This window comes from Panthera onca, chromosome B1, assembly GCF_046562875.1.
Source record: "Panthera onca isolate mPanOnc1 chromosome B1, mPanOnc1 haplotype 2, whole genome shotgun sequence".
Lineage (NCBI taxonomy): Eukaryota > Metazoa > Chordata > Mammalia > Carnivora > Felidae > Panthera > Panthera onca.
This window is the reverse complement of record NC_138342.1, coordinates 135,581,554-135,832,431: the sequence shown is the minus strand read 5'-3', so window position 1 is coordinate 135,832,431 and position 250,878 is coordinate 135,581,554. Positions and strand designations below refer to the sequence as shown.

The 250,878-nt window shown below is 37.3% G+C and overlaps 4 protein-coding genes and 1 long non-coding RNA gene across 10 annotated transcripts; 3 read left to right on the top strand and 2 right to left on the bottom strand.

Annotated features, from left to right (window-relative positions):
- The first annotated feature begins 16,366 nt into the window (after positions 1-16,366).
- PPID (peptidylprolyl isomerase D) lies at positions 16,367-29,536 on the top strand. Its single transcript, XM_060653889.3, has 10 exons — positions 16,367-16,565; positions 17,801-17,941; positions 20,152-20,258; positions 22,189-22,377; positions 23,278-23,400; positions 23,547-23,653; positions 25,398-25,539; positions 28,294-28,380; positions 28,477-28,519; positions 29,266-29,536. Exons 1-10 carry the CDS (start codon positions 16,481-16,483, stop codon positions 29,352-29,354), a joined length of 1,113 nt encoding a protein of 370 aa, XP_060509872.1. The 5' UTR covers positions 16,367-16,480; the 3' UTR covers positions 29,355-29,536.
- Positions 29,537-30,110: 574 nt separating this feature from the next.
- Positions 30,111-62,714, bottom strand: ETFDH (electron transfer flavoprotein dehydrogenase). The gene is made up of 13 exons (XM_078445650.2): positions 62,437-62,714; positions 53,625-53,765; positions 52,978-53,207; positions 51,539-51,620; positions 50,781-50,899; positions 47,896-47,973; positions 44,117-44,263; positions 42,397-42,537; positions 38,841-38,984; positions 35,019-35,187; positions 32,527-32,709; positions 31,911-32,132; positions 30,111-30,444 (listed from the first exon to the last, which is right to left on the bottom strand). The coding sequence occupies exons 1-13, from the start codon at positions 62,468-62,470 to the stop codon at positions 30,281-30,283; spliced, it is 1,854 nt and encodes a 617-aa protein (XP_078301776.1). The 5' UTR covers positions 62,471-62,714; the 3' UTR covers positions 30,111-30,280.
- A 37-nt stretch (positions 62,715-62,751) lies between these two features.
- Positions 62,752-67,409, top strand: CB1H4orf46 (chromosome B1 C4orf46 homolog). The gene is made up of 2 exons (XM_060653890.3): positions 62,752-63,363; positions 65,025-67,409. The coding sequence occupies exons 1-2, from the start codon at positions 63,178-63,180 to the stop codon at positions 65,178-65,180; spliced, it is 342 nt and encodes a 113-aa protein (XP_060509873.1). The 5' UTR covers positions 62,752-63,177; the 3' UTR covers positions 65,181-67,409.
- A 7,743-nt stretch (positions 67,410-75,152) lies between these two features.
- RXFP1 (relaxin family peptide receptor 1) lies at positions 75,153-209,946 on the bottom strand. 5 transcript variants are annotated; one of them, XM_060653891.3, is made up of 18 exons: positions 209,550-209,946; positions 149,805-149,942; positions 127,816-127,914; positions 124,305-124,410; positions 118,889-118,960; positions 108,710-108,781; positions 104,377-104,448; positions 104,219-104,290; positions 103,526-103,600; positions 93,488-93,559; positions 90,977-91,048; positions 87,313-87,384; positions 84,084-84,155; positions 83,169-83,240; positions 81,175-81,404; positions 78,705-79,115; positions 77,528-77,746; positions 75,153-75,655 (listed from the first exon to the last, which is right to left on the bottom strand). In XM_060653891.3, exons 1-18 carry the CDS (start codon positions 209,626-209,628, stop codon positions 75,354-75,356), a joined length of 2,307 nt encoding a protein of 768 aa, XP_060509874.1. In that variant the 5' UTR covers positions 209,629-209,946; the 3' UTR covers positions 75,153-75,353. The 5 variants fall into 5 exon arrangements, with proteins under 5 accessions (XP_060509874.1, XP_060509875.1, XP_060509876.1 ...); XM_060653892.3 differs by lacking the exon at positions 209,550-209,946 and adding an exon at positions 187,123-187,452; XM_060653893.3 differs by lacking the exon at positions 93,488-93,559.
- LOC132675575 (uncharacterized) lies at positions 126,235-149,847 on the top strand. Of its 2 annotated transcripts, none has more exons than XR_013555111.1 (3): positions 126,235-126,330; positions 133,742-133,866; positions 149,739-149,847. It is a non-coding gene; the product is annotated as an uncharacterized LOC132675575 (long non-coding RNA). The 2 variants fall into 2 exon arrangements; XR_013555110.1 differs by lacking the exon at positions 149,739-149,847 and adding an exon at positions 139,288-139,557.
- Positions 209,947-250,878: the final 40,932 nt, after the last annotated feature.

The following is a 250,878-nucleotide window of genomic DNA, read 5'->3' as shown; positions in this document are numbered from 1 at the left end:
TTCTGCTGCCTCAACATCAAAGATATAATTGGTCATTTAAGTAAACATGTTACACCCACAGACTAAGCGGTATCAGAGGTGGAGAAGGGATTTTTGAGTGGAGCCCTTCTGTACATTTTGTCTATCACTTCAACCACTCACATTTAGTCTGTTTCCTGGAAGATTATCATCATTGCAGACTGCTCCCATCCTCCTGTGTCTACCTACCACCTTGTAGACACGGCCGTGGAGGTCAGTAGCCATTGCTGTGGGCTAGGAAAAGCGTGTGCAGCCGCTGTACTCTGTGGGTGGGACGGTGGGTGGCGAGGGGTGGGGGGAGACGTATACGTTTGAGGCACTAGAGAGGTTGCACCGGCAGAGGAGAGACCCTCTCTGTTCTGGAGTTCGAATTTGAAAGTGGAAGATTTCTTAGGCAACAGGAATGTGACAGGAAGTTCCCCTGACCTGAGACTCCTGCCACAGCTTAATGAATAGAGCCTGGGAGTGTGGAGAAAGAAGTGATCATTTTTGCGGCTTCACCTGCAGGCTTCCCTGTTGTCATGTGGCCTAAAGTGAGGCTGAGGAGCCACCAGAAAACATTAGAAGCTTTAATCCAGAGAAGCCTGAGGAGAACCCTGCTCTTCCTCAGGAGAGGGAAGTCCTTTAAAATGACAGCTGTTTTTCTTACTCTGTAGGACTTGAGACCCTTCCTTCCCCTGCCTTTCTGTGCAGTGGCAGGAGCAAAGAGGAGGTCTCAGAATTTCTAGAAAGGTCTCAGTCCTTCCTACCCCACAACATGTACAGCCTTACTAACATTATCTACCCTGAAACCATCAGGATTAATCACATTATCCCTTTACCCCTGTTTACATCATCACTGCGAGAAGCCAGTGGATTCCCAGGTCACCTCCTTTACTCCAATCCCCATACAGCTCTTAATCTCATTCTCCTCCCTTCTCCCACCCTCCCCTACTCTCAAAATGCATCCCCTGTGCTCACTATAATGCCTAATTTGTCAGCAGCAAAATTCCTACACATTCTCAGCCTGTCCTGTGAAGGTCCCCTTTCACTGTCCTGCTCCAGCTGAATTCCGAACCTCTCCAGGAGATGAACCCTTCCCTTGTAGCCCTCTCTAGTGGTGGTCCTTATCTCCATCACATCCTACATGCCCTTGGCCTAGAGACAGAGTGAGGGTGCTCCTTGCTTCCCCCAAATCTCCAGCTTTGAATCTCATGTCATTAGATATACCACCTACTGTCCCTTATTGTCACTTGCTCTTATTTCTCAGAGATTAGCAGTTGACTCGTGGTCACTTTCTCCAGTAGTACTCCTAACATAATTCTAAGTAATTTCAATATCCATTTGGTCAGCTTTCAAATATCCTGGCTTTAGTTCCTTAACCTCTTCTTCCTATAATTTTGCCTTTCACCCTTTACCAATCGCTCACTATGAAACCATATCATAGACATTATCTGTAACAGTACCTCCTTCCTACTCTCAACACCAAGTGTCCCTCTAGTACCACCACTACTCCCTCTAGGACCCTGACTCCAACAGCCCTGTCATTCTGCTGAGATCTACAGTCCCTTGACTCTACCACCATTCGCTTATGGGTTATGTCTCATTCTCCTTGGATCCTCTCATTCCTCATCACTTACCATTAAATGCCTCCGTCAGTAATTAGAATCACTCCCTTGCAGAGAGTTCTAATTATTTACTAAAATCCGTCCTCCTCTCTTCCAAAATGATAGAACTGTAGCTAAGCACAGAGCTGACCATACACACTGCATTTCCCAGGCTTCCTTGCATTTAACCACAGCCATGGAACTAAAATTTTGCTGATGGAATATGAGTCTAAGTAGCTTGTGGTACCTGTAGGCTAGTCTCCTAAAACAAAAGCAATGCTTCCTCCTCGCACTTTCTTTGCCCCTCCTGATAACTGGTAGATGTGCCTGCTATCCAGTCTCTACTCTATAGCTTCAGCCTGGATCTCTTCTAAGAAATCCAAATTCATATAGCCAGCTCTTTGACATAACCATCTGAGTGCCTCACAAGCACCTCAACTTGATCATGTCCATAATTTGATACCTGACCTCCTTCCAAATCTGCTTCTCTTTAGACTTCTCCATCTTATTTGATGGCAACTCCATCTTTCCAGTTGTTGAGGTCAAAAATGTTAGAATCATTCTAGACACTTTCTTTCTCTCCACTCCAAATAGAATCTGTCAGCAGAACCCACAGTCTGGTCATTTATCCCCACATATATTGTTGTCATCTTGGTTCAATCTATTGTCATCTCTTGTCTCTTACCATAGCCTCCCAGCTGATCTCTAACCCACTCCTTTGTTCTTATTATAACAGCTAAAATGATCTTTTTAAAAATGTAGGTCACATCAGGTCATTCCACTGCTCAGAATATCCCAGTGATTTCCCTATTTCCTTACAGTCAAAGGTGAAGTTAATAAAATGGCCTTTAAGACCTTATGTGTGCCGCTCTAACACTTCTCTGACATTTCTCCCAATATTCTACCTCCTTGCTTATTCTACTCAGGCCAGGGTGGTCCTCTTTCTGTTTCTATAACATACCTTCTCTCAACTCACCTTAGCATTTGGTATTTTGCCTGGGATGTTCCTCCCATGATATTAGCATGGCTCACTCCTTCACCTCCTTCAGGTTTTACCTTTTCAGTGAATCCTTTCCAAGCCACTCTCTTTAAAATTACATTTCTCTAGAAGTAAGATTGATGGGTCAAAGAGCATAAGGGGCACCTGGGTAGCTCAGTTGGTTAAGTGACCGACTTTTGATTTTGGCTCATAATCTCACAGTTTGTGAGATCAAGTCCACATCAGGCTCTGCGCGGACAGTGCAGAGCCTGCTTGGGATTCTCTCTCTCTCACTCTCTCTCTCTGTCCCTCCCCCACTCACTCTCTCTCAAAATAAATAAATAAACTTTAAAAAGAGCATAAGCATTTGTGTTTTGATATTAAAATATTACCGAATTACTTTCACCAGTTATATACGAATATACAAGTTTCCCGTAACCTGGCCAATTGAGGCTTGAATTGAGCCTGAATTTTTAAAAAAAAAAATTTTTTTTTTTAACGTTTTATTTATTTTTGAGACAGGGAGAGACAGAGCATGAACAGGGGAGGATCAGAGAGAGGGAGACACAGAATCTGAAACAAGCTCCAGGCTCCGAGCTGTCAGCACAGAGCCAGACGCGGGGCTCGAACTCACGGACTGTGAGATCATGACCTGAGCCGAAGTTGGCCGCTTAACCGACTGAGCCACCCAGGCGCCCCGTGAGCCTGAATTTTTGACAATCACAAAAGCGGTGTAGTTTTAATTTTTATTTCTTCTCTTATGAGGGAATTTAAATATCAATTTAAGAGCACTTTGTATTTCCATTTCTGGAAACTGGAAGCTCATATCATTTTTCCACTTTTCTAAGGATGTTGGTCTCATTTATTTGTAGAAGCTCTTTGTACATCATGGAAACGAATACCTAGTTTGTCATATCTGTTAGAATAAAAATTTCCCGGTTTGTCATTGGTCTTTGACTTCATTTATGGTGGGCAGAATTTTTAAAAATTGAAAGTCTAATTCATTAATATTTCCTTCCTTGGGCTCTGAGTATAGTGGCATACCATAAAAGAACATACAATATCTCCCACCTGTGATAATTTTTTTAGTCATACTTTTATCCCCCCTAACATTTAAATCTTTTATCCATCTGGAATTCATTTTGATACAGGATGTGAGATATATTTCCAATTTTATTGTTTTTCCAGATAGCCACCTATTTTGTCCCGACACCATTTATTAAATGCTCCATTTTCTCCGTTGGCATAAAATGCCACTCAGGAGATTCTTAGGCAAACTTTAATGGCTGTGAGCTTAGGTTGATGTAACAACGTGTTTTCTCTTTGTGAAACCTCTGCTGGCAGGCAGAGACCTCAAACTTGCCATGAAAGCTGCAAACAGGTCAAACCTGTAATATGCTGAAAGCCCACACCCAGTAAATGCATACATAATGTCTTCAAATTGAAGCTTGAAATGTTGTGAGCACAGGATTCTCATATCGTTAGTTCCTCCATCCCACACACATTCTCTCCAATAATGTCAAAAGATGGCAGGAAATAGTCACATGATTTTTGGTTGTTTTTTTTTAATATGTGAGGAAAACCAGAATATTTGCAAATCGCTTTGAACTATGGAGAAGAAAACTGCTATTGTAACCCTCATGTTAACCTTTTATACATCAAGCATGTTGTTGTAACATCAGCATTCTGGGGTTAATGAAGTTTTATTTTGATTAGTATAAATTTATCTCTCTGTGTTCAACTAGCTATGAAACCAGGTCACTGGGTATGGATTATGAGGGCCGAAATTTTGAGAAATGGAATGAAACTTTTCAGAATTGATGATGTCATATCAGACCATTAAAGCTGTTTCACCTGGTATCTATTATGATGTTTTTTGAACTAGAACACACATTTATTGTTCAGTGATAATCATATTGATAATGCTGACACAGATATACTGCAAAACACGGCCAAAACTTTTGAATTAAGTTCTTGAATCATCAAAAATAATTATGAGAAATATAATTTAAGTTTCAGGGCACCAGGGTGGCTCAGTCGGTTAAGCGTCCAACTTTGGTTCAAGTCATGATCTCATGGTTCATGAATTTGAGCCCTGCATCGGGCTCTCTGCCTGTGCTTGCTCTTTCTTTCTCTGTCTCTATCAAAAATAAATAAACATTAAAAAAATAAGAATATAAGTTTCAAGGCTATTTGGCTGTGTTCCTTAATGGAAATACTGTATGACATAACGGGTTTTGTTCAAAATGTAGACAGAGTGAATTTCTTGATCCTTCCACCTTTTACTTGAGTAATTTGAGCAAGTAATCTAACTTCTGTAAGCCTTAATTTCCTCATATATAAAATGGTGATGATAATAGTACTTACTGTTATAAGGATTAATAAGAAAATCCACTTAAACCATAAGTATGGCATTTCCTTCCTATCTGATTGGCGAAGATCAAAAAATTTAATCATATATTGGGTGGTGTGAATATGATGGAGACAGGTACTCTCATATATTGCTTGAGGGAGTATAAATAGGTACAGCCACCTAAAAAACAGTTTGGCTGTTTGTGATCAAAATCACAAACGCAAGTACAAACCTTTGACCAGCAATTCCTCTAGCTGGAATTTATCAAGCAGGGGTACTAATTATTTATATTTTAATTATTTTTTAAAATTTAAATCCAAGTTAGTTAACATATAGTGTAATAATGATTTCAGGAATAGAATTTAGTGATTCATCAGTTGCATATAACACCCAGTGCTCATTCCCAACAAGTGCCCTCCTTAATGTCCCTTGCCCATTTAGCCCATCCCCCACCCAACAGTCCTCCAGCAACCCTCAGCTTGTTCTCTGTATTTATGAGTCTCTTATGGTTTATCTCCCTCTCTGTTTTCATATTATTTTTACTTCCCTTCCCTTAAGTTCATCTGTTCTGTATCTTAAATTCCACATATGGGTGAAGTCACATGATTTTTGTCTTTCTTTGACAGACTTATTTTGCTTAGCATAATACACTTTAGTTCCATCCATGTTGTTGCAAATGGCAAGATTTCATTCTTTTTGATCGCTGAGTATATTCCATTGTATTTATATATATGTGGTATAAGTATCCACATACATATATCCATTCATCAGTAGATGGACAAATTTGGACTCTTTCCATACTTTGGCTATTGTCGATAATGCTATTATAAACATTAGGGTGCATGTGCCCCTTCGAAACAGCACTCCTGTTCAAGCAGATGAACTTTTTTTTTATTAAAAAAAATTTTTTTTAACGTTTATTTATTTCTGAGCATGAATGGGGGAGGGTCAGAGAGAGGGAGACAGAATCTGAAACAGGCTCCAGGCTCTGAGCTGTCAGCACAGAGGCCGTCGCAGGGCTCAAACTCACAGACCGCAAGATCATGACCTGAGCCGAAGTTGGACCCTTAACCGACTGAGCCACCCAGGTGCCCCAAGCAGATGAACTTTTAAATGAACAAATTATTAATCATATGCTGAAATTTATTGCAGTGTTGTTATAGTAAGAAGAGTGGAAAGAATCTAAATTTCCATCTACAAAGGACTGTTTTGGACCCATGCAATCAAATACCATGCTGCGAAAATTTGAACAAGAAAATGGGGTGTCTGGGGGGCTAATCCTTTAAGTGTCTGACTTCAGTTCAGGTCAGGATCTCATAGTTCATGAGTTTGAGGCTGGAGTCAGGCTCGGTGCTGACAGCTCAGAGTCTGGAGCCTGCTTCAGTGTCTCCCTCTCTCTCTGCCCCTTTCCTGCTCATGCTCTGTGTCTCTCTATCTCCCAAAAATAAACATTAAAAAAAGAATAAGGACATATTTTTTAAGTTTATTCATTTATTATTTCTATGAGAGAGAGAGAGGAAGAGAGGGAGAGAGAGTTAGAGAGCGCAAGCACAAATGGGGGAAGGGCAGAGGGAGAGAGAGACACAGAATCTGAAGAAGGCTCCAGGCTCTGTGCTGTCAGCACAGAGCATGTTGTGGGGCTCGAACTCACAAACTGTGAACTGCGAGATCGTGACCTGAGCCAAAGTCCGTGGCTTAACCAACTGAGCCACCCAGGTGCCCCAAACAAGGAAATATTTTTATTATTTAATGGGATATTACCCAAATATATTATTGGTAATTAGAAAAAGCAATGTATATAAACAGGTGATGGAAAGTACATGACATATATATACATTTGCTCGTATAATCACAGAAAAGCTCAAGAAAAACACTATGATCATAGAAAAGCTCAAGAAAAACACTCAGGAAATGGTAGCATTGATGTCCTCTACAGCTGGAATTTCCTGGTGGAAATTGTGTAAGAATTTCCTGAATGTCCCGGAAACTTTTCACTACATGTCTTTTTCATTCTTTGATTATATTCTGTGAATGTGTAACTTATTTTCTAAAAATAACTCAATATGGGGTCCTGCCTGGCTCAGTTGGGAGAGCATGCAAATCTTGGTCTTGGGGTTGTAAGGTCAAGCCCCACACTGGGTGTAGTGATTACTTAAAAAAGAATTTTTAAATCTTTAACAAAAATTTAAAAAATAATAAAAATAAACCAATATAGGGATGCTTGGCTGGCTCAGTGGGTAGAGCAAGCAACTCTTGACTTCAGGGTTGTAAGTTTGAGCCCCATATTGGGTGTAGAGACTATTCAAAAATAAGATCTTTAAAAAAAAATAAATCAATATGAAGTATATAGAAAACTCATCACGCAGTAAGCATGCAATACATATTAGCATTTATATATATAAAATTCCAACTTCATTGTAATTATTTTGCAGTGAAATAGGATATCCAGAAAATTTTAAAAATCGGCTGTTTAAAAAACTAAATACTACTACAAGTTTTATAATATATGAGGTAAGTTTGAACAAGAATATTGGTCTTACTATAAATTGTAAAGACATTTCTTTTAGCCCATAAAGTCTTATGATTTGGGTCTGTTATCATTTACATTTCTCATAAAGGTATTAAACTATTGGTAATTTTAAAAATCTACTTATGCAATAAACATGGTTAGAAGGAAAAGTTTTCTGTATACAAATGCAAATGTCTCCTGTTAGTCATTGTGCAATTGGAGTTTTGGTAGATAAAGTGTCATTTAAAACATTACTAGACTGTTTTTAAGAGGATTTTTATTTTTTATTTTTTTAATGTTTATTTTTCAAAGACAGAGAGAGAGAGAACAAGCTTGAGCAGATGAGGGTCAGAGAGAGAGGGAGATCCATAATCCGAAGCAGGCTCTAGGCTCTGAGCTGGCAGCACAGAGCCCAACGAGGGGCTCGAACCCACAAACTGTGAGATCATGACCTCAGCCAAAGTTGGCCGCTTAACCAACTAAGCCACCCAGGCACCCCAGACATTACTAGAATTTGACGAAGAAATAAAATACCGAGCATACTTTAGAATCATTTCTTTATTTACAATTGAGTTTGCTTATAGTTCTGAGTTTTGAGTAAATTTGGATGAATTGAGAACAAATGGAGAATTCTTTTTCTATTTTACTTGTCTGTATTTAGACGATCAGGCTGCCCTAGCTTCTTTCTCAATAGAATACACAGCTAGGTTTGTCATTCTTATCAGATATTCTACTATTAATATCTTGTTCTCCCACATACTTTGGTGATAATACATTCTCTGGTTTTTAGACATAGTTTCTTAAGCTATCTAACTATTTCTTAGACATAGTTTTTAAGCTATGCTATAGATATATCATATTAACACGTATCCCTCTAGACTCTAATCTCACAGTCTGGTATTTTCCAGAATGTAAGAAAGCTTAGATCATATGGCATCTTGCCTGTGAAATTGTTAGAGATCTCCAAAGTTGGATCTCCCAATTTTTTTCACAGTGTCTTAAATCCACCTCTACGTTATACATATACTATAACAATCTGTCTCTTGTAGCAAACAGTGAACTCCTGTAAAACAGTAACTCTATTTTTCATCCTCATACTAATGTCTGCTGAATAAAGACCATTTTTTCCAGTAGATGTTACACTACTAATGAAAGTATGTCAGCAAATGTTATCACTTTATTATATTTGAGTGCTTTATTAAATATAAAAGTAAATCAAATGATTAGAGTTCTTATCCAGCATGTCTCAAAAATCTGAATACAGAAGAATTATTTTCCTAGATAAAATTCCAATTTAATAGTGTAATAAATAATTGTGTTCTAAATGCCTCATTTTAAGCTTAAAAGATTCATTATTTTTTAAGTAACTGAGTACACAGCCTCCTTCCAACAGCTTGGTCCAATGATCATTTCTAGGGGAATATTCAAGAAGCAACTGAATCTGTTGGCTACAGATTCAGCAACAATTCACATCACTAATAATAAAACCAAAGTTGTTAGCTTTGGCAGATGTTCCCAAACATCTAGATAGAGTAATAGAGAAATGTTTTTTTCTGACCTAAGGGGCATGTTTTATGGCCTGCAATAGAAGCACGCACAACTCTGATAGTTTGGCCTGGAGGCACATTCTTTAGCCTCTCAGCCAGTTTCTTCCTCTGCGAAATGGGATTGAAACACCAGCCTCACTCACAGTTTTTTATAGCCAAGGTTGTCTGTTTTTTGATGATGCTTTGTAGTACAGATTTCTGGGGCTCTCAACAGAGTTCCAGAATCTAAATAGATCCACTGTTGCAAATTGAGAAAAGTCATAACCCCTTCTAAAACGTTCCTCTTTAACAAGGTGAGACATTCTTTCTGTGGGCAAAAATACAAACTCATTTCTTTGCTGCCCACTGGTCTGGTACCCAGGGCACTTAAATTACTCTTCAATCAACAGCACAGAAACTTTTCACTTCACATTGTCAGCAGTGATCTCAATGATGTAGCTACAATGCAGAGACTATTAAAAGCTTAGCTGATAACAAGTGAAAGGCAACAGGAACTGCATAAGGAGCATTATAACCATGAAGTCCTATGACCTCACTAAATATATCCATGCTTCAAATTTGAGTTCTAGGAATCTGTACACCTGGATAGACAGCACTATTCTGGCCACCTGTAAAAATGACTTAACAACATGTTCATTTGTATTTTTGTTTGAGGGTCAATAAAAGAAAAGACCTGGGGGAGTAGTACATTCTGTGCTTTTGGTATTATCGGGAACACTATCCATCTTGTTATTTATGCTCTTCTTATAAATTAGGGGAGAACCTAGAAATGGCAGACCCATTAATAACTATTTCATTTAAGTTTGAAAGGTCCTGAATAGGAGGGGAGGCGGGTTTGAGAGACATCATTTGAAAGATAGGAGGGAGAATAGACAAATTATGACAATGAACATTACTGAGTACCTACTGTGTGCCAGATGCCTTTAAGTATTTCTAGCCTATGGTATCTCTATTTTTTATTTTTTTTATTTTTTAAATTTTTTTAACATTTATTTATTTTTGAGACAGAGAGGGACAGAGCATGAACGGGGGAGGGGCAGAGAGAGAGGGAGACACAGAATCGGAAGCAGGCTCCAGGCTCTGAGCCATCAGCCCAGAGCCCGACGCGGGGCTCAAACTCACAGACCATGAGATGGTGACCTGAGCTGAAGTCGGACGCTTAACTGACTGAGCCACCCAGGCGCCCCTAGCCTATGGTATCTTTAAACAGAACAGGAAACGGGTGCCTGGGTAGCTCAGTCAGTTAAGCGTCTGTTTCTTGATTTCAGCTCAGGTCTTAATCTCACGATTGGTGAGTTGGAGCCCTGCATCGGGCTCTGTACTAATAGTGTGGAGCCTGCTTGGGATCCTCTCTCCCTCTCTCTCTGCCCCTCCCACCCACCTCCCATTACAAAGGATGTAATTTGAGTGTGGGAATTTATAGCCGAGAGCTCAGGTTTGAACACAGCAACTTTGGTGGGACAGGATATAGGAAAGAGGACTCAAAAACTTCCATGTGCCAGTGGTGCCTGGGTGGCTCAGTCAGTTAAGCACCTGACCCTTGATTTCAGCTTAGGTCATGGTCTCACGGTTTATGAGTTTGAGCCCACAGTGGGGCTCTGCACTTACAGTGTGGAGCCTACTTGGGATTCTACCTCTCTCTCTCTCTCTCTCTCTCTCTCAAAATAAATAAATAAACTTAAAAAAGAAACAAAAAACTTTCCATGTACCAACTCATCTTTTTAAACTTCAAACTGTCACCACCAGTTAATCAGTACTTATTTTGAGTGGTTGGCATTGACATTAGGATACAGAAGATAACTTATAAGATATGTAAAAGCATCTGGCACACTGTACGTATTCAGTAATGTTACTTTTACTTTTAATTCCCACAAATCATTCTGCCAAAGGAACTGGATCTCACCGTGGAGAAAAATTCTTTTTCCAAAGACATTTATAGGTCTAGAGGAATTCTATATTGTACTTATCATTTTCAGTAAATTTAAGGACATTAAAAATAATACTAAGATTATTCAGAATAAATGTCAATATTAAGCATTTAAGACATTAATAAACCCAAATTATTTCATTAGAGATACAATGCCATTGATTATAAATGTCTCAGCAATGCCACCAGTGACCTCCATGTCACTAAATTCAGTGGATGTTTATTAATCCCTTTTTTACTTAACCTCCCAGCTTTACCAGTCAACCTGCTTTCCACTCTCTCCTTGAAACACTCTTTCCTTGGATTCCATGATACAACATTCTCTTGCTGGTTTGTCTTCTTACTTTTCCTTTTTGCCTCCATTACAGACATATCTTTCTCTCTTTGGCCTTTAAATCCTGCAGTTCCTCAAGGCTCTGTCCTAGGATGTCTTCTTTGCTCATTCCCTGCCCTCTTCCCCCAGCAATCACACCTGTCCTCGTGAAATTATCTGTATACTAATGTTACCTAAATTTCTATCTCTTAGACTTCTATTGTATATCCAATTAACTATTCAACATCTCTACTTGAATGTCTCAGAGGCACCTGAGACTCAACGAGTCCAAATCCAAACTTATCATGTTCCACTCAAATTATCATCTTCTTCCAGTGTCCCCATCCCAGTAAATAGCCTTACCACCCATCTACTTGTGTATCCCAGAAAGCCAGATGTCATCCTCCATCCATTCTTCTAGGTCACGTCCCATATCCAATCTATTATTTGGAACTGTTGATTTGATACATACTCCCCATGTGCCTTTCTCGTCCATCAATTTTCATCCATCTTTACTATCATCACTTCAGTATAAACTACTAACTGCCTCACTGCCCTCCTTACATCCATTATGACTCCCTTTGGTTTTATTCTCCATTTTAGAGCCAAAATAATCTTTTAAAATGCAAATATTTTAACGTTAACCTATGAAAAATACTACACTGGCTTGCTTAGCATGTCATAAAAGTCTCTGTCAATCAATAGAAAGTAACACACCCTTTCTCTATAAACTCTTCTACTTAGTATAACCCTTCTGTCAGAGCCATCAGGATTTGTTACTTGCATATCTACTATTAGTTTCTTTTGCCTTCAATCTCTGCCTCAAATTAGGGAAATTCATGGAGATCCAGTAGATTGGCACCAACTCTCCAACCTCCATGCAAAGTGATTAGGAGGAAATTTTATTACTGCTCTCATTTTCTATGGAAAAATGTTTCTTCTCGCTTCACATTCTATAGATATAGAATATCTCTCAGAAGGCAGAGAAGCCTAATCCGTGTTAGGATGCCAGATCAAAGCTAAGTTATGTAAGGATAAAACAAGTCCAATGTTAATGCCATGAGGAGCTCAAGGATCATTTACATATCATGGTATTTCTTACACAATATCTAAGTCTTATATATTTAAAGATAGATCATCAGGTTCTATCTTTCTAGCACATAAGAAAGTGGCTTTGGAATCATATCAAGCAACTTTCTTAACCTCTTCAGCACTTATCTGTCTGATAAATAAAATAGGATAGTAAGACTAACCTCTGACACAGAGTTCTTTTGAGGATTAACTAACATAAAGCATGTAAAGCACTTCGCAGAGAGCCTGGCACATAGCAATCATCAATAGGGCCTAGTTATTATTATTTGTGTTTGTGATAGTCATAATAAAATCCATTTTAAGGATGTACTTTTAGATTAAGCTAATTTTTTTTTCCTTGGAGGAAAGGAATATTAAAGATTTTTTAAAAGTTTACTTATTTGAGAGAGAGAGAGAGAGAGAGAGAGAGAGAGTGCAACAGCAGGAGAAGGGCAGAGAGATGTAGACAGAATCCCACTGATGGCACAGAGCCCGGTTGGTGCGGGGATCGAACTCATGAACCACAAGATCATGACCTGAGCCTAAAATGGACACTTAACCGACTGAGTCACCCAGGAGCTCCACAAATATTAAGGATTTGAACAATGGTTTTGTTAAATCATTGTATCATTAATTTTGTTCTATTAGATAAATACACATCTCACAACTGAAAACAGTTAAAATTAATCTTATTACTCCTCAGAAAAAGAATACGTGCAAACTCTAAATTAATATTCAATATCCTTTTTTGATCACATCACTTCCAGCTCCTAGATGATTCTTATCATTTTAGGAGTTCTCAGGCGCAAAGTCCACTGCACTATTTCCATCTGTGGGATGATTTCTGCTGGTGGCAGAGACTCTACTGTCCCCTGGTGGCATCTGCTGTCTTCCTTGGGTTCAATGTTCAGCTCAGAAAAATTACAATTATTCTTACTCATAAATTTTAGCAGGCAGAGCTTTGAGAGTTGCTTTTCCATTCTGATCTGTCAGGGTAGAGATTCTTGGTTAGGACTCTCTCCTACACGTTAGTATCTCATCAACACCAATGCCTCCTTTAGAAGCAGAATCATTTAGTCTCCTTAAGGAGTTGCAGATTAGCCTCTTGGAGTTCAGTTTTGCTGTCAGAGCCTGACTCTCAACAGACAGGATCCTGAAACTTTCTTCCCAGACTTTGGTGTCCTTTCTGACATCTTACCTTTGATAAAGGGGTTGGGTGTTATTTCAAACTTGTCTGGCTCCTAGTTGGGATCTCAATGATCCACAGTCTATGCCCATATAAAGGTATGAACTCAGATGTGTGAAACAAAAGTTTTTTTTCTATTACTCACTTTAAGTTCAATTTTGAATGGTCTATTCCAAAGGGTTGATAATGCCATAATCTTTGCCAATTTCTGGTATCTTACTTTCTCCTCTTGGGATTGGATCTAAACTTGATAATGTCTAGTGTTGCAGCCAGTTTTGGGGCAATCCATATTCTCTCTGGGGCTTGCTGCCTTCCTGAGGCTGTATTCAGGAATCCAGGCACATATTTGCTCTGCTCTCAGATCTCATAAACCCATCTATGGAGGTTTGCTGGATTTCCCAGGGATGTGACTGGGGAAGATGGTTCAGAGAGTTCTCGTCTCTGAGACAATGGAAATCTGCACCACCATTGCCTCCCCTCTTACTCTCCTCTCTACCATCCAAACCCCCCAGTCTCTAGGATAGGGGATGAGTTTGTTTATTTGAGTTTTATTACTACTATTATTTTTTTTGCAAGTGGAAAGCCATGCTCTTACAAAAGATGTTTTGTCCAAATCTCTTGCTATGCCAGGAGTCTTTTTTGTTCCTGTAAAGCCAAAACTTTTAGAACTCCAAAGCCAGGAAAACTGGTTTACCCTCTGTTTTCTTTGCTGTCACATATTTCTCCTAAAGCAACGAGTACAGAGCCTAGCTGTTTGTTTGGGTGGAGTAAGGGGCAGAGATTGGAAAGCAGAATACTGCATGGGGGGTATGATCTATAAATATTATCCTACCACACTTATGAGGAACAGACAGAAATAATAATAGAGCTCTTAGACAAATACTCATCCCTCTATTCCGATGAAATTATGTTCTTAGCCCTAAGAAAGAGTGCATGCCGCTTGCTCTTTGTTTCTGCACACAGGCAAGACTTCAGAACTCTGAAGCCCTGTTTTAGTTAAGCGGACAATGGGACAGGTTGTCTTCTAGAAGGATTTATCTTTTCACTAGAGATCAGTACTGGAGTGGTTTTGAAAGGTATGATTCTGTTACCCAAGTTTGTTCTAGGAATGTGACAGTTTATATAAAGCTGTTACTTTACTGTGAAAAATCTAGACACAGTGAGAGTAACATTTAGTCTTTTACACTCAGAAACTTGTAGAACAGGAAGAATCACGTTATATTTTCTGAGAATGCAGAGGTATCCTCAAAGCACCTTTGCAGTTTGAACTTTCATTTTGAAGTATGTTATTATTTTAATAAGGTATTAGCTATTTATAATTAATAATTGCTTATACCTGTTGAGTACTATGTTTCTGATACTAAAACATCTAAATAATTCTTCACCTAATCCTCATAAAAACCTTAAGAAAGGGCACCTGGATGGCTGACGGTAGCGTATGCGACACTTGATCTTGGGGCTGCCAAGTTCAAGACCCATGCTGGGTGTAGAGCTTAAAAACAAAACAAAACAAAGCAAAAAACAACTTGAGAGATACCTATCATTATCCTAATTTACCAATGAGGGAACTGAAGCACACAGAGGTTAAGTAACTTGTCCAAAGTCACAAGTTAATTAGTGATTGAATTTGAACCCCGAAGCCTGATGGCACAGAAGTGCTTAACTATCCTAAATAGTTAATCACAATGATATTCATAATGATAATAATGGTTAGGAGGTCATGGCGTAAAAGTGACAATTCTCAGAATAATAAGCTAAAGGCTACCTTTAAGCTAGAGGAGTAGAAAACTTTTAATGTGAATTTATGTTTTGATATTTGTGAGACAAACTGTAAATTGCCATTTGCAGCCTGGAAATGAGAATGGATTAGAGAACAATTTATTTTGATTCATATTCATCAAAGGACTCATGAGTTGTGTGCTGAGCTTACTTGATCCTCAGGGAACCACAAAGAATCAACACCATGGAATTCAAGGATGTCAACTGGTAAGGAATTAAGATTTTACATTAGTTTTAATGTGCTGGAATTTGAAAGGGTCAGCAGGAAGCACTGATAATCTTCTCAAAGCATACACAAAGACACATGGAAATAAAATTTGTTAGCATTCTGTATAACTCATTCATTCATTCAAAACAATTTATTGAGCACCTACTACCTGCTGGACACTGTTAGAAGTGCTCTGGATAAAGCAATGAACAAAACTAAATTCTTGTCCTAGCATTGTAATTCTAATGGGAGAGGATAGATGGAAGTGCTAAAGAACATACCAGTTCTCTCCAAAATTAGGCTTGATCAGAGGTGAGTCTATGTTCCTATGACTAGGTAAAATCTTTACACAAATTCCCATAAGGGGAAACTGGACTATAACACAGTTTTATCAGGGAACGAAACTGCTCTTTTCTGGACGTTCAGCTTCACAGTCATCAGTAAAAATGTTAATATTTAAGAGTAACTTCTAACAATAAGGCAGTAATAACATGGCCACTATTGATTAGCTACCACCAGGCTGTGTTAGGCATTGTGCTAAGCAATTTACGTTTCAATCCTCAAAACGACCCCCCAAGGTGAGCATTTTGTCCCATTTTTCGGACAAGCAAAATGAGTTTCGGAGAACAGTCACTCATCCGTTAGCGGCAGACCTGAGGCTGGGATGGAGAGGACGGTCTCCAAAGCTTTTTTACACTACCGTGGTAGGAAAAGCGATGAAACACGTGCGAAAACAATAAAAACGATCGGGGCTGTAAAATCAGTACGCGAAAAGCGAGATAGCACAGGACAGAGAACTACAGAGAACGCGCACGAGCTCCAGCGCGCGGAAACGACGCCGGGAGGAGGCGCCGGAAGTCAGGGCGCGGCTTCCCGACCTCACGCCGGAAGTAGCTCGTCAGCGCCGCCGACAGATCGTCGCGGAGAAAGTAGCTTTGGGGTCGAAGGTGCTGGGCGTCCACGAGATTGTCTGAGTTCGCTCCCAAGCGCATCTGCAATTCAGTATGTCTCACCCGTCCCCCCAGACTAAGCCCTCCAACCCCAGTAACCCCCGAGTCTTCTTTGACGTGGACATCGGAGGGGAGCGAGGTGAGCAGAGTCTGATACTTGGGGAGTGGCCCCGAGGAAGCTGGACTTACCAGGATTTGGGCGACTCCGAGGGTGGCGTGCGGTTCGGGCCAGGGGCTGCGCTGTGATGCGAAGGGGATGGCTCCCCAGACTGGACTGTTGGAACAAATACTGATTTCCAAGGCTGGGTGGAGCCCGCGCCCTTGTACCAATACCATCGGTCGCGCGGAAGTTTCTGGAAATTTCTGGTTTGGGGATTGTGGCGGCCTTTAGTTTTCTCTCTTGATTTGGTTCCTCGCCACCTTGCATCAAGCAGGCATGAAATAAGGTTGTTTTATGTATGTAGTGGGACATTCAGAAAACTGTGATAGGCGTTTGTTGAGTTCCGGTCACGCCATGTCTTTTGCCACGCGAGATATATATCAGCAGCTGCCATGTGGTTTATAAATAGAGCAACTTTTGTTTGTTGGTTTTTCTTATTACCTATTTTTAACTTAGAGGTACCGTCAGATTGGTGAATATTTTCTGTTTTGGCATTGGGAAAAAGGAGCTCAGTGTAGCAATGTGGTTGCCTAGGCTACGTCAGCGGCTCGGAAGCTCCTAGGGACTTGTGAATTAGCGTATCGATTTGTAACTGAATTGCTCTTGTTGTAGAACGGGTTAGGTTTGTGGGGCTAGGCTGTGTTAACGCAAATACTAACGGAGACATCAGGATTTAGGGACCCCGTGGATGATTATGGACGCACATGTACATTTTGTTTTGAAATTAGCGCGAGGTTTATTTTACCTGCCTTGGGAGTTGTCTAAAATGGGAACAACTTCACATTTTTGCTTGAGCGGCTGCATTAGGCAGATTCCATAGAACACAGAGGCTACAGCTATACTTAAAATTCAGCCAACCTGACCACTCAAAGGATATTTAATTTTCTCCTATTGGTTACTTGGTGGTTATAATTTCTGAGTACAAGTTAGAAGAAATTACTCAGAATTTAAAACCATTTGCACTTCATAGTGTCCCTTATATGGTGTTAATCTTCTGGCTACTGTATTTATGATCCTTTGTTAAGATGTAGAAAAGTAATTGCTTCAGATTCATGAAGATACATGACACTTAACATTAGACTAAATTTGAATGTTAGAAAAATGACCAAAAAAGAGAACTTGGTATTTCAGTCACTAGAATTTTACCAGCTCCCCTTTTATCATTTGCATATTTGGTTGTTTGCATACTGACATGATTTCATTTTTTATTTTAGTGGGTCGAATTGTCTTAGAATTGTTTGCAGATATTGTACCGAAAACTGCAGAAAATTTTCGTGCATTGTGTACAGGAGAAAAAGGCATTGGACCCACCACTGGGAAACCTCTCCATTTCAAAGGATGTCCTTTCCATCGAAGTATGTGTAAAAATTTGAATCTGATTCTTTTTTTTTAACGCTTATTTTTGAGAGAGAGAGAGAGTGTGTGTGTGTGTGTGTGTGAGAGTGAGTGTGTGTGTGTGTGTGCGCGCGCGCGTGTGCACGCGGGGAAAGAGCAGAGAGAGGGAGAGAGAATCTCAAGCAGGCTATATCAGCACAAAGCCTGATGTGGGACTCGAACTCCCAAACAGTGGGATGGTTCCTGACCTGAGCCGAAACCAAGAGTTGGACGCTTAACCAACTGGACTACCCAGGTGCCCCTTGAATCTGATTCTCGTAAATAATTCTGTAGGCATTAGGGAAGAAAATACCAAGTGATAAAGAGTTAAAGTTAAAAATTACTGCTGGTTTCAGGAGGATGCTTTGACATCTGAGGCAGTAGCTCAATTTCATAAAGGTTGGGCTGTGAAAAGTGGAATTCTGAGAGGGTGCTAAGGTTTACTTAGAAATGGAATGCCTTAGCTTCACCAGACATCTGGCTCTTCACACCAGTGGGATTAGATTGAGAAAAAAGGGTGTGCTATGATAAAGAAACAGACCCTAGTTTTATTTTTTATTTCTTAAAGTTCACTTATTTATTTTGAGAGATAGAGAGTGCATGTGTGCAGCACAAGCGGGGGAGGGGCATAGAGAGAGAGACGGAGAGTCCCAGAATCCCATACAGGCTCTGTGCCTACAGCTACACTCACAAACTGAGATCACGACCTAAGCTACATCAAGAGTTGGATGTTTGACCGATGGAGCCATCCACACGCCCCAAGAAGCAGACTTTAGCTTGACTGATGACAAAAAAGTTATACCTAGTACTGGACAGGATTGCCTGGGAAGGCTGTAGCTGATTGAAACATTCAGTGTCTTGGTATTATTTTAATTAAAAGATGACACTTCACAATGCCTGTCACCCTTTGTTTAGTGATTATTTGATGGTTCCCTAGTAGGCTCTAGGTTCCATGAATTCAGGAACTAAATCTTTTCATCGTTTTGTCTTCAGCATACAGTATAGTTATTAAATAGGCACTCAATAAATATTTGCTTAATGAATAAATAAAGCATAATCATGAGTAGTATTTTTAAAAGAAACTTAAGAAAAAATTAATGTTGATTATAAAATATTTAAATGTTTTACATTTATGTTTAATAAAATACTAAAATATACTAATAGAATGTAGTATTCAGAAGAGAGTTGATGTAGGAGGCCTGAGACTGCTTTCCTTAGAAAGGTTTGCTTGCAGGATGGCCATTAGCTGGAGTTTAGGAACTTGGCACTTGAACGATTCCCTGAATCATAATGATGGTTTACTGTGCCTAGATTGTTTGTACACACACTTTGATTTATGCTGAACATCTGATTTCCTTTTGAGAGTCTGAAATTTTGGTACATGGCTAGGTAGAGAGTAACTGCATGATCAGCCCTGATGAAAACCCTGGATGAGTCTGTAATGGGCAACAACATTGTGCACATGTTGCTGCATTTTTTTTTTTTTTTGCTGGGGGAAGAATGTGCTATATGACCTCTCATAGAAGCGAGAGAGTGTAAGGAAGCACATGGATTCCTCCAGACTCTGTTTATTATCTTTTTCTTTTATCATCTAGTTATGTATCTTTATTACATTATTGTAATGCAACCAAATGCTGAGGTGCATGAATCCTAGAAAATGTCTGAACATGGAGGTGGTCTTGGGAACCTTTGACACCAAGTGCTAATACTTGCTAAAGTACTTCCACTATCGTATAACAAATCTCAGAATAATTGATCTTATTTAGTAGACTTTAATGAGTAACGTGCCTAGCCATGTGCATGGTGAAAAGCAGTTGCTGTACTTAAGAAATTGTTTCCTAGAAGAGACAGATCATTACAATGTGTGTTGTAAAGGTAGAATCAAGATGCTGTGGGAGGAAAATTGATGAGATCCAACTTGGAGGTCTCAGTGACAGTTTCACAAGGAGGTGCCATTTGAACTAATTCTTTGAGTGTTAGTGAGTGAGCAGGCAGTAAAAGTAGTTTGGACTCAGACTATGAAAAGTCTTTTAAGAGTTTGGAGTTGTGGGGATGAGTGGGGAAAGACAGGAGAGTGCTAAGACTAGAGTCATGTTTTAGGAAGTTCATCTTTCTTATTACATGTTCATTAGTTAACATTACTATAGTCATCCATATTTTAGTTTCTAATAGCTGTTTTCCTTTTTTGTAGTTATTAAGAAATTTATGATTCAGGGTGGAGACTTCTCAAATCAAAATGGGACAGGCGGAGAAAGTATTTATGGTGAAAAATTTGAAGATGAAAATTTCTATTATAAGGTAAAGTGGACAAAAGGGAATGTTTATTGCTAATAGTAAAGGTTATTAGATGTCTGGGATACTTGTTGGACTAAGAACCAATAAATGTTTCAACGTGTGCTTAGATTCTCCTTTTCTTGTAAAAGGTATCATATTTGTAAATATATATTTAATATATATTTATTATTTTTAATATAGAAAAATTTGATCCACTAATTTTATTTGGCAAAAATAGAATGGTTATGCCTGTGAGATCCAGGTTTACATACTTCAGTAAAGCCAATGAGTTCTTAAGAGTGGCCACCATATGGCAGAATTGTTTCCAGGAAAAATGTTCTCATTATCAGAAGGATGGTAACTTGTGCATCTTTATGCTTGAATTTGAAGAGCAACAAAACCATCGCTAATATCCAGGATGTCAGGGGATTTGCAAAGTAACGGATATGGTTAATGTCCAAGCTCCTAAAGGACATTAGTGGTGCCTGTGCCTTATCTTCATTTTCCCAAGATGTAATTGGGGTATATTGCATCATTCAAGTTGTAAGAAGGGACACGTAAGTACAAAAGTAAAGTAATATCTTTGGAAATGAGGAATATGAGCAAAGTAATTAGGATAATTTGAAAAGAAATTGTCATCAGTCTTTTAAACAGTATTCATTGGCTGCAATTGTATGTATTTAGTACTGTTACTGGCACCAGAGGGTTTATAAAAATGAATGGCTTTGATGATAATTTAAGATCTTCCCAGGAAGACAAGATTAAAACACATGGGACAACTGGAGAATAAATAATATGCAAATTAATGCTAAATTGATTGAGACTTTATATATTCTAGGAGACAGGTATGATTTATATATTCTAAATTATTAGGGGAGACATTGAAGAGGAATGGGTACTTAAACTGGGCCTTGCAGGGTGGCCAAGACTTGGTTAGACAGGAACTAAAACATAGATGCCAGTTTGAAGGATATGAGTGAGGAAAGACAAAGGCTTTCCTCAGCCTTTGCATGACCAGACAAAAATTTAGAAAGCCTAAGGATAAAGTGGAAAGATGAAGACATTGGGTTTCATAGAATCTTTGAATAGGTTGATGCCAAGTAGAAATTTGATTTTGAGATGTATGCAGCAGTTTGTTTAGGTCATTCTCTGGAATGGTTCTCTGAAGATTCACCTGGAGTGAAAGCCATAATGTTTGTATTTTTTTTTTAAGTTTTATTTATGTATTTGAGAGCTTGCGTGTGTGTGTGTGTGTGTGTGTGTGTGTGCACGTGTGCACTCGTGTGTGTGCATGGGGTCAGGGCAGAGAGAGGGGAGAGAATCTCAAGCAGACTCCACGCTGCCAGCACAGAGCTGACCTGGGGCTAGATCCCACAAACTGTAAGATCATCATGTGAGCCAAAATCAAGAGTTGGATGCTTAACCACCTGAGCCACCCTGGTGCCCCTGTTTGGATTCTTCTGAGATTAGGAAAGTACCTAACGAATGTCCTGTCTAAATGGAATGTCCCATCACTGTTCCCAGTTTATTGATGTGTAAAGGAGGAATCAAAGTGTAGGCTCATAAAAATGGGAAGACTGTTCCCTGTTCTCAGAAGAGAGAGCATTCCTTATGAAAAGAGGGCAGAGTACAATCATTAGATTTCCATAATGCAGCATCTTCATCTTAAGTTGAGATACAAATATGTTCTCAAAATGGCCTGTTTAGAAACCTGCCCCCCCCCCATTGTTTTCGTTATTTTATTTGGTTTCATAAACTTTTCTTAAGGTCTAAAAAGTGATTAAGTGCCCCATGTTTGTGGATTAAAGGTTGCAATTTATACAAAATAAAATTACATTGTTTGCTCTGAGTAACATTAAAGCCTGCCCTAGTTTTATGTGAATGGTCAGTGAAAGAATAATTCAGACTAGAACCACTAACCTTGGTTTTCTTTTAATGATTTTTATTTCTACAGCATGACCAGGAAGGTTTATTGAGCATGGCAAACGCAGGCTGCAATACAAATGGTTCTCAGTTCTTTATCACAACAGTTCCAACTCCTCATTTGGATGGGAAACATGTGGTATTTGGTCAAGTAATTAAAGGAATGGGTGTGGCAAGGATACTGGAAAATGTAGAAGTGAAAGGTGAAAAACCTGCCAAAGTAAGTAAAAAGTTTTAGTGAGATATACTTGTTATCTTAATTACTGCCTTAAACATAAGTAAAAGGATCAGGTGATTATTAGTTGGGAGAATGTTAGGATGACTTTTGGTATTGAAGCTTGGACTGCCACTTTTTTTTAAAACTTTTCTACAGTGGGAAAGATGAGATTAGGATAGCTTATAAGGAGATTTTTATTATTTCAACTTCAATTTTGGTGATTTTTTGTAGGTTTCTTAACTCTTCTATACCTGCAAAACTTTGAATCAGTATGTACAGTAGTACATAGTAGGAAGAGGACAGGAAACCAAGAATCCTGTCTAGACTCTGCCATTTAACTGGTGGTTTGGCCTTGATCTTGTTATTTAAGTTTTCTTGGCATGTTTCCTCATCCTGTATAAATTACTTGAGGGTTTAGACTAGATTATATAACTCTGTAAAGAACCTCGTATTTTACATGTCCTTGAATCACGGTGGCCAGAATACTACCTAACCTAGTTGGCAGGGTTGTGTGTGGGAACTGGAAACTGAAATACTTAGAGGAGATAGACTGTTTCTCATTGTATGATGGAAACAGTAGTAAACTTGAAAGGACATGCCTCACCGAAAGAAAATTATATAGAAAATGATAACATTTTCAACTGTTCTCTGTACACTGAGCCGCTAAATAGCAGTAAAACACTTTCATAAAATAGTGACATTGTATTGTATAGTGGAATGTATATAAAGGGCATTATTGTAATCAGAGCAGATAGATGAGACTTCTGTCAATCTGTCATTTTAGAAGTGACATGGACAGTGTTGCACATAACTTATACCTGTATAGCTTTTAAACCTAGATCTCTTGTTTTTAATCTCATTAATATGGTAGTGCACCTCTACAATTTAGGATTATTTTTACAGTTGTGCGTTATTGCAGAATGCGGAGAATTGAAGGAAGGGGATGATTGGGGCATATTCCCAAAAGATGGCTCTGGTGACAGTCATCCAGATTTCCCTGAGGATGCAGATATAGATTTAAAAGATGTGAGTACTTTCAGATTAGTCAAACTTTATTATTAAAAATAGTACTAAAATTTTGAGCTTTGTATCAGTCTGTCTTAATGATAGAACCTAGCATTTAGCTACATTAATTACTAAAATGCAACATATTTGTATTTTTTTTTATACAGGTAGATAAAATTTTACTAATAACAGAAGACTTAAAAAATATTGGAAATACTTTTTTCAAATCCCAGAATTGGGAGATGGCCATTAAAAAATATACAAAAGTTTTAAGGTAATAAAATATTTTTAGTAAGTTAATTTTAATAACTTGTAACTTGAATTATAAACTGAAATTCAGAGTTTATTGTCTTTTGGGCAAAATTACTTTGTAGAATAATAACCAGGTGTGTTGAAATAGTTGCATTTCTTTTGTTTCCTCTAACTTCTTATTTTGAAAATTTCAAAATACAGGAAAATTGAAAGAATAGTATGTGAATACTCATGTACCTTTACCTGTTTTCACTACTTTTTAACTTTTGCTACATTTGTTTTTGTAGAATCATTTTGAAAGGAAGTTACAGATACCATGACATTTACCCCTTCAATGGCTTAGCAGATATTTCCTAAGAATCAAAAACATGCTTCCACATACCTTCTGGACCACTGAAAAAGACCCCCAGAATAACATTGATCCAATAATATTGTCTAATATGTAATCCATGTGCAGATTTCCCTAATTATTTCACTTGGTTTTGTGTCTCTAGTCTCCTTTAATCTTTGGTAGTTCCTATTTTACATTAGGTTTTCTAAGTCATTTGTATTTTGTGCAGTCTTAAGTCAGTTGTTTTATGGAATACCATCTGTATTTGTTTGCTCCCTCAAGATTATTTTGAGGTTAAATATTTTGGCAAGACCACTTAAATCGGTGGTGTTGAATATTTCCTATGATACCACATCCTGAAAGCACATGTCAATTTGGCCTATTTTGAGTTTTGGCATTTGGTTAAAGTGGCATTAGCCAGATGCTTGTGTCATAAAAGTACCTTTTCCTTTTGTAAATAATAAGTACTTTGTGAAGTGATCCTGTGAGATTGTGTAAATATCCAGCTCCTAATCTTTCTTTCATCCAGTGGGTGTTAGCATCATTGAAGATCTTTGCCCGAATCAGTTATTATATTGATGGTGACAGAACTGATTTTCTAATTTATCATTCATAGCTGGCATTCTAATGTTTGAAAGAGCCTCTTCCCTCTGCCCTGCCTCCCTTTTTAGTACCACTGTAGATCTGTGTTTTTTTTTTGTTTTTTTTTTTTTTTCCAGTTCAGCTTGTTACTGTACTCTCCTTCTTTTTGATGTTCAAAGGGTTCCAATTTGTCCAGTGGAAGCCCCCTTTCCTGTATCTGTTTGACATGTTCCTATTAGTCTGTGAGCACTTGCTTGCTTTCACAAGGTGTTCTATGTTCATCTTGTTTCTTGATTTGGTATTAGCAGTTTCTCCAAGGAGCCCTGGCTCTTTTTATTGGGGGATTGATTTCAGAAACCAGATTCTGAGAGCCAGGTGTGCTCATCATTTCTGGGCCTTCTTCCGTGGGCAGAGCTAAGAATTGTATTAAAATACAGTTCAAAGTCAACAGTTCAAAGTCAACAAAGTCAGCTGTATTTAAAATACAGTTCAAAGTCAACTCATTCTATACCCTCTCCCACAGTGAGAACCTTGGCCCAAACATAATTACATTGGAACGTAAATAATGGAGATCGTGAGTTTTAAAAATTGGGACATGTTAGTAGTGCATGATTATCTTTAGATTTGGGGATTGTTGTTAAATTGGTTTCTTTGAACACTTTTGGGGAAAAAGTTGGAACAAATAAAAATAAATCTTCTAAAGGAAAATAAAATTGTGATCATTAAGAATATTAATATTAGCATTTGATGAGCTTTTTATATCAGAAGTGACATAATACTTTTTGACATAGTTGAAGGAGCAGGTTAAGTCGTATGTGGCGTTACATGCCAACTTTATTAATGTATTCTCCAGATACGTGGAAGGTTCAAAGGCTGTTATTGAGAAAGCAGACAGATTGAAGCTGCAACCTATAGCTTTAAGCTGCGTGCTGAATATTGGTGCTTGTAAACTGAAGATGTCAAATTGGCAGGGAGCAATTGACAGTTGTTTGGAGGTAAGTCTCTTTGACCTCAGACTTTTTGAAGGAGTTGGTTTATGATTTATCAACTTGAACAAAAACAATTTTATATACATTAATATATTTTATTACATAGGACCTAATGAGACTTGATGAAAAAGTTCTTTTATCTCTAAATACTTTGGACCTTCAGTTCTTCCTGTTAATCCATCCATTTAGCTTATAACATTATATAACTTAATACCAATGAAGATATTTTCCTTTTCCCTTCAGAGCACAGTATCAGCTCATTTATTCATTTTAACATATTGAGCACCTATTGTGTGCTAGGTATTGGAAGACAAAGCCAGGAATGATTAAGATTATGGGTTGTGGAGCCAGTCAGACTTGGGTGTTTTTGTTAGACTTCCGTTACTAACTTTGTGTTGGGTAAGTCCTAATTTTAGAGAGTTTTAACATCTTTATTATTTATTTATTTGCTTATTTTAAAGTTTATTTATTTTTAGAGAGAGAGAGAGAGAGAGAGACGGCATGAGAAGGGAAGGGGAGGAGAGAGAGGGAGAGGCTCTCAAGCAGGCTCCGTATTGTCAGCACAGAGCCTGATGCGGGACTCAAACCCACAAACTGTGAGCTCGTGACCTGAGCTGAAGGCAGGAGTCAGACATTTGACAGACTGAGCCACCCAGATGCCCCAACATCTTTATATTAAATAAAAATAATACTTGCTTTATGGAATTGTTACAAAGATTATATAACATGTAAGAACATTTAGCACAGTATTGGGCATATTTTAAGCACCTAACAGAGATAGGGTGTTTTTTTTTTTTTTTTAGATACGAGAGAGAGAGAGGTAGAGAGAGGTAGAGAGAGGTAGAGAGAGAGAATGTCAAGCAGACTCTGTGCTGTCAGCACAGAGCCTGAACTGGGCTCCAACTCACAAATCATGAGATCATGACCTGAGCCAAAACCAAGTCAGACATTTAACCAGCCGAGCCACCCAGGCACCCCGAGATTTAGGTGTTTCAGTTAAAAGACTCATACTCTCAAGGAACTTTTTATTTGGCTGAAGAGGGAGTCAGTTTCAATTTAGGGTCATCAGGATTTACATAGGGAGAATGGATACTACTGAGACACTCAAAGGTCACCTGTCTTCATGGGGACATCCAGGGATACTGACTGATAAAGCTAGATAGGTGGCAGCATTACCTCCTTAATCGAACAATTATGACATTCTTCCTATTGCATAGTTGAAAAATTTTCCAAACTGTGTATTTTAGAAAGACCCATCTCCAGTAATTTTTATGTATTTTGCACATTAAGCAATGTAATTAAATCAGCTATGCCCAGAGTAAGTAGAAATCAAATGAGATCTGGGGTGCCTGGTTAGCTCAGTTGGTAGAGCATGTGACTCTTGATCTTGAGGTTGTAAGTTTGAGTCCCATGCTGGGTGTAGAGATTACTTGAAAAAAAAAATTTTTTTTTTAATGAGATACTAATTTGGTAGGATAGGTAGAATAAGGGCTAATATTAGAAGGGAGTATACAACAGGCAAAAATTTATCCAAGGAAAAGTTTGGTCTTCACTCTGGGTTTCTTTTCTTTTTTTCTTTCTTTCTTTCTTTCTTTCTTTTTTTTTTAAATGTTTATTTCTGAGACAGAGACAGAGCATGAGTGAGGGAGGGTCAGAGGGAGACGGAGACACAGAACCAGAAGCAGGCTCCAGGCTCTGAGCTGTCAGCACAGAGCCCAATGCGGGGCTTGAACTCACAAACCATGAGATCGTGACCTGAGCCGAAGTTGGTCTCTCAACCAACTGAGCCACCCAGGCGCCTCCTTTTTTTTTTTTTTTTAAAGTAGTCTCCACACCCAATGTGGAGCTTGAACTCCTGACCCGGAGATTAAGAGTGGCATGGTCCACTGACTGAGCCAGCCAGGTGCCCCAACTCTGGATTTCTTTTGGACCTTTGTGAGGCAGATAATATGCCTTTTGCAGTAAAATCTTAGTATTGACCTTTAGAAGATGTGAATAAACAAAATAGGTTATTTCTAAAATGTTTGTTTCAGAGCAGAGACCTATTAAGTGTTAACTACTGCTCCTTAAAAAAACTCCTAGATTGCAAGTAAAGAGTGTAACAAATTTTTATTCATAATGTTTTTCTCTGATAATTTAGGGTCCAATCAGGAGATAGAAACTATATAGTAATTTGAAAAGAGAAAGTTTAATATAAAAGTACATGTAAGAGGAGATTGGAATAGTGAGGGATTGGCTAGTAAAGAGAATTCTGAAGAATATGGGAATAGCAGATATATATCTATCTGCCATATATAAATACATGGAGCTGGGATGGAGCCTCAAGAAAAAGTCACCTCTTGAGGGCCCTTAGGCTGAGATCTGTACTTCACTGGAGAGGGGATAGCTGTGACTTACTGGTGGCAGAGAAGTTCAATGGGTACCATACTTGTGATTCCCTGTAGTGCTTAGGGAAGTTGCCTGCAGGGAGCTCCTATTGACCAAGTAGTGCTGTTGACCAAGTTCAGTGCAGGAGCCCAAGAGAAATGCACGGGAACCTGCAAGAGAAACAGCTTTTCTCATCCGTGTCCCTTTAGTGCCCTCTACTGACAAAATGTAATGTGCCAGCTGGCAGAGGGTATTTACAGGGTCCATCCAACTCCATTATCACAGAGCAGTAAAGGGTTGATTTGTAGCTGACTGGCAGTAAATTGAACTCTAGCACATATATTTAATTCTTAATATTTAGATAAAAATATTAATTTTACAATTTTTTTGTAGGCTCTTGAAATAGACCCATCAAATACGAAAGCATTGTACCGTAGAGCTCAAGGATGGCAAGGATTAAAAGAATACGATCAAGCTTTGGTAAAATTTTGTTCTAAATTTTAATTTTTTTAGACAACCACCTTCATAAATCATACATCTAATTTCTTTAAATGTTTTTTTTTTTTCCAATTAAAGGCTGATCTTAAGAAAGCTCAGGAGATAGCACCAGAAGATAAAGGTAAGTTTGTACTTTTTATAGTGAAAGTTCATTTTGTCCTGTAAGAATTCACCTTCATAAACCATTGTATTTTTTGCCACTTAGAGACCTATTTGTTCAACATATATTACAGAATGTCTGTTATTGGGCTAGGCATTGGCCATACTGCAGTGAATGTCAAGATCCCTGCTCTCAAGGAGCTTACATTCTGGTCTCTATTCAGAATATTGATTTTCACACATCTGAATACTATTTTTCTATCATATCATTTGAGATCTGGTTCCTATTGCTGTAATTCTAGTTGAAAGCACAGCACTAAAAGATAAAGTATTTATGATGAATTTAATGTTTGGGACCATTCCTTAAGCTGAATGAGGCCATAATATAAGTATTCTTGTTACTGGATATGTTTTAGGAAAGCTATGGAAAGTTAGAGCACAAAAATTTGTTTTTCAAATAAAGCCTGCTACAAATAGTGATGGTAGGCCTAGGTATTAAAATATATCTTCAGTTTCTTATTACTAAAGTAAAATAGGAAAGGCACTTCTTTCAAATTGACAATCTTCTAAAATTATGTTTCATGGTTTTTGTGTTTGTGTAATGTTTCCTCAGTAAAATATTCTGTTAATAGAGCTCAGTTACTTTATGGACAAGAGTTTTATCAACGGCGGGGGCATTAACTGTCATACTAAAACATCAGTTTGTTGGGCATTCTCATTTTTTGGATGTTTTGAGAAATAACTCCTATTTACATGTTTATTTTACAGCTATCCAGGCAGAATTGCTGAAAGTCAAACAAAAGATAAAGGCACAGAAAGATAAAGAGAAGGCAGCATATGCAAAAATGTTTGCCTAATAAGGAATTCAGTTTTACTTACATATGCATTGATTGTATAAAGGCAATAAGAAAATTTAAAGGTTTCTGTCTGTTATAGATGATCCCTGATGTGTTTCCTTTGATACTTCGGTTTCTCATTGTTTACAGTTTAGGAATACTGAAAAGGGTTCACTCTTAATAAAACGGTGTTACAAAATACAGTGAAGTTGGTTCTTTTTAATGGCTATTCTGCATTAGTTACAAAGAATAATGGTGTCCAGCCTGTTTCTAATCTGAAGACACATCTGTTGGATAAACAGATTAAAGCTTAAGTTTGTATACTGTTTCCCTTGATTCTTTGATGTATTTCTTTGTGGTTGGTTTTTGCTGGCATTTTTATACTTACATATAATACAGATATACATGTTCAGGGGTTGGCAGACTTTATCCAGAGGGCCAGAGAGTAAATATTTTAGGCTTTGTGGACCATTATCATCTGTCACAACTACTCAGTTCTACAGTTGTAGCCACAGACAGTATGTAAACCACTGGGCATGGCTGTGTTCCAGTAAAACTATTCATAAGAAAAGTGGTGGGCTGGATGCTCACCTCTGGTCTAGAATAATAATACGTTTATACCTGAAGTCTTGAATTTGACAAGTGCAATATACATTAAAGGCCAATAGTGTATTTGCTATTGGTACCGAATCTCTGAAGAATTAAAGAGGTAAGCAGATGCTACCTCATTGATAAGGTTTTATGTAAGAGGCGTATTCATAATTTTTTATGGGACAATTTTAGGTATAGGTATAAAATTTTTATTTCGTTGATAATTTTATGAACATTCTGATCAGTAATATGTGGTAAGATAGTTTGACAACCTGTTGACTTCTAAATGTTTAGTTAGCTTGCCATACATTTTAAAGAAACTCTCACAAGTGCCTGCAAATGAAATCAGTTGCAGTTTACATTCCATTGTAAGCAGGTCCTCCACCGCCTTCAGGTACCACCCAGTTAATATTCTGACTTGGATCTTTAATATCACATGTTTTACAATGCACACAATTCTGAGCATTTATCTGTAACCGAAATCCATCACCTTGTTCCAAAGGTACAAATTCATAAACTCCTGTAAGGAAAAATAAATAATACTATGAAGTGCATATTTTGACTTTTAAAATTCAAACGTAGAAATTGAACCCCTGCAAACAGTAGCTACAGAAACCTTAAAGGTTTGTTTTCTGAATGTTTACCCATAGAGAATATTGTGAAGATCTTGGTGTGTGCCATTGCTGTTAGTATAAATTACAGATGAAAGGGGCGCCTGGGTGGCTCAGTCGGTTAAGCGTCCGACTTCGGCTCAGGTCATGATCTCACAGCCTGTGAGTTCGAGCCCCGCGTCGGGCTCTGTGCTGACAGCTCAGAGCCTGGAGCCCATTTTGGATTCTGTGTCTCCCTCTCTCTCTGCCCCTCCCCTGTTCATGCTCTGTCTCTCCCTGTCTCAAAAATAAATACAACGTTAAAAAAAATTTTTTTTTAAATAAATAAAATAAAATAAAATGTCTTGGGGAGGGGCGCCTGGGTGGCTCAGTCGGTTAAGCGGCCGACTTCGGCTCAGGTCATGATCTCGCGGTCCGGGAGTTCGAGCCCCGTGTCGGGCTCTGTGCTGACAGCTCAGAGCCTGGAGCCTGTTTCGGATTCTGTGTCTCCCTCTCTCTGACCCTCCCCCATTCATGCTCTGTCTCTGTATGTCTCAAAAATAAATGTTAAAAAAAAAAATTAAAAACAACTAGTTGTTAATATTTAAAAAAAAATAAATTATAGATAAAAGTAGAAGGTACAGCAGTATTGGCTGAGTTAGTCTTACTAACAAGGGAACAACATTTAGCAGTTTTTGAGCTCCAATGTGTGCTACAACTGAAAAGACAAATTACATCCAGTCCTTCCCCCTTGAAGAGTTTAAAACCAGTGTGATGACAGAAATTATTTAAAAGTAAAGTCAAAAGACAGTTGGGGTGCCTGCCCTCAGAGAGCTTATATTCAAATTCTAGTCCCTCCAGAATGTACTAATTTTCATATATCTACATACTATTCTACCATATCATTTGAGACCCAATTCCTATTACAATTCTCATTGAAAGTTCACACTAAAGGATACAGTATTCATGGTGAATTTAATGTCTGGGACCATTTCTTTGAGCTGAATGTGGCTATACCCTAGTATTTTAGTATATATACTCTCTGTGTATGTGTGTGTAGGAGCAGCCATGACAGAAATGATTTTAAGTCCTGTGAACATGGAAAGAGGTATTTTTTGGTGTTCCATAATCCTTATCTTGGTCTGAGGATAGAAAGGGAAAAGTTTTTTTGACAACGGTCATCTGAATTAGGCTTACCAAAAAATCCCTATTATTTCAGCACTGATAGAATAAGAACCATAAAAATGAGCTTTCTAAAGGAAGCTGTATGTAGGGGGTCATTTACAATTTCCATGCAATGAAAATGGTAGACTTCCAATGGTAATGGAAGTCTATTACCAACATGGTTAAAACAAGTATTTGTGTTTTAGGAATGGATGGAAATCACATTACTGACCTGCAGGGCAAAATCGCTGTTCTGGTCCATCATATATTGACAGATTTCTGTTTACAGGAATACTGTCATCCTTTAAGGTTAAATGTGCTGGCTGGTCATGTTCATGATTAGTACCACTTAGGGCCACAGATGACAAAAGGTCAAAGCTGATCTGTCCATCAGGTTTTGGATACTCAATAGGTGTGCAGTCCTTGGCTGGCTTGAGCTGATCAGAGTCAGAACCTTAAACCATTTTGAGAAAGATGTTTAATAAAAATAAAACACTAATATAAAAGTACTTTATCAAACATTTTTATGAAAACTTGAAAATACCCTACCAAAGAAATAAAACTTTAACCCTCTTACGGTAACAATACACTATTAAAAATACTGAGTTCATTATTTCTCTACTAAGACAAGTTCAAAACGTTAAATTTACTTTCTCTACTACTTAATGGATTACATTCATGAGGTTAAAAAAAATTTTTTTAAAGGTAAGCTCTACCCCCATCATGGGGCTAGAACTCATGACCCCAAGATCAAGAGTCACATGCTCTACCAAATGAGCCAACTAGGTGCCCCCCATTCATAAGCAGCTAATGATTTTAATACTCATACTCAAGTATGTTGGAATTACCTTTATGTTTTAGAGTCCATGGCTCCATTCCTCTAAATATCCAGTAAAAGATTCCAGTGTAAATCATCCCTCCATATACACCCAGTATTCCATGGCAGGATGGTCTTATATTTCTAACAGAATATAGCTCTTTCCACACCCATGATTTCTTCAAATTGTCCTCATACTCAGTTACATGGAGTCCTTTTATTAAAAACATGAAGTGTTAAGTGTCAAATCACCTCAAGGAGTATAAAATACTTTATCATGAAGGTATTTTGCTGCTGAAATACTTGATGAGTGAATCTTAAGTAAATTTAAACAGGTGGTCACGTGAGACCACATTTGAAGAATCTTTCCTGTGTAAATGTTGGCATCTTCCAAAAAAGATAACCATTTGATATATGTTGTTAACAGCCAGTAAGACATTTGATTTCTTAAACTAGTAGCACAGAAAATCCATTTCAAAACTGAACGAACCTGAAATGGTTACTTACAAAGTTCATGCTACTATAAAAGTGAGGCATTTTATAACTGATTAAATGAAACACTGTCACCTGTTACAAGTTGAACTGTGTCCCCCCCCCCCCCCCCAAAAAAAAAAGATTATTTTGAAGTCCTAACCCCCAGGATCTCAGGATGGGTCAGAATAAGGTCACTGCAGATGTAATTAGTTGAGGTCATATTGGAATAGAGTGGGTCCTTCATCCATCGACTGGTGTCCTTATGCACATGGAAGAGAGGTGAAGATGGAGGCAGAGATCAGAGTTATTCTGCCACAAGCCAAGGAATGTCTGGAACGATCAGAAAGCTGGGAGGGGTGAGAAGACTAGAGGCAGCAGAGTAAGGTCCCATCAATGCCTAGAGAACTCAGAATAAATTCCTGTTGTTTTAAGCAGCCCGGTTTGTGGTACTTTATTGTGGCAGCCCTAGGAAATTGTAACAATACCTAAAACTTGCTGCATGCATTTAACTGGTTCTTAACTGTCACAAACTCCATAGTGACTATACACTTCCCAGTCACCATGTTGCCTCTTCTGGCTCCATTCCCTTCCCTCAGGCTGTCATCCTCAATCTAGTCTTTGGTGATCTACTTGCTTCAGTATCATCTATGTGCTGGTACTGTGTGTCAAGAAGGTGAATGTATGGCTGGTGGTCCCAATAAGGAAAGATAACTTGGCAAGAAAATTAGGAAAAAAGTTCCACTGCTCACCAATTACACTCCTTACCTATTCTGTTCTCCTTGAAGTAGCTTCTTGCCTTTTCTATGTTCTATCTATCTCCTTCCTCTTCCACATCCTAGGCCTCCACTTCTACAAAGATACTTGAAGGCATAATCAGGTTTCATACTTCTACTTGGAGGAGCACTTGTTATTTGGAATTCTAAGGAATAAGGTTTTTTTTATCAAATATCCATTGAGTTGCTACTATATGCCAAGTATTTGGGATTCATAATGAACAAAGTCCCTGCTCTGCTGAAGCATTCTCTGCAAGAGGCAGGAGATAAAGTTGATAATAAGTATCTTCCCAAAAGGGGGGAGAATACTATATAAAAAACACGGCGTGTGTGTGTGTGTGTGTGTGTGTGGAGGGGCGGTGTTGGGAGTGCTCTGTGTGTGTTGCAAATTAACTGGTATGGTGAATGTAAGGCCACCATGAATGCGAGTTTGACATTTGAGCAAAGGTGAAGGCAGAGAGGGAGTTAGCCATGAGTAAAGACCATGAGATGGGAACATGCTTGGCATGTTTCAGGAACAGTAAAGAAGCCAGTGTGGCTGGAATGGAGAGTAAAAAGAGATGAAATCAGAAGAGTAAGAAAGCTGAGGCTTTTGAGAAAAATTGAGAACTATTAAAGGGTCTTCACAGATTAAGGGTTTACAGAGGTTTCAGTGTTCACTCTTCCTCTCCACCACCGCAGAAGGCAAAGCCTGCAAAGGAAAAGGTGCTCCCGGGTTCTGCAGTGTGCAAAGCTGTTCTGTTTTCAGATTGAAGACACTTCAGTATTTGTGAGGTATCTTAGTGTGTATATTACATACATGAAACGGAATGCAGTACTGTCGAACTTGAAATCATTTCTTCTTTCAAATTAAGAAAAAAATTTTTTAAGTTTATTTGACCAATCTCTGCACTCACAACCCCGAGATCAAGAACAGCATGCTGTACCAACTGAGCCAGTGAGGCACCCCAAACTTGAAATCATTTCTAAGTAGGTGAGATATCATTGGTACTATTCTACTTTTGATCTGAATAAAACACAACATTGCTGGAAAAATCTAATTACTGAGGTTAGTTTTCTTCACACAGCACACATTTGAGTGCTTTGTGTAAAGGGACAGATACAATATATATCTTTTAAATATCGGTTGAAATATGCATAAAAAAGAACTCAAGATTTTTAATTGTATTTATTTTCATTCTTTATCTGTATACTAAGTGTATGTCTAAAAAGATTCTTTTTAATATCTCAGTGAAGACCTTGACAATTTTCTATGCTTTAAATAGGAATTTCTTACCTATTGTCTTTGATTGGAGATTTTCACCAGTTAGTTGATTAAAAATAGATTCTGCTGCCAAAATTCCACTTTTCATTGCTGTGTGGGAACCTTTGATCTTGGGAACATTCATGAAACCAGGGCTACAACCAATTAGTAAACCACCAGGAAAGGTGAGCTTTGGTATAGACTGAAGGAAAGAAACATTCAAAGTGCATTTTTAGTTCAAATTAAACAAGCAGAACAATATTACAAATTATATTCTCTTAAAGTCTCCTAAAGCTATAGGGAAAAATTTGAAGGAAAAAATCAGAATAAGGGCAGTTTCCAACCCCCCCCCCCCTTTTTAAGAATGAGGGTTAGACTATTACTACTTTTCTAGGGCTTCTTCCTCTTCTGCCCCCTGACTAACCTACATGAGACAGATTTACAACCAGAAATTAACATACATTTTTATTTTTACATATCCACATCTAAAAATACTCTGTAAACTTAAACAACTATTATAGAAATTGTAATCTGCTTTTACATACATTCTTGGTAACATGATTTACAAAGGATGTTAACTCTATATCCCTGTTTTATTTTACTTTGATATCTAGAGATGGAAACTTAGGTTCTGATCATGGTATCGTGACAATTAGCTACTACTTTAAAGATATATTTTAATTAAGTTAATAAGTTGAATTTCCAAAATAAATTTTATTTATTTATTTATTTACTTTATTTATTTATTTATAAAGTTTATTTTTTTGAGAGAGTGAGAGCACAAGTTGGGGAGAGGGGCAGAGACAGAGGGACAGAGAATCTCAAGCAGGATCTGCACTGTCAGCACGGATCCTGACGCAGGGCTCAGTCTCACAGACCGTGAGATCATGACCTGAGTTGAAATCAAGTCGGACACTTAACCAACTGAACCACCCAGGCGCTCCCCCCCACCAAATTTTAAGACAGTTGTCTGGGCCTTAGTATATACTTTTCATGAAAAACAATGTAATAAAAGGTAGTGCTGTTATTTGGGTTACCCAGTAAAAGCTTATATATACCCTACAATGTAGTGACTAAATTAGATTGCATGAGAAAATGTATTCTAACTATAGTTTGAAAATGAAAGAAGAGAGGACCAGTGCAGAGTTTCCTCCTTCTGTATTTTTTCTTCTTTAAGGGCTTCCTAAAGTAAGCCACAAGTCTGTGTTGAGAAAGTGGTGGGTGGTAAGAGTTTGGCTGATGGTGCCAAAAGGGACACAGAGGGAGAAGGATAAACAGGGAAACCAGTGCCATCAGCTGCAAGATCCGTGGCCACAGCTACTATCAATTACAGAATTCTCACTATGAGGGAGAGGTGGTGAGAAGAGAAGCTGGAGGGCAGAGGGAATGCTGGTATCAGACAGATCAGGGTTCAGATCCTTTCACAGTACATGCAGGGAATGAATTTATGATTATAGTTCTCAGACCGAATTCAGTATCAGAACCACCTAGATAAAAGAGCCTGAAATCAGGATCACAAAATAGACAAGAGGGGGAAAGGATATTACTAGCTGAAAAGAGATAACAGTAATTTGGATAATGACACTTTTCTTAAATAGGACTTTGGCCTTGCCAACACTAAGTTTGATTGAAGAACCAGAAGACTGTGTGAAGTTTATAAAAGGGCATGGATTGTTAGTGCCAGTTCTTCCAAAATGGTGCTTAAGTGCGAAGAATAAAAATCTTATGGTCCAAGCAAAATGATTTTTATTTTTTTAATTTTTAAAAAATGTTTAGTTTTGAGAGAGAAAGAGCACAAATGGGGGAGGAGCAGAGAGAGAGGGAGTGAGAGAGAGAGAGAGAGAGAGAGAGAGAGAGAGAGAGAATCCGAAGCAGGCTCCAGGCTCTGAACTGTCAGTGCAGAGCCTGACGTAGGGCCTGAAACCACGAACTGTGAGATCATGACCTGAGCTGAAGTCAGAAGCTTAACTGACAGAGCCACCCAGGTGCCCCAAGCAAAATGGATTTTTAAATCCTGTGAGGATCCTACACTGTATGGGCAGTGTTACTGGCAGCTAGGTATCTGGTCAAGGAACTATGGACAGGAGAAGTTGCACTGGGAAAGGCTATATTCTGGGACATGAAACCACAAGGTTGGAAACTCTCCAGAAAAGGTAAGTTTTAGTACAGACTAAAAAAAAAAAAGAGAAATAAAGTCATGTACACAGAAACTACCTCATTTATAAAGAGAACAAACTAGTGATTGCCAGAGGGGAGGCAAGTGAGGGGAGGGCAAAATATGTGAAGTGGATTAAAAGGTACAAACTTCCAGTTATAAAATAAGTATGATTAAAAAAAAAGGGGTGGGGAAATCTTATCATATTTGTTAGCTCAAAATAAACAAAATTGAATTTTCCAAATTATTGCTTCTTAAGGTTCTTTAAAATTTTACTGGAAAAGTTTCTGAATCTTTAATTAAATCAGAAAATTTAAGTAAAATGTATGTGTGTGTGCGTGGTCAACTCTTCTCGCCAATCTAAAAAAAATCATCTGAGAGGCTGAAATACACAAGGCCATATGTTTTTAAATACAAATCTGATGATGTCCTATTAAATATACTGGAAACTTCATACTATAAAAATGAGTAGAATTAAATTGACAGGTATTATGGACAATATGCAAAAGAGCTGAATGGGCTTGAACATAGTAATACAACTTAATAAATATTTGTTGCAAATGAATTACTACTCTAGAAACAAAATTATTCATGAAAATAATTCCATTGCAACAGGGACACTGTTATTTTAAGATTCTAATGATTATATTTATAATTTAGCTCTGATTTTACTGGACTTTATGAATTATTGTTATAGTAACAAAATATTTAGAACTTCATTTTAAAGGTTAAGTTACTCATCACCCATTTTCTTTTTTTTTAAATTTTTTATATTTATTTATTTTTGAGAGAGAGAGACAGAGTGTGAGCAGGGAAGGAGCAGAGAGAGAGGGAGACACAGAATCTGAAGCAGGCTCCAGGTTCTGAGCTGTCAGACAGAGCCCGACACAGGGATCAAACTCCCGAACCATGAGATCATGACCTGAGCCCAGTTGGATGCTCAACCAACTGAGCCACCCAGGCGCCCCTCCCCCCATTTTCTATTATCTGTTACTTTTACAACAGAATTAAAAACAAAAAAAAATGTCCAATCTCTAAGATAGTTCTAGATTCCTAGAATATTAGAGACAGAAGGGATCATCTTCATTTTACACATGATCCCATAAAGCCAGAGAAGATATGTAACTTGCTTCAAATCCCTTGGTATAGATTTTAGAGCTAATTTTTAAGATCATCTTACATGTTTAATATTTTTACAATAGTACTAACAGCTTTTATTATTGCTTATTTCATTGTTTATATATAATTAATACATTAACTGCATTTGGTAAGGTTTATTTTGAACATATACTAAAATAGAACAATTCAGGGTAAAAGCTTGACAGAGGCCACCTAAAAGGCATGACTGTTATTAGGTAGTTGGGATTAATTAACTACCTTTGTGGAAAACTAAATCTGTCTTTGTTTCCTTGCTGCTAAGGAGTAATGGAAACTATCTTGGATCATACGGTTTTAATTTTCGGGTTAAAAACCAAGCAACCAACAAGAAGCCTATAAATTTATCTCAAGAAATCAATATATTCTTAAAACTAAACTCACAGTGTAATTTAATTTAAACTATGGTGTGACACAGTTTTATAAACACTAGATGCTCTGCTTAAAAGTTTCTTTCTATAATTTTCTATTCTTTATCTAAATTTGTTACATTATATTTTCAATGTTTACTTTATAATACAGAAATAAATAAAAAATTTTGTTACCTGAAAGCCACCTTCATTCAGAGCTCTGGCCCCATATGCAATTCTTTTTCCACCTTCCAATGTCGGCTGAATGCTGGGATGGTGTTTCCACCTCTGGAACTCTCTAAATGGGCTCAGATATGGATTCTGGTAGTCTAGACCAACCTTAAAATTTTTATATTTAAATTTAGTAAATTTATATAGACATTTTTATTTCAAATTATATCAAACTAAAATGTGAGCAATATTTATGAGAAAGCATTAAGTTTCTTAAGAGTGCTCAATAATACTTGGAGAACTATAGGCAGTAACTCAAACCTAACTGAATAAAATCTGTTTGGAAAAGAAAGGGCAAACAAAAGGATACCATGTGTTTGTATTTGGCCAAACTTTAAAAATGTAGACCATATTAATAAATCTTTGTGCTCTGTAAATAAAAGTTCAAATTAGAAAAGTATTTGTAGGTAAGTGGCTAACATTAGGTTTCTACGAAAGGAGCTGTAATTATTTTTCATGTATCAATATCCACTCTGGTAATAAACTAATAAACTATATGTGGTGCTACTAAGGCACAAATGAAGAAACAGAATGTAATCATACTTAGAAAAAAAGAAGACAAGAAATATTAGAGGCTACATTTTACAAGGCATTATCAAAACGCTAAAATTAATACCCAAAACTTTTTTGCTCTCAAAAAATTAAGTCACTGGAATAACTATACAAAAATGATATACTGAACACTTGGCTATCTGTCAAAAAACACCAATAATGCAAAAATTTAATGTATCACATACAAGTCTAATTATGACATTAAATTATAAAGTTGCGACCAACTGCAAGGCGCAGTAACTTTATTTTTTCCATTCCTTGCAAGGTTCAAGATGTAATTTACCGCAGACATAAGTGGTCAAAAAGGGAGAAAATGCTTACATTTAAAAGTTATAGATTTTTTTGAGGGGAAGATGGCGGCGTAAGAGGACGCTGGGTTCACCGCGTCCTGCTGATCACTTAGATTCCACCTACACCTGCCTAAATAACCCAGAAAATCGCCAGAAGACTAGCAGAACGGATTCTCTGGAGCCAAGCGTAGACGAGAGGTCCACGGAAGAGGATGACATAATATTATACATGGAAAATCCAACAGACTCCACCAGAAGTCTGCTAGAACTGATACATGAATTTAGCAAAGTTGCAGGATACAAAATCAAAGTACAGAAATCAGTTGCATTCTTATACACTAATAATGAAGCAACAGAAAGACAAATAAAGAAACTGATCCCATTCACAATTGCACCAAGAAGCATAAAATACCTAGGGATAAATCTAACCAAAGATGTAAAAGATCTATATGCTGAAAACTATAGAAAGCTTATGAAGGAAATTGAAGAAGATATAAAGAAATGGAAAAACATTCCGTGCTCATGGATTGGAAGAATAAATATTGTTAAAATGTCAATACTACCCAAAGCTATCTACACATTCAATGCAATCCCAATCAAAATTGCACCAGCATTCTTCTCGAAGCTAGAACAAGCAATCCTAAAATTTGTATGGAACCACAAAAGACCCCGAATAGCCAAAGTAATTTTGAAGAAGACCAAAGCAGGAGGCATCACAATCCCAGACTTTAGCCTCTACTACAAAGCTGTAATCATCAAGACAGCATGGTATTGGCACAAAAACAGACACATAGACCAGTGGAATAGAATAGAAACCCCAGAACTAGACGCACAAACGTATGGCCAACTAATCTTTGACAAAGCAGGAAAGAACATCCAATGGAAAAAAGACAGTCTCTTTAACAAATGGTGCTGGGAGAACTGGACAGCAACATGCAGAAGATTGAAACTAGACCATTCACACTTTTCTCACACCATTCACAAAAATAAACTCAAAATGGATAAAGGATCTGAATGTGAGACAGGAAACCATCAAAACCTTAGAGGAGAAAGCAGGAAAAGACCTCTCTGACCTCAGTCGTAGCAATTTCTTACTTGACACATCCCCAAAGGCGAGGGAATTAAAAGCAAAAATGAACTACTGGGACCTTATGAAGATAAAAAGCTTCTGCACAGCAAAGGAAACAACCAACAAAACTACAAGGCAACCAACGGAATGGGAAAAGATACTTGCAAATGACATATCGGACAAAGGGCTAGTATCCAAAATCTATAAAGAGCTCACCAAACTCCACACCTGAAAAAAAAACCAGTGAAGAAATGGGCAGAAAACATGAATAGACACTTCTCTAAAGAAGACATCCGGATGGCCAACAGGCACATGAAAAGATGCTCAACGTCGCTCCTCATCAGGGAAATACAAATCAAAACCACACTCAGATATCACCTCACGCCAGTCAGAGTGGCCAAAATGAACAAATCAGGAGACTATAGATGCTGGAGAGGATGTGGAGAAACGGGAACCCTCTTGCACGGTTGGTGGGAATGCAAACTGGTGCAGCCACTCTGGAAAACAGTGTGGAGGTTCCTCAGAAAATTAAAAATAGACCTACCCTATGACCCAGCAGTAGCACTGCTAGGAATTGACCCAAGGGATACAGGAGTGCTGATGCATAGGGGCACTTGTACCCCAATGTTTATAGCAGCACTCTCAAGAATAGCCAAATTATGGAAAGACCTGAAATGTCCATCAACTGATGAGTGGATAAAGAAATTGTGGTTTATATACACAATGGAATACTACGTGGCCATGAGAAAGAATGAAATATGGCCCTTTGTAGCAACATGGATGGAACTGGAGAGTGTGATGCTAAGTGAAATAAGCCATACAGAGAAAGACAGATACCATATGTTTTCACTCTTATGTGGATCCTGAGAAACTTAACAGAAACCCATGGGGGAGGGGAAGGAAAAAAAAAAACAAAAGAGGTTAGAGTGGGGGAGAGCCAAAGCATAAGAGACTGTTAAAAACTGAGAACAAACTGAGGGTTGATGGGGGGTGGGAGGGAGGGGAGAGTGGGTGATGGGTATTGAGGAGAGCACCTTTTGGAATGAGCACTGGGTGTTGTATGGAAACCAATTTGACAATAAATTTCATATATTGAAAAAATAAAATAAATAAATAAAAGTTATAGATTCAAACCCAGTGCTGCTTTCATTTTTAGTGACAGCATGCCTAAGTGGAAAATGGGCTTTGAAGTCACACAGACTCAGGTGTGAATCCTGCCTCTTGTCATTTCATGGGTGTATTTGAGAGAGTTGTTTAACTTGTTTGGACTTCAGTGTCCTGTCAGTAAAATAAGGATACACCTACTTCTTAGGATTATTATGAAACTTAGAATTCTCAGTGAAGCATCTAGCATTGTGTTGGGCATTTAGTAGCTATGATTCCTAAAGTATATGTAAAGTATATTTATAGTGTTTAAAAAGCTATAGACTATAATGCCAGTAATAGCCACAAGCACTTTACAGACTGACAAAGTTAGAAAGGGACCTTTAAATGAAAAGCTTTTTTTTTTTTTTTTTTTAAGTAAAAAGCATTTTACATGCTGCACATTTCATAACACTGATGATCCAATGACTCTAACAGAATTTTCCATATTGGCCATGTAACTTACCACAAAACCAAGAGCTACCAGGGGTTCACCTTCATTTAAATGGTAGAGGAAAGAGCCTCCATAAGTATGTCTGTCCAAGGGCCAACCAACAGTGTGATCTACTCTTCCAGGTTTCCACTTCTTTTCATCAATAATCCATAACTTAAAAAAAAAAAGCCCTAGAGTATTAAATATTTTCTATCACCACAATATATACAACTTGCCAAGTTTTATGTCTTAGTTATGAAAGTTTCAAGTCAAAGACTGTAATACACAAAAAAAGTAACACACTGAGAAACACAAAAAAAGTACTTTGCATATCAAAGAAAATTATATCAAACTGCAGCATGATAAACCGGACTAAAGGAAACTGGTCAGAAAAGTTATGAAGTCTATAGGAAACACCCTGAAGAGATGAGGAAAACTTCTGGGGTGCTGGTAATGTTCTGTATCTTGATCTGGCTGGTGGTTACATGGGTGTGTTCACCTCACAAGAATTACTTGAGCTGTACACTTAAGACCTGTTGCTTTACATATGTTATTCTTCAATAATATAGTTTATGCTTTCCTGCACTACCCCCCCAAATGAAAAAAATTGCTCATCTATTTTCAGAATGGTTCGTTTTAATTTTAAACAATTTCCATCTGAAATATTATTTAAAAATCAGATAACGTTATGTGCTATCTGCAACCTACCAAAACAATTAAGCCTTTACTCACAATAAATCTAGTTATATATGGAATTTGAAACTTTCTGAGCTTTACCCTAAAAAAAATTAAACAAAAGGGTTATAATTAATCTTTTACACTCTAATAAGCACAAGGTTTGGGAAAACAGAGATCGGATAAACTGAGAATATATACAATACTTAACCTAATTAAATTTTAGGTTTCAAATCAATATACTATGGCTGAGTATATATTTCATAAACTAAATTATCTTCACAGTGCAATTTTGAAGAAACAATTCTTGTAAGATGCGGTCACCCTACAAACAGCATAGGGTATCAGGTCAAATCTTATTTGGGCAGATGGCATTATAATGAAAAAAATTAATATTACAAGTATTTTTGGGGTGCCTGGGTGGGTCAGTTGGTTGAGCATCTGACTCTTGATTTTGGCTCACGTCATGATCTCACAGTTTATGAGCCCGAGCCCCACGCTGGGCTCTGCACTGACAGTGTGGAGCCTGCTTTGGGATTCTTTCTCTCTCTGCCCCTCCCCCGTTCGCTCCCTCTCTCTCCCCAAATAAATAAACTTAAAAAAATATTTAAGTTCAAGACTTTGATTTCAAACAACATTTTTAAAAAAAAGTTTATTTAGTTATTTATTTTGAGAGAGAGAATACAAGCAGGGAAGGGGCAGAGAGAGAGAATCCCAAGCAGGCTCTAGGCTGTCAGTGGAGAGCCCGATGCAGGGCTCGATTCCATGAACTGTGAGATCATGACCTGAGCTGAAACAGTCAGATCCTTAACCGAATGAGCCACCCAGGCACCCTTCAAGCAACATTTGATAAAACAATTACATGTAGATACAATTTAGATAATAATGGAATTTGATTAGCAGTACTTTCTAGCCCCTTAAAAAATATCTGAAATCTTTTTAGTCATAATGAACATCTCAAGTCAAGGAAAAATATAACAACTATAAAATTATATCAATGTTATAAACTACATAACAACACAAACAAGTTTAAATTCCATGTTTCAAAATGAAAATTACAAAAAACAAATCAGGATACCTCCTTGAGTCCAATTCCATAGGTTTGGGGATCACAATTGGCTCTCAAATCAAACTTCTTATATAGTTGCTTGGCTAGATGTCCATGGCAACCCTCTGCAAAAATTGTAACTTTGGCATGTAGTTCTAGTCCTCGCTCAAATGTTGTCTAAAAAACAAAAATGTTAAATTGCAACATTTGACAATTTAAAAAATATTCATATTCTAGTCAGTTTTTTTTTAATATGAAATTTATTGTCAAATTGGTTTCCATACAACACCCAGTGCTCATCCCAACAGGTGCCCTCCTCAATACCCATCACCTCCCTTCCCCCCCCTCCCACCCCCATGAAACCTCAGTTTGTTCTCAGTTTTTAAGAGTCTCTTATGTTTTGGCTTCCTCCCTCTCTAACCTTTTTTTTTTTTTTTTTTCTCCTTCCCCTCCCCCATGGTCTTCTGTTAAGTTTCTTAGGATCCACATAAGAGTGAAAACATATGGTATCTGTCTTTCTCTGTATGACTTAGTTCACTCAGCGTAACACTCTCCAGTTCCATCCACGTTGCTACAAAGGGCCATATTTCATTCTTTCTCATTGCCAAGTAGTATTCCATTATGTATATAAACCACAATTTCTTCATCCATTCATCAGTTGTCTGGTCAGTTTTGAATTGAACCATGATTCAGGTATGGAAGAAACAGTACAAATACATAACCCTAGAAATAAAACTAGGTAGTGCTGTAAGTGGAATCTAATTTAAAATGTTATAATATATCCTGTGTCTCTGTTGTATTTTTCTTTATAACTTCCAAAGTACCTGAATGAATGCATAAGAATTAAAAAGGAAATACAGCATCTCCTGCTAAAAAAATTCTCTCCAAGTGAAAATAAAGTGAAAAGCCATTTCCCCCTGCTCAATTTTCCAGTCTCATCATCTGAAGCAAAAAACAGTTAATAGTTTTCTTGTGAATCATCCCAGAAAATTTCCATGAATAAAAAATTATACAGAGCCTATTTATATCCTTCTAACACAATCATACCAAATATACTCTTTAGCTACTTGTTTTTCACTTTAATTATACTTGTCCTCTATTGTTCAATGTATATTATAAAACTGAAATTTTTTTCCAAGTAGAAAAAAAGCTACAATTAAAGTCTTTACTTCTTTTTTGCTGTATATATTTTGCACTTAACACCTACCATAATGTAGATACTCAATATAAGTTACTTAATAAAGGAATACAGAATAATCAGGAAAGTCTCTTATGAAGCATATCTTTTCTGATATTTCTCTATTCATTTTGCTTGCATGTATGTGTGTGTGCAGACATTCATACAGATAGTAGTTTTACACTGACAAACTGTTTTATAACTGCTTTCACGTTAGTGATTTGTCTAAGGCAATATAAACCAAATAAGGCATTCATTTTTTAAAAATATTTATTTATTTATTTATTTTGATGGAGAGAGAGAGCAAGCAGGGGGAGGGGCATAGAAAGGGAGAGAAAGAATCCCAAGCAGGCTCCGTGCTGTCAGCACAAAGCATGATGTGGGGTTCGATCCCACAAACTGTGAGATTATGGCCTAGGCTGAAATCAAGAGTCTTGATAAAGTTAACTGACTGAGCCACCCAGGCGTCCTCCTATAGCATTCAGTTTTAATGCTTGAATAGAGTCCCCTAATTTTTCAAACAATTCTCAATAGTGGGACAATCACACCGTTCCAGTGTGTTTCACTATTATAAAGCATTTCTTACATGAATATACTTGGTGCTAAATATTTTCGGTCTGAATGGTAAGAATTATCTCATTAATTTAACAATAAACTAATTTCTTTGGTTACTAGAAATTCTGAACATCTCTCACATGCTTACTGGTAACTTTTTTTTCTTGAGCAATACTTACTAGTGTCATAATAATGCATCATGTATATTACACTTGCATACACATCCTATAAGTACTCTCACTCAGTACCTTTTTATTTTGTTCTTGTCTGCTTCCTTTTATTATACCTCATCCATAAACCATATTAACAATCTAGTATGTACAGTTTTACCCAAATACATAAACATACATATATTCTGAGATACATATACACTTAAAATTTTTCGATTCTTGATTTATTCTACAAAAAATAAGATCATATAATACAAACTGTTCTGTATCTTTTCTCAATACTACTTCATGAAAATCTTTTCAAGTCACTGTATAGTTCAAATTATTCTTTTCAAAGGCTGTATAGTAGTAGTCCATGTGGAAATACCATAGCTTATTCACCTATTCTGCTAATGCATAATAACCATTAACTCTGTTTCCAGTTTATTTGTGATCAAAAACAATGTTTATAAAACATACACCCTCGTATATATATATTCTTACAATACTGGTGCTGTGAGTGCAGAGCCCGCTTCCAATCCTATGTCTCTCTCTCTGCCCCTCCCTTGCACTCTCAAAAATAAGCATTAAAAACAAACCAAAAACAAAAAGAAAAAACTTCTTGGGCCCTACTATAGGACACACTGAGTCCCAGACCTCATATAATTCTGATGAATCTGGTCAAACCCTTAGAAGAACAATGAAGTAGGTAAGACTCCAAAGCTTTGCCATTTGCTTATTTCTAGGCAGGAAGCAGTAAGAAACAGGAACATCTGCAGGGAGACTCAATACAAGATTCCCAATTCTGTTCAAGAATGTCAGAAGGAAGGATAAATTCCAAATTAACAAATATTTATTGAGGACCTGATATTACCTGGTACTATACGGTAGGTACTGGAGTAACCCTCCATGATCTCTGCCCTCATGGAGCTTATGATCTAGTTGAGAAATTAAGACAATAAACACATAAATATGAATTGACAAATTAATTTATTGAGATGTTAATTTGTGTTTTGTCCTATTGTTACAGGAAAGCAATGTGTTTTTTTTTTCCTTGTCCTTTCCAGGGAATCTTATGGATCCATCCCCTTAGAGCTTTTCTTTGCAAATTAAAAAATAAAAGTTGTAAAAACCTGAAAACCAACCAGGATTATATCTGAATGAAAGGAAAGCAATCAGTTTAATATTTACCAAAAGATATTAAAATTATGTCAAAGACTCTATCAACATGACTGATAGTAATACAAATGACTCTTGTCCATAGAAATGAAAATTGTGGAAGTGGCAATGCAGTTTACTGATGACCTACACATGGGTATGTTTTTTGAATTCTCCTTGAACTGCTCACTGAGTCTGTCATTTATTAATGAGTAAAATAAAATCTGTCACATGTTTGTTTTATATTTGTACGAGTCATGTTTTTCTCTTTAAAAAAGTATTCTTAAACACATTATATTGACTTGTCTAAGCCTTAGCTTGACTAAGTCACAGCTAAGTCATAGTTCAAAAATGCTTCTGTATTTTTTTTTTTTTTTGCTTCTGTATTTTTTAACAAGAGAAAAATTCCACATTAATCATATTCTTTTTTTTTTTTTTAACGTTTATTTATTTTTGAGACAGAGAGACAGAGCATGAACAGGGGAGGGGCAGAGAGAGAGGGAGACACAGAATCGGAAGCAGGCTCCAGGCTCTGAGCCATCAGCCCAGAGCCCGACGCGGGGCTCGAACTCACGGACCATGAGATCGTGACCTGAGCTGAAGTCGGACACTTAACCGACTGAGCCACCCAGGCACCCCCACATTAATCATATTCTAACACACACTATTAGCATACACTCTGTAGCAAAACTAAATTATTGCATTTAAGTTGATTCTCTTCTTTGTTTTGTTTGTCAGTTTGTTAAGCTCATAACTGTTAAGATGTTTACCTTTGGGGCACCATCCTTTTGTATCCCTACATCGTTAGTGGCAATCCCCTTTACACTACTATCTTCATGAAAAAGGACCTAAAATGAAAACATATTTTGTTATCACCTAGGATTCACAACCACCTTGAAAAGAAACAATAAACAGTCTTAGATTTTTAAGAAAGTGAGCATGTTCTCTAGACTACAGAAATATAGGCTTTAAAACATTTAGGCAAAAAAAAAAAAGACACATGTTTTAAAGATACTCCCTTCTAGCATATAAAAGAACACAGCTCTAACAGTTGGAAATGAAAGAAATGCCACAACTTTTTGAAGAAGAAAAGTGGTAAGCTACTACAGAGGTCACTAAAGAAACCAGTAACAATAAACAAAAAGCTCTCTGAAGAGATCAGATATCAAAAACACGTATACAGAACCTGAAATCAGGGCCTGTAACAAATGAAGACCATCAGTGTGGGTGGGAAGACAATAGTGTCAGGAAAGCCTCTGTTCCAAATGAGCTAAGACCCCCTCCCCCCACCAAAAAAAAAAAAAACAAAAAACAAAACACCAAAGAAAATGAAACCACAAAACAAAACAGAAAGAGGCTCAAGACAGCCCAAAGGTGATCAAAGTTTATTTCTGGAGCAAGAAGGATTGGCAAAAACTGGTCAAAAGGGTAATTCTGAGAATGAGAAATAGCAATCAATCCTCTGTAACCCTTACTTGGCTTCCGATTCCCCTATGGAGAAAAATGCTCTTGAGAAAGGAAGTACAAAACGTACACTAGAATCACACAGAAAGCACAGGTGTGAAAAGATGAAACAAGGATTAGCAGCAATGGATATGAAAAGAAAAACATATAAATATTTTATTTCTTACCCTAAAAATGAATCAACTGTAGAATGTGGCTTTGAACTAGAACTGAAGTCTGACTCAGAGTACAAAGAAACCCAACAAACAGATCATTAATCTATTGATGATGATCTTTAATGGAGTGAGGAAAAGAAGAAAAGTGTAAGAGACTATGTGTATATGTGTGTGTCTGTTCACAAAAAGTAAAAATCATAGATTCTACAAAGTGTGACTTTTACACTGATCCCAGTCAAGAATATTTTAATAAGGAAAATGCAAAACCCCACATTTGGGTCTAAAAACCCAAATGCATATATATGAGCTGGGAAAACAAAAATTAGTATAGCACCAAGTATAATACAGGGACTTACATGTTTTATTTGACTTACATATTGTAAGGGTAAAAATAAATTTAAAAAATTTTTGAGGGGCACTTGGGTGGCTCAGTCAGTTAAGTGTCTGACTTTGGCTCAGGTCATGATCTCACAGCTTCGCTCGTGAATTCAAGCCCTGCATCAGGCTCTCTGCTGTCAGCACAGAGCTGGCTTTGGATCCTCTGTCCCCTTCTCTCTCTGCCCCTCCCCAGCTCGTTTTCTCTCTCTGAATAAAAAAACTTAAAAAATTTTTTTTTTCAATTTTCCCTGAGGCCGAAAACAAAAGAACTCCCCTCCCCCTCCTGCCGATTCTTCCAATTCTTTCCTTTAGAAAACTTAGCTGTAAACCCTTTCTATGTCTCTCTGAGATATAGGAATGTTTTTAAAAGTCTTATTTAAGACTCCTGTCAGATCTGCATCTCAGAAATGTGTTTCTCCAAATATGGAGACATATTTGAAATGTGAACACCATGGAGAATGGTGTCCTATTTCCCTGTCTCTGTGGGAGTCTGGGCTAGGTGCTTGGTTCTAAGTTATAACTTCCTGCTTGTCAAAAAGATACAAGAAATTTTATTTTTCCTCTGGATAAAGACACTTAAACTATATGTAATGGATTGTATCTGTGTGGCTATGTGAGAGAATGATATTTCTTTCTGTTTTGGCAATCTCCCTAGCAGACTGCCTGTGACATGCATTGCAGTCTTGGTTTAATGCTCATTAAATAATAAAACTTTTTTTTATAACTTATACAGATTTTTCTGGGTTTGTAGGAGATTTTGTTTTATCTATCTATCTATCTATCTATCTATTTTTATTTATTTTGAGAGATAGCGTGAGTAGGGAAGGAGCAGAGAGAGGGGGAGAGATAGAATCCCAGGCAGGCTCTGTACTGTGATCGCAGAGCCTGACGTGGGGCTCGAACTCACGAACTTTGAGATCATGACTGGAGCAGAAATCAAGAGTCAGAGGCTTAACCAACTGAGCTACACAGGAGCCCCAGTAAGGGATTTCATTTTTAATCATTTCCCCAATAACACTCAGTGCAAATCAATAGTATGGTATGTTTGCCAAAAGAGTTATTTTGAGAGAAACAGAACAGATTCCAGAATGAAGAAGGCAACAGCTCTTCTCTTGAAGCAGTTTTTTCATTTGGGGTGCCGCTTTATAAAGAGGATAAAAAGGGAAGAATCTCAGGGCACTGAGGAATACTGAAGGAACTCAAACTATGTAACATTATGGTTGAAAAAACTGAGAATATTTAACCTACGAAAGAAAAAACACCAGAGTGAAAGTGAGGAAGAAGAGAGGAGGGCATAATTATAATTGTAAAACTGTCCTTGGAAGAGGGCACAGATTTGTTCTACATGGTGTGAAACAGAAGATATATTTCTATTCAATATAAGAGAGTATTATCAACAATCCAAACATCAGATAGAGATTATTTCACTCCTGATGGTGTTCAATTGTAAATTAGACAATCACTTGATGAAGGTACAAAATAAGGAATTCAAGTACTCTTTGGATTAGATCTTTTCACGATTCCTTCTAATCTTACAATTCTGAAATTCCATGGCTTTTCTAAAATATCTATTTCTTTACATTTGTACTATCCTTGGTTTATATTCAAAAGAAAAGAGATTCTTATAAATATTAAAACCAAAATAAAGCTGTACAAACCTCAGCAGCAGCATAACCAGGGTATACTTCAACACCAAGGGCTTCTGCTTGTTCTCCCATCCAGCTTACTAAATGTCCCAAGCGGACAATGTAATTGCCATGATTATTCATTGGAAGACCTACAAATATATGCTTATCAGTCTGACATTTTATCAATAAAATATCTAAATAAAATACATAAATACTTAACTTAAAAATTCTAATCAATATAGGGGTGCCTGGGTGGCTCAGTTAGTTGAGTGGCCGACTTCGGCTCAGGTCATGATCTCATGGTTCGTGAGTTTGAGCCCCATATTGGGCTTGCTTCTGTCAGCACAGAGCCTGCTTCGGGTCCTCTGTCCCCCTCTCTCTCTGCCCCTTCCCCACTTGTGCTCTCTCTTCCAAAAAATAAATAAAACATTTAAAAAATTCTAATCAATGTATAATTTCTGTGTAAATATACACATTATCTAATGGTCATAATTTCATTTATTTTCTACAATTTTGGCAAAAATTCTAATCACTAAATTAAAAACATTACAACACTAAATTAAAATTCTGAGTGGCTTACAAGGCTATCTCAATTGTTCTAGTATAAAGATGAAGAACCAGGTTCTATTCTTGTTTTACTACAAGTTAGCTATATAACTTTGGGTAAGTCCTTCAAATCTCTGGGCCTCAGTTTTCTCATCTGTAAGAGGAAGGGATTTCACCAGATGAAATGTAGTTCCTTCCACGTATGGAATTCTAAGATACTACAAATATTTGTCATACCTTACCTGGAAGAATTGGCACTGGAATTCTGTATTTCTCCGTTAAAATTCCAAATCTGTCTTCTGTTACGGGAGTGTTAAGTGGAGCCTGAAAACAAAAGAAGGAAAAAGAAGGAAATTTTTAGTTCATATTTGTAATGATAAATAGAAATAATAAAAAAATAAACTGTCAAAGGGAAAGTGAACTACTTTCCTCACTTTTCTTTCATCATTTCCTTTAGAAAACTTGGAACTATAAATCCTCTTTGTCTCTTTGAGATGTTTAGGAATCTTTTTAGAACCTAAATAAGCCAGTTTTACATCCCAGAAATGTCTTTGTTGGGGGGGGCTTGGAGACATCTTGGACATGGCTTCCTGTCTCCCTCTCTCTGTGGGAGGTTAGCCTAGGTGCTTGCTCCAAGTTGTAACTTCCTGCTTGATGAAAACAGAAGAGAAATTTTATTTTTCCTTTGGATACAGACAATTAACATGTATGTAATGGATTGTATCTGCTCAGTTGGGCTTAGAAAATCTTTTTCTAATTGATACTATAGCAATTCAATGAGATCTATTTTTGATACAATATTGTAAAAAGGAAGTTAATTAGGTATAACTAAAGTATTTCTAGTTTAAAGGAGCTTGGTCTTTTATTTTAAAGTCTTTTCTTTAGTGTTTATTTATTTTTGAGAGAGAGATCAGGAGAGCGTGCGAGATCAGGAGAGTGTGCGAGAGCGAGGGACGGGCAGACAGTGAGGGAAACAGAGGATCCAAAGTGGGCTTTGCGCAGATAGCAGGCCGATGTGGGGCTTGAACTCACCATCCTGAGCCCAAGTCAGACACTTAACTGACTGAGTGAGTCACCCCAGTGCCCTGAGCTTGGTGTTTTAGAAAGAAAAACATAGATGAAAATTTTGGAATTCAATTTACTCCATACAGAAATAATACAGAAACCATATAATTTTTGACCTTTACAAAGTATATTCACAGGTAGTGAATATTCTAATGTTGGCAGATATAACATAACCCATCTTATAGAAGAAAAAACTAAGACATGTAAAGTGTAAGATTTTAACCAAGGTCCTACAAATTATGAAAGCAGTAAAACTAACACAGTTCTCTACGTATCATACCAGTGCCCTTTCTGCTTAGGTTATGAGAGGCCATGTTAATTTCTTTCTTTAGACCATTTGGTTAGACTATCCTCTTTGGCTTTACATATTGCACTGTTCCAGGAAATTGACAGCTTTAATAAGAACAATGATATAAACACCTATGGAACAAGTTAGGAAATACCCTCAAAATCTGACAGGACTCAATTTTTTTCATTCTTTTTAAGTTAAAAAAATACCTATCTATAATAATCCTCTAACACGTAGAATTATGTGAAAAGGGTTTTCCATATTCTATAATTTGGAAATAGAGATAGAATAAAGATTATGCTTTGTATAAAAACCAATTTTTCATACTCCCTTCTCCTTCCAGTCTGGGAATAATTCTTCAAAAGCACGTGGATCCAGGCAGGCCCCTGAGAGAGTATGAGCTCCTATTTGAGCAGCTTTCTCTACGAGACACACACGTATGTCCTTTTCATGTTTAGTAGCCAGCTGCTTTAGACGGACTGCTGCAGAGAGTCCTGCGGGGCCTGCGCCAACGATAACCACATCTGCTTCTTCCGCAAACCTCTCCATGTTCACTCCTGGAAGGAAAAAAATGTTTAAAAAAATACATGAAAATTCTGCGATGAACATGATCTGATAAAAATCACATACTGGGTTACAAATACTATACTATGCTAAGCGTTACTTATAGAAATTGCCCCTCTGCTTTGCATGAAAATTATACTAAGTATATTATTGTATTAATTGGACGTTCTGTTAGGTTCTTTTCCAGTGTAGATCTTACTTTAGGTTCTAGAAGCCAACTTTCGGCTTTGGGATTTACTACTATAAACTTAGCAGATATTTGCTTATCTCAATATCAATATGTGATAGTGTTGGTAAAGCTATGAAATACTATTAGATGATTTTATACTATCATGAAAAATATTTCTCTCCACAAAACGATACAAAGTATTTAGAAAAGCCTTGACTCTTCTACAGAAATTATTACTTACCTTCCCATCGCTTGTCTTTATCCCGTGGATAAATAGTATAGTGGGTAGTAATTCGAGGTACAACAGAAGTTGAAGACCATCTTGTACCACACAGAGGTAGATAATTTTTCTTAATTTTTAAGGCATGAAAGCACTGATATGCTGCATGAAAATTATGAACATTATTATTTCTTTTTCAATTAGCTTTCCTCAGGAATAGGCTGAAAACATTTTTTAAGAGAAAAAAATTCTAAGATTGGGAATCAGATCTGGTTTCTGTTTAATTTTCTATTAATTAGCCCTAAAACCTCAAACAAATCACTTAACCTCTCTAGATTTCAGTTTCCTCATCCAAAAAACGAAAGGGTCACTAGATGATGATTTTTATTTATTTATTTTTTAATGAAATTTATTGTCAAATTTGTTTCCATACAACACCTAGTGCTCATCCCAACAGGTGCCCTCCTCAATGCCCATCACCCACTTTCCTGTCCCTCCCCCCCCCCCCCATCAACCCTCAGTTTATTCTCAGTTTTTAAGAGTCTCTTATGTTTTGGCTCCCTCCCTTTTTTTTTTTTCCTTCCCCTCCCCCATGGTCTTCTGTTAAGTTTCTCAGGATCCACATAAGAGTGAAAACATATGGTATCTGTCTTTCTCTGTATGATTTATTTCACTTAGCATAATACTCTCCAGTTCCATCCACATTGCTACAAAAGGGCAGATTTCATTCTTTCTCATTGCCAAGTAGTATTCCATTGTGTATATAAACCACCATTTCTTTATCCACTCATCAGTTGATAGACATTTAGGCTCTTTCCATAATTTGGCTATTGTTGAGAGTGCTGCTATAAACATTGGGGTACAAGTGCCCCTATGCATCAGTACTCCTGTATCCCTTGCGTAAATTCCTAGCAGTGCTATTGCTGGGTCATAGGGTAGATTTATTTTTAATTTTTTTGAGGAACCTCCACACTGTTTTCCAGAGCGACTGCACCAGTTTGCATTCCCACCAACCGTGCAAGAGGGTTCCCGTTTCTCCACATCCTCTCCAGCATCTATAGTCTCCTGATTTGTTCATTTTAGCCACTCTGACTGGCATGAGGTGATTAAGCTAACTTTTTGATCCAAAATTGTATGATTCTATATGATGTCTTATATTTGGAAATCTGTGTTCACATTCTGACCATATCAATACCACATTCAGTTAATAGTTAGGTCTATATTGTTGAGCCATTAGTTGTGCACGTACTGAAACACACTATACTATTTCCTAGATGAACAATTAAAATTTTCTTCTTAACGTTTGTTTATTTTTGAGAGACAGAGAGAGACACAGTGCAAGTGGGGTTGGGGCAGAGAGAGAGGGAGACACAGAATTGGAAGCAGGCTCCAGGCTCTGAGCTGTCAGCCGAGAGCCCAATGTGGGGCTTGAATACATGAACTGTGAGATCATGACCTGAGCCTAAGCCGAAGTTGGGTGCTTAACTGACTGAGGCACCCAGGTGCCCCAGGTGAACAATTCAGTTAGCTTCTCCTCATTAAAGCAATGTTTTCAAACTATAATATTTTAGAAGTACCTAATAAACTAATTTTTCAATATAGCTCGTATCAAGCCTAACCTATAAATAGGATGACCACATAATTTATCAACTGGATACTTGTGAAAGTAACAAGGGGCAGTACTAATTATGCTGGGACAATGCAGGCAAACTAGGTTTTATGGTCAGCCTTTTAAAAAATTAACTCTCCCATATGGCAGTATCTTCAGAGCGCCTCAAAAATGTACCTATACTTTAAGTAAGAAAATAGAAATAAACAGAAGTGTGCAAAGATTTATCTGCAATAATTTTCTTTAAACCTCTGTTGTCCTAAAATCTTCAACTCTACCTCCTCCCTCCCTTATCTGAAGCAGATACTCTAACACACCAAACATCATAGAAAGATAGAAGCAATTAGGTGGGAACTTTCCTATTTCCTTGGCAACAACTTCTAATGTAATCTGTATTTGTATCTACTCTTTGTTCATTCTCTTAGGTTATAATAGATGTCGTTTCCCTTCACTTAGATTAATCCTTCCACCTGGATGATGAGGCTTATCCCTCCCATATTTGTAGGGACATCCCTCCATCTGAGGCCTTCCCTTTGACCTGTATCTTCAATTTCAGTCTCTCTTCTCCAGTACTCTTCTTCATAATTTTTCCCATTATAAAAAAAAAAAAAAAAGGGACAGAGAATCCTCCCTTGGGAATAGCCCTGAAAAGTATAAAAACTTGTATTTGCAGCTATAATAATTAAAAGTCTGTTATAGGAGAAGGGATAGAATAATCAAAGGAAAAGAATAAAGAGTTCAGGATTTGATGTCTGATAAAGATGCCATTTCTAATCAGGGAGAAGAGATGGTTACTCACTAAATCATCAAAGATAGGGAGACAGTCATTTGGGAAAAAAGTGTACCTTTTTCTTCCTATCAAAATGAATTCCACTTGGCCTATAATTTTAACAGAAAAAGTCAAAGTATAAAAGATTATGGTGATACATCCACCGATTATTTGTTTCTCTGCTTCTGAGTGTAGGTTACAATTAGTTACTAGCTTCCCACAAGTAGAGCATGAAAGGGAAAAATATTACTTTTACAGTGGAGAAATATAGCAGACCCTTTAACCAAATGATCAAGTTTAACATTACTGGCAATAAGATATGTTGGTAAAACATACTCCCTGATATGATAAGAAGAGCTCTTCACCTATGTGTCATACTTCCCCCAAAATCTATAACCTCAGTGTAATTATGAGAAATCAGACAAATTCAGATTGAGGAACATTCTACAAAATGCCTGGCTAGTACATATCAAAAGTATGAAAGACAAGAAAAGACAGAGGAACTATCACATTGAGGTAGACTAAGGAGACATGACAACTAAAAGCAACATGGTGTCCTGGATTGGATCCTGGAACAGAATAATAAAATGCAAATAGAGTCAGTAGTTTAGTTAATAGTATTACATCAGTATCAATTTCTTAGTTTTGATAATTATACTATGCTTATGTAAGGAGTTAAGCTGGGCAAAGGGTATATGGGAACTCTGTGTCATCTTTACAATGCTTCTGTAAGTGTAAAATTATTTAAAAATACAAAGTTAAAAGATTAAGATTATGGTGATACAAAAGTTAACGCAAAAAGCTTCAAAGACCCAAATGTGAGAGCTAATACTATAATTTTTTTTTAAACATGGGTATAAATCTTTGTGACCCTGGATTAGACAAAGGTTTCTTTGCTATGATACCAAAAACACAAGCAACAAAAGAGAAAATAGGTAAACTATACTTCAACAAAATAAAAACCTTTTATCTTCAAGGGATGCCATCAAGAAAGTGAAAAGATAACTCATGGAATGGGAGAAAATATTTGCAAATCATGTATCTCATAAGGGACTTGTATCAAGCATATATAATAAACTCATCTCTAATAATAAAAAGACAACCAGATTAAAAAAGAGACAAAGGATCTGAATAGACATTTCTCCAAAGGAGATATATAAATGGCCAATAAGCACATAAAAAGATTCTCAACATCATTAACCATCAGGGAAATACAAATCAAAACCACAATGAGATAACACTTTATATCCACCAGGAGGGCTATAAGCAGTAAGAGGGATAATAACAAATGTTGATGAGGATGTGGAAAAACTGGAACCCTCATACACAACTGGTGGGAATGTGAAATGGTGCAGCCACTTTGGAAAACAGTCTCCCAGTTCCTCAAAACCTTAAGCACAGAATTTCTATGTAGCTCTCCCCTAGGTATATACCTAAGACAAATGAAAACACACAAGAGCTTGTACATGAATCTTCACAGATGCATAATTTATAACAGCTAAATTATAGAGAAAATCCAAATGTCTGTGAATGGATAAAAGGTGATATATTCATACAATGGAATATTATTCAGCAACAAAAAGAAATAAAGTAGTGATATATGCTACAATATGGTACACTTTGAAAACATATTGCTAAATGAAAGAAGCCAGCAGGGAAAGATCACGTATTATAGAATCCCATGTATATGAAATATCCAGACTAGAGTAATTTATAGAGACAGAAAATAGATTAGTTGTTGCCTAGGGCTGGAGAGGTTGAAGAGTGACTGCTAATGGTGTGAGGTTTCTTTTTAAGGTGATGAAAATGTTCTGAAATAGACTGTGGTGAGGGCTGCACAACTGTGTGTTTATATTAAAAGCCATTGAGCTGTGTATTTTAGATGGTGTGATTGTATGGTATGTGACATATCTCAATAAAACTATTATTAAAAAAAAGAATATTCACAACCACACACAATAAAGATTATGAGAAAAACACTGGAAATTTTTTTTCTAACAGAGATGTGGGGCAAAAGGATCTCTCATCCATTGCTAGTGGGAATGCAAAGTGGTACAGCCACTTTGGGAGATAGTATGGCATTTCTTACAAAGCTCAACATGCTCTTAACAAATGATCCAGCAATTGCACCCGTTGCTATTTACCCAAATGAGTTGAAAATTAATGTCCACACAAAAACCTGCAGTCAAGCAAGATGAGTAAGCTCTAGAGATCTGATGTTCAACACTGTACCTATAGTCAACAATAACATACATTTAAACATTTGTCAAGAGGGTCTATGCCATGTTAGGAGTTCTTATCACAATAAAATAAAAGAAAGAAAATGGCCAATATTAAAAACAAAGCCCTTCCTTCACATGAATGTATAGCAGCGTTATTCATAATTGTCAAAACTTGGAAGATGTCCTTGAATAGGTGAATGGATAAACAGATACACTGGGGTGCATCCAAACAATAGAATATTATTTAGCACTAAAAAGAAATGAACTATTAGACATGAAAAGACATGGAGGAAACTTAAATGCATATTAAAAGAAGGCAATCTGAAAATGCCATTCTATATACTGCATGATTTCAACTACGTGACATTCTATAGATTAAATTATAGAGACATTACAAAAAAATCAGTGGTTGCCATGGGTTCTGGAAGAGAGAAGAAGAGATGAAAATGTGGAACACAGGGGATCTGGGGGTAAACTATTCTATACAATAATGTAACTAATGGTGGATACATGTCATTACACATTGTCAAATGCACATAAAATGTACAATACAAAGAATGAACTCTAATAACAATGTATCAAAATTGGTTCACCAATTGTAACAAATGTACCACCAATACCAGATGTTAATGGGGAATGGGGGAAAGTTATATGGAAACTCTGTGTATTTTCTGCTCAACTTTTCTTTAAACCTAAAACTGCCCCCCAAAACTAAGTTTATTAATTAAAAACAAAACAAATAGAAAAGGGCAACATGGAAAAAAGCAGTGGTTAAGCGCATAGGTTTTGGAGTCTGTTTACATTGTGTTTGAATTCATTAACAGCAACGAAACATTCAGCATGTTATTCTAACTCTGCTCACCCCATCAGCTCTAAAGTTTATGGTCAGTCTTTGCCTTGGAAATACTATGATATATGATCTAGTATAACTCTTACAAAAAGCAAGGGGCTAATACATATTTGATAACTAAATAGATATCTTCCTAGTTACAATTTTCACTGTAGTTTGCAGGAACCTGCAAATCTGTGGTTTAATTTCCAAAAAGTAACTTGGGTTATACAGCAATAAAAATAATAATGAGGCCTTTCCTAGTTTTTAACTTGTCTCTTATAAGGAAGCATCTATCTGCAAATGAACAAGTTTCTTTTTCTTTTAAGATTTTATTTTTAAGTAAACTCTACACCCAATGTAGGGCTCGAACTCACACTCCCGATATAAAGAGTCACATGCTCTACTGACTGAGTCAGCTAGACATCCCCAAAATAAGTTTCTAAATATGGGCTATAACAAATAATTAGTAAAGATCAACAAAGACTTTTACATGGATTTGAAATATACAATAAAATTTACATTTTAATGGACATACTGAACAGTTCAAAATTTTCAATTTTAGGGGTGCCTGGGTGACTCAGTTAAGCATCCTACTTGATCTCGGCTTAGGTCATGATCTGAGGGTTCATGGGACTGAGCCCGGCCTCGGGCTCTGTGCTGATAGCGCAGAGCCTGATGCTTGGGATTATCTCTTTCTCTGCTCTCCCCTGCTTGTGTGTGCCTGAGCACTCATGTGCTCTCCCTCTCTCAAAGTAAATCAACTTAAAAATTAAAAAACAAGAATTCTCAATTTTAATACATCTTATCCTTCATGACCTTATAAAAATTGTGGGGCAGTTCATCCCCATTTACAGTAGATAAATAGGAATTCAGATGGTCCCACTCAAGCTCAGTCTCAATCCTTCCAACATCAGTCAAGCTCTGAGACTATGATCGGATTTGGAATGATTTGTGAATGGAAACTGTGCTGTGATGAAAACAAGATTTTTTTTTTCCTTTCTTTTCTAATTACATGGAGAGATAATTGCCTGGCATAGTCTAATTGTTTTTTAGTACCTAATTGCAGAACTAGCATATTTTTATGATTTATTCTTTCCAATAAAATATTTTTTTATTTAAAAAAAATTTTTTTTTTAACGTTTATTTATTTTTGAGACAGAGAGAGACAGAGCATGAATGGGGGAGGGTCAGAGAGAGGGAGACACAGAATCTGAAACAGGCTCCAGGCTCTGAGCCGTCACCACAGAGCCTGACGCAGGGCTTGAACTCACGAACCGCGAGATCATGACCTGAGCCAAAGTCGGCCACTTAACCGACTGAGCCACCCAGGTGCCCCAATAAAATATTTTTTTAAAGCAAAAATCTGGCCTCAGAAAATCAATAAGTAAAGATTGTGGGAAACAGGAAGGAAAGAGATGTATAGTGGCTGAACTCTAAGGACTTTTAAACACTAAAAAATATCTTGGGGCACCTAGGTGGCTCAGTCGGGTAAGCATCTGACCTTGGCTCAGGTCATGATCTCATGGATGTGGGTTCAAGCCCCGAGATGGGCTCTGTTCTGACAGCTTGGAGCCTGAAGTCTATTTCAGATTCTGTGTCTCCCTCTCTCTCTCTGCCCTTCTTCCACTTGTGCACGTGCTCTCTCTCTCTCAAAAATAAATATTAAAAAAATGTTTTTGATAATCTTAAAAAGAGTGGCAAGGAAACTAATTTTCTCTACTTACAGAGGCATACTAAAAATTTTAATATTGGGAATAATGTTTTAATTATTAGATAACTTTTCACATATCCTAAATCTTGAAAAAAAATGTATCTAAAATACATAAATAAAGATATTACAGGAGAATTCAGTTCTAGAGTTCAGTTCAAATAGAGCATTATCATTATTCAAAAGAATATTTATTAAATAATTATTTGTATTAGTAAAAGATATTAAAAATCTTTGTTTTGTGATGAATTGTAGTTTGGTGTATAGAAGTTACCATTTGCTGCTGCAAACTGATGACCTGGTATCAGACAAAACTAATTCTATTGCTTACATAGCCAGTGGTTTTCTTGAGAATATTTGGAATTGGGTAGTTTGATTTTCCCCAGGGGACAAAAATTAAAAAGTCATGACCTTTACTCTTTTTCTGAAAACAAATCTGGTACTCCACTTTAAACATCTGAACCATTAGGCAACTTGGCTGAATTTTGGTAGAGAAGGTCAAAAAGTCCATTGAACTCATAACATCACTGCCAACACATTTGTGTCCATCTCTTTGTTGCCAGTAGTGCTAACACTGAGCTATGAAAATGGCAATGATTTAAGTATCCATGGAAAATGGAAATGCTGATTGTGGTGGAATTTGGTTAAGGCTTGGCCCAAGAATGGTTTCAGCTAAATTAGGCAGTAGGGTAGATAGCATCTGACTACTTTGATATTCCACAAAACATAAAGCATATCTACACATTAGGTGTAGTAATACATGTATGAGTAACAGGAACTTTAAACAAAATTCTAATTTAACATATGGTAGCCAAATTTGACAAAATTCTACTTTCATAAAATGTACATAATAAGAACATCCGTGAATCTGCAGTATGTATACTTGTTTATTCCATAACCAAAAATTAAATAAAAGATAAAAAAATTAAGACAACTGTGAGAAAATTCAAGATTCTGCAGTGAAGTTTTTTGAATTTTTAAACTTTTTTTGTTTTTAGGTAAAACCAACCAAAGACCATTCAACTGCATTATTATTATTATTTTTTTTTTTTACTTAAGAGAAAGGGAAGGTAATGAGGTATTTTCACAAATCATGATGGTTCTAGGAGCACCCATAACACGGTAAGCCTCTAAGGTTAATTTTAGACAATGTAGAAAAATTTCTGGCTCCAGATGTAATCTGGTGACTTGGGGCAGCACATGGATGTTAATCATGTGACAGATCGGACTTCAAATTCTTAAGAATGGACTAGGATGGGTGCAAAGACGAAAGTCAGTACACGACCAAGAAGAAAAACTGTGCAAATATTATTTTATCCATTTAAAACAATGCAACATATAACACCTGAGCTATGGGATAAGAGTTTTAGGACCAGGATTTGGGAATATTCGGTTCAGGAGTCCACCGGAGAGTCATGTTGACAAGGTTCCTCAGCCCACGACCTTTAACCTAGTTGTTAATTCTTCCAATTGGGGCAACTCAATGGGGAGGAATTTAGGGTCCATTACCAGGCGCAGACAGCGTGGCCTTCGTCCTAGTTTAACCAGTGAACGCCAGGAGAGCCGGAGGAGAGAGGTAGGTGTCCAGCCGCACCCCCCCCCCCCCCCCCCCCCCCCGCAGGTGTGGCCCTGTCCTTTTCGCCCCGACTCCTCGACCTTCCTCCATTTATCCCCGCCCGGAGTTCTCTCTCACCCGGGCAGGACAGCTTGGCTAGCGGCACCAACATATTCACTGTTCCCAGGACTGTCGGTGGAACACAACGGAAGGGCTGTCTGTGGCTCGCCGCGGGCGCTGGACCTCTAGGCCGCGGGGGGCGCCATCACCTGCCAAGAAGGACCAACACCTCCGCTGAAGTTTGCCTAGAGTTCGGCCCAACACTGTGGCTTCACCGTGTTCCCGCCTCTTTCTCGCTCTGCGCCGGCGCCACGCATGGACGCGATGGCCAGCAGAGACTTCCGGGTCACGTTCCGAAAGAGGAAAAGGAAAGAGACTCTAAGTCCCAGCCCGCCCCCGGCTTTAGGCTGAGGATTGGTTCTGAGTTTCGCGTCTCACCAAGGCGTGGTGAGGCCTCCGGGGGCTTGTGAGGGAGACCCACAGATCCGGTAGTGTAATGCGCCTCCCAAAAGCAGTGGGAGGCGGCGCGATGCATACGGCATTCTGGGAGTTGTAGTCCTCTGCTCAAGCGTCTTCTGAGCCTGACTGGAAGTTTGCGCAAGAGCGTTGAGCTACCCAAGGTGAATTAACTGACATTTGATTGGCTGTCCCGAAAAAATGACTGGTATCCGCGGATTTGGCTAGAGACCCACTCGTATACTGGGCGGGATTGCGGCCGGGAGGAGGCGGGGCTTCTGGGCGTTGGGCGCGAGCAGTTTGAAAGACTGTTGGTGTCGGTTCGGCTGCTAAGGTCGGATTCTGCAGTCCCAGCCTCGCTCAATGGCAAACCCTGAGGACGTGCGGATTTCTTCGCCGCCCCCGCCACCTCCTTCGTCTCCCTCGTCTTCAGACGCCTCGTCAACATCTTCCCCCGGCGTCCCAGTGAGTTTGGGCTGGCCAGTTCCAAGCAGAAGCAGCAGCCGAACAGTGGACCCCCTGGAGGAAGTGGAGCTGCAGATCGGAGACGTGAGTGTTGGTAGACAGGTCCCCACTCAGCCCTTTTTGGAAGACAGACCGTGGCGGTGCAAGGGAGAAAAGGACCAGGAGTCCGCGCACCCAGTCCGGCGCGTCTCGCGCTTCTGCCCTTTCAGAGTATGGGCTGGGGGATGGGTTGAGTAAACTGGCGACCCAAGGCCCTTTGTCCCCCATCTATGAGGATTCCGCCTTTAGATTTAGTGTTGAGGAATAAGGGGTTATCCCTCCACCGCCCCAACCCTCTTTTCTTTTAGTCTCGCCTTCTGGTTTCAATCACCCTCTGTAACCTGAAACCGTTCTGCTCTACTGCGCCGACTTGTGCAGGCGGTGTCTGCGCTCTTGTTGCCTGCTGGTGCTTAGAATCAGGCTGTGATTTCTTTCCTTGGGACTTAAGATCCCGCTGCTCTAGTTGGCCACCTGCCAGAGCCAGCTGGCAATGCTATTATTGTCTGTTTTAGGCTTGCTGTGCGCTGGACCCAGTTTGGAGGGATTACTTAACTGCGCTTGTAGTCTAGATTGGGTTTCATTAAAGGTTAGGTCAAAAACCCCTCCCTATGATTGCTAGAATGCATAGTATGGTTTCTGTTGAATTGCGAATTCCCAGTGGCGCGCACACCCACCTACTCACCCATCACCGGAGTTTCAGTATAAAAAGACTCTTGGATGGGTCAAGTGAATGAGGTATGTAGGGTGTGATCCTCCTGGGAGAACTTTGTGGAATAGACCCTGTTGTGCAGACTGGAAACTGGATAATGAACTCGATTATCTTAACAAGTATTTGTTTGCTTGTTTAGAGATGACTAAAATGGTGAACAAAACTGTTTTTGCTGAAACAAGACTGGTTTCAAGAGAATATGTAGACTGGACTGCTGATGTGTTAGTGTAGGAACAGTGTTATTCTATATTATAGGTGAAGAAAACATTTCTGTATGCTTGATTTTGTTCATTTTGATTTTGTTCATATATGTCAGCTCAGAGTATCTGTTCTTTGTTCTATATATTTTCATGGTTTAAATAGCGTTCACAGGTAAAATTAGTGGAGCACTGCCCTTGTTACTAAATATCAGTGAGTTTTTTATTTTTTAGTGAGTTGTTTATGATGAAGTAAGTCTGTAAGTCCTTCTTCAGATACTTCTGGTCCTTAGTGTCAAGGGATCCAAGTCCTCTTGTTGAGTTAAATGAGATTCTAGTGTATTTTTTTTTTTTTACTTTCTTTTTTTTTTTCCTTTTAAAGATTTTTTTTTTAAGTAATCTCTACACCCAAAGTGGGACTTGAACTCAACCTCCAGATGAAGAGTTTCATGTTCTATGGACTGAGACAGCTAGGCACCCCTAGTGTATTTTCAGTTAAAAAAAAAATACTGATTTGTTATGTTTGGTGCATAATGGATGCCTTTCCAGCAGACATATTTCCTCAAAGCTTACTTCATATGAAAGAATTTCTTGGGTTCCCTGAAAGAGCTGGTATTTTCATTTGAAGATTTTTTTGTTACTTTTAAGGAAAATAACTTAGGCAATGGAGTCAAGGTTTTAAGCTATTTTTAGACTGTTTATAAAATGAGATGAAAATCTTAAAAATAAACTTCTGTTGTTTCTTTTTTCTTTTCTTTCTTTCTTTCTTCCTTTTTTTTTTTTTTTTTTTTAAATTTCAGGCAGCATTTTCATTAACCAAACTTCTTGAAGCCACATCTGCAGTATCAGCTCAAGTGGAAGAGCTTGCCTTCAAATGTACAGAAAATGCACGTTTCCTTAAAACATGGAGGGACCTCTTGAAAGAAGGTTATGATTCTTTGAAGCCTGACAACTGATTTGGCTGTGTAATAATTCATACTTCCTCATTGATGATATTTGCACGTGTACCATAAGTATAAGGTAGTCTCCAGTAGTTCTGTGTATTCAGAATGAAATTTTTTTGGTTTCCTTCACTTTTGTGAAAGCAGAATACTGATGTTATATTTGATGTTGGCAATATTTATCTTTAAATACTTTCTGTCCTCTAAACCTTCATAGAATCTTTTATGGAAGTTAATTTCATCAGTAGATATTGTTATCTATAGTTTTAATGGCAGAAAAAAAATAGTTAAATCATTATTCTATTTGATTTGCAAGAAGATGCCAAGAATGCCAGAGTTTGAAGTTGAGCTTTATTTTACAGACCTAGGGAGGTAACTTTAAGGCTACCAATGTTGGCCCAGTGCCACTAGGCCAAGGTCCCTGGAACTAATGATTGTGTCTTGTTTATCTCCAGCACCTAGAGCAACTGTGTCACACAGCAATCAGTAAATGTTTGTTGAATAAAAGAGTTGACAGTACAGTTAAAAGCTGTTTTTTTTTTTGTTCCTGTTTTTACCATGAAAATTGTAATTGTTTTTCTAAAAAAGTATTTGACTCAGAACCTCACTGACTTGAAGGAATACAATCTCTTTTTTTTTTTTTTTTGACGAGAATTTGAACTTTGAGGACAACTTTTTAAAATATATGATAAATACTTTGTTATCCTTTATGATGCTTTCTAAAAAGCTTTTATTTCAGAAAATGAAAGCCTGTCTAGAAAGAATGTTTATATTTTTTCCTTGTTTATTTCTCAGGTGAACTCTTTTTGATGTTGTTGTATGTTTGGTTGTTCTCTTTAAAGTGCCTTGTCAAAGTTATGGCTCTGTACTATTACTTTTTGAGCTTTGCACATAATAATTTAAATTCTAAATATAATTCTAAAGAAATTACTGTGTTTTTAAGCCAACAAATTTAAATGATGTGATTGCTTGCATATAATTTCACTTTATTGACAATGTTCTACTTTACTTGTTCCATATCTTATATTCTCTCTGTCTCTCTTTGGTGGTTTGTGTCGACAATTAAGCCAACTAATATTCCGTAATTTCTAGACATCTTTGATAATGCATCTTAGTTCTTTGTAGATATGGAGTTGTGTACAGATATGTATTCTAAAGACCCACAGTGGGGTTATGAAAGGGGACAAACGGATGGGCAAAGAATAGTTTCATTGAGTATATTAGGTCATAGTTCTTGGTCCCCTTTTTTTTTAAATTTTTTCTTTTTAGTTAAAGATAACACAAATGGTGTGCTTCTATACCAAAGAGATACTTATTTTCATATTAGAAAAATATTTTTCTTACATGTCACGAAAATTGCAATTTTTAAAATGTATAAAAATAAACTTGTTCAAAGCAAATTTTATTTCCATTTCTTTGGGTTCATTATTTTAAAACTTTTTATTGAAATATTTTGAACATAACAGGAAAAGTGAATGATTAAAGAATATATCCCTACCATACAGATTTAATAAATATTAGCATTTGGGGCAGCTGGGTGGCTCAGTCTGTTAAGCGTCCAGACTTCAGCTCATGTCTTGATCTCACAGTTCGTGGATTTGAGCCCCGCATCGGGCTCTGTGTGGACAGCACAGATCTTTGGCTCTTCTGTCCCTCTCTCTCTCTGCCCCTGCCCCGCTTTTGCTTTCTCTCTCAAGAATCAATAAACATTAAAAAAAAAAAAAAAAATGTTAGCATTTGGCTATACTTTCTTCAGATCTATGTTTGTAAATGTCAGATACATTTGAAACTTTTGCTACCTCTTTGATCCCACCCCTTCTCTCCCCAGAGGTAACCATTGTCCTGGAGGTGGTGTATATTCTAGTTTGTGTTTTTATATTTATAGTACATGTGTATGTTTTCAAAGCACTACAAAATACTTTTTTGTGTATGTGGTAGCTAGCCTCCAGATGGCCACAATGGTCAGCCTCCTGGTATTCATGCCCTTGTATAGTCTCACATGTTGAATAGTGCTGACTTTAATAACTACTAGGAGATTGAAGAAATGCAGTGTGTGATTCCTGAGGCCATACCTTTGTCCATTTTTCTATTAGGTTTTGTCTTTTCCTTATCAATTTGTAGGTGTTCCATATATTGAATACTAACTAATGACCTGTTCTCTGTGTTTCAACTATCTATTGTAGCTTGTGGTTTATCTTTGTATTTGAGTGTGGAGTTTTCTTAAATAAAGGCTTTTAATTTTAATGGAATCTTACCAGTTTTTCATAATAGTGCTTTCTGGGGCTTGTATAGGAAATGTCATAAAGATACTCTCCTTTATGTCTTTCCAAAAGTTAAATTTTTGTTTTTAATGTTGAGGTGTTTATTCGTCTGATTAACTTTTGCTTATGGTGCGATTTTGGGATCTTGTTTATTTTTGTATGTCTGTTGCTGTTCCTTCAAGTATCAGTATTTCAAATGCTACATCTGTCATTCAATTACCATGTAAGTGTTTGGTTCTGAGCTCCATATTGTATTCTGATTTATTTGCTTAGCCCTATGCTAAGTCCCCTATAACTTTTTCTGTTACAGCTGTATCATAAGTATGATCTGTACTACTTTGATTTTTGTGTATGTGACTTCCTCTCCCCACCATGCATGTTTTTATGTTAGAAAAGAAGAACCATCTTAGTTGACTTATAATTTTGTTGAATTGCAGTCAGCTTAGGTTAACCCCTGATTTCAGGAGGTGAGGCTTCTGTGGACACTTTCAGTTCATTCCTCATGACTAAAACTCATAGCTGCTAGTGTCAGGAGTCTGGTATCCCCACAGCTCAGCTCTGTTGACAGTTTTTGTTGTCATGTGTGGCCCACAGAGAAGTTCATCTTATTTTTAACAGTGGCTTTTTAAAAAAGCATCCCTTTTTGTATTTCTTTTTGCTCTGCTTCATGGCAGGGGTTGGGGAAGAGCTCAAAACATAAACATTTACTTAAAGACTTAAGAAATTGTTTTCTTAACTAAGTAGCTCACTACCAGTTCTATATACACCTTAGAGAAAAACTCAGTATTTTGATGTAATTAAAAGCCTCAAGAGGCTGGGGTGCCTCGGTGGCTCAGTCAGTCACCGGAGTATCTGACTCTTGATTTCAGCTTGGGTCATGATCCCATGATCCTGCTCAGCACAGAGCCTGCTTGGGATTCTCTCTCTCTCTCTCTCTCTCTCTCTCTCTCTCCCCCTCTCCCCCCCTTTGCCCCCTCTGCCGTTTGTGCTCTCTCTCTTTTTTTTTTTTTTTTAATTTTTTTTTTTTCAACGTTTTTTATTTATTTTTGGGACAGAGAGAGACAGAGCATGAACGGGGGAGGGGCAGAGAGAGAGGGAGACACAGAATCGGAAACAGGCTCCAGGCTCCGAGCCATCAGCCCAGAGCCTGACGTGGGGCTCGAACTCACGGACCGCGAGATCGTGACCTGGCTGAAGTCGGACACTTAACCGACTGCGCCACCCAGGCGCCCCTGTGCTCGCTCTCTTAAAAAAAAAAAAAAAAGGCCTCAAGAGGGTAAAAGTCACTGTAATGAAATTTTTAGTATTACAAATAATGTGTTTCAAAAATTCTGAGTTAGGCACTATGCTAGGAGCTTTATAAGCATTATTTAATATTAACTTTTGAGGAAAGTGATGTTATTTCTGTCCATAGAGACAGAATAGGAAGTAAGCTGAGATGAAATTTGCCTGTGGGTCTCTCACACCAAAATTAGTATTCTCTCTCTCTCTCTCTCTCTCTCTTTGCCCCTCCCTCGCTTGTGTGGTCTCTCTCAAAATAAATAAATAAAAACAAACAAAAAGTTTGTTTTTGAGAGAGAGAGGGAGACAGAATCCCAAGCAGGCCCTGCACTGTCAGCACACAGCCCGATGCGGGGCTGAACCCACAAACCATGAAAGCATGACCTGAGTTGAAATCAAGAGTCAGCACTTACTTGACTGAGCCACCCAAGAGCCCAAAGATTAATTTTTTGAGAGCTCTAAATATGGATAAAAATCACTTGAACAAATTACAACTGGAGGTATAGAAACTTGTTAGAAGGTTATTGCAAATATGGCAACAATACATGATGTCCACACAAACTAAGGTACTGGAAATTGGGATAAAGCTAAGTGGATAGATTTAAGAGTTGTTTTTTAGGTAGAATAAAGGTAGGGCTAGGTGATTTGATATGATGGATAAAGGAGAAGGAAGAGCCAAAGACTGATTCTAGGATTTCTAGGTTGGGCTTTTGGTACCATTCACTAAGACTGGGTCTCAAAGGACTCTATAGGTTTTTGGAGATTAAGCTGTTGATAAGATAAGGTGTCAGTACAGAGTCTTAGTAAGACAGAGTCCATAATGATTAAGGAGCATAAGGCAAGCTGAGGGCAAAGCTCAAGCTAAGAATAACAATCCCCTGCCCCAACCCCTCCTATTCACCTGGTGGGATATGTGTGACATTCCTCAGGCACTCTTGGCTGCCCAAGAACAAAGGAAAGGGGGAAACAAATGGTTAACTGATGGAGATCATAGTCCTGCAGGATATGAGTTTCCATTAGTTTATAAAAATAGAATTACCCTACAACCTAGCAATAGCACTATTAGGAATTTATCCAAAGGATACAGGAGTGCTGATTCATAGGGGCATGTGTACCCCAATGTTTATAGTAGTGCTATCAACAATAGCCAAATGTCCATCAACTGATGAATGGATAAAGATGTTTTTTATATATATATATATATATATATATATATATATATACACACACACACACACACACACACATATATACACACACATACATATATGTGTATATATACACATATATATGGTATACATGTGTATACATATAATATATACATTATATAGATATATAATGGAATACTACTTGACAATGAAAAAGAATGAAATCTTGCCATTTGCGACAACATGGATGGAACTGGAGGGGATTACGCTAAGTGAAATAAGTCAGAGAAAGATATGTTTTCACTCATGTGGAATTTGAGAAACTTAACAGAAGACTATTGGGTAAGGGAAAGGGAAAAATAATTTCAAACAGAGAGGGAGGCAAACCATAAAAGACTTAAATACAGAGAACAAGCAGGGTTGATGGAGGGACAGTGGGGAGGGAAAAATGGGTGATGGGCATTGAGGAGGACACTTATTGGGATGAGCACTGGGTGTTGTATGTAAGTAATGAATCATGGGAATCTACTCCCAAAGCCAAGAGTACACTGTATATACCATTTGTTAGCTAACTTGACAATTATATTTAAAAAAAGTCTTCATAAATTATAGGAAAAAGGCAATCTTATAAATAGCTTAATCTCCAAAAACCTATAGACTCAGTTTCCTGGAGCTCTAACATCACCCTCCCCTCCATAGTGATGTGGGGAACAAAGACAAGAAGGAAATGATATGCATAGTTAAATTTCTTTATAACCTGCAGCCCACTGACAAATTCTTGAGGTAAATACAGAGTATGTGTAACATTTCTCCAGGAACTCTCTACTATCTTAATGTCTTACCAGAGGGAAAACAACCTAAGCTTGACAATAGCAAGGCCTCTGGTATCTTTAGCATATGAAAGTCCTTTTGAAAGCCTCCCTTTTTGCCTTTACCTCTCTAAACTACATAGCATATAATCAGTCACTCTTCACAACCCCAGTGCCTCTTTTTCTGCCCGGGAGTCCTATCCCAGTGCTTTAATAAAATCACCTTTTTGCATCAAAGACATCTCAAGAATTCTTTCATGGCCATCAGCTCTGGACCCCCACCACTCTAAATCCCCATCACATAATAATGTACATGAAAGAGCCAGAGAGATACTCAATGTTTAGTGGGCAGTTGTATGCATAAGTGACTAATTTAGGAGCGAGAATAGGCTAAAGGCAAAGATGTGGGAATCATCAGTATATATAAAGTAATTGAAACCATAGAAATAGATAAGGGGCGCCTGGGTGGCTCAGCTGGGTAAGCATCCGGATTCAGCTCAAGTCATGATCTCATGGTCTGTGGGTTCAAGCCCCCACGTCAGGCTCTGTGCTGATAGCTCAAAGCCTGGAGCCCACTTTGGATTCTGTCTCGGTCTCTCTCAGCCCCTACCCTGCTCACGCTTTTTCTCTCTCTTAAAAATAAACATTAAAATAAATAAAAACATTAAAAAAAAAAACATTAAAAAAATCTTTTGTTTTAAAAAGTCTTAAGAAAAGATAAGAAAAGGATTTAAAACAGTAAATGAGGCTTCTAGTGAAAGATTTTTATTTAAAAGAGGAGTACATTGGGGTGCCTGGGTGGCTCAGATGATTAAACATCCAACTCTTGATTTCAGCTCAGGTCATGATCTAATAATGGATTATGGGTTCAAGCCCCACGTCAGGCTCCACACTGACAGCACAGAGCCTGCTTGGGATCCTCTCCCTCTGTCTCTGTCCCTCCACCACTCATTCTCTCTCTCTGTCTCAGGAAATAAACTTAAAAAGAAAAAAAAAAGAAATACATTATTAAAAATTCAATGTATTTTTGAAGTCTCTTAGAGTGGTTCACTCCATCGCATTCAAGTATCAATTTACTTATTACTTAGGTAAGCAGTAAAATGCATGGACTTGAGTATTTTGGCTGCATATATCCCTTTCCCATTTGTTGTTTTCCTTCAATTTTATCAATATCTAAGTTGCTAACAGGCAGTAATTGCTTTGTGAGGGATTAGGTAGTAGCCAAATGCATTAGGAACCCTTAAACTGAAAATAGTAAAAAAAAAAAAAAAAAGTTGAAGTCTTCCTGGTATTTATTTTTAAATTTTAAAATATTTTGGTTTAACTTAGAGGCATTCATTTGACCTAGAAGCATAGGCCATGAGTTTTGGACCAAAGTTATTTTCGCAAGAGAGAAAACCATAACTTCTATCTGAGTTAACTTAGTGCTTTTATTGCACCTTCCTTCGAAGTTAGTAGGAACTAGTTATGTGGTATGCCAGTAATTACTTACCAGAATAAGTTAAATAGAAGTTACCCTATTTGGAGAGGTGGAAGAATGGAAGAGTGAGTAGACTGAATAAACAGGAAACTAAATGGCTTCTAGAAAATTATTGGAAAATATTTTAATGCTAAAAAGTTGTTTCAGATTATTTTGTAAATTCATGCATTTCTAAGACCCTTAAACACAGGTTACAATCATGATTTTGTAGTATTACATTTTATCTATCTTGTCTTCATGATTATTGCTTTTTTTTTAGAAATTATTTTTAAGAAAAATATTTTTCTTCTAATTTTTTAATGTTTATTTTTGACAGAGAGAGAGCGCGCGCCCGCAAGTGTGGGGGAGGGGCAGAGAGAGAGAGGGAGATAAAGAATCCAAAGCTGGCTTCAGGCTCTGAGCTGTCAGCACAGAGCCTGACATGGGGCTTGAACTCACAGACTGTGAGATCATGACCTGAGCTGGAGTCAGATGCTCAACCAACTCAACCACTTTTCTATTGTAATATTTATTAGCAATAAGATTTAAGAATAACAAATAATCCCAAAATAAATTTATGAGAATTTAAATATTTTTGTTTTTGTGAGCTTTAAAAATTATATAGTTTCAGTAGCTAGAGAATTGAATATTATAAGAACTATAGCTTTCTATTATTTTCTGATTTTTTGTTGGAAGTGTAACCATATTCCTCATGTAGAAAATTTATTGTCATTATTCCAAGTAAGAACAAAAAGGACTCAAAGTAATCCATGTTTTTAATAGATGTAAGTTTCAGGTAACTTACTTTCCAAAGAAATCTATACAATTATATATTCAATAAATACATTTCTGATTCCAGTAATTTCATGTGTTAAACATTTTTAGTGTATTTAAAACTACCTGAAGACATTTTGTTCCTATTTAAAGGTTTCAAATTACTAAACCAAAAAAATTCCAATAGCTCAGTTAGAGACCAGAAGAATAAGTAGCCAAAAAGTTAGTATCTTATGAACTGACTGGCCATGCAAAAGGAAGGTAAATCCATCTCTTGATGACAGCTACTTTGTCTTTGAAGTAAAACATGTGCATGCAGACCTTTCCTTCCTTAAGTTTCTGAATCATTGCATTCTAGCTCTTCTTTTTCCCTTTAACTGCTTTATTGAGATCTAATTCACAAACCATAAAATTCACCCGTCTAACATCTACAATTCAGTGGCTTTTAGCATTTTCACAGAGTTGTTTATCCATCACCACAATCAATTTTATAACTTTTTTTGTCCAGGAAAATACTCTGTACTTCTTAGGCAGCATCCTTCTGACCCTCTCACCCCCAGTGACCTCTAATCTATTTTCTATCTCTATGAATTTGCTTATCCTAGATATTTCATGTAAGTGGAATCATATGGTATTTGTCCTTTTGTGTCTGGGTTATTTGATACTCAACACATTGTAGCATGTGTCAGAACTTCATTATTTCTTATAAATGGCTGAATGATATTCCATTGTATGTATATACCACATTTTGTTTTTCCGTTTATTAGTTGATGGGCACTTGAGTTGTTTCCATCTTTTGGCTACTGTGAATAATGCAGTGAGCATTTGTATACAAGTGTCTGAATCCTGTTTTCTATTCTTTTGGGTTTACACCTGGGAGTGAAATTGCTGGATCATATGTTAATCCTATGATAAGCTTTTGAAGAACTACCACACTACTGTCTATGATAACAGCTGCATCATTTTACATTTCAACCAGCAATGCAGAAGGGTTTCAATCTCCACATCCTTGTCAGTATTTGTTTTCTCTTTTTTTCTTTGTCTTTTGTTGTTTTAGTTACAGCCTTTTTAGTAGGTGTAAAGTGTTATCTCATTGTGGTTCTAATTTTCATTTTTCTAATGATTAGTGATGTTGAGCAACTTTTCAAGTGCTTATTGGCCATTTGTATATCTTGTTTGGAGAAATGGCTTTTTAAGTTCTTTGTCCACTTTTAAATTGGCTTGTTCATCTTGTGGTTGAGTTGTAGGAGTTCTTTATATGTTCTGGATAGTAAAACCTTCTCAGATATATGATTTGCAAATATTTTCTTCCATTCTGTAGGTTGTCTTTTTACTTTTTTAAAAAAGATTTCATTTTTAAGTAATCTACACCCAACGTGGGGCTCGAACTTATAACCCCGAGATCGAGAGGTACACTCCACTGACTGAGCCAGCTAGGTGCCCCGTCTTTTTTGCTTTTTTGATAGTGTTGTTTGGTACACAAAAGTTTTTAATTTAGATGAAGTCCAATTTATCAATTTTTTCCCCTTTGTTGCTTATGCTTTTGTTGACACACCTAAGAAACCATTGCTAAATCCGAGGTCTTGAAGATTTACTCATATGTTTTCTTCTAAGAGTTTTGTCTTATTTTTAGGTTGTTGATTAATTTTGAGTTAATTTTTATATATGGTGTAAGGTAAGGGTCCAATTTCCTTCTTTTGCATGTGAATATCCAGTTGTCCCAGCATCACTGTTGAACAGACAGTTCTTTCCTCATTTGATTGTCTTGGCATCTTTGTTGAAAATTAGTTGACTGTAAAATGCTTTTTTGAGTTTATCAGAATATCTTTTTTCATAGAAATAGATATCTTGTACTACCTCTCAAATGTACAGCAACTTGAGAGGTAAGATGAATTTTTAAAACAAAATATTTTGCAAACAGACATTTTCTCATTTCTCATTTTTCATTACATTGAGTATTACAAAACCTTAAACCTTTATTTAAAAGTGTCCATGATTATTATGTTTGCTATGTGCATGACAGATAAAGCTCTACCTTCATCTAAGAGCTGCATCTATTCTGTTGTAGCTAAACATAATTTAACATTGCAAATTGAAAATGTTCTATATTATTCTATACTTCCAGGTTCTACACTTCCAGAAATTTACTGCAGTGCTATACACATAGTGGGTACTCAATAAATGCCTAGTAAAAGAATGAATGAGTCTTTCTGAAGTAGATTTCTCTTAATTTCCTATGCAAAATATGTACTAATATATACACATTATTAGTATAATTTATTTCCCTTTATATGGGCATCAGTCACTTTGATTTTTCCCAAATAACCTCATGTCTTTGTAATGGTTTTATCTCAGCCATTATAAATTATTAATTTTGTGGCATTCATTTTATACTAATAAGTCCATCACGAAGCATCCCATAATATGCTCTGTGTAGAAATGGGTTTCAAAGTCCGTTACGAATAGGAATTGAGTCTAGTTGATTGAGAAATTAGTGACAATTCACAGGGGTCTGTGAAAAGAGCTGGCTTTATTAACTCAGGTGGCATCTCCTGCAGCGGCCACATTTCTACCCAGATGAAAGATGGAGCATATGTTTTCTGACTTCCTTTGCTGTCAATAGATCTTCTTTTTCTGTAGTTATACCAAAACTGATGAATCATTTCCTTGAATGGTCTTGTGGTCAGAGTATACAGAATTGGGTTCAAAGCACTGTTGATAGGCAGAATAAAAATCACTACCCAAGAGGTTATGGTACCTGAAAGAGAAAAATGTGATAGTTTTAGTGTTTGTGGATGTTTACAAGGTATAGAAGCCCCTTTTCCTTGTTTTTCCCCCAGTCCTCTTTTGAGTCTTAATTTTTTCTCTTTGATGTCACATAATTAAATACCAAATCTAATGTGTTTCCAGAACGTCTTTCCAGGGTGTCAGTGTTTGAAGGGAGTGGTGGTAGAGCAAAAAAACCAGGGTTCTTTGCTAAGTAGCTTTCCTTGAATACATCAACAAAAGTATTCCATTAGGTAGAACCGTTTTCTACCAAGTGATTACATATTATTGTGATATGATTCCATTTTAGGAAAAATAATATTGTTTAGCATCCAGATCAAACCTTTCCCAATATTTTAATTGCTGGATAGAACATATAGTATTTCTCAGAATATACAGTCTTTAAAAGATTTCTTTTCTGCTATTTTTTTGGTTTTAAAAATAGGTATGCATTTTTAGGCTTTTGACTAGATATTTATTTCAGTAAAGAAATCTTTGGCTAAACTTATCTTAAAAATCACTGTAGTACATAGGTAACTCATCATATTTGCTATTATAATTTTACTGATGCTATTTTCCTTCTTTGTTGCTTATGAAATGTAAGATAATATCACCCTAACCATGGGGTAAAAAAAATTAAAATTGTATGTTCATAAATTTTAAGAATGTGAATATATACTGTATTACAATTAATAGCATTTTGGACACTTTTTTATTGTAGTAAAATATACATAAAGTAAAATTTACCATTTTAATCAGTTTTAAGTGTGCAGTTCAGTGGCATTAAGTATATTCATATTGTTGTACAACCATCACCACCGTCCGTCTCTAGAACTTTTTCATCCTCCCAAACTGAAACTACACATCTATGTAAACAATAACTTTTCATGCCCTTTCCCTCCCAACCTGATAACACATTCACAAACTGTCTGTCTCTGTGAATTTGACTATCCTAGTTACGTCATATAAGTGGAATCATACAATATTTGTGTTTTTGTGACTGACTTATCTCACTTAGTATAATGTCTTCAAGGTCCATTCATGTGGTACCATGTTTCCAAATTTCCTCCCTTTTTAAGGCTGAGTAATAATCTTTTGTGTGTATAGGATACATTTTGCTTATCCATTCATACGTTGATGGACATGGGTTATTTCTACCTTTTGGCTATAGTGAATAATGCTGCTATGAACATAGGTGAACCAATGTCTGTTTGAGTTCCTGCTTATAATTCCTTTAACTCCCAGAAGAGGAATTGCTGGGTCATATGGTATTTCTATGTTTAATTTTTTGAGGAACCACCATGCTATTTTCTGTAGCAGCTGTGCTATTTTACATTCCTACCAGTGATGCTCTAGTTTCTCCAAATCCTCACCAATTTTTGCTGCTTTCTGTGTTTTTGATAATAGCTATCCTAATGAGTGTGATGTACATTATTTTTAAATACCAATAATGCATTCTTCAATCATCTTTCACACTCTGGCGTCATGCTCTCTAAATTGCTATGTATTCTAGGAAGAAAAATGTCTTATGTTCTCAAAAAAAAAATGAAGTAAATATTTGATAATCATTTTCACCTGTTTGGTCATCTTAAGCATGGGATTATCAGAATTACAAAGCATAGAGTGTTATTTATTTGAGTTGTTCTTTGCTTCAATGGTAATAGGGTTTTGGGGCATTTATGGAAATAATTGAACAGCTTACTCCTGGTAAACATTTGATTGATGAACAGAGCCTAAGGTACATATAACTCTGACTTATAATTCTTAAAATGAGTTGATGTTAAGGATCTTAATTTTCTTTCTTGGAGGAACACTGCAGAAAGAGACTTGTTATTTCTTTACAGAAAGAAAAAAAACATTGTACCTGGTATTTCTACCTGAAGCAATGAAAGAAATTTCAGCACAAAAATGGGTATCCAGCATAATGCATCAGTAAATACAATAAAGAAAAACCGTTTGGCAAGGATCATCTCTTTTTTAACTTGATTCCGTATTTCAGTTGCTGTTATGGCACTTTGATGAATGCTATAAAACATACTTCCATAAGAAAAAACTATGATGATAAATGCTGCCAAGTTAATACCTATTTAGAACACAAAGATGATTATTAATGTGATGATCATTCTTTCAAAACAAACACACATACTCTTAGCTGTTTGAATGTGAACATGTGTTTTGTTTTTTATAAGAATTATGAAGAAAAATAATGATTTTAAAAAAAAATTTGACGTTTTGTTGAACTAATGTGGAATGAAGAAATTTTAATTTAAAAATGGCATGTTAGGGGCCCCTGGGTGGCTTAGTCGGTTAAGCATCTGACTTCTGCTCAGGTCATGATCTCACAGTTCGTGTGTTTCAGCTCTGCAATAGGCTCTGTGCTGACAGCTCAGAGCCTGGAGCCTGCCTCAGATTCTGTGTCTCCCTCTCTTTCTGCCCCAACCCCGACAGGCCCGCGTATACTCTCTCTCTCAAAAATAAACATTAAAAAAATCAAAAATGTCATATTAAAATGAGATTAGAGTGATTCAGTGAATATCCTGGGCCTTCTAAATTAATCTTTATAATTTTTTAAAATAATTCAATTAGTATATGTGTGTGTATATATATATGTATATATATATACACACACACATTTTTTTTAACTTACCCCTGAAACATTTTTTACAGTAGAACAACACTTGTATGTCTATTTTCAAGCCAAAGACTTGTGTGGGTGGCTACTTTGAGTTTATTTATCTTATAAGGGCAAAGAGTTAAATGTATATTTTGTTTAGTATTATTAGGGTGAATGCACGAACTACAAGTATTTACTGTTTTGTCTTTTATTAAGGAGCATGTTGGAATTTATATAAGAAAGTGGTAATTCAGGGGGAAAAAATCCCTTTAGGGGATTCTGACAGAATCCATCCCCAATGTTGATGAGAAAAACTGGCTAGAAGTTCTGAAATAAAAATGTATAAACATTAGAAGAAATAATGAGATTGAAAATGTGATTTATTCTAATATTTGAATGAAAGGGCTTATAATACACAGTTTCTTACCGAGAAAAATTGCCACGGAGTAAATCTGAGCTCCAGTACTTTCTGTGTCTTCTGAATGAAGAGGGAAGCACACGCCATTGGTGCCATAGTAGTTTTTGAAAAATTCCTTATTGGTCAATGGAATGAAAGCCACGATAAACCCAGTCATCCAAATGAGAATCAGAACTGTAATTGTTCTGCATTTTTTAGGTCTTAAACATCTAAAAGGATAGACAATGCAGATATATTTTTCCAGTGTCAGAAATGTTAGAAGTAACACTGATACTTCTGTGGATAGAATGGCCAAAGATCCTACAATCTGACAGTGAATGCTCTCCATCCACAGCTGCGCGTGCTTGTTGTATTCTCCACGAAACTTGAGATCGAAGGCTCCAATGACAAACAAATATATTCCCATTAGGCAGTCAGCACCTATAGGATCAGTAAATGTTGCGAATTTAGAGAAATAAGTAAGTATAATAGAAATAATGACAAACTAATATTTTTAGTATTAACAAAAAATACCTAATTTACTTCTATTTTGGGGTGAGGTAATTTTTTTTTAATGTTTATTTATGTATTTTGGGAGAGAGAATCCCAAGCAAGCTCCATACTGTCAGCACAGAACCCAAGTAGGGCTTGAACCCATGAACCCCAAGACCATGACCTGAGCCCGAAGTCAGATGCTTAACTGACTGAGCCACCCAGGTGCCCTTTGGGGGAGGTAATTTTTATTCTAACAATTTGTTCATGGATAAGGACCTTTTCATCAGCTCTCTTCAATACGTACTCTTATAGCACCATCTACAGCTAATTATGTAATCATTTCTCTTTTTGTTTTTGGTTTTTTTTGTTTGTTTGTTTTTGTTTTTTCTAATTTCCAAGTCTGTGTGAGCAGGGATATTGTGTATTTTGTTTTCCATTCTGGTCCCATCACCTAGAAGTGTTGAGTAAATGAATTAAATGCAATTATGTTGAGCGTTTGATTAGGGACCGATATGGGGATGTTGTTATTTGGATCCCCTCTTCCAGTGAAATGCTCCCAGCTTAACATGCTAGGGATATCATCCAAAATCCTAGTGAAAGTAATTCAGGAATTGCTGTGATAGACTAATGACTATGAATTTCGGGGTCTATAATTTAGAAGAAAGGAATAATTAACTAGTGTTCTGTAGTCAGTATAATTTTGGAGGGCTTAAGTTATTTACCCAGAGCTGGTCTAAGCAAACCTGTTCTCTCTGATTCTCTCTTCCATTTTTACATCTTTCTCTGTCTCTTTTTAGGCTCTCCCATCCCCCAAATCAGTTGTCAATGTGATGCACTACTTGGTGATTTTGCTTTTTAAATGAACATTTCATGTCAGAGAGTAGGTGAGATTTTTTTTGACTTTATAAGCATTCTATACAAACCTTCCAAAAATCACATCACTGTATAAATCATAAGGCTGGCCCTAATCCTTAAATATTGCTGTGATATTCTAGCCTTCACCAGGGAAATTTAGCATACTCAAAATTTTGTAGTTAATGATACAACGTAGTAAACAATTTCTGAATTCTATTTCTTAGATAGCTTGCAGTGAAAAAAACAATTAGATATTGGACTTTGAATGAGGCTGGGGGTAAGCCATGGACAGCATGCGTAAAGTAGAACATTGTATAGATTGATACTCACTGGAGAAAATATGGACCACTTGACCCACACTATAAACAGCCTGAGGACTGGTCTTGCTTATTTTTCTTTGTAGTCCTCACTTAACGTAATACCTCGCAATCACATTTCAAAAACTTAAAAATATTTAATTCTACCTAAAAACATTTTATTATTTAAATATTTCAAATTATGGGTGTGCCTGGGTGGCTCAGTCAGTTAAGCATCTGACTTCGGCTCAGGTCGTGATCTTACGGTTCATAGGTTTGAGCTCCACATCGAGCTCTGTGCTGACAGCTCAGAGCCTGGAACCTGCTTCAGATTCTGTGTCTCCCTCTCTCTCTCTGCTCCTCCCTGACTAGTGCTCTGTCTCTCTCTCAAACATAAATGTTAAAAAAATTCTTTTAAATATTTCAAATAATGAATGGAAAAGATTTTAGTAGCTCAGAGACCAGAAAAACAGCCATCAGTTAAGTCAATGTCTATATCTGGACATGCAAACAAAACGGTAAATACACCTCTGGATGTAAAAATTAAAGGTTGCCATTTTATTCACAGTAAAATATTTTACCTGCTTTAACAAAATGTCTTCAGAGAAGAAAACCAATGAATGACAGCTTCTTTAATATGTATAAGGTAATTGAATTTTCTTGTTTTAAAAACGTATTTTTCTTCTCACTAAAGGAATTTCATTTTCATTGCAATGAATGTGAACACAATATATAAGCAAAAAGGAGAAAGACTTAAAATCTCATGATGCCACCACTCTTTTTACTCATTTTTGAATAGCAGTGCTTTCATATATTGCAAAAGTGTAATTCCTCTTCAACCAGGAAATACTCACAGCAGAGAGAAATGATTGACATGGCATGCAGTCTGTTCTCAGACCTGATATAAGGTCTCATACAAATGACAAAGACGTTTCCAAAGCATGTGACTGCAGATACAACCCAGACAAATACTCTCTGAATAATGCTTGCCAAGAGGTTCTCGAGAGATGAGATCCCATCAGTGTTTGGTTTACAGCTGCGAACATGTGGTGCATACCCACAGTATTGGAATTTCTTAAAATATCTGATGAACAAAGCGAGAGTACAAGAATTTACATTTAATTCAGTGCCATTATACATTAATATTTCTTTCCTACATTTTCTCAATAGAAAGAAAATATCTTAATATGAGACTCACAGGAATGTAAAACATTAAGGACACTAAGTGAACTTGATTTCACTGTAAAAGAGTTTGAGGGTCAGAGCAGCAAGTGGCCATCATGAATATACAAATGTTAGACGTGTCTTGAAACATAAACAAGCTGTTAGCATGTGATCAAGAGAATTAAAGGAAACTTTTATTGCATTTTTAGTGTTTAGTGCAGGTGAGTGCATTGTTACACAGCTCCTATCGTTGCTGAAACCAGTCTAGCGCTCCGGGGAAGAGACAGCCATATGCTTTCTCCTTTATGCTTCCATGGCTTTTTCACTGTATACTTATGTGATCTGTAACTACGTGTTAACATGCTTATCTCTCAACCAGATTTTGGTACCTAGATGAGTGTTCAATAAGTTTTGTTGAGTTAATCCTTTCATTAATAGACTAATCTTACTGATAAAGTCGATCAATAATTATGACTGTTACCACCAACACCAACACCACGTATTCAGCATCTTCGTATCAGGAATAAATTCTCCAGTCAACTCCATGGGACAGGTATTAACATCACCATAGGAGGAGATGAATATTCAATGGAGGCAAATTATTTGCTGTGAAATTTCTAATAAATGTAGAAATTGAAGTTCAAATCTAATTAGAGCTTTAGAATACATAGCTCTAAAGCTATGTACTCTGGCAAAAAAATAGAAATGATCTTTATAGTATAGACAGCTGTAGCAATACAAGATAAAAGCATGTCAATCACAGTATATTGTCCTATTGTTTAACCCTTCCTTCCTGAGTCCCTTAGATCTGATATGGTTTCTGCCCCAATTCAGGTTTATTCCTTGAGTTGTTTCTTGGGTTTTGTGAGCTACACCATTTTCTCCCAGTAAACTATGTTTGGCTTACTTTAGTCAGAGTGTTTTATGTTGTGTGCAACCAAAGAAACTTTTAAAAGCATCTTCTGTGAGGAGTTAGGAAAAACAAAAAGAATGTCCCGTGTGAGACTTAAAACATAAGTGAAATTATAGAGTGGTGACATGACACTTTGTAAATTATTGAGAATTAATTACCCTGGCATGGAGATCATTCTCATATCTGCTGTAAGATTGCATTCAATTAAGGAACATGTTCCCAAAGCATGGAATCAATGGTACTATAATACACACTGTTTGAATAAAAGATTTTTCAAAGTTTACCAGTTTATCCATACACACTTGCTCCAATCATGTCCTAACATTGGAGGCAATTTTTACTGAGGAGGATTTCTCCATACTGTCCTCCATTTACAGCAATTATTTATTTATAGTTATTTTGTGTTGCTTATGTAAATTCTTATTTTTTCATCTGGTAGCACTTATACCATGTGTGCAAATTACTAGCTCCTCAGGCAAACACCAATATGTATGATGGTGTCAGTGCTGAGGAGAGCTTATAGGAATGGGTGGGTTCCATCCACACTCATGTTCTCTGACATTTAAAAAATCACCTTGATTCTACCAAACCATGGAACAGTAAAAATCATCCCACCCCATAGCAACACTTTAAGAATAATATTGTTTAGGCAAATTAGTTTGTAGAAAATTTGATAGATTGGATGCATTGGGTATGGATGTATTAGCATAGTGCACATGGAAACATAAAAGATTAAAATCAAGGTGAAAAACAAGGAAAACATCTGCTTACATGTGAGAGAGATTCATTAGAGGTCTAAACATCCTTTGTTGGATATTTGAAATTTCAATTCCTTCTAGGCTGCTAAAAATACCAAATTAATTATCAAAATAACATATGTTGTAAGGGTGTAATAAAATGACTTTTTGTGATGGACAATTAATAAGATACTGTCAGTCAACACTGATTGTGAACCAAACATTCATCCTCAGCCTGCCCTACACACTTACTTCCCCAACTCCTTTCTGATTCTAGCATTTATACACATCTATCTCTTCTATTTGAAGTTTTGGATCCTTGTAGATCATAACACAATGCTTTATGTATAGTAACTACTCAATAAATATTTGTAGAATAAATGAACAAACATCTTTTAGACAATGTTACAATAGCAGAGGAGTTTTACATTTTGAAATTTTTCTAATAATTTTTAAATAACAATTTTTTTTCTAGTAAGATGCCATCTAACTGATGGACATTTAAATTAAATTAACTGAGACATCTTTTAGAGGCAATTGTTAGACCATAAAAGATTTTTTTGTGTGTGGTGTAAATAATGATTTATATAAGAGAATATTGCATCTTTGGCTAAAAGTAGCTATAATAAATTCTTAGATACCAGTGCTAATAGAGAAATAGATATGCAGAGATGCCTTCAGAAGATCAAAATAAATGATCCAATATAAACTCCTGGTGATTACAGCAAAATATAAAATCATTACCTAATTCTTAGTTTATAAACATGTAAGATAAAACTAATAGCTACCTGTTGGTTTATAGTGAGCACTCACATGGTTTGGTGGCACTTAACTAACATCCTGGAAAAGTGCTTTTGATTTGAAAGATTCTACAAATCTTACAGAATTTATTAGTCAGTATATAAATAATGATTTCCTCATAAAACTATCCCCATAGGTATATACTTACAGAGACTTGAGTTTGACAAGATAATCAAATTGATTTGCTTGAATTTTCTGGATTGGGTTATAGGAAAGATTCCTGTTTTTTAAAAAAGGCAACAGTAGGTCATTTCTAGAAACTTCTTAAGTAAAGAGAAAATGTATCTCGACTTTGGTACCAAAAAAAAACCAAAAAACAAAAAACAAGTGTAGTAATAGCACTTGCCTTACAGAGCTCATTAAATATTTACAGAAATTAATGGAGATAAAACACTTAGAATAGTGCCTGGCTCTTAGGATTTTGTTAGTGTAGAGAAGGAGCTAAGACAACATAAGAATGGAAGTGAACTAGTCAAGAAATGGCTCTCACCAAAGAAGTGATAGGGTACCCTGAGAGAAACCACACATACCTCACATTTTGCCTAGGTTCTCATTTAGTTAAATGAAAACACAATCTCATTTTGTCAAAAATTGAATTAATAGAATTACCCTGAATACTTTTTCCAATAAATCTTATTCCAAAGAGTGATGTTTGTTCTAATGATTTGTGAGGCATGAAGTGAACAGTGAAAGGCTAGAGCTGGGAACAAAGAGATATAGACCAGAATGACAGTGCAGCTGAATTCTGATGGAAAAAATTTCATAATCCTTTTTGAAAAAAAACAAAAAACAAACAAGAAGCATTGAAACAAGAATCATTGATTAAAGGGGCTTCTCAGGGCAAATTCTTTTAGAAATTTATTCTAGGTTAGACCATTAGTTAAATGGAGGAGCTATTGGGGAGTGGTGATTGCAGAAAGAAGGAAAGAGAGGAAGAAAGACAAATGAAAATTGAGTTGTATAAAGGAACAAAGTGAACTCAACAGTCTAGGACTAGAAGGAAATTATCTGAACACAATACAGGCTGTCTATGAAAAGCCCACAGCTAATATCTTGCTTAATGGTAAAAGTCTGCAAATTTTTCCTCCCAAATCAGTAACCAGACCAGGATAATCCATTTTTCTTCTATTTAACATAGTACTGGAAGTCCTAGTCAGAGTAATTAGGCAAGGGAATAATAGGGCATTCAAAATGGAAAGGGAAAAGTAAAATTATTTCTGTTTGCAGATGATATGAGACCATATGTAGAAAACTCTAAAGCTTGCATGCTCGGGCACACGTGCGCGCGCGCTCACACACACACACACACACACAACTGTTAGAACTTATAATGAAATTCAGGAAAGTTGCCAAATGCAAAACCATCACACAAAAATTGAATGTGTTTCTTTACACTAACAATGAACAATCCAAAAAAGTAATTCAAAAGATAATTCCATTTACAATAGCATTGAAAGAATAAAATACTTAGGAATAAACTTAACCAAAGAAGTGAAAGACTTGACTTTGAAAGTACAGTGTTGCAGAAACAAATTTAAAAAGATACCAGTAAATGGAAAGACATTCTGTGTTTATGGATTAGAAGACTTAATGTTGTGAAGATGTCAATACTCCCCAAAGTGACCCACAGATTCAGTGCAATCTCTATCAAAATCCTAATATATTTTGTAGAGATAGAAAAATCCATTCTGAAATTTGCATGAAATCTCAAGGGACCTTGAATAGCTAAAGCAACTTTCAAAAAGAAGAACAAAATCGGAGGCTTCACACTTCCTAATTTCAAAACTTATTATAAAGCTACAGTAATCAGAACAATGTGGTACTGTTACAAAGACAGGCACATAGACCAGTGCAGTAGGATAGAGAGCACAGGGATAAACCCTTGTATATACGGTCAAGTGATTTTCAACAAGTGCACCAAGACTATTTAATGGGAAAAGGACAGTCTTCAACAAATGGTGCTGGGAAAACCAGATAGCTATTCACATACAAAAGAATGAACTTAGAACCATACCTTACATCATGTATAAAATTAACTGAAAATGGGTGAAAGACCTAAATATAAAAGCTAGAACTATAAAACTCTTACAAGAAAACATAGGGGAAAAGCTTCAGGGCATTGGATTAAGCATTATTCTTGTATATGACACCAAAAGCATAGGCAACAACAACAACAAAACAGAAAAATTGGACTACATCTAAATTAAAAACTTCAGTGTGTCAAAGGAGACCATCAACAGAGTGGAGAGGCAATTTACAGAATATAGAAGAAAGTATTTGTAAATCATATATTGAAAAGATTTAATATCTAAAATACATAAAGAATTCCTATAATTCAACACCAAAAAACAACCCAATTTAAAAAATAGGCAATAGACTTGAATAGACATTTCTTCGAAGAAGATATATGGCCAATAAGTTCATGAAAAGGTGCTCAACATCACTAACCATTAGGGAAATGAAAATCAAAACCGCAATGAGATATCATTTCACATCCATTAGGATGGCTATTATCCAAAAAAGTGTTGTTGAAGATGTAGAGAAATTGGAATTCTTGTGCACTACTAGTGGGAATGTAAAATGGTGTAGCTGCTTGGAAAACAGTATGTTTCCTTAAAAAATTAAAAATAGAATTACCATATGATCCAGCAATTTTACTTCTGGGGCTATATACTGAAAAGGATTGAAAGAAAGGTCTCAAACAGGGATTTGTACACCCATGTTCATAGCAGTATTACTCACAATAGCTAAAAGGTGGGAGGAACTCAAGTGTCCATGAATGGGTGAATGAATAAACACAATGTTTATGTTTATATGTGTATATATGTGTATCTCTCTCTCTCTCTCTCTCTCTCTCTATATATATATATATATATATATATATATATATATACACATATATATATACATACACACACACACACACACAATGAATTATTTAGAATAGTATTATTACTAATTAATGCTATTATTCAGAGTAATAACCAGAAATTCTGACACATGCTACCACAAGTATGAACCTTGAAGACATTATATTAAGTGAAATTAGCCAGTCACAAAAGCTTAAATATTGAATGATTCCACCTAATGGGTACCTACAGTAGTCAAATTAATAAATACAGAAGAGAGATGTCAGTCAGGGGAGGTGATGGGGAGATATTGTTTTATAGGTATGGAGTATCAGTTTGGGAGGATGAAAAAGTTCTGGAGATGGAAGTGATAGTTGTATAACAATATGAATGTACGTAATGCCACTGAACTGTACATTTAAAAATGGTTAAATTGGTAAATTTTATGTTACAGATATTATTACAATTAAAAAAATAAAAGAAATTAAAAATAGAGAAATGAAGTGACAAAATTAGTATCAGTCTTACAATTGTGAGAGCTCCTTCAGATCCTTAAATACTTGCGGTGGAAGATTCTCAATCTTATTACTTCCTAAATCCCTAGAGAAATAATTGCAACCATGTCATATTATTTTCTTAAGACTTTATTGATTGTACTGCAATTTGTTAGGGAACCATTATACAACTTTAAACAGTGCTATTAGTGAGTTATATTAATTACCAGAAGTCTAAACGTTTTAAAAAAGGACTATAACAGGAAAATATAAGAATAACCCATTTCGTAACTTTTTCAGAGACAAATGCTTGATGGTATTTGATCTTATCCCAACAGATCCAGTTTTCTAATTTAATTAATATATGTGTTGTGCCTCTTTTCCCCTTTCCTTCATTCCCTTCAACCTTTTGCGTTAGAGCAGTAGTATAATTTGGAGCCTTAATTTTTTCATTTGCTTGGGTTTATTATGATTACCAAATGGAAGTGATTCTTGTGGGGTCAAGCATCTTTCACAGGTGACATGCATGTGATCTCATATGCTCTTGGGGCAGGATACTTTGGGTGTATGTGTAGAAGTTGGGCTGCCTAGCATAGTATGACCTTGTAGCTTAGTATGACCTTGTAAGAATCGTTTTTTTGTTTTATTTTATTTTTTAAATTTATTTATTTTGAGAGAGAGAGAGAAAGCGGGCAGGGGATGGGCACAGAGAGAGAGAGAGGAGAGAGAGAGAGAATCCCAAGCAGGCTCAACACCGTGAGCGCAGAGCCAATGTGGGGCTCAAACTCACGAACTGTGAGATGATGATCTGAGCCGAAACCAAGAGTTGGATGCTCAACTGACTGAGCCACCCAGGAGCCCCTGTAAGAAGGGTTGTGAAGGTAACAGATCTTGTGGTAGCTTTGGTGGTGGCAGCACTCATGAAAAAGGTTCAGATTCTTCTAAACAAGATAACATTTCAATAGGTTTTAGTTCTCCAAAGTGATCAAGAGATGCTAAGATAAAGCCTAACCACTTTCCCTACCCATCTCCAAATCCTATTAGTTGCCACAAGGAAAAGTAGGAGAATGTATGTATTTGTTACATGAGTTGGAGTGCTTATAAATCAAAAGTGAGATTATTCAACTTTGAAGGGCATGATAGTTTTAGATTTGAGGTTCTTTAAGACTTATTGATTGATTGATTGATTGATTGATTTATATTTTTGAGAGATAGAGAAACAGAGTGCTCATGGGGGAGGGGCAGGAGAGAGGGAGACATAGAATCTGAAGGAGGCTTCAGGCTCTGAGCTATCAGCACAAAGCCCAACTTGGGGCTAGAACTCACAAACTGCGAGATCAGGACCTGAGCTGAGGTCGGCTCCTTAACTGACTGAGCCACCCAGGTGCCCCTAGAACCACCCATTTTAAACCATTGCCTCTTAGAAAACATGCCATTTTCATCCTTGGAAATCGGATTTTTCAAGCCAGTGTTTAACATGGGATTCAGCAGGCTTTTGGTAGGACTAATGATTCGTCTTGGTTATGCTCTCTGCAGGTTTTCTTGCTCATTCCTTTACCCCTGAACCTGGATTAGCACTGGTTGTGGACTTCACTGTTTGTGTTTCATGTTCCTTGCTGGTTATTGATACTCACATAGAACCTGCACCTTAATGTCACCATGAAAGTTAGGATTTGGAGAATTGCTTTCTTTTTTTTTTTTTATAAATTTTTTTTTAATGTTTATTCATTTTTGAGAGACAGAGAGAGACAGAGCATGAGCGGGGAAGGGGCAGAGAGAGAGGGAGATGCAGAATCCGAAGCAGGCTCCAGGCTCTGAGCTGTCAGCACAGAGCCCGATGCGGGGCTCGAACTCACAAACTGTGGGATCATGACCTGAGCCGAAGTTGGGCGCTCAACCGACGGAGCTACCCAGGCGCCCCTGGAGAATTGCTTTCTGATACTTGCAACAGTGGTTGCAAGTAGGATAAAACAAGGAAAAGTATGGATCCCATGACTAACTTGTATTTTAATACCTAGATAATAACTTTGGACCACCTGTTTGCATGTCTCCTTAGTATTGAGAATAAAATAATTTCCTATTTACTGATGATGTGGTTCAGTTGCCAGATTCCAAGAGTTGTTATAAAACTTGCTTGGGTCTAATACCTATTGAGATTTTCTTGCACATTTAGTGAATGACTGCTACTGCCTACCAAAAAATGTTTCATTTCAAAAAAATGAAAAAATTGGGGGTTTCAATGGCTTGTTTATTGATGTTTTCAAGCAGAATGCAGCATATAAATTACCTCCATCTGTCTCAGTATGTAGGTAAGGTATCCAGAGAAACATTCTAGTTTACATTCTTTAGTTTTTTTATGGAAAAGTTTTAATAACTTAATGTTCTGCCCAGCTTATTGTCAAAACATGTTGATGTGTCCACAATCCAGATTCTTTCCAGAAAACACAAAACCAAACTACAGCTGATCCTTGAACAATGTGGAGGTTAGGGGTGCTGACCGCCTTACCCCTATGCAGTTGAAAATCCACATATAACTTTTGACTTCCCCAGAACTTAACTACTAATAGCCTACTGTTGCCCAGAGGCCTTACTGATAACATAAACAGTGAATTAACACATATTTTGTATGTTATATGTATTATATACTGTATTCTTTCAATAAAGGAAGCTAGAAAAAAATAAAGTGTTATTAAGAAAGTCATAAGGAAGAGAACATACATTTACAGTTCTGTGCTGTATTTACTGAAAAAAATCCAGGTACAAATGGACCATCACAGTTCAGACCTATGTTGTTTAAGGGTCAACCGTAGTTGTTAGCTCAAACTTTAGCAAAAATCCAATTGAGAAAATTAATACTAAAACATAAAAAAATTGTCAGAAGAACACGGACTTCATCCATTGCTCAATATGTATTTTATTCTGACAATCAGCTACTATGTGCTTGGGCCACAAAGCTTTGGTTTATCAGAGAGTTGTTTTTAATACTCTTTGGAATTCTGTCATTGATCTTAAAAAAGGGACATTATAAATAGCTGATTCAACTTATGTCTCTCTTCCATTATTATAGGCTGGGATGTTATCCAAGGATGTCTGATTTCTTTTGGATCCAAGATTATCTTTTGTTTCCAGAATTAGCAAAGTATGTCTTTTTGTTTTAAGGTCTCTGAATCCTAACTCTTTAGGAAACTTAAAAACAAATGTGCTGTTCCTCTCTAGCAATGGGACAGAGGATGTATTTTATTTATTAATTTTACCCTGACTTTATTATTTAGCTATGTTTCCTTTATCTCCTTTTCCTTGGGGCACCTGGGTGGCTGAGTCAGTGAAGCATCTGACTCCAGCTCAGGTCGTTATCTTGTGGTTTGTGAGTTCGAGCCCTGCATCTGGCTTGCTGATGTCAGCATAGACCCCGCTTCGGATCATATGTCCTCCTCTGTCTCTGCCCCTCCCTTGCTCATGCTGTCTCTCTCAAAAATAAAAGAAAAAAAAATCTCATTTTCCTCAATACTTATTTTATATATATTTTAAAGTGTATTTTTCTAAGCTGTCTGAGTTCATTTATGGTTCAAAGTGTATACAGATAATGCTAGGAAAAGAGATAAATATTTCTCAAATGTATAAAAGCATATATATGTAACAAGTGTGAACTAAAACAATAGAAAGAAAAGTCTTATCAATATATGCATAATCAAACTTACAGTTCATCTAGCTTTTGTAGAGGTGCAAAAGTATTTTCACTTAGATGATTAATTTTGTTTTTCCTCATTACCCTGAAAGTAAAAAGAAAAATATGTTGTAGCTCTTTGAGGTAAGTGATAAAGGAGTTTTTGGAGAGAGGATTAACAGCCTAAAAAAAGGAAATAATTATATATAGTGATTTGCACATCAAGTATCTTGTAGTATGATAAATTACCCAGTCTTGTTTTAGTCTTAAATTTCTCAAAATTTTTAATGATGAAAAAAAATTATTTGATTTTTTAAGTGAGGTAGGGAAGAATTCTGCAAGGGAGTTAGTGAAAACTTCAACGCTTGAGAAAACAGACTGAATATCATGCAACCGAGAGCACAGGGAGCTGTTATAGAACTGCCTCTTCTCCAGCCTGTATCGCATGTCTCTCTAACAGAATACCCTGCACACAAGCACTCACACACATTGGAGTTGATGTGATTTAGAGCGGAGTTACCTAAGGAAGTGTAATCTAAGCTGGACCAATTCAGAAGATCTCTAGTTTGGGATGTTGAATCAGACTGTATATAATTCTTGACCAGTTCATTTCTATCTTTATTTCTTTTTTCTTTCTTTCTTTCTTTCTTTCTTTCTTTCTTTCTTTCTTTCTTTCTTTCAAGTTTATTTATTTTTGAGAGAGAGAGAGACAGAGTGCAAGCAGGGGAGATGGAGAGAGAGAGAGAGAGAGAGAGAGAGAGAATCCAAAGCAGGCTCCAGGCTCTGAGCTGTCAGCACAGAGCCCGATGCAGGGCTCAAACCCTCAAACTGTGAGATCATGACTTGAGCTGAAGTTGGATGCTTAACAGACTGAGCCACCCAGGCACCCCTTGATTCATTTCTGCACTGATCTTATGTGTTCTGAATGTTTCCAATTCTTTAAACATTGTGAGGCACGACCCTGGAGGTTGGTCTTGTCCCATCCTAAAGTATTTATTTCCTCTCAGCTCTCCAAATCATTATCATCTCCTGCCAGGATCTCTAGACCAGAAAAGAGCAAGCACCTGCCAAGAGGAAATTCACAAATGATATCTTCACAAAGAGGCTTCTTTAAAAACAAATACAAGTAGAACAACAAAGAAGTTGTAAGTTTTTCAAATATCTATTTGGTCTATGGCCTTTAGTTGCAGTTTGGTTTCCTTTGGGCAGTTAGTAGGAACTGTTTTTTGCATGACTGATATATAAGCATCCTGCACCCAAAGACTGCTGAGCTCATTGCACAAGAGTTCAAACATCTCAGTGACCTGAACCCATTGGAATGGGGGGAGCATACTGGAGAAAAAATTATTGTATCAGTGGTAACTATTGCATTGCCTGTACACAGGGGTCCTAGTCTTTTGGTTTCTAGTATGGATTTCTAGATGGATTCTAGTGTGGTTTCCAGATGGATTCTAGTATAATGGTTTTCAAACTTTTCCCATGGTAACTACACTTAAAAAAATGCATTTTACGTTGGGACACGACAAACACCCACACAAGCCAAGATTTATAAAACAATACATTTAATGATCCAAATTGTGCTGCGACATTTTTACCCAATTCAATTCAACTTTCATTAAAAAAGCTAATCAGGAGGTACCATATTGCTTTCATCATCCACTTGTGAGTTTGAACCCACAGTTTGAAAAACACTGATCTGAGAAACTGTAAATGAGGCAGTTGTGTTTTCATATTGCAAGACACCTCAGCATCCTTCACTTTCATGGGAAAAGCCATGTGAATTTAAAATAGGCCAATAGGGGCGCTTGGGTGGCTTAGCTCATTAAGCGTCTGATTCAGCTCAGGTCACTATCTCACATTCTGTGAGTTCGAGCCTTGCGTCTGGCTCTGTGCTGACAGCTCAGAGCCTGGACCTGATTCAGATTCTGTGTCTCCCTCTCTCTCTGCCCCTCTGCCATGAGCACTCTGTCCCTTTCTCTCTCTCAAAAGTAAATAAACATTAAAATAAATAAATAAATAAAAATAGGCCAGAGAGGCAGATGGAGAAATTATACCCAGTAACATTCTAGAGTTTATCCTGGTGTCCACAATTATAGCGTTAGAGGTGCAGACATTCTGCAGTGTTTTAAAAAAATTTAGTTGTAATGCAATTTGTCCCCACAATCTTTACAGTAATAATTTGCAAAGGGCAAACATTCTTACAGAATACGACTAATTTGGTGTTTCTCAAACTGAGATCCAAGGAGAGATTTTAGGTGGTCTGTGAACATTTCTTTCCATTAAAGTGGGTATCACTTAAGTTCGAGAAAAACAGGTCTCAAATAATACAGTACCGTTGCGATGATCCATGTTATGTTGTGAATCTTTGTTAAGCTTGGTTTGAACTCCAATAATTTTGCCAATATGCTTCAGTTTCAGAAAATTTTAAGTCATCAGTGAACATTTGCCATAATTACTGTGCATGTTTATGCTAACTTATGTTCACATAAATGATTCATTTTGTTTGTAAAGAGATAGGCCATCAAAAGGATAAAACACTACTTACAAAACAGTTAAATTACTGCAGGAAATAAAAGTCAAATTTCTTAAATTATGGATATGGTTGCCTTCAAAGTCCCTGAAACATAAAAACAAAAATAATAAAGCTAAATTTTAATCATAGAAATAAATTGATCAAGAATTATTTGATTTCTAATAAAATATCTTTTTTTCACATACTGTTTGTTTCATATAGATTCTCATATGTAGCCACTTACATAATAGCTGAAATAATATATATATGTAATGCTTCTTTTTCTGTGTTCATAGTAAAAATGTTTTGAGTCATATCTGTATCATATGTTCATATAGGCACATATGTTATCCTGAGAAATGTGAAGAGAATGAGAAGTCAAATTAAAAAACTTTGTTATGATAAATATCCATTTAGCAGACATTTAATAGTGATCTGTATTAAACATCTGTCTAGAGGGTTACCAATAGCATTCCTCTAAGTGGGGTGACCCTATTTGCTACACTCTGTCGAAGATTTTATTATCCTGCTGCCAAAAAAATATTTCACCTCTAACTCCCTTGCCTAAACACCCCCTGGAAAAAATCTCAATAGCATTTTACCACTGAGAACACCACTGTTTGCTTTATTGTATTGCCACACAAGCCAATGCTATCCTTGGCTTTACAATTTCTAATTCAGGGAGATCAGTGTAGACCCTACTTACACTCCCTTGCTGTGTGATGCTATGTCACCATCAGAAGTCTGGTCTGAGCAGTGAAACTTGTCAAAAAACTTATGTTTAGTGTCTCTTCTTCATGGTAATCATGAAAGCATCCTTTTATTGCCCGTCTTTTATCTTATTGTTAGGTTTATCGTGGAAGTTTGTAGGAAAGAGTTAGCTGAGGTTAGGGATATACTTTCAGGAATAAATACTTGTCCTTAAATCTACTCTGTCTACCCCAACACTTAGTTTACTCTTCACCATATAATATAGAGCTATTCAAGAATAATTGTGACGAAAGTATATGAGCTGAAGTGTGACACAGCTACTAAAATCTGCAGGGGAAACATGGGTAGCATTAAAAGAAGTACCTATATTCTGCTGGCTAGGTCACATGTGGGAAAATTGGTTCTATTTTGGGCATTGCAATAAAAATAAATGTTGACAAATCAAGGAATATTTGAACAATCTGGAAGACCAAGATGTAAGGGGTTTAGAAACCAAGTCAGTTGAGGAAAAGGGTGTATTTGTAATGGAAAAGGGTGAAATAAGAGAGATATATTTGAAGTCAGGCTGTAGAAGATATTATAGGGTTCTCCTATGTTGCATCAGATTGCAAAATTAGATTTTCTGGTTGAATGACACAAAATATTTAAAGTTCAACCTCACAATCTATAGTGTCCAGAGAATAAGCTTTTTATCACTACAGATATTTAGCAGAGGAAATATACTGTAATTCAAGAATTTTGTAGATAGGATTTCTGTACTATACAGAATATTACATTAAGTCTTAAATCTTGATTCTAGGTCATCCTTCTAAAGAAAAATTCTACTAATCTATTAAATTGGAAATTAAGTGCTTATGGTACTGCTTTTTTTGGTCATCAGCTTTGGTCTAAGCTTTTGGTCGCTCACAATATATATTGTCAGTAACAGAGACTGTCCATTTCTTTCCTCTTTTACTGTCATTACCACGAGTCTGCCACCAGATGGTGATGCTCTCTTAAGTCTCACACAGTATTCTTAAGGTGAGTTGATAACACTTTTCTTGTTAGCTACTATTGTAACTTTCTTTTTCCTATTAAGCGAACAAAAGCATTTAAGTTAGTATTAATTCATCATTGGTATAAATCAGTAAGAGGTACACATCGAGCCATAAATTAGGGACTTTTGACTAAATTGTTAGTTTAATTTTGAGTTTATTTTAACATTTATTTGGGAATTTGTTTTGGCTTTCTTCCCACAATTAGAGGTTTTTATCCTTGATACACAGGGATCTGGTTTGAGGCATACAAATCTGCTTCTTGTTCCTTAGCTCCAAGCTCTAAGGGAGCTGACAAGGAGTGTTTTCATTACTTTATGTCTAGATTACTTTTCCAACTTAATGAGCCTCTGATTCTACCCATTTAATTTTTTCCCTTTATACATTGTCATTAAGTTTGGCTAATCTGGTCATTGGTTGAAAGTGAAAATATGGTTCTTTGATCTGAAGAACAACAAAAACAAAACCCCAAAGCATCAACAATCTTGGCTGTTTCTTCTCAACTTCCTCTCTTATCCCCTAGAATGTAGTGGCATTCTAAACACGCAAATCTCGTAAACCTCTGCTTCCTCCCCTACCTTCCAAAACCTTTCTGGCTCCTGTTTCATGGAGAAAACTGAGGTGATCAAGCGGGGAGAAGCCCTTGACCTTCTGCCCAACATCTACAAACTTACCTGTATATGCACCTGGTCTCCTTCTAGTCTCAAGAGGAAGAGATGACCCTTCTCCTGCTTTAGGCTAATCCCTCCATCTGTTTTCTTGAGTTTGGCTTATGTATGTGTATGTCCTAAAATATATGGTCAATTTTGGTGAATGTTCTTTGGACATTCTTTGCTTTCAGGTTTATTTCTATCAGAATTAGGTGCAGGCACATATAAGAGACACCCAACTATAACAGCATAAATACACAACTACTGTTAAGCAGTCCAGGGCTAGTATGGTAGTTTTACAAAGTTGTTAGAAACATCTTTCATATTCACTGTTTACATGCCCTTGTCTTCATGGTCCAGGGTGATGCTAAGCTTGAGCCATCATATCTACGTTTTCTGGATAGCGAAAGAGAGGAAGGGGCTGCCTTTTTCTTTTTAGGGAGATTCCCCAGAAGTCCACATGATACTTCTTCCACATCATTAATTAGAGCTTAGTCATGTGGTTACATCAAGATGCAGGGAAGTCTGGGAATGTAGTATTTTAGCTGAGCACACTGATGTCCCAAATAGATCAGTTCTGTTATTGAGAAGTACATTGCACTTTGATATACATCAATTAGAGTTAGTTCATTATGTTATTTAGTTCTTCATATATCCCTTTTGGTTATACTTGATATTTCACGGATGAAAAGAGGTGGATTATTATGTCTTATTCCTTGTGTATGCCTGTTATTCCCTTTGGTTACTATATGAATTATTTGGTGGACATATACTTATAATGTAATGCCTTTTATTAGAAATTGCACCCTGTTGGGGCGCCTGGGTGGCTCAGTCGGTTAAGTGTCCAGCTTTGGCTGAGGTCATGAACTCACGGCTTGTGGGTTTGAGCTCCTCTTTGGGCTCTGTGCTGACAGCTCAGAGCCCGGAGCCTGCTTCATATTCTGTCTCCATCTCTCTCTCTTGCCCCTCCCCTGCTTGTGCACTATCTCTCTCTCTCAAATATAAATAAACATGAAAAAGATAATAAAAAAAAAGAAATTGTACATTGTAGCATTTAAATGAACTTAGTGTTGCTTAATGCAAATTGGCCAGAATTTTATTTATTTAGATAAAAAATATGATCCCTGCTTTTTAAATTTTGATTTGCATCTACATGGAATACTTTAGGCCAGCCTTTTATTTTTGATCTTTCTTAATCACTTAGATATAGTTTTTTGTTTGTTTTTTTTTGTAAACAGCGCTGAATTAGGTTTTGTTTTGTGAGCCAATTTGAAAATCTCTTTTTCTTTTCAATAGGTAAGTTAAGCCCACTTAAGTTTATTGATATGACTAATATATCTGACTTAAGTCTTCTATTTAAAAATCTTACTGTGTGGTGGTGTGCCTGGGTGGCTCAGTCGGTTAAGCATCTGACTCTTGATTGTGGCTCAGGTCATGACCTCATGAGTTCGTGATCTCATGATCTCACGATCTCATTCGTCCAGCACCGTGGTGGGCTCTGTACTGAGAGTGCCAAGGCTGCTTGGTATTTCTCTCTCCCTTTCTCTCTGCCCCTCCCTTGCTTGCACATGCACATGCACGTGCGCTCACTCTCTCAAAAATAAACATTAAAAAAATTTAAAAATATTACTATATGGTTTTATAGGTTAAAAAGCTTTCAACAAATATAAAAACTCTTGGGGCGCCTGGGTGGTTCAGTCAGTGGAGCGTCCGACTTTGGCTCAGGTCGTGATCTTGCGGTTCGTGGGTTCGGGCCCTGAGTCGGGCTCTGTCCGGATAGCTCAGAGCCCGGAGCCTGCTTCGGATTCTGTGTTTCCCTCTCTCTCTGCCCCTCCCCCACACGCGCTCTGTCTCTCTCTGCCTCTCAAAAATAAAGAAAACTAATTAAAATTTTTTTTAACAAATAAAAACTCTTAATATTTAGAAAGATTTGTATATTCTATTGGTTATATTTATAATGATAATTTTACCCAATACAATCTTTCTTTCTTCTTTTTTTTTTTAAGTGTTTATTTATATTTGAGAGAGAGAGAGGGAGTGAACCTGAGTAGGGTAGGGGCAGAGAGAGAGGGAAACAGAGGATCTGAAGCAGGCTCTGCACTGACAATAGAGAGTCTGATGTTGGGCTCGAACTCACGAATCATGAGATTATGACCTGAGTCCGAGTCAGGTGCTTAATGGACTGAGTCACCCAGGCACCCCAATACATTGTCTTTCTTAGAGAATAACAATATTTATTAATTTCCTATAATAAGAAATGATAAAATGAGTATATATTATTTTCCTTTCTGCTCTTTTACTTCTCTCCCACCATATGATTTTGATCAGTTATATGCTTTTTATTAATGTTCACCTTAGGAATCTTTCACCTTAGGAATATCAAATATCTGCATTTTAGTGGATTTGTTGGTTTTAACTGGTGTCTTATGACTCCTAGTTAGTTTTCTTTATACTTCTGTGGTTATCATCTTAATCATTTTGAAACTGTTTACTCATTTAAGATTATTAGTATGTCTTCTTGCTGAATTGACCCTTTTATCATTATGTGATATACCTCTTTATCCTTGGTTATAGTCCCTGTTCTAAAGTCCATTTTTTTTCAGTATTATTTTGTAGATGATAAAGTTCCTTCTCATCAGTAGAAAGGGAGCAATGTTGTTTTGCAGTTCTATATCCTAAGCATAATATTGTTGGAATAGAATTGTAATACATGTCTCTTCGATGACTTTTTCTTTATAATTCATATTATGTTCTTGAAACTGAGCCATGTTGATTGAAGTAGGGCTGGTTCATTCATTTTAAATGTGATATATGTATCACATTTGATTTTTTCTGTCTGTTTCCACATCTCCAGCACCTTGCTCCATAGTGTATCCCTATCATTGTCTGTATTTTCAAATTCTTTATACCCACTTCTCCTGCCTACAAATAAACTTGCGTTGTCTCATATAGGAGTAAGTTTAATTTACCCTCTTGATCTCTAGTTTACCTTAGGCTATTGCCTCATGTGCTTATTTATTACTTATATTTCTAACTTGTTGAATTTCCCAACTTCTGTTGTGGTGTTTACAGTTTTTATTTTTTGCTTTGAAAGAACTATAATAAAGGCCTTAATCTATTGCCTGTCATGTCTCTTGCAAGCAAATTATCCTGGGCTGTCATATGTCTTTTATTTTATGTGTATTTTTCCACTAAATCAGTTAAAGAATAGACATATTTTTTTACCAACACATCTATCAGATATTTTAGTTTATGCTTTGCTAAATTAAAGTTCATGTGCAAGGTAGAGGCACTTTATTTATTTATTTATTTATTTATTTATTTATTTATTTAAATCCAAGTTAGTTAACATATAGTGTAATAATAATTTTGGGAATAGAATTTAGTAATTCATCACTTACATGTAACACCCAGTGCTCATCTCAGAAAGTGTCCTCCTCCTTAATGCCTCTCATCCCTTTAGCCCTTCCCCCTATCCAACACCCCACCAGCAACCCTCAGTTTGTTCTCTGTATTTTAAGATTCTCTTGTGGTTTGTCTCCCTCTCTGTTTTTATCTTATTTTTGCTTCCCTTCCCTTATGTTCATCTATTTTGTATCTTAAATTCCACATATGAGTGAAATCATAATGATATTTGTCTTTCTCTGACTGACTTATTTCGCTTAGCATAATACACTTTAGTTCCATCCATGTTGTTGCAAATGTCAAGATTTCATTCTTTTTGATTGCCAAGTAATATTCCATTATATTTATATATACCACTTCTTTATCCATTCATCAGTCAATGGACATTTGGGCTCTTTCTATATATACTTTGACTATTGTCCATAGCACTGCTATAAACATTGGGGCACATGTGCCCCTTCGAATCAGCACACCTGTATCCCTTGGATAAATGCCTAGTAGTGCAATTCCTGGGTCGTAGGGTACTTCTATTTTTAATTTTTTGAGGAACCTCCATACTGTTTTCCAGAGGGGCTTCACTAGTTTGTATTCCCACCAGCAGTGCAAAAGAGTTCCTTTTCTTCCACATCCTTGCCAACATCTGTTATTGCCTGAGTTGTTAATTTTAGCCATTCTGATTGGTGTGAGGTGGTATCTCATTGTGGTTTTGATTTGTATTTCCCTGATGATGAGTGATGTTGAGCATTTTTTCATGTGTTGCTTGGCCATCTGGATGTCTTCTTTGGAGAAGTGTCTATTCATGTCTTTTGCCCACTTCTTCACTGGATTATTTGTTTTTTGGGAGTTGAGTTTGATAAGTTCTTTATAGATTTTGGATACTAACCCTTTATCTGATATGTCACTTGCAAATATCTTCTCCCATTCTGTCAATTGCCTTTTGATTTGCTGATTGTTTCCTTCACTGTACAGAAGATTTTAATCCTGATGATGTCCCAACAGTTCATTTTTGCTTTTGTTTCCCTTGCTTCTGGAAACATGTCAAGTAAGAAGTTGCTGCGGCTGAGGTCAAAGAGGTAGTTGCCTGTTTTCTCCTCTAGGATTTTGATGGCTTCCTTTCTTACATTTAGGTCTTTCATCCATTTTGAGTTTATTGTTGTACATGGTGTAAGAAAGTGGTCCACGTTCATTCTTCTACATGCCACTGTCCAGTTTTCCCAACACCATTTGCTGAAGAGACTGTCTTTACTCCATTGGATATTCTTTCCTGCTTTGTTAAAGATTAGCTACCCATATGGGGCATCTGAGTGGCTCAGTTGGTTAAGCGTCTGACTTTGGCTCAGGTCATGATCTCACAGTCTGTGAGTTTGAGCTCCGTGTCGGGCTCTGTGCTGACAGCTCTGACGGAGCCTGGAGCCTGCTTCATATTCTGTGTCTCCCTCTCTCTCTGCCCTTCCCCTGCTCATGCTCTGTCTCTCTCTGTCTCAAAATAAATAAAAACATTAAAAAAAAAGATTAGCTACCCAAACATTTGTGGGTCCATTTCTGGGTTCTCTCTTCTGCTCCACTGATCTTCATGTCTGTTTTTGCGCCAGTACTACACTGTCTTAATGATTACAGTTTTGTAATACAAATTGAAGTCCAGGATTGTGACAACTCCAGTTGTGCTTTTCTTTTTCAGGATTTCTTTGGCTATTCGGGGTCTTTTCTGTTTCCATACAAATTTTAGGATTTTTTGTTCTAGCTCTGTGAAAAATGCTGGTGGTATTTTGATAAGGATTGCATTGAGTGTGTAGATTGCTTTGAGAAGTATAGTCATTTTAACAATATTTGTTCTTCCAATCCATGAACATGGGATGTTTTTCCATTTTTTGTGTGTCTTCTTCAATTTCTTTCATAGGCTTTCTATAGTTTTCAGTGTATAGAGTGTATAGATTTTTCACCTCTTTGGTTAGATTTCTTCCTATGTATTTTATGGTTTTTGGCACATTGTAAATGGGATCAATTCCTTGATTTCTCTTTCTGCTGCTTCATTATTGCTGTATAGAAATGCAACTGGTTTCTGTACATTGATTTTATATCCTGTGACTTTGCTGAATTCTTGGATCAGTTCTAGCAGTTTTTTTTGTGGAGTCATTTGGGTTTTCCACATAGAGTATCATGTCATCTGCAAAGAGTGAAAGTTTGACTTCCTCCTTTCCAATCTGGATGCCTTTTATTTCTTTGTGTTGTCTGATTGCTGAGGCTAGGACTTCCAACACTGTGTTGAATAACAGTGGTGAGAGTGGACATCCTTGTTGTGTTCCTGACCTTAGGAGGAAAGCTCTTAGTTTTTCCCCATTGAGGATGATATTAGGTGTGGGTCTTTTGTGTATGGCCTTTATGATGTTGAGGTATGGTCCTTCTATCCTTACTCTCTTGAGGGTTGTTATCAAGAAAGGATGCTGTATTTCGTCAAATCCTTTTTCAGCATGTATTGAGAGGATCATGTGGTTCTTATCCTTTCTTTTTTAATGTGATGTATCACACTGATTGATTTGTGGATATTAAAATAGACCTGCATCCCATTAATAAATCTCACTTGATCGTGGTGAATAATTCTTCTAATGTATTGTTGGACCTGGTTTGCTAGTATCTTGTTGAAAATCTTTGCATCCATGTTCATCAGGGAAATTGGTCTGTAGTTCTCCTTTTTAGTGAGGTCTTTGGTTTTGGAACCAAGGTAATGCTGGCCTCATAGAATGAGTTTGGAAGTTTTCCTTCCATTTCTATTTTTTTCTATTTCCTTCCATTTCTATTCAAAAGAATAGGTGTTAACTCTTCCTTAAATGTTTGGTAGAATTCCCCTGGAAAGCCATTCATCCCTGGACTTGTTTGGGAGGGAGATTTTTGATTACTGATTTAATGTCTTTACTGGCTATGGCACTGTGATTAGTTTTAAAAGAAATGAATACTTATAAAGCAAAAATTATTATTACTGGCATTAAAATTGGGATAATGTTATCAGGAATGCATATGAAATGAGTTATTTTAGATAGCTAAAATTTAAAGATGGTAACTTTAGTGATGAAATTGTAAAAAGCCCACCTCTTTAGTAGTATAACTTAATCATTTAAATTTTTATCGGAGATGTATATTTGGCTGCCTTTTTAAAGGCAAAGGAAATGTTTATTAGTGTATTGCATAATGTCTCCTACATTTGCTGCTGGTGTCAGTGCATGAATTTTTAATTGCTAATTTATGTATGTAAATATTAACCAATTTTGCTTTATTATTAAGTTTGGATTACTGAGCACATAATAACTGTTAATGTGTTCATTTGAAACAAAATTTAATTACAACAAGGAGATTGAACTTAATTTGCCCTTTTCTTGAATACTTTAGCTGTCATCAATGCGGGTACTGTGCTGTCATACCAAGACGCCCTCTGGACTTAGTAATGACTCCGGGGATGTTTGTCTTCCCCTAAATGGTTCCAAACTAGTGTGTTTTGAATTATTATCTGTTCTTTATAGCACTCCCATTCCTGCTTTATTATCAGGTTGATAGTTGTCGCTTCTCACTGATGTTTTGAACTTCATCTTTCCCCTCTACTTTTAATCTGGCACTTCTAATCTGCTGTGAGCTTAAAAATTAAACAGCAAACAAACCTTCTGAGAATTTCACACAAAATGAGACACAGAGGAGGTTTTCATATAATACTGTATATGCGGTTTATTGATTGAACTTTTAAACAGTTATTTTGGTCACTTATTTCTTCATTTTTACTGTGTTTTAAATAGGCAAATTTACTGGTTCTTAATAGGTAGAGTGATTCTTATTATCATATGCAAAGCTACTGTGTAAAAAACTTTATGGAACATATTCTGTTGTGATTAGAGTTAAATATAAATTCTAAATATCATGTTCTCATTATGCAAATTTAGGAATGAGGCTAAAGTGATTTAGTCTTTCTGTATCAAATTAAAAGGTGAAAATAGATCGACAGAGGGAAGGAGGAGGAGATGTTCTATAGCTACTGTGACATCCTTTCTGTCTTTTTTCTTCCTGCCTCTCAATTTTTTTTGTTTTTAAAGATGTTTTATGTTGGCGAGAATCTAGAGGAGTTAGTTTAGACAATGGGGCTGCTCAGTAACAAAAACGTGCTAAAGTAATCTGAGGAAATATGATATGACATTAACAACCTATCATTTTTAAAAGCCTAATATCCAAAGGGAACTAGGCAAAACCAGAAAAGTTAGCTGACTCCTTTAAGGAAAGGTACAGCAACTTACAGCCAGTGCAGTCTTGGCATGTGCTGGCAAAGAGGTTTATCCGGCAAATGGGTGAGGACATTATTCATCAGTGCTCTGAAAAAGAAAAGAAAGAGAAGAAGTCACCTTTTTCTGGTTCTTTTTTCATCTTAAGTCAAATATGGTATTATCATTATTCTTTATGAAACCATGAAAATCTATTAAGTTAGTTATCTTCTCTTTTTTTTTCTGTAAGTTTTGTTATGTTTGAGTGCTTGTTAGTAATAAAATTCAACAAATGATAGTTGTCTTATGGAGGAAGCAGCAATGTTAGTAACTGAAAAAAAGCCTGTACCCTTCAAAAGTGGGTAGTGAGAAGGAGGTGATTTTAAATGAATATTATTATTATTGTTATTATTATTATTATTATTATTATTATTATTACTAAGATGAATACAGGGCAGTAGTGGTATGCTTGAGAATATTTCAATAAAATACAGCAGTGAGGCTGTATTCAGTTTTGAGGGGCTCATGTTCTAGAGGACAGAAGGTCTTATATAATTGTTAAAACTACAATATAGCCTCATAGGATATGATTAAGAGATGATTTTTAGTCAGAAAGGCCTTTCTGGGGCTTGAACAATTCCAAATTTAATGCTGTTAAACTTAAGGCAGTAACTTTTATTCATGTCTTTTCTTTCCATTGAAATAGTTGTCTTAATTTTTAGTACTTACAAGAGAATAAGAGAATTTAGTCCATAAAATGTTAGTGGGGAAATTCGACTGAGGTGATTATCTTCAATTATCCTGCCAGCCAGAAGAAAAAATGGATTCATTTATATATTTAGAATATAAAAACTAATACTATAAAATGACACATAAATTAAACATACAGCCATTCTAGTCTGTGGAGATCTTCAAAAACACCCGGCTTCAAGAAAGTTATTCTGTTATGACTGAGATACCTGAAAAAAGAGAAATGATTACAGTCAATGTGTTATCTCCTTCTTTTTCTTTTTTTAAGATTTCGTTTTTAAGTAATCTCTACACCCAATGTGGGGTTCACACTCACAACCTTGAGACAGAGGGTTGTATGCTCTACTGAGTGAGGCAGCCTGGCACCCCAAATGTGTTACCTTCTTGATATCTAACAATAAGGAAAGGAAAAACAATAATCATCCATCTTAGATTTTCTTGTATACTATTCTTATCAGATCTTTTCCCTTCTTTTGGGTCTCTAAAAGTTCTTTATCACTTACCTTTTCATGTCTAGGTTTTAATTCCCCCACAATCAATCAATCAATCAATCAGTCATTCCATTCATTTATGCCTTTATTCATTAAACTTTTTTGGGTACCTATACTCTACGGCAGTGTGCTAGGCATATCATCTCTTTCTTTGAGGGGCTTTGAGTCTAGAGGGAAGACAGAGTATGAACAGGTTATTACTGCAACATGGGGAAAAGAGAAGCATATAATGTAGGGTTGCTCTGAATTGCAGAGGAGAAGGCATCTGCCTTTGTTGGGGGCAGGGACTGCAATGCTTGGGAGAGTCAGGAGACAGAAGGCTTTACTAGAGAATGCACAACTGGATGGATAGAGATTCGGATGAAGATATCATTCACAAAGCAAAGAATGGGTAGGAGTTAACGTAGGCAGAGGAGATGGCTTATGCAGAGGCAAGAGAGATGAGAGAGAACAACAAGGTAAGGGATCACCAGGTATTTCAGTGAGGCCTCACCATGAAGGCATTGTGGAGAGGGACAGGGGATGAACCTGGGAGGCAGGCAGGGACTGTTCTGGAAAAAAGGACATGGCAACATTGTATGCTTGTTAAGGAGTTTGACATCCACCTTTTCAGTTCTTACTCTTCTGCAGATTGAGTCAACTCTGTTCTGTTCATGTTTCTTTCTTTCTTTTTAATGTTTTTGTTTATTTTTTGAGAGAAAAAGAGAAAAGTGAGAGAGAGAGAGAGAGAGAGAGAGAGAGAGAACTAGTGGGGGAGGGCCAGAGAGGGAGACACAGAATCCGAAGCAGGTGCCAGGCTCTGAGCTGGTAGCACAGAGCCTGATGCAGGGCTTGAAATCCTGAACCAGGAAATCATGACCTGAGCTAAAGTCGGAGGCTTGACTGACTCAGCCACCCAGGTACCCCTTGCCATGTTTATTTCTACCTCCATGTCCATACAGCAGTTTGCTGCTCTGACTCTGATGTCAGATAGTTCAGTTCCTAGCTTTGCTACTTATTAATAGTGTGACCTTAAGCAGTTAAATCCTGAAAGCCTCAGTTTCCCCAACTCTAAAATGGAGGTAATCTTAGTACCTACTTTATTGGGTTGTAACATGTCATAAGCATTCAGTACATATTATTTATGACGCCTCTATTCATGCCTCCCATTCTTATATCCGTCTTCTTTTTCCCCTCTGCCTATGATTCATATGCAAGTTTTACTTCAAATTTCACTTCCACAGATATATGGACCACACTGATGTTGCACTTTTCTCTACTCTTATAATTTGACAGCTTATAAAATTTCTCCCGCTGAGAGACTCCCCGTTCCCACCGTATTTGACTTTTGCTTAGGGGTAACAGGAGATGATGCCCCATATTAGAGCCACTTCTCTCCTTGCCTTGTAGGTCTAGAACCCCATCTGGGCACAGGAAGGGTAAAGAATAGCTACAATACTTCCCCATGAGCGCCTCAGGGGGCTCCTTTAAAAGCCAATAGCAATCCCCCAGGTAAAAGCATTTGATCCACCCCTGTACTCTATACTCATCTGTTTTTCCCAGTCCTCTTCATTTTCCCCAGCCATCCTTCATTGCTCCAGACCCCAAATGGTCACTTGTTTCAGTGAAACTTAACAGGAATTTTGGTCTGAACAACACGGGTTTCGGATTTCATCGTTCTCTAATTGTTCTCTAATTGTTGTGTGTATATTGGCATAGTTTCCCACCCTAGATCATAAGCCTCTGGAGAGCAAGAGGCATGCCTTGCCCCAGTGGTATCAAAGCCCTTTACCTGAAATATTAAAGTGTAAACTGTTGGAAGGCAGCATGTCTGACTTATCTTTCAGTGCCACCTCCCCGTGGTGTCTTGCTGAAAAATTTGCACATTGTAAGGACTAATGAATATTTACAGGTGAATGGAAAGGAGGAATCTAATGATTATCTATGAAAACCCAGAAGTATGTGACATCTTTAACATCTAAACATAGTCCAGTGCTATGAATAACCATGGAAAGAGATGGGGAACTCTTTAAAATTTGTGGTACTATCCTTCACATCCGTTGGATACTAGACCAAGACTGTAGCATCTTTCACACCCATTGAACATTAAACCAAGCAGACACTGCTTATAAGTTTTGAACAGATTTATGCGGGGTTGGAGAGAAAGATAGGAGCCTGATGGGAATGAATCCGATATTGACTTTGGGTGATTTGCTAAGACACAAAAGAGCAGGGATGGGATAGAAGGGAAGAGGACTTGGTAAAAGTGGTTACTGTTAAGACTCTGAGTCTCCAGGGCCCTTCTTCCATTTTGCTAGTAAAATTATTAGACAGCTGTCTCTCAATCCTAAACCCTGATACCACAAACTAGGAATCTGACTGGAATGAATTTCTTGGATTAGGATTAAAAAAAGTGGTGTAGGATAGAAAACAAGGGGACAGAAATAGAAATATAGGGAGATGTTGATTTATGTGCCTTTTGGTTATATTTCCATACAATTATTTCCTATAGGAGGTTAGGTTCAGCTGCTGAAATGGAACATTTAGTAGACTATTTTATTTACTTATATATTTACTTAATTTTTTAAATTTTTTTAGAGAGCGGGAGAGAGAGAGTGCATGAGCAGGGGAGAGGGGCAGAGAGAGAGAGAGAATCCCAAGCAGGCTCCAGTCTGAGTGTGAAGCCTGATGTGGGGCTTGAGCCCATGACTCTGGGATCATGACCTGAGCTGAAATCAAGAGTTGGACACTCAAACAAACGACTGAGCCATCCAGGCGCCCCAAGAAAACCAATTTTAAAAAGCTTTGCTTTTAACTACAATGAAATACGACTTCATATCCATTAGGATGGCTGTTTTAAAAAGACAAACAAATTCTTAAACAACAAAACCTCAGAAAACAAGAAGTGCTGGTGAAGACGTGAAGGGATTAGTCCCCTTGTATGTTGTTGGTGCAGATGCTGTGGAAAACGGTATGGTGGTTCCTCCAAAAGTTAAACCTGGAATTACCATGTGACTCACCAATTCCCCTTCTGGGTATATACCCCAAAGAATTGAAGGCAAAGACTCAAACAGATATTTATATACCAATGTTCACGGCAGCATTATTCATAATAGCCAACAGATAAAAACAACCAAAAATGTTCACTGATGGGTGTGCATGGAAAAACAAATGGATGAACCTTGAAGACATCATGCTAAATGAAATAAGCCTGACACAAAAGGACAAGTATTGTATGGTTCCACTTAGGGTAGTCATATTCAGAGATACAGAAAGTAGAATGGTGATTGCCAAGGGTCAGAGGAGGAGGAGTTACTGTTTGGTGGGTACAGAGTTTCAGCTTGGGAAGATGAAATGTTCTGGAGATGGATGGTGGTGATGTTTGCACAACAATGTGAATATACTCAATGCCACAGAACTTCACATTTAAAAATGGTTAAAATGATAAATTTTATGTTACATGTATTTAATCACAATAAAAAAGCTTTACTCTTTTAACCTTACAGCGCTGTATGTATTCATAAAAGCAGGAGTAGTGGAAAAAGAATTACTGGAAAAGTCTGGGTTTTTTCCTTCGAAGATTCTAATTATCATCAGCGTTTCTTATTTTGAATAAGTTCTAATGGCCATCATTCCTGTCACCATGGCCAGTATGTATTGAGTTCTATTTATGCGTCAGATGTAGTGCGCCTAATTCTTCCCAGGGATTTCCTCGTTTGTTTCTTACAACAATCCTGAGGAAGGTACTGTTATAATTTGTATCTTACACTAGAGGGAATCAATGCCTAGAAAGGAAAATAAATTGCTCAAGTTTATAGACCAAGGGAGTGGTGAATCAGGACTTAAGTGGAAGCCTGTTCAAGTCAGAATTCCATGCCCTCGACCATAGTGCCCTGCGTCCCCCTTCAACTGTTGTGGGCAGGAGGGCTACCATGGAGGGCGGTGGTTCAGCCTGACAGACCATAGTGGAATGCGCAAACTAATTGGCACTGGTACTTACAGTTTAGTAAGACTGTATAGTCCTCTGAAAGCATAGATGGATATGGATCTAATATTATTGTTTTGCAGGCACCTGTGAACATAATTATAAAAAAAAATAATGAAACAGAATTTCAGTTTTGCAAGATGTAAAGAGCTCTTTGGATGGGTGGTGGTGTGGGTGGCACAACAATATAAATGTACTTAATGGCTCTGAATGTAATTGGTTTAAGATGATACATTTTACAGCATATGTATTTACCACAATAGACTTTTTTTTTAATTAAAAAAGGTAACCATAACAAAATAGTGAAACTAGATATGTTATTTTGTTTGCTATTAAATTCGTGTATGATTAGGCTAGTTTTTATTTAGAAACTTAGTTGTAAAGATAAACATGTGATAGTTAAAATTTAATATTTGAATTTTCTTCTTTTTCTTTTTGCTTTTCAAGTCTTTATTTAAATTCTAGTTAGTTAACATATAAGGTAAAATTGGTTCCAGGTGCAGAATTTAGTGATTCATCACTTACATATACCATCCAGTGCTCATCACAACAAATGCCCTCCTTAATACCATCACCCATTTAGCCCATCCCCCACCCATCTCCCTCAATCAACCCTCAGTTTGCTCTCTATTGTTAAGAGTCTTTTATACAGTGTTTCCCTCTCTTTTCCTTTCCCCTATGTTCATCTGTTTTGTTTCTTAAATTCCACATATGAGTGAAATCATATAGTATTTGTCTTTCTCTGACTATTTCACTTAGCATAATACAGTCTAGTTCCATCCACATAGTTGCAAATGGCTAGATTTCATTCTTTTAGATGGCTGAGTAATATTCCATTGTATGTATATACCACATCTTTATCCATTCATTATTGATGGACATTGGGCTCTTTCCATAGTTTGGCAATTGTTGATAGTCCCGCTATAAACATTGCTGTGCATGTGACCCTTCAAATCTGTATTTTTGTATCCTTTGGGTAAGTAACTAGTAATGCAATGGCTGGGTTATCAGGTAGTTCTATTTTTAATTTTTTGAGGCGCCTCCATCCTGTTTTCCAGTGTGGCTGCACCAGTTTGCATTCCCACCAATGGTGTAAGAGGGTTGGTTCCTCTTTCTCCACATCCTCACCAACATCTATTGTATCCTCTGTCGTTAATTTTAGCCATTCTGACAGGTGTGAGGTGGTATCTCATCATGGTTTTCATTTCTATTTCCCCGATGATGAGTGATGTTGAACATCTTTTCATGTGTTTATTAGCCATCTGGATATCTTCTTTTGACAAATGTCTATTCATGTCTTCTGTCCATTTATTGGCTGGATTATTATTATTATTTGGGTGTTGAATTTGAAAAGTTCTTTATATATTTTGGATACTAGCCCATTATCAGATATGTCATTTGCAAATAACTTCTCCCACTCCGTAGACTGCCTTTTAGTTTTGTTGACTGTTTGTTTCCTTTTCTGTGCCAAGAAGTCCCAATAGTTTATTTTTGCTTTTATTTCCCTTGGCTCTGGAGATATGTCTAGTAAGAAGTTGGTACAGCCAAGGTCAAAGATGTTGCTGCCTGTGTTCTCTAGGATTTTGATGGTTTCCTGGCTCCCAGTTAGGTATTTTATCCATTTAGAATTTGTTTTTGTGTATGGTGTAAGAAAGTGGTCCAGTTTCATTATTCTACATGTCACTATCTAGTTTTCCCAAAACTATTTGTTGAAGACATTGTATTTTTTCCATTGGATATTTTTTCCTGCTTTGTCAAAGATTTGTTGACCATATAGTTGTGGGTCCATTTCTGGGATTTCTATTCTGTTTCATTGGTCTATGTGTCTGTGTTTGTGTCAGTACCATACTGTCTTGATGACTACAGCTTTGTAACATAGCTTGAAGTCCAGAATCAGGATGCCTCCAGCTTTGCTTTTCTTTTTCAGAATTGCCTTGGCTATTTGGAGTCTTTTGTGGTTCCGTACAAATTTTAGGATTGTTTATTCTGGCTCTGTCAAAAGTGCTGGTGGTACAGGGATTGCATTAAAAGTGTAGATTTCTCTGGGTAGTATAGACATTTTAACAATTTTCTTCCAATCCATAAATATGAAATATTTTTCCATTTATTTGTGTTCTCTTCCATTTCTTTCATACGTGTCTGTAGTTTTTAGAGTACAGGTCTTTTACCTCTTTGGTTAGGTTTATTCCTAGGTATCTTATGGTTTTTGGTACAATTGTAAATGGGATCGAGTCTTTGACTTCTCTTTCTACTGCTTTATTATTGGTGTATAGAAGTGCAACTGATTTCTGACATTGATTTTATATCCTGCAACATTGCTGAGTTCATGTATTCGTTGTAGCGATTTTTTTTGGTGGAATCTTTCAGGTTTTTTACATAGAGTAGCATGTTGTCTGTGAAGAGTTTAAAATTTCACTTCTTCCTTGAAGATTGGATCCCTTTTATTTCATTTTGTTGTCTGATTGCCGAGGAGAGGACTTCCGGTACTATGCTGAACAACAGTGGTGAAAGTAGACATCTCTGTCATGTTCCTGACCTTAGGGGGACAGCTTTTAGTTTCTCCCCATTGAGGATGATATTAGCTGTGGGTCTTTCATGTATGGGCTTTATTATGTTGAGGTATGTTCCTTCTATCCTTACTTTATTGAAGGTTTTTATCAAGAAAGGATACTTTATATTGTCAGATGCCTTTTCTGCATCAATTGAGAGGATCAAATGGTTTTATCCTTTCTTTTATTAATGTGGTGTACCACATTGATTGATTTGCAAATATTGAACAACCCCTACATCCCAGGAATAAATTCCACTTGATGGTGGTGAATAATTCTTTTGATGTACTGTTGAATTTGATTTGCTAGTATCTTGTTGAGAATTTTTGCATCCATGTTCATCAGAGATATTGGCCTGTAATTCTCCTTTTCAGTGGGGTCTTTGGTTTTGGAATCAAGATAATTCTGGCTTTGTAGAATGAGTTTGGAAGTTTTCCTTCCATTTTTATTTTTTTTGGAATAATTTGAGAAGAATAAGTATTAACTCTTCTTTAAATTTCTGATAGAATTCCTCTGGGAAGCCATTGGCCCTGGGCTTATTTTGTGGGGAGATTTTGATTATTAATTCAATTTCTTTGCTGGTTATGGGACTGTTCAAATTTTCTATTTCTTTCCAATTTCAGTTTTGGTAGTTTGTATGTTTCTAGCAATTTTTCCATTTCTTTCAGATTGCCCAGTTTGTTGGCATATAATTTTCATAATATTCTCTTACAGTTGTTTGTATTTCCGTGGTGTTGGTTGTGATCTCCCCTCTTTCATTCATGATTTTATTTGTTTGGGCCCTCTCTCTCTTCTTTTTGATAAGTCTGGCTACAGGTTTGTGAATTTAATTAATTCTTTCAAAGAACCAGCTGTTAATTTTGTTGATCTGTTCTACTGGGTTTTTGTTTCTGTATTGTTTATTTCTGCTCTAATCTTTATTATTTCCCTTCTTCTGCTGTTTTTAGGCTTTAGTTGCTGTTCTTTTTCTAGATCCTTTAGGTGTAATGTTAGGTTGTGTATTTGAGACTTTTCTTGTTTCTTAGGTAGGTATTTATTAGTATATACTTACTTCTTAGAATTGCCTTTGCTGTATCCAAAAGGTTTTGAACTGTCGTGTTTTCATTTTCATTTGCCCCAGATATGTTTTTTATGTTTTATTTAATTTCCTGGTAGACCTATTCATTCTTTAATAGGATGTGACTTCAAGTTTCATTGTGTGGTGGTCAGAAAATTTGCATGGTATGATCTCAATCCTTTTGTACTTGTTGAGGCCTGGTTTGTGACCCAGTATGTGACTTATTGTGGTGAATGTTCTGTGTGCACTTGATAAGAATATATATTCTGTTGCTTTAGGATAAAATGTTCTGAATATATCTGTTAAGTCTATCTGGCTCAGTGTGTCCTTCAAAGCCACTGTTTCCTTGTTGATTTTATGCTTAGACGATCTGTCCATTGTTGTAAGTGTGGGTTTAAAGCCCCCACTGTTATTGTATTATTATCAGTGAGTTTATGTTTTTGATTAATTGATTTATGTATTTGGGTGCTTTCAATATGGGGGCATAAATATTTACAATTGTTAGATCTTGATGGGTAGACCCCCTTAATTATGATGTATTACCCTTTTTCATCTCTTGTTACAGTCTTTGGTTTAAAACCTAGTTTGTCCAGGGGCGCCTGGGTGGCTCAGTCTGTTGAGCTTCCGACTTTGGCTCAGGTCATGATCTTGCAGTTTGTGAGTTCGAGCCCCGCGTTGGGATCTGTGCTGACAGCTCAGAGCCTGGAGCCTGTTTCAGATTCTGTGTCCCCCCCCACTCTGCCCCACCCCTGCTTGTGCTCTGTCTCTCTCTTTCAAAAATGAATAAACATTAAAAAAAAAATTAAAATCTAGTTTGTTCAGGGGCACCTGGGTAGCTCACTCGGTTAAGTGTCTGACTTTGATTCAGGTCATGAGCTCATGGCTCGTGAGTTTGAGCCCTGCGTTGAGCTCTGTGTTGACAGCTCAGAGCCTGTAGCCTGTTTTGGATTCTGTATCTCCCTCTCTCTTTACCCGTCCTCTGCTTGTGCTCTGTTTCTGTCTCTCAAAAATAGATACATGTTAAAAATTTAAAAAAAAATCTAGTTTGTCTGATATAAGTATGGCTACTCTGGCTTTCTTTTGATGTCCATTAGCATGGTATATGGTTCTCCATCCCTTCAATTTTAATCTGGAAGTGGCTTTAGGTCTAAATGCTTCTCTTGTAGGCAGCATATAGATGGGTCTTGTTTTCTTTATCCATTCTGGTACTCTATGTCTTTTTTTTTTTAATGTTATTTATTTTTGAGACATAGCAAGTGGGGAGGGGTAGAGAGAGGGGGACAGAGAATCTGAAGTGGGCTCTGTACTTACAGGCTGACAGCAGTGAGCCTGATGTGGGGCTCAATCTCACAAACTGTGAGATCATGACCTGAGCCGAAGTTGGACACTGAACCACCCTGGTGCCCCTACTCTATACCTTTTGATTGGAAATTTTAGTCCATTTACATTCAGAGTGATTACTGATAGATACAAATCTAGTGCCGTTGTGATACCTGTAAAGTTGATGTTTCTGGTGATGTTCTCTGTTTCTTTCTAGTCTTTGTCGCTTTTGATCTTTTTTCCCCCATCAAAAAGTCCCCTTTAATATTTTTTGCAGGGCTGGTTTAGTGGTTGTACTCTTTTAGTGTTTGTTTGTCTGGGAAATTCTTTATCTCTCCTTATATTCTGTATTACAGCCTTGCTCGATAATGTATTTTTGGCTGCGTATTTTTCCCATCTAGTACATTGAAAAATCATGCCACTCCCTTCTGACCTGCCAAGTTTCTGTAGATAGATCTGCTGCGAACTTGATGTGTCTTCCCTTGTAGTTTAAGGACTTTTTTCTCTTGCTGCTTTCCGGATTCTGTCCTTGTCTGTGTATAGTCAATTTGACTATAATATGTCTTAGTGATGGCTGGCTTTTGTTGATTTTGATGAGAGTTCTCTGTGCCTTTTGGATTTCAATGTCTATTTCCTTCCCCAGATTAGGGAAGTTTTCAGTTATAATTTGCTCAAACAAACCTTCTGCCCCCTCTTCCTTGCCTTCTTCTTCTGGGACCTCTATGACACGAACGTTATTATGCTTAATGGAATCACTGAGTTCCCTAAGTCTACATTTGTGATCCAATATCTTTCTTTTCCTCTTCGTGTCATCCTCATTGTTTTCCATAATTTTATCTTCTATATCATGTATTCATTCCTCCACTTTATCCATCCTTGTTGTAAATACATCCAGTCGGTTTTTCATCTCGGTTATAACATTTTTTTTATTAGGCCTTACTAGTTTTTAGTTCTTTTATATCTGTGGTAAGGTTCTCTCTGGTTTCTTCTATGCTTTTTCTCAAAGCGAGCTAGTATACTTATGATTGTTGCTTTACATTCTGGTTCAGACATATTATATCTGTTTCAATTAGATCCTTGCCCATTACATCTTCCAGTTTTTCTTTTTGGATGAAGTCGTCCATCTTGGCCTTTGCCTAGACCTCTGTCTACTGTGTGTTAGGAAAACCTGTTTTGTTTCCTGCTTCTGAGAGTAATGGTTATATTAAGAAGAGGTCATATACCGTTCATGGCCTGGTACTTCAGGACTTTTTTTGGTGTTATGTTCTGTGCTTTCTGCTATTGTGATTTGGCTGCTCTTTCTCTTAGATCAGTCCTCTGCAGAGTTCCTCCCTGCCTGCAATGTGGAGTATTTGGACCTGGTCCAGTGTTTGGCGTGTTTTAACTAGATATGTTTTGGTCTGCTTGTTAGAAAAGGCTAGATCCTGGGGTGCCTGGGTGGCCCAGTTGGTTAAGCTTCCAACTTCAGCTCAGGTCATGATCTTGTAGTTTGTGAGTTTGAGCCCCACATTGGGTTCTCTGCTGTCAGCCTGTCAGTGCAGAGCCCATTTCGGATCCTCTGTCCCCTCTCTCTGTCCCTCCCCCACTCATTCTCTCTCTTTCTCTTTCAAAAATAAATAAACATTAAAAAAAAGGCTATATCCTATGTCCCCCAGAGCTGAGGCTTTGCACACTCTATGATCAGTGGACTTGGTATTTGCAGGGGGGTTTGTGCTAGTCTTCTGGGGGAGGGGCCTGCTGAGCTGGTTCTCAGGAAGACTTGCCTTTGTAAAGATGACCCTGCAGGGCATATTGGGATGAGGCTTAGTGTAAGCTGGGGGTGCTGTGTTGCTCACAGAAGTGCTGATGGGCAGAGGGAAAATGGCATCCCCCACTCTGTCATCTCTAGAGAGGGGAGTTCATGCCTGTTGCTGTTCAGGACACCTTTACAGAAGAGCAAACAGTCTCCTCTCTTGTGTCTCAGGCTTCTTCCATCAGAAACCCTGCGTTCATCCTCTCTGTTTCCAAGCCGTCTATTCTTCTGGCAGCACAGTACTCCTGTGTTTTATCTCAGGCATGTGAGAGAGTTTCAAAGCTCCAAGTTCAGGGACACAGTATAGCACAGACCCACGCTGATCCTCTGAGGAGGGTCTTGCCACACTATGGCTGGGGCTGGTTTTTCCCAGAAAAGCAGATGCACGACCGTGGGGGCTAGGAGTTTATGACAAAGCACACCCAAAAGCTGGCTTCTAGGTTAGCTACCTTCTGTAGGTGCCTCTGCTGCTATGCTAATTAATGGGAACATTCAATGATGCCCACCTTCTCTTTTGTCTCCTGAGAGACAGTGCTGCCTCTCCCAAATGCACTCCAAGCAGAACTATTTCTCCCTGTGTGACCTAGGGGATCCTCAGAGCATGCTGTCTGCTCCTGGGCCTCTGCCCTCTTTCCCCATAGGAGCACCACTAAACCCACTAGGAATGACCGTGGTGATTTCACAAACTTTTAAAACTTTAAACTTTCAGCTCCACTACTTATAAAAACTTGTGATTGTCAGCCCCTCTCCTTTTCCAAGTCAATGGTTTTGGGGAAGAGTTTTTCTTGTGCAATCCCCTGTTCACTGCTTTCATGCTCTCTCTCTCTCTTTATCTCTCTCCTCTCTCCATGATCAGGGCTCCTACCCCTCTGCAGCCCTTGCAATTCTTTTCTCCCCCAAATCAACTCTCTGCAGCAACTAACTTCCATGATGCAGCTGTTTTTCTCCCTCTACTTGTGCAGTTTTGCTGTCTCAGTCCTCAGATCGATTTCTTGGGTGCTCAGAATGATTTGATATTTATCTGGCTGTGTTTGAGGGATGAGGCAAGCAGAGGGTCTTCCTACTGCTCCACCATTTAACTCCTCCCCTTGAATTTTCTGTAAGTGAAACTTTAATGCACAGTAAGGCACTCACTTATCAAACAGGCTGAGAAGTCAGACTTTTTAACATTTCCTGCTATAATGGAAATATAGGTGTTTAGGATAGTGCTGGCAAAAGTACAAAATGTGACACCTTTAAGGCCCCAAATCATATTCCATGTTAATCACAAATCTGCTAAGCAAGTCAGCTCCAATTTCATTAGACACTCCAAGTCTTGCTTTAAAAAGTGTTTGAAGAAACTTATAAGAAGTATTTATGACAAAAGAAAAAAAAGGAATAAAAATAAAGACTAGAAGAATATAAATTAGACTAGCATGTCAAGACAAGAATGTAGTTTTATATAATTAACTAGTTTGGCCTGTGTTAGTTGGAGGTCAAAGGAAACAGAGACCAGAGCACAAGAAATTGCATCAACTGCATCCTTGTAAAGCTTTGCATTTCTGCGTGCACTGGCCCCAGATTGTAGGGAATGACAAGGTAAGGCTTTGAGCCTGACTTCCTGTTCTGAGTATAGGCCATCGTTGTCCTTGAGGGTACTCTGAAGTTTATATATATATATTTATAAATATTAGGAGCAATAAAGAAGAAACCAATATGAACAAATTCTTAGTTAATTAGAAATTTTGACTAAAAAAGATCTTCTATTTCTGCAACATGCAAGAAAACCTAACTTTGATTGTACGATGTTACACAATAAGTTATGTTAAACTATAAGTTTATTGTGTGTATAACAATTTCACAGAACATGTTATGGCTCCAATCACATAATAGGGGATGCATCTTCCTCACTAATACACAGAGAAACTTTAGCATGTATTATTTGTTTCTAACTATTTTAATAATCTGCTAAGCAATAGACTGTATTGTGTGGAGGTTGAGCAAAGCTTATCTCTAATAACCAGGTAGAATTTTTTTTTTTTTTTTTTTTGTAATTAGGCTATTTTGATCTATTAGGTATAACAAATTGGCTATTTGAGAATTAATTTGGAGCTCCTGGCTGCCTCAGTCAGTAGAGCATATGACTCTTGATCTTGGGGTTGTGGGTGTAAGGTTGGGTGTAGAGATTACTTAAAAATAAAATCTTAAAAAAATTATTAAAATGTTTATTATGGAAAAATGCTAAACTACCATTACATAAACCTGAATTTTGATATTTAAATTTGAAGTCCTAATTCCTTTTAAACATGTGGACATAAGGTGGTGCTACAGATCAGAAAAATTCTTCATACTCCAAAAATCAGGAAATAGAATACAGAAGCATCCTCTTGAAGATTTTATATAATGCCTAATTTTGAAAAGCTCTTCTCTCCTGATTGCTGAACATCCAGAATAAAGTTTTGAAAGTAATTTTTATTGAAATTTTTATTTTTAAATATGAAACATACTTTTTTTTCAGATTATCTGGGTTTTGAGTACATTTCATTTAATGAAGTAGATTAATATTTCTTCTGATTTTGCTTTCTATTTTTTAATCTTAATTTTTTAAATGTTTATTTATTTATTTTTGAGAGAGAGTGTATATGGTGGGAGAAAGACAGAGAGAGAGAATCTTAAGTAGGCTCTGCACTGTCAGCACAGAGCCTGATGTGGGGCTCAAACTCATGAACCCTGAGATCATGACCTGAGCTGAAATCATGAGTCAGACACTTACCCGATTGAACCACCCACATGCTTCATATTTGTCATCTTAAAGAAGAATATACAGATATACATCTATGTGTGAGGTTTCTTCAGTATAAAACCAGAATCAAAAGCAACTAGGTATGAAAATGAAATGAATAATTCTGAGATCTTTTCTAGATAGCGTGATTCATGAACAAGATATTTAAACCCAGCAGTTCAAGTATGATATGATTTAGTCACAAAGTTGGCCTAGATATTAGGTAAACATAACCCGGGCCATTATGGATTTTTGGAGTATGTATGAAAATGCCAAACTGATGGCAATCTAGCATGCCAGATACTACTTGAGGCCAAAAGGAAACTCAACCTACATGGCAGATGTGAAAATGGAATCAAGTCCCCCAGACAACATGCTCTGGGGTATCAAACCACCATGACTTGCTCTCTTAGTTGGAGACTGAATTTGCAAACATATGCAAGAAAGTTCTTCACAGTCTAGTGTGTGGCAGGAGAAGTCATAGCTCATATGCTCTAGTTTCTTTGGAAATAAGTATCTGAGGTTTTTCTAGAATGGCCTCTAGAACCTCTAAAAAAAAAGTTACCTGGTAGTCTTGAGCTAACAGTTAATAATTTCCTGAAGAGGAATTAGACTTAAGCACCGGAACAGTGTTGGTCTCCACAGATGTAAGAAGAAACAGACATGCCAAAACAATGTTAGTGAATTAAATACTGGGGATTAAACTTTTTCTTACAACTTCTGAAGGTGATGGTACTTCTTGAAGCCATCAGGAGGAAGCTTTCTTATTAAGTTCCACTGAAGTGACCTGAAATAAATGTAAATTTTGGTTCTTAAAGTTTTTCTTCATTACTTTTAAACTACAAATAATACAATAAATTTAAAATAAAATAATTATAAGCTTTATTTGCTTTGGTACCAGCTTTCAGGAAACATTTTATTTCATGACGTTAACGTTCATATCCATAGTACCATTTGAATTGGATCTAACTGTTAATTTTGTGTTACTAAAGATATTTATCTTTTCTGAAATTTAGGTTACGACATTGTAATTCTGGCAAAACACAAAAATAATTAAACTGGGAAAATAATTTTCAGTTACATTTTCCCTTTCTCTTTTTATTTATTTATTTATTTATTTTTTTTTTTTTAAATTTTTTTTCCTTTCTCTTTTTATTTAATAAACATTAGGTTTATAATCTCAATTTTGAAGTGACAATAAAAGTAGTGTTTTCTGCAAAGCACATTCAAGTACGTAAGTAATTTTATATTCTTCAATATTTCATTGCTCACATCCCACTTTATTTTTTGCTTTTTTGTGTTGTGTTATTTCTACTTCCTTTTAAAATTAGTTATGAAGGAAACTGTCAGTTGGGAAGTACAATTGAGCCGTCTTTATTCAATAAGTGATTTTATTTGTTTCCAGTAAATTGTATAGAAAGTTTTCCCCTTGTATCACAATTTGATATGCAGCTTGACACAAATCAGGTCCACATAATTGTGGCTGTATTGGGATGGACCTAAACCTTTAGTCTGTTAAGGAAAAGCAATGTAAGGTAGTAGGAACAAAATTAAAGAAGCAAAAAAGCAAACCAAACAGGGCAAAACGCAAATCATTGCAGCTGGAGTCCCTTGCACAAATCATGAATCATACATAATCATTCCTTGTCAGTGTCTTTAACTGTGAAAGCATGGATTTGGACTAGATGAACTGGAATAATATGATGCAATTATTATTACTATCTTTATATAATACAATGGAACAGACGATTGTCTGGAGGTTAACCACTGTGGGATAAACCCTTGGAGATACTTGATCCACATAAAGGACTCGGGTTATAACAGTGTTGTATAGTAGGCACTACCAATGTTAGTTGTTATGTTGGTTTTGGACCAGTGTTGCTTAAACTTGGTAATGAAATCTTCTTAAATAAAACTAGTTTCTCAGATTCCCCAGGACACATTTTTGGAATCTAATTTGAGAAATGCTATTCTAGAGTTTAGGAATGCAAGTATTTTCAATGGAGGTATTATTGCCCCAAGGTGTGAAAATTGGTTCTAAAGGAATGAAAAAAAAATTTAAAAAGTCTTACCTTTTTAAATGGATGAAGAACAGGTATACATAAACAGATATATAGTATTAAAATTTCACAGGAGGGGACAAACAGAAAAACAATGTCTAAAAAGGCTTGGGGGGGCAGTAATGAAAAGAAAAAAAAATTAAGACACACTGTTCTAGAATATAAACACCACTTAGTAATTTTTTTTTTTAATTTTTTTTTTTTAACGTTTATTTATTTTTGAGACAGAGAGAGACAGAGCATGAACGGGGGAGGAGCAGAGAGAGAGGGAGACACAGAATCGGAAGCAGACTCCAGGCTCTGGGCCATCAGCCCAGAGCCCGACGCGGGGCTCGAACTCACGGACCGTGAGATCGTGACCTGAGCCGAAGTCAGATGCTCAACTGACTGAGCCACTCAGGCGCCCCTTAGTAATTTTTTAATGAATGAGTGCCAAAGGTTGATTAACTATTAATCCTCTCTTGAAATCATTCTTAGCTGCCAGGCTATCACTAAATGTTCTTTCATTTCTTATGTTAGCTAATTGAGAATCCCCTTCCTACTAATCATTCTCCCTTGGCTTGGGTCTTCAATTCTGCTTTACATCTTGTTTCAATGTTTGTGTTGTATAAAAATAAACTGTTGAATATTTGGGTTTGATTTAAAAATATTGACAACATCTTAGTGTGTTTTCAAAAATGTGCTCATTCATTCATGCATTCATTCATTTTCTCAACAAACATGTTAAATGCCTTCCATTTGCACTTTGGAAAATAACCAGTAATATCCCTGCTCTTTAGAGCTTATATTCTATTGGGGTGAAAAAGAACATATTTTATCTATAAATAGAGATTTTTCTTTGGAAAGTAACTTCAGTTTTATAGCCCAAGGCTAAAAAGGCAATCAGCTTGTTTTATTTTTATTATATATATTTTCTTATAAATTCAATTCAAAAACAGTGTTACGAGCTTATTATACTCTATTGGGAACTTTGGAGGATATATAGAAAAACCATTTTGTAGGCCCCCATGGAGCTTATGGCATTTCCCTTTCTCTGATAGAGATTAGAACCCCAACCACTGTAGTACAAGGAAGAAATTTGATGTGCTTAAAGGAGACACAGGTGAGGTTCAATGAGAGAATAAAAGAGGAAAAGCTAATTCACCTAAGTGGGAAGGTTACTCTGGAGGAAAGGAAAGCTCATTTAAGGACTCCTAAATATGGTTTCTTAGGAAGTTGGTGTTTTGTTAAGAGTGCCTAGGATTTATAGGCTACTTCCTTCTAAGTGATGTCAAGTATTTTTACAAAGAGCGTTCTTGATATTTTCATAATACCCTGTTGAAACGGAAAAAGGTAGGTGTTATTATTCTCACGGAATAGGACAAACTCCAAATTTTTTAATATAATAAATTCTTGAGTTTTAAAATGTAATATTCCAAGTTTGACTCTTCACAAAGTGAAGTGTGTGTGTGAAAGAGAGAAGCTACTTAGTTTAATTACTATTATCAAAGCTAGCTGCAGTTTTGATAAAGAAAGCTCTTACAATCGATTATGTGGTTTAGTGGTTAAATTCCAGCATCTTATCGTCAGCTCTCATGCAGTCAAAATTAATGTTTAGGAAGCTAGAACAATGCATAAATAATCATGTTTATCTGTTTGTCTCTTTTGCTCATTAGCATTTATGTGAAATGTCTTAAAAATCCCAACTTCAATAAATATATATACATTTTTAAATGTTTATTTTTGAGAGGAAGAGAGAAGAGTGAGAGCGGGGGAGGGGCAGAGAGAGAGGGAGACTCGGAATCTGAAGCAGCCCAGAGCCTGACACAAGGCTCGAACTCACAAACCCGAGAGATCATGATCTGAGCCGAACTTGGAACCTTAACTGAGCCCCCCAGGAACCCCCCCCCCCAATTTTAATAAATATTATCTGGATTGTTGGTTTCTTTAAAACTTATATATGATTTAGTCCATTTCTGACGTTTCCCTATGAGAGTTCCAATTCAAAATATGGAATGAACTCAGTAATAAAATTTGATATTTACTCTTTTAATGTATTTGTTGTAAAGCCTAGTGTTCCTTTTCTCTATGGAATTGAATAAAGACTGGGGTGAGTATGATGCTGAGTCAGCTTTCTGCAGAAAAAAGTAGAAATGAGGAACTTGAATCAAGCTGCTCAATCCAAAGCACAAGAAAATGCAATTTTTTTTAACAAAACAGAAAAGAAAGTGTTACAGACATAAACTCCTGAGCTTTATTTCTACATCTCCAAATGCCTGTTAAAAATTTCTGCTGAGTGACCTGTTAACCTCAAGTTGAAAAATCCATCTAAAATTGGAGTCCTAATCTTTGCCACTTACTGTCACCAAGTGTCCCCATTCTTGGATCACTCTATTTACTCAGGAGGGAAACTCTGAAATCATCTTGGACTCTTCCTTCTCTCTCGTTTTCCTGTAGTCAGTCATTCACAAGGAGCTGATCCCAGTTTTTTTTTTCCCTGTACCAAGGGTTAAAAACTGGTGGCCCACAGGACTGCACACACCTCTTTATGAACGTTTGTGTGAATGTATGTGTGAATGTATGTATTGAGCCAAAACAGTTTTTTATTTAAATTTGAATCAGAATGCCTTTAGGTATTCTTTAGGGGTACACACTCTCTGGTTAGTCATTGCCTATCTTCTTCCATTCCTCCAGTTCTGTCCATCTCTTCCTTTCTTATGCAAAGTTTAGTTAAGTTGCAGAAGAACAGATTCAAATCTTACTTGTAGGAAAGTGAAAAATGGGACTGGCAGCATCAGGGTATTCTTTGATTTTCTGCTAATTTGATACAAGCAGTGGGGGTAATCAATGTTTTTCCTTGAAAATAGAATGCAATCATCATCAATTTTTATACCGAACAGGTCCAGTCATGACTTAAAGCATGGCAACTCTCCATGGAATCTCCGATTGTTATTTAATTCTAGTAAAATACTAAGACTAATTATCGAGAAAGAGCGAGGTGAGTTGGGGATAGGGTAGAATTCTTGCCTTAGTTCAGGTGGGATTATCACCTACCTTGGAAAATAAGTCTTTGTGGTTTCACCCGTTTGATATTCTTAGCTTATTACCAAGTTGAATAAACTCCTCAGGTCACTATCAATTGAGTAAACTCTCCCGGATTCTGTTAATTTGATGGCACCACTATCCACAGGAACTCTGAACTCTAGCTCTCCCCACCTCTTCATATACTTCAAGCATATGAGTTGCTGTGTTATGTGGTTTGGGTTGACAAAGGCAGGACTTACCCATATTTGTAAATTTAAGAATTACTCCGATTTTGTCTTCATATACTCAAAAGTCAGAACCATAAGGCACTAAAACACTTGGGTGAGACAAAATCTCAGCAAAAATATTGGATGAAAATATCTATCCACCACTGATTGCTTTTGAAAAGTTTCAGCCAAATGTGTGTGACTGTGTTCCCAAAGTTTGTTGAATTGGAATTATTACTGGATCAACAAACCACTTATTGTGAAGATAATTTTCTTTTATATATATGAGTTTGAGTTACTTGGGAAAAAAACAATAGCAACCTCTCTCAGTCAGATGTGATTCAGAAGAGTTAGATTTTAAATGTGAAGTTCTAGGAATATTTTATCCAGTTTTTGTCCCTTCTTTTCTTTTTTTTTTTCTTTTTCTTTTTTCTTTTTTTGCTTGTTTGTAGATAGGAATGTTTCTAACAAAGTCTAAAAGAACTCTTTCAATAAATGTCCATTCTTGTAATAAGAAAATTCTATATCATAGTTTAACTGGCAGTCTTTTCTCTTTACTTGCACATAAATGATGACATTTTTTGTTTAGGTAAAATGTGGAGACACTAAATACTTGATAGGATTATTATCAGGGACCAAATAAATTCATATATAGATGAATTTAGAGTAGGGCCTAGCACTTACTAAATGTAAAATAAATATCAGCAATCATTATAATTGATGGAGAACAATGATATCATCTTTGAATAAAAATGCATTAATAATGACAGGGCCTTAAGTATGATACAATTCTCCAGGTTCTATTCTGGCTGTCAGGTTGAAGCCATTCTTTTCTACTTACATTTTAGTCACATTTGAAGAAACTGATGGAACAGCTCGTAAATTGGTCTCATCACAGTCAACCTCTAAACCTCGGCAAAGACATGGCACGGGCACAGAACCGACCACTGAATAAGGAGGAAGTAGTAAGGAATGGGACAAGGAAGAGGAGGGTAATGAAAAGAAAGAAATGAAAAACTATGAGAAAACTATTTAGTACAAAAGTATGTCCTGTTTTACCTAAGCAATTTGGGCACTGCTTTAAATTAAGTTTACAAAGTTTGCTTTTAATTTAATGTTAAAATGATGCTAGAACATTAAGATGAGAAAACACATACAATTTACGAACCCATGCATTTTTTGTTTTTTTAAATAGCAGACTACTCTTCTCCATTTGCTGCAAAAATGAATGAAGTCATCTGCTTTTACTCATGCAAGGAGAGTGGTTATGTCCAGGGGTCACATGACTGACAGTGTGTGATGGGCTTTAATGTCCATGTTAAAGCTGCTACTTAAGAATAAAGTATTTATCGGGGTGCCTGGGTGGAAGCTCAGTAAAGGCGAGCCTCGACTTCGACTCAGGTCATGATCTCACCGTTCATGAGTTTGAGCCCCCAGTTGGGCTTGCTGCTGTCAGTGCAGAGCCTGTTTCAGATCCTCTGTCCCTCTTTCTTTCTGTCCCTCTCACTCATGCTTGCTCTCTCTCTCTCTCAAAAGGAAATAAAACATTAAAAAATAAAGTATTTATTAATAACATAATCTAACCCTTAATGGAAGACTAAGTCATTTTTAACTAGCGAGAAAGAGGAGAGCTAAACATGAATTATAGTGTTGGTAGAATTCTTTTTTTTTTTTTTCTGGAAAATTCAGGAGTTCGTTAAAGGATTTTTTATGATCTTCTTTTGGATTGGATTACATAGGGATGTAAGGATGTCAAAAATGTCATTTATGGGAGTGAATTTAAAAAAAAAATGTTTTATTTATTTTTGAGAGAGAGAGCGCACAAGTGGAGGAGGGGCAGAGAGAGAAGGGAACAGAGGACCCAAAGTGGGCTGCATGCTGACATCAGCAAGCCTGATGTGGGGTTTGAACCCACCAACCGTGAGATCATGACCTGAGCTGTGAAATCATGACCAGAGCCAAAGTTAGACATTGAGCCGACTGAGCCACCCAGGCCCCCTGGGAGTGAACTTTTTTAATGCATAGCCAGCCATTCTATTCTCACTGCTGCCATTGGGAAGAGGAAGAGTTGAATGTATCCCTTTGGCCATCTTGTGGGGCTGTAGTGATGGTCTTAAAGATGTGACCTCATAGTTCTAATGTCTGTTAGACTTTCAATGATGTGTTCGTATAGCTCAATAGTACAATAGGAATGGTTGATTAATGAGAACGATGAGGAGTGTTTTCCCTCTACGTTTACTTTGAAACCCTAACCTGTATGGTAGAGGTAACAGACTCTTATGTCCAGGGGACTGGCAAAAAAGGTGTAGGCATTGTCCAGATGTCCCAGTGGAACAGCTTCTCCTAACTGTTGCCATATTAGGATAAGAACATGTGTAGCCAAGTCAACCAGCTTTCTCAAAGAAGCCAGAAATACAATGTCATACATAGGTACTTATGTACCTATTTTAAAAAATGATAATAGCCAACTTAAAATATTTTAAAACATCACAGAACAAAGAAAACTTTCTATGAGAATTTTCTGCTTGTAGGCTTCCAGTTTTTGACCTTTACTGCAAAGCCTCCAGAGAGTGGAAAAGTGTCTTAATGCAAACTAGAGATTTCCATGACAAAGGTGGTAGATGACTTTGACCTACTAAACTTCCCTTTGCTCAGCTATGGGATGACAGGTGTTCTACCTCTCCTCCCAAATAACTCTGCAGACTATTTTATAGGATTACAAGAGATCAAAATCATAACTTAGGTTTTGTGTTTTTTGTAAACAGTCTCCGCCAAGAACTTTTAAACAGTTTTATGGTTGTAAGTAACCATTTTGGCTATGGATCTCTGAAAATGGATTCTGTCTCCAAGTTACAGCCATGTCTAATGTGAGTGTTGTGGGGAAGGAAGGGTGTGGGTTGGGAAAGAAGATGAAGGTTCTGAGAGTGAGACTAGGAAGGGCTAAAATGGAGGGAATGAAATTAGCATTACTTCCAGTGTGTTTTTTCTGTTTATATTGACAGAGTTAAAATAATTCATATACGTTGATTACAGGGTTACCTGTAATAGGGAAAAATGAAAAAAAAAATAACACCAAAATATCCAACAATCAAAGAATGAGTAAGCAAATTATAACACTTAAAAATATATAGTATATTCAAAAAGAGCTTATAATAGCATGGATACCTGATTATGTCAAAATGCTAAGTGAAAATATGATACAAATGGTTTATACAGGATATTTCAACTATGTTAAAATAAAAAAGATAAGTAATGCACCAGCAAGTTAATGCTGGTAGCCTCTGAGTCTATAGACTCAGGAAAGGCTATACAATAAAACAAAAAAATAAAATCCATGTTTTGAGATAACATGGCATAATTCATTAGTTTTTTTTTGTTTGTTTTTTGTTTTTATTCTATTAGCAGTTAAATTATACCTGTTACCTTTTTCATTCTCAAAAAGTTTTAGCTTTTCAACGATCGAGTAATTTGGTTTCTGTACAAGGAAAAAATGTTAGACTGAGACAGATTGCTTGTAATCTGTGAATTGGCAGGATAGAAGTATGGTCCTTAAATTGGGGACTGTTAGTAGTAGTTTTTTATTATTATCATCTGAATGCTGAAGACAAAAAAAAATATTAAACCTTAAGAAAAAAACTTTACAACTTGTAATAGATCATAAAGGAAATAATATAGTAAAGGATTCTCTCCACTCCCACCCCCAACTATTTAACCAAGGTTTTGCAGAGCTAAGATCAAATTGTAACTCCCTGGCACAAATTTACATTTGCATAATTTATCAGAATAAACACAAATTATTTAAAAGGAAAAATTGACAAGATCTTCATGTTCTAAAATATTGCAGAGTCCGTCCTAAGGTCATACCCTCCCACAGCCCCTCCTGTGTGTTGGAAGTTTTCAGTATGCGACTAAACATAGCAGGTTATAGCTCTTGTATTAATAGCTCTTGTATTGATGAGACTTTTTTGTATTTCTAAAGTAGTTTAGACCCCAGAAGCTTTTTCACTTGCAAACATTAAAATCCAAACAGCTTCTCTGCCCTTCTGTTTCTACAGTTCCCTTTGTATCAGAGTCTATAGTGATTGTGAAAAAGGGACATATAATAGCAACCCTGACTGACAGACATTAATTTTGTTCATAACAGTATCTGGCATAATGTATTGTTTTTTTTACTTGGGATCCCTGAGTCACTTTTGAATAGAATTCTCAAATTAAGGCTACATGTCTGATAGAGTTTGCAGTTAGAAAACTATAATTAACCTTTTAAAAAATATGTTGGATCCAACTTTTAAAAACATGACATCTTATTATGAACTCATGGAAAAGGAGACTCAATCCCTCTGATTACTTACAGCATTCAGATGTTCGTGTCTCAAAGTGATACAAGGAAGTCATTTTGTAGTAACTGGCAAAGTATTTGTCAAATTGTATAGGCCATCCATTGTTGTCTCCTAAAATAAAAATCAGAAAGCAGAAAATTCAAGAAAACAGAAATACTCTGGTGTGTTGGGAAAAATAGGTCCTCTCTTTAAAATAAACAGGTGATTGTCACAAGAGAGACAAGCATCATCTGGGAGCTTGTTGAGAAATGGAAATTTCTGGGCCCCCACCTAGAGGTCCTGATTTCACATGTCTGCGATGGGTCCCCACATCTCCACTATGGGCACTGTGGGTGATTCTTTGGCAAGTAGTGTTTGAACCACATTTTAAGAAACAGTGCTTTCTTAAGTACTGAAACACAGCATACTGTTCCTAGCATATTAATTATGATTTTCTCTTCTATCATTTAAACTGATATTGGAGATGTATTAATATGGATAGATGATCATGACTGTTAAAGAAAAAAAGAACCTGACCAGCATGATCACGTTGCTTACTTTTTTCTTTCTTTCTCTTTCTTTCTTTCTTTCTTTCTTTCTTTCTTTCTTTCTTTCTTTCTTTCGTTCGTTCTCTCTTTTAAAGGGCACCATGGTGTCATGGATGGTTTTAACAGGAATTATCTTCTGAGTGCTTACATATTTTCTCATTTATATTTTCTGATTTTTATATTAAGCTCTTGTATCATTTAAAAAACCATAAAAATTGGGGCGCCTGGGTGGCTCAGTTGGTAAAGCATCTGACTTTGGCCCAGGTCATGATCTCATGGTTCATGAGTTCAGAGCCCCGTGTCGTGCTCTGTGCTGACAGTTCAGAGCCTGGAGCCTGCTTCAGATTCTGTGCCTCCCTCTCTCTCTTCCCCTTCCCTGCTCATGTTCTGTCTCTATCTCTCAAAAATAAATAAACAATAAACAAAATTAAAAAACATAAAAATTATAAAAGTCCTTCCTTGGGGAGAAAACCAAAGAAATAATTTTACCGTAAAAAATTCCTTATGACCTTTTAGTTAATACTAAACATAAGAGACAAGGAAGCCAATTATGTGATAGAATGGACTTTGCATGGGGGTGTAGGGGCAACTTCTCTGGACATCTTTGCAGATGGTACAATCCTTCCAGAGATTCTTTCCAGAGGTTTTAAAATTTTTTCAGAATGTTGCCAAGACTCTTTAAGGATGCATAAACATATGAGAAGATGACAAAACCTATAAAAGTTTCTTGTTTTTTTAAAAATTTTTTAAAGTTTATTTATTTTGAGAGACAGAGCAGAAGAGGGGCAGAGAGAGAGGGAGACAGAGAATCCCAGGCAGGCTCTGCACTGTCAGCATGGAGCCTGATGCAGGGTCGAAACTCACAAACCATGAGATCATGACTTGAGCTGAAGCCAAGAGTCGGAGGCTTAACTGACTGAGCCACCCAGCCACCCCAAAATTTTCCCGTTTTTATAAATTAGTATTAAGTCTAGCATAAATGCTATTTATACTTGTAAAATTAGTCTTGCTTTTAGAAATCCCACTAAAAGTGAAAAATCGAATACAAGTTTATTTAAACATTGTGTTTAAAATATTCTTCCTTTAGCATGCCTCTTTAGTTTTAAAACTTGTCTATTACAGAAGATTTCAAAATAGAAGTAGCAAAATAATATAATGAGATCTCAGTTCAGAGGGAGATAAGTGATGGCCCTCAAGTTTACCAACCACTCTCTTCAGCATGAGACCCCAGATGGGTACCAGTAACTAGGTGGCCAGGAACAACATCCTAGAAACAGAAAATACCATCCACTGAATACCCAGGTATCAGTTCAAGGTGCCTCCCCAGCCTCTGACACCATGAGGATGGTATCTTAGAGAAACAGGAAGAATGGGAGGAAATTGGAAAGACTGAGGTTATACAGCCAAATAGAGACTACAAGCTATTGAGTCTGTGGTAGATTTTGTGCAGTTTGTTCCTCCTTTGTTCTACACTGGGTTTAGAATGCTTTCTTGTTCTTTAGAAGTTGGTAGCTCAAAAAAAAAATAAATAAATGAAAGATTTAGATTAAAATATCATGGTTAATCCTTTCACAGTGGGGAAATCAGTGAATCATTTAACAATATATATGTATATCAAATCACCACAATGTATACTTTAAATATCTTTCAATTTTATATGGCAAGTGTACCTCAATAAAGCTGAAATTAAAAAAAAAAAATAATATATATATATATATATATATATATATATATATATATATATCTACCAGTCTAGTTTTGTTACTTTATCTTTGGAGTAAAATTTCTTAAAGTATTTTAGTGAAATGGTATATACAATGTAATTTTTATAGATAATTCTAATTGTTCTCTGATATAAGTTGTATCGATTTATATTCCCACAGTTAATGAATTAGAATTAGTTGACCCAGTTTTGAGTGATTTGAATTGTTCACAGTCATGACCACATGCTGTAAACTTTTTTATAAATAAATCGATCTTTAGGTGTAAAAAAAAAAAAAAAAAAAAAAAAAGAAGTTGGTAGCTCAAATCTATGTTTTTCATACCTTTAGCAACTAGGGTTCTTGTTACAGATAAGTTCTTCCATTTGAATGCACGCATGTGAGATCAGAAGTTTATAGATACCGGTCTTGTGGGTATATAGTGGGAGTTGGGGCAGCTACTGCAACCAGTCTCAGGGTTCAGTTTCACAAGTAAAGAGATTATTAGCAGTACTAGTGACAGTGACAGAATGTCACTAGTACTTCTTGATCTTGGGCTTGCAATTATGGTGATTTGTTCTCCACTCCTGATTCTTGCTTCTATAGCCTTAACAGTGATTCTATAAACACCTTCTTCCTAGCATGAAATCTGCTTTTTCTTAAGCCCCCCCCCCCCCCCCCCCCCCCCCCCCCCGCCAAACAAGAGTGGTTTCTGTTTCTTCCTTCTAGAAGGGATTGCAGATAATGCTCTCAAGAATGGAAACATTAGATTGATGATTTGAACTGGTTGGTGTTGAAGATAATGGCAATACTGTTACTATTAGAAAATGGGACTCTCAAAGTTTATGTCACACTGTGACAAAGAAGTGACTTCAATGATCACTTATGGCTTCCTTATGATGTGCCTCTTAGAAGGCTACACTCTGGCACAGTAGTTGCTATGGTAAATCATTAGAATGAAAATGAGAAATTTCTAGAGTTGTGGAATAAGATAGCTATGGAGATGTCCTGGGGAGATTAAAGCTAGAAAATGATAAGCCCAGGGTTTAGGTTCAATCTTATCAGTATGAAAAAGTTCAGAGAACTACTGAGCTTCCATGATCACTCTAAGATAATCTTTTATCTCTTGTGATCTCAGGATTGATGTAACCTCAAATCTGATAGACTCTGATCCAGTGGATTACAAAGGTTACAGCATAAGCTGAATCCATGTTTTGCTATCTCTTTTAAGTGAACATTAAGACTCTGATTTGGAAGGAGAGAAGCCCTGCAAATTATAATGGGACATTTGAGTACGTTGAGTTGAATTTAAATACTTTGAATCCCCATCCCATGGAACCTTTCCTGTCAGCAAAAACCTCTCCCTTCCCTGTCCCATAAGGTTGGTTGTAGTCTGTTGGAGACGTGCTAGTTGCTTTACTTGAGGTAAATAACTTTTGAGGTCTCTTCAGGCCCCACATTTTGAGTATTCTTTTCTGCTTCCCAGACTATTATAACTAGAGTCAGATCCTAACACACCCAAGAAGCCAAGCACAAGTTGGACTCAGAAAAAGAAGATCTACATACCAAAAGATTTTGCTATTTTAAATAAGCAGAAACTCAAGGGAATTGTTTGGGAACAATTTCTAAGTATACTATACTAGGAGGAGGGACTATAACTTTGAGCACAGCTAATTAATACAGGTTTCTGGATTCAGTGTGCTGGCTCAAGCAGTAGTTTGCCAGACTGTTGACAGGAATCAAGACTCATTATTGCCTTAGACTAAATAAAGTCAAGAGGCAAACACTTATGGGCATTGAGTCACCAAAGGGGTGGATTATGAGGGACATGGCCCATGTATTGTAGAGCTGAAATGGACCTATGGTGGATACTGTAGATTGGCTTGCTCAACCTCTGTTCAACTCCCCCTTCATTGGTGTGTTCCTGGAAAGTAGAGACTGCAAAGCTCATAACATTTCACATCTTCTTTACAGCCAGGATCATGTGCACTCACACATATTTTGGTTGATAGAAGAAAGGCAGAGATCATTTTCCTGCTGCTATGTCTAAAACAGAGACACTGTGTTAAGAGGCACTTATGGCAGCAGCATGACAATTCGAGTATTACCAGCTCTGTGGGTGTGAAGAGGCAGTTGTGTTAGTGGTAGGGACAGCAGGATCAGCAGTGATTGGGGTAGTCACTGTCTCAGTCTTTGGATTGCAGCTATGTTGATGTGTTCTTGGATTCAATGGCACTAATGGGAGCCTTGCTGACGCCCACTCTTCCAGCCTTACCGGGAATTTTGTATCTAAATTCTGTTTAACATACCTAGAATGGGTTCTGGTTTTTCCATTAAACACTGATAGATACAGAGACCTTTTGAATTATTGGATTAAAATATGGTTTAAGTGTGGTTGGACATTTATAGCATTTTGGGAGCCCAGGTGGAATCTCATGAGTGAGAACAAAGCAGTGAATTTTTTCTGAAACTATGAGCTTTGGTGTAGTTTAATTTTGTGGTCTCACTACAGAAATGATGACATTTTCCAACATTTTCCTGCATCTCCAGTATGGGTTCTAGGGATAGGTTTAAGAGCCTTACAAAATGATCTATTCTTCTGGGCTCAGAATTACCTATTTGTTTCCTTGGCTGTCCGGTTTTGGTTTACGGCATTGGCTTTCCCCCTTTCCTGGTTTGGCTGTGTTTGTTGACTTTTTGGCAAGGTTTTACTTTAAAAAACTTGGTTCATATCTTTAGATATAAGAAAGGAGGATTCTGTGAGAGATTTTAATTCTCCCATTTTAACAGAGAAATTGAATATTAGCACTTAGCTCTGAGAGAACTTGTGTTTAGCAAATACATACTACATTGTACTAGGTACTTTATTTTATCCTCGTAATTCTATTGGGTCACTATTGTCACTTCATTTACAGATGGAAAAACTGCTTCTAAGATGTTTAAGTGAAACAGATTATCAAAATTTACTAAAGAGTTAAAATAATAAAATAATTAAAAATTTTTCTTTCCTAGGCCAAATAGATGATTTATCAATACATAGTCTACCTACAGAATTTCAGCTTTTGTGTGATATTGGCTTTAAGTATTTAACCAATACTATTTATTGCTTATTTTTCTGTTGTCTATTTCATTTCCATTATTGAGGCTCTTATATCAGAATTGTGTGAATTATACAAAAATTCATTTATTAATTTTTTTTAACATTTACTTATTTTTGAGAGACAGAGTGTGAGAAGGGGTAGGGCAGAGAGAGAGGGAGACACAGAATCCGAAGCAGCCTCCAGGCTCTGAGCTTACAGCACAGAGCCCAATGCGGGGCTCGAACTTACTAACCATGAGATGGTGACTTGAGCTCGAGTCAGATGCTTAACCAACTGAGCCACCCAGGCATCCCCAAAAATTCATTTAAATAACAACCAGAAGTAGTTATTAACTGGAATTTAAGCTCATCACTATTGCTACTTATGGAATCAATGAAAACATTGTAAATCATTAAAGTATTACTAAAACATTAATTTAAAAAATAAATTTTTTTATAGATTTATGCTATGATTTTTTATACATTTACATGTTATAAATAAGACATGTAAGATAAGTAATTTGGCTCTGGATATGTTGAGGCACTGATTATTTTTATAAACAAGCTTGTTGTGTATCTAGAGAGCAAAGGCAGAAGTGGTTTGCAAAGGTCTGAAGAATTTCTCCTTTCAGGCTGCCAGCGCCTTGTTGGCTTTGTAGGAGGAGGAGGAGGAGGACACCCCCTGCCCCACGTTCATGTTCATGTTCATGTTCCTGACACATCCGCCCAGACCTCAGAAAACAGCAATGGAAATGAGGTGAGGTGACAGCATTCCAGAAACATAGGGCTGTTTCTATGGTTAGTGTTTCACTGCTGCTGGGAAATTTATGAGATCAGGGATGGGGTGAGTGCCAGTAGATGTTGATTTTCTTTCACTCTGGTTCTTTAGCAGGCCCTGTATGGAACTGAATTTTTACAACTGAACTATTTCAATTTGCCACATTTTTTACCATTAACTGATAGTTCAGTGCTTAAAATCATGGGCTCGGCACCCTGTGCTAATACTTTGTCCCTCACCATTGCTCTCTATTTTAAGAGGTTCACTCTGTGGCCTTGGTTGCAATGATTTAGTCCAACAAATTGACATGTGTAGTTATTTATGCTGCTTCTCTTTTCATTTTCTTAATCCTACTCCTTTTTTCTCCTTTTCTACCTTATTGTACCTCAACACAACATACTCACTCACACACACACACACACACACACACACACACACACACAGAGTCAAAAAAAAAAAAGGAAAGAGATGTGACATTAGTATAGATGTGGGTACTTTTAGAATGCAGAAAGAAGCAAGACAAACCTGCTCATACTTCCTTAGATAGAGCATATCTTTTTTGGGACAATCTCTTTTTAAACAGCAACATCTTCAAACACACAAGCTTTTTAGGAATTAGTTTTTACCTTTCTTTCTGCCTTCCCAAAGCATTTGCTTCTTCCCACTCATTACTTCCCCCCACCAGAAGGCAGGAATATAGAACATAGGAATTATAGCCAAAATTGCAAAGTTGGAAAGTTAGCATTTTTAAGAAAACAGCTTTTGGAATATGTGTTTCTATATTTTAAATCCTTCATTCTTAAGGATGTTTGGGGCAGTGAGCAGAATGGTTTTTCATACTTTGGTAATGATCCCACTAAAGTTTGGTTGTCTGGTTTTTTTGTGTGCATCATAAGGTCATATAATGAGCACTTTACTAGAAGACCATTGTGTTAGGGCGTATCATTTCCTTATGTATTGCTGAGTGAATAATAGTGTTGATTAACAATATAAATGTTTATTGAAAAAGAATTTTTTCTAGCTAAAAAATGATGGAATGATACTATTGTTAAAAAGGAGACAGCAGACTCCAAATAATGTCACTTGTGCTAATCCCCAAATCAGCAAAGCAAGACTTAATACCTAACCTAATTGTAGTCTTAACTCCCCAGGAATGTGACCTTTAACCAGTCAATTTGAAATTTCCTGGTCAGCACTAGGAGATAATCCACTGATAAACCCCCTCTGTTTCTCTTAGTAGGGCAACCTTGCCTAAAACAATGCATTCTTGGTTAATTATTTCCTTTTTTTTTTTTCTCCTCTGTCTTTAGAAACTTTTCCTTTTCTGCAGCTCAACAGAACTTCTTTCTACCTGCTATATTGGATGCTGCTTGATTCATGAATCCTTACATAAAGCCAATTTGATCAATTTATTCAGTTGAATATTTGTTATTTAACAATGTAAATAAAAATTAATGACACAGATGAAGAAAAATCTGGTGGTGCATGCCACATGAGCTCAGTACATATTTGCTAACTGAGTGAGTGAATGAATAAATGAATGAATGAGGCTCTACCCTCAAAGACACCTCAGAGAAAACCCAGTCTCTCTTATTCTACAATAAAATTTGGGAACTGGAGCACTTATCAAAAACTCAGTTTTCCAGGATCTTCTACTGTAGATTCTGATTTGTTTGGTTAGTGTGGGGTCTAGGAATCCATAGTTTCCACTGGTGTCCCATGTGAGTCTTAGAACAAGTTTTGGGAGAACTGCGTTATGAAATTGACCCTAGTCAGCTGGAGCCCTTCTCCCACTGCAGTAGAGCACAGCTAATTTAGTCACACAAAAATCTTGTCCATCAGAAGAGGCATACTTCTTTTCTTTAGCAAAGTTGTTGATTGTTAATAATGAGTAGCTCAAACACTCCAATAAGATTGCAAGTGGTCCTTAATTTACATATGTATATATATTTATTTATATAATTACTTATAATTTACTTAAATTGCTTATATCTTTCTTATTATGCTTACTGTAATCTGCTTCATACTCTACTTATTTGTATATTCATTTTATCTCCTTATGGCAGTATAGTAGGAAATAATCTTATAAACCTATGCATTTTTTATATACTTCAGTGACTACAAAGCTACTTTAAATATATTTAAAATATGGCTCTTACTAGCTCCTCTAAAGTATATGAAGTATATGAAATACTAAAACATCATTTCACTTGCATCAAGTATTTGTTATAATTTAGTTTTTTTAAAGATTTTATTTTTAAGTAATCTCTACACCCAAATGTAGGGCTTGAATTTACAACACTGAGATTAAGAGTCACGCGCTCCACCGACCAAGCCTGCCAGGTACCCGTTATAATTTTAGTTTTATGGAAAAGTGGATTACACAATGATTTGTATTCTGGACAATGTACCTGCCCCTCCCATGCTCTCAGATTCTTCTGGCACTGGGGCAGATGTATAGGGGTGGGGGTGGTTCAAGGGATGAGGTCTGGATGGGAATGGGAAAGGTCCAAGTTTCTTAAAATGCACTAATTTGTTATGGTGCTGTATTGGGCTTTCCTCAAATAGTTTCCCAGGATTCTCCTTGAGGAGAGAGCTCTGTGGTGAAATACATTTGGAAATGCTGCATCCTATATCTCCACTTAGGATTAATAATGCATGCTAATATGATGAAAGAGAACACAGGCATTAAAGAAATATCTTTAGGGGCATCTGGGTGGCTCAGTCGGTTAAGTGTCTGACTTTTGATTTCAGCTCAGGTCATGATCTCATAGTTTATGAGTTCGAGCCCCTGTGGGGCTCTGTCCTGACTGCACCGAGCCTGCTTGGGATTTTCTCTTTCCCTCTATCTCTGCCTCTCCCCTGCTTGCTCTATTTCTTTTTCAAAATAAATAAGATAAACGTTAAAAAATTTTTTTAAAAAGAGGTATTTTTAAATTTGTTTAATTCTTGTTATAAGATGCCATACATTTTGGAAAGTGTTTGTTTTCTCATTTGCACAAGAAAGAGTCTGTCTAGATCACTTGGTTTTCAAAGTGTAGATCCAGGACTAGCAGCATTAGCATCACTTGGGCACTTCAAACAAAAGCAAATTCTTGAGTCTTACTCCAGAGACATTGAATCAGAAACTGTAGATGGGGGGAGGAGGGAGGAGCAATCTAGGTTTTTACAAGCCTGATCTGATGCCTTTGAAAACCACTGCTCTACACTAATTAACCACTTTCCAGGTGTTCTAAACAGGGTAATAATATTGTCTGTGCATTGGGAAATGAATCATTTCAAAACGTTAACAAGTATGTTCATCTGCCATGTTTGTTAAAAATGCAGATTTCTGGGCTCCAAAACTACCTAGGAGATCAGCATTTCTGGAGGTGGAGCTCAGAACTGCAGCACCTCTCGCCAGCCCTCAGGGAAGGCTGCTGCCTCTAGTTCTCAGAGCAGGATTCCCAAAAGTTCCCATCAATTTTCAACAGCCATTCCTGGGCACCCCTGATGTTTGGGTTTGGAATAATCCAAGGTTAAGGGACTTGTGTCTCTGACAGAGAGGAGGCCAAAACAAAGGATGATGTAATGATGCTGTGTCAAATGGTCTCCTTTATTTTTTTTATTATTAAAATGAAGGCATAAACCTTATGGGTTACAAAGTATGCATGTTTATTGACTAATGAATGAACAGATGATTTATAAAGTTTGGGTTTATGTAAAGTGGAGCATTCCTGATTCTGAGACATTTACTCACCTCAGCACCCATTCTTGGGAGTATCTTTTTCTCAGAAAGGAATGATCCCCAGAGTAAAGGTGCCCTGGGCCATTAGAATAAACCTTTGGATGCGGACTGGCCAGGCAGAACAATTCATCCAACTAACTGTGTGGGATCTCCTTGAATTTGAACGACAATAGTAGTTTGCTGGACAGAAAGTATTAGCTTCTTTGTAGGCTCCTAATACCTTTGGAGGCAGCTCTGAAGAAATTAAAGGGTGTGACATTATCCTGGGCATATTTAAAGAAAATTAAGGCCACCGAAGAAACTACCTTTTGTGGCCTATCAAGTAGGAAGTGTTCTGGGATGAAAGTCTTTGTGAAGTTAACCCAAACATTGTTTAAGCATTGTTTGATAAACAAGCTTGAGGTTAAAATGAGGTTTGTCCAGCAAAGGGAAACAAGAGAGAGAAGCAAACCAAGAAACAGACTCTTAAATGTAGAGAACAAACTGATGGTTACCAGAGGGGAGGTAAGTGGGGGATGGGTTAAATAGGTGATGGGGATTAAGGAACACTTGTGATGAGCACCAGGTATTGTATGCAAGGTAAGTATGTATGTATGTGTTGAATGTAAGTGTTGTATGTATGTGTTGAATCACTAAATTCTACACCTGAAACTAATATTACACTGTATGGTAACTAACTGGAATTTAAATAAAAACTTAAAAAAAAATAAAATGAGGTTTGTGTGTAGAGAAAAGTGAAAGTTTCAGTTCCTTAGGTATTTCCAGTGCTCTTTTGAGAATAAGAAATAGAAAACCACATATTTTTGAACAGACAATGCATGGTTGTGTATTAATACATATTTATGACCCATGTCACTTTTCCTCTTGTGTTTTTAACCTTGAAAAAGGCAGACCGCTAACTTTAATGGAATATTCTAAAATGCGAAGAGCTAAGTTCTACATCAAACTGCCTGCCTTTCCCATCATTCTGACCGTTGTATAAAAAACTGTATTTAGGAAACGAAGGAATATTTGGTATTCCAGAGTTTTCAATGCAGGCCCACTTAAAAATTTAAAAATTATATTTAAAAATACATATCGTCACCATCACACTCATAAATAAATACTGTTTATCTAATTCTTATAGATTAGTAAGTGCAGAAAAATATTTTGGGATATTAACAAAGTTTTTCTTCCCTTGAAGTTTTCTCATTCTCTGTCCTTTTTCCTAGAGCAGGCAGCTAAAGTTTTCCGCTTTTGTTGTTTTGGAGAAAGGATGACACAGAAGCTTGCAGATAACAAAAGGAATCAAATTCTTAGTATTTGATTTTCAAAGGCCTATATTTGAGCACTGAAATTTGGAAAAACATAACAGAAGAACGAGCTTTGCTATTCCCAGTCTGCACAAGACAGTTGGACCAGAGAGGGAGAGTAGAAGGGTCTTCTTGTCCTCCCATTTCCCTAGACAGCAGAATCTGGGGGAAACCAGAAACTCTTTACTTCATTACATCTGCAAAGACATTATTTCCAAATAAGGTCACATTCTGAGGTTTGACGTGGACATACCTTTTTAGCAGATACTAACCTACTACACTACCCAAAATGTATTAGAAGAGATTTCTATTTCCCCTGTGGATTATAGAAAAACTAACATGGAAACGGAATAACAAAAGTCTTCATCTTTTTTCCTGTAGACATCCTTTTCCTCTGCTAAAGTGAGGAGTGTTCAGAGAAAGAGTCTACAGAGGGACGGCATCAGAACTCAGGTCTTCATGATAGAGTAACTCAACTTGGCTCCAACCGGGGGATGAAGTTGGGCTGGTGTAACTTCGAAGGGGAGCCCTCTCTGTACAACCATCCATTTATAACGCAGAGGAAATGCTAACAAATTCTAATCTGGAAATGCGGAGTTCCTTTTAAATAAAAATCTAGAGGTAGTGAATAAATGCCATAGTATCTGCGAATTTGACACTACTTTAATATTTCATGTTTACTACTGAGTTACGCTCAGTTTAAAATGGACATAAGTGATTTCTGAATGAGGGTCCTAACATTTTTGTAATCTGATTCCTTTGGTATTTACCCAGATATATTCATCCAGGTATCTCAGAGTTTTAGCTGAAAAAGCAAAAGGTCCCTTTTCTTTTGGTTTGCCATTGTGATACCAAGTACTACTCTAAGGACTCTTTGAGACTCTTTTGGGTCTCTAGTCTGTTTGATTGCATAGATAGTTCTGAGTAGAGATGAAAAGTGGGTTAGGATACACAGCAAACACGTATGGAAATTGTATGGGAATTGTTATCAAATTTTTCAGGGGAAAAAATATATATTTCATATTGAAGTTTATCAGTAAGGATCAAAGTTATTATAAAAATGGTGTAACCAATTTTGATATATGTATGTCTATAAATTCTGTATTGCCCAAATATTTTGGAAAGAAAGGGATTCTTATGAATTCAATGGAAAACTTCAAATCTATTGCTTTTGCTTGCCTTGTGTCACTGAAAAATGTTCAGTGAGTAGATGTGTTATACTTTTTATACTGAGATATTTTATTTTTGTATTCAGTAAACTATTCCATTATAGAGAAATTATTTTTGTAAAGAAAAGTGGGAACTCAATAAGCAAATAGGAGTGCTTGTTTAAAATGCTTGTGATAACACAAAAGTCACATTTTTCTCCCTAAATATATTTAGTTCATATTATAGTTCGATATATGGGGAGTCAGTTTAATTTATTTAATGGTGTTTCATTTTGGGGGTGACTCTGCTAAATTTTATAGCTACTATTTTGATTTGACTTACTTTTCCACTTTAATAATTACTACTGGTGTCAATGGTAACAGCTTGGAGGTATTTTTTAGGGTGTATCTTAAAAATTCTAATTAAGGAAAAGTCTCCTTTCCATTACAGAAAGATTTTTTATTTGGCAATACATTATTAACTTATAAATGAGCACTCTAAAAGTGATTTTTACCTGTGGATTTTTCTTTTATTCATATGTTAAGATATTATATTTTATGTGATTGTAAATATATTTAATGCTGCTTATTCAAATATGCATGAAGTTTACATATTCTGAAAAGAATCAACTTTCTGACCTAATTTAATTAGCATTAAACAGAATGTAAACATGAATGTCTTAAAAAATGAACAGCCAGGGGAGCACAAATTATGTAGATACTCTAAAATTAAAAAAAAAAAAAAGAAAGAAAACAATTCACAGCCAGTGAAGGAAATTCAGTAATAAGAAGCAAGAGGAAATAACTGCATTTCATAATTTTTGTCACCTGGACCCTAAAGGTGATGATAAAATTCTGTTTTCCTTCCTGGGATGTTCCAACCTGTACATGCATGGACGCAGCAACACGTCAACTTACCATTGCTGAGGTTTTGACCAGAGTTCAACTTAAATTCTTCTTTTTTTAACTTCTAGATGACTGCAACCAATACAGTGCCAATGTTTCTTATAAAAGCTAACAAATTGGTAATAATGATAATGGAGTTAGCAAGTTAGTAAGTCTGCATACCATATTGAGAGTTTGACTCTAGTTTATTTCTACTCTTGCTACTATCTCACCTGCATTCCTTGTTTTCCACTCACTTGGGTCTAGGTCAGTGGTTCTCGAAATGTAGTGTGCGGGGTGACTTGAAGAGCTTTCAGAAACATTGCTGAGCCACCGGCAGAGTTTCTGATTCAGTCGGGTTGGGATGGGGACTGAGAACCTGCATTCCTAGTAGCTTCGTGGCTAATGCTGATGGCTTTGGTCCAGAACTACAGTAGAAGATCTGCTGGCCTGGATAAATTTCAGGAGAGTACTTTTTTTCTGACATAAGAAGTCCAGGAATAGTTTAAGATAGTATTTGTTACATAGACATGTTTTCATAAGAATAGATTATGATTTTGCCCATATTTTCAAAACTGGACTTGGGTTTTTTATTTTTTTGATGTTGACAATGGTGAGTAAAGGAGGTTTCAAATAGCATTAAGCAGGGGCACCTGGGTGGCTCAGTCAGTTGAATGTCTGACTTCGGCTCAGGTCATGATCTCACAGCTCGTGGGTTCGAGCCCCGTGTCGGGCTCTGTGCTGACAGCTCAGGGCCTGGAGCCTGCTTTGGATTCTGTGACTCTGTCTCTCTCTCTCTGCCCCTCCCCCTCTGGCTCTCTCTCTCAAAAATAAATGAACATTAAAAAAATTTTTAAATAGCATTAAACAATATTTTTTTTGCCTAATAAACAGAATCTTTTTTGTCTAATAAATATTTTAATATTAATTGCTATTCAAGTCACCTGCATTTTTAATAATTAGTATTTTTGATTAAACAAAATGCTGTTTACTTTCATATGCCATGTACACCTATAGCTGGAACTTGACTTATTTCATCTGTGACCTATTTTATTTTTATGAATGCTGGTGGTGCACACCACTCCCTGCTCACATCAGGGGTCCCTAAGATAACCATTTTGCAAAACCTTTGGAACAGATTGCTTATATTACTTTGACTCAACTTGCTTCACCCTTCCCTACATGCATACAAACCAGGATTTCCCTGGTTTGAAGTCCAATCAAATATAAACTATTCCTGGGATAGAATGAAAAAGATGTGAACTCCAGAGTAACTACTGAGTATAGTGGTCAATAATCTGATCCACACAGATTTATTGAGTACCTGTTTTATGTGTGTGTGTATGCATTTCTATACATGCAATTAATTTAATTCTCACAACAAATTTATTATTCCAATTTCACAAATAAGGAAAGTGAGACTGAGCCAAAAGAAATGACTTGTCTAAGTATCAACAGATAGAAAAAGACACTTCCAGGATTTGAGCCTGAACTTTCTGATGTCAGGTTGAGAAGTCTTCCAACCATTCTGTTTCTATTTAAAAAGAAATCAAAGAGGGTAAGGAAAAGTCATTATTGTTGACCGTAAAATAGAAGCCACTATTCTGAGATACACAGTCCAAGGGTAGAGAAGGGGGGTGGGGGCAGGAATCTATTTAGTGCTACATAGAAATTAAAAGCAACTGCTTGGGTTTTTTCTTTGGAGGTAATGATATTAAAATATTAACAACGCAGTTTGTAAACTTAATGGGATGAACAGAATAATAACTAAAGTCTAATTTACGAATACTGTGATGGACTTGGTTTGAAAGAGAAAAGAAGAGAGGAAAAGACAAGCACGAAGTAGAAAGGGAATTGAGAGACAGTGAAAAAAGGGATGAGGACAGTTAGGGAGGCAGAATGGAAGTGGGGAGGCACATGGAAATGAGACAGAAAAAGAAAGAATGGCCCTCAGATACACAGAGAGCGGGGGTGCGGGGGGGGGGGTGGGAATTGGGAGGGAGATAAAGGCAAAGAGGTGGAAGAAAGAAGAAACCATGATGGATCTCTAACCTGATTTTTGTTCTGATGGTATTGTTTTCACAAGAGTTAAGCCCCTGCTTGTCATCAGAATTCAAATTCTAAGAGTAAAGATGTAGGCCTTAATATTTTCTCTAATGTATATTTTCTTTGTTAAAATTCAACAGGATAGTTAAGCAGGATAATTAACATAATTAAGGTCCAAATATACAAATAAAATATAGTTTATTTGGTCCTGCCCAAATAAACTATAGTTACATTTTCAGGAAATGGGGGAAAGCTTACCCACCTCCTGACTATCTCATAATCAACAGGACACACACACACACACACACACACACACACACAGCTATTTATATAAACATAAAACTACAAAAACAAAAATATGGAAAAATAGTGTTCCTTCAAATATGAGCTGCTGTTTCAATAAGTAAATAGACAAACCATGGTTGTTCCTAGAAATATTTAAATTGCTTAACAGACAGGACTTCCTAAAGTCACACAGGTGGGGACTCTGAGTCACCGAGAGTTAATATCAATGTTTGTGGGAAAAGCAATCTCTGAGTCACCGAGAGTTAATATCAACGTTTGTGGGAAAAGCAATGATAATACCAACTGGGGTAGAATTTGCAAAAGTGGTTGCAGTGGCTGCCCTCCCTCTGCCCAACCCCCTTGCAGTGTGACTTTGCAGCTCCTCTCAGCAAGAGAAGTCAATTTCATCCCTTGAAACTGGACTGGTCTTGTGACTCCCTTCAACAAGGATGTGGGGCAAGTGTGTCATTTTTTGAGCATAGGCTTCAAGAGTCCTTTTACACGTCCAGTTACCCCTGGGTGCCATGTCTCTACCACTAGCAGAAAGCGTAGCCTACTGGAGGGCCAGAGCTGAGTCACTCTGGCTATCTCAGCCAAGGTCCCAGGCATGACGACAAAGCTGATCCACAGATAATGGAGGGTACATGAAAAAGTCCCAACTAGGTTGAGAACTGTGGAGCTGATCTCAGCTGAGCCCAGCCCGAGTTGTTGACCCACAGAATTGCAAGCTAAAGAAATGATTACTTCTTATGTCATTAAGTTTGTAAGGTAGCTACAACTGGCTGATACACAAGTTAACATTTTACTGAATGCCAATTTTGTGTCAGGTGCTGGGCTAAGCATCCTAGATACAGTGTCTCACTGAATCTTTTTAAGACATGTGGACACAGATATTTTTATTATTCCCACGTCACAGAAAAGACAACAGCCATCGTTGCCCTCTTCAGAGCCAGATTTTATTTTTTTATTTATTTTTTTTTTTTAAATTTTTTTTCAACGTTTTTTATTTATTTTTGGGACAGAGAGAGACAGAGCATGAACGGGGGAGGGGCAGAGAGAGAGGGAGACACAGAATCGGAAACAGGCTCCAGGCTCCGAGCCATCAGCCCAGAGCCTGACGCGGGGCTCGAACTCACGGACCGCGAGATCGTGACCTGGCTGAAGTCGGACGCTTAACCGACTGCGCCACCCAGGCGCCCCCAGAGCCAGATTTTAAATCCAGGTCACCCAAGCCTGATCTCTGCATTCCAATGCATATAGCCTCCATCTGAATTTGCTGGTTGGTGAATCCTGAAAAACTTGAGTAATTAAGGATTACTACTTTGAAGATTGTTACTTTTGTTATTTGGTTTCTTTAAATGCAGCACTAGAGCAAGAGCTCCCAAGCTTTTTTTCACTGAGAAATTACTTTTGGTGGCAAATTCCCTGTCCTACCAAGTTTTTTCCTGCTTTCTGTCAACATATCAGTTGGTAGGAAACTCTCAAGCCACTCTCTCTATATGAACTGCTAGCAGCTTAAGGGGGAAGTGGCTGGTGGTGGGCAGAACACTTTTATCTTGGTTTTTAAAAAGTTTATATGGTAATCAGGTGTTTTAAGAAGATAGAACATATATATACACATATGTATGCGTATATATACATATATGTATACATATATACCCACACACACACACGTATTCATATGTATACATATATATAAATATATAAAAGATTTTGGCTCAGGTCATGATGTCATGGCTTGTGGGTTTGAGCCCTGTGTCTGGCTCTGTGCTGACAGCTCAGAGCCTGGGGCCTGTTTCAAATTCTGTGTCTCCCCCTCTCTCTGTTCCTCCCCCACTCATGCTCTGTCTCAAAAATAGATAAACATTAAAAAATTATAAAAAAAGAAGACAACACATATGTATAGCCATCCAAATCAAAGATAATCATAGCTTAATCTCACCAGTTTAGATAGTGTGTTTACTCTTGAGTTAACTGCTACCACCTAGAGAAGTGTTAATTCCTTCAGCGTAGGGTCTTAAAAAAAAGTCTGTAATACTCTAGGGAGTGAAAACAGCAAGTCTCTTCAGTGTATTACTTATTTATGCAGCATTTCTGATTGTTATGTATGTCTTTATCCTCCAAAAATAGTACCTTATTTCCCCATGAGTAAGAAATCTCATTATTTTACATTATTAACCAAAGCTCATTTTCCCAGTGGGTCAGACCCAGCCAGTTGAAGTTCTTTTATAAATTTGTGTTGTTACGGCTTCAGAAATTTGAACAGGATATTTGGAGGTATGGTAGTGGAGGAGTAGTGAGACCATAGGCTTGCCTCGTCCCTTTTTAGAGTAGAGGTGAAAAAAACCGCCACATCTTGGAAGGTAGGAGCTGCAGAGAGTTGATTTGGGGGAGAGAAGAGCTGCAGGTACTCCAATGGGGAGGGAGCCCTGATCACAGGGAGAGGAGCGAGAGAAGGAGAGAGAGAGTGACAGTGTGTGCAGGGAATTACACAAGAAAAAGTCTCCCTTAAAGCCATTGACTGTGACAGGGAGAGGCTCAGAATACCACAAGATTTTATAAATAGTGGAGTGCAGAGTTTGAAGTTTCAGAAGTCTGCACCATCGCCAGGGACACGCCTAGTAGGCTTAGTGGTGCTCCAGTGGGGGAGGAGGGTGGAGACCTGGGAGTGGGCAGTGTGGGCTGAAGATCTCCTGGGTCACATGGGGAGAAGCAGTTCTCCTGCCTGCAGTACACTTGGGAGAGATGGCCCGGCCTCTCCAATGAGGGCTTCCTGAAGAGTGGTGGCTGCAAACTCCCTGCTCCAGGGACAAGAGAGCGGGGTGACACCATTTTCAGCCTGCCCAATAGCACTGACCCACTTCAGTGCGCAAAATAGCACCACCAACCAGAGGCTGGAGCCCCTTTTACCAAGCCTTGCTACTCTGTGCCCTGCAGGTGCATTTGCACTAGGCAAGTCGGCCTAGGGTAAGTACAGCAGGTCCCACCCCCAGAAGATCAGCACAAACCCCTTGCGTGCACCAAGTCTACTGATCATAGGCTGCTACAAAGCCTCACCTCTAGGGTAAATAGGATCTAGCTTCTTTTGTTCAGCCCCCCTTGGGATACCAGAAAAAGCAATTTTAATCTTTATTATAATTTTTAAATTATTATTATTATTATTATTATTATTATTATTATTATTTTGGATCTAGCTTCTTTTAACAAGCAGAACAAAACACACCTAGGATCTAGCTTTCTTTCTTTCTTTCTTTCTTTCTTTCTTTCTTTCTTTCTTTCCTTCTTCCACCTTGACAATATGACAAGATGGAGGAATTTACCCCAAAAGAAAGAAAAGAAAGAAGCCAGGGCCAGGGATTTAATCAATACAGATATAAGAAAGATGTCTGAACTAAAATTTAAAACAATAATTATAAAGATGATGGCTGGGCTTGAGAAAAGCATAGGAGACACTAGAGAATCTCTTACCATAGAGATAATGGAACTAAAAACTAGTCAGGCTAAAATTAAAAATAATATAACTGATATGCAAATCTGAATGCATGTTATGACGACAAGGATGGATGAAACAGAGGGGGGAAAATCAGTGATATAGAAGATAAAATTATGGAAAGTAACAAAGCTGAAAAGAAGAGGGAAAGAAAAATATTGGATCACAAATGTAGACTTAGGGAACTCAGCAACTCCTTATAGCATAATAACATTTGTATCCTAGGGGTCCCAGAAGAAGAGAGGTAAAAATGGGCAGAAGGTATATGAGCAAATGATAGCTGGAAACTTCCCTAATCTGGGGAAGGAAACATATTGAATTCCAAAAATCACAGAAAAACTCCCATTATTCAACAAAAACTGACCATCACCAAAATATAAATGAACTATTGAGACTTCATCAAGATAAAAAACCTTTAGGGTGCCTGGGTGGTTAAGTCAGTTAAGCATCTGACCTTACTTAGGTCATGATTTCACAGTTCATGAGTTCAAACCCCACACTGGGCCCTGCTCTGACAGCTCAGAGCCTGGAGCCTGCTTGGGATTCTCTGTCCCCTCTGTCTTTGCCCCTTCCCCACTTGCAATCTCTCTCTCTCTCTCTCACAAAATAGATAAATGTTAAAAAAGCAAAAGAAAGCTTGAAATAAAGATAAAAAGGTTTTGCACAGCAAAGGGAACAATCAACATTCCCTACAGAATGGGAGAAGATATTTGCTAATGACATAAAGGGTTAATATCAAAAAATATGTAAAGAACTTATGAAAGTCAACACCCAAAAAATAAATAATCCAGTTAAGAAATGGGTAGACTACATGAATAGACATTTTTCCAAAGAAGACATCCAGGTGGCTAACAGACACATGAAAAGATGCTCAGTATTACTCATCATCAGGGAAATACAAATCAAAACTACAAAGAGAGATCACCTCACACCCGTCAGAAGGGCTAAAATTAACAACACAGGAAACAACAGATGTTGGCAAGGATGTAGAGAAAGGGGAACCCTCTAGCACTGCTGATGGGAATGTACATTGGTGCAGCCATTCTGATAAACAGTATGGAGGTTACTCAAAAAGTTAAAAATAGAACTACCCTATAACCCAGCAATTGCACTACGGGGTATTTTACCCAAAGATACAAAATACAGATTTTGAAGGGGGACATGCACACCTTGGCAGCATTCTCAGCAATAGCCAAATTATGGAGAGAGCCCAATGTCCATCAACTGATGATGACAAAGACAATGTGACATATATATGCAATGGAATATTACTTACCTATCTAAAAGAATGAAATCTTACCAATTGCAATGATGTGGATGGAACTAGGGAGTATTATGCTAAGCACAATAACTCGGAGAAAAACTTGGAGAAATAACTCAGAGAAAAACAAATACCATATAATTTCACTCATATGTGGAATTTAAGAAACAAAAGAGATGAACAAAGGGGAAAGGAAGGTAAAATAAAAAGATAAAAACAGAGTGTGAGGCAAAAATATAGGAGACTCAATTATAGAGAACATGGTAGGTTGCTGGAGGGGAGGGGCTGGATGGGCTAATGGGTAACAGGTATTAAGGAGGGCACTCATTTTGTTGAGCAATGGGTGTTACATGTAAGTGATGAATCACTAAAGTCTACTCCTGAACCAAAACTACACTAAATATTAATGAGCTAGAATTTAAATAAATATTTGGATTAAAAAAAGGAATGAAATCTTGCCATTTGCAACAACATGGATGGAGCTAGAGACTATCATGCTAAGTGAAATAAGTCAGTCACAGAAAGACAAATAGCATATGATTTCACTCATATGTGGAATTTAGGAAATAAAACAAATGAACATATGGGAAGGGAGGAAAAAGAGAGAGCGAAACAAACTATAAGAGACTCTATGATAGAGAATAAACTGAGGGTTGATGGAGGGAAGGTGGATGGGGAGATGGGCTAAATTGGCAACAGGTATTAAGGAGGGCACTTGTGTTGAGCAGTGGGTGTTCTATGTAAGTGATGAATCACTAAATTCTATTTTTGAAACAATATTACACTGTATTTTAACTAACTAGAATTTTAAAAATTTGAAAACAATGAATATACTAAACAAAATTTGAGCAAAATTCTAACCAAAAGCCAAGTTTTCCTGGTATTCTCTTTGGTCAGAAGCTCTACTTGTTGACTTTATTAGGTTATAAATTTGATTGTTGGTAAATAATAGGTTAGCTGGACTTATTGTTTGTTCTTTATTAGGCGGTCTCATTTGTCCATCAGAATTGTAGTTAGCAACAGATAACAAGAAAGAGCAATAGCTGTTCACACTTAGCTAGTACCTGCTGTATGCTTGCATTTCTCTAATCCCTTACATTTAATCTTCCCAAGTTATCTTAGCATAGGGACAATTTCCAAACCCTTTTCTAATATCAGGAAAGAGAGTCAAAAGAGAGGTTTAGAAACATTCTCAAGACTACATAATTGGTCATTGTTGTACCCAGATTCAAACCAGACAGTCTTGTCTCCAGCGCCCAAATTCCCAATTCCTACACCATTTTGCTTGTAAGATGTTAACTGGATGGGTTCGTGGGATACAAAACTTACTATGTGCACAATCACCACTTTCCTCAAATACTGGTGGTGATAATATAAAGAATGGATGTTTGAGGGGCGCCTGGGTGGCTCAGTCGGTTAAGCGTCCGACTTCAGCTCAGGTCACGATCTCACGGTCCGTGAGTTCGAGCCCCGCGTCAGGCTCTGGGCTGATGGCTCAGAGCCTGGAGCCTGCTTCCGATTCTGTGTCTCCCTCTCTCTCTGCCCCTCCCCAGTTCATGCTCTGTCTCTCTCTGTCCCAAAAATAAATAAACGTTAAAAAAAAAATTAAAAAAAAAAAAAAGAATGGATGTTTGAAGCTAATAAAAAACAATGTACGATTTCCCTAAGTGACATATATTTTTTCAATTTAGTTTCTCTTTTCTCTTGTTTTGAGCAGTCTCAGAGACTTTACCTGCAGTGATTTTGCCCTGATTCCTGCTGTGACTACAAGTGCTTCACTCACCGCAGTTGTCCTCATCCGCTTGGTTGCCACAGTCGTCCACACCATTGCAATGAAGAAGCTGCGGCAAGCACTTGGTGATATTCCCACAGGGGAAATAGCCGAGGGAGCACTTGACATCCTGCCCACTCCCGTGAAGGACTGTGATGAAGAAGGAGGAGAGAAGGTTAATACAAAGGCTTGGCAAAAAATGGTTTCTCCCCAGTATCCTAAAACCTGTAATCTCATTCTGGCTTGTACCGCCCACAGTGTGGCCGCCTCACCTTGCTTACTAGCCTCATGCCAACTGTTTTCCAAGAACCTTCAAGCCAATGGGATGTTCTCTTCTGTGTCCCCAGAAGATGCCAGGATTCTCCTTTCTTTGCCTTTTCTCATGCTGTTTCCCACGTGGAATGTCCTCCACCCCCATCCTTTTTCTATGCAATGTCTGCCCATACTTTATAGTTTATCTCAATTCCCTTCTTCTCCCTTTCAAAAATATTTTAACCAATCATTTTAAAAATCGGGAATTTATTGAATTCTTACTCAGAATCAAGACTCTTCTGGTATTAAAGGAAGAAGACATAGAGAACATCAGGAAAGTACATGCACATGCTCACTCACAGACTGGATAGTGCCTGTGTGTGAGGCTCTGTGCAAGATTTTGTGTAAACCACACTGAATGAAACAAAGTTCCTGGCCAAACTTTCAGATGGGCTTCTTTCACTTAGTAATACACATTTAAGGGTCCTCTATGTCTTTTTATGGCTTAATAACTAATTTATTTTAGCACTGAATAATATTCCATTGTTTGAATGTACCATAGTTTATTTATCTTTACTTACTGAAGGACATTTCAGTTTCACCCAAGTTTTGGCAATTATGAATAAAGCTGCTATAAGCATCCATCCACATGCAGGTGTTTGTGTGGATATAGGTTAACTATGCCATTTTAAAACCTTAGATTTATATAAATTCTAAAGATTATTGGAGACTCCAAATGTAGTTATGTTACTTACTATCCTTACCAAGTTTGTACATGTTTGGAACTTACTAGAATATTGTCAATTAAAAGAAATAAAAACAGAATAGCTTGAATTGTCAATAACATTTATTATATAAAAATGTGTTTGTGATCTGTCACTAAGACGTGAAAAGAATAAAAAAGACTATTTTCTTTGTAAGATGCAGCATGACATTTTAATAACAGGGCAAGTGACATCTTTATACAGAAGAAATCTAGCAATGTCAGGTTTTGACTGTACTTAGTTGTTTCAGAGCACATCATTTGATGAAGGAAATAGTTAAATCTATGTAATAATGAGCTGTGTTGTAAGTGGTGTTCTCACTTGTGAAATTATTTTTAATTATTTTTAATTTTTAAATTATTTTAGTTTAATTTTTTTAACGTTTATTTATTATTGAGAGGCAGAGACAGACAGAGCATGAGAGGGGCAGAGAGAGGGGGAGACACAAAATCTGAAGCAGGCTCCAGGATCCAGCTGTCAGCACAGAGCCTGATGTGAGGCTTGAACTCATGAACCGAGAGATCATGACCTGAGCTGAAGTTGGACGCTTAACTGACTGAGCCACCCAGGTGCCTCTCACTTGTGAAATTATTTTAAAATTATTTATCGATATTTTTTCAACAAATTGATTAAAGTGAAATCAAAGGATTTGTATGCCGCAGGATGGCCCTGGCAGGACATCACATATTTCAGAGACTTCAAGTGTACGTAAAATAAGGTAATCTGTGTTGATACTGACTTCTGATGTCTTTATTAATTTTTTTAATTAATTTTTTAAGAACAAAATTTAAAAATCAAGGGTTTCCGGGATACCTGACTGGCTCAGTTAGTAGAGCATGTGACTCTTGGTATTGGGTTTGTGAGTTTGAGCCCACCATTGGGTATACAGCTTACTTAAAAAAAAAAATCAAGGATTTCAGAAAAATTCTGTGATGGGTTGTCAGTCTTCAGCTGAGAGTTACTATTTGAAGATGTTTTAACTAGACGAGACACACCTGCCTGTGTTTTCATGCTGCTGTTTGGAAATTCTCTTCTGAGTAACTTACTTTTAGGGATATTATGTTTTTACGTCCTATCTTTTAAGTTTATATTTAGAAGCAGATACAGCCCTTCAATGATTGTGTCATGGAATGAGTTCTACATTTTTATAACATTATGATTCAAAAGATACATTTAAGGTCTTAAATAGTGATATTTTAAAAATAACTTTGATATTATCTCAGATTTAAAGTTGCAAATACAGTATAAATAATGATTTTTCCTCCTGAATCATTTGAGAGTAAGTTCCTGACTAGATGCTCCATCACCCCTAAAAACTTCAGCTGTGTTTTTTTCTCTAAATAAGGATGTTCTCCTCCTATATAATCATGCTAGAACCATAAAAATCAGGAAATTAACATTAATACCTTATTACCATTTAAACCACAGAATCCATTCACTTCTCACATACTGTTCAAAAAATGTCCTTCAAAGTAAAAGGATCTAGTTTATAATCCTTATATTTAATTGTCCCATTTCTTTAGTTTCCTTTGATCTGGAATAGTATCTTAGTTTTTCCTTATCTTTCATGACCTCAACACTTTTGAAGATTGTAAGTTAAATATTTTGTAGAATGTCCCTAAATTTTGGTTGTATGATATTTCATCAAAATTAGATTTAGATTATGCAACTTTGGTAAGAAATTCACAGAAGTGATGCTTATTTGAACCTGTCAGGTTATGCAAGGTCCCATTACTGATGATGATCACTTTTGGTCGCTTGGTTAGGGTGATATCTGCAAAACTTTTCCACTGTGAAGTTAGTCTTTGTGATTAATAAGCATTTTTGTAGGGGCACCTGAGTGGCTCAGTTGGTTAAGCCTCCAATTCTTAATTTTGGTTCAGGTCATGATCTCATGATTCATGAGTTTGAGCCCTGCATCAGGCTCTGCACTGGCAATGCGGAATCTGCTTGGTATCCTGTCTCCCTCTCTCTCTGTCCCTCCCCTGCTTGCTTTCTATATCTCTATAAAAATAAATTAAAAAAAATTAAAAATAAGTATTTCGTGGAAGGGTGTCCAATTCCTAGCTAACACCATATGGTCCAGTCTAGTTTTCTCCCTTTACATATCTTTAGCTCCCCTTTCTGACAATGAGAAAGTGCTTTCTATTATCCTTAATATAGTTATTATCTTGACAAATCCTCTTCCTGCATAGTTACCTTCCTCACCCCTCTTCAGTTCTGACTCCCAACAATGGACATTTCCTGCATGAGCACTCTCCTTGCCCTGTTAGCCATCTGTTACAGAATGCCAGGCACCACCTTCCTCTGTGGACACCCTCCTTATCCCATTGTGGCCCCAAAATTCCTCTCTGGGATGCCATAGGTCCTCTGTCACATCCAGCACAGAAGAATACCTTTCTGTGGTTCACCAAATAGCTTTAGGGCTCAATTGTTCAGGAAGAGAATGATAGAGTAAGGGGCAGGTAAGTGATGGTTATAGGAAAATTTAGGAGAAGTTGAAGGGGATCATCTTATACCACTCCCAAATGTGCATGCTACTTTGGCATAAGTATTGTTTTAAAATGAAGACAATTGAAAATAAGCAAACATAGAGCCCTCCACCCTTCCCCTATCTGCCTAAAAGCAGGACATATATTTCCCTTTGTAAGGGTGTCTTCCTCCTCCCTCCATACCAGGAGGAGAACAGCTCTTGTCACTGGAGATGGAAAGTTGGCACCGAGGTGAGTCTGCACAAACAAACATTATTAAATAGCCCCTTTTCTCTCTCTCAGGACTAAAATCTTAGGGGTTTCAATAAACACTTTTTGGAGGCTAAGTTCCAAGTGATTTATCATTAGTGAAATAAAATTTAGCTTCTACTTTTTTGACAGACCTTGACAGAAATGCACAAGCACTTACAATTTTGCCTAGGAAAATGCACAAAAGTGCCACTTCAGTGAAATTATAACTCTTACTCTGTAGCAAACTTAAATGCGAATATGGAAAATTTTAACATGGTTGCTCTGAAGTCAATGCCTTAAGGGCATCTCTGTTCAGTTAAATTTAAGTAGTGAGTGTAATTGGCACATTTAATTAAAATGTTTATTGTGTTTCTGTACAACTTTGACTTGTGTAAACACTAAGATGGGAGTTTCATTGGATTCTATAACTTATTTCCAGCATTTGAAATCCTCCTCACAATCTATGGAAAATATGCAATATTCTATTTTCTTAGATAATTACAGCATCAAAAGTATAGAGGTAGTTTACTACCTTGTTAGGAAGTAAAATACACACACACACACACACACACACACACACACACACACACACAAACTGACACAAAGACAAACTTTCCCTATATTCAGTCCATTTATTTTAAAAAAGATAATTTCTATCTTAAATGATGACTATCAATAGCTATTTAAGATGTTTAGAAATAAAAAATAGAAGTATCAGATGTGGGGGTGCCTGGGTGGCTCAGTTGGTTAAGCATCCAACTCTTGATTTTGTCTCAGGCATGGTCTCAGGTTAGTGAGATCAGGCTCCATGTCAGGCTCTGCACTGACAGCACACAGCCTGCTTGGGATTCTCTCTCTCCCTCTCTGCCCCTCCATCTCCCCTGCTCACACTCTCTCTCTCAAAATAAATAAATAAACTTAAAAAATACCGGATGTAGTGGAGGATTGTTAAATAAATTACATGGTGTAGTTTCAGAACTACATATTTGCATATGTTGAACGATAGTCTATATTGTTTGTTCTTATTTATATAAAATAAAAGCTATATGTGTGTTTATAAAATGCTGATATATTCACAATGAACTGTTAACAGTAGTCATCTTTGGGAAATGGGACAAATAATTTCAGGAAAAATGGGAGATTTTATTCTGCAGTTTATACCTTTAAGAAAAGAAAATTTGGACTTGTGTTTTAAAAATGAGTATTCTTGGGGCACCTGGGTGGCTCAGTCGGTTGAGTGTCCGACTTCGGCTCAGGTCAGGATCTCGCAATTTGTGAGTTCAAGCCCCGTGTTCGGCTCTGTGCTGACGGCTCAGAGCCTGGAGCCTGTTTCAGATTCTGTGTCTCCCTCTCTCTGCCCCTTCCCCGCTCATGCTCTGTCTCTCTCTGTCTCTCAAAAATGAATAAACATTAAAAAAAATTAAAAAATAAATAAAAATGAGTATTCCTTTAATAATAATAAAAATAATCTGAAGTTATTTATAGACAATTCAAATATGTGAAAATTTGGTTTCTTAGCTATAGATTAAAAACCTGATTGTAATATTAGTCAGCTCTCTTTAGACCTTTTGAAAGAAGGTGAGTATGAGATCAGTGGTTCTTAGTCAGGGATGATTTTGTTCCTCAGGGGTCAAATGGCAAAGTCTGGAGACATTTTTTACGTCACAACTTAGGGGGCTGCTATTAGCATCTAATTAAGGTAGAGTCCAGGGATACTGTTAAACATCTCACAATGCACAGGAAACCTCCCCCCAAACAAAAACTTATCTGTCCTAATATGTCAGTAGTACCCAGGATGGGAAACCCAGGACTTGTCATTGGTGAAGAATCAATAGGAAAACACTCCATGCCAGCAGATGACTAACACATGAGCTCACTTGCAGAACAGGCAATTGATTACTTCAGTGGCTGTTTATCCTTCTAGTGGAGACTTTCTAATTGATTTTAAGAGGTTTTAGAAATAGATGGACATTACCAGTGCAGCTTTTGTGTCTCTGGAAAGGTTGCAACTGCTATTGTTTTGACAACTGGGAAAGAGGTTGCACATTGTTATGTCCACTAGTCCCAGGGACTCATGGTAGTTAGAATCATTTCTTAAAAAAAAAAAAAATTAATGTTTATTTATTTTTGAGAGAGAGAAAGAGAGAGAGAGAGAGAGAGAGAGAGAGAGAGAGAGAGAGAGTGTGTGTGTGTGTGTGTGTGTGTGTGTGTGCAAGCAGGGGAGATGCAGAGAGAGAGGGAGACACAGCATCTGAAGCGGGCTCCAGGCTCTGAGCTGTCAGCATAGAGCCCGATGCAGGGTTTGAACTCATGAACTGTGAGATCATGACCTGAGCTGAAGTTGGATGCTTAACTGACTGAGCCACCCAGGCACCCCTAGAAAGAATCATTTCTTAAGTGCAAGAATTATTAAACAATGGGTTGGGTTACTAAGACAGTCTCGGGAAATTTTGAAAAATTGGATAGATAATTTAAGCATATTCTGCCAAAAGTAAAAGAATTGGCCACAGAATATTTTCAGGCTTCTTGAATGAGTTCCATGAATCTTTGAATAGCAAAACAGATGTTTTAAGGAAGATATTATTTAAAAAGAACATTTTAGACTTCAAATCTGAGAGTTTGAGATGTGTGTACTCTGTACACACAAAAAATATTGACAAAAATTCAATCATCTCTACCTCAAGAGAGCTGAAAAATTAGCCAAAAAATTCCTTTGTCCTGACAAAAATCCGGGTACTTAATATCTCTGAATTTTATTGCTTCAGCCCAGTTTCTCATTATAAATATTGTATTATGATCTTTCTCATAACTTATGCTCCTCCAGATAAATTAAACACTTGGTTTCCCAAGAAATATGCCTTTCTCTAGGAGAAGAGGATTAAGAGTACACTTATTGTAAAGAGCACTGAGTAATGCATGGATTGTTGAATCACTATAGGGTACACCTGAAACTAATATAACACTGTAGGTTAATTACAATTGAATAAATCAATAAAATAACATTCTGCAACAAACACAAAGAAACCATTCTTCCACCAACAATAACAAAAAAATATGACTTTATCATTGCCTGTCCTGATTCCAGTTTGACTTAAAACCTCACATAGAACTGACTGACTGTTTGCAGTCCCCAAATATGTCATGCACATTGCTGTTACCTACCAATAAAATGACAGTACATAGGCACTGGGATTTCTTCATTTACTTGCCAATATCCTGTGCTTTCTTTAGGATTCAGGTATTACCTTCTTCTGAAAGCATCTAGTTCTTTAGGCTGGGTTGTATACCTACTCTCCTTTTTCTTAGCATTCTGAACCTATCTCATTTCAACGGCCCCTGTTGCACTATACTGTAATTGCTGCCCACATGTCTCTTCTGTAAGCTTTCTTTTTTTAAGAATTTTTTTAATGTTTATTTATTTTTGAGACAGGGGGAGACAGAGTGCTAGTGGGGGAGGGACAGAGAGAGAGGGAGACACAGAATCTGAAACAGACTCCAGGCTCTGAGCTGTCAGCACAGAGCCTGATGCAGGGCTTGAACCCACAAACCGTGAGATCATAACCTGGGCCGAAGTCGGACGCTTAACCGACTGAGCCACCCAGGTGCCCCAGCTTTTTGAGGGCAGACAGACCATGTCTCAAACCATGGTCATATTCTCTGTGCTTAACATTATAGTATAAGATGGCAATAAATACTTGTGACTGAATGAATAAATGAATGAATTAGAATGAAAGATATGTGGTGAACTGAATTAACTGGAGATGGACTGAATTTTCATTAGCCTTATCTACTCACTGTCACCAGCGTAATAGTCCATGTCCTATTTCACTCATATTCTCCCTATATCATTACCTAGGAGAGCATAAGAACATGCCTGTTACAACTAATTTCCTATAAAAACCAAAATTAAAAAAACTGAGAAAAACTAGGAAAAACATGTTAAATTTTTATTAAGTTCATATCTTTCATATCTTTCCATTAGATTTGATATGGTTTTTAAAAATCTTGGCTTATGTAGCAGCTTCTTACCAGATGCGTCTCCTGAGGCAAAGGAAACAAAAGCAAAAATGAACTATTGGGATTTCATCAGGATAAAAAGCTTCTGCACAGCAGAGGAAACAATCAACAAATTAAAAGGCAGCCAGTGGAATGGGAGAAGATAGTTGCAAATAAAATATCTGATAAAGGGTTAGTCTCCAAAGTCTATAAAGAACTTACCAAACTCAACACCCAAAAAACAAATAATCCAGTGAAGAAATGGACAGAAGACATGAATAGACATTTTTTTGAAAGAGGCCATATAGATGGCTAATAGACACATGAAAAGATGCTCAACATCACTCATAATCAGGGAAATACAAATCAAAACTACAATGAGATATTACTTCACACCTGTCAGAATAGCTAAAATTAACAACTTATGAAACAACAGATGTTGACAAGGATGTGGAGAAAGGGGAACCTTCTTGTGCTGCTGGTGGGAATGCAAACTGCTGCAGCCACTCTGGAAAACAGTATGGAGCTTCCTCAGAATGTTAAAACCCAGCAATTGCACTAGTAGGTATTTATACAAAGGATACAAAAATGCTGATTCAAAGAGATACATTCACCCTGATGTTTATAACAGCACTATCAACAATAGCCAAATTATGGAAAGAGCCCAAATGCCTATATATATATATCATATATATATATATATATATATGTATATATATATATATATATTATATATGTATATACATAATATATATATGTATATACATATACATATATATATTATGTATATACATATATAATATATATATATATATATATATATATATATATAATGGAATATTAGTCATAAAAAAGAATGAAATCTTGCCACTTGCAACGATGTGGACTGTTCCTCCCCTGCTCGTCCTCTGTCTCTCAGAAATAAATAAACGTTAAAAAAAACACAACATTTTAAGGGCTGCCTGGGTGGCTCAGTCGGTTAACAATGGCATGGAAGCTAAAGAGTATTATGCTAAGTGAAATAAGTTAGTCAGAGAAAGACAAATACCATATGATTTCACTCATATGTGGAATTTAAGAAAGAAAGCAAATGAGCAAAGGTGGAAAAAGAGAGAAAGGCAAACCAAGAAACAGACTCTTAACCATAGAGAACAAACTGATGGTTACCAGAGGGGAGGTGGGCAAAGTGATGGGTGAGATGAGTGATGGGCATTAAGAAGGGCACTTACAGTGATGAGCACCGGGTGTTGAATGTAAGTGATGAATCATTAAATTCTCTACCTGAAACTAATAATACACTGCATGTTAACTAACTTGAATTTAAATAAAAATTTGGAGAAAGAGAAAACAATCTTGGCTTATTTGTGGGGTCTTATAAATTGGTGAGATAACCTTTAAAAATAGTGACTGAAGTTTTTTTTTTCTTTCCTGAAATTTTTTTGTTGCATGGGCTCTTCATCCATTTCAGTGATATTCATTGCTTCATGAGGTGGGCAAGTATAACTGAGAACCAAGGAGTACATTACTACTGCAATTAACTTATATATTTTTAGATGAATTATTATTTTTCTTTTAGAGAGAGAAGGGGGGAGACTGTGTGCAAGTGGGGGAGGGGCAGAGGGAGAGAGAGAGAGAATCTTAAGCAGGTTCCACATTCAGCATAGAGCCTGATGTGGGGCTTGATCTCACCACTGTGAGGACATGACCTGAGCTGAAATCAAGAGTCAGGGGCTTAACCAACTACACCACCCAGTTGCCCCTAGATGAAGCATTATTATTGACAGCCTGGGTTTCCATTGCAAGAGCCAAAATTTTGAAAAGAAAGTAAGTGTCTTTTCCTTTAAGTTCCAAAGGCTGATTTGTGTGGAGGACTTAGAACATGGAGTTTATACATAAACCACAGAGTGAGAACCCATAGGTGATGGTTAGTTTTATGTGTTAACGTGGCTAGGTCATTGTAGCCAGTTTTTCATTCCGGTACTAATCTAGGCATTACTGTGAAGGCATTATGTAAATGTGTTTAATGTCCACAAAAGCTTTACTGTAAGTAAAAGAGATTGATAATGTGGGTGGGTCTCATCTAATCAGTTGAAGGCCTTAAGAGCAGAAATTGAGGTTTCTCTGAGGAAGAAATTCTACCTGTGGATCACAGTGTTAGGTCCTTCCTAAGAGTTTCTAGCCTTATGGATTTCAGACTTGCCCAGACAGACCTCACAACTGAGCAAACCAGTTCACTGAAATAAATCACTATATATCTATATCTATCAATCTATATATGTGTGTGTGTGTGTGTGTGTGTGTGTATATGTATATGAGTATATATGCAAATAATATAAACATAAGAATCACCACATATATGTATGTATATATATGGATAGATAGATCAAAATGAAAATAATATATATCTTACTGCTTTTTTTTCTTTGAAAGAACCTTGATTGATTCAGCATGTGATGGGGCAATTTTCCTGCCTCCTAAAGATAAAAGAATTTGTCAGAAGGCAGGAGGAAATGGATTGCAGGGAACCTCCATTCCCTGGGCTGGGACCAAACAACAATCTGGAAGGAGGATCAACAAGTAGTGGGAGGAATGCCTGGGTGGCTCAGTTGTTTAAGCATCAGATTTCAGCTCAGGTCATGATCTCATAGTTCATGAGTTTGAGCCCCACATTGGGCTCTGTGCCGACAGCATGAAGCCTGCTTGGGATTCTCTCTCTGTCCTTCCCCCTGCTCTCTCTCTCACCTCTCTCTCTCAAAAATAAGCAAATAAACATAAAAAAAAAAACCCTCCATATATATATATATATATATATATATATATATATATATATATATATATACATACATACATACACACACAATGGAGTATTACTCTGCAATCAAAAAGAATGAAATCTTGCCATTTGCAACTATGTGGATGGAACTGGAGAGTATTATGCTAAGTGAAATTAGTCAGAGAAAGACAGATATCCTATGACTTCACTCATATGAGGACTTTAAGAGACAAAACAGATGAACATAAGGGAAGGGAAACAAAAATAATATAAAAACAGGGAGGGGAACAAAACATAAGAGACTCATAAATATGGAGAACAAACAGAGGGTTACTGGAGGGGGTGTGGGACGGGAGATGGGCTAAATGGGTAAGGGGCACTAAGGAATCTACTCCTGAGATCATTGTTGCACTATATGCTAACTAATTTGGATGTAAATTAAAAAAAAAATAAAATTAAAAAAATAAAAAAACATAAAAAAGCCCCACCAAACCTTTAAAAAAATAGGAAATCGTGTCCTGGGTGAGTGAAGGGATCACAAATCTCAATGGACCTTTTTCATCCCCCACCACACAGTGTAAGCCACAGTAGAATAAAAAGAAGATGTGATGCATTTAAGGACAGAGACCCAAGGGCTCCTTTTTACAGTCTCTTATTTTATGAAATCCTAGACTGGAACAGAACAGTGTCCTGATGTTTACAGTGTTCCCCAGAGGGGACAGAAGTAGCCAAGAAGCTAGCCAACTGGGAGAGGTCTGACGAGCGGGAGGAGGATAATGCAAACTGACCAATGTGAAGCCGACTGCAGGACGGTATGGGGAAGCAGATGCCTCTACACCAGATATGACAGAGCCAGGGGACTGGGAACTAAGCACGGGTGGTGCGATTTCCCGGGCGAATGATCCAGCAGTGGACCATAGGACCAAAAGCAGAGGCCCCTCCCACCACAGTCTAGATGACACAAAAACTATGGCCCAGCTTTGGTCACTCCTGGAAAAGAGAGAAGAGAAGAAGACAGAGAAGGTGGAGAGCTTTGAATTGGCAAAATATTTACCCAAAAGATACTGAAGGGAAAAAGCAGTGGGAAGAAAATAAGTGATTGGATTACCTGGAAGTACGTTAGGTTTTCTGTCATATGCAGGAGTGGACATTCAGATTAATTTCATTTACTGAGAAATGAATTTCCATTATTCTGCCCTTAAGTTTCTAAAAGGAGTTGTACTGCTTCTGTTTTACTTGTGTCTAAATTGTAGAGTTAGAGCACATTAAAAAAATGGCATATTCTATTGTGTGTGCATTTTAAAAAACTGATTTAAATCAAGCATTGTGGAGTTCAAAATGTATTTAAAATGGGTTCTTTCCAGAATTACAGAATCACTGAGAAGAATACCAATGTTTATCTACTCAAAGGCTACCAAGGTTCTGCCACGCAAATCCTTTCCGGAAGAAGGTAGCTCCTTAAGAAAAGTGTGTAGGATTAGCTCATCTGGCATCTCTGGGAAAGAGCTGCTTGGTTTATTCTGCATGCTCAGTGATGCGCTCTTCCTGGGAAGCATTTGAAAAATTGTCATTGAGGGAATAAGTAGTAGCCCTTTAAACAGAATAGTTGAGATTCATGAATTTGGCTGTTGTTGATTTGCAGCATTTAAAATATATCCCCTATAGATTTACTTTTATGGCAAAGCCATAACTTCAGTTCTATCCAATTCTGTTTTTTTTAGACCTGCACTGTTGTGGCTAAACTTGACAGGAGAAAAGCACATGATTCATTTCATAACAGGACCCAAATGTTGGGGGGCTCTTAAAGCTGCTAAGAGGAGCCCCACTGGTCCTCCTGCTGTATCTCCCCACAGATCACCCTCATACGTTCTTCGCCCTTGTTATGGATGAACCCTCTGTGCTCTTGCTGAAAGTTGGCCCATTCTCTGAGCTCCAGGCACCACCTCCTCTATCCTACTCAGGACACATTTCAGTGGTTCCTTCCTCGTGCTAAGCATTATCAAATTTTACCCCTCACCTGGCTCATTCTCAACAGTCTGAAAACGTGCCGTTACCTCTCCCTTCTTTTTCTTTTTTACATCTCCCTTCTTAAAAATGAAACAAAACAGAACAAAGCAAGAGAAAAAGAATTTTGTGATCCCATTTCCCATACTAGTTCCATTTCCAGTTTTGTCTCCCCCTTTTAGCAAAACTTGTCAAAACTTTTCTATACTGGTGTTTGTGATACAACTTTTGTGTTTAGCTTTACCTCTAAAGTGTTGGGAAGCTATTGAATACAATATTAATCTTCCTTTGTGAATTTAGGTTATCATGTTGAACAGTACAAGAATGCTTTTAAGGCACTTTGAGGGAATTTGTGTCCTATAAATTTGGCCACAGACTCCTGCACTTTGAGTTGTCAACTTTGTATAGTTTTTCTCCAAAATTCTTCACCAGGTGTTGCATCACCCATCATTAATTTGTTTGCCTCTGTAGTCTCAGTATCTTCATTACTATTTTTAATTTTTTACTTGAACTGGCTGTAGCTACAAATGAAGATACTGAGACATGGTAAACTTCTGTGTAAAGAATGAGTCAATATGGTATGAATGAGATCCTGAAAAGGACAAAATTCTTTTTCTTCTTCTTTTGTTTTTTAATGGTTTTTAAGAATCAAATTAAAAAAAATTTTTTAAATGTTTTCCTATGTTGAGAGAGAGAAAGAGAGAGCAAATAGGGAAGGAGCAGAGAGAGAGGAAGAGAGAGAATTCCAAGCAGCTCTGCATTGTCAGCACACCAGTGAGCCAGCCAGGTGCCTCAAGAATGAAATTTTTTTGGGTTCTAGGATATGTGATCTACAATTGGGTGAGATGTTATTGTAAACATTTTTTAGAGCTTAGTATTCTGCCATAATAAGCATTCAGTAAGAATTTATTGAATGGATGCACATATTTCCCAACACAGAGAGCAGCCAAGATTTCTGAATTTTCTATTTATGCATTTTTAGCATATTTCTCAAACTATGACAAAACTCTTTTTCCTGACTATCCAACCATCACATTTTATTCCTACTCACCGGTACAACAGCAGTAAGCTTTATTGATTACTCTAGTAGTGCAGCCAAGAAATAGAGATCTTAAATCAAGGGCAGTTGTATTTCTTAATAGCTCTTCCATTCAGTACCTTATTTCCATTCCTACTGTCTCAACTTATTTCAATCCGTATGATATCCTGTCCAGGTAATAAATTTTTAATGGTTTCTTTTTTGATTGCACTTTAGCCTTATAGTCAAACGGCCCCAACTTGCCGTAACCTGCTTTTTAAAACCTAAAAATCCATTACTTTAACTTTTCCTCTGATCAGCAGTTCTTTCTTTCACGTTTTTGAGCACTTATATGTTAGGCCCTAGGCTAAGCATTTTGCATGCCTTGCTTCATTTTATCCTCATAATAATTCCATTAAATAATTATCAATATTACCTGACTTTAAGGCTTAGAAGGGAAGGCGTAGAGGAGTAAGTTGCTTGGGATCCAAGAACTGGTAAGTGGCAAAACTGATTCAGACTCATGGCCAACTCATTCCAGAGCATGCGTTCTTAACCATGGTGCCTCTACTCATTCCCCCCATATTAACCTGCTCATGAGCCCCTGAAAAATTTTCAGATTTTGGCCTTCCTTTTTTGGCATATGATGGTGTCCCCGCATTTCTTTTTCTAAATCTTACCTTTCATGATCAATTATCCTTTCTGACTGACTTCCTTTTGGATTTCTATTCTGGGTGAAATGTCTTTCTTTTGAAATCTTTCAGTGCAAGGATGAGATACTGCTTTATCAGGGTATTTTGTATTTGTGTTTCCCTGGATGTTCTAAGATATTTCCCCAAAGGTCAAAGACAAACATAATGCATCTAAACAGACATTTTCTTATTGTTTCTTGGCAGATGGTATTGGAGATGGCGGGTTTATAAATTCAGACTCATGGTTCATATGGAACAATGATTCCCAGTGAAGACAAGGATTTCTTCCCATGGTTGCTCCTTACTTATATTTACTCATATTTAGAGAGTAAAAAAAAAAATTAAAAAGGGGGAAAACACAATTCTCATTATCTTTCCTCTCTAGAGAGGTCTCCAGAAATAAACAACTGAATTGATAAATCCTTGTGGAGAACGTTATATTTCAGTGGCCAAGGTATGGGCAAAAGGGACCAAGCAGAACAAAGTGGACTAGTATGCACCATATATTCTGATATTCACAGTAAATACTGATGTCCAGCAGACTTATGTTTTATTCTTGGCTATGCATCTAAATTGATGGGCAAATTTGGGCAAGTCACTTCATCTTGCTGGATGTGAGGTTTCCTCCAATGTTGGGAGAGGAGACAGTACTAGCTCTTGTAATGTTATTTGATTCTGGGTGGAAGATAAAATGTTAATGAAAATATTTGAAAGTTCATCTTTCAAGGGGAAGTACTAGGAAGAGAAGATACATGAAGAAAAATAGGGAAGAAATATTGAATGAAATTGAGAAGTAGAGAATGAATACAGTTAAATAGTGATTGGGAGGAGACAGAGGAACTTCTAGTTGCCTGCTTATTATTTATTTCTTCCTCTCCCTTTCATAATGGAATCCTGCCTCCCTTTTTTTGTGGTGACGATGTGTTCAGTACTGGAAGATGAGATGACAGGCCTCAACAATAATGGTACTTCTATTTCCTGTGTTCCCTGCTTCCTTGGCAGTTAGGCGGGCTATGTGACCAAATACCCACCAATGAGATCTAAGAAGTAGAAGTCTTCTTGGGGAATTTCTGGAAAAGCTATTGCTTTCCTGATAAAAAGGGAAAAATGGAGCTTCATGTCAGTTTTTCTTTTCTTCCTGCTTTGAACATGGAGTTAATATCAGGTGCTACAGGGATGCCTGGGTGGCTCAGTCAGTTAAGCATCCAACTCGTGGTTTCGGATCAGGTCATGATCTCATGGTTTGTGAATTTGAGCCCCACATCTGGCTCTATGCTGATGGTGAGGGGCCTGCTTGGGATTCTCCCTCCCTCTCTCTCTTTCTCTCAAAATAAATAAATAAATAAATAAATAAATAAATAAATAAATAAAATTAACAAAAAATTACTTAAAAAATGATCTGATGCTACAGTCGTCATCTTTGCATTCATCAGGAGATAAGTGTTTAACACAATAACCAATGCACAAAAGATGGTGGAGTGAAAGATAGAGCCTAGGATCCTAATGGAATGGCTAAACAGCTGATCCAGTGCCAGCAAGCACTTACTTCTGGATAGTGTTCATCTGAGAAAAACAAACTCTCATTTGTTTAAGCCACTGTTGCTTGGTCCTTCTCTTTGCGGCACCTAGAATGCATTTCGAATACAGAGGGGATTTATGTAAATAATGATACAGACTCCCTTCCCTGGAGGGGAGTAGGAGAACTATGAGCGTAGGCAGGTAAAGGAAGGTAGGAAAATGAAAATGATTGCCAACAGGTGAAGGCAAAGTGTGCGTTTAGGGTGAAGGCTCCAGAAATGACCTTAAAAGTTAGGATAGATAAGTGTGACAATGAAAAGAACAAATGAGGCATGGAAACAGGGAGTTCTGTGAGTCCTATTTGAAACAAAAAAATGATGTAATATGAAGAGGAACTTTAACAGGAGATCAGCCTCCATGTAGGCTTCCTCTGGAATATTTCTATGACAACTTTTGTTAACAGTCTTGTGTTCGCAGAAGGCATTATTTTAGGTATTTATAAAAGCATACCCTTGAATCAGACAAACCCAAACTGAGAATGTTTTACATAACAACATTCTTCAAAATTCATGTCATTGTCTTCAAATTAAAGGAGACTACAGAGCTGTGGTTGGTGAATGCAAGGTGTGATCCTGGATTGGAGCTTGGATTAGAAAAAAAATAATTTTTTCTTTACAGAAAAATTAGGACAGTTGATGAAATATGAATATGGACTTTATAGTATGATTTTATCAATGTTAGATTTTTCTGAATTTAATCATCATATGGTGGCTAAGAAAATGTAATTCTTAGGAGATACAGCTTGAAGCATTTAGGAATGAAGGATCATGATGTCTGCAACTTATTCTCAAATCATTCAGCAAGAAAAAAAATGTGTAAGTTTGTATGATTGGTGAGAGACAGAAAGCAAGTGTGGGACAACATTAGCAACAGGTGGTCCAGGTGAAAGGTATGTGGGTGTTTGTCTACCACTTTTGTAATATCTTATAGGTTTAAAATTTTTCAACATAAAATTTAAAAAAGTTTAGTAAATATGTAATCTATTAAACCTACTATAGCTGAAAAGCTTTGTAAAGTTTCCAGGTTTTAAAAGTTTTATTATTTGAAAAATATTTAACCTCTCCTCTATCTGGTGTATGGGCACATAACCCACACAATTTTTGAATAAACATGAAGTTATCTGGACACTATCTATGTATGTGTGTGTGTAATATATGTACACTGTAAGATTTCTGAGAATTATGTGTGTGAGACACAAATAGCTTTAAATGCCAGACATATTATTTATAAGAGATGTCCTTCCATATTATCTGTGTGTTCATGACTTGGAGTTTGTAGTTATTCCCCCTATCTTTAACCCAAAGGACAATTTCAAAGGCATTTATAGGCTATGAGAGTTGCACAAGATTTTATCTGATGTGACATAGATGTCTCAAGGTACAGAGTAGGGATATTATACCTGAGGGGGAAATACAATAAGCAAGACTCTGAATATCATTAAGGGTCTGCTTCAGGCACCACTGACTATTGACTGACTGCATGTCCACAGGCTACAGGTTAAATGCCATTGCTTCCTTTTTAGAATTTCCAGGATGGCTATTATTTTGTTAATAACATCTGTCATGGACTTAATTTTAATGCTTTTCCACATAACTACTTATTATTCAGAAAAATCAAAGAGGTTTATTTAAATTTGAATACTGTATTTTCCTGCTTTTGCCTTTTCTTGGAATTATCACAACCTCAGACAATAGCAGTCCTCAAGACTCGCTCCACACACCAGCACCGCACGTCCGCAGTGTAGGCTAAGTGTGGCTGCTGCAGGGCAGGGAGAGTTATTCTTGGGAGTTCCCAGTTATGCCATTGTGGATTTTTTGTGCAGGTTTCATAACTTCTCAATTTCCTCTTCTAGAACACAGGGGTCAGTAAATCTTCCTTCCAGGTTTTTTGGTATGATTAGATGAAGCTAATGGATGTGAAAGAGTCTCTCACTGCCTTTCACAGAGATCACATGTAGTACGTGCGAATTTCCCTTCTACGTCCATTGTTTTTAATTTCTAGAGTATTTCTATTGTGAGAAAGAGAGAGCATGCGTGAGCATGAGTAGGGGAGGGGCAGAGAGAGAATCGTAAGCAGACCCCATGTCCAGCACAGAGGCAGACACTGGGCTCCATCTTACGACTGTGAAATCATGATCAGAGCCAAAATCAAGAGTTGGATGCTTAACTGCCTGAGCCACCCAGGCATCCCATGAATATATTTAATAGAATCCATTCCCTCTAATCAATCATTGACCCATGAAATTGTAAGCATAATGGGCTGAATATTGGCTGAGATGCTAAGAGTCACATGTAGCCCACTTTGATGCTAAGACCCCCTCTGATACCAAGTAGATATTGCCTATACCTCTCTCTTCTTACTGATGTCTACTGAGAATTAGTTAATATTCTCCTTAATCTTTTGTAGGGCACCCTCACCCTCAAACCTTTCATGATTGATTTCTAATGAACATAGCTATCTGTGGGTACTTATTTGTGTTGTTGACTGCCTGACTTCCTATTTCTGTCTAAATTGCCATCTCAGATTAAGCTGAAGCCTATACTGGGAGATGGTTGCTAATTCAGGTCACCAGGTTAAGCAGTGAGGAAGAATTCATCTTCTTTGGTCATATTCTAGTATGGTTTTTGCCAGCTGGGGTCTCTCTGAGTGTCTGCCTGCTGACCTGCCCATCTGTACCCAGCTCATTAGACCAATAAATGGGTTGGATGCTCATCTGTGGCAGGTAAGGGGAAGCACCATTCCTCCAGAATTGAATTATTAAGTAGAGAAGCTGTAGATTATATGGCCATTTTCCTACATATTCTTCTCTCCTTTAAAAGAAAATTCCTTTAGCTTCTCTCTGACCCTTAAAATTCCTTTTGCCTTTTCTCACCTTTCAGGGATAAAGGAATGGCTTTCTCTCTGCCCTCACTTCCCACCTGTGATCCTTTAGCAAGGGCTGGTGACTCTCTTTATAGCTATCCTGAATGTGCCAATGTCTTCTCCTCTTGGCTTTTTTCTTTCCTTATAGGGTCAGCCACTGTCTTTTCTTAGCTGTAGTTGTCTCTCACTTGGACTTCCTGCTTCTCTTTTCAACCTGTTCTCCATATAGCAGCCAGAGGGATCTTTCAAAAATAAATCACATCACAAAAATATCCTCTTTCAAAACTTATAATGTCACCCCATTGTTCTTAGGATAAAAATCCAAACTTTCTATCCTCCCCTTCTGACCTTACTTGAGTGAACCTTTCCTATTCACTGATTTGGTTTCTTTCCACTTTTCCTGCTTCACTTAATTTCATACGTATTGACTGTCCTCTAGATGGGCTGTTTGTTCTTACTTTAGGGTCTTTGAGTTAGCTGTTCCAACAACCTGGATGCCTGGACTGTTCTTCCCCCGGGTCATGGCTGATTATTCCTCATTATTCAGGTCTCAGCATAAATATCCCTGCCTTACAAAAACTGGGGTCACCTATCTCAAGTCCCTCCACATTCCTAGCTGGTTACTCTCCTATTACACTATTGGTTCCCTCCCCGCCCTTCTTCTTCACAACACTTATCTCTATCAGGGACATTTTATTTATTAGTTTATTTTTTTGTTATTTGAATATTGCTCCCAGAATATAAATTCTCATAGGCAAGGGATCTTTCTTGTTTTGTCCACCATTAATTTCTGATGCCTGTATCAGTGCTAGACATATTGCAAGAACTCAAAAAAATATTAGTCAAAGGAAAGGAAGAATGAATAATTGCCTATGAATTTGAAACATTTGGAATAGTATTTTAAAATGGTGGTGCCTTGAAGATCTCTTTAAAGGCTGTGGCCTGGGCTTTTCTTCCAGACTCTGACTTGAGCTAGTTAGGGTCCAATTTCTATAAATATTCTCCAAACACATCCTGGGCCTGATGTTAGCGTAGTTGGCCATGAAGTCTTTGTTTCCTCAAAGGACATGAGGCCCTTTACCAGACCTATAGCAACTCTAGGGACCACAGATTTTTGTCTATGAAACAACTAGATAAAGGAAACTTAGTTGTATTTTTGGGGCAAGGGGAGGAAAGGAAGAGAAAATTAAGGGAAGAAAGAGATGCAAAGAGAAATATTTAAAATTAAGACTAGCTCTTCAGTATAGCTAGTGGTGGAATAACACCATGTTTACTCCAGCTGTATTCTGTCATCCCATGATAGTAAAAATCCTAAAGACAGGTTGGATTTTAGATTTAGAATCTAGAATATATATCTGTAAGTGAACAAATAATATAATCACTATAATCAAGTGAACAAAAATCAATTTTCCTATATTAGCTAGGTTTTCATGAATTGACAAATTGGCATGGAATTTACTTTTTTAAGGAAAACCATAAACAGAACTTTGTGCATTCTATACGTGTGGAATTCTTCGCTCACCACTGTAAACCCTAAATAGTACATCAATATTGCAACTCTGGAATGTATGTGATTTTTTGAGTCTGTTATTTTTTAAAAATGTTTATATATTTATTTTGAAAGAGAGTGAGAGAGCACATGTGCATGAGTGGGGGAGAGGCAGAGAGAGAGAGAGAGTGAGGGAGAGAGAAAATCCCAAGCAGGCTCCACCCTCAGCATGGAGCCCAATGTGGTGCTCTATCTCATGACCATGAAGTCATGACCTGAGCCAAAATCAAGAGTCGGGCATGCAACCTACTGAGTCACCCAGGTGCCCTCTGTGTTATTTTTAAGAGTTAATATATTTTCCAAATATGCATTTAATTTACACCAGAAAGTAATTTATCCAGTGGAAGGATTTGTTCAGCTGAAAGCAAATGCCTTGGTTTTTTTTGGTAAATGTATTGAAACTACTTTTTCGTTTTCTATGACTAGTAGTTGTAACATTTCTAATCATATTAGAAGCCATTAGCAATGGTTTTTACATAATGTTTACAATATTTCCCCAAAGAGCCCATTTTCAGTCATGTGTCTCTTTTTAGCACCATGATCTAACCAACTAAGCTAACTGGCCAACTCACTCATGTAGCTCCTTTAGTTCAATGCTTGAGTTAATAGTAACTTGCAGGAATACTATAATATGCTATTATTTTGAAGATGTTCTGGACAAGCTACTTTTCTAGATAGCATGACCATGAATGTGCAATTTTTAGGGAGATTAGAAGTATGCTGAGGGTCAAGGGCCTCTCTGATGCATGGTCAGTATTTGTGCCATAAACTTTCAGCACCATTTCACCCCATTCTTACTGTGCCCTTCATCAAGGAAACTTTAAGAAATAATGAATGTACACTTGGGCCTAAAACTTATCACAAGTAGTGTTATCGATTAAAACATGAACATATTAAAGCAAAGGGTAAAATTATATCTTACAGATATTATGCCTTGGCCCTATGAACACAATATTTTAAGTTACTTATATAAATACTGTTTTTCCACTATGGTGAGGTCACTGAGTATTGTGAGTTGCTGAGTAAAATCCCTGAAGTTTGTTTACTGATACTTTCTTAGTAACAGCTTTGTGCTGCCAAGTTACTCATTGATTAAAGAGTAGAGATTGTACTTCTAGATAGTACCCTCCATTTGATTCAAATAAACACTGTGGCCACCTATTGTTCATTATCGTATGTACTTTTGTTAACAATGTTTTCTATTATGTTTTGTCTTCTGACTTATTTTCAAATTGGATCCCAAACTTTATGCAGTTAAAGAAAACAGTGAGAAAATAACACATGAAAAACAAGAAACATGTAAATACAGGCACAGAGTGGATCACAAGAGTTTTGGGAACTAGAAGTAGAGATAATAGTTGGATTTTTGTGGAGCGCAATGTCACAAAAGGCCAATATTATCATATTCAGTGTAGTAGACAAAAAGTTTGTCTTGTATTCCACACATATTTTGTGTATTTTATAGGTACTAGACAGGGAGAAAATACATTAAAAATGTATCAAGGTCCTATGAAAACAATGTAAAACCCAGCAGCTAACTTGACTTGGTCACAGTCTTCTCTAGTGACTTGAGTGCAGTGGACACTTCCTTTAAGGGTTGTTTTCAACGGCTCAGTGATCTAGAAACCACTTTTGGTAAGCTGCTGGGATAACTTCCTAAAAGATAAATCTCTTTATATCATTCTGTGCATATATGACGAAGTCCATTGTTGAGCGTGGTTTACAAAGACTACATAATCTGGTTACAAAGATCTTCTAGCTTCTCTAACTCCAAGCACTTGCTTTAGCCCTATTTCTTAAGCCACCCAAACTTCCCATCATTTCCTAAACCTGCCATGCCATTTCCTGCCCGCACTCTACCTGTTCCTGCCAGTGCTTTCTCTTTTTTTCCCCCAGGAAACAGTAAGTGGTAGATCTGAATTGAGTTCAGATTGCTTGATCAGTTTGCTTATCTGTAAATGGGAATAAAAATATTTGTCCTATAAAATGAGAGATAACATACCATAATTAAGTATCATGACTTTGGTGCTTGTATGATGAGTGGAAAGAACTCAGACGTGGGTGCCAGATAAACCCGAGTTCAAGTTCTAAATTAAGCACTTACGAGCTGGTGATCTTAGCAAGTTTCTAAATCTGAGGCAGTCCCTCATGTAGAGAGAGGAGAATACATTACCCTTCAAGGTTCATGTGAGGATTTAATTAGACAACACCCTGACGTGTTTATCTTCAACCAGAACTTCAATAATGTAACTGACTCTAATTACAACTTCAGCAATATAAGTAATTCATGTTAATAATCAGAATATGGTAGCTTTGGTCTAGTACATTTTGTGTATCTAAGACAGCACATTATAATATATATTAAACTTTTGCAACAATTACCCTGGAATAAATTTACAAGTAGTGTAGATTCCTGGAGACTGATTGGAGGATGTGTGATAGCACAGCTTCTGGTGGAGGAGAGCATCATGTCAGACCACTCTTTGTTCCTTCCTAATATTTATCAGAAACTCTATTGTTTTACAGATTCTTATTTTTTTAAGCTTATTTATTTATTTTGAGACAGAGAGAGAGAGAGAGAGAGAGAGAGAGAGAGAAGGGGAGGGATAGAGAGAGGGCTCGATCCCATGAACCAAACCCATCATGATCTGAGCTGAAACCAAGAGTCTGATGCTTAATGGACTGAGCCACCCAGGTGCCCCTCACATATTCTGGAAGAAAGATAATAGATAGACACAATGATTTGCGATTTTTCACAATCTGAATAAAACTTTTATGTTTTGGTGTTTTCATCTATAATAATGTACAATATTATAATATTGTGTTGTTAGAACAGGAAAAGAAAGCATACAATAAAATGTAGGGAAGAGAGATTAAAAATAAAAATTACAGAAAAGGTAGGTGTAAGTGAAATAAGAGAAACCAGTTTGGGCAACAGAATGAAAGAGTGGAAGGAGATGGTACCAGAAAGATGGTCATGATATTTGAATTAGGATCCAAATAGGATGGGCACATTTTCATGTGACTTAAAAAACAACAAAACCACCAAATGATATTCCTTTGATAAAGTGAATAACCCTACCCACCATTATTTAAGTTGTGAATATTCTGATTTTTCTTTAGAATTTTCTTGAAAGTGAAAATAAATAAGTACTGAAGGACTCAGAGCACTGAGGTTTTCCCCAACCTATAGAGGTGAGTAAGCATGTGTGATGTCCTTAAAGCAGTTTTTTTTGAACTTGGGGGGAACCAAATGGGAGGATGAAGCACCCTGTCAACTTGGAATCCAAAACTCCATTGGGGAAGGGGGAAGGCGAAAATCACTGAGGGAGCTTGGGGGATTACCCAAACAGAGGTGATTTCTTGTCCCAAATCCAAATATGCAGTCCAAGGAAAGGGCAAGTCTCTAGCAGAAGCCATGTGCCCTGAGTGATGTGAGGGGCCGGGGGAGCTGTGGCACAGAGGTAAGTCAGAACAGGGTCTGAATCAACCTCAAATCGCCCCAGGGTTCCTGGCAGATGAAGGACATTTGAGGATTTCTTATGCTGTTCTGAGAAGGCTGGCTATGAGCAGACAGTCAATGTAGGTGGGCATTGTTGCTGGGTGAGAAGCATGTGGATTATCTGGTAGCTGGAGAACATGAAAGTGTTTGAGTGCTTTGGTGAGTGCTGATGCCAAAATCCAACAGAGGAGCTAAACCTCACACAGGACTGACGAAGTTACTGTAGATGTTCATCTCTCCACCCGTCCTCCACTTTCATGTTTCAGAAGCTGCCTCTGAGCCTAGATGCTATTGGGCAGAAGGGGAAAATGGGTGGAGTGGATAAGAATTCTTAGGTGATTAAGATTGTATCTTTAAAAAAATTTTATTTTAATGTTTATTTAATTTTGAAAGAGAGAGAGACAGAGAGACAGACAGAAGGTGAGTGGCGGAGGGCCAGAGAGGGAGGTAGGGAGAGAGAATCCCAAGCAGGCTTTACACTGTCAGCACAGAGCCCAAGGCAGGGCTTGAACTCACGAACCATGAAATCATGACCTGAGCCAAAGTTGGACGCTTGCTTAACTGACGGAGCCACCTAGGTGCCCTTAAAGTTCCTGATTTTTAAACCAAGCTACTTTGAATTAGCAAATTTAAATGTTTATCATTTTATGTAGGAGTCATGAGCTCTGAGTTTAGTCACAGAAACAAAATTTCACTTTTATGCATCTGAGATTTGTGGCCTAAAAATAAAAATTTGTGTATTATACACTATGTCTGATTTTGATATACTTAATATTAATGATCGGACAAAGCTATTATTCTGTGTGTGTGTGTGTGTGTGTGTGTGTGTGTGTGTGTGTAATAGTTTACAACCTTTCCCTGCACCCTTAAATTTTATGACCAGAATGTTGGCATTGCCTTTTAACCTTCTTCTCTGAACTTCTCCCCTACCCTGTGTTTTCTGAGGGGAAAAAAACGCGAGAGGTGAATTTTCCTGAAAAAAGTAGACTAGAAAACACATTTTGTGCCCAAGGAGACCGTGTGGCAGAGGAGTGTGCTATGTCAGGAGTGTGTTAGGAATGAGGGTTGAGTGATGGGGGGCAGGAGACTGAAGGGAGGCCATGCAGTCTTGCATCCAAGAAAGAAATCTGGGGAGAGGAGTCAAAAAGTTCTTGGAGATTGAAGAGTAATAGAGAAGAGAGGCCATGGGACTTCAGTAGGATTCGTGTAGATTGCATAAAATGGAGGAGTCTAAATTTTTCGGAGGCATGAATAAAGGGAACGCCCTTGTTCTGTACGGGTGTCATTAAATGTGAACCCATTCTGGGATTGGATCACATATAATAAAGTTTACGCTGGTACTAACACCACCACCAACACATGAATGCCTCTGTTAGTTCCTTATCCTGCCTCTACGTCACAGACTGCTGGGTGATTTCACTGAATTCTTTAATGTCTTAAAACTTACTGCCCATCTGCAAACACTACTTATATTTATTCCATATGACGTGGCATCATTCTTGCTTTCATTCCTCCACAACACACTGCCTTGTCAGGTTCCATTCTTCTTGATCACTACCACATTCACTCCTCAGTTATCTGTTCAGGTATTCATTATAGCTGTACCATAAGCAAAATGTGGAGGGGATTTAATCAGGACAAAACATTTGGCCTTGACCTATCTGTTCACATCTTAAGTTGATAATTCTAGCCTGTGTCTATTTGTATCCATCTTATACAACAGGCATTAAAGCTGTCATAGGTTGTAAACTCCTAGAGAGAAGGGAATGAGTCTGTTTAATTTCTTCATGCAGCTCCTCCTAGGTAATGACTACAATGGACCATGAGAATAATATTGAAGCCACTGTATATTACCAGCATAGAAACTTTGAAAAAGATGCCTAAGAGCCAGGAGAATGACAAAAAGATCTGTACAGATTTTTTGCCACTAAAGTGGATTTGATGGACAAATGATTTGCTCCATTATTTCAGGTCAACACTGGGGGTGAATGCTCAGTTGCTGAGAAAAGTTATGGGGTTTCAACAAATAAAAACAATCCCTCTTTCCAGGGAGCCTGCACTGTTGTGCTGTGGGCACTCAAGATCGGGGGTAAGGGCTGCAGGCAGAAGGGAAGAAACGAAAATCTAAATTTAACTTAGCTAAACTAGCCAGCTCTCCTGATTTTACCACAAAGAGGGAGGTTAAGTGGAGGTTAGGAGAATCGAACAGAAAGCATGACCGAGGACGTCTTCTTGTCCAAGCTGGAAACGTGTGAGAAAGTAGAAACATTTATAAACCATGAAGCAGTTTTGCAGTGTCCAATAAATCAGCCACAACCAGGAGAGCAAATCTTCTGGACCATTGAAAATGAGTCAAACATTTCTAGCCTGCGCTGGGAAAAGCCTATTAAAATATCCAAAGGCTGGGGGTGAGCAGGAAGATGAGGGCAGAGGCTGAAAAGGAAAGACAAGGATCAGAGGTTTTGCGAGTGACCGAGGTAGTGGTGCCAGTTGTGTTCTGTCTCAGAAGCTAGTGCCTGATGCACTCGAGAGCTTAATCGGTTCTTTCCCTTAATTTATACCTGCACCATGGAACCTGGACAAAAGCTTTATCAAAACAGCTTTGTGTGGTAACTTACGTGATTTCTCTCAGATCCAGGCATGCACATCTCATGTCCATCAGCATGTTTTATCCTATAACATTTCAATTTCGAATCTATGAAGTAAGATTTATCTGCTTGAATGGCTACAACACAGGAACCTGTAGGGTGATAATTCCCTTATACCGTGAGGATCAGATGGGGGCACCATCTTACTAAATGCTTCAAAAATGAGCCAGAATGTCCGTGAATGCAGGTAGCTGCAGAATGGATTGTGCATATGTGATCTGTCGAAAACCTGTTTAATAGGGAACTATCCTTCATGAAGGTCCTAACTCATGAGGGGGGATATTAAGGATAAGAGGTGGGTAGAACTAAGAATTCTGGTTGCAAGATGTGCGACCAAGAGACGAGAGTTTCTCTTTGTGTGTGTTTCGTCACGACGTATGGTGAGTCTGAGGAATAGAGAGAATGGTTAGGATGTAAAGGGAGAAATCAGGTGGTAGTGAGGGTGCAGAAGAGCTTGTTGATTAGAATTAGAAATCGATATCTGGGCCTCTTGGAAGTCAGGGAAGGAAATGCTGCTGATTCCACTTGGCACTAAGCAGCCTGAATGTGGGGGAGATGAAAAAGAGGAGAAACTGAGCACGCAGCAGGATCAATGCCTGAAGGAGGTGGGAAAGTGGCCAAGGAGACGTGTTCAGTGTCGGCATACCCACTTCATCTCAATGCAAAGCCTGCCTCCCCCCATAGGATAAAGAGGAAATCAGCCTGGCATGGTAACAGACAGCTTATTACCAGTGTGGGATGTATTTGCCACCAAATCATGAATCGTTAATGCCTTTGGGCAGCTTCGCACAGCAGTGAGGATGCGTTGCATTGCTTCTCTACGTGTCTCTGCCATCTCCTTGAAGTTGGGAGACGTGTGGCTACCATCTCAGGGAATTGTGTGTGTGTGCTGAGGCAGGGCGAGGGAGGAAGGAGCAAGTTAGGGTGACTCTATTCAGTATGAACACGGTCTCAAATGTATCTCCCTTCTCTGGGCACCAGCCTCGGCACAGGCAGAATGACAGAAGACACAGTATTCTTTTTTGGGGGAGACGTGATGGGAGAGGTCATGTGTGTAGGTATTTGGCAACCAAGCTATTTGGGGTTACCTGGAGAAAAGAAAGCATCTGTCTGAAACTAGAAGTGTCAGGAAGTGGGTCGCTTTGGTGGCTCAGTAGATTAAGTAGCTGACTCTTGATTTCAGCTCAGGTCACGATCTCACGGCTGTGAGTTCCAGCCTTGTGTCAAGCTTTGTGCTGACAGTGTGGAGATTCTCTCTCTCTCCCACTCTCTCTGGCCCTCCCCTGCTGTTTTTTTTTTTTTCTCTCTCTCAAAATAAATAAATAAACTTAAAAACAACAACAAAAAAAAGAAGTGTTGGGCAGGTCCTGGTAGTTTACAAATTACTCCTGAGAAGTTGACAAAGTTTCTTCCATTGTGGCTTCACCTGACACCTGTATAGCAATCTTCAGCCTCAGGTTTCCTACAGCATATCAAGACTCCTCCACCTTAGATGGAACACCCCCAAGGGCCAGATTCAGTACCTGAGGAGTGTGGGATGGAAAGGGCTGTATCTTTTTTTTTTTTTAACTTTTTTTTAACATTTATTTATTTTTGAGACAGAGAGAGACAGAGCATGAACAGGGGAGGGTCAGAGAGAGGGAGACACAGAATCTGAAACAGGCTCCAGGCTCTGAGCTGTCAGCACAGAGCCCGACGCGGGGCTGGAACTCACAGCCCTCACGGACGGCGAGATCATGACCTGAGCTGAAGTCGGCCGCTTAACCGACTGAGCCACCCAGGCGCCCCGAAAGGGCTGTATCTTTAAGGAAAATGTAGTTGTCTGAGGGATAGCATGGGAATATGGACTGGAGAGGGAATAGAGATAATGAAAACATCCACTGGATCTTAATCACTTGGAGATTTATAAAAGCCCCTTTCGTCAAAGTTCCTCTGGGCCTGACTGCAAGCATGGACTTGGAGAAGTGTGATCAGACCCTCTCTCCCTGCTCATTCTCTCACTGGCTGTGAGAATGATTTAAAATGTTTATCTACTAGGCAGGTATGTGAATAATGATTATACTAAGCTTAGTGTATTGGCAAAATCTTAATCTTTAAGGCTAGGATTTTAGGTGATGATAAATTTGTTTTAATAACACCATTGTAGGTTCTCTCTACTTTAAGGTGACATTCTACCCTTCTACATTTCCTGCCCTTCTTGCCCTACATATGAAATTGGAGGCCCATTTTTAAGAGTAAGTAAAGAATAATACAACTGATGACAAAAGGGAACACAGCTATATGGCCTCAGTTTCTTGCTATGTAAAAAATGAGGGTGTTGTACTCTATAAGTTTTTGACTTTCCCCTGAACTCAAAAGTCTGATTTTATGAGACTTAAATTAAAAAAGTACTTGAGAGACAGAAGATGAAACTGTCTAACTAGATAGTAATTCACTAAAGATTCAGATGCTGGAAACAGAAAAAAACTTACTATTTTTCTTTAAATATATTAGATAAGAATTAAGAGAAATGATTAGGGGACAGCAGTGTAATTAGATGTTTTAATCAATTAATTAGCCCATATAATTGGATGGCCTTTCAGTTCAAGTGCATATTCAATCCTTTAATAAAAACAAAAAAAAATTTAAATGTTAGTTGCCTTTTAAGAAGGGTGAATCTTGAGGCGCATGAGTGGCTCAGTCGGTGAAGCATCCAACTTCGCCTCAGGACATGATCTCGCAGTCTGTGGGTTTGAGCCTCGTGTTGGGCTCTGTGCTGACAGATCAGAGCCTGGAGCTTGCTTAGGATTCTGTGTCTCCCTGTCTCTTGGCCCCTCCCATGCTCATGCTCTGTGTCTCTCTGTCTCTCAATAATAAATAAATGTTAAAAAAAAATTAAAAAAAAAAAGAAGGGTGAATCTTACTATTAAAGACTGTATCAGATTGTCTGCGTTCCTTTTTGTAGCTAATCATGTGGTGACATTTTGGTTCAACAGAGCACCCTGACCAAAGGTGGACCTGGAGTTGAGTTTGGAGACAGGGGCTCAGGCCAGAGAGCTGTGTGTGTGTGTGTTAAATGTTTATTTATTTGGGGGAGAGAGAGAGAGAGAGCACGCGCTCTTGCATGAGTGGGAGAGGGTCAGACAGACAGGAGAGAATCCCAAGCAGGCTCTATGCTATCAGAGCAGAGCCTGATGCAGGGCTTGATCCCATGACCCTGGGAATATGACCTGAGAGGAACAAAGAGTTGGATGCTTAACCGACTGAGCTCCCAGGTGCTCCTATGTTGTTCTTCACTATGGAGGAGAACTTGAGTTCCGGAGACAATATCAGGGAGGGGTGATAGGTTGAGGAGGAATGATGGAGAGAGAGAGGTAGAGAGAGGAACTGGTGTAGTTGTCAGAGGCAAGGCCTGGAGCATCCAGTGCAACGGCCCTGAGAGTCCTCCTCACAAAGGATAATCCTTGGAGGTTTTTTTCTTTCTTTCTTTTTTTTTTTTTTGAGAGTATTGATTATTAAAAAAAAGGATATATTCATTATTATGGGGGATTTAAGAAATAAGGTGACCCTAGTAAATTCAGGTAATATTGAAATAATTATAAAATGAATCTACTTAGCAAAAAAAAAAAAAAAAATCAAACAAATTACTATAAACTACAACTATTTAGCAGGAAAGTATCAGTTTCTTTTTAAAAAAATTTTTTTTTTTTTTTTTAACGTTTATTTTTGAGACAGAGACAGAGCATGAACGGGGGAGGGGCAGAGAGAGAGGGAGACACAGAACCGGAAGCAGGCTCCAGGCTCTGGGCCATCAGCCCAGAGCCCGACGCGAGGCTTGAACTCACTGACCACGAGATCGTGACCTGAGCTGAAGTCGGACGCTTAACCGACTGAGCCACCCAGGCGCCCCGGAAAGTATCAGTTTCTAACACAAGTAACAGGAGACCTCACTTTATACTATGCTTTTTTTTTTTTTTTTTTAACTTGACTTCTAGCTTTGCTGTAACAGAGAACAAAACCTAAATTTGAAATATACATGACGTGCCAGCCCCTGCTTATCTTCAAAGACGGAGGAAGCTTTTGGTTGTTCTGATCAGGGTGATGGGTGAAGGTGCAAAAAGGATGAGACAGTATTGGATGACTATGTACAAGAAGTAGAGCTACTGAGGTTGTGGGGATATTGAGGGGAGAATATATCCAGGAGGAGGGGGAGGTAAACTGACATAGGAATGGAGTAAATATTTATTGGTACTTCTAATGTGTATAGTTCCATGTCATGAGATACAAACAAAAGTGCTTTCTAAGAAAAATCCTAAGATCAATACAAGTGGAGTCTAATTTTCTATTCATTCAAATTATTTACTTGTGTATCCTAATTCCTCAGTTGGGGGGCACTGAGAGATATACGAAGAGCAGATGGCACCAGCTCATAGGAGGAGAGCCATAAATAATGGGCATGGATTTCTTCAACTTCCCTGGGATGGGGAGGGCCTCACCTGGGGATGTGAAACCTGGTGTTGTTTGGATTTACTAGTTTTATGACTGTGGGATGGTCAATAGTTCTTTTTTGCTTAATCTCTGAAATGGAGAAATATCTGATTTGCCTGTAGGCCAATGGGCTAGATTAGAGGATCTGTTAAAATCCCCTTTAATTCTCAGATATTATGGTATTAGAAAATATTAGAACTGAATCATGTTTTGCTAGCATAGGCTTTTCAGGGAGACAGGCTTGGAATCAAATCTGTTTTGCAACAATTACTAGCGAATGGTGCCAGGCATACTACTTAATATTTCTCATTTTCTGTTTCTTCTTTTGCTAAATGAGAATATCTCTTTGTGTTTTTATAGGGGTAAAATCAGATAATGTTTATAAAGCACTTAGTACACAGTTCGTGGTTCATGGGAAATTCTCAATAAGTGGTAAATATAAAAACAACCACATCTATAACCACAATCATAGTCCTTGAAATCAAATGGTATGAATGCTTATAGTTTTTCCGACAAAACAAAGAACAAAAAAACACACCTAACTAGAATACCCAATTCCAAGCATTTCACTTTGCACTTCACTTTGCAAACAAGTTTGTCCTAATGTGCGAAATTATGCTTGCAAAACTATTTAGTTTTGTTCACAAATATTTAGTTCACAAATATAATCATGTCTTTCCTTGATGCAGATTATGATGATGTATTTGCACAGATCTGTTAATTTTCTTCCTATTCGAAACTTAAAAACATTATTCCAAACTCACAGCAAGAACAATAAAAAATTATTAGTAACCTTCACAAACATAGGGCGGCATAATAGATACTTCTGTAGTGTGCACATTGGAAAGTTTATTCTCTCATCTTTTGGATATGGGTAAATATGCCAGTATTCTCTTTTTTTTATATACTAATGGTCGGTTCTGGAAAAACCCTTTCCTTTCTTCTTCTGAATGGTTTGACAAAAAAATATTAGAAGGTACGCCTGTCGTAGGACTTAAAGCAAAGCTCAGATGGTCTTGTAAGTATCCATTTGGAATTGAAAAGTGAGGACGTGGTGCATCTAAGTGGCTTAGTCGGTTGAGTGTCCGACTTTGGCTCAGGTCATGATCTCACGGTCTGTGAGTTTGAGCCCCATGTCGGGCTCTGTGCTGACAGCTTGGAGCCTAGAGCCTGCTTCAGATTCTGTGTCTCCCTCTCTCTCTCTGCATCACACTTTGTCTCTCTCTCCCTCTCAAAAATAAATAAACATTAAAAAAAGTTAAAAAAAAATGAGGACGTTCCCAGCTGTGCCAGCTCTTGGCAAAATACTTCAGTGGATCAAGTTTATGTTTGGGCCTCTTCTATTTCCTATTTCCTCACTTGTTCTCCGTCTATCCAAAGTATTGAGTGATTGTTTTTGTTTAATGATACTGGTTAAGTAATAAGTAAAGCATTTGCTGATAAGGACTTAAGATACAATTCTTCCTGGGGATTGTTTTTTAACTTTTAATTTCAAAATATTATGGACTCAAAAGAAGTTGCAAAAATAGCACAGAGAAGTCCTATATACCCTTCACCCAGTTTCCCCAATGGTAAAATCTTGTATAATCATAGTACATTATCGAACTAATAAATCAACACTGGCATAATACAACCAACTAGACTATACACAGAGGAATTTTTATTATTTATTATTATTATTTTTTTAACATTTATTTATTTTTGAGAAGAGAGAGACAGAGCATGCATGGGGGAGGAGAGAGAAAGAGGGAGACACAGAATCTGAAACAGCTCCAGGCTCTGAGTTGTCAGTACAGAGCCCGACGCGGGGCTCAAACTCACAGACTGGGAGATCACAACCTGAGCCGAAGTCAGACGCTTAACCAACCGAGCCACCCAGGCGCCCCAAGACAGAGGAATTTTTAAAGAATTAGAAATTCTCAAGGGTCAAAGAAAACCTTTTTTATATCTAAATGTTGCCCCTGTCTGTGTGCACCTAGGTTTTTGCCCCTGTCTGTTTGGGAATCCTAGATTAACTTTCTGTCTTCTCCACTCTACCCCTTCAGAGCAGGGATCATGCTTTAGTCACCCCTTAGTCTTATTGCTTATTAAGGTCATTGGCATTCAAAAAGTATTTTTGGTTAACAAGGTGACTAATAATTGCTTAGGTCTTTATACACATTATCTCTCAGAATGTTCATGGTCTAGGGGAAAGACTATAGACTTGAAAAACATTCAAATCCTGGTATTTATTAGCTTGAGTCTTGTGACAAGGTACTGAATGTCCTTGGGTCTTGCCTTCCTCACGTATCTCATTACATCTACATAATAGAGTTGTTGTAAAATTCAAGGAGGTAATTTATGTAAAAAAGAAGCAAACATAAGGGCTTGGGATGTGGGTAGGGTAAAATATTTTATTGCCATTTTATAAACTAAGGGTCAATGATTTTATTGCCATTTTACAAACTAAGGCTCAGGGAAGGTCAGTCATTGCTGCAAATCTTAGAGCGGACACATAAAGTGCTGCTAAGCACCTTAGACCAGCAGCCTTCCATGATAGCACATTGTCTTTTCCAGGCCACTGGAAGAGTAGATTAAAAAAACAAAGAAAGAAAGAAACAAACAAACAAACAACAACCACCACAGGGAAGTTACAGAGATTTAAGATTTTGTCCTTATGTAGTTGTTAACTTCTTTTGCTATGTGCATAGGAAACCCTCTCTTAGTGGAGCTGGATGATGAGATAAACTAGAAGGTCAATCATGGGTGTGGGGTGCTATTTTAGAGGTCCCTGCCAAATGCCCGTCGTTCACCCTCCCCATTCCCTTGACACCCTATAGCGAGGAATGCTGCTTGCCAATCTGCATCAGATGTTTATATCCTCATCCCTTGCTGAAGGCATGGAGGGATGAGAAATTGGAGCCCTTAAGTATTCACAGTACATTGTCAAAATTTGTTTTTAAATCACAAATTAAACTTAATTTTTAAAATCACAAAATAAACTTAAATTTAAAAAGTTGGAGGGGGGTGCCTGGGTGGCTCAGTCAGTTAAGTATCTGACTTAGGCTCAGGTCTTGATCTCATGGCTTGTGAGTTCAAGCCCCATGTTGAGCTCTGTGCCGACAGCTCAGAGCCTGGTGCCTGCTTCAGATTCTGTGTGTGTGTGTGTGTGTGTGTGTGTCTCTCTCTCTCTCTGCCCCTCCCCTACTCACGTTCTGTCTCTCAAAAATAAATAAACATTTAAAAAAAGTTGGAGGGTTTTGACATCATCATCATCTACTTTTATTTTCTGCTCATGAAATAATTTTTTTTAACAAAAGAGAATATGTAAACATGGAAATTTTTTACTAACCTGAATTGGCTGGAAACACATTAGCCAAAGTTGCTTTTCAACTTGCTCTGATCACCTTTTTTTTTTTTTTTTTAAAGTTTAGGGGCGCCTGGGTGGCGCAGTCGGTTAAGCGTCCGACTTCAGCCAGGTCACGATCTCGCGTTCCGTGAGTTCGAGCCCCGCGTCAGGCTCTGGGTTGATGGCTCCGAGCCTGGAGCCTGTTTCCGATTCTGTGTCTCCCTCTCTCTCTGCCCCTCCCCCGTTCATGCTCTGTCTCTCTCTGTCCCAAAAATAAATAAAAAAAACGTTGAAAAAAAAAATTTAAAGTTTATTTATTATTTATTTTGAGAGAGAGGGTGCACAGGAGGGGCAGAGCAAGAGAGGAAGAGAGACAGAGAATCCCAAGTAGGCTCCACATTGTCAATACAGAGCCCAAAGTGGGGCTCAAAGTCATGAAACGTGAGATTATGAGCTGAGCCAAAACCAAGAGCTGGACACTTAACAGACTGAGCCACTCAGGCAACCCTGCCCTCAACACCTTTTACATACCCTTGAATTCCTCATATTAGAATGTCTAATTCTAATTGGAAGTATCTTTTTGGCCTATTTAATCTATTCACTTCATTGAAATGGAATAGGAGATGGTAAAATATGTTATTGATTTATGAGGCTGTTGGCTACAAATGTCAAAAACTCGGGTAGCTTAAATACTTGGATTACAGTGAGAAACATTCCATTTTTGGTGGTGGTTTGCAATTTGTTTTTTGGTCCTCTAATTAATAAAATGGGTAATGGGTCTTAAATGTAGGAACTGAAACCATGAAACTTCTGGGACAAGACATAGAACAAAGCTCTTTGACATGGATTTTGGTAGTGATTTTTTGGATATGGCACCTGAAACACAAGCAACACAATACAAAATAAACCAGTGGGACTGCCCCAAACTAACAAGCTTCTGCACACCAAAGAAAACCATCAAAAAAGTGAAAAGAAAACATACAGAAAAATATTTGCAAATCATATATGTGATGTGGGGTTAATATCCAAAAACATAAAAAGAACCCATGCAATTCAGTGGCAAAAAACCAAATAACCCAATTAAAAGATGGGCAAAGGACCTGAATAGATGTTTCTCCAAAGACGACATATTTCAACAGAGCCAACAGGTGCATGAAAAGATGCTCAACATCACCAGTCATGCACGGGGAAAAGGTAAATCAAAACCACAATAAGATATCAGCTCACAATTTTTAGAATGGCTATCATTAAAAGGACAAGGGTAAGAAAGCTGGCATGGATGTGGAGGAAAGGGAACCCTTGCACACTGTTGATGGAATTGGAACTGGAAATTGGTATACTCACTAAAGAAGGACCCTCAAAATGTTAAAAATACAACTACCATATGACCCAGCAATTGCACTTCTGGGAGTATATCCAAAGGTAATAAAAACACTAACTCAAAAAAAGATACATACCCCTGTATTCATAGCAGCATTACTTACAATAGTCAAGACATGAAAACAAGCTAAATGTCCGTCAGTAAATGAGAGAATAAAGAAGTTGTGGCCTATATATGCAATGGAGTAGTATTCAGTGATTAAAAACAACAACAAGAAAATTCTACCATTTGCAAAACATGGATGGACCTTGAACGCATTATGCTAAGTGAAATAAGGTAGACAGAGAAAGACAAATACTGTATGATCTCACTTATATCTGGAATCTCTACAACAAAAGGAAAGTCTCAAAACTCATGGAAAAAGAGATGAAATTTGTGGTTGCCAGAAATAATGGTGGGAGGTAGAGGAAGGTGCTGTATGATGTACAGGACAATTGTTAAAAGAGTAAATCCTAAGAGTTCTCATCACAAGGAAACAATTTTTACCCATATTTCTTTTCTTCTTTCTTTTCTTTTATACTGTATTTATATAAGATGGATGTTAGCTGAACCTATGGTGTCATCATTTCACAATATATATAAATCAAACCATCGTTCTATAGGACTTAAACTTACACAGAGTTGTATGTCAGGTATTTCTCAACAAAACTGGAATGAAAAATGGAGTACCAGCTACCAAGATTAGAGATAGAGAAAGCTAAGAAATAGGATGCTTTTCCAGAATTCTGAACTGTTTCCTCGGTTTCAATGCCGTCTCCCACCCTCTGACCATTAAAAGTAAGGTATACCGGAGACCAAGAGAGGAAAGGAAAAAAAAAAATCACTTTGATGCAGTACAGGCCATCGGAACTGGGAAAGTTAGGATTGAAATTTACTTGGAGATATTCTCAATAGAATAGCTCAGTGAAAACCACCTTCTGCAAACTTTGAAGACATGGAGGAGTGTAAACATGCATGTGAATTCTAAATGTGTTAAAGTTTGTCATTCCCAGCATCATAAGGTGTTAAAGACACCCAGAAAGTTTTCTTTCTTGATTTCCTTGGACTGTCTCATAATTTAGTACCTAAGAGACATAAACATTTTATTTCTACTTACATAGTATAATTTAAAGAGGGTGTAATGCATAATGCCTCTCCTTTGATTAAAAAAATGTTTTTTTCTGAAAAATAAACTACAGCATTCATGGAGAAAGCAAAAATTGTCATAGTAACAAAAGTAAAAATGCCCATCTGGGCTCCTGGTGTGTCTGTGCCTTTCACTGCTTTGTGCTTTTCCTTTTTTTTTTTTTTTTTTCCAAGGCATAGCAAGAGATCTTGTTGAATAAAAAAGATTTTATGAATGCATTTCTCAGTGAGAAGGCACACCTGTGATATCAAATCACAAAGGACCGGGACCACAAAGTGTTAAAACTACACAGAAAGCTGAATACACGTAAAGTCTTTCCCAGAATATTTCAATGGGCATCTTACTTGAACACGATCTCTTTAAGGACTGCTTCTCTTAAAACATTATAAAATTACTTATAAAATAATTATTGCTTAAACAAATTGGTTTTTATGAAGCATAGGTTTTTATGTCACATTAATCTTGCTCAACTATTGACTCTGCCAGGATAGTCCAGTTTCTAATATAAATACCAGAAATGAGTTAAGAATAATTCTGAAGTGAGATTACAATTTTATCAGAAAAAAATTATCTCAAAAGCATAAATGTAAGTAATAAACATTTGTAATTGTGATTAGTTCATACAATATTATTAAGGTATATAAAATTAAATGCTGAGCATACTTACAATATTTACCCAAAATTAAGATGTAGAAGAAGACAGGACCAGATGTCATTTCCTTCTTTCTGAGCAACTGATTAATAAAAGTGAATACAATTTGGTCTTGGTTTCTGAGTCGCACACAGCTCACGGTGGTTGTGTGCTATTTCTGTCTGCAATCTTAGCAGCTACAAAGCAGTTCACCCTCCTTCCTCTCTCATTTCCTCTCCCTCTCTTTCCATTCCCTTTTCTTTTCTTTCTTCCTTTCTGTTTCTCAGAATCTCTCCTCCCACCCTCCTTTGCAAAAAGTCTTAATATCCTTCTTTACACCCTCTCCACACACACCCCCCCAGCAGACGTGCGCGCGTGCGCACGTGCGCGCATACACACACACACACACACACACACACACACACACACACACACAAAAGAGGGAACACAAAGCTGAGCAGTGAGCAAAAGTTTCAGACAGAGAACATACAAGCTCTTCTTGACTCTAAACATCTTGTTTCTATGTCCTGCCGCAGTGTACAAATGAGAGTGTGTGTGAACTGACAAATGTCTGAGCTGATCAAAGTCACACTACTAGAAAGAAACTGAGCTAGAGATACATTACAGATGAAAACTATTTTTTCTCCTCAGTGACTTGGGACTAGGAAAAGAACAGAACTACACGGGGCAAAATGCCTTTGTGGAATTAACTATAAGGCAAGGATTAAAATGTAACTGTAGCATTCTTTTGTGATCTGAGTTTAGGCATTTGAATGATAGGATATTGTTTATAGAAAAATACAAAGGAATAAAAAACAAATTTTAAATTTTCTTGAGCCCATGAATTTGACTGCAGTGGAGAGAGCACGACAAGTCATTGGTTGTGGAGTAAAGCCTTCCTGGGTTTGAATCATGGTCTGATTCAAACTATAGTTGTGTAGTTGCTTGCTCTTGGCTGACCTTTGGTTTTCTGGAGGAAAATATCTGGAGGAAAAAGGCAAGGTGGCTGGGATGATCAGCATAGTGCATACTGAATATCTGGCATAGGTTCTAGGGCATAGTAGGTGGTTACCAAATGGCAGCCATTCATACGATGATGACTTGTATAAGTAGGAAAAAAAAGGAAAGGAAAACAAGGAAAAACATTTCCATGCAGTGCTTTCTTCTTTTAACCAGGCTATATCATTCATATTTTTCAGTTTGCTAATTTATTGCTAAAGCAATGGGCAGCACCTTGCCATGAGAAACTTGCTCATGAGGTTAATGCCTCCTAATCTCTCTCTACATATAGACTCTATGTAAGTTACACATCATGATATCATTTATTTCATCACAGGAAGCCCTTTCTTTTTTCTTTCTTTCTTTCTTTCTTTCTTTCTTTCTTTCTTTCTTTCTGGAAGCTTATTTCTAAAATGTGGCTAAAAGTTTATATTAACACTACTTTTCTTTTTTCCTGTAGAAGTAATTAATACCATGAAAGGAGAAATGAGGTATAGGAATCTTTATAAGTCCTTTATTTATCAGATTTATTCAATGAAGACACTGTTATTTTAGTAGAAATGTTTATGGTTAACTGAATTTGAATGCTCATTTAATGATCAGTAAGTGTTCATTCAGTGTTTATTCTTTATAATAATACTTGAAATGACTTAAGTGATAAATGATTTTTTATTTATTTTAGAAACAGTGTTTCCTAGAAGGATGCTAAGGGGCATATTAGGGCAATATCTGAAGGGAAGCCCATGGGAAGCTTCTCAACAGTAAAGCTGAGGCACTTGCTTTGGGAATCTTCCAGCAGAAAGTCATTTTCAAAGTAATCCTGATGTTATTTTGTTAGCTTTGAGCATTTTGTCTGAGCTGATGATACAATTAGTGGGCCAGTAGTCAGGAAGTACTTTTAACAATATATACATGCATTGTATTTTTAATCTCAAATTATCCATGCTAAACTTCAAAATAATTTCTCATTTCACTAAGATTGTAGTATATTTTACTAAAAATGGATATTTATCTGGAGGAACAATTTAAGACTTTTTTTTTTTTAAATAGAATATCACTTCTTTCTTATTTTAAGCCAATACAATGAATCTGGAGTATTAGTTTCATATAGGTATATTGGTGGAAAAAACCCAGGAGTGAAAAAAAAGTACCCTTACCATACAGTGCAGCAGGCACTATTGGGATTTTGGACCAGAAAATTATTGTGAGGTGCTATCCTTTGCATTGTAGAATATTCAGCAGCATCCCTGTCCTCTACCCACTAGATGTCAATAGCACTCTCTAGTTGGAACAATTAAACACGTCTCCAAACTTATGCAAATGTTCCCTGGGGAGCAAACTTGCTCCTGGTTGACAACAACTGCATTGTAGACAAAGCCTTGCCTGAACAATGTTTAACTATTGATTTTTACTTAATAATTAAAGTAGAATTCTTCTCACTTAAACTCTAATTAAAATGTATTTTCTTCTTTTGTTGTTCTGCAATTTAAAGACATACATTAAAGAGTTTTAAAAAGAGATGGTGTATGTTCCTAGCCTTCTCTTCCTGCTCATATCGTTTAATTCCAAGCTTACGTTATGGGTCTGATAGGATCTGTGACGTCATTCCCTCTGTTTGGCTGAATATTTACTTCATGGTTTTCCACATCAGATTTGGTGGCGATTCAGGCTAACAGTTAACACCCCTTCTTACCTTGGAGTCTCTTTTAAAATCTTATTGAGACTCTCTGAATAATCACAAAACTTTATATTTGAAAAGTACTTCTCAGAACAACCTAGAGTCAAGCCAGATAAGCATTATCAACCTGTGTGCACTGTATAGATTCAAATTTCTAATCTGTGGTTTTTCCTTCCCACGACCACTGAACTATTCTAGTACATTTTTAGCATCATATTTTAAAATTTGATAATGATACTCAAAGGTTTTTTGTCTATGTGTCTCAACATATTTGCCACCATCATTTCCAACAGTAGAAAGAACCATTTTGCTTAATGTGTTTTTTAAATTTTTTTTAAAGTTTACTTATTTATTTTTGAAAGAGAGTGAGAACCAGCGGGCGAGGAGCAGAGAGAGAGGGGGGAACAGAGTATCCGAAGTGGGCTCTGGGCTGATAATAGAGAGCCGGTTGCGGGGCTCAAACTCATGAACCATGAGATCATGACCTGAGCCAAAGTTGGACACTTAGCCAATTGAGCCACTCAGGCTCCCCTAAATGTTTGTTTGATTGCAGACCTGGGAAAGTCTCAATGAAAGAGATTGGTAAGATCTCAATTAGAGCCTCATGATTCAAAGATATTCGGGCAATAGTAAACCAACTCTTGAATCAAGACTAAGTGCGATCCCGGAGCTAAAATGCATGCTGTCAAATGCATGGATCCCATGGATCCATTCCTAATTGACAGCTGTCAACCAGGCAATACTCTTGAGACACTCATCATTTCTAAGTCATACCAAGGCAATTTTAGCTATCTCAATTTAGCATTAATTACACAATTCTGAAATGAAATGACTTCTGGAGAATGATATGAAGTAAGATGTGCACTGGGACAGAGCAATGAAGAGGTACAGGTATTTCAAGAGACGTTTTATATGGAATCTAAACAATTTCACTCTAGACGGAAGCTATTATGTCATTTTAGGAGAAAATCAACAATTAAATGTAAACCAAATCCCATGTGGATTCGTGTGTTGCCTTGATGGTTATAATAGGGGTGTGACAGAATTGAGTAATCCTCTGTGAAACCGATGGTGTGAAGAAGGCAAGGACATGGTTAACAAGCTCAACACCATCTATCCATGTATGTATCTATCTGTTTGTCTATCAATCATCACCTTATGCAGTAGATATCAGTTGATGGTTTTTGTTAAGTGAAAATTATGTACATAATTTAGTATTACTAACCTTGCCTTACTTAGTTTCTTCAAACAATTGTAATTGATGACCTTCAAGTTTCAGGCTCCTTGTATCAAGATTGAGCCTACCTAGTTCAAGACCAACAGTATAAAAGGAGAAATAAAGTCTGTTGCTTGAGCCAGTAGATGGGGTCTGGAAACTAAACCTGCTGGTTCATATCTAGCAGCCTGCATGCTCTCTGAGCAGCCATCTCTGTCCCTTCTTCTGCACATGCCCGTTGTTCCTGCTCAGTCGTGATAAGCTTCAGCTGCTTCAGGTTCCTAGCTGGAGCTTCGGCATCCATGCTGCCTTGCCTCTAACCCCAGCTCACTTGCCTATGATTTAGCTTGTTCTTCACTCCATGGGGTTGACCCTACAGGAGATTTACTGCTCTTAGCCCTAGCTTCCTAATCCCAGTGTTCTCCCTTTAATGCACTGCCAGTCTGCTGCTGATGCCTCTGCATGGCTCACCCAAGACTGCCTGATCTATACAAGGGGCATCTCCTACATGCTGGAAGAAAACATAAATCAGAAAAGTAAAGATGGCTTGTTCCAGTAGTGTCAGTAGAGGATGGCAAGTTACGCTCCCAGTTTTGCCACTGATTAGACATGTAACCTCTGATAAGTCACTTAAATGCTTAAACTGGTCCTCGGTTGTCTCACCTGTGAAATCAATAGTTGATCTTTCATTTATTTATTTTGTTAAAGATTTATTTATTTAAGTAATTTATTTATTAAGTAATCTTTACACCCAACATGGGGCTTAAACTCACAATCCCCAGATCAAGAGTCGCACGCTCTACTGATGGAGACAGCCAGGCATCCCAACAATTGATCTTTTAGAGGAATTATAACTCTGTAATTTTATGAAATATAATAATATGCTTCAGAAAAAATGACAAATTGGGGCGTCTGGGTGGCTCAGTTGGTTAAGCATCCGACTTTGGCTCAGGTCATGATCCCGGGGTTTGTGGGTTTGAGCGCTGCATCAGCTCTGTGCTGACAGCTCAGAGCCTAGAGCCTGCTTCAGATTCTGTGTCTCCCTCTCTCTCTCTGCACCTCCCCCATGTGCTTTCTCTCTCTCTTCAAAAATAAATAAACATTAAAAAAATTTAAAAAAAGAAAAAAATAAATTATTATGGAGACAGAATTCATACATATGAATTACCTAAAATATATTTTTACCCGATTTTTCAACAAATATAAATTGTTGCCATGAGTATAATGTTGTAAAGAAGGTATGAGAAGGTGTCAAGGAGGCTGGTACAGACAACTAGGTGGGGTCAATTATGGATGATCCTTTAGGGAAGAAAATCTGTGTAGTGAATATGGAAGACAAAGAAAGTCATGGGCTGACAGGGAGTCACAGAAACAACATTTTACTTCAAAAACAAGTGCGTGTAAACATGTGCAAACAGCAAATCCGGATGGGTCTAGGCCAAAATATAACCAAGAAATGCTATTGTAAAGTTGTGGAGTAATTAATCACTTGTTGGAAAGTGTCAGACATGAGGTTGACTAGATAACAAAAAGTAGGATATAAAAGTTGATATCAATTTCTGAGCAGTAAATTGATATAATAAAAAAAAAAAAAGACTAATAAAGACGACTAGTCTCATGACCGTGTGATGCAAAAGATGAGAAAGAACAGACTTTAGCTACGGAGACGAGGCTGTTGTGTAACAGATGTAAGTCAGCTATTTGGGTTTGGTGTCACTGCAAAGGCTGCAAACACCAGTCGCTGCCAGAAAGAAAACTGTTCTAATTATGGTTGATTATGAACAGACTTTGACTATTTGTTTATCTATTTATTTTGTTCAGACTTTGACTTTAGATGAGGGATGTCCAATGGAAGTAAAAAATGAGCCACGTGTGCAATTCAAAATTTTCTAGTAGCCACATTAAGAAAGTAAAAGGAAATAGGTAAAATTAATTTTAATAATACATTTTATTTAACTCAATATATCCACTATATTACCATTTCAACGTGGAATCAGTATGAGAATTATTAATGGGTATTTAAGTCCTTTTTTAAATTTTTACTATCTTTGAAATCTGGTATGTATGTGTGTTACACACACAGCACATCTCAGTTTGGGCTAGCCACATTTCAAGTACTCAGGAACCATGTGTGGTTAGTGGCTATCATATTGGACAGTGCAGCTCTAGAGGAGGACACAAGAGGTTTTCTTTAAGATCCCATCAGAAGTTTTTAGATATTAAGAGCAAATAAAAATAATCATTTTATAAGTAAGTAGAATTTTAACAAAAACAATGGGAACAACATAAGGTTACCAACCAGTTTTATCAAGTAAAAAAATTAACAACAGCAACAAAAGCCTTACTTACCATTTTTTGGGCATCATTTTATGAATCTGAGGACGTTTGGTTACTGCACAATTAGGGAAAATACAATGTTCAAACACAAAACAGTCCTTTAAACTAAACACAATTAGTTTCATAAAACATGATGACATTGTATTTATTTTTCTTGTTTCATTGCAAATCAGTAACGACTTCTCCAGATCCTATCTGTGGACCATAATTTAGGAACTACTGATCTAGTCTAGGCTCAGAATCTGTTTGGTAGCTCAAGTCCTTTAAAACCCTGGTAGACTGCTAGTGCCTTTGATTTTGGGGCATTCAGCAGTTAACCAAAGTTTTTAGAGTCTGGATCAATCAATCTAGGGGCTGCCTTTGTAGGTCTTCCTTTTAGTATGTGCTGGAGTTCCTAACCCTGTTTTAATGGCAGCTAACTTGGCTTCTGCTTCAAAGCAAGGAGAATAATATATGGGTCCATGTGGCAGAGCTAATCTTTCATCTAATGCCAGGATACATTCTAGTGATTGGTGCTTAATGAAGGGAGGTATTGTTACCCCTGTAACTCAGAGGTGATCCTGTGGGGCATTTTGGAGAAAGGTTGGGAAGCCAGGGTTTCCTTATTTCTTTGGCTCCTTCTAAGTATTCCTCTTCCTAGTCTGGACCCTAATTTTTGATTTGGGTATGTAATTGGACTTTTATAGTGCTGTAAAGAAATCATCACCTGACCTAAAAGTGATCTTTGTAGAAAAGGCCTTTCTTACTTTTTTTTGTCTTTTTTCCTAAAGGCCTCTCAGTCAATATCCACTAGATTATGCTGTTATAAAATACAACCACAAAAATCTCAGTTGCTCAAATCAACAGAAATTTGTTTCTCACTCTACATGACCATCATGGGTCAGTAGGAGGCTCTGGTCATTATGGTCTCTCAGGTATCGGGTTGATGGAGGTTTCATAATGACACATGCATCCATGATCATCAGGGCAGGAAGAAGGTAACATGGTAAATTGCACACTGGCTTTTAAAGATTCTACCTGAAAGTGATATACATCATATCTGCTCACATTTCATTGGCCTAATTTCAAAATGATTAGGGAAGGGACAATTCAACCATGTGCCTGGAAGAAGAGGAACAGAAATATTATGATGAAGAGCACTAATGACAGCTTCAATCTGCCTTTCTGAATACCGGTAAGCATAATACACTAATCTCTTTTCTAAGGCAGACATTCCAGAAGTCAAATCTAGTCACAATATCAAGCCCACAGATCAGGATCTCTGAATGACATATAAAATGGGTACTTCTGACATGATATCTATCTGTGGCTTCTCTTGACTAATCATATACGAACTAAAAAGACACACTATCCTCCCCCAATATGCAGTGGTGGAACAGGGACAAGATAATCACAATGAATATTCTTACTAGAAAGCAGAAGGTGAGGAGAAACCCTATAGATAGTTGTGGGTAGAAATTTTGAAATTCTGCTGGGCAGATGAGGTGAGGCTCCTTATCCTGAGGATGGGGAATGTTTGTTAATTGGCTGAGTCTACTCCCTGGAAGGGGCTCCCCTGTCCATTGTTCACTGTGGCCCTCGGTCTGCACACTGGAGGGTCCTTCCTTTGTATTATATGATTTTCCACGTTGAAGAATATGTTCTTCCACATTAGAGTTGGGGGCTGAACAGAATATACAGCTTCCTTTTTTTAAAAATTTTTTTAATGTTTGTTTTTGAGAGAGAGAGAGAGAGAGAGACCGAGTGAGCGAGCAGGGGAGGAGCAGAGAGAGAGGGAGACATAGATTCTGAAGCAGGCTCCAGGCTCTGAGCTGTCAGCACAGAGCCCAACATGGGCTTGAACCCATGAACCATGAGCCAAAGTCTGATGCTTAACCAACTGAGCCAGCCAGGTGTCCCTATACATATTCTTTTTTCCTTTCAGATGGTTGGGTATCTAAGGTTGTTTCATAAATAGAACAATCACCATTTTTGCTTTTAAGCTGAGGTTGATAGTCTTTGTAGTAGTACATCTCTCTCAAGGACTTATTGTGTTCTTATTTATTTGATTCCAATTAACTTCATGTGTTGATGGCCACCTCAATAGTTCTTTTCTCAGAAAAGTTTTGTGGACACAATTTCCTGATTTACCATGCTACTTTTTTTTGCCCCCATACCTATGTATCTCTTTGTATTTAATGACATAATTTCAAGTAACTTGAGTCCATTAAGTTTTGTTGGGGCAGCCACTTCCTGTCTTCTCCCAGAGCTATTTGGTCACACTGAAAGACTTTACTGAACCACAGTTTGTTGGGTCTTTGCTCTTTCAATTATATTTTTTACTGGTTGTAGATGAAAAGCACACAGTTCTCCCAATCCTTCAAGGGCTGAATTTCTGGATTCTATTTCTTTATCTTTTCTTTTCTTTTTTTCCCCAAACTGGACAATTCTCTGCTAAGTTTATTTGCTTTCTATAAAATCTTATGAAACATAGACAATGACAACCAGCAACAGCAACAACTAAATTTCTATAATCTCTTGTCCTAGGATTATAAATTCTTTAGGTACACCATCTGCTTGCCAGGTTATCAATGGTGACGATATTACTAAATGCTTTGTCACTATGCAACATGGATAACTATCCTTAAAGCTTTGACAACAGTTTCTTTCCTATGTGCCCCCTGGCCTTTAAGTCAATGCCATATGTTCTCTTTTTGTTATGACAGCACACCATGTCTAGTTACCAATTTCTGAATCAGCCAGTATATGCTAGGTGTGTGTGTGGGGGGCTGCAGTAAGAAACATCTCCCATGGAAGTTTATTTCTCACATTATGATCACTCAGGGACCTGACAATATTCTGTCTTGATACATATTTCCACAATTGTTGTGGTAGGAAAAAGGGAAAGTGGCATGCCATACCCTCGTCCTAAGACATGACAGGTGATAGTTTTAATCGCATGACTTTATATTGAATGACTAAGTTGCCAATTTCCCAGTCTGGGATGGAAGAATTGTTGCTTTCTACCCTTATCAATTATCAGTTATGCCTGCATTTTAGCTTTTCTTATTTATGACAATCCACTTCCCATTTTTGTATTCATCAGAATTCCCTGGAGTGCAGATGACAGAAATCCAACTCAGTCAAGTTCATCAAGTCTCTTTGTCTATTTCCATAGGTCTCTTCCTCCTTTCTCTATTTTTTTTTTTATCTCTGCTTCTCTATGCTTTATTACTTTAGATAGATTTTCTCTGTGTGGTTGACATAATGGCTGTTGTTAATCTCTGGTTCTTATCTTTTCTGGTCCATGATCCCCAAAGCAAGGAAACATCTCGTTGTCTAATTAAAGAATTGTTGGTGCAGGTCTCTACTTTTAGGTTACATGTTTGGCCATGAATTAAGCATTGTGTCTACGAGAAAAGAACCTTATAATTATCTGAGACTAGGTTTTGCATTTAGTTTATGATTAGAAGGTAGTATAGGACACATTATCAGAAGATAGAAGATGGGTAGGATTGGTGAGCAGATACACAGTCTACCACAATCCAGAACTTTCCTCTGCCAGTAAGTATAGAAGGAAGTAGTAACAAGGCTGAAAATGTTTAGGAGATATACAGAGATAGTATAAGTAAGAAGAAAATGGGGCAAGGGTTGGGGGTGAAGACTGAGAAAAAGAAAGATTGACAAAGGTAAAGACAGATGGTAAATAATTTACAGATGGTAACTAAAATGGATCAGTAACTAAACTGAGTGAGAATGTTGTCAGGTTTTTTGAGTTGGTGTATACGAACTTATGGAGATCATGAAAAGTAATTGTCACAATAGTCATAAAAGCAAATATTAAAAAAGTAACATATAATTATGCAATTAAGTTTATGATTTTGCTATGTGAAGACAGATCAGTTCTGTCATATTCCTCTTCTCCTGGTGAGATAACACTCTTCAGGCTGTGTGACTAAAGTAAGAAGGTGTTGGAATAAGAAATCCTAGTTGTGAAAACAAAAATGTGTCTCCTATTTCTTGTTTAATCTTCTTTTAGAATTACTAGAGGTCAACTGGGATTTCTAATTTATGTTCCAGGCCCGTGTTAGCTTGTCATGAAATAGCTTCAGGGAATTTCTCAGCTATTGTCCCTTCTAGAGACTAATCGAACTTGGGTCGGGGGGGTAAAAATCTTAATGAAGACATTTTTTGGCAGCTCTTGATTCCTTACATGTTTATAGCTTGGTATTTACCTTTTGAAATGTGAAGTTGGGTTTTCTCCACAATGTGTCAATCTGTAAATATATCAAATAGACATACATTTATAAGGGTCAAATGCCATACCAAATTTGCTGTAGGGAAGTTAGGAATTTTCTGGGTGGAATATTGTGGTACATGTGTACTTGTTGGAACCAAGGGGGAGGTGGCAAGGAGGTACTAGAGAAACAACAGCTTCAATCCTGGCATAGAGGGACAAATTGTGGACTGAAGCTGAGAGGAATCATGAAAATTCACACCGCAAATACCAAGAATCAAACAGGTACTTAAAAAAAGTTAAGGTACTAACAGTTATTGGGCACTAACAATGAATAAATAGGAAAAAAAGGCAGGTGGGAGGAGAATGAGGTTCTGGAAGTAGATGCTTAATGAGTCAACCTTGTAGGATGGACCTCTTGCCTCGGAGACTATTATTAGCGAGGAGACGGGACACTTTAGACTTTGTTCTTGATACCAGTATATGTCTGGTACCTGATTCCTGGTGATTTCCTGAAGGAGAGAAGCTTGAGAAAATAGTGACGCACTAAAGGATTGGGTAGAATAGGGTTGAAGAGACAATGAATCCAGGTGTGTTATGTCAAATTAGTCAATTGATGGTTAACTTTATTTTCTCACATATCTTTGATGATTGTTATTGGATTCATCTTTTTTTTCTTTTTTTCTTTTAAAATTTTTTTTAACATTTATTTATTTTTGAGACAGAGAGAGACAGAGCATGAATGGGGGAGGGTCAGAGAGAGGGAGACACAGAATCTGAAACAGGCTCCAGGCTCTGAGCGGTGAGCACAGAGCCCGACACGGGGCTCGAACTCATGACCTGAGCCGAAGTCGGACGCTTAACTGACTGAGCCACCCAGGTGCCCCTTTTTTTTTTCTTTCTCTAAGATGAGTAGTAACTATTCTTTACTTCCGGCAATTTACTCATCTCTGTTAATTAAAAATAAATTTTATTTTTGAGAGAGAGAGAGAGAGAGAGAGAGAGAGAGAGAGAGAGTGAGCAGGGGAGGAGCAGAGAGAGAGAGAGGGAAATACAGACTCTGAAGCAGGCTCCAGGCTCTGAGCTGACAGAGCCCGATGCAGAACTCGAACCCACGAACCTTAAGATCATGACCCGAGCCAAAGTCGTATGCTTAACCGACTGAGCCACCCAGGAGCCTCTCATCTTTGTTAATTTTAAAGTTAATTTAACTTTATAAGTTAATTTAGAATTTAGACTTTATAAGTCTCCACATCATAGTAGTAAGTCCCTTCCTTTGGAAAGGCTGGGAGAACTGGTGTTCTTAGCATCATTAAAATGAGTTTCTCGAGAAGGTTGTTATTAAGACCACACTTGATTATTAAATGGCACAATAAGAAAAGCAATCCAAAGTCCTGAGAAGTAAACTTGTCACCTTGAAGTTATCCTCGCCACAAAATTCTCTTTACCTGCCCTAGTCAACGTGCAGCAGAGCGGTTAGTTTTCAGAGAGCTAAACAGTGAGAGGCAGTCAACAAACCTGTTAGCTTTTAAAAGTGCTTCAAATTAACATGAAAATACACAGGGCGTAAAGTCGACTAAAATCCAGTTCTTAGGCACACATATTTAATAATGTGAAGTTTTAAGTCATTACTGAATGAAAAATATTTCCTTTAGACATTAATTTACACCATAAGATTCAGGAAACTGATGTGGGGCAGTAATTTGTTACAAGGGCTACACTTATTCTCTGACATATGATGTGCATTTAGGATTCTAAGGTAAGTTGATTTTTTGATTAAATTCCATTTCTTACACTATCACATAATTGGTGACAGAATACATTGCGCAAACTGGAAATGAAAAAAAAGTGACTTTGTTTTAAAAAGAGGTACAAATAATTGGTAGCAAACCACACCCATAATCATGTACGTCTTTAGAAAAATTTTACTTTACATGTAGTTAGAGTTTGCTTTGTAACTTTTGGAAGATCTCTAAACATGTGGAGTCAATTTTAACTAAGTTAATTAAGCCGTTTTTTAAGAGTTATACAGTGTCTTTAACTTTGTATTATTCTGAAATGAAAAATGCGTTTGTTCTTTGGAAACTGTCTAAAAACTGAGGTAAAATAAATTGTTGTGCTTAAACTTAAAAATATGGTATAGGGGAGGAGCCAAGATGGCGGAACAGCATGGAAATCTTTCGTGTGTCTCGCATCCATGAAATACAGCCAAGCAACACTAGACCATCCTACACACCTAGAAAACTGACTGGAGGATTAACACAACAATCTGCACAACCTGAACCACAGAATTCAGCAGGTACGCGGAGCGGAAAGCTGAACTTGGGGAGCGGTAAGGGAGGTGTTTTTGCGAGCAGAGAGAGGACTGGGGGGCGGGAGAATATGGGAAAAGCACCCCTCCCCAAAAGCAGCTGCAGAGAAAGTGGAAAATTGGAAACAGACGCAGGGACTAAACTAAAAAGGGAGAAAGGAGAAAGGAGAGGGCTTAAATTCCATTAAGACTGTAAACAAGGGGAGCGCAAAGTCTGCAACTCCGCAGCTCGATACCTGGCGGTGCTCTCGTGGGAAGGCGAATCTCCAGGAACAGAGTGGGGTCCGGGAGGTTCTCAGGCCACACGGGGAAAAGCGGTTCCACTGCTGGAAGGACATTTGGTAGAGACTGTTGAAGCCACCTGGTCCCAGCAGACCCCAGAAAATGGCCACATTCGCTGGTGCTGGAACAAGGTCTTTAAGGGTGAAGCCCGGTACCAGATGTGTGTTGTGATTTTCCATAATCTCTGAAAAGCTGCCGCTACACTATCTCGCGAACTTTTTCCCGGGCGGCCTGGCACCTGGCCGCAGTCTCGGGGCACCGGCAGAAGCAGGGTCTGGCAAGCGTTCCTGGGTGCAGCCGACATTCAGCCATTGCTCATTCGGCCATTGCTCAGTGAGACCTTCCCGCAGAGGGGCAGAACGGGCCAAAGCCGCAGTCCTTCAGAAGTAAGGGGCCGGGGAAAACAGTCGCATCTGAGACAAAACTCAGGAGAGAGGTACTGCCTGGGGCCTGGTCACGGACAGTGAAAAGGCAGGGAGTGGACAAGAGCTGAAGACAGAGGACAGGTGTGCAACTGCTGATCTGGGAGTACAGACTGGATAGCTGGGTGGTTGGTGCCTTTTTCACCTATGTGCCCCACAACACTCCACCCCAATAGACTAGCAGCGCCATCTAGTGGAGAACGGAGTCTTTACACTGAGCCCCGCCCAACTGGGCCAACCTTCCTCTTCAAGAACACAAGTCTCACTGCCTGCTTAGTTTATGGACTATAAAGTGCTACATAGTCTGACTTCTATGACTTTTCCACTATGGGGAAAACAAAGTAATTTCAGCCCTACTTCAATCTGTTAGCAGGTCCATCAATTCAATTTTCTTTCTTTTTCTCTTTTACACTTCTTTTCTTTTTCTTGATTACAGAAAGAAAAAAGAATCATTTTTATTTTTAATTTTTATTAAAAATATTTTTCTTTAATTTTTATTGCTATATTTTTTACTTTTGTGTAAATTTTTTCAAATTCTATAATACTTCATTCATTTTATTTTAGTCTAGTGTATTCACCTTTTCAAATTTTCAAATGATTTCCTTTTTCTTTTCTTTTTCTTGAATGCAGAAAGAGAAAAACTTCATTTTTACTTTCAATTTCTATTAAAAATATTTTTCTTTAATTTTTTACTATATTTTTTGCTTTTATGTAAATTTTTTCAAATTCTACTTTACTTCCATCATTTTATTTTAGTCTGTGACAGTGTATTCACTTTTTCAAATTTTTGAATAATTTTCTTTTTTTCTTTTTTCTCTTTTTTGTTTCTTTTCTTTTTCTTGAATACAGAAAAGAAAAAAAATTCATTTGTATTTTTAATTTTTATTAAAAATATTTTTCTTTAATTTTTTTCTACTATATTCTTTACTTTTGTGTATACTTTTTCAAATTCTGTTTTACTCCCATCGTCTCATTTTAGTCTACTTCACTGTATTCATTTTTTCAAATTCTCAAATGATTTCCTTTTTTTCCCTTTCTTCCCCCACCTTTTTTCCCTCTAATCTGCCAAACCACTTTCAACACCCAGACCAAAACACACCTAGGATATAGCATCATTTATTATATTTTTATGTGTGTGTGTTTTTAATTTTTTAATTTTAATATTTTTTAATTTTAATATTTTTCTTTCAATTTTTCTACCTCATTAATTCCTTTTCTCCCTTCAAAATGACAAAATGAAGGAATTCACCCCAAAAGAAAGAGCACGAAGAAACGACAGCCATGGTTTTAACCAACACAGATACAAACAAGAGGTCTCAACCAAAATTTATAATTACGATAATAAGAATACTAGCTGAAGTCAAAAATAGATTAGAATGCCTTTCTGCAGAGGTAAAAGAAGTAAAAAAATAGAATGAAATTAAAAATGCTATAACTGAGCTGCAATCACAGATGGATGCAGTGGTGGCAAGGATGGATGAGGCAGAACACAGAATCAGTGATACAGAGGACAAACTTATAGAGAATAATGAAGCAGAAAAAAAAAGAGGGAGATGAAGGCAAAAGAGCACGATTTAAGAATTAGAGAAATTAGTGACTCATTAAAAATGAACAACATCAGAATCATAGGGGTCCTGGAAGAGGAAGAAAAATAGGGGTAGAAAGGTTATGTGAGCAAATCAGAGTGGAAAACTTTCCTAACCTGGGGAAAGACACAGACATCAAAATCCAGGAAGCACAGAGGACCCCCATTAGATTCAACAAAAACTGACCATCAACAAGGCATATCATAGTCAAATTCACAAAATACTCAGGCAATGAGAGAATCATGAAAGCAGCAAAAGGGAAAAAAAAGGTCCCTAACCTACAAGGGAAGACAGATCAGGTTTGCAGCAGACCTAGCCACAGAAACTTGGCAGACCAGAAAGGAGTGGCAGGATATATTCAGTGTGCTGAATCAGAAAACTATGCAGCCAAGATTTCTTTATCCAGCAAGGCTGTCATTCAAAATAGAAGGAGAGATAAAAAGTTTCCAAGAAAAAGGAAAATTAAAGGAGTTTGTGACCACTAAACCAGCCCTGCAAGAAATTTTTAGGGGGACTTTTTGAGGGGAGAAAAGATGAAAAAAATATATATATATACACCAAAAGCAACAAAAGATTAGAAAGGACCAGAGAACACCACCAGAAACTCCAACTCTATAAGCATCATAATGGCAATAAATTCATATCTTTCAGTACTCACTCCAAACATCAATGGACTTGAAGCTCCAATCAAAAGACATAGGGTAACAGAATGGATAAGAAAACAAGATCCATCTATATGCTGTTTACAAGAGACCCACTTTAGACCTAAAGATACTTCAAATTGAAAATAAGGGGATGGAGAATCATCTATCATGCTAATGGTCAACAAAAGAAAGCCAGGGTAGCCATACTTATATCAGACAATCTAGACTTTAAAATAAATATTGTATCAAGAGATGCAGAAGGGCATTATATAATAATCAAGGGGTCTATCCACCAAGAAGACCTAACAACTGTAAACATTTGTGCACCAAATGTGAAAGGACACAAATATATAAATCAAAGAACCACAAACATAAAGAAACTCTTCAAGGGGTGCCTGGGTGGCTCAGTTGAGTGTCTGACTTTGGCTCAGGTCATGATCTCACAGCTCGTGAGTTTGAGCCCCATGTCAGGCTCTGTGCTGACAGCTTGGATCCTGGAGCCTGCTTCAGATTCTGTGCCTCCCTCTCTCTATGCCCCAACCCACTTGTATTCTGTCTCTGTCTCTCTCAAAAATAAATAAACATTAAAAAAAATTTTTAAAAAGAAAAAGAAACTCATCAATAGTAATACCATAATAGGAGACTTCAACACCCCACTCACAGCAAAGGACACATCATCTAATAAAAAAAATCAACAAGGAAACAATGGCTTTGAATGACACACTGAACCAGATGGACTCAACAGATATATTCAGAACATTTCATGCTAAAGCAGCAGAATATACATTCTTCTCCAGTGCACATGGAACGTTCTCCAGAATAGACCACATACTGGGACACAAATCAGCCCTAAGTACATACAGAAGGATCGAGATCATACCGTGCGTATTTTCAGACCACAACGCTATGAAACTCAAAATCAACCACTTGGGGATTGAGGAACATCCTACTAAAGAATGAATGGGTTAACCAAGAAGTTAAAGAGGAAATTAAAAAGTATATGGAAGTCAATGAAAATGATAACACCACAACCCAAAACCTCAGGGATGCAGCAAAGGCGGTCATAAAAGGAAAGTATATAGCAATCCAGGCCTTCCTAAAGAAGGAAGAAAATCTCACACAACCTAACCTTATGCCTTAAGAAGTTGGAAAAAGAACAACTAATAAAACCCAAAACCAGCAGAAGATAGGAAATAATAAAGATTAGAGCAGAAATTGCTATCAAAACCAAAACAAACAAACAAACAAAAAAAAAAACCAAAAAAAACAGTAGAACAGATCAGGGAAACTAGAAGCTGGTTCTTTGAAAGAATTAACAAAACTGATAAACCATTAACCAGTTTGATCAAAAAGAAAAAGGAAAGGACCCAAATAAATAAAATCAAGAATGAAAGAGGAGAGATCACAACCAACACAACAGAAATAAAAACAATAATATGAGAATATTATGAGCAATTATATGCCAATAAAATGGGCAATCTGGAAGAAAGAGACAAATTCCTAGAAACATATACACTACCAAAACTGAAACAGGAAGAAATAAAAAATTTGAACAGACCTATAACCAGTAAGGAAATAGAATTAGAAATCAAAAATCTGCCAAAAAACCAGAGTCCAGCGCCAGATGGCTTTCCAGGGGAATTCTACCAAACATTTAAGGAAGAGTTAACACCTATTCTCTTGAAGCTGTTCCAAAAAATAGAAATGGAAGGAAAACTTCCAAACTCTTTCTATGAAGCCAGCATTACCTTGATTCCAAAACCAGAGACCCCACTAAAAAGGAGAACTATAGACCAATTTCCCTGATGAACATGGATGCAAAAATCCTCAACAAGATATTAGCCAACTGGATCCAACAATACATTAAAAAAAATTATTCACCACGACCAAGTGGGATTTATACCTGGGATGCAGGGCTGGCTCAATATCCACAAAACAATTAATGTGATTCATCACATCAATAAAAGAAAGGACAAGAACCATATGATACTCTCAATAGATGCAGAGAAAGCAATTGACAAAATACAGCAAACTTTCTTCATAAAAACCCTCAAGAAAGTAGGGATAGAAGGATCATACCTCGAGATCATAAAAGCCAAATATGAACGACCCAACGCTAATATCATCCTCAATGGGGAAAAACTGAGAGCTTTCCCCCTAAGGTCAGGAACAAGACAGGGATGTCCACTCTCGCCACTGTTATTCAACAGTGCTGACATCTTGGATCCTGGAGCCTGCTTCAGATTCTGTGCCTCCCTCTCTCTATGCCCCAACCCACTTGTATTCTGTCTCTGTCTCTCATAGTATTGGAAGTTTTAGCTCTGCAATCAGACAACACAAAGAAATAAAAGGCATCCAAATCGGCCAGGAGGAGGTCAAACTTTCACTCTTCACAGATGACATGATACTCTATATGGAAAACCCAAAAGATTCCACCAAAACACTGCTAGAACTGATTCATGAATTCAGCAATGTTGCAGGATATAAAATCAACGCACAGAAATCAGTTGCATTCCTATGCACCAACAATGAAGGTACATAAAGAGAAATCAAGGAGTCGATCCCATTTACAGTTGTGCCAAAAACCATAAAATACCTAGGAATGAATCTAACCAAAGAGGTGAAAAATCTATATGCTGAAAACTATAGAAAGCTTATGAAAGAAATTGAAGAAGACACAAAAAAAATATGGAAAAAGATTCCATGCTCCTGGATAGGAAGAACAAATATTGTTAAAACGTCAATACTACTCAAAACAATCTATATATTTAATGCAATCCCTATCAAAATAACACCAGCATTCTTCACAGAGCTAGAACAAACAATCCTAAAATTTGTATGGAACCAGGAAAGACCCCGAATAGCCAAAGTGATCTTGAAAAAGAAAACCAAAGCAGGAGCCATCACAGTCCCAGGCTTCAAGCTATACTACAGAGCTGTAATCATCAAGACAGTATGGTACTGGCACAAGAACAGACACTCAGATCAATGGAACTGAAAAGAGAACCCAGAAGTGGAACCACAAAGGTATGGCCAACTAATCTTTGACAAAGCAGGAAAGAATATCCAATGGAATAAAGACAGTCTCTTCAGCAAGTGGTGCTGGGAAAACGACAGCGACATGCAGAACAATGAACCTGGACCACTTTCTTACACCAGACACAAAAATAAACTCAAAGTGGATTAAAGCCCTAGATGTAAGACAGGAAGCCATCAAAATCCTCGAGGAGAAAGCAGGCAACAACCTCTTTGACCTTGGCCGCAGCAACCTCTTACTCAACACGTCTCCAGAGGGAAGAGATACAGAAGCAAAAATGAACTACTGGGACCTCATCAAAACAAAAAGATTCTGTACAGCAAAGGAAACAATTAGAAAAACTAAAAGGCAACTGATGGAATGGGAGAAGATATTTGCAAATGACACATCAGATAAAGGGTTAGTATCCAAAATCTATAAAGAACTTATCAAACTCAACTCCCAAAAAACAAATAATCCAGTGAAAAAATGGGCAAATGACACAAATAGACACTTCTCCAAAGAAGACATTCATGTGGCCTACCGACACATGAAAAAATGCTCAACGTCACTCATCGTCAGGGAAATACAAATCAAAACCACAATGAGATACCACCTTACACCTGCCAGAATGGCTACCATTAACAACTCAGGCAAAAACAGGTATTGGCGAGGATACAGAGAAAGAGGATCTCTTTTGCATTGTTGGTGGGAATGCAAGCTGATGCAGCCCCTGTGGAAAACAGTATGGAGGTTCCTCAAAAAACAAAATAGTACTACCCTATGACCCAGCAATTGCACTACTAGGCATTTATCCATGGGATACAGTTATATTTTTTCGAAGGGACACATGCACCCCCATGTTTATAGCAGCACTATCAACAATGGCCAAAGTATGGACAGAGCCCAAATGTCCATTGATGGATGAATGGATAAAGAAGTGGTATATATATACAATGGAGTATTACTTGGCAATCCAAAAGAATGAAATCTTGCCATTTGCAACTACGTGGATGGAACTGGAGGGTATTATGCTAAGCGAAATTAGAGAAAGACAAAAATCCTGTGACTTCACTCATATGAGGACTTTAAGAGACAAAACAGATGAATATAAGGGAAGGAAAACAAAAATAATATAAAAACAGGGAAGGGGACAAAACAGAAGAGACTCATAAATATGGAGAACAAACAGAGGGTTACTGGAGGGGTTGTGGGAGGGGGGATGGGCTAAATGGGTAAGGGGCATTAAGGAATCTACTCCTGAAATCATTGTTGCACTATATGCTAACTAATTTGGATGTAAATTTAAAAAATAAAAAATAAAAATAAATAAATACAGTATAATAATTTTAGACATATTTTTATTTGAAATAATGGATATTTATAATATTGTTTACTAAAATTCTTTTAAGAAATATTATGAGGTTGATACATTTTGGAATCAGAAGTATGAATGTTTCAATTTTCTTCAGTAGTATTTTAAAGGTGTTTTGTAAACATTTTTTGTTTCTTATCGGACCTCTAGGACAGTCTCTAACAGTGGTTTTTCATAGTGTGGACCTGAGAAGTGGTTACAAACACGAATTTTCCAGTCCTTTCTACTGATTCAGAAATTCAGGGGCGGAGCCCACTCACCTGTGGTTTAACAAGCTTTCCAAGTGATTGTGATACACACTTAGGTTCGAGAAATGCTGGTCTAGAAGGTGTGAGATCTGTCTTGTCTCCTTTGACCCATGAAAAAACAGTGAAGAATTTTTGTCCTGAAGTATAAGTCCCACTCATTTGAATGGGTAAAACCACATTGCTAAAGAATACCCATCAGCACAGATCATTAAACAAAAACAATGAGAGTTCCTTTTATGGTGACTTTTCAAGTTGGCAATGTGGAAAACAAGCCACAATAACAATCCAGGAAGACTGCAGGGAAACTTATGTTTACTTAATTTCCAGAAAAATGCATTTTTGAAAGTGGTTAAAAATTAAAATGATGGTAGTCTAGAAGACCAATCAGTGGCTTGAAATAAAAACTATTTTATCTTTTAATTGTTTATTTTGGAAAATATGTCTTAGGAATCTATGAAGGAATTTTAAGAACATTAAATGTTTGGGGCTTCTGTGTGGCTCAGTTGGTTAAGTTTCCGACTTCTGCTCCGTCAAGATCTCATGGTTTATGGGTTCAAGCCCTGTATGGGGCTCTGCACTGTTGGTGCAGAGTCTGCTTGGGATTCTCTCTCTCTGCCCCTTGCTCTCACTCTTGCTCTCGATCTGTCTCTAAATAAATAAATAAACTTAAAAAAAAAAAAGAATGTTAAATGTTCTCTTAATAATGTAGGAAGCAACGGGGGAAATGTATATAAGCAACTGGTTTTACATAGGCTGCTTTTGATGGGGACAAAAAAAAATCTTGTATTTTAAATAGCCCATGTGAGGCCCAGTGATTTTAGAAAGTTCTCTTATGAAGACCTAAAGCCAAGCTCTATTTAAAACAATTTTTTTTTTCAATGCTTATTGATTATTGAGAGACAGAGCACAAGCAGGGAAGGGACAGAGAGAGGGAGACACAGAATCCAAGGCAGGCTCCAGGCTCTGAACTGTCAGCCCAAAGCCCGAAATGGGGCTCAAACTCATGAACCCCGATATCATGACCTGAGCTGAAGTCACACACTCAACAGACTGAGCTACCCAGGCACCCGCAAAAGTCAAGCTCTATTATTGGAACCAAACTTGGGTCTGCTGTATCTAATTCCAAGTGAAACACCTGTTCGTAGATCATGTTGCCATTTTAAGTGCAGTGAAGCAAATGTAATTGTGACTTTGATAGTTGTAGGAATAAAGATTATTGCCAAATGCCATATTACAACCTAATGAAATATTTCCTGAACTAATTTACATTAACTGATTTAGTTCATTGAAAAAATACACACAGTTCTTAAAGAATCTCCAAGGTTATGTATGGCTTGTCCCACTGAGCTAAAAGTGATTTCAGTTGTATAAGTAAGCAGGCTGTGGTTACCAGCTGAACAGATTTTCTTTCTTTAGAAGCAAATGATGTAAGTAATAGTTATGAATGTCTAGTGTAGAAGAGGGTTTGTTTTGTTGAGTTCTGCATTTTAATTTAAATGCCTATCCATGTTATTTAAAAGAGGTTTCAGAATTTTGCAGTTATAAAAAATTATGTAACTTGGATTTAAGTGGAAATGATCTAATGTGAAAAGGTAAAAATAAATAAAGACAAATGATGTTATGATATTTATATGTGGAATCTAAAAAAGCTGAACTGGTAGAACCAGGGAGTAGAAGGGTGATTACTGGGGGCTTTGAGGGTGGTGGAGGAATCAGGAAGTTATTGTTTGAGGGCATAAACTTGAAATTAGGAGATGAAGAGTTCTGGAGATCTAATGCACAGCATGGTTACTATAGTCAATAATACTGTATTATGTACTTGAAAACTTCTAAGAGACTAGATCTTGTCTGTTCTTACCATAAAAAAGAGATGTTAATTATGTGACAGGAAAGAAGTGTTAGCTAAAGTTACAATGGTAATTATATGGCAATATGTATCAAATCAACATGTACAACTTAAACTGTAAGGTGTGTAACAGTGTTATATGTAAATTATATCTCAGTCAAAAAGAATAGACTGGGTGTATTTTTTCTTGAGCTCAAGTAAGAAGTGGTTATGAGACCAATGCAGGAAATGTTAAATTTTCTTCACTTTTCTAAATACATTAAATATGATTCTACACCCACACCCACCTGGCTCCATTCTTCTCTTCATTGGATGACACAGGAATCCTGGACCCTGGATGTCCAGGGTGGTTGCCATAGTTACCATTGCTTTTTTGATATGTGATTGTAGATGTCAACAACTTTGCAGCCCTGTTGCTTGAGACAGTGATGCTGTTTTCAGAGCCTGGCTCCTCTATAAGGTCAAACACAGTGGATGTTTACCCTTACCTTCTAAGCCAGGTGTGTAAAGCTCAGAACCCAGCTCTCCACTTTCTGCATGAGAACTTTTCTTCTCCTTTGAAATATTGCTGATGAGCTGGGTGCAGACTCACCACTTACAGAGCCTGCCATCCTGTGGACCTCCTAGTCTTGCAGAAGCCAAACCTCTCACTGGAAACTTAAGCTAAGTCCCTCTTCTGGTCTAGAGCGGCTGCTTTCCCTATGTTTCCCTCAGGAACCCCTGGAACTCTAGTATTTCCTGGATTGTCACAATAGCAGGTTCTTTTTTTTTTTTTTTTTTTTTGAAAAGTTTCTAAAATCTAATCTCTAATCTCTTTCTCCCCTGGTAAAATTGAGACTGGGAACAGAAAGATTTGGTCATTCTTTAGGGAAGGGAAGTTGAGCAAGACTCAAGGGAGTACAGAATAATCATGCCACATCTATGGCTAAGGAGGGGCTGCACTGAAAGCCCTAAAGGACTCACTTTCCTTTCCAACCAGACTTGCTCTAAAAGCAGGCAATGGCTTCTAAAAAACACCAGTGCCCTAGGGGCCCTAGCATATCCTTGCTTCCTTGTTTCCTGCTGTTACTTCCATACACTAGCTAACCATTCACCCGGAGAACATGACACAGAAAGAGAGTGAAAAATAGAGTGACTCAGAGTTCCTTTTCTTTTCAGCCCCTTCGGATTTTTAGTAAGCCAGAGGCAGAGAGTATTGCAGAAGGTCCTGTGTCAAGAAGTGACACGACGAGTTAAGTTAGCTCTGTGCAGTGTTTCCACTGTTTCATGAAGTATTAATGTATGAGCTACAGAATACAAATCATATAAGTTTGATGATTTTGTATATAAGTGCTCCTTCCTTCCTTCCTTCCTTTTTTTTCTTTCTCTCACTCTGGCTCTCTCTCTTTCTTTTGGCACAGAGCCCAATGCGGGGCTTGAACTCATGACCCTGAGATCAAGACCTTGAGCTGATATCAAGAGTTGGATGCTTCAATGAGCCACCTGGACGCCCCCAAGTTAAATGTTCTTATAGTTGCACTGAAAACCAGCATCGCACAAGGTAAATGTGGACAGAAAAATTCATGCTAATAATTTAAAATTTTAATTTCTCTTTACTTAGAACGATATTAAATAGGAAATAAAAAACACTGTGACAAGTCGGGAGAGAGAAATAGAGAGAAACCATGGGAAAAAAGAAAAGGGTTTATACTTCCATACTTTTAATGGCAGTTTCCTCTCCTTTTTTTTTTTTTTTTTTTAAAAAAAAAGGATACCCACATTTTTGTTGTGCACTGGGTCTTGCACAGTTGTACAGCTGGTCTTGTGCCTGTAGCAACATGAACTGTGCACTATGTCCACTTTGCTTTGTCCTTTCTCAGCTCTTTGGAGTCTGCAAATGAATCAGGACATGGCAGCAACTTTGAAAATACTGCTGTCCCACAGAGTACTTGTTTAAGGTGAATCTGTAAAAAACGCACCAGTTTATACAAGCTGTTTGATCTCAGAGACCATTGTCTGCCTGCACTGTTTATTATGTAGCAATTCTTCCCTATTGTTAGATTCATGTATTTGCCACACCTGCATCTCAGAAGCTGAATTTAATATTTGCAAATGAACTCAACTGTTGTTATGAGTATCTCAGAGCATAAGTATTAAGTTCGGTGCCTAAGGTGAGATTTCCTTCTTGTCTTGTTCTTTATAACAAGTATTAAGCATGGCTTAAATATTAAAAATAAGAAAACATGTCTGGGTTCTATGATGTAATTTTCTACAACTCTGAGAAATCATATATTTTATTGGAAATGAGCATGTAGCGTCATGTTAAGCCTGTTGAAATAGCTTTTAATGTTTTTTTTATAAATGATTTTAATATTCTTGTAACTCAAATTGCCTAGTGAAGCAGACTTCATTTTTTCCTCAGTGAACATTTACAGCCTAAATGCCTCAGGACATTATATTTCACAGCAGTCAGCTTATAATAAAAACCTTTTGAATATTCCAGTTTGGTAGGCCTTTAGTAAATTTTGACAACCACATCAGTTCCTATTCACTAGCATTTTATTTTATGTATTCTTTTTAAAATTTTTGTTTAATGTTTATTTATTTTTGAGAGAAACAGAGAGACAGAGCATGAGCAGGGGAGGGGCAGACAGAGAGGGAGACAACAGAATCCGAGGCAGGCTCCAGGCTCTGAGCTGTCAGCACAGAGCCCCATGCGGGGCTCGAACTCATAGTGAGATCACAACCTGAGCTGAAGTCGGATGCTTAACTTACTGAGCCACCCTGCCGTCCCTTTAGTAGCGTTTTAGATTATAGAATAATATAGAAGGTGTAGATAAATAGTAATTTTTATTAATGGAAAAGAAAACTGACAAATGAATATAAATTTCAGTGATAAATCCTTTTAGATATTTTATTGTTTAGTTATCTGTTTTATTTTTCTCCTCCCCCCCCCCCCCCCATTCTATGATGTCACTCTACTGGTATTGTTATTTGTAGCATTAGGAAATAAATGGGAAGATACATGTTCATTTGTTCATTTAGTCATTCCATCAAAAAATTTATATAAACCGCCTCAATCTAATCTATTTTTGGAATAGGAAAGGGCAAAATTGAATGTAAACAATTGCAGATTGTCTCCAATAGCAATCAAATCATCACTCAACAATTATATTCCTTGGGTTCCTGGCACTGAGAACTCAGGCTTCCTGCCCACAGAAAACTTTGCTTTTCGTGGTGGAGATTTACAATAAATACATATGTGTGCTTGAGCTAAGTAGTCAGAGAAAGCCTTGCTGAGAGTTGACATTTGAGTTGTACCCTTAATAATGGGATAGGGCATTCTCATACCTTCCTTCTTTTGGACCCAGCCCTGCATCTTTCTGTTTCTCTGACTCTCTTTCCGCCAGTGACTTTTCAGACTCCATCTTGGCTCATGATTCCCCTTATGTGTATGAACATTATGTTCTTCAGGGCATGCTTCCTAGATATCATTTCTGAATCTACACTTCTGGTTCAAAACTCTTTGGGATAGGAGTGCCTGGGTGGCTCAGTTGGTTAAGCATCCGACTTCAGCTCAGGTCATGATCTTAGTTAGTGAGTTCAAATCCCACACGGGGCTCTCTGCTGTCAGTGCAGAGCCTGCTTTGGATCCTCTGTCTCCTCTCTCTGCCCCTCCCCTGGCCTGGTTGCTCTCTCTCTCTCTCAAAAACAAAACAAAACAAAACAAAACAAAACAAAACAAAACAAAACAAAACATCTAGGAGGTCATTGATACTATTGGCAAGGGAAGCCCCTTAAAAGGTGGTGGCAAAATCAGATTAAAATGATCTTTGGGAAGTAGATGAAAGGTAGTAATGAGGAGTGGGTGACTAAAAACATTAAAAAAAAAAGACCTTTTGGGGTAGAGAATTTGAAGAAAAATATAGACCCTATTTCCATGTAAATCATACAAAATTTTTAGGGGATTAAAAGAACCATTTGAAGATTACTCATTGAAACAATAGGGGAGCATTAACAGGCAGTTGAGGACCCCTCCTGTACCTCCTCTTCCTGGTTAATTTCAACCACACTAATGACATTAGACACACCAAGGACTCTGAAACCTGTGTCCTCAGCTCATCCTCAGCTGTGTATATTTGACTGCTTTCCAGACATTTTCACTTCATATTCCTAAATCACCTTGATTCTATATGTTCAACAGGGAACATACCTGTCACCCCTAATCATCACCGTTTTGTAACAGGGAGAAGCTTAGCATGTCTGACTCCATATTGCTTCTATTTTCCTTGCTGTTGTGACCTATAGTGTATAAACTTCTGTCTATCCCTGCACATAGGCACGTTACAACTAAGATTTGTAAAAACTGCTTTTTATGTGAAATCTCCCCTGAGGAGATTATCTCTCTCTCCCCCGAGGAGATAGGAAGTATGTACAGAAATGACTATACTAGGTTTGAGTTTTACAGGAACAATATGACCAGACTCCTGTACACAAAGATCAACTGACCAAGGACAAAGGAGTTACATGACCTTCCTCAGATGTCTGCAAGATGTCAGTCATCTTTTGACTCCCAACCCCTTCCACTTCCTCCTTTTGGTAACATAAAAGAAGCTCTAATATTATGCCAAGGAGAGGTGGTTCTTTGGGACAATAGTCTGCCATCTCCTGGTTTGCTGGCCTTCTGAATGAAGTCACTTTCCTTACCCCAGCATCTTGCCTCTTGACTTATTGGCCTGTCCTGTGGCATGTAGAATGAGCTTGGATGCAGTTACAATTTCTTCCTTTCCCTTTCACCTTCTGCTTCCTCCTTCATGCTCTGTCCTGGTGAACAGTAGCACCAGTCAGTGACTGACCTATTCATCAACCGTCCTTTCTTTCATGGTTCCAAGGAGTTGCCACACCCATCATCTTTCTCTCATTCCCAATGCCTCATCTCCTCTGTAATCCCACCCCCATTGCCTTTATTTATACCTTCTAATCTCTTTCTTGGATATTTTCAGAGAGTAGGAGTGCCACAGAGATCTTGAAGAATATGGCAAATACTTGCAAAAGCCATTTGAAAGAATGGGCAAGTTTGCTGACTTGGGATTGCTGAGTAGCACTGGGGGCCCAGTCAGTTCCCATTAAGAAAGAATTGTCTTCTCTTTCCTGACTTAAGTTCCTCATGAAATAGCAAGGGTGGAGAAGTTACCAATGCTTAATGTCTTTCCCCACATCTAACCTGAAGATAGTTACTAAGTTTCTCATTACGTGGTCATTGACCAGTTAAACAGGTTCACTTCCTTTGATTTCAATATGTTTTCATCTGTATTTCTTTCTTTTGAATTCTTTCAATCTTTTCCTCATACATGTTAATGTTTAATTCAGAACTGGACATTTGGTCCTAGTACTTTAGCCAATTCAGCAGTTATATGTATCTTTTGTCCTCAAAACATTGGAGACCTTGTGGTATACGGGAGTTAGGGAATGTTGATTAGATTTGTGCATGTTACAATTAGGTAAAGCAATTTAAGGCAATGCAATACAGAAAGTAAAAATGCTGAAAAAATATACATGGTTAAGCGTCAACATATCTGGCATTGAGATGGGTAGATAAAATGTGAGGCCAACATAAACGATTGATTAAGCATTGACTGCAGGCATATCAATGAGTTTTGGTTGCAGCAAAGTCTTAATGGGAAACTATTATGGCAGCCTGAAGAGATTTTTTTTTCTTTTTTGTGATTCTTCCCAGTGTGCTTTTGTCTTCAGTGGTACTCCAAAAAGCCCATTTAAGGAAAGAGCTGTACTCTGGGTTTTTTCCCAATCTGAGCTCCTACCTCTTACTCCCACAGAAGCAAATCTGGTTTCATTTGTTTTACATATTTGTCTTCTCTGAAAAATTGTACTTAAATGCAGAGGTATAGGAAAGAAAAAGAAGGAAAATCACTGCTTTGTTTGATGAATGAAGTTACTCTTTACACAAAATATTTCTTGTCATTGTTTGGATTCTTCCCTCAGAAGTCAGAATGTTAAAATGTTATATTAGACAGCATTATTTATGTTTCCTATATGCCTGTATGATGTGTCTGATTTGAGAGTTCTAAGATTTACAAGATTTTACTGTCTAGGTCTTAAGTGAAAAATTCCTTTCATTCTTCCTAGCTGTAATTTTGTAGAATCATAGATTTTAGCAGTGAAAGAAAACCCAAGGCAATGTCTGGTCACCCTTCTGACTTTCGTGGGTTAGTTCTAATTATTTACATTTTACAGATGTCGTATCTGAGGCTTAAAAAAGTGACTTGGCCCATATGTATTATGACAATGGGTGCCAATGAAGATTAGATCTTTCATGTAAATCGGATTAGATTTTGCACTAAATATAGTTAAATATTCACATCTTGAATACTTTGCTAATTAATATCAACAAAATGTGAATAAACCAGTGGATTAAATTTTTACAATTTCAACTTGGGGGTAATATATTACTTAATTGCTAGATGTCATCAGTTTTTTATTTCTTCAATGATATTTTCCTTTTTTCTTTAATAGAAACTGGTTCTCATTTTGTGGCTACTGCTGCCTTGGAGCCACCTGAAAGGAGTCTATAGATTCTCTCACTTCAGGGAGACACTGGAAACCCATCCTGCATTTTCCTTTATTCTAGTAGCAGTTGCTGATCATACGACCCCCTGATAAAAGCTTATTTCTGCCTCTGAGATTTATCCTTTCACCTACCTCTCTTTCTTCCCCTCTGTGTTGCTGTCATTTACCTTCCTCTCAGTTACTTCCTCTCATTCAGTGAAGACTAACCAACTCACTAATGATCTACCCTCAGTCTTGCCATTATCCTGAGTGACTTCCAGGTCCACATGAATATCCCACACCATTTTCTAGAAGTTTCTTGACTTTTTCTCCTTCATTGACTTTCCTTTCCACTTCATTTTAGTCAGCCTTCTGTGCATGTATCTGGGGCATCACCACAAATTGTTTCACCTCTCACTTTGGACCAATATGTCACGGACATGGTCCCGGTCTAGACTCTTCAATCTCACAGGGAATTTGTGTCTGAGACATTTAGCTAATGTACCCAAAATTTAGGTTCCCTTTCCTTAATGTAGAGTTTTTGTTTGTTTGTTAGGAAGTGGCTGTATAACCAAGTTATTGTATTACTTAGCAGCTCTCACATTTAGGTGGGAGCATTAATTCTTCCCAAGGACCCTGAGTGTAAGTGATGTGTGGTAATTTTAAGTCCAAGTTATTAGGAAGCAAATGCACTTTCTTTAGTTTGCTGGATGAATGTCATGTCCAGGGGTCACCTTGGAAAGCAATGCTGAAAATATTAGGTCATCTGTTAGCCTATGTCCCTGAATGACTTTTGGAGCAGAAGCCTTCATCTATCCTGATCATTAACACTCAAGTGAGTGAGTTATTGTATTAAGCTATTGAAATACTGGTGTTTATTATGGCAGTCAGTAATGGTCTGATTATTATTAATAGCTAAATACCTATTTTCTTGCTCTTCCCCTGTCTACCTTTTTCACTTTTTTCTATAATCCATTTAGATTACTTGGCTAACACTTTCTTGATAATCTTTAACCAGGTAAACCCTTGTCTTTATCTCACTTCTGCTGGGAAAACCTACAATTTGGATTTGACTAATCGTATACTATTTTGCTTATGTTTGTGCTATTCTGTGCCACTGGAGAATATCACCTAGCCATGTAGATTTGCACCATGATCTCCATTTTCTGAGTGGTGTTCTGAAATGCTATTTTTTTTTCATATCAGTCTCTTGTCTAAGAATCTTTATGAAAGCAATCTTGAGAAAGAACAAACCTGGAGGCATGATGCTTCCTGATTCCAAACTATATTGCAAAGCTATAGCTTTGCAATATAAAATAAAACAGTGTGGTACTGCCATGAAAACAGACAACATTGATCAACAGAACAGAATAGGGAGCCCAGAAATAAATCCATGCATTTAGGGTCAATTAATTTATAACAAAGGATCCAAGAATGTACAATGGGGAAAGGACAGTCTCTTCAATAAATAGTACTGAGAAACTAGAAAGCCACATGCAAAAGAATAAAACTGGACCACTGTCTTACACCATACACAAAAATTAACTCAAAGTATATTAAAGACCTGAAATCATAAAAAGTCTCAGAAGAAAACATAAGCTCCTTGACATGAGTCTTGGCAATGATTTTTTTTTGGATTTGACACCAAAAGCAAAGGCAACAAAGGCAAAAATAAACAAGAAGGACTAAAGTAAACTAAAAGCTTCTGTGCAGCAAAGGAAACCAACAACAAAATGAAAAGGCAACCTATCAAATGCAGAAAATATTTGTAAATCATACATCTGATAAGGGGTTAATACCCACAATATATAAAGAACTGATACAATAAAATAGCCAAAAAAAAAAAATCCAATTAAAGAATGACCAGAAGATCAGAATAGACATTTTTCCAAAGAAGATATGCATATGGCCAATGGGTACATGAAAAAATACAACATTACTAATCATCAGAGAACTGCAAATCAAGACCACAATGAGATATCACCTCACATCTCTTAGAATGGCTGTCATCAAGAAGATGAGAAATAACAAGTGTTGGTGAGGATATGCAGAAAATAAAACCTTTGTGCACTGTCAGCGGGAATATAAACTGGTGCAGCCACCATGGAAAACAGTATGGAAGGTCCTCAAAAATTAAAAACAGAGCTACTATATAATCCAGAAATTCTACTTCTGAGCATTTATCTGAAAAACAAAACAAAACAAAACAAAAAACAACAACTCCCAAAACACTAACTTGAAAAGATATATTTACCCTCATGTTCATTGCAACATCATTTATAATAGCCAAGATACAGGAGCAACCTGTGTCCCATTGATGGATGAATGGATAAAATATTGTAGTGTGTATACATAATGGAATATTATTCATAAGAAAGAAAGAAAATTTCCCATTTGTAACAACATTGATGGATCTTGAGGACATTATGCTAAGTGAAGGAAGTCAAACAGACTGTATGTCAAACATACTGTATGATCTCACTTATATGTGCAATCTAAACACACACACACACACACACACACACACACACACACTCACAATGAGCTCATAGATACAGAGAACAGACTGGTGATTGCTGGAGGTAGGGGCTGGAGGGTGGGTAAAATTGGTGGAGGAGTTAAAAGTTACAACTTCCAGTTATAAAATAAATAAGTCATGGAAATGTAATGTATAGCATAGTGACTATAGATAATCCCGTATTGCATATTTGAAAGTTGCTAAGAGAATAAATCTCAAAAGTTCTCATTTCAGGAAAACAAATTTGTAACTGTGTATAGTGATGGATAGTAACTAGACTTATTGTGGTGATTATTTCAGAATATACACAAATATAAAATTATTATGTTGTATACCTAAAGCAAATATAATGTCACATGTCAGTTATATCTCAATAAAAAATACTTAATCGTTCTTCATTGCTTTAAGAATAAAACAGTACTATGGGCGCCTGGGTGGCTCAGTTGGTTAAAGGTCTGCCTTCGGCTCAGGTCATGATCTCATGGTTCATGGGTTCGAGCCCTGCGTCAGGCTCTGTGCTAACAGATCAAAGCCTGGAGCCTGCTTCAGATTCTGTGTCTCCCTCTCTCTCTGCCCCTCGCCTGCTCACTCTCTGTCTCTCTCAGTCTCTCTCTCAAAAATAAATAAACATTAAAAAAAAGAATAAGTAGTAGATATCAATACACTGCTATGTAAGAGTAAACAAACCCAATTATGCATATTTGTTGATTATTGGTAAACATTGTAGATTGATATTAGCAGCACTGTTAGTCTAACTTTTTATTGTCTTAATCAAATTTAGCTCTTTTTTCAGAAATCATTTATGTTTTAATGAAAATTTTAAATCATTCTGTCGGTTGCTGAGAGTGGAGTGTTAAAATCTACAAGTATTGTTCATTGCTCCATTAATTCTGTTTTTTTCATATACTTTAAAAGTGTTATTAGGTGCATACACATTTATGATTGCTATATCCTTCTGATATATTGGTCCTTTTATCTGATATATTGGTCCTTTTATAAAATGTCCTCATCATCTCTGATAATACCCTTTGTCTTGAAGTCTACTTTACCTGATATTAATATAGACACTCTAGCCTTTCTCATGCTTACAGTTTGCATGGCGTAAGCATGGCAGTTTCCCCCAATGATTTAATTTCCATCTATTTGCATATTTATATTTAAAGTGTGTCTCTTTAAAATAGCATATATTTGGGTCTCTCAAAAATTTATTCTGTAATCTCTGTCTTATAATAGGGGGTGTTTAATCCAATAACAATACAATTATTGATATGATTAGATTTAGGTCTATCATTTTACTATTTGTTTTCTGTTTGTTCCTTTTTGTTGTTGTTTCTCTGTTCTTCCTTGGTGGCTTTCTTTCAGATCAATTGAATATATTTTTTTGGAACTCCATTTTAATTTACATATTGGGTCTTCAGTTCTACTTCTTTGCGTTAGTTTTAGCAGTTGTTCTTGGGGTTATAATATACAACCTTAACTTTCACAGTCTACGTAGAGTTAATATTTTATGACTTCATGTAAAATGGAGCCACTTTATGATTCTGTAGGCTCAAGCCAAAGACCAGGAAGCATCTCACAGTTATCTGAGAAGTAGTCGAGAGCTTAAAAGCTATGAATATAAGCTAAGTCTCGAAGACCAAATGTCACCAGTTCTTCTAAGTGTGTTGTTATAGCGGGTGGTGGGATGGTGGTGCTGGTGGTAGTGTGCATGTGTTTATACCAAGAAGCAAGAGAACCAGACAAAATCTGTTGGCAACATAAATGGTATTCCACCTGGATTTCATTGTCTCCAGCACCACGTACTGCTCCTTTACAGTTCACAAGATGATTAGATATAAATTCTATTTAATAATCATAATGAATTCTTCTGGGTTTTATTATGTGATTGATTCTGACATTTGAAAATCAGCAAATACCACTTACTTTGTGATAGCAATGCAACTACTTTTGCTCTGGCTACCAGTATGCTACGATTATATTTTCTTTTTCAGGTATCTTTTTGTTTTTATCTGAAGATTTTAGTTAGGTTTCTAATTTGTTGCACTGACTGTCTTTATTATATTCTGAAGTTCTTAGTAACATCTCAAAAATAATATTAAATCTACAAATATTTTTCTCAGACAGCTTCTTCCTAGAACCCTGTGTCTTCCTGTTACAAGGTTTCTTGTGAGTTTATATCTATTTTATTCCTTTTTAATAATTTTAAGAAGTCCTGTTAAAGAGCAAAGATAAATACTTGTGGTTACTCTTCCATTTTGACCTTTGTTACTCCTTGACATTTACTGTAGCAGGAAGATGCTTGCTAGAACTCAATTCTAATCTAGTTTCTTTTTGGGTTTTTTAGTCTCCTTAAACTTTGGATATATGACATGGAGCTCACTATCTATCCAACCCCTGTTTCAACTTGCACTTCCTTAAAACTGCAAATGTTTCTTCCTCTTTTTTTTTTTTTAGCGTTTATTTATTTTTGAGAGAAAGAGAAAGAGAGAGAGAGAGCAAGTGAACATGAGCATGGGAGGGGCAGAGAGAGAGGGAGACACAGAATCTGAAGCAAGCTCCAGACTCTGAGTTGCCAGCACAGAGCCCAGCATGGGGCTGGAACTCACAGACCAAACCGTGAGATCATGACTTGAGCAGAAGTCAGAGGCTTAACTGACTGAGCCACCTAGGCGCCCCAAACTTGTTCCATTTTTTTAATATCCACCACCACTGCTTTAGCTGTTGCCACTATCTGAATGATGGCAACAGCTTCCCAACTAGTTTCTTTGGTTCTCTTTACCTCTATCTGGGCACACTTCTCCCTCTTTTTGCTCTGACTAAACTCCTATTCATCTTTTGGGTGGTTTTCCTTTAGGAAGATAGGAAACTCCATATGTGAGGTTAGTTGTTCTTGCTAAGTATTTGCATATGACATCAAGCTTTTCCTATCTGTAACAGCATCTCACTTTGTAGTATAATTTTCCTCTGCTATCTTCTTCTGTTGACAGTGAAAATTATAACTTAGTCAATATTGTGTCCCTAGTCTCTAGCACAACATCTGGAATATAGGAGAGGCTAAATACAAGTTTTAAGTGTTGAATAAATGAATGAATGTTGTGTTTGGTATTCTTTTGGAAGCTCTTTACCCACTGTAGTTTTTTTAGTGTCTGAATATCAAATTAGGTTAATCATGTATCAAGAGACACTTCTTAACTAATGTCTCATTTGGTTATTAAATACCTATTATCTTGATTTTCACTCATAAGTGGAATTGTTTTCTTTCATTGCCTGCAAAAAGCATCTCTCACTTTTAAATTTATTTTACTTTCTATTTATCAGGGCCATGACTGTGTTTTTGCTATTCTCTGGGGCCTCCTGGTTTCTCTTGTAATAATTGAGTCATTTAAAGATAATTTGTGAAGATAACTTTTCAATTAGAACTATGGCAAAGAGCTTTATCTACAAAGGCAAAATATAATTGAATACAGATAAAAACCATGGAAATTTAGTTGACAAATTACATATCCTGGTAAGCCTTTGAACTTTTGAATGATTATCTTAATTTAAAATTTTAAAATCAGAAGCTGCCTCAGTTATGAGTTGATTTATTTATTTATTTTTAAATGTTTATTTATTACTGAGAGAGAAGAGAGAAAGAGAGAGGGAGAGAGAAGTGGGGAGGGACAGAGAGAGAGGGAGACACAGAATCTGAAGCAAGCTCCAGGCTCTGAGCTGTCAGCACAGAGCCTGACGTGGGGCTTGAACTCTTGAATGGTGAGATCATGACCTAAGCTGAAGTCAGATGCCAACTGATTGAGCCACTCAGGCACCCCAAGTTATGAGTTTAATACATGGAATGATAAATATGTGACAGCATGATGGGCACATCACGTAGTGACACTTTTCATAGGTTACAAAAGTTATATCCTGGTGTATGCTGAAAACCATGTCATTCAGAGTGGGGAATTTGGGCAAACCAACACAGTACATAAAGTTGCTTTCTTTTTTCAAATCACATATGTGGAAACTGAAGGGGATGAGGACGCGCCTAATGCTACTTTGGCATTAGGATTTTTTTGAGCTGAAGGCAATTGAGAATCAGCAGATGCAGGAAGAGTTCTCTTCCCTCCCCCTTTTCTGCCTAAAAGCAGAGCATAAATTTTCCCGTGTGAAGGTGTCCCCTTTTCCTGTTCCAGGAAGGGGAAAGCAACTCTTATCACCAGAGATGCAGAGATGACAATGAGATGGGTCTGCATCAACAAACCTGACTAAAATAACCCTTATCTTCCATTAGTTCCCCCATATATTTCCTAGTCACTTACCCACAATTTATTATACCTCAAAGCCCAAACCCCCTTTCCTTCGTTAAAATGATATATAAACCCCTGAGTCTAAGCGCTGCTTTGAGTTTGACTTTTTCTGTGAACTCCTATGCATTTCAATACTAGTCAAATTTGTGTTCTTTTTCCCCTGTTAACCTGTCTTTTGTCAGTTAAATTTGTAGACTGCCAGGCAATGAACCTAAGAGGGAAAAGGACAAAACAAAATAATTTTAACACTATCTGAGGAAGCATATGATGGAATCACCATCAAACTGATTAGAAGCCTCTGCTTTGTGAGGTTCATTTCTGGTTAGTTTTTTTTTTGTTTTTTTTTTTTTTTTAATTTTTTTTTCAACGTTTTTTATTTATTTTTGGGACAGAGAGAGACAGAGCATGAACGGGGGAGGGGCAGAGAGAGAGGGAGACACAGAATCGGAAACAGGCTCCAGGCTCCGAGCCATCAGCCCAGAGCCTGACGCGGGGCTCGAACTCATGGACCGCGAGATCGTGACCTGGCTGAAGTCGGACGCTTAACCGACTGCGCCACCCAGGCGCCCCTTTTTCTGGTTAGTTTTTAGTGTATCCAGATAGCTCCTAAAATGGGGTTTTCAGGATGGATAAATCTTTGCGTCTTTATAAGCATAGGGAACGAGTCGATGGAAAGGTAAAATTTAGAAAGGGGAGATGTATGTGGACCTCAGGTCCCTTAGTAGTTGGGAAAGCTTGGAATCTAGGATGTAGGAGGAATTTGCCTTAGAGGATAATGGAAGGATGAAGTAGAAATGAGAAATTATATATAATAAAGAGGTGAAGAAAATGGCAGTTGATGGAACTTTCATAGAATGAACCTTGTTTTAATGACAGTATAGGAGGCCAAGGCCTCTGGTTAGACTGGGGGAAGGGAGGTGTTCCATGGGGAATTTTATCTTCAGTGTGCAGTATCGCATCTGGCTAGTAGGGATTTACTTGTCTCCTCTTTCAGTGCAAATTAATATGTTGAAGTCCTGATCCCCAATACCTCAGAGCGTAACTGTATTTGGAAATAGGGTCCACAGATGTAATAAGTCAAGATGAGGTCATATTGGAATAGGGTAGACCCCTAATCCAGTATAACTGGTGTTCTTATAAAAAAGGGTGAAATCTGGACACAGACACATGGAGAAGGAAGATGATGAAATGAAGGGAGAAGGGAGAAGATGGTCATCTACAAGCCAAGGTGAGATGCCTAGAACAGATCCTTCCTTTACAGCTCTTAGAAGGAATCAACTCTACTGATACCTAATTTTGGACTTAGCCTTAAGAACTACGAGACAATACGTTTCTGTTGTTTAAACCGCTCAGTCTGTGTTACTTTGTCATGGCAACCCAAACAAACAAATATATTGGAGTCAATACTTGGGGAGCGGAATGGATGAATGCATAAATAAATGCATGGACAAGTGGAAAATGACTCGCAGGAGTGAGGATAACAAGAAAAATTTCAATCAGTTGTTAAGTTACCCCAGAGGGTGGAAGTAGTTCTCAGAGTTCAGCTAATAATTTGGAGAAAATAGTAAATTTGAAATTCAAATGAAGATAACTGGAAGGAAGGTGATACATGGATTGCTTAGAAATAAGGAGATGGAGTAAGGCAAGGATAAACCCTTCATCCTGTCCCACTGAATTAAGGTGGAGTTGGAAAAAGTGAATCTTAACCGAGTGAGCAGGTGGGGATGTAGTTTAAAAAGTACTCATTATCTTCATTGTACTAGATCTCATGTTCATATATTCATCATTGAAGTACTCTGGTAGATCCTCTTTCAAGCTACCAGCATCCACAAAGCAGTTGGGTGTTAAGCCAAGAGCCCAAAGATGTGTGTGCATACTAATGTTTTCTACTATGATAATTTTGGTATTCTTTTTGAATAGGTCCTTTGGATAGTTTCCCACTGTCTACCTTGATAAAATCATTAATGCTTTCAAATATTCTTCCTCACAACTCCTTAGGTGCTTTAAACACTTAAGTGATATCACATACAGTGATATGCTATAGAAACCAAAGGGGAAAATACAAATGCTTTCCAGGTAATAATGTCAGAATTTAGTCATTAAGTTTCAGAGATGTTTTTTTTATAGGCAATATCTATAAAAGTAACAGGTGATAATGGGTAGACTGCCTTGCATTGAAAATAACAAAATATTTAGAAATAAGACATTAGATTATAAATGTGTTTTATGTTATATTTGCATTTTGGTCCCGGAGGAAAATATTTACAAGATGATGTTGGATTCACAGAAGAGTGGATGCCATGGTTATAATGCTGCTGAAAGGATCTTTTGTGTGTTGTTACAGTCTCAGGGAAGTCAGTGGACCCTGTAGCATGGTGCTTACTGAGTTTTGGAGCGTCTTCAGGTTAGACTGTAAATGACCTAGAAGTGTTGCCTTTTATTTGGCCTTGGCACTTCTTACTGGAAAAAGTTTCTTTTCTCGTGTCTGTTCTTCCTATGCAGTATGTATGTTTCTAACATTATGGAGTTAACTTAAAAAAATATATATATATCTCTTGAAGTCACACAACTGACTCCTATCCAGGGAGATCATACAGAAAATATGTGTTAACCTGCTAGTTTTATGTTGGGGTCATTTGCCTGGGAATTAGATAATCTATGAAAAAATTATAAAGTTAATATCCCACTTCTTATGTTGGTGCAGATAATTAACATGGTTTTTCTGCCCAAGGAAGTCACCTAAACTTATTTCTTCTTCAGTAGAACCTGGAGAGCCTTAGAGAAACAGAACCTATAGGAGATCTCTCTCTCTCTCTCTCTCTCTCTCTCTCTCTCTCTCTCTCTGTCTATCATCTCTATCTCTATCTATGGAGAGTTTCTATCGATCTATCAATCTGTCATCTATCTATCTAAGAGATATACAATATTGGCACATGCGATTATGGAGACTGACAAGTCTCTGTGAGCTGGAGACCCAGGAAAGCCAGTGGTGTGTTTGAAGGCATAAGAATTGGAGTGTTTATGGTGTAGATTCCAATCTGGGTTAGAAGGTCTGAGAACCAGAAGTGCCTAGGGCTGGAAAAGATTGATGTCCCAACTAAAATAGTCAGGCAATAAGTGAATTCAAACTTCCTCTACCTTTTAGTGGATTAGATGATGTCTGCCCACATTGGGGAGGGACATCTGCTTTACTCAGTCTACCAATTCAAATACTAATCTCTTCTAGAAAGACCCCACAGACAAACCCGGAAATAACTTTTAATTAGTTATTGAGGCATCCCTTGGCCCTGTCAAGTTGATGCACAAAAGAAACCATCACAACTATCTAAACCAGGAAGCTGTCTTCTCTCTAGAAGTTGATATCAGTTCCATATTGTTATTCAACCCACCATTGAGTTATGCTGTATAGTTAACTTTATACAGCCTTCCTTTTGGTTTGTAGCTTCTTGTCCTGGAACAGAGTTATCTCTATTTTTCTCCTTTATCTCCCTCTCTAATCTGGATAATGCCACTTGCCTTAGCCTGTTGCATAAATTCAGCCTTAAGTCTCCTAGGCAAGGTCTTTTTGTTGCTCCCAAAAGACCTACCAAATTGTGAGACATACAGCAGACATTGCAGAAATACAGGCTGATATTTGCACAATTAATTGCCTGGACTCAGATTGCACTTAAACAGTTAAGAATTTAACAACCAGACTGAGTTTACCCAGGGAACTCACAGTTCAGTGGGCCCTTTCCAGCCAATTCATGAATGTCTGGGCTGGCAGGTAATTTGAGAACCAAAGGAAACCTGGTGAGAAACAAACGGAATGCTTCTAAATATTAGGTTATTAATGTTATTAATGTTTATTATTTTAGCTAACCTTTGTTGAGCACTTACTTTGTGCCAAACGCTGTAGTAAAGGGCTTTGCATTTAGCAGTAATTATAGGAAAGTGTTATCCCTATTTTTCAGATAAGGAAATTAAGGCTTAAAGAATTAAGGAACTTGCTCAAAGTCAGAGAACTTAAATGGCACTTAAGTGGTTGGGATTTGAACCAAAATCTGTCTAAATTTCCAGGTCATGCTCTTGACCAGGGAAATACTTTTTGTTATGAAGTTATGTTTGAGACATGGACTCAACTGCTGTCAGAGAGAGATACCTGCACTGAACTGCTCTGACGGTTGTCAATGGCTGCCTCTAACAATTGTCTCCTTACCCAGTTTTCTCTTAGGCATTTATTTAACCCTGCCTCACATTCTTGAGCGTGTTTCCTATAAATATTTCTGGTTTTAGCTTGACTGCCTTTGTTCTATGTTCCTTTCAAAGGTTATGATACTAGTTTGATCTGAGGGAGTGATTTTTGCCTTAACACCCCGGCTACATGAGAATATAGGGGCATCTGAGGTTTTCTTACGTAATTACTGCATAACCTGCTCCAGACCCTGCCCCCATAAAGGATATATTACACAACCCTGGTTATTATTCCCATGGTGATTTTAGAGTTTCTGTGTGCATGTGTTTGTGTGTGCATACATATTGGGAAAGCGAAGATAAAACATGATAAATGGATGTTAACCTTAAGATCTCTTCGTTTTCTTTTCTTTTTTTTTTTTTTAACATTTATTTATTTTTGAGACAGAGAGAGACACAGCGTGAACGGGGGAGGGGCAGAGAGAGAGGGAGACACAGAATCAGAAGCAGGCTCCAGGCTCTGAGCCATCAGCCCAGAGCCCGACGCAGGGCTCGAACTCGCGGACCGCGAGATCGTGACCTGAGCTGAAGTCGGACGCTTAACCGACTGAGCCACCCAGGCGCCCCTCTTCGTTTTCTTTAGTAATTGCACAAGTCACATGTGAGACTAATTACAAATGGTCATACTGAGCAGTACACTAGTTAAAATGCTTTGGGTTTACATTATTCATGAAAAGATTAGGTATAGGAAAAAAATCCAGTTTTTGTATAAATTATTTAAAAAAAGAGTCACATAACTTTGAAATCACTATAGATTGGGTGCCCTTCTATTTCAGTGAAATGGTACTCTGAAAAATGCACATTTTGTTTTGTTTACAAAGATAGCTAATATATTATGCTTGGCATTTTCAACCCACCCCACTCAGCAAATTAGTTTTTACCCAAACATTTTATGTGTGCTGTATTATTTGACCATCTGTTGTCTTTGACATATTGTTTTCCTCTCTAGGTTGATTTATTATTTTTAAAGTTGCTTTTCAGTGAGTTGCCCGTTTAATTACTTATAGATACATGTCTGCATATGAAGTAAAGACAATTTTAAAGGGTTCTATTGGTAAATATGCACAATTCCCAGTTTGTATATGATATGTGTTTTCATGAATAGCTGTCAGTCCTGGGTGGTGAGTTGCTGTGAAGATTGGTCAGAACAAAATGGCACAAATATCCAGAGGCCATGATGGATGAAGGACAGAAAAGGAAACATGATGATATAAGCTGTAGAAAGCAAAGTGAGTTGACACTGAATATGAAAAAGGCAAGTATCATAAATTCAGAGGATGAAACTGACATTGAAGTCATGGGATGGTGACATCAGAGTCAAAGGTGTCGTGGGAAGTCTTCTGAAGAGAAGGAACAGAGATCTGGAGGATAGGGTGCAATTCAGACATGAGAGAAGGGCATGAGAGAGAATAAGAATGCAGTGACCAGGAAGAGTCTTAGAGTCTAATACCCATCACTGGGTCTATAATAAATATAATTCTTCATTTCTGGAAAAGAGAAGGATAATGTCTGGAAACTGGGTGGTACTTCCCAGCCTAGGGAAAGACATGGGACCAAAGATTTATTTATTTGTTTTTTGGTAAATCATTTCAATAAGGGAAAGGCTAAATTCTCCTGGGATATTGGCTTCTTGACTGCCATACTCTGGAGAATAATGATATATTTGTAATTGGTAAGACTCAGTTGGGAATTATTCTATAAAATAAATATCAAGCACCTGGATGATCAGTCATTAAGCATCTGACTTTGGCTCAGGTCGTGATCTCATGGTTTGTGAGTTCGAGTCCCATATTGGATGAGCTTGAGCCCTGCTTTGGGTGAGCCCCGCTTTGGATGAGCCCCCCTTCTCTCTCTCCCTCTTTATACCCCTTGCTCACTTGTGCTCTCTCTCTGTCTCTCTAAAAAACAAAAAACATCAAAATGTTTGTCTTTTTTTGGTGCCAGATATCAGCTAAGGTATCTATGATCAGGAGTTTCAGCTATAAATATTTGCCCATCTTTTAAATAGTAACGTTGGGTTTTCCTTTTCAATAATTTAAAAATGTATCTCTGCAGCAAATAAAGAGGAAACCATGAGATTACTATAGAAATTCCAGTGTGAGGTTAGTATTCGCATGAAGCTAAGTGGTCCATCTTTCCTGTATACCCATTCTTAATTAGCACTCACCACTCTTTCTGTGTCAGAAAACTCCAATTTTGATGGTGAGATTACAGTTGCCAACCCCTTGATGAGGCCAGCAAAATGATTGACGGGTATAAGACAGGCAATTTTTGGAAAGGCCAGGTGCTGGTTTATGCAATTGGTCTGATGGCAGACACAGCTGATGGCTCAGAAAGGCAGACTTTGGAACACTACATGTGTATCTTTCCATAAACATGAATCGTTCTTGAGGAATTTGTTGGGTTTATTGGATGTGATAGTCCTCTTCTCCATGAGAGATGAATGTTTCCATTCACCAATGTCAAAAGACTAAATCTCACCAGTAGTTTTGGAAATGTCAAAGAGCAGAGCTGTTAAAAGGTATAAGGTGGTTTTTTTTGTGTTTTAAAGAGATATTTGAAAAAAATGTAAAGAGATATTTGAAACTCTGGCAAGTGTCTTGCACTATGATTTGTATAAAGTGGGATGCATTCATGGAAAAAGAGGTTATTGTGCAAACTAGTGGGATTCTGGGAAACTAAGATAACATCAGTATCATAATACTAAATTAGTAAACTTACACTTTATTTCTCCCTCTCCCACTGATTGAACTTACTGGATGACCTGAAGTGAGTCACTTAATGTCTTTGTACCTCAATTCTTCTCTTGAAAATGTAAATTAAGTTGACACACAGTATAAATAAGAGCTTATTTCTAATCCTTGGATCTTCAGGTATTTTGTGTGTACTTATGATAACATTGTCTATCCTCCAAATGAATTTATTAATCAATCAGATTTCAGAAGAATCAGATGTGGAAATAGCAAACCTGTTTACTTCTTGTTTGAAACTTATCCATACCAGATAAATGAGGTTTTATATCCATTGCCTCTCTCCCTCCTTAAATACCAGTTTTCTTGAGCAAAACAAAATCACTGCTTCTTTCTTCAAGTTAGTTTTCAAGAATCATTAAAATTTTCTTATTGTGTTTTTATTCTGAATAAAGCATGCATGCATGTTAAAATAGGTCCTCCTTCCTAACTATTTGATAAGCTAAATTTGTTTTTTAGATCGAGTCAGAGGTTCTTTATTTTAAAATAATGATTTGACATTGAGGTCCCTCTCTAAAATTTAAATCAAGAGTATAATATTTCTCAAAAATTATCTTGAATAAAGTTAATAATAAAATATTTTATAAAATTTGCTTCACTTTTACTATTAAAACATGAATTCAAGTTTCTGTGTTAATTTTAGGAAAAGGGACTTGAAAGAGGAAACTTATTTCTAAGAGTGATCTCTAAATGAAACCATTCATAGATTGGGATATTTTATCCATTTTGGAATAAGTTCTTGATTCTGATTACATGTAACTTAAAACAATTTAATTAATTGATTTTATGTGAAGTTGTACATCAAATTTGGTTGCTTAATGGAATCACCTAGGAAGCTTAATATTTGTTACATAGTCTTTCCTCCAGATATTCTGATCCAATTGCTCTGAATTTGGCTTTGGTATCAGGAGTTTTAAGAGCTCACCAGCTGATTCTCACATGCAGCCACTCATCTAGAGACAGGACATGATTGGAAATTAAGAGACAACAGCTCCTGACATCACAGTCTACAAGTTTCAGGATGAGACAAGAGCTACTCAACTCTGATGGTGACTGAGAGTGGCACTAATACTAAGGTTTGGTCAATCTTTCATATATGAGAGGACGATCCAAAGTGGAGAATCATTAAATTAATTAAACAAGGAGGCCATTAGATTGATGTGGCTCTAATACTGTGGCAGCCTGAATAAACAAAGCATAATCTAAGACTGTAAATGCCCCAAGATTACAAAATTGAAACATAAGGACAACAAACAGCCAACTAGGCCTTCAGCTATAGCCAATCAATAATTTCCTTTCTTTGTTTCCACCTTTCCTCTATAAAAGTCCTTCCCCTAATTCCTGTCAATGGAGTGCTTCTAATCACTTGTAGTTTGGCACTGCTCCATTAGAATTGTTTTTTGCTCAGGGCGCCTGGGTGGCTCAGTCAGTTGAGTGTCTGACTTCGGCTCAGGTCATGATCTCGTGGTCTGTGAGTTTGAACCCCATGTCAGGCTCTGTGCTGACAGCTCATAGCCTGGAGCCTGCATTGGATGTTGTGTTTCCCTTTCTCTGTCTGCCCTTTCCTTGCTTGGTCTCTGTCTCTATCTCTCAAAAAAATATTTAAAAAATTAACAGAAAAGAATTGTTTTTTACTCAAATAAACTCTTAAAAAAAAAGATATCAGCCCCAATAATAACCTTTATCAAATAGAATAAGGTATTGGACAGAGGGTAAACATTATAGTGGCCATACTGCCTCTGGCAAAGATGAAGTTTCAAGATGGCAGATTGTGTTTTATTCTTCTCATCCAGAAGGTTTGACCTTGTAAAAGATAGTCTTAGATTGGCAGTGATGAAATCATCCTAGGTTTCTGGAGGTTTATCTGACTAATTCCTACTGTGCACATTTCCGTATTATTGTAATAATGAGAAGGAATAAGTCTTTGGATTTTTTTAATCTCAGTTTTCTGGCAACAGGATCACAACATAACAGAAGATTAAAAGCATTTTCCGACTCCAGGGTGATTTCTCCTTAGAAATCTTTGAGAACAATTTTTTTTCCTGTATAAAGAAAAACTTTGCTTTATTTGTCATAAATATTGAATATTTACAAGGGTCTGAGAGACCTTTGTTTCAGACAGATTTTGAAAAATCTCTGAAGAAAGCTGGATTGGCTTTCATCTAAGCATAATTATTCAGAAAATATAACAGATTCCTTCTTAGCTAATGATAAGCCAAAACAGTCCATCCTTTAATAAAAATAAGAGCTGCTACTCTAGGAAATGAAAATAGGAAAGGTGGCATGCATCAGTGTTTCTACAATTACAAATGTAATCTAGGTGCTTTGTCTTGTGTACCCATCATGACTCACTGTTATCTCATCTCCCTGCTTCCTGTGTGTAAGCAACCAAGACCATCATAACTGGTTCCCAATTTGGTGAAAATTTGGGGATTGAGTGAACTGCAACTCAGGTTAGTTTTGCAGGTGATGCTGACACTCTCTGGTTGCAGAATTTGCCTCTTAGTTGTTTTAGTTTTGAAGACGCTCAGGAAGGCTCATCATGATGACCTGCCAATATTTCTTTGGCTGATAATTAAAATATTTCACTAATTATATAACAATAATTAGGAATGACTCCAATAGTGTCAAACACTTTCCATATTGAGTCGACTCACTAGAAAATCAAACTAATTTGTGTAATAAAATGGAAAATCTTTAAATAAAATCTGAATGAGGAAAAATATAAAATAATCCAAGACAGGAAAGAAAGAATGTGAATATGTAGTCTACATACATAGTTACTAAAGTTGAGAAGGAAAGTAATTCTAGGCTTCCTGGTTTTTGAAGAAAGAGAGGAATGAGAAAAGCCTAAATGTCCATCAACTGATGAATGGATAAAGAAATTGTGGTTTATATACACAATGGAGTACTACATGGCAATGAGAAAGAATGAAATATGGCCCTTTGTAGCAATGTGTATGGAACTGGAGAGTGTGATGCTAAGTGAAATAAGCCATACAGAGAAAGACAGATACCATATGTTTTCACGCTTATGTGGATCCTGAGAAACTTAACAGAAACTCATGGGGGAAGGGAAGGAAAAAAAAAGAAAAAAAAGAGGTTAGAGTGGGAGAGAGAGCCAAAGCATAAGATTCTTAAAAACTGAGAACAAACTGAGGGTCGATGGGGGGTGGGAGGGAGAGGGGGGTAGGTGATGGGCATTGAAGAGGGCATCTTTTGGGATGAGCACTGGGTGTTGTATGGAAACTAATTTGACAATAAATTTCATATAATAAAAAAAATTAAAAAAAAGATTATATATGTCATTTATAAAGAGAAAATACACTATTCTTAGGGATATAGTTACATTATTCCTAGAAAAGACAGACAAGTAAAATCACCAACAATCATTGTCTGAGGGAGGAGAGTTCAACTCTACTTTCCATGTCACCCTTGGTTAGTAAATTTCTTAACTCTTTAGAGGAACCACTTTTGTTAAGAACTTTGAGAAGGTTGGCTGTCAATCTACTTTGGCTCAGTGGTTGCAGGGTGTGCTATCAAATCTTTTCATGAGACCTCATCATCAATCAGGTCTGAGAATTTATAAGGAGTTGTATTTATGTTAATCCACCATTTTTCAAATAATGTCAATGACTACTGTTATATACTGCTCAGTTAGATTCATTCCTGGAACCAACATGATATCCATATAAACCATTTGGATCCCTGGTGCTTTTAATTTATGTAATATGTATAGATGTCCAGGGTGAAAATTAAGATGGAGGTTTTTATCCCTAGCAGTGCCTCAGAATCCTTTAGGGAAAAATGTGTGGATATTTCTGGGCTCCACATGAATTCCACAGAATCATAATATCTTGAGGCAAAAGACCAGCATAAATATTTTTAAAAATTTTTGCAGGCAATTTTGATGTAAAGCCAGGGTTGAGAATCACTGCAATCGTAGTTGCTACTTTTTGCCAAAGAAAAGAGATATAGTTAAAAATGAGGAGGAGGATTATCTGTTAACAACTACCTTTGGAAATTGACTGATACCCACTTCTGTATTTTATCATTGCCTCACAATATAGCCATAGCCAGTTCGCTATAAAAATTTATTCATGTGCTGTTTATAAGAGGCATGGCATTTAAGAACTCTGATGGCATTGCTATTAATTATTCCTATAAAACGTTTAAGAAAAAATGACTTCACAATAGATTAAAACTTCTGTAATAATAACTTGATCCAAAATAGAGGTAACCCCTGGGCACCTCTGTTTCATGCCCTGATCTCATATATCTTTATTTTCTGCCTTCCACTTACATTAAGATAGTTTGCCTAAGAGGCCCTGAACAATGTGGAATGGATATTGTGCAGAGCTGAGTAAAGTCAAAATGACTTTCAGAAGTTTCCTGTCCATTAGGCCTTCTTTCTGTAGTTACTATGACCAAGGACAGATGGTCTGTGAAATACAAAGACTGTACACGATGTTATCTCAAACAAATACCTCTGATTATTCAGTTGCACAGATAGGTTACTAACACAGAAATAGAGTTTTTGGAATTTGAGGTCTAACTTATCTCTGAAGGTGGGTGCATGCTAGCTATGAATTTTATTAATGCTTCTTTTAGATCCAAGACTCACACAATATGTTAGCGTGATGCATTTCAAACTGGAGTGTGTTTTAAATGAGAAAAAAATATTGTAAAGTTTAAATTAGAAGGATAGAGCAGAAAGCTTATTTTTGTTCGTGGTATGAATCTGACACTCTACCATTTCATTGGGTTGTTTGAGTTTTGGTTACATGGCTCATGGTAAGAACTTACCTCAAGATCGCCAATACCTGGGGACTAAAATCCATCCTATTTATCCTAACGCTCTGTTTGCCTGGAGACCACACTGTTATAATAAATAGGTACAAGAGATATTTTCTACCTCCCATCTTTCCTTTCCTAAAAGAACTAACACTTTCTTTGCTTCCCTCTATTGTGAGTCTTCCGTTCAGTCTCTGGGTCTTTCTGTCCATCCACCTAGGGTCTCTTACTTTCTCCATTTTGTGATGGGCTGTAGGAGTTAGTATCTCTCCTCTACCCGCTACACATTTTCACTGGTGTATTTAACAGGGGGCTGGAAAATTGCTATTATATACTTGGGATGAGTTCAGAGAGTAGTTTTTGACTCCTTATATGCCTAAGGTTTTTACATTATATGCATTTTATTCTGTTTGGGGTTGAAAACTTTGACTATAATATATGCAAATAAATTAGGAAAGATGTCTCAATTCATATGATAGGAATGAACAAAGAAACTCTTGTGATATTAGACATTTTCAGCACTTTGTAGTCTGCACTTAAAGAAATAGGATAGAAATATCAGTATCTATTAATATTTGCATGTTAAGCATTAAAGACTGGGTAACATAGGTTTCCACTCTCAAAGAATTTATAGCATCGTTAGTTAGAAAAGACAAAAACTTTATAACAGACTTTAGTACATTTTAATTTGAAGCTTACTTTCCTAGTTTCTTCATTTTAACTCCCGATGGCTGAATTATGGTAGAGAATATTAAAAAATCATAATGATTGACTGCATTACACATCTTTGAATTGCTACTTTATCTGGGTCTTCAAAAGCAGTCTGACTTAATTCTAATCAATTCCTTTCCCTATTTCTCACACCAACTATCTCACACACCGCCCCACCCTCCAATGGTTCTTTTTTTTTAAAGCTACTTTAACCTTACCAACACCTGTTGTTTCCTGTGTTATTAATGTTAGCCATTCTGACAGGTGTCAGGTGATATCTTATTGTAGTTTTGATTTGTATTTCCCTGATGATCAGTGATGTTGAGCATCTTTTCATGTGTCTTTTGGACATCCGGATGTCTTTGGAAAAATGTCTGTCGTATCTTCTGCCCATTTTTTAGTTGGATTATTTGTTTTTCTGGGTGTTGAGTTTTATATATTTTTGATACTAACCCTTTATCAGAGAAGTCATTTGCAAATATCTTCTCCCATTCTACAGGTTGACTTTTAGTTTTGTTGATGGTTTTCTTTGCTGTGCAGAAGCTTTTTATCTTGATGAATTCCAATAGTTTATTATTGCTTTTGTTTCCCTTGCCTCAGGAGATATATTTAGTAAGAAGTTGCTATGGCCAATGTCAAAGAGGTTATTGCCTGTGTTGTCCTCTAGGATTTTAATGGTGAGGAAAGGGGAACACTCCTACACTGCTGGTGGCAATGCAAACTGGTGCAGTCACTGTGGAAAATAGTATGGAGGTTCCTCAAAAAGTTAAAAATAGAACTACCCTATGAGCCAGCAATTGCACTACTAGGTTTATCTAAATAATACAAAAATAGAAGAAGGCAGAGCAGCATGGAGACCCTGAGCTTGTCTCATCCCTGAAATGCAGCCAGGTCAACACCAAACCATTCTGAACACCTAGGAAATTGATCTGAGGATTAACACAACAATCTACATAGCTTGAGCCACAGAAATCTACATGTATGCGGTGCAGAGAGGTAAACTGGGGGAGAGAAGAGCCATGAAGGGTAGGGAGCTGTTTTGTGGAGAGCAGAGAGAGAAAGGGAAAGGGGGAGAGTGTGGTGCACAGGCATTGTGCAAGAAAAGCACTCCCCCGAAAGTAGCTGGAGAGGAAGAGAGAGAAAGAGTGAAAACATGCACAGGGGACGGAACAAAGAATCTGTTCCCCAAAACCATTGAGGGAAGAAAGGAGAGGTTTCAATACCACCAGGATTCTATAAACAGTGGAGAGCAGAGTCTGAAGTTTTGGAACTCAGTGCCTGGCAGTGCTCTGGTGAGGAAGCAGGGCAAATCCCCAGGAGCAGGCAGCAGGGTCTGAGGGGTCCATGTGCCACATGGGGAGAAACGGTTCTCCTGCCTGCCCATTTGGTAGAGACAATATGGCCTCCCAACAGGCAAAGGTCGCAGTGGACCACAGAGAGCAGCCATGTTTGCTGGTACTGGGACAAAGAGGCCAGAGTGTGGTGAAACCCTGCCCTGGCTGTGTGTTGTGGTTCATCATAATCTCAGAACCTCTGCTGCTGTATGATCACAGGAACATTTTTCTGAGGCAAGCCATCCCCAGGCACTGGTCAGCAAGACCCTCCCCCCAAGAAAGTCAGTACGTGTCCAAGCTTCAGGGTCTCTGAAGTGTGGGATTTTAAAACACAGCCCCATCTGAGATAAAACTCTAGAGGGAGGTGCTGCCTGGAAAGTGGACAGCTTAGACATGGACAGGGTAGAGGCAGGGAGTGGACGAAGGCCTGAGACAAAGGAGGAGTACTTGATTGTGGATCAGTGAGAGCGTGAAGTTCCTGTGCCAGAGACTAGGCAGCTGGGTGAAGCCATTTCAATCTCTCCTGTGCATGCTTATGTACGTGCACATGCCTATGTACCACACTGATCCACCCCAGTAAGCTAAGCAGCTCAACCTAGTGAAGAACAGAGCTATTACACCAATTCCACCCAACTGCACCCTCCAAGCACATGCCCTAGAAAACCAACACAAGTTAATTCACCTGCTTAGTGAATGGACTATAGAAGGCTTCATAGTTTCAGTTCTAGGGGAAACTGGATATGACTTTATTCGGGTTTCATTCTGTTCACTGGTTTATTTATTTGTTCATTTTATTTTCTTCTATTTTTGCCTAAATTGTTTTCTTTTTTTCCTTTTCTTCCTCATTCTTGGATACAGAAAGAGAAAATTTTATTTTTATTTTTTTACTTTATTTTTATTAAAAAATTTTAAATTCTATTTCATTTTATTCTATTTTATTATATAATTTTTTAATTTTTAAATTTGTTCTTACCTTTTTTATTCTTTTTTTTTCTTTCCTTTTTTTCTCTGTTCTATCAAGCTTCTTTCAACAAGCAGACCAAAATACAACTGGGATCCAGATTTCTTTATTTGATTTTTTGTTTTGTTTTTAATTTTTTACTTTATTAATTTTTATTCCGCCAAAATGACAAAACAAAAGAATTCACACCAAAAGAAAGGAAAGGAAGAATGACAGCCAGAGGCTTAATCGACACAGATATAAGCAAAATGTCGAACTAGAATTTAGAACCATGATAATAAGAATATTAGCTGGGGTTGAAAAAGCATAGAATATCTTTCTGTGGAGATAAAAGAAATAAAACCTAGTCAGGACAAAATTAAAAATGCTATAACCAAGGTGCAATGTTGAATGGATGCCACAATGGCAAGGATGGACAAAGTAGAGCAGTGAATCAGTGATTTATAAGACAAAATTATGGAGAATAATGAAGCAGAAAAAAAGAGGGAAACTAAGGCAAAAGAGCATGATACAAGACTCAGAGAACTCAGTGACTTATTAAAAAGGAACAATATCAGAAACATAGGAATCCCAGAAGATGAAGACAGAGAAAAAGGGACAAAAGGTTTATGTGAACAAATTATAGGGGGAAACTCTCCTAATCTGGAAAAGACATGGACATCAAAATCCAGATGCTCAGAGAACTCCCATTAGATTCAACAAAAATCGACCATCACCAAGATATATCATAGTGAAATTCACAAAATACTCAGACAAGGGAAGAATTATGAAAGCATCAAGGGGAAAAAAGAGTCCTTATCCTATAAGGGAAGACAGATCAGGTTTGCAGCAGACCTATCCACAGAAACTTGGCAGGCTAGAAAACAGTGGCAGGATATATATTCAATGTGCTAAATCAGAAAAAATATGCAGCCAAGAATTCTTATCCAGCAAGGCTGTCATTTAAAATAGAAGGAGAAATTGTTTCCCTGACAAACAAAAACTAAGGAAGTTTATGGACACTAAACCAACCCTGGAAGAAATTTTAAGGGGGACCCATTGAGTGGAGATAAGACAGAACAAAACAAAAAAGGCCGAAAGCAACAGACTAGAAAGGACCAGAGAGCAGCATCAGAAACACCAACTTAACAGGCAACACATGGTGCTAAATTCATATCTTTCACTACACACTTTCAATGTCAATGGACTAAACACTCCAATCAAAAGACATAAGGTATTAGAATGGATAAGAAAATAAGACCTATCTATATGCTGCTTACAAGTGACTCATTTTAGACTTAAAGACACCTGTAGATTGAAAGTAAGGGGATGGAGAACCATCTATTCATGCTAATGGTCATCAAAAGAAAACTGCTGTAGCCATACTTGTATCAAACTAGATTTTAAAATAAAGATTGTAAGAAGAAATGAAGAAGGGCATTATATCATAATTAAGGGGTCTACCAAGAAGCTCTAACAATTGTAAATATTTATTCCCCCAATGTGGAACACCCAAATATATAAATCAATTAACCATGAACATAAAGAAACTCATTGAAAATAATACAATAATAGTAGGGGACTTCAACACCCCACTTACAGCAATGGCAGATCATCTAAGCAGAAAATCAACAAGGAAACAATGGCTGTGAATGACACACTGGACCAGATGGACTTTACAGATATATTCAGAACATTTCACCCTAAAGCAGTGGAATATACATTCATCTCGAGCACATCTTGAGGAACATTCTCCAGAATAGATAACATACTGGGTCACAAATCATCCCTTAACAAGTACAAAAAGACTGAGATCATAACAAGCATATTTTCAGACCACAATGCTATGAAATAAAGCATAAGAAAAAAATGAATACAATGAATACTTAGAGATTAAAGAACATCCGACTAAAGAATGAATGGGTTAACCAATAAATTAAAGAGGAAATTTAAAAGTACATGGAAGCCAATGAAAATGAAAACACAACAACCCAGAACCTCTGGGATGCAGCAAAGGCAGTCATAAGAGGGAAATACATAGCAATCCAGACCTATCTAAAGAAGGGAGAAAGGTCTCAGATATACAACCTAACCTTACACCTAAAAAAGATGGAAAAAGAACAGCAAGTAAAGCCCAAAACCAGCAGAAGAAGGGAAATAATAAATCTAATAAAAAACCTAATAAAGATTAGAGCAGAAATCAATGCTATCAAAACAAACAAAAAACAAAAAACAAAAACAACAAAACAAAACAGTAGGACAGATCAATGAAACCAGGAGCTGGTTCTTTGAAAGAATTAACAAAATTGATAAACCCTTAGCCAGATTGATCATAAAGAGAAAGGAAAGACCCAAATAAATAAAATCACGAATGAAAGAGGAGAGATCACAACCAGTACTGCAGAAATACAAACAATAATAACAGAATATTATGAGTAATTTATGCCAACAAATTGGGCAATCTGGAAGAAATTGACAAATTCCTAGAAGCATATAAACTACCAAAACTGAAACAGGAAGAAATAGAAAATTTGAATAGACCTATAACCAGCCAAGAAATTGAATCAGTAATAAAAAAATCTCCCAATAAACAAGAGCCCAGGCAGGGCCAGATGGCTTTCCAGGGGAATTCTGCCAAACATTTAAAGAAGAGTTAACACATATTCTTTTGAAGCTGTTCCAAAAAATAGAAATGGAAGGAAACCTTCCAAACTGATTCTATGAGGCCAGCATCACCATGGTTCCATAACCAGACAAAGACCCCACTAAAAAGGAGCACTACAGACCAATTTCCCTGATGAACATGGATGCAAAAATTCTCAACAAGATACTAGCCGACCGGATCCAACAATATGTTACAGAATTATTCACCACGATCAAGTGGAATTTATTCCTGGGATGCAGGGCTGGTTCAATATCTGCAAATCAATCCATGTGATACATCACATTAATAAAAGGAAAGATAAGAACCACACGATCCTCTCAATATATACTGAAAATCATTTGACAAAATGCAGCATCCTTTCTTGCTAAAAACCCTCAAGAAAGTAGTGATAGAAGGATCATACCTCAAAATCATAAAAGCCATATACAAAAGACCCACACCTAATATCATCCTCAATGGGGAAAAACTGAGAGCTTTTGCCCTAAGGTTAGGAACATGACAAAGATGTCCACTCTCACCACTCTTATTAAACATAGTACTGGAAGTCCTAGCCTCAGCAATCAGACAACACAAAGAAATAAAATACATCCAAATCAGAAAGGAGGAAGTCAGATTTCACTCTTTGTAGACGACATGATACTCCACATGGAAATCCCGAAAGACTCCTCCAAAAATCTGATAGAACAGATACATGAACTCAGCAAAGTCACAGGATATAAAATCAATGTACAGAAACAAGTTGCATTTCTATACAGCAATAATGAAGCAGCAGAAAGAGAAATCAAGGAATTGATCCCATTTACAATGTGCCAAAACCATAAAATACCTAGGAATAAACCTCATACAAATCTATACACTGAAAACTATAGAAAGTTTACGAAAGAAATTGAAGAAGACGCCAAAAATGGAAAAACATTTCATGCTCATGGATAGGAAGAACAAATATTGTTAAAATGACTATACTACCCAAAGCAATCTACATATTAATGTAATCCTTATCAAAATACCACCAGCATTTTTCATAGAGCTAGAACAAACAATTCTAAAGTTTATATAAAACCAGAAAGACCCCAAATAGCCAAAGCAATGCTGAAAAAGCAAAACAAAGCTGGAGGCATCACAATTCTGGAATTCAAGCTGAATTACAAAGCTACAATCATCAAGACAGTATGGTACTGACACAAAAATGGACACATATATCAATGGAACAGAATAGCAAACATAGAAATGGGCCCACAAATGTATGGGTAACTGGTCTTTGACAAAATAGGAAAGAGTATCCAATGAAATAAAGGCAGTCTCTTCAGCAAATGGTACTGGGAAAACTGGACAGCAACATGCAGAAGAATGAACCTGGGCCTCTTTATTACACCAGACACAAAAATAAACTCAAAATGGTTGAAAGACCTAAACATAAGACAGGAAGCCATACAAATTCTAGAGAAGAAAACAGGCAACAACCTCTTTGATTTCGGCCGCAGCAACTTCTTACTTGACATGTCTCCGGAGGCAAGTGAAACAAAAGCACAAATGAACTATTGGGACTTCATTAAGATAAAAAGCTTCTGCACAGCTAAGGAAACAATCAGCAAAACTAAAAGGCAGTTGATGGAATGGGAGAAGATATTTGCAAATGACATATCAGACAAAGGGCTAGTATCCAAAATTTATAAAGAACTATCAAAATCAACACCCAAAAAACAAATTATCCAGTGAAGAAATGGGCAAAAGATACAAATAGACATTTTTCCGAAGAAGACATCCAGATGGCTAAAGACACATGAAAAAATGCTCAACATCACTCATAATCAGGGAAATACAAATCAAAACCACTGTGAGATACCACCTCACACCTATCAGAATGGCTAAAATTAACAACTCAAGCAACAACAGATGTTGGTGAGGATGTGGAGAAAGGGGAACCCTCTTGCACTGCTGGTGGGAATGCAAGCTGGGGAATGCAGCCACTCTGGAAAACAGTATGAAGTTTCCTCAAAAGATTAAAAATAGAACTATCCTGTGACCCCGTAATTACATCTCTAGGTATTTATCCAAAGGACACAAAAATGCTTATTCAAAGGGTCACACACACCCTAATGTTTATAGCAGCACTATTGACAATAGCCAGAGTATGGAAAGACCAAATGTCCATCAACTGATAAACAGATAAAGAAGATGTGGTATATGTATATGTATATGTATATATATATATATATATATATATATATATATATACACACACACACCTCAGCGTTCACATCAGTACTCTCCACATGCAATTTCCTGTGCACATACTATGTGATCTTTCACATATTGGTTTCTACCTGCATCTCCATCTGCTTTCCAAATACACAAAATTTCTGCCATGTTACACTACTTCCTGTAACGCCAACAAGTTTGAATTCTGAAACCATTTGAGAGAGTCCAGGAATGCTCTGGGCATTCTCAGGCTGAGGCAAAAAGAAAAGCAGTACAAAAGTATAATAAAATAATAAACAAAAACATTAAAGTAATTTTGCAATAAAGAAATACAATAAGCCAAAAATACAGAGGGAACTATAAAGTGCTTAGATAAGTAAGGAAAGCGCTTAGATAAGTCAATTTCAACTATCAAATTAATATAAAATTAAAAAACAATGAATCATAGTATTGGTTATATGTGAAAAGTTTTTATTATACTCACAATCACCTAGAAACAGGGGGCATGTCATACCTGTAGGGCCACACAAGAAAGCACAGACAATATGAGCAGGCAGAGAGAGAGAGAGAGAGAGAGAAGCAACTGGGTAGGCCCTTTTTTCTGGCTTTTCTGGGAGGGACCAGATGAAACAAGGTAAACAAATTCAGCAAGTTTGAATAATTTGGGTGGGCTTTGGGCTCTTAGGTGATTCCTAGTTGTCTAGTAATTGGCTCTGGGTTGATTAGGTTGGGGATAGTGGTTCTCAGACTTGAGGAGCCCAATAAAATGAGACAGATGAGGGTTTGGTTGGGTGGCATAACAAAGACGTGCCCCCAGGCAAATACTTTACTACCTCAGGGAATTAGCTAACCCTGGGATGGACAGTTCCTCCTCAGTTAGCAATGCCCCAGATGCCAGGGCATCAGGAATACACAAAATAAGAAAATGTAGTCAACAAAATGATTGTGGGTATCTCATATACAAGTCAAAACAATTGTTTCCCTCTTTGAATCATCAATTTTCTCTAAGAGTATTAGGAGACAAGAACAAAGAGTACTTTCACCATGTGATTTCAAGGATTACTATAAAGCTACAGTAATCAAGACAGAGTGGTACTGATGTAAGGATAGATAAATAGATCAATGCAACAGAACAGGAAGTCCACACCAATTGATTTTTGAAAAGGTTACCAATTCAATTCAATTCAACTCAATTCACTGGGTAAAAACAGTCTTTTCAACAAACAGGGCTGGAATAGTTGGTGAATATGTGGGAGAAAAATGGGCCCTGACACTCCTCTGACAATGCACTGAAAATTAATTTGGGTGAAGCATGGACCTAACATAAAAACTAAAATCATAAAGTTTCTAGAGGAAAAAACGTCTTCCATAAGAACAAAACCTCCACATTATCTTCATGATCTTGGAGCAGGCAAAGATTTTTCAGGAGGACAATAAATCCACTAAGTGCAATAGAAAGAAAATTAAGAAATTTACCTCACTGAAATTAATGTATTAAGAGCAACATCCCAACAATAAAAAAAGAGCCTAATGAAAAGGAGCAAAACTATTGAATACATATCTCACTGAAGAAGCTCCAAGTGGATAATAATCAAAAGAAGACATACTCAACGTCATTAGTTAACAGCGAAATGCAAATTAAGTACACTATGAATTGCACTTTAACCCCACTGGAATGGCTAAAATTAAAAAGATTAGTAAGGGGTGCCTGGGTGGCTCAGTGGGTTAAGCTTCTGACTTTGGCTCAGGTCGTGATCTCATGGTTCGTGAGTTTGAGCCCCACATCGGGCTCCGTGCTGACAGCTCACAGCCTGGAGCCTACTACAGATTCTGTGTCTCCCTCTCTCTCTGCCCCTCCCCTGCATGCGCGCTCTCTCTCTCACTCTCTCTCTCAAAAATAAATAAACATTAAAAAAAAAAGACCAATAATACCAAATATTAGTGATGAGGTGGCGCAACAGGAGCTCTCACTTTGGAAATCTGTTACTGTTGGTTTGTAACCTCAGGAGTTCCCCAGGTGAACTCTGAAACTGGCCTCTGTACACAGAGGGCAAGGAGAGACCAAAGAAAGAGGCAGACCCCTTCAGATTGGCAGGTGTCAGGTTTTTATTATTATTATTTTATTTTTATTTTTAAATGTTTATTTTTGAGAGAGGGGGAGGGGCAGAGAGAGAGGAGACACAGAATCAGAAGCAGGCCGTAGGCTCTGAGCTGTCAGCACAAAGCTCTTTGAGGGGCTTGAACTCACGAACCGTGAGATGATGACCTGAGCCAAAGTCAGTCGCTTAACCAACTGAGCCACCGAAGTGCCCCGGTAAGTGGCAGTTTTAAGAAGCAAGGGCACTTAAACATTAAGCTTGTCTTGGGCCGCTGTAAGATAAGAAGATCTCTGCATTGTCCCCTCAGGTTTTAAAAATTTATATAAAGGCCTTCACCGGGTTCAGTTCCAGATGGTCTCAACAACACATTACCCCTTCAAAAGGCTGCATTCTTGACATGGCACCTAGTGTGGGAATGATGAATAGAACATATATTCCAACAGGCGAAGAGATAAGAGACTCCCAATGGCTGGGTCCAGCTTTGCAGACCAACCAGAAAGTCATGTCTTCTCAATGACCTCCCCCAACAGTTAGGTAGTTCCTTAAAAATTAATCATAAATTTATTTTACGATGTGCTAATTCTACTCCTAAGTATTTATCCAAAAGAACTGACATTTTCTTCCAGATTTTCATTTATCTTCTGACTAGGATTTGGCAATGCAGATTAAATATGTTTGTTTTTTGTTCTTGTTCCTATAATTAGGTGGAAACAATACTGAATGCCAATCTTTTCGTAGTCATTTATTTATTACTGATTTGGCTGAAGTTTATCTTCTAGTTAAAGTTTATCTTCTTTCTTTAAGTTTATTTATTTATTTTTTTTTTTTGAGAGAGAGATGGAGAGTGTGGAGGAGGGGCAAAGAGCGAGGAGGAGAGAGAATCCCAAGCAGGCCTTGCGTGCTGTCAGTTCAGAGTCCTTGATGTGGGGATCCAACTCAAAGTGTGAGATGGCGTCCTGAGTTGAAATCAAGAGTTGGATGCTTAGCTGACTGAGCCACCCAGGCGCCACTCTTCTAGTAGTTTCTTAAGTAAAAATTTATGTAAATTATGTTCTGAGTTTTAATATAACGTATTTTTTGGTGGCCTTTGTGCTTGAGTGACAGTTTGGCTGTATAGGAAATTCTTAAGTTATACTTTCTTTGTTTGAGGGCTTTGTGGGTGTTTTATTGTCTTCCAACAATGAATGTTTTCTCTAGAGAAGTAAGAGCTAGTCAGAATTTTTCCTATGGAGGTTACCTGATCATTTTGCTTAGATTCCAATTTTCTCTAACTCTGTTTCATTACAATCATAATGCAGATGACAATAGTGTCTATAATAGCACAGCCTGCCTATCTCGGGATTAAATGAGATAGTTACTACACGTGAAACATAAATGTGGATGATGATGATGATGATGATGATGATGATGATGATAATTTATTAATCTGGTTCCATTTTTTTTTGTTTGGAAATTTTATGGGACATTTCCTTAATTTATATCTTACTTATTTTTTTCTCGTCCTTTGATTTTACTCTTTGGTAACATGATGTATGCAAATGCTGGATCTCCTTTACCTCATTTCCTAAAGCACCATTTCCTTTCTAAAGTTTTAAAATCTTTTTTCATCTTATTAGTCCATATTATGTAACTGTGCTCTGTGTTTCTTATTGTGCTTTCCGTGTGTTTATTTTTGTGCTGCTGCTTATGTGATTGTCATTTCTGTGATGACTCTTTTTGCCCTTGTACTTCTTTCTTGAGCTCATCTAGCTGATTTTCCATCTTCTATTGTTATTTTTTCATGACCTCTGAATTCTCATATCTCTTATTTGTGTTTCTGTTTTAAAGAGGCCCTTGCTTCATTATGCTTTTCATACTTAGTACACTATATTTGACTACAACTTTTATTTACTGTTTTATTTTCCTCCTTTAAAAAATAGATCTTGTGTATTTTTCTTTTTTTTTTATTATTCTTTATTTTTGAATGAGGTGAATTGTCCTTGGATAATCTATTTGTAGGAGAGTTTGATAAACAAAGGACAGTGTTAGGATCCAGACTCACAAGAATTTTACTTATGACATAGTCTATATAAATTTGTTTAGCTTTCATTCCTCTCTAGTCAACTAAAAATGGTACTTTAGGCTGTTTTTAATCTTCATCCTTGTCTCCCACTCAGATAATTGCCAAAATATAGCTTATCTATGTTTCCTAAATTAGTTCCACTCTCTCAGATATTTTAGACTTGATGCCAAATAGAATCTGTTGGTTCACAACCTCTGGAGCTTCCCTGGGTGAAATTTGAAACTGACCCCTGTACAGGGAGGACAAGGAGAGGACTGAGGAAAGAGGCAGACTCCTCTGGATTGGTAGGTGGCAGGTTTAATAGACAAGGGAACTTACTTCCAACGCTTGTCTTAGCTGCAAGACAAGTAGATCTCTGTACCCACTCACCAAAATTTTAAGTTTATTTGGAAGCCTTAACTAGGTTCAGTCATGTATACCATCCAGATAGTTTCAACAACATATTGCTCTCAGGACTGTGTCCTTGAAAATGCCTTCCACTGTGGGAATGGTGGGGAGAATATATACCCAAAGACAGGGGAAGGGCTAAAGAGCCTCAGTTTCCCTGGTCACATCCTCTCGATTACCTCTTCCAATAGGATCCAAGGGGGCTTCCATTATTAGTTTACATACTTCATTTATCCTGTTGTAAGTATGAAATAATTAAAAAAATATCTTAGAAGTATGTTCTGCTTGGGGCATCTGGGTGGCTCCATCAGTTAAGTATCAGATTCTTGATTTTGACTTGGGTCATGATCTCAAGGTTGGTTAGATCAGGCCCTGCATAGGGCTCTGGGCTGTCAGATTCTAGGAACTTGCTCTCTCTCCCTTTCTGTCTACCCCTCCCCTGCTTGCAAATGTTCTCTCTCTCTCTCTCAAAATAAATACATAAATAAACTTAAAAAAAAAAAGAAATATTCTCTGCTGGCTTTTGTGAACTTTTTAGCTATGATTGTTGTCAGTTCATATCCTGCTGTACTTTCTATTTGACTTTCACAACTTTTTGTAACCTTTCTTTTGTTTTATTATATCGAGGTTGAGATTTCTCTAGTTCAATCAAAGATAGATTTATACTTGTTTCTCACATTATTTATAGAAGAGGCAATGCTCAATTTATTTTATTACAATTAAATCAGAAGTTCCTCCAGACTCATATATGTATACATCCCAATCTATCAAGGTTCTTAGTGGAACAAAATGGTCTTAATTTTGCCATAGTCGCTGAGGTTGGACAGTGGTGTGTTTCTAAATAGCAAATTTCTTTCCTCCTCCTCATATATGTTTGCATATATCTTAATATCTATGTATACCTTTATTGATTTTAAAAGATAAACTTGAAGGGAAAATTCTGAAATACAGATTGTGGTTATGCATGAAAGTAACTACTGAATCCCCAAATTAGGTGAATATTCTAGATCCTAAGAAAGTACTAACCATCTAGCTGTTCACAAATACCAAATGGGGAAAGATGTAGATATGTAAATCAGAGTATGGAACACAAGTCCAGGGATAGGCAAGTCAGGGATGACTTAGAAATTGGTGTGGGAGAAGAGATGAAGTCAAGAAGCTCTGTTGATCTCTTTAAACTTGCATTCTGAGCCATGTGGGAAAATGGTATGTGAGCGTGTTGGTCTGGTTTAAAGGATGGTGTGTCAGCAGGAAATGAGCCTGCCGTATATATTCATTCCTCCATGCTACCTTAACCCTGCCAGCCTGGAAAATATGGCCTACAATGTTTTTTTACTCATTCTTTTAGGTACAGTTCAAAGATGGTCAGTTCTCTTTGGCTTTCTGGATTCCTACTATCTCCCCTATTCCACTTCAATTTTTTTTCTTGATTCACCTAGCTGTTTGAGCATATCTCTGTTACAGCACCTAAAAGGTACCTTTAGATTATTATTTGTTTGTCTGTTTTCTGTTTTTACATTATGAATTCTTTGAAGGCTAGGATTTAATAACATGATTTTTACTGCCTAGCACATAACTTGAGATACATGAAATTCTTAATAAGGTTCATACATTTTATTGATCATGGTGTTTTCATGTAGCACTAAATGTTCTTGCATGATGGATGCCTTAGGAGTTTGGTAACATTTAGTTCAAAAATCTTTAATGCATCAGTTGAAGTTTTTGTAGTACTACTTGAAATATCTGTGTACAGTTATAGCTTCTATGATTTAAGTACCTAGAAATCTTTAATACAATTGCAAATATTTTAGTTATAAAAACATGTTTCATACATTGCAAGCCTTTTTGAAAAATGTTTATTTATTTTTTGGGACACCTGGGTGGCTGAGTCAGTTCAGCATCCGACTTTGACTCAGGTTATGATCCTGTGATTCATGGGTTTGAGCCCTGGGTCAGGCTCTATAAGGACAGCTCCAAGCCTGCTTCAAATTTTGTGTCTCCCTCTCTCTCTGCCCCTCCCCTGCTTACACTCTCTCTCAAAAATAAACATTAAAAGCATTTTTAAAATGTTTATTTTTGAGAGAGAGAGAGAGAGAGAGAGGCAGAGAGAAGGAGACAGAGGATCTAAAGTGGACTCTGCACTGACAGTAGAGATCCTGATGTAGGGCTTGAACTCACAAACCATGAGATCATGACCCGAGCTAAAGTTGGACGCTTAACCAACTGAGCCACCCAGGCACCCCTCATTGCAAACCTTTTTGACCATTCTGTGAAGAATTCTAATTTTAAGGAAAGTTACAGATCATAAAATTACAGTGTGTGAAATTTTCATTGCTTTCGCTTCATGAATTTTTCAATCACTCTGAGGAATTTTAGTTCAATTCAGCCTGGACAAAAAGATGTTTCCTTAGGCTTCATTTAACTCATGGCAAGAGACCAGTTGCAGAATGAGTCTAAGAGTTACTTCCCAATGTTTTGATAATCTGTGATCCGAACATACTGTGTATACTAGCAAAGACTGCAAGTATGATTTTCTCTGTTATTTTGATCAATAAAATTATTGAATGCTTACTATTGCCAGGCACTGTGCTAAATACTTTACACAAATTGTAGACTTTGATTCCTCATTTTATTGATAAGAAAACTAAAACTTGGTGAGGTTAACATGCCTAACCCCACCCAACTGGCAAGTGACTGAACAGATAGTGAAACCCCAAAGCTGTATTCTTAGCCACTATGTTACTTGACTGCTGTGAACAATGAATGAAAAACAGCTACTGAATTTGACTCAGTTTCATAAAATATTGTTCAGTGATACTTCTGGTTCTGCTTATGCAGACTCAAAGTCAGGTCGAGAGAGGCTCAGAGGTTTCTTGGCACATGATTCAACTTAACAGAATTTTTCAATTATTATACAGAGCATCATGGAGCCAGTCTCAAACTCATCTGACTTGTGTGTTTGGAATTCCAATCTCTTGTGAAATGTTCGAGGATGTTTAAAATTGGAAGATGTTTCAGTAGGCTGTCCTTCCGTGACCTCTCTTTTTGCCTCAGTCACAATGATGATGTGACCCTGGGGAGAGCAAGAAGATGGAGACCATTCATAGCAACAAGGTTATATTGCTGGGCACTGTGTGTGTGCAAGTCTCTAATTTTAATTAAAAAGCACTCTGAAATGTTTTGTTCAAGACTGCAAATCAAGGCATGAATTTAACAAGAAAATTTTTACCTATTTTATTTTGCAAATGCCAATAGAGTGTTTCAGAGTTAGAAATGGGCTCAGGTGCTTGCGGCGGGAAGATACTGGTTTGTGTGTTAATATGTAATAAAAAAAACCCTAAAAATATCCTAAATCAACAAAGTGTTTTGTTTTAAAAAGAAATTTGAAACAAATTCTCTTAGGATGCGTGAATTCCAAAGAGTCAATTAGAACATATGGATATGGCTTTTTCGAGTTTCAGTCATTCAATCTGAAATGTAATTACTTTTTTTTTAATTTAAGGCCAAGCTAAGGAAGTAACCAGGCAAGTAAACTGATAAACTATTTGAAAAACACAGCAAATAGTTTCTTAAAAACAAAAACAAAGTAAACCTACACAAGGACTAGAATGAATGACTTTGTATATACTGCTTCTCCTTTTTTTTTTTTTTTTTTTTTTTTTACTCTCTAAATTTATGCTATGTCTAAATAAAAGAGAGAGAAATTGAAGGAGGCAGGAAGCAGGGCACAGGCTATTGTAGCACCTCTCGTCTTCAGATCAACATAATACTTTGGGTGTGCGGTGAGCAGCTGTGAGAAAGATAGATGATTTCCCACCTCCCAGGAGTTATTTCCTCGGGACAGAGAATGAACAGCAACCCCTGCTGCTGGCAGTGAAGTGGGCACTTAATTTCAAAGACTCCTAATGCAATGAATAAGTAGTATAAAACCTACTAAAATTAGACCAGAATATGTCTGTGGAATAAATTGGAGTATCAATTTATAGGAGAATTATTAACCTCTATATCATATCAGCTGTAATGATTGAATTTTGCTCTTGGATCTCTTACAATAATAATTACCAGATTATTTTTCCAATCCAGTTACAC

What these genes read in the sequence shown, in the direction of transcription:
- PPID (XM_060653889.3), top strand. Translation starts at nt 16,481, where the DNA reads ATGTCTCACCCGTCCCCCCAGACTAAGCCCTCCAACCCCAGTAACCCC. An exon ending in AAGGTGAAAAACCTGCCAAA is followed by an intron (nt 22,378 to 23,277) that starts GTAAGTAAAAAG and finishes TTATTTTTACAG; the next exon opens with TTGTGCGTTATTGCAGAATG. An exon ending in CAGATATAGATTTAAAAGAT is followed by an intron (nt 23,401 to 23,546) that starts GTGAGTACTTTC and finishes TTTTTTATACAG; the next exon opens with GTAGATAAAATTTTACTAAT.
- CB1H4orf46 (XM_060653890.3), top strand. Translation starts at nt 63,178, where the DNA reads ATGGCAAACCCTGAGGACGTGCGGATTTCTTCGCCGCCCCCGCCACCT. An exon ending in TGGAGCTGCAGATCGGAGAC is followed by an intron (nt 63,364 to 65,024) that starts GTGAGTGTTGGT and finishes TTTAAATTTCAG; the next exon opens with GCAGCATTTTCATTAACCAA.
- ETFDH (XM_078445650.2), bottom strand. Translation starts at nt 62,470, where the DNA reads ATGTTGGTGCCGCTAGCCAAGCTGTCCTGCCCGG. An exon ending in AGCCAAGCTGTCCTGCCCGG is followed by an intron (nt 53,766 to 62,436) that starts GTGAGAGAGAAC and finishes ATTTTCATGCAG; the next exon opens with CATATCAGTGCTTTCATGCC. An exon ending in ATGGACTCTAAAACATAAAG is followed by an intron (nt 32,133 to 32,526) that starts GTAATTCCAACA and finishes AAATGGTTTAAG; the next exon opens with GTTCTGACTCTGATCAGCTC.
- RXFP1 (XM_060653891.3), bottom strand. Translation starts at nt 209,628, where the DNA reads ATGGTAACTATGGCAACCACCCTGGACATCCAGGGTCCAGGATTCCTG. An exon ending in AGCGGATGAGGACAACTGCG is followed by an intron (nt 127,915 to 149,804) that starts GTGAGTGAAGCA and finishes TTTTTATTTTAG; the next exon opens with GAGACAACAATGGATGGCCT. An exon ending in ATGCCAAGACTGCACTGGCT is followed by an intron (nt 93,560 to 103,525) that starts GTAAGTTGCTGT and finishes TTTATGTTTCAG; the next exon opens with GGACTTTGAAGGCAACCATA.